The sequence below is a fragment of the Leptopilina heterotoma genome, unplaced genomic scaffold, assembly GCF_015476425.1.
Source record: "Leptopilina heterotoma isolate Lh14 unplaced genomic scaffold, ASM1547642v1 Lhet_15, whole genome shotgun sequence".
NCBI lineage: Eukaryota > Metazoa > Arthropoda > Insecta > Hymenoptera > Figitidae > Leptopilina > Leptopilina heterotoma.
Genome location: NW_025110867.1, coordinates 3,903,307 through 4,140,767, shown reverse-complemented (window position 1 = coordinate 4,140,767; position 237,461 = coordinate 3,903,307). Strand labels below are relative to the sequence as shown.

Below are 237,461 nucleotides of genomic sequence, written 5' to 3'. Positions count from 1 at the left end.
ACGACTTACAAAATATAAAAACATAATTCATTTTATGCTAAGAGAATTAAAAATAGTTAAATCCATTAAACACTGAAGTCGACACTTGCTCTCGATATTAATTTACTGATAGACTTCATTTCTCTCATTTATAGAGTTTCTCGTCCAAATTTCAAAAACATTTTTTTTCTATTTTCAAAAGAAAAAATAATATAATATTCATAGAAAAAAAAAATGATTAGCGTAAAGAATATTTTATTTTTCCTTTCAAGACAATTCTCGGCTAATAACATTTGAATTGTCAGTTTTATCAAAAACCCTTAATAAAAATTAACAATCATAATAAGCTATAATAAAGTAAACCGCGTCTTCAAGAAATAACATACATTCTTAGCAAAATTACAAGAAAAAAAACAAAAAAAAAAAATGAAGATCTTCGAAGAAAGAAGAAACGATCGTCGAAAGATCATTAACTATCGTATCAAAATTTCAATAACTAACAAACTAATTAAATATATATAATCAGTGTGGAAAAAAAATTAAAAATAACGATTATTGCCCTTTTTTTACAGTTTTATACATAATTAACATAAATCAGTGATAAATGAAAATAAAATAATTGTAAGAAAAAAAATCAGCTCGTTTTTTCCAAATTCGAAGAGTCTCGATAAACTTATTATCTAATTGGTGAGGAATATTTACATTTACGTTTCAAGCCACGTCTTAAATTGCTCCTTACTTCTGGACATACTTTTATTTCTTCCCGATTAGTATCAAGATTCTCAATGATACTCTTATTTTCACACACTAAATTTTTCGATTCTAAATTATCATAAAAATTATTTTGATTTTCACTATCCATTAAAAGCAATTTTTTCTTCCAATTACAAACATTCGTTAAATTTATTTCGTGCGCTTTTAACGTATTATTACATTTAGGCTCATCGTATTTGGAAAAAAGATGCGGTTGGGATTCAACGAGGTCCCAAATTTTTTTCAAATCAATACTGACTTTACAATTAATACAAGTGTCGTCGACAGGTATTGTTGTTGTTGTTGTTGTATTATTCGCCGAATTGTTACTACGATGATGCAAGAGTCGTAAGTCGTCATTAAATTTTGATGAAGATGATGATGATGAATTATTTTCATTATCATCAATATCATCAATTATTGATTGTATTGGATGAAAATGTTCTTTGGCAACTTTTGGCGATATCTCCCTGGCAATCATTCCATTAAATGATAATGTATTATTTAAAATGCTGCCATTTTTTGATGTGGCTGGAAATTCTTGCAATGTATTTTCCTCAAATTCAAAATCACGTATTCGTTTCCTTGGTAATTCGTGGCCCAATTCGTGCGAATCATCAAACTCATCGGTGAAACTTGGACAAGGCAGTGGTGATGAATCGGAATCGCGAGGACTTCTTGAACCAGAATTGTCCATCTTGATGTCGATTCGATATTTATCGTATAAAATCACCTGTAAACAAATTTTGTTCGATTCAAAAAAAAAAAAAATGTACAACTTTATAATTATTATTAGCTAGTTAATTGTTCTATAGCTTATTTTACTTATATTATATTTCGAAGAATTTTAAATGCAAATTTTGAAAATAATTTAGTTCTAAAAATTATAAAACATGAAGACATCGAGTCTTCGACTCTTCAATTCAATTTATTATTTTCTAGAATTTTTAACTAAAATTCTTCTATGAATCAATTATTTACAATAAATTTTGAAAAAGTTCTTGTTGAGAATTTTCAAATCCATTTACTTACAATACAATTTTACAAAATTTCGACTATTCCTGGTCTAGGAATAGTCAAAACTTTAAGGTGCAAAAAAAGTCGCTTTAGTCGATTTAAAATAGAAAAAAAGTCGAAAAAATCGTTTATTTAATTCAGTGTCGTCACAAAACTTTTATTTTTTTATTCTTCTGATCTTTCACTAATTTATAAATTTAATTATTTAAAACTTGAGTAATTTCGTTGAATAAATATTTAAATACTTCTTGTTTGTTTTAAAAAGGGAATAAAATTTAAAAAATTTCTATTTAAAACCTTCTGAAATTTAATAATTTCTAAAAATTACAACTTTAAAACTCTTAAAATTCAATTATTCTCTACAATTTTTAATCAAACTTCTTCTCCAAATCAATTATTTGTAATAATTTTCCGATTAAGTTCTTAGAGAATTCAATTATTTAAATACAACTTAGAATATTTTCAGGATCTTAATTTTTGTCAAATAAATCTGTTTATATTATGACCCACAATACAAACAGATTTATTATTTAAATACAAAAATTCAGTTCTTTATAATGATTCTAACTGACCCATGTTTTTTAAGTTATTAATTAATTTTCAAAAAATTATAATAAAGAAATTCTTAAAATTAATTTTTCAAAAATTTTTTAAAAATAATTTATGAAAGATAATAGTTTTTCAATTATATAGAATTGAAAAATTTCTAAACAATTGAAATTTGGTAAATTCTATTAAAAAAATAATTGAATTTTTAAAGAATTAATTAATTAATTAATTTAATTATTAATATAAACGCGATTTCTCTAAAATTTTAATAAATCTAAAAATGTCATATGTTGTTAAAATGTTAAAAATAATTGTAAGAAATTTTAATGTTATTATTTTTTGTATGTATTTGAATTTTTGGAAATTTGTATTTAAAAATATTAAAAATAATTGAATTTTAAAAAATTAGAATGCAAAAATTCTAAGAATTATTTTTATCAAAAATATTTTAATATAATGTTTTGTAGCTATGTAAATTTTATTAATTACCATTTATAAATTAACACTTGAAGATTTTTCATTAAAATTTTTGAGAAATAAATTAATTTCAAAATTTGCAATTAAAATTATTTTAAAGTTTATTTTCAAAACTTTTTATCAAACACTTTGAAAAAAATCAATTATTTTCAATTAAATTTTACAAAATTTCAATTATTGAAAATCTTTTTTATTGTAAATTTCGAAAATTTATTTAGTAATTTATAAAAATAGTTGAATTGTTTCGAAGAAATTATTATTAAAAATTTTAGGAAATAATTGAATTTTATGGAAATAATTGAAAATTTTTGAATTTTTCCGAGAAATTCAATTAAATATGTTTTGAAAATAATTAAATTCCTGCAAAGAATTTTACTAATTATAAAAATAATTTAATTCTTGCTAAGAATTTTACCATTTATAAAAATAATTGAATTGTTTCGAAGGATTTATTTTAAGATTTTAGAAAATAATTGAATTTATTCGAAATATATTAAAAATTGTTTTAAAAATTAAATTCTTCCGAGGAATTTAATTTCAATTATTTTCAAAATTTGCAATTAAAATTCTTCAAATGTTGATTTTCAAAAATTTTTAAAAAACACTTAAAAAAAATTAATTATTTTTAATTAAATTTTAAAAAATTTCAATATTTATTGAAACTTTTTTCAATTCTAAATTTCGAAAAAAAGTTGCATTCTATACTAAAAATTATTGCAATATTCGGAAGAAAAGTCGAAAAAGTCGTAATTTTTGAAAATAAGTCGAAAAAAGTCGCATTTTTTGAAAATAGTCGAAAAAAGTCGAAAATGTTATAATATCAGAGACCTGCTATTCGGAAATTCTTAAATTAAATATTTATTAGAAAATAAAACCAACAAATAATTTTAAAAAAAAATCCAATTAAACTTTTTCAAACAAAGTAATAAATTCTACAGAATTGTTAGTTGAAAGTATAAAAAAAATTCAGATTTTCACAGTAATTCTAAAAGTTCTAAAAATTTAACTAAAATTTATTTTGAAATCAATTTTTATTAGAAAATTCTACGAGAATTCATATATATTTAAATACTAAAATAAATAATTTACTCAAAGTTTCTTAATATTAAATTCTTTCGATGAATTTTAATAAAATTTTTAAGAACAATGACTGGATACCGTTTATGAGAATAATTGAATTCATGAGAAGAATTTTATTGATATTTTTTAAATAATTGAATTTAAGTGGAAATTTGTATTATTTGTTAAAAATAATTGAATTCGTGCGAAAAATTTCATTAAAATTTTTTAAAATAATTGAATTTCTGCGAAGAATATTAATACTTTTAAAAATAATTGAATTCTTATGGTGAATATAATATTGTTATTTATGACAATAATTGAATTTTGCAAAGAATTTTATTAAAATTCCTGAAAATAGCTGATTTTCGGGAAATTTTAATTATTATCTACTACGAGTTTTAATATTTATAAAAATATTTGAATTCCTAAAAAGAATTTTATTATTTATGAAAATAATTTAATTTTTCTGAAGAAATTTATAAAAAATTTGTTTTTTTAAAATTGAATTCTCATTAAAGAATTATATCAACAATTTTTTAAATTTAATAATAATAATAATGATAATAAAATATACATACTTGAACTATGTCTGATCCACAGACTCGGAATTTGACGTCACTTAATGACACATTATCCGGAATCAATCCAGTTGAATCACAGGAGCTTGAATTTTCGTAGAGTTCATGATTGGCTTCTGAGTTGTTACACTGGAGGCCGCTAAATTTGCTGCAATAAGGAAAAATATTTTATTAATTTAATAAACAAATTTTCTTACACATCTTCATTTTTATTCTTCTAAATTCTATTCAATTAATAATTAATTTTTTTTTCTTATTAAGAAACTAAAATGAAACATTAAAAAAAAATGAAGAAAAAAAAACACAACTAAACTTAAACAATAATCACATTTTTCCAAAAAAAAGACCAAAAATCTCTTTTAATTTCATTATAAATGAAAATAAATAAATGAAAATAATAAAAAAATGGACATGCATATTAGGTCTGTGCGAATACCAAAGTATTGGAATCTTTGCTAACGAATGAAATAAAAATCAATTAAAATATAACATATTAATTAACTCAACCGTGAGGAGGAAGAGTTAATAAACAATTATGTAAGGACAACAATTTATAAATAATATTTGATATTAAAAATAATTCATCTGTAACAATTAAAAACTTCACAACATTAAAATTCAATAATAATAATAATAATAATATAATAAATTCCAAAAGTAGACAAAACAATAATCTCAATATATAAAATTAATCTGTAACAATAAATAAAAACTTACAAATTAATTTTCCAAAGTAGAATAGAAAATAATCAATGAAAAAACAAATCAATTAAATCATTCAACATTAATAAATTATCATCCAACATTAGTAAATTATCATTCAACATTAATTTAATTATCATTCATCATTAATAAATTATCATTCAGCATTAATAAATTATCATCGAATATTAATAAATTATCATCAAACATTAATAAATTATTAATAAATGAAATGCCATTAAACTAGAATAAATTAAAGCAATCAATATATTAATATAATTATATGTAAATTAGACCATTCAGCGACAAATAAACTGAAAATTAACAAAGTGCACATTAAATAAAAAATAACAAATACGACACAACAATTTCAAAAATAAAAATTCAAAATTACTCTGAAACAATTCCATTTATTTCACAGTCATTGTTATTGTATCGTTTCAAACGATTTAAAGATATTTTAATTTGAATAATCTCATTTCATTAACATAATAATTAACTTTAATACTTTATTTTAAAAAATAATTTTAATAATAATAATTTTAATAACTTAACCATTAAAATTTTTTTAAAATTAATTATTAATAAAAATATATTTATAATTATGTAATTTATACGTATATAATAATTAATAAAAAAAAATGAAAAGAAACAATTTAAAAAATTTTAAAAATCGAAAGTATGAAATTAAATTTATTTCTGAAAATTTAGTTGGAAATAAATTCAAGAATGAAACTTTTAATGAAAAAATATTGTTCATAGCAACAATTTTCAAGCTTATCTTATTAAATAGTAAACAAATTATTAATAATTAAAATTAAAATTTAATATAACAGGGATCACAGAAACTTTTTCGCTTAAAATTGTTGAAATTTTCTAAAATCTTTCTAAAGATGACAAAAAAAATGATAAAAGAATACATAAAGTAAATTTTTATTTATTAATTTATGTATTTTCTTTTTTCTATAAAATTTTATCTAAATTCCTGGAAAAAATTGTCATTTTCTTCGAAATTCAATTATTTTCAAAAATTTTAATAAAATTTCTTGAAAGAATTCAATTATTCTCAGTTTTGCAAATTTTATTTATTTATTTATTTTTGTTGGTTATTTTTTTAAATAATAAAATATTTTACAGGAATTCAATTATTTTCAATACAATTTTAATAAAATTTCTCGATAGAATTTAATTATTTAAAAAAAATTTTGATAAATATTTTACTAGAATTTAATTATTTTCAATATATTTTAAATGAAATTTCTTAAATTATTATCATTGTCAAAAATGAAATTCTTCGAAACAATTCAATTATTTTCCAAACCTTCAATAAAATTCGTCTACAAGAACTGAATTATTTTCATAAGTTATGTAATTCCTCAGAGAAATTCAATTAAATTCAATACAATTTTAATTAAATTTCTTGATAGAGTATTGAATTATTTTCAAAAATTTAAATAAAATTCCCTGAAAGAATTTAAATAGTTTCAAAAATTTTGACTAATTAAACTCATAGTCGACTAAAGTTTTCAATGAATGAAAATTTTAAGAAATTTAAAATTAAGATTCACTCAAATCACTAAAAATTTTTTTTTAATTTAAAAACATTTTTAGAATTTAAATTTTTGATAAAAAAAATGTTTCGAAAATTTATAAAATAAGAGAAATAGATGACAAAGTTTGAAAAAAAAGAAAAGTTGAAGTGGTGACAGTCTTTGATCCCTGTAAAAAGTACAAAAAGATTATTAATAATTAATAAAAAATAAAATTATTCTAATTTTAATAATAATTTAACTGGGTTCAATTTTCTTAATAAATAATTATGACAATATTTAACAATTTTTAATAATTTTAACAATTGAATAAATTTAAAACCAAATTTGAAAAAGAAATTCCAAATAAAAAATAAAAGTGTTAATTTTGACTTAATAGAAATTTACACAATTTCCTTTAGATACAATAACAGTAAATGTTTCACGATAAATAATCTATTTAGAAAAAAAATATTGTCAACTAATAGTTTTTCTTTAAAAAAAAAAAAATTTGAATAAAATTCAAAGAAAGGAAATTTTTCTAATTTTTCTAATTAGGACAAAAGTTCCAATATACAAAATGGACAATTTAGAAAAATTCCAATGTTCTTGCCATTGGAAGAAATTGTTTTTAAAAAATATCATCATTTAATTCCGTTTAATTTGGAATTTAGACGAATTATAAAATTTCAAGTGGATCAGCTGTTTTATTTGTCCGCCGCCATTTTGTTTCTCGTAATTCTTAGAAGAGGCGGAAAAAGTTTCTAAATTTGAAGTTTGAATTTGAAAAAAATGTTGGACCTTTTGGTATTTGGTACAAAAAATTATTGGAACTTTTGCAATTTTTTTCTTTCTTTTTTTTTCTTTGTAGGGGACTTACAAGTCTTCGATTGTGTCGTTTCCAAATTGTGAGTCTGCTTTAGTGGTGATTTGATTTTCTGCTTGGAATCCGACTTTGCCGATGGCATTGATTGTGGTAAGACAATGCTTTGGGGAAATAGTCGGACTGTTGACTGCATCCCTTTGACACTGTTAGAAGAATCCCAAGAGATACACTGTCGAGGACGTTAAGGGACAACATTTATAGACACTTATTTTTTTCCAGCCATACATCTAAGAATTTTCTTTAATTCAATTGTAATTAATTTTTTTTTCTTTTCTTGTTTTTTTTTCTCTCGTTATTTTTCATCAAGATAGACAAAAAAAGTCACCGTTACAACTTCGTCAGTAATTTTTTTTTCTCTCTCACATTTATTTTCTTTCTCTCTCTCTCATTGAAAAATCGTTTCCAAAAATATTTAGAGAAAAAAAAATCAAACTTCTTTATTAATTTTTAACGGAAAATATTAAATTTAAAAAAAACTTTCTATTTTTTGATTGGAATTTTAAATAATTAATTTAATTTAATTTTTTTCTTTTAATTTTCCCTTTTTTTCTTTTTATTTTATTTCTATTCTATCTTTTTATTCATTTATTATTTTGATAAATGACTGAAATTGAATTGAAGAATGTAGATTGCAGGAGCTTGAAAAAAAGTGTTTAACAAGCTTGCAAAGTGCAAATATTGCAATTTTAATTTCCATAAACAATATTTATTAATTTTTATTGCTGCTGTTGCATTGGCTTTTTTTTTTAATTATGAGTGCAACATTTTGTGAGACAATTAATTGAGAAGTAAGTGACTTGAATTTCTTCTTGATTAATAACATCGAAATTATCAATAAAATGAACGATTGAAATTTATTTCAAAAACAAATTATACTCAATCGCATTTTATTGATGAGCCTTTTTTCAATTTTCCGCATTGAATAAAATCGGAGTTGCATTAATAATCAGGGAAATTAATTAAAATCTTTATAATATTCCTTCAATGTGTTTAATAAAAACTTTTTCTTTCTCTTTTTTTTGGAAAAAAAATAAAAATTCAATTTCAGGAAATATCGATTATTTGAAAATTTTTGAAACCTATTCATGTTTTATAATAAGTTTAAGATGACAGAGTGATAAAATCATTATTTTATATCATAAGAATATTGTAACTATAAATTCAAATTTTCAAGGATTTTAATTTTAACCCTTTTCAAAATTCAATTATTTCTAAAAATTCACGCTATTATAATGCTTTTAATATTCAATTATTATATTCTAAAATTTTAACTAAAATTCATTTTTTAATCAATTCTTATTAGAAAGTTTTCCGATAATTCAATTATTTAAATACAAGAATAAATAATTTATTGAATAATTGCATATTTCTTAAAATTGAATTTATATGAAGAATTTTATCAAAATTTTTAATAATAATAGACTTCTTTCAGCAAATTTAAAAAAAAATTGTAAGGATAAATGCATTTTTTTATCATTTTATTTAAAATTGTATAAAAAATAATTGAAATTCTCTGATAAGTTTTGTTATTTATGAAAATAATTGAATTATTGCAACGAATTATAATAAAATTTTTTTTAAAGAATTGAATTCCAGTGAAGAATTTTATTTGAGAAAATAATTGAATTCCAGAGAAAAATATTATTATTTATGAAAATAATTAATTTCTTGTCAAGAATTTTATTCAAATTTTTTTAAATAATTGAATTTTTCAGAATTTTTTAAAACTTTTTAAATCAAATTAAATTCCATCTAGAATTTTCATTAAAAAATTTAAAATAATTAAAATTTGACAAATAATTTAAAAAAAAATTTTTTTTTAAATAATTGAATTCCTGTGAAAATGTTTATTTTTGAAAAGAATTGAATTCTTGGGAAGAATTTTATTAAAGTTTCTTAAATAATTGAATTGCTTCGAAGATTTTCACCAACATTTTTGACAATAATTGTATTCCTAGGAAGAATGTTGTATTTTACGAAAATAATTGTATTCTATGACCAATTTTATTATAATTTCTCAAATTTATAAAGCATTTTGTCAAAATTTTTTAAAATGATTGAATTCTCAAGAAAAATTTTATTATTTATGATAATAATGAAGATATTAAAAAATAATTGAAATGAGGAAAATTTTTGAAAATAATTGAAATTTTGCGATGAATTTTATTAAATTTTTTGAAAATTCTAATTAAATTCTTTTGAAGAATTTCTTTGAATTTTTTTAAAATAGTCGAGTTTCCTTAATAACTCTAATTGAAATTTTTTAAATTAATTGAATTTAATACCAATTTTTTGAATTTTTGCAAAGATTTTACTATTTTAAAATAATATTGAATTGTTTCGAAGAATTTATTAAAATTTTAGAAAATAATTGAATTTGTTTTGAAAATTTATATAACGAATTAGGAAAAAAATTTAATTCTTTCGTGATTGGAAATAATTGAATTTTTGCAAAAATTTTATTATTTTAAAATAATATTGAATTGTTTCGAAGGATTTATTAAAATTTTAGAAAATAATTTAATTTTTTCAAAGTAAAATAATTGAATTCTTTTTGAAAAGTTTTATAGTGAATAAAGGAGAAAAATGAAACCCTTGAAATTCATCTATTTATAAAGATTGTAAACGCAACTCTTTTGAAATATAATTAATTTTGAAATTTTTAAGTAAAATTATTCATTAAATAATTTCTAAGTAATAATTTTGTGATAATAATGCTTCAAGAATTAAGTTATTTAAAAAGAAATTATTGTCAGAAATAGAAAAAATTGAAGGGTTTTGATTAGATTTATTCTTATAAATTCTAAAAATTTAATTTTTTCCAGTACTTTTAATAAAAAAATCCCTGAATTCCCTGACTTGTGGGAATCCTGCTATCTGTCGACTTTTAACAAGAAAAAAAAAGAATATTCTCCATTTAAAGAGAATGTATTTTAATGAACTCCGAATTATTCAAAAATATGTGCGTGAAATATTACAACTAATAATGATACCAATAATAACAATAATAATATTATTAATAATAATAGAAATCAATAAAAGTATCAATGTACTCACGGCACCATTATTTCCTCCAACTTTTAAAACATCTTGCGACTTTCCTCTATCGACATAAAATCCAGCATTATTAGAAGGAGGCGTGACATTCATTTTCTTCTGAATATTACTCGTCGACGGTTGTTCTTCCATAATTCCAGCATTATCATTAATAACCTTTCCTTTAACAATTGTCTGTTCAATTAAACTTTTTAAAATCGGATGTTTCACATTTTCCCTATTATCATCAATAATAACATCATTAGAATCAATTTCTCTTCTCTCCTTCCATATTGTTTTCGTTTCCTTCCAAATTTCAACAGTTTTCCTCCAATCACTCGAAGTTTGTCTGTTCGGTTGCATAAATCCTTCGACATTCATTTCCTTATTCATAATATTCATATCATTCGTATCATCGGAATTTTTATTTTTACTCTTAATCATAGCTTCTCTATTTCTCAATTTTTCCCGCCATTCATTGAGATAAGTTAATGCCGGTGCATCATTCGCGAGTCTCGTTCGTTTAAATTCCACACTATTATTAACATCAAAACATTGCGATGTTCCCGGTGTTGTTTCGGCTTTTCTCTTTAATCTTGTCCCCTCGTCTTGTGATTCTAATTTTTCAAATAAATCCGGCGCCAATGAGCAAACATTTAAAATTTTAATTCCCATCGAATCATTTTCGTTCATTGAAATTTTTGGTAAATTGTTCATTGTTGTGGAATAATTTTTATTTTTCTCATTACTATTTGAGGGAATGGACATTTGATTTGATGAATTTTCCGTTATCGTAGTGCATGGTATTAGACCAAGTGGTGGACAATTTTTTAATTTTATTGATTCTCCAACTGTTGGAATTCTATTTTTCAATACTTGTGATTCAATACTTCGTAAGTGAAAAATTTGCGGTGGCACATTATTATTATTATTATTATTATTGTTACTACTACGAGAAGTGAAATATTGTTGTGGATTAAAATTTTCCGTTATTTTCTCTTGTGACGATGAATTTATCGATATTTTTTGATTAAAATTACCAGTAAATTGACTCATTTCTTGTATATTACTTCCTGACATTGTTAATCTCGAAAGATATTGATTGCTAATTATTTGTGAATTTTTTATTGAATTCTGTGAATTTGGTGAAATTTCAAATTGATCCTTAGGTTTGTTTTGTGCTGATTTATTGATGATTGGCGTGAGAGGTGGCATTTGAATGGGATACTTTTGATTGAGAATATTATTCACTGTTTGAATACTGGTGATAATTGGCTTTGAATCCTTAGACAATAATTTCGATGGTTCATCAAGTTTTTCATTTTTATTTGTCGTTGCAAGTTTATCAATTTCTCTCTTCTCGAGAATTTGAATTTTTTTACCATCATTCGTTGTCAACACTTTGGGACTCTGTTTTTCGCTAATAATCTGTCGTACAAGAAATGAAAAAAAAATTTTCGATATTTTTAAATTCCCCTTGACACTCGACAACGCACTTAATTATCAGAAATTAATTTTCCATCATTTTATTAATCTTGAAAAAAATTGACAATTTTATTTAAAAATTCTATTCAATTATTGTTCATACAATTTTTTTTCTACACTTTTTTTGTTGATAATATTAAAAAATAAATTTAAAATTAGTTTTAAAAGAACTAATCGGGTTTTAAATTTTTAATGTTAATTAGCCATTAAACAACTCCAAGAAAAAAGCAGTTTTAAAAATCAAATAAAACTATAAATTCAAATATGAAAATTAAATTGAATTAAATTAATTTTAATTAAGTTAAGGGCATTTGAACCTTGATGACGTCACACATTCTTTGCACAATCTGTAACGTCATCAAGGTTCAAATGCCCTTAAAATCGTAGAAAATTTTATTTTTTATTATTTTACTTTTCTTGAATTGTTGCAAAAATTTGACTATTTTAAAAAAATAATTGAATTGTTTCGAAAGATTCATTAAAATTTTTTAGACAATAATTGAATTCTTTTTGAAAAATTGTATAACGAATTTGAAAAAAAATTGAATTCTTTCGTGAAATTTTGTGGAAAATAATTGAATTTTTGCAAAGATTTTACTAACTAAAAAAATAATTGAATTGTTTCGAAGGATTTTTAAAAATTTTAGAAAATCATTGAATTGTTCCAAGGATTTATTAAAATTTTGGAAAATAATTGAATTCTTTTTAAAAAATTTTATTAAAAATTTCAAAAATTATTAAATTGTTTCGAAAGATTTATTAAAATTTTAGAAATTAGTTTAATTTTTTTAAAGTAAAATAATTGAATTCTTTTTGTTAAAAATTTCATAGCGAATAAAAAAAATTTAATTCTTTCGTAAAATTTTATTGAAAATAATTGAATTCATTCGTGAAATTTTATTTAATTTTTGTTGAAAATCATTGAATTGTTTCGAAGGATTTATTAAAATTTAAGAAAATAATTTAATTGTTTCGAAGGATTTATTAAAATTTTGGAAAATAATTGAATTCCTTTTTAAAAATTTTATAACGAATTAAGAAAAAAATAATTATAATTCTTTCAAACTTATTTTCGATTGAAAAACATTTAATTTTTGCAAAAATTTTACTATTTTAAAAAAATATTGAATTGTTTCGAAGGATTTATTAAAATTTTAGAAAATAATTGAATTCTTTTTGAAAAAATTTTACAGCGAATAAAGAAAAAAATTGAAATTTCTTTCGTGAAATTTTATTGAAAATAATTGAATTTTTGCAAAGATTTTATTATTTTAAAAAAATTATTTGAATTGTTTCGAAGGATTTATTAAAACTTTAGAAAATAATTGAATTCTTTCGTGAAATTTTTTTCAAATTTTGTTGAAAATAATTGAATTGTTTCGAAGGATTTATTAAAATTTTAGAAAATAATTGAATTCGTTTTGAAAAATTTTATAGCGAATTAAGAAAAAAATTTAATTCATTCGTGATTGAAAATAATTGAATTTTTGCAAAGATTTTACGATTTTAAAAAGATAATTGAATTGTTTCGAAGGATTTATTAAAATTGTAGAAAATAATTGAATTCTTTAAAAAAAATTTTATTAAAAATTTCAAAAATTATAGAATTGTTTCGATAGATTCTTTAAATTTTTAGAAAATAGGTTAATTTTTTTGAAGAAAAATAATTGAATTCTTTTTGTGGAAAATTTCATAGCGAATTAAGAAAAAAATGGAATTCTTTCTAAATTAAAATTAAAAAAATTTTATTGAAAATAATTGAATGTTTGCAAAGATTTTACTATTTTAAAGAAATATTTAATTTGTAATTTATTAAAATTTAAGAAAATAATTGAATTTTTGCGTGAAATTTTTTTTAAATTTTTGTTGAAAATAATTGAATTGTTTCGAAAGATTTATTAAAATTTTAGAAAATAATTGAATTCTTTTTCAGAATTTTATTAAAAACTTAAAAAATTCTTTTGAATTTCTTTCGTGAAATTTTATTAAAAATAATTGAATTTTTGCCAAGATTTTAGTATTTAAAAAAAAAATAATGGAATAGTTTTAATTATGTTAAATATCGAGTTATTTTCATTTTGAAACAAATAATCATTATGTTAATAAATTGTTTTCTTCTTCTTCTTTTTTTTTGGGCGAAAAGAATTCAGGAGGAAAATAAATTTCTGACAATTGAATGAGAATGCAGAGTCGAAAAAAAGGACAGACGTACCTCAATAACATCCGCTTCCTCGTCACTGTCAATTAAAATCACTGTTTTTGGATCCTTGTCGTTTTTATTACCATTTTCACATGTCGGCAAGCTGCTCGACGAATTCGTCCCCTCGAGACTACTCGAAGAGCCTTTCGTCATTGGTTGACTGCAATTAATCAAACTCAATTAAAAAGACTCATTATTCCTGTAATTCATTCTTGTTACCAAATCGCAATTTTTATAATTTTTCTTTTTTTCATTCCTTTTTTTCTCGATAATAATCAAAACATTTTTTTTTTTCACTAAATGAAAATTTTCTGACTCTCGTTCTCTGTCTCTTTTCTTTCTTCAAAAAACCTGCTAAATTTCTAGTCCAAGTTGGACTTGAGACTAAAAAAAGCTGAAGCAAAGAGCCAAAAACGAAGGTATTTGCACAGGCCTAGAAAAAAAATGGATTTTCACCCCCCCTCCCCAAAAAAAGGGATTTATAGAAGAAAAATCACTTTTACGATAAGCGACACATTTTTCTTTTTTTTTTTTTTATTCACTGGTCCATTTATTTAATTTGTCAAGTTTCGCGGTTTTTTTTCGATATTTTATTTTTTTAATAATTATTTTTTGTTTATAAGAAAATTTTTGCTATTTAACTAACCTTTGAGCGACTTTCATGACTTCTTTCATTTTGTAAGAAAGAGGACCGGGACGAACTCTAACAATTGGAATATTCGTTTCGAGAAGTGAACATTTTTCAGAATGATCGTGTGAATCGTGTCCAACGGAGAGATCGCTATCGCTGTCAATATCCTTCGTGATTGCTCGATTTCCAGTATTTCTGTTAATTAGAAAAATTGTCAATTTTAAAAATAATTTAACATTGTCTTCTTCTCTTTTTTTGTTTAAAAAAACAAAGAATTAAAAGTGAAATTTTTAACTAAAAAAATCGTAAGAAGCAAAAAAAAAAAAATTAATTAAAAAGATTTAATTAATAATTAATTTACTAATTTAGGGTTAATTGATTAAAATCTCACCTAAACTAAAATAAAATAAAGAAATTAATTAATTAACTAATTAGTTTAAATAAAGTATAAAAAAAGTCATAAATAAAAAATTACGAAAGAAGAAATTAAATTATTTGTAAAAGAATTGAATATTAAATTTTGTTTACCCTCCAGCACCATCTGATTGGTTTTGTCTATTTACAAGGGAAGATTTATCTGAAAATTTTAACAAAAATTATTTATTCAAATAATCAAAAATTAGACATTTTTAGAAAATTGTTTCAAATTACTTTTAAGTTTGAATTAGTGAAAATGTTTACTTATTTGAATTAGTGACTGACATTTTGCTTCTGAATTAGTCAATTTTACTAATAAATTATTAGAAATTAGTAAAATTAGAAATTGGAAATTAGTAAAATTTACTAATAAATTAGTAGAAATTATTATTTATTAATAAACTTTACTAATTCAGAAGGAAAAAATCAGTAATTCAAATCAGTGAACATTTTTACTATTATCATATTCAGAGTGTACGAAAGCAAAAAAGAACATTTATTTTTTCTCAATAATTTCTCACCTAGAATTAATCGACAATCGTCACATTCCCACAGCGATGTTGTCCATTTTAAATGTCCGCAATGCCTGTGAATTCCTTGTGAGCCACACATTTGACAAAGAACCAATTCCCATTTACTGAAATTTTAAATTTTAAATGAAAGTGTCGATTTTTGCAAAATTTTACTTTTCCTACTCGTGTAAAAAGTAATTAAAACAAAAAAAAAATTAAACAAAATATATTTCTAAGAGAAAAATGGACAATTTGAAATTAGTAAATTTTTCCAGAGAATTTAAAGAATATGAGTTCAAAGTAAACAAAAATTTTGTTCTTTTTTTAAATATAACCAAATGTTTTGTGAGATATATTTCTTCTTTTTGTATTTCCTTACTTTGACTGCGCCCTAAAACATGAAAGCGATAATTACACTACATTTTTTATTTCTAACACAAATCACATTTATATATTAAATAATGAATTATATTTTATGCTAAAATTAGAGAATTTTAAAATTATAATATTTTTGATTAAATGTGAAAAAGAAATTATTTCTTCGTTGCATCCAAAATGAATATTTTGGATGCAACGAAGAAATAATTTAAAATAAATAATATAAATATATTTTTTATATAATAATAATATAATAAATATAATAATATAATAAAACATATAATAATATGTTTTTATATAATAATATAAAAACATTAGAGTTAAAATATGTTGAAATTTAAATAATTTAAAATTTTTATGAACTAAATTTAAAATCAATTATAATTTTTAATTAAAAAATACTTGAAGTAATTTAAATTTAAATTCATAAAAAATTGAACTATAGAAATTTTAAATAGTTGAACAATTTTGATAAATTGAATCGTTTATAAATAATAAAAAAAGATTAAATAAAATTGCAAAGTTTGGACAGAATTAAAAATTTTCTGAAAAAAGGCTTTAGATTAATTGATTTTCTTCAATGTTTCACAAAATCAGAAATATAATTATTCCTAAAATCGTTAAAAAATGTTGATTTTGTACTAAAAATACAAGAAATTAATTAAAAATTCAAATAATAAATAATAAAAGTATTAAATTAACCTTATTCTTGTTATCATTTGATGATGAAGATCAAATACAATTGTAATTTCAAAAAATAGTTCAATTACGCCTAGGATCGACTTTAAGTTGCAAAAAAAGTCGCTTTAGTCGATTTAAAATAGAAAAAAAGTCGAAAAAGTCGTTTATTTAATTCAGTGTCGTCACAAAAATTTAATTTTTTATTCTTCTGATCTTTCACTGATTTCTAAATTTAATTATTTAAAACTTGAATAATTTCGTTAAATAAATATTAAAATACTTCTTGTTTGTTTTTATACGGGAATAAAATTTAAAAAAGTTCTATTTAAAACCTGAAATTTATTAACTTCTAAAAATTACAACTTTAATTCTCTTGAAATTCAATTATTTTCTACAACTTTTAATCAAACTTCTTCTCGAAGTCAATTATTTTTAATAATTTTCCGAAAGTTCTTAGAGAATTCAATTATGTAAAATTGAAAAATTTCCAAACAACTGAAATTTGGTAAATTCTATTGAAAAAATATTTGAATTTTTAAAGAATTAGTTAATTAATTAATTTAATTATTAATATAAACGCGATTTCTCCAAAATTTTAATAAATCTAAAAAAGTCATAAACGTTGTTAAAATGTTAAAAATAATTGTAAAAGATTTAAATGTTATTATTTTTTGTATGTATTTGAATTTTTGGAAATTTGTATTTAAAAATTTTGAAAATAATTGAATTTTAAAAAATTAGAATGCAAAAATTCTAAGAATTATTTTTATCAAAAATATATTAATATAATTTTTTGTTGCTAATTTTCATTAATTACCATTTTTAAATTTACACTTGAAGATTTTTCATTAAAATTTTTGAGAAATCAATTAATTTCAAAATTTGCAATTAAAATTCTTTTAAAGTTTATTTTCAAAACTTTTTATCAAACACTTTGAAAAAAATCAATTATTTTCAATTAAATTTTACAAAATTTCAATTATTGAAACTCTTTTTTATTGTAAATTTCGAAAATTTATTTAGTAATTTATAAAAATAGTTGAATTGTTTTGAAGAAATTATTAAAAATTTTAGGAAATACATAATTGAATTTTATGGAAATATTTGAAAATATTTGAATTCTTCCGAGAAATTCAATTAAATGTTTTGAAAATAATTGAATTCCTGCAAAGAATTTTACTATTTATAAAAATAATTGAATTCTTGCGAAGAATTTTACCATTTATAAAAATAATTGAATTGTTTCGAAGGATTTATTGAGATTTTAGAAAATAATGGAATTTATTCGAAATATATGAAAAATTGTTTTAAAAATTAAATTCTTCTGAGGAATTTAATTTCAATTATTTTCAAAATTTGCAATTAAAATTCGTCAAATGTTGATTTTCAAAAATTTTTAAAAAACACTTAAAAAAATCAATTATTTTTAATTAAATTTTACAAAATTTCAATATTTATTAAAACTCTTTTCAATTGTGAATTTCGAAAAATAAGTTGCATTTTATACTAAAAATTATTGCAATATTCGGAAGAAAAGTCGAAAAAGTCGTAATTTTTGAAAATAATTTGAAAAAAGTCGCATTTTTTGAAAATAGTCGAAAAAAGTCAAAAATGTTATAATATCCGTGGCCTGTTCAATTAAATTTTTTCAAAAAAAAATTATTTCTACAGAATTGTTAATTTAAAGTATGAAAAAATTCAAATTGTCAAAGATTTTAATTTGAAACATTTTCAAAATTTACTCCTTCAATGTTAAAATATTATCTAAAATTTTACCTGAAATTTAATTTTAAATCAATTTTTATTAAAAAATTCTACGAGAATTCAATTATTTAAATACAAAAATAAATAATTCATTGAATAATTGAATTATTTCGGCGAATTTTAATAACATTTTTAAGAATAATATTGTATTTTTAGAAGAATTCATTTAAAATTGTATTAAAAGTAATTGAATTCCTAAAAAGAATTTTATTATTTATGAAATAATTGAATTCTTGAGAAGATTTTTTTTCAATAATTTAATTCAAGTAAAATTTTTTATTATTTGTGAAAATAATTGAATTCGTGGGAAGAATTTCTTAAAAATTTTTTTAAAATAATTGAATTTTTGCAAAGAAGTTTAATACTTTTGAAACCTTTACAAAATTCAATTATTTCTGAAAATTCTCGCTATAATGCTTTTAATATTCAATTATTTTCTATAATTTTAACTATGATATTCACTTTTAAATATCAATTTCGGTTAGAAAATTTTACGAGAATTAAATTATTTAAATAGAAAAAAAAATTGAATGTTTCTTAAAATTGAATCCTCATAAAGAATTATATCAACGGATTTTTAAATAATTGAATTCTTTCGACGAATTTTAGTGAAATTTTAAAGAATAATTACATTTTTCGAGGAATTCGATTAAAATTGTATAAAAATAATAAAAATTCTGCAATGAGTTTTATTATTTTTATCAACAAAATTGAATTCTTGGGAAATTTTGATTATTTATGAAAATAATTAAATGTTTGCGAGAAATTTATTAAAAGTTTTTTTTTAAATAATTAAATTCTTTTGGAAAAATTTATTAAAATTATTGAAAATCATTGAATTGAGGAAAATTTTTGAAAATAATTGAAACTTTGCAAAGAATTTTTATAAAATTTTTTGAAAATCATTGAATTTTGGAGAAGAGTTTCTATTATTAATAAGTATAATTAAAATTGTAAAGAGAATTTTTTTTAAATTCCTGAAAACAATTAAATTTTTATAAAAAAAAAAATCTAGGTGCTATCCTTTGGCACTATTGCACCTATTTTTTAACGCACGTAACCATCATTAATCAAATGTTTATCAATCTTTTTACATTTTACTAATAATATTAAATAATTAAAATTTTTTTATTTATAAAATAGTTTTAAACTTACGCATTGCTGCCTGAATGATTCCTTCCCTTAGGACAAACACAAGTTTCTGCATCACATTTATTATGTCGATAGAGTAACTCCTGAAAAGCGTTCGGAACTAATTCCCAAGACGCGTCCCTAAATGAAACAAAAAAAAATGTTATTAAATCCTTGAAAACTAATTTAAAATAAAAATTACTTTTTTTAACAAATAGACATTTAAAATAAACAGAAACTAATTTTCATATAATTTTTATTTTTATCGATGTAAATAATTTTCAAATTATTAATAATTTGTTAATATTAAATTAACTTACTGAGAAGGAATGAAAATTCCGTGTTCTAGCATTGCTTCCTGAAATTCTTTTTTATTGTTGCAAAGGGGACACTTGAAAAAATATCCCGAACTGTTTGCCAATTGCTAGTGGAAAAGAATTTTAATTAAAACAATTATTAAAGTATAAATTTTTCCTTTATGTATAAAGATTAGAGAATGTGATTTTAATTTTATTTAAAATCAATTATAGAAAAACTAATAAAGAAATTTTTTTGATTGGTAACTTACTTGAACACATTTACGATGGAAAAAAGCATTTTTCTTACAGCAAGGAGCCCATAACATTGCCAAAATATCGCGATAGTTAACATTATCATAGCAAATGTAGCACAATGTGGTTTCTGCATTTTGAACTTCCTCCAATACTCGGCCATCGATTAATTGTTTTGGACGATGATTTATACAATAGGATCTAAAAAATATTTTAATTTCCCTTGTAATTTACTATTTATATAACAAAATAATTAACTTTTATTTAGTTAATTAAAATTAATTTAATAATCTGAATTCAATAATAATAAAAAAAAATAAATTTCTACCTAAATTCACTATAAAATTGATGTAATGATCCTGCTTTCAAACCACAGGGAAGATGAAATATTCGTTTGCATTTCGTGTTACAGCATCCTAAAGTTGCGCCATTCTTTTTACAATGATAGCAAACCTAAAAGTAAGAATCAGAAAAATAGACGATTACAGTTTCGTTTAACAAAATTCCCGGCTTTGTCCTAATTTTTCCCTGTTATTTTTCCTCATCAAATTTAAATTTATTTGATTTCGAACATAAATAAATCTACAAAGGTCTACATTTGGAAAAAAATTACAATTTCGAGATTATTAAAATTAAAAATTTATAAGACTTACAAGTCTTTTTCCTCTTTTCACTTCCTTTTCAATGTCCGCCGATAGAAAACCCAAAATCCCTTGATCATCGCGTCCTTTTTGTTGCATCATCGAGGACAAAAGCTGTAAAATTAAAAACAAAAAGTAAATATAAAAATTGTTTTTTTTTCCAAAAGAAAAAAAATAAAAATATTATTCTCTTTAAGAAAAATAAAATCTTATTCTCTTTGGGAAAAATTTTTAATGTATTTTTTAAATGTATTTCCTTTAAGAAAATTAAAAAAAAAATTGTATTTTTCTTTCTAAACTTACTAGACAGTAATAATGTGTGACGATATTTCCAAGTTCGTAAATTTTTCCATATTCGAGTTCATTGATGTCAGCAAGACCACAGAAACAACAAACTTTTCCGGGAGTTGCAACTCGGCAAGAAGTAGCATGTGATCTCCTTCGAGACATTTTCGATCTCTGATAAGAAAAATATCAATTAGCAAAATTGTAAAATAAATTATATTAGCATTAATAATAAAAATAAAAATAATAATAATAATAATTTTCATACTATATATTAAGATATTAAGAAAAATTTCCAATTTCTCCTCTAAAAAGAAGAGACAGACGAATTTAGGTTGTTTATGTTCGAATTATCCTAATTAATTCTTTTTTAATTATATGCAAATTTTAAAACCAGTTTTTTTACTCCAAAAATTATAAAATAATTATTTTATATTCTAAGAACTTTATTACTGTAACTCCTTCAAAATTATTTCCATCATTTCAATTTAATTATTATTTTCTACAATTTTTAAATAAAATTCTTCCTTAAATCAATTGTTTTTATAATTTTTGAAAAAGTTCTTTGAAAATTTTCAAATTCATTTGTTTACAATTCAATTTCACGAAATTTCGTCGATTATTCAAAAATTCTTCAATTGTAGTAATAAATAAATAAATAAATAAATTGTATATTTGAAAAAAAACTACAAATAATTTAAAAAAAAAATTCAATTAAACTTTTTCAAAAAAAATTAATTCTACAGAATTGTCAATTTAAAGTATGAAAAATTCAAATTTTCAAAGAATTTAATTTGAAACATTTTTAAAATCCAATTATTCAAAACCAAATCAAATAATTAAATGTTTCTTAAAATTGTATTAGAAATAATTGAATTCTTGAGAAGAATTTTATTGCTTTTTTTAATTAATTGCATTCAATTGCAAATTTTTATTATTTGTGGAAATAATTAAATTAGTGCGAAGAATTTAATTAAAATTTTTAAAATTTTTAATCTATAAATTAAAATCAAATTATTTTATTTCTATTCTCATGGATATACAAAATTATTTAGCGATGATGTAATCAACAATCAAAATTAATAACATTTTTCAATAAATAAAATTATTCTGAGAATATATAATATTTTTAGGCAAACAATACATATAATATTTTCAATTAAAAAATTTTAATTAAAATAAATGAAATAAATTAACAAAAAAATTTCTTTTTGTAAATATTTTTCATAAATTAAAAAAAAATCATACGAAAATAATTTTTCAAATTAAAAGAAAATCGATTGCAAAGGAAAAATCAACAATTGTTGAATAATTGAATTAGCAAAAATGCTGGTTAAAAATACAAGTCTTGTTCAACATTACGATCTATACCCTCAAGAAAAAAAAAGATCAATACATATGATTTTTCTTCAAGAATATAAGAAATAAAAGAACAACGAATAATTGAAAAAATATTCTTTAAACAAAAACAAAAATGTATTTTATTAAAAATAGGAAAATACTGATTTTAAAAATAAACATTTCATGAAAAAAAACTCCAATATCTATTCTACAGATAAGTTAAAATCAAAATCTGTAATATTCCGCGAAAATTTAGCCAACAAGTCATCAATAACAATACATCCCAACGTGCGTATAATCACAAGAAAAAAAAATAAAAATACATCCCCCTCTCACTTCTAAAAAAACAATTTTAAATAAACATCATCTAAATATTTTCATTTTACGAGAAATAATTTTCAGAAACTATTTAAATAAATAAAATATTACAAGACACATACAGACACGAGAAAAATTTAGAATCTGACATTCCAATGAAATAGGTTGGAAAGGAAAATAGATATTTAAATAATATTACTTACAGTTTACATTACTGTCAAATTATCACGACCTCCGCTTCGATAATCAACACTAAATTCACTGGATTTTTAATAACACCTTACACTTTGCATTAAGAACGCTAACAAGTTGATAAATTTCGGCAAAAATCGGCTTTTGACTACTCTCACCACTTATAGCCTCCGACGACGCCATAATACGACGCCATTTTATATCGAAATTTCGATTAATCGAACAACAGTTCGATATTCATTTGCGATAATTCTCAACAAGTGTCAACGCGCGTTATTTAAAATCTTTCATTATTTTTTCAATAATTAATGAAAAAAAATTATAAAAAGAAAATAAAACTAATAAATTATCATTAGTAATTCATATATATGCAATTATTACTCTCAACTGATAATAGAATTCGAATTTTTATAATATTTATAAACAAATTTTTAAACTTTTTTTTGTAAAAATTTTGATCTAAATTGTAAATTTTGACATATTTTCAAATTTTTTTCTAAATCTTCATTTTTACACTTTATTTACACTTTACATTACACTTTAATATTTTTTTTTCTAAATTCTAAATATTTTCGAAGAAAAAAAATCCGGTTTCCTTAATTTTTTAACCGATTTGAGAAGAATAATGATTATACAAATTGAACGAAGGTAAATTTATCGACTCTGTTATTTATTAGGTGGGAATAATTATTTATTTTACGAATAAATATTACGACAATTAGAAGACTTTCAAAATTGGCGGGTTTACTTCCTCGGATATTGACGAATCAGAAGCACTTCATGTTTCCCGCCAATGAAAATCGATTCTCTTTTCGAGATATTTCTCTTTTCTCATTTTCTGAGAAATGAGAAAATTTCAGTTTAGCAAATTACGGAAATCAGTTAAATAAATTTAGAAAATAGAACAAATATTTATTTTCATCAGTAAAATGATGACAAAATAATAAAAAAAAAATTATGCTTTCCTGATAAAGTGTCGCACTTATATTATATTTGCATGTATTTGTTTGTATGCGCAGTAAAGTTGCGCACTTATTGTGTTTTTTTCTGATCTTTCTGATGCAGTGTTTATAATTTATATCGTGTTTAGTCTTGTTGAAAATTTTGTTAATTACATTTAAATCTTCTGAAAAAGAATTCGACAAAAAAAAATGAGACTTCTTTTTAAAAGACCGGACGGATGTCCGATGAAATTTCATTTGGCAAAATTGAGTGATTACGATTTATATAAATATACAAAACTAATCACAGTAAGTAAATAACCTCAAATGTTTATAAAATTCTTCGCAAACATTCAATTATTTTCGTAAATAAACAAAATTTTCACACGAATTCAATTATTTCAAACCGAATTTTCCTAATATTTAAAAAAAAATCAATTATTTAAAAAGATTTTTATAAAATTCTTCGCAAGAATTCAATTATTTTTATAGATAAAATTCTTCGCAGGAATTAAATTATTTTTTTAAATTTTAATAATAATCGTTATAAGAATTTAATTATTTTTATAAAAAATATTAAATCTCATCGCAGAATTTCAATTATTATTTTTAATACAATTTTAATCGGATTTGGCGCGGTATCAATTAATAAAATTTTTTGAAAGAATTCAATTAGTTTCATAAAAAATTTTCTTTAAAATGATTTTTTTTTAAATTCTTCTCAAGAATGCAATCATTTTAAAAATTATTATTTTTATTATAATTTAACGCAATTATTCTTAAAAATTTAAATAAAATTCTTCAAAAAAAAATTCAATTATTTAAAACAATTTGACATAATTTATTTCTTGCAATTATTTTAGTTTTACTCTCTCTATTCTTTTAGAATAATTAAAGTTTTAATAATGAAGATTATTTTTAATTTTAAAATTATTTTAAAAATGAAAGTGTCAAGTAATAATTTTTGCGAAATTCAATTTTCTTCGTACAACAAGAAAGTTTAGCAGCAATAATATACATAGTAATTTAACAAAATTTATCGGATTCACTTGAAATTTGTTTTTAATGACGAATTTGACGTTAAATTTTAGAAACTAAAAATAAAGCATCCAATTTGTCGGACTATTTAACAGAATTTCAATTATTTTTTTTTCTAAAAAATTTGCCTAATTTCTTATTCTTTAATTACGATTTTAAAAAAATTCTTAATTGTTTAGAAATAAATGGAAAAAATAATTGTCAAAATAAATTTCTATTTGATAATCACAAATTCACAATGTTTGTTAATTAATTTGTCTACGTTAATTAATTTCTTCTTTAATTATTTTTTAAATTAAACTTAATAATGAAACAAATAAATTGTAAACTCTTAATTAATGATGAATTGTATTCTTTTAATAATTAATTTAAAATTTGTTAATTTAATACGCTAGTGGTTAATTAATTTCTTCTTTTTTTATATAATATTCAAGAGTAAAATATAATATTAAATTAAATTTTCAGTTGAATGGAGGCGAGGTTGAAGAACAAGGTAAAACCAACGTTCTTACTTTTGCACCTAAGGTTCCATTTCTTGATTACGAATACCTCTTTGATATAAAATTTATCGACGATTGTATAAAATTCAAGAAAATTTTAGATGTTGATAGTTATTAGTAAGTAATTTTCAATTTTGATTTTCATGTTGTTTTTTCAATTTTTCTCAATAAAAATTGTTCTTAATAATTTAATTCTATTTAATATTAAAAGTAAATATAAATAAAAAGATTTTTGTTATTATTATTATTTTATTTATTTATTTTAGTATATAGATAGACAATAATTTTCATTATTATTATTTTTCATAAAAAAAAATATTTAAAAAAAGTCAATTATAAAATGAAAAAACAATTTATTATTACAGACGAAAAAAAATTTTGTCGAATTTAAAAAAAAAATGATTAAAAAATGTAATTTTCTTTTTCAGTATCGGCGATTCGCGATTCTATCAAGGTTGCCCAATGAGTAAATTGATTATGCAAACAAAATCTTGTTTATTGTAAGTAATTATAATTATTATTATAATTACAGTACCATAAATAGAATATGTAGGGAAGGTAACTTTTATAGCGATTGCCTGAACTTTTTTGATTCTAATTTAAATCGGTTTATTGCTACTTTGCGCAAAACAATACTGAGATGTTAAATTTATTAGGTTATAATTATAAAAATGTTTAAAAACGACAAGTTTTTGTCCTCATCTTTATACTTTGTAAAGGGTTTATCGCCCGTTTATACATCTAAATAAATAAATTATTATTATTAAAAAAAATTAATAGAAAACCACTGCAAAGTATTTTCTTTATGGTTTTTAAATTTAAATATAATTTTTAAGTTTCTGAGGTCAGGAAACGTAAAAATCAAAATTTTTAAATTTTCTGTAAAGAAATACTTTCATGAAGCAGCAATATTATATTTTTTAAAAATAAAATATAGTTTTAATTAATTGTTTTTCGCCTTTTTCAGAAATCAAATATTATTATATCCAAATAAAAATGATATTATTGTCACGACTTTCGATGACATTTCTAAAAGAAACACTCAAACTATGGATGAGGTAATTTATATAAATAAATCCCTAAAAAAATTATTTTATCATTTTATAAATTTTCATACATTTTTTTTTGTTTTTTTGTCTTTTTCCAGGTACTAGAAAATAATTCACCATTACCAACAATCGCTGGCGAAATTCAATTATCAGATGAAGCAATTCAAAGCATTGAAAATAATTTAAATGAAAATTTAAAAACCTATCAAAATGGAAAGAAAAATGATGATGATAATAATACAGATCGTAATTTACTTGAATATTTGGATATAAACAGAAGAAAAAGTGTGGAAACGAATGAAAATGAAAAGCTTTTAAATGAGAATATAAAAGCAAATGAAATTGAAATAACAATAAGATATAGAAATAATAATTTAAATACAAATGAGAATGAAATTATTGAAATTAATGAAAATAATGAAAGTAATGAAAATAATGAAAGTAATGAAAATAATGAAAGTAATGAAAATAATGAAAATAATTTGAATGGCATTGAAAATGAAAGCACGCGACATAATGAAATCGTTTTGAATGGAAATTTAGTGACAATGCAAGAGGATAATGAAGTTTCGAATAATGTTGAAAAAAATTCAAATGAAAATCAAAAGCGAAAAACAAGGAAGAATGAAAATAAAGAAAATAGTGCGAATATTAATAAATCAAGTTCAATGGAAGTAGAAATCTTATCGTCAGATAATGAAAGCGATCATGAAAGTCATGAAGCTGATAAAAAACCCCGTGAACGACACCTGTAAATATTATTCAATTTTTTTTTTTTTTTGATTTTATTTTCATGTACCTTTGAATTAGTAATTTTTACTATATTTCCCATATTTAAAAAGAAAAAAACCATAATTTTATTTTACACTTTTTTAAAAATACTATAATCCTATTTTTTTACAGGACATTAGCAATGGTAAAAGAGAAGTTTGACAAATACGATTTAGAAAATTGGATAAAAGATTTAAATAAAGACAGACCAAAAGATGCTCAAGGATATCCAAAAAAATACGGGTTTGTTAATTTAATTTTTATCTAATAATAAATTCACGATTTTTATAAATAAGAAATATTTGAAATTTTGATAATTTTTTGTTTTTTAGTCGTACTTACAGTTCATGGGAGACCAGGAATCTAATTTTGTTAATAGCTAAAACTGATACTTACCAGTACATGTATAGTATGAATCTTTGGAAATATATATCAACGCTAAAAGTAAGTTTTCTTTCATTTTTCGTTTATTTAAATTGAAAATTGAAAAATTAAGTAATAAACATTTTTTTTTAATTTTAAGATAGTGGATCAGAGCAGAAAAGAAAAATCTTTGTACCGACACATGTATTTGCGAGTTTTAAAAAGTATTGACCAATTGAAGTTCATAACCGATAAAATAAAAGATAAATTCATTGCAGTCCGGGAACAGAAGCTGAAAGAATAGAAATGTTACTAGTATCCTTAAATCAGGTTAAAGAAACATTGTTTTTTTTGAGAATTCGCACAATTTTTCATCATCTTACAGAGATACTTGGTTGTTTTCGAAAAATAAAAAAAAGGAGATATCGATCATTTTTAAGTCCTTCACTTTGCAAAGTGATTATTTACACACATTCAATGTGAAGATCAATATTTTATTAAAAGAAACGAGTTTAGAAGAATGAATTATAAATTAGAAATTATATTAAAAATGAATAATTATAATAAATTATTTTTATATTATTCTTGTTTTTATAAATATTTTTTTACGTATTAACCACTTTTTAACTATATCAGGCTTCGCACTCATCTACTAAAACCTACTACATATTTACTACTTTTTTACGTTATGCTACTATTTGGGTACTTTTTTCAGATTTCAGCCACTAAAAGCTACTATTTCTGTTTTTTTTTAAATTTCCACTACTTTAAATTCGCTAATACCAGAAATCAAAAAACTATTCTCAAAAATTCTTTAAAACAAATTCTTTAATTCTAAATTCTAAATTCTTTAATTCTTTAACAAATTCTTTAAAACGATTCAATTATTTTCAAAAAACTTTCGAAATTCAATTATTTTCAATATCTAGTATTTTCATAAAATTTCGCAAAACAATTCAATTATTTAAAAGAAATTGATAAAACTCATCCAAAATTCATTTATTTTCATAAATAATAAAATTTTCCCAAGAATTTGCAATTAATTTTGAATAGCATTTTCAACAAAATTTCGACAAAATCAATTATTTAACAAAATTTTTATACAATTCTTTTCAATAATTCAATTACTTTTACTAACAATAACATTTGTCATGGAAATTCAATTTAAAAAAAATGTTTGATAAAATTCTAAGCAAGAATTCAATTATTTTTCATATTTATAATAAAAATCATCGAACAATTTCAATTATTTTTAATACTATTTTCAATTAATTAATCGAAAAATTTCAATTATTTCCACAAATAAAGTTTTCCACAAGAATTCAATTATTTCAAATAAAATTTTGATAATATTTATTATCAGGGAAAAGTCAGGGAAAGTAAAATTGGTCAGAAAAAAGTCAGGGATTTTTATTTAAGTAACTGGAAAAAATTGAATTTTGGAGAAGTTACAAATGATTGCAGAAATTCAATTATTTTCAAAAGTAATAAAATTCTTCGCAGAAATTCAATTATGTTCAAAAATTTTAAAAAATTCTCATAAAAATTCAATTATCTTTAAAAATAATAAAATTCTTCTCCAAATTTCAATTATTTTCCAAAAAATTTAATAAAATTCTTTTCAAAAGAATTCAATTATTTCAAAAAAAAATTTTGATAAAATTCTAAGCAAACTTCGCAATAATTCAATTATTTTCATAAATAATAACATTTTTTTTACAAAAATTCAATTATTTTCATGAATAATGAAATTCATCATAGAATTTCAATTATTTTTAATACAATTTTAATTGAATTCCTCGAAAAATTTAATTATTCTTAAAAATTTTATTAAAATTTCTCGAAAAAATTCAAATTTGTTGATAAAATTCTTTATGATAATTTATTTTCGAAAAACATTCATTTATTCAATAAATTATTTATTTTTTTATTTAAATAATTGAATTCTTGTAGAATTTTCCAATAAAAATTGATTTAAAAATTAATATTAGTTAAAATTTTAGATTATAATTGAATATTAAAAGCATTATAGCATGAATTTTTAAAAATACATAATTGATAAAATACTCAATTGAATTCTTTCGAAAAATTTTAACAAAATTTTTGAAAATAGTGACATTTTTCGAAGAATTTACTTAAAATTGTATTAAAAATAATTCAAATCCTGTGAAGAATTTTATTAATTTATGAAAGTAATTGAATTCTTGCAATGAATTTTTTCAAATTTTTTTTTAAATAATTGAAATAATGTAAAGAATCTTTTTTTTGAATTTTTTTTTGAAAGAATCTTATTATTTATGAAAATAATTGAATTCCTGCATCGAATTTTATTACATTTTTTTAAATAATTGAATTATTTTGAGAACTTTTATTAAAAAAGTAGATTGTGAAAATATTTGAATTTCAACGAAGAATTTCATTATATTCGTGAAATGTAATTAAATTCTTGCAAAAAATTTAAGAGAATAATTCCATTTTTCTAGAAATTTACTTTAAATTGTACCTATTATAAATAATTGAAATCCTCAGAAAAATTTTATAATTTATGAAAATAATGGAATTCTTACAACGAATTTTATCAATTTTTTTTAAATAATTGAATTCATGTGAAAAATTATATTACTTGTAAAAATAATTGAATTTATTCAACGAATTTCATTACATTTTATTTAAATAATTATATTCTTTTGAAAACTTGTATTAAAAATGTAAATTTTAAAAATTTTTGAATTTCAGCGTAGAATTTCATTATTTTTGAAATGTACCGAATTTAATTCTTGCAAAAAATTTTTGAAGATAATTTTATTTTTCGAAAAATTTATTTAAAATTGTAATAAAAATAATTGAAACCATGTGAAGAATTTTATTATTTATGAAAATAATTGAATTCTTGCAATGAATTTTATTATAACTTTTGTAAATAATTTAATTTTTTTTTGAATACTTTTATGGAAATTAAAATTTTTATATGACATGAAGATATCAATCACTCCGAGTCTTTTGACTCGGAGTAATTGATATCTTCATGTTTTTATAATAATATTCTTATAAGTTGTTGAATTTTAAAAATGTTTGAATTTGAATGTTTTGAAGAATTTTAATTCCTATGGAAAAATAATAATTAAATACTTATTTAAAAATTTAGTTATTGATGTTTGCGAATAATTTTACAATTTAAGAAATTCGTAAGTAAATGTAATAGAATGCTTTTTTGAGTATCTAATAATTTTTAGAGTGAATCAGAATATTCTTTATGGTCAGGGAAAAAGTGAAAATTTTGTCTGGAAATCAGGGAAAAGTCAGGGAAGAATAAAATTAAATATTTGTGGCAACCCTGTATTAACTATAACCATACTATCTCTTAAGTAAAATTTTCTACTTTGAAAAAGTTCACATACTTTTTTATTGAATTGATTTAAATTAAAGTTGAGTGAAGAAGTGAAAAGCAATTTTGATAAAAATCTAAATGTTCGTTGCTAAGAAACAATGTGGAACTTAAAAATTCAAAACATAAGGAAAAGTTGTGGAAGAAATTGTACAGAATTTGATAAGTTACTTCTTATATAAATGAATATGAAAAAGTAAAGAGCGGAAAATTTGGTAAGTTCTATTTATTTGAAATGAAATTGTTTAAGTACATATAATAAAGTGACCATTATTGTTTGATAGTAAAACTTTCGAAAAACTTTTTTTTTTCAGGCAAAAAAAATATCGCAATGAAATTTCACACTACTTTTTACTATTGCTTCGTAAGCATCGTGATTGGTGAAATTCTCCAAACTTATGAACCAAATCAATCAAATTTGCCTCTAGAGATCATACACTCAATAAAAAGGGATCATAATTATCACCAGATTATGTTAATCACGAAAAATGAGAACCACAAAAATTCCCTGCTAATTCGAGAATTTTCCAAAAACCTACCGATCTTGCATTTCAACTCCTCTGCTTTAACTGAAAAAATTGAGTATTTCAATCAAATGAATTCCTTCAAAAATCCACGAGCCACGACATTATTTCTAATTATCGAAACAGCGATAAATAACAATTATCAATGGACTCAAGAAATTATGAATTTGATCAAGAAATTATCAACAATAAAAATTCGACCAAAATGTTTAATTCTTCATTTATTGGAGAGAGAAGAATTAAAGAAGAACGTTACAATACGAAAGGATGTGGAATTTTTGCGAAAAATGTGGAAATCTCTATTTCTCGATGTCACTATCGTGAAAGTATTGAAGAAAAATGTTACTATTTATCATCTGAATCCTTTTGTTTCGCATAAAGGAAAAATGTTCCAAAACTTGTTTCCCCTATTTCCGGATAAATTGCAAAATCTTCATGACTATCGATTGGAAATTGGTATTTTTCAAAGACCACCTTTCACTCTAGTGAATCGAAATTCAACAAAACATCCTATTCACATTTTTGGTCCGGATGCAATTACAGTGAAAATTTTCTCCGAACTTATGAGATTTAAATTAAGTTTTCCAGCATCGAATGAGGAATTTTTTGGGAAACACTCTTGTTTGCCAAGAGAAAGGAACTGGATTTATGAAACAATTACTCGAGAATCGAATAAATCTCATTGGAGTTCGTTCATCTACAACATTTTCTATTTGTCCACAAGAAACCAATGAGAATGTATTTATTGAACTAGATTATTATGTGGCCGTAATTTCTATTCAAGAATCTGAATCATCTGGAGTCATTCTTTTATTTGGTCATAAGTTTTATTCATCGATTCTAATTAAAATACCCATAAGAGTTATAATTTTATTATAAATAAAAACATACACTTTATTTGTATAATTGCATTGAGTCATTCACTTTAAAGTTAATTGAATAATAATCATTAATTTCTATTTGAGTTTCAGGTTCTTGTTTGAGCTATGGGCACTCTTGTTGGGGTGGTGAGTTCTTTATGACTTTCTATTTGCTAAAAGAATTTAATAAAAAAAGTTTCAAAATTATAAATTATTACATTCTTATTTTTTAAAAGATACTATATTCTAAATGAAATCGAATAAAGTAAAGCTTATTTACAGTTATGAATTTCATAATACCAAAGATATACGAATTTGCAAAAAAAAAAAAAAAAATTTACAGCTCACGGAAAGCGGAGTGGCAGTAATTTTGGTTCGAATAACTTACGAGTAAACGAAGATAACAAAAATATTGTTTTACCATTGGTAAACGATCAGTGGATGTTGTCTCCATTGATTAATAAACGACATCCGATGCCGTCGACTGGAAAATATCGAGTTAGATGGATGAATATATTCAAGGGTAAAAGTTTGCCTCGCGACTGGGATAGTAACGAATCAATTGCTTCGAAGGAGGAAAATGATATTACGAGGTAAAGAGCATATTGAAGTATTTAGATTTAAACTGAGATATAAAAATATCGAACAAGATATATTCGCATATATTGATAATATTTATTTCCCGATAATAGTTATATTATTAATTTTTGAATTAAGGTCGTCATTAGACGGTCTGAACATAGAAGGATTCCTAAAATCATTGCTCAGGAGTTTTTGGGGTCTCTGATTTTGAATCTGAAGTTAAATTTTTAAAACTCAAAATGATGGCAGACTGTTGGATTTCTAAGAAACTTGGTATTAGGCGGTTTTTAGGATCCCTGATTACGAATCTAATTATGAATAAGATATCAGACTTGAAGTAATAAAAGCAGCGGACCTGATAATGATGATCATAAATATTGAAAATTAATCGAATTCATTGTCTGGGGTTTTCGAGATCGATGGAATGCATCTGATTTGAAATATTCAAAATTTCAAAATTAAGAATGACGTATTCAATAGGGTGTTTGATTTTTAGAAATCGGTATAATCAGATTCGTAATCAAGGACCCGAAAAATTGCCAAATACCAAGTTTCTCAGAAATCCAACTGTTTTTAAAATTCTCGTCCGTCATGTTGTTGCCACCTGTAAACGCTAAAAAAACACCAGTTTTCCAGAATGTTTTTTTAATAAAAGGAAAGGGAATACAATTATAATAATGTAGTATGTTATTAGTCACTGCAACTAAATGTTATTAAATAGAGAAAGAAAAAAGACAGACCTACTCCTTAGTACGGGTATTAGGGAACTGAGAGCGGACATCGAGCGGACGTGGCTTTTATAGTGCCGAGGGAGGGGGCAACCGCCAATCACCGCGCGCGAGTCTCCCTTCCACTCACTACTGCCGATATAAAAGTACCGATTCCGCTTTCTTGCGATCAGATCCAATCGAACGCTGATGAGTAACGGATGAAAAAATATCTAACCTTTTTAATTTTTAATAACAGGATTTTTAGGAAAGGAACTTTTCTTATATGAAACGAGTAGATATGCAAATTAGGTAAAGAAAGAAATTCTTATTCTTTATTTTGAAAAGAGGAACAAAGAAATGTTATTACAGATTATTAGTATTATCATTATAAAAAATTATTTTCATTGAATCCACAGAGATGGAAATGCATTAGATTTTCAACATTATAATAAATCAATTTCTGTTATTTGTCTAGAAAAGAAGAATCAATCTTTCTTTTTCTCACGAACAGAACGAAATAGTAAAAATTAAAATAAAAAACAGAATTAAACAAACTTTTTCAAAAATTAATATTAAAGTAAAATTAAGAAAAAGGATTTTCCAAAAAACAATTTCGAAAATGGTAGCAGATGTTTAGTAGTGTCTTCTTTTCTGCAAATTGAATTTGTGAACTTGTATTTGAACAGGAAAGTACGTGATGTACATTATATCCTGAGAAATTGTAAATTGTAGTTAAAAACAAAGGCGCAACATATATTTGAGAACGTGTTTTGCACTTTCGATGCATTATTTCGTTATAGTTTTCAAGAGAGCAACATCATCATTATTTGTTGGATTTTTGATATATAAAATTTATAAATACATGTATATACGCGGATATGAAATTCAGAAAATGCATTGTTCTCGCTTCGATTCTTTCATCTCAGCTGATCCTATATCGGCACTTGACTCCTACATATCAGAACTCTCAATTTTCGCCAAATAGACATATTTCCTGTATCATTCGCGTCATATCAGTAGAATGCATTGCCAAAGTCCCTTAAAAATCAATATTTTCTTTTAAAAAAAAAAAAGGTTCACATAGACTTTGAATTCTTGTTATATTTTCTGGAAGGAAACCACATTCGAGTGTTTTTAAAAATTTTTTTTAAAGGGAAGAAATTATTTAAATTTTAATTAGCAACTTAGAAGTTTTATCTAAATTGATTTTTCCTCTTAAGGGTCATTATTTTTACAAAGAAAATGTATTTCTACTTGTTTCTTATTAAAGTATATACAGCATCTCAGAAATTTTCTTCTGAAACTTTGAATATTTGACGGAAATTGAAAAATAAATTGCAAAAACCAATAGCTAGGAGAACTAGGTGGTAACTTGTTACGCGGGAGGTAAGAATTCTTTGCCGACAGCAACAATGTGACATATTGGACTTTGGCGAGTTCACTGTTTTTTTTAGCATTATTCTCTTGCAAATTTGCTTTTCACTATTTTGCACTAGCTTCAAATGCAGTTTAGCACTCCTTAGAATATTTATTATAAATAATGAAAATTAATTTTTATTTCTAATTTATGAAAATCTTTTTAATTCACTTATAATTATTAACAAAGAAGAAAAATATTTTTTTTTAATAATCAATTTACGATTAGATTTCTTGCATTGAATCGTTGTTAATCTATATGATGTCTGCGGATGGAAATTAAACGGAGCCTTCTGTAATTGAGGCATTCATTGATTACTGATTAGTCATTTACAGCGTTTGAATGCGACCAATATAACAAAGGAATTATTTAATAATAAATTTAAATCGTACATTACAACGATATTCATTGATTGAAAATCAAGTATTAATAGTAGTAAAACTGTTATTAAAAGCTTTTATTAATTTCTTTTTTAGTATGCTAATTATTATTATTTTTAGACAAATTTTGTCAAGTTCAGCTAGCTTCTATCTTCTTGATAATTATTTAGATACACAAAGTAGAATATCATTAAATTTTATATTAATAAAAGCAGCAACAACAATTTTTCGTTGCAGCCATGTAATGATATGATTTTTATTTGCTGAGAATTTGTTCGCTGGATGGAGTCCGGGTTCCCTTAATTTAATTAAATTTTATTTATTAACTGCGTGAAGCGACATGTAGATTTAGTTTTATATTTAATTTTTTCATATAAGCAAGATGGTACCTTATCTAAAAATCCTGTTATTAAAAAGTAAAAATTTGGTTAGATATTTTTTCATCCGTTATTCATCAGCGTTCGACTGGAACTGATCGCGTGAAAGCGGAATCGGTACTTTTATATCGGCAGTAGCGAGTGGAGGGGAGACTCGCGCGCGGTGATTGGCGGTTGCCCCCTCCCTCGGCACTATATAACCCACGTCCGCTCGATGTTTGTTCTCAGTTCATTAATACCCGCATTAAGAGCAGGTCCTTCGTTTTCTTTCTGTCTCAATTTAATAATATCTAGTGAAAATTTCTTTCTCACTTCCTCTATTCTAGACAAATAACATAAATTGGTTTTTTTTATATCAGAACTATTATTATTATTACTATTTTTATTGTCACTCTTGTTAATATTTATTATTATTATTATTAATATTATTATTATTTTAAAGTAACTGTTCTAATTAATTTAATCATAAACGAATTAGAAATTATTTTTTAATTTTTCCATTCGCGTTGGCTGTTTCGTTAAAAGAATCATGTTGACATTCATCATGAAGGATAGTTTCGTAGTAAAGTTCCTGTAGTATTTATATTTTAAAGTTACACATACTCAGAATGCGCGGATTCATTTAGGAAGTAAACACTTTGCCAATTAAATTTTTAAGCAAATTGCACGAGCAACATTGGCTGAATGTTTTTCTTCCATCGCCTTTAATTAGAATTGACTTCAAGAAACTCGGGAAATCCAATAATTAAGTGCGATTAAAGATGCCGATTCACTTCCATTTTACCTTTTTTCCAGCATTATTAAATTCACGAAATTTTTGAAAATACACGTGAATAAAATTATTATTAATAGGTACATAATAACAATAGTTAATAAATAATTATAAAAATAATAATTAAAATGTCAACAATAAAAATAGAAGTTCAAATTGTATTATTTTTGAAATTACTAATTTTATTTAAAAAAAGGTAGTAAAGGAGTAAAGTTGTTGCTATAGTGAATTTTAGAAAATGAATTAATAACAATATTTTTAATCAAATATATGACTTTTAGAAAATTAAAGTTCGAAATTTTACACCAACTCCCGAAAAGTTTAATGATGCGGAAATTTTTTAACATTCTGAATATGAAATTTCCAAATTATCGTGTATAGTGGGTTAGAAGTGAATTTTACACGCTTTATTCAATTATAATGCCCATCAAGAAAATTTCATTAAATGATAGTTGCAACAGTTTAAATTTGTAGCAGATCTCTTCAATTAATATGTGAATTTAATTCCTTTTACTATTCTCTAAATAATTATTTTGGTAATAAAAAATCGATTTTCGAATTACAAAAAAATAGTTCGACAGTATTCTATTGTCAATTGTATTATTAAAAAAGTTTATTATTAAATTTATTATTAAAGTTGTTGAAATTTTTTTTGAAATCAGTATCCAGAGAGAAAATTAATTATTAAATTTGTTAATATTTAACTAGATATTTTTTTGTTTATTAATAAAAAATTGTCATACGACATTTTGTTTTAATTAAAGTATTCAACATTTTAATCAATTAATGTTTTGCTTGCTTGTAATGTCACTATGTATATGGATTGGCGTTTATGAATCAGGACTGTTGACGATAGCCTCCGGTGTTTTGAAACAAAATAAATTCAATTCAGTTCATGCCGAGGAGCTTGTCAATGAAACACATTGCATTTCCGTCTATGTTTGTATACAGGAAAAATATTAAAAATATTTAAAAAGGATCAAAATAGTCTTAATGATGGTTGGATACTTATAACTTTTATGATTAGAGACAAAACTGATAGATTACTCCTCTGTTAAGGTCAATGCCTATAGATAAAAACTAGAGGCCCGAAGGCAGTGCAGAAATATTTATAAAGACAATAATTGAAAACTGCAAACTTCTTTGAAAGTTTCTTTCCAAGTAATTTTAAGAAAATTAACAATATATTTCTAGTCGAAAGTTGTAATTCAGTTACTTATTGTGTTCAAGGAAAAAAAAATATCAGTCTGCAGTTACCTTTTTGACAGAAATGACTAAACTGTTTGACAATCGTTATTTTTATTTGATTAAATTTTTATTGACATGCCTCGGCCAATGGCCTTTTCACAATCAAAAACGAAATCTTTGCATTCAGTGGTTCATAATTTTAAATATGTCAATGTTTATTATAACTTTGGTAATTTTTTTTTATACGCAACTAATATACATAGTTAGAAAATGAAATAGATTTACTTTGGTAAATTTTTAAAAACTAATGCCTTCGTTTTCAATTTTATCTTTTTGAATTCAAATAAACCATTAGAATCTTTTTACAGACTTCGCACTCGATAATTAATTTTAAAAAAGTATCTTTCAAACTAAAAGAAAAGGAGTAAAAAAGTAGCTATATCAAAAAATTACCACCTTACCGACCAAAAAATCTCATTTTAGATACTTCCCAAAATGACAAGAATTCAATTCCATATTTTTTATTTTCCAGACTTTTTCCCTAATTTGCATTAAAAATGTTTACATCTTTCTTATTCTGCTAATAAATTGAATTCCTGCAACGAATTTTTTGATTCATGAAATAATTTAAATATTTATATAAAAATAGTTTCTAATTCTTAAGAAGAATTTTATAAAAATTTTTGAATAATTGATTTCTTTTAAATTATTTTTATGCAGATTCTAATTTAAATAATTGAATTCTGGGAAAATTTTTATTATTTATGACAAGAATGGAATTCTTACAAGGATTTTTACAAACATTTTTTTAAATAATTAAATTCTGTTTGAAATGTTTATGAAAATTGTAGATATTGAAAATGATTGAATTGCAAAAATTTTTTAAAAATAATTAAATTTTACAAAGAGTTCTATTAAAACTTTGTAAAATAATTGAATGTCTGTATATGGCTTTTTATTAAATTTATGAAAATAATTGAATTTTGCAAAGAATTTTATTAAAATGCCTCAAAATAATTGAATTTTCGGGAATAATTTCGTTATTTACCTTTAATAATTCAATTTTTTCGAAGAATTATTTATGTAAATAATTAAATTCTTGGGAAGAATTTTATTAAAAGCTAAAAGAATAACTTAATTATTTCAAAAAAATTTAAATAAAATTATATTTAAAATAATTGGTTTCTTTCGAACAATTATATTAAAATATTTAAAAATAATTGAATTACTGTGATTAATTCTAATATTTTTGTGAATAATTGAATTCTTCCAAAGAATTAAAAAAAAACATTTTTTAAATAAATGATTTTTTCGAGGAATTGAAATTAAATTTTTAAGAATAATTACATTTTTTTAGCAATTTCTGTAAAAATGTATTAAAAATAATTGAAATCCAGCGAATAATTTTATTATTTATAAAAATAATTGAATAGTTTCAAAGAGTTTTTAAAAAATTTTCAAAAATAATTGAATTCCTGAGAAGAATTTTAGTATTTATGAAAATAATTTTATTGTTGCGAAAAATTTTATTAAAATATTTAAAAATGATTGAATTTCTGTAAAATTTTTTTTTGATTTTTGAAAATAATTGAATTTTTTATGAAAATTTTAAACATTGTTTAAAAAAATTGATTTTTTTGGAAATATAGTAAATATTATGAAAATTTATTATTTTTACAAATTAATTGAATTCTTTTGATGAATATTGTTATTTATGAAAATAATTGAATTTCGCAAAGAAAGTTATTAAAATTCCTCAAAATAATTGAATCTTCAGGAATAATTTTTTATTTTTCGACATAATTGAATTTTTTGAAGAATTATTTATGTAGGGGAGAGGGCCCTAAGGTGGTCACCCATCTTTTGAACGACTGTAGATTTCAAATGGAATTATATATAAAGGTCAATAATACGGCGTTTGAAACTTTATCTTATTACCTAACTTTCTATCATAAAGTTTTTTTTATTTCATTAATAAAAAAAAAGTTATGGCACTTTTTAAAAAAAGTTGAAAATTCGACTTTTAAAAAAGTGGCCCCAAGGTGGTCACCATACAAAAATTCACTAAAAAAGTATTAAAAAAATGTAAAAACGTATTATTAGGTTGTTTATTTAATATTAATTGTTTTTCAGGATCACAGAAACATATTGCATATTTTTTTTTGCACTTTGTCCTTTCGTCAAAAATGATACTTTTTGTGTATGTATTAGACAGGTAAAATTTTGAAAATAATTCTATTTTATTATTATTCATCATAAAACTTAAAAATTGATAAAATTCACATTCACAGTGATAAATGTTGATAAATATGGCGTATAAACATATTTTCATAAAAAATCAAAAGTGACCACCTTGTGGCCAAAAAAGTGTCCACCTTAGGGCCAAGACAGAATTTTTTAAACGTTAATGAAAAAATTTTTTAAAGCACAATATTAATTATATTCATTTAGAATATTATTGTACGATATATACAGATAATTTTAACGATTTTTACTAATTTAAAATGGTTAATTTCGATGATTTTAACACCCTGAGAAAAAAATTTCTCGATCATTTAAAAACAGAAATTTTACGACGTTCACGTTACAAAGAGACTCATACGACTATTTACCTCAAAACTTTACTAAAATCTTTGTCTTCTCAAATAATAACAATAACAAAAAACATTTGAAGATACTAACTAATATACAAAAATTTTCTTAGGGTGACCACCTTAGGGCCCTGACCACCTTGGGGCCCTCTCCCCTAAATAATTGAATCCTTAGGAAGAATTTTATTAAAAGCTAAAAAAAAGAATAATTGAATTATTTTAAAAAAATTTAATTAAAATTGTATTTGAAATAATAATTGGTTTCTTTCGAACAATTATATTAAAATATTTAATAATAATTGAATTCCTGTGATTAATTCTAATATTTTTGTAAATAATTGAATTCTTCCAAAGAATATTAAAAAAAGCATTTTTTTAAATAATTGATTTTTTCGAGAAATTGAAATTAAATTTTTAAGAATAATTACAATTTTGTTTAATAATTCCTGTAAAATAGTATTAAAAATAAATGAAATCCTGCGATGAATTTTATTATTTATGAAAATAATTGAATGGTTTCAAAGAATTTAAAAAAAAATTTTTTAAATAATTAAATTCCTCAGAAGAATTTTATTATTTATGAAAATAATTGAATTATTGAGAAAAATTTTATTAAAATATTTAAAAAGAATTTAATTTCTGTAAAAAATTTTATTATTTTTGAAAATGATTGATTTCTTCATAAGAATTTTATAAACATTGATTTAAAAAATTAATTTTATTCGAAATATAATAAAGATTATGAAAATTTTATTTTAAATAATTGAATTCTTATGAAAGTCTTTATTTGTGAAAATAATTGAATTTTTCAATTAATTAATTTAAAATATTATTAAAAATAATTGAAATTCTTCGATGAGTTTTATTAATTATGAAAATAATTGAATTCTTGCTTAGAATTTTATGAAAATTGTTTTAAAAAAAAATTGAATTTCCATGATAAATGCTATTATTAGTGAAAGTAATTGAATTATTGTAAAGAATTGTATAAAAATATTGTTAAATAATTGATTTTTTGAAAATTGTATTCTAAATTAATTGAATTCCTGTGGAAATTTTATTATTTATGAAAATAACTGAATTTTTTCATATTTTTTTTTTAAATAATTGAATTCTTTTGTGAAATTTTATGAAAATACTAGATATTAAAAATTGAATTTTGAATATTTTTTGAAAATAATTTAATCGTTTAAAAAAATTTGATTATTATGATTATCATTTATAAATTATAATTGTTAAATAAAATAATAACTTTCCCTTTAGACGGCAGGTTGCTTTGTAGTATGGGGTGATATGGAAAAATTGATCGAGTGTATTGCAATAAATTTTTCAGCAGTCACTGTTTTATGTATAATTGTTGTTTTCTTTTTTAAAGAGAAAAAGGTGAATTTACTTCTGGACATTTTTTTTATACTCCTATTAGTTCTTAAGATGATAATTAAGAACTGAGCAATTAAAAACTAAATTATAAAATACCGACTGTTTTCAAAATACTATATATTCTTTTTGTATAGATTAAAGAATTGTTCATTGAACTGGAATCTATTTGGAAATTTTGGTCATCTGTTCAGGAGAAGAAAATAATTTCCACCCATGCCAATTATGGGAGGCTTGTTACTATTATCTGTATAGGTCACTTTTTTATTTTCTTCTTCTACTTTCTAACCCGAAAAATTACAATAATAATTTACTAATTTAGAAAAATAGTAATTTTTTGAATAGATAATTTTTGAGCCCTTTTTTATAATCTCTATATTTTTAATTAAATCTTAACACGGTTGCCACAAGATTGACAAAAAAAAATTGAATAAAAAGAAAAAATTTATTTTCTAGGAAGTTTAATTGGATGTTTGATTGGTTATGTAATGCCGCCGATAATTCCACAAATTCTTAATATTATTGTTCCTCTAAATGAATCAAGACCAAGGGATTTACCATTTCCAGTGTATTACTTTGTTGACTATTCTGAAGATCATTTCTATTGGGTTGTACTTTATGTTACATTTAACATATTTTGGATGATTATTATTTTGATTACTTTTGAATCTGTTTTGGCTACTAGCATCGAACATGCATGTGGATTATTTAAATTAGTTAGGTAATTAAGTGTATGGCGTATTTTTTTTAAATATATTACTCAATTCAGAAACTTTTCTGAATCATTTTATTAATTACATGTAACATTGATTTTCAATTATATTTTTCAAGTCCGAAAAGACATTCTAATTCTCACTCTTTAATATTATAAAAATTGAAAATTGCAGGAAAGATTCTTTTTGTTTTAGTTTTCATTTGAGAATGATTAAAGTTAATGAGATGGAAATGGAAAATTTGAAAACGGTTCATTTTTGCGTCAGGCAACATAATCGAGCTATTGAGTTTGTATATTTATGAAAATTGATTTTAGGATAATTAATATAAAAATTGTTCCAAGTTGCAAATTTTTATGCTTTACTAGATACTACAACATCGTTGAATCGATTTTTAGTCCTTGTCTTTTCTTTATAGTATCTTTGAACTGTATGTTCTTTTCTCTTTGCCTGATTGAGGTGCGAATGAAAAGTTTGCTTCTAACAAATTCTTTAAGAATTTATTTTCTCTAGACAAATAAAAACTTCTTCAATATAATTTGAAATAGATGCTAATAAAATTTTAATCAATTAAAAATTTTATTTAAATTTCAGTTTTAATTTTTTAGTTTTTATTTTTAAATTTTTAGGTTGTTACACATCTTGATGACTTTGAAATAGCCTTCAAGTTCGGAATATTTCTTATCGCTTCCTCAACGAATCTTTTGGTTCACAATGTTTTTTCGCAAAGATTAATGGACCACAGTACTGAAATAACAGATACTATGTAATATCTTTTAAAACATTTAATGACAATCGTTTCTCAATTATTACTGAAATATTAATTTTTTCTTGAATAACGAACTAGATACAATATTTCTTGGGATGAGCTGCAATTGAGTGTAAGAAAAAATTTCTTATTTATTATGATGAGATGCAGAATTCCCTGCAAAATGACAGCGGGAAAAATGTTGGATTTATCATATAGAACTGCAACAGCGGTAAGAATTTTTCTTGGAGAATCTTAATAAAGATTTGAAGATTTTAATTATTTTATATTATTTCAGACTCTTCAGGCTTCCTTCTCGTATTTTACTTTGCTACTATCAACCACTACCTGAAGAAAATATTTTTATGAAAAATAAATTTAGTAATTTTTTTAAGTTTGTCTATAAGATTTTTTCTACAGATTCCAATCACAATTTTCTTGATAGCGTCAAATTTATACTAAAGTAGGATCAAATTGATGACAAAAATGATTAATTTTTTATTTAATCCATATTTTTGGTATCAATTCGTTGCAATGCGATACTATTAAGTGATTGCAAAAAAGCAAATAGATTTATTGAAATAAAAGAATATTTGAATTGCTAGTTTTATTGCTAGAAAGTTTTAGCTTTTCGTTTTAGAAATAATAGTGAATCTTATAGTTCCTCTTTGCTTGAAGATTGAGAGAGGACTGACGGAAAATTTTCCTGCGAAGACTGTATGTTAGAAGGGTGGAAAATCGTAGCGTGAATGTTGAACAAGAATTATTTATGAAGATAATGACGAAAAAGTGCTATCATGTTAGAGATATAATTATATAACTATAGTTTATTCTGTTAAAAGAAGATTTGAAATTAATTCTTGTAATTTCACAGAATACTTTGTTCTTTTCTAAAAGGGTGAAAATTTAATAAATAATTACGTTGAACATTGATTTTATCACGAGTCAGATTTTCACCTCTTGTCAGTAAAGAAGTAGTTGAGTTTTATCCGATCAAGTTTTGAAAATAATGTCGAACACCTTTGACAATCATTATTTTTATGTTAATAAATTCTTCCTATCTTGCATTGGCCAATGGCCTTTTCATAATCAAAAGCGAAATCTTTCTATTCAGTGCTTTATAATTCTACATCTATTCATCTTCTTTATTCCAACGGTAATTTTTTTCCATTTTCAAATTCTAAAAAATTGTTCACCACTTTAATGCTTCATTTTCTGAATATCAAAAAAAAAAATTATTTTCTAGGCAAATGGTTTTCTTAAAGCATGCGGAAATATGAATAAATTAACGGAGTGTATTCCAACAATTTTTTCAGGAATCACTTCACTTAGTTTTAGCATTATTTTTCTATTTAAGCAAGAGGAGGTTAATTATTCTTTTTACAGTTATTTATTTTATGGAAAAATTTCCAAATTAAAAAAGTAGTGCAAAAATATAATTATTCCATTTCTAGTTGATGAAACTTTATCAAGAAATCAAATTTGATTGGGAATGTTTGTCCTCCGATCAGGAGAAATTAATTATTTCTAAACACGCCAATCATGGACGACGTTTTACAATTTTCTTTACAGGTCAAAGATTTATTTATATGAAAAAAAAGAAGAAAAAAATTATTTTTTAAAAAATTTCGAATATTCTAGGATGCATAATTGGCTCATTAATAACTTATATATTAATGTCATCAACAACACAATTTCTCAATATTTTACCTCTCAATGAATCGAAATCAAGTGAACTGCCATGTCATGTTTATTATTTTTTCAATTATTCGGAAAAATATTTTTATTGGATACATTTTTCATTTAATACACTTTTGGAAACGGTTATTTTTATTGTTTTCGAATCCATTTTGGCTGTATCCATTGAGCATGCATGTGGATTATTTAAAAAAATTGGGTAAATTTTAGATTATAATTCGTTATAAAAATTGTTCATTTTTATGACAATTGTCACATAAAAAAATAAAAGTGGTCTGTTTATTGAACAAGGCTCTATCACCCTCTGTTTTTTCTAACTTAAATGTACAAATACAAAGTTTAATGTAAAAAAAATTAAATAACAGATTGTGTTGCAAAACATAATCTGTTTAATAAAAAGACCATTTTTATTTTTTTCTGTGCTTGTGTAATTATTTTGTTTATTTTTTTATTAAAAAGATTATTTTGAATTGTGTTTCAGTTTACATGTGCAAAAAATTAATTGCAACGACACCGAAAGGGATAATTTGAAAGCGCTGATTTATTGCGTTTCGGAACATAATCGAGCATAATTGAGTATGTTCTTTGTATGTTTAAAAATTTGATTTCAAAATAAGATTATTGAAATATTTTTTAAAAAATGATTCATTTTTGAAATTGAATTTCTAATTAGATTTTGTGGCAGTATTAAAGCTCTCTACTTGCCTTGCTTTATGTTCTTAGTGACTTTAAATGGCATTTTTATTTCTGCTTCTTTGATTCAGGTGAGTATTGTTAAGTTCTATGTCTAACATTATTATTCTGTATCTAGGGAAAAATATTATTAGTTCATTAGTTTTCTAGACTTTTGCAAATTAAATTATTTTTTAGAAACTTAGCTTCTTACTGAATTCAAAATTATCAATTCCCATCTTTATTCTTTACAGATTGTTGCACATTCGAATAATTTCATAGTAACTGTAAAATATTGTGCGTTTGTTGGGAATTCTGTGGCTCATCTATTTTTTAACACACTTTTTACGCAAAGAATAAGGGACTATAGTACTGGTCTTACAGATACTGTGTAATATTTTTTTTTTAAATAAATCAGGGACTTGACTGTAAAGAAGATATGTTGAAAAAATTTTTGAACCTTATGTGGTATACAGAATTTATAGTGACCTGGTGTTGGTAATAATAGTCCTGTTTGGTCTATTCTTACACTAATTATTTTTTTTCTAATTAATTATACTCTTTGAAGAAAATGATAAATAATAAGTTGCAATCAGTATTTTAATATTTTATAGGTGTTAAAAAAATATTTTTAAACATAAATTTTTTAGGTTCTCACCATAAAAGTTTGATTAATTTACAGATACAATTCTTTGTGGTATGAAAAACCATCTGGAATAAGAAAAATTTTGTTACTTATTATGCTGAGGAGTAAAATTCCTTGCGATATATCTGCTGTGAAATTGTTAAATATATCACTAAGAAGTGCTTGTTGGGTGAGAATATTTAAAAATTTATAATCTAGTAATTATTTGTTGAGCATTCCATGAATTTATTTGAAATATTCCACTAATGAAGACATTCTTTTAAGATCTATTAAACAACTCTTATTTAGCTCTGATGATATCAACAACGAATTAAAGAGTTAATAGTCAAAGAATCAAAGTGGCTCACTTTCTTCTGAAATATTTCATTATTTAATTTAGCAATCACTTGTTAAACAGTTGGAAAATAAAATTGTTTATTAAGAATTAGAAAGTATTTTTCTAACTCATTTTATGCGCATTCTCTGGACTGCAACTCTTGTATGTTGTGCGAGTAATCTAATAGTATGGGCGTTTCTCATTTTGCGCAGTAGACGAATTTAAGTACACTGCGCATTCCGACCCATGTGTCAGTATGCGCAGAACACTCAAATTCGTTATCTGCGCAACGACGATACAGTAACACGATTTTCCTAAATACAGCAATTCAAGAACTTTGCATTGAAACGTTATAACATCTTTCATTATTGAACATAATTTCTAATAACTTTCTTTATTAAACATCTTTCTAAAATGTTCAGAAAATATTGTGCTAGGGGAAAAATTATTATTTCTCTCTCTCATCAAATTAATTTGGTATTATTATTTCTCTCACCAAATAATATTTTCTGAATTATAAATTTTTTTTATAAAAATTCTAAAGAGTAATTTAAAATTAAAACTTACAGCACATCATAAATGTACGTATACACTAAATAATTGCCATTTGCAGAATAGAATAATGGCTCTCTTCTTCACGGTGATTGACAAGCATTCAGCCAAACAGTGACTCAACATTTCATACTTTTAATGATAATAGCAACAAAAAAAATAGTTACAATACTTACCAGTAATTAACTGAAAAAATAATATCAATAAAGAAAAAATAATAAATAATTCTCATTTTTAATCATAAAATTTTAAATGAGGATCATTTTAAATTTTACAATTCTCATTTTAAATTATAAAATTTAAAATGAGAATTGTTAATAATATAAATATAAATAATAATTAAAAATTATTATTATTAATTATTAAGCTTCTGAAAAAGCTGAAAATTAAGCTGAAAATTAAGCTTCTATAGAATTCATAAGAACATTCTGAATATTTTTAGTGTCTTTTTTGTTTGTCTCATAAACTATGAAACTACCATAAATTCTAATAAAAGACCTTCAAAATTTTTTTTTCTACAAATTTGAACGCAATTATCTTGATAAATAACAAAATTCTTCACAGAAATTTAATTATTATTTTTAGGAATTTTAATAAAATTCTTTGCAAAATTCAATTATTTTTCTAAATAATATTTATCACAAGAATTCAATTATTTTCAAAAGTAATAAACTTCGAGCTTACAAGAAATTCAACTATTTTTTTAAATTTTAACGAATATTTCGTCAAGAATTCAATCATTTATCTTTATAAATAGCAAAATTTTTCCCCAAAAATTCAATTACTTTAAAAAATTTAAATAAAATTCTTTGCAAAATTTCAATTATTTTCAAAAAAAGTTCTTCGCAATTCAATATTTACTATTTTTGTAAAATTTATCAAAAAAAATTTAATTATTGAAAAAAATTTTTGATACAATTCTACGAAAACAATCAATTATTTTCATAAATAACAAAATTAAATTCGTTAAAATTTTTTTCATCGCAGAATTTAACAAATTTTTAATATAATTTTTAAAAAATTCTTTGAAAAATGCAATTATTCTTAAAAATTTTATTAAACGTTGACGAAAGAATTCAATTTTAAGAAACATTCAATTATTCAATGAAATAATAAAATTCGTTACAATAATTCAATTATTTTCATAAATAACTTTTAATTCGTCGCAGGAAATCAATTATTTTCAAAATTTTTTTTAAGTTTTTCTGCAAAAGAATTCAAATATCTTGATAAACAAACAAAATTTTCCCTATAAAATAAATTATTTTAAGGAATTTTAATATAAATTCTTTTCCAAAATTCAATTACTTTGATAAATATCAAAATTCATCACAAAAAATTCAATTCTTTTGAAAAGTAATTCTTCCCATGAATTCAATTATTTTCATAAATTCTTAGTATAAAAATTAAATTTTAAAAAACATTCAATTATTTGATAAAATAATAAAATTCGTTTCAATAATTCAATTATTTTCATAAATAACTTTTAATTGGTCGCAGGAAATCAATTATTTAAAAAAATTTTTTTAAGTTTTTCTGCAAAAGAATTCAATTATCATGATAAACAAAAAAATTTTCCTTATAAAATCAATTATTTTAAGGAATTTTGTCGACAGTATGAAGTATGAGTGTGTATTGTAAAGAGTGGGGACGAGTTCACAGTCCTTTAAAACTAAAGCATAAGCAGGTGTGGTCAGATTAATTAGTCGCTACTCAAAGTGATAGCACGTTTGTCTTCCAATAAGGCTCAGTGAAGAATTGGAAGGATTGATTATCTCCAAGTTTTTGTACTTTTACTTGTTAAATAAATAAAGTAGAGTTGGCTCTCAGTTGAGTAACCAACTCACCAAAAATAATAATATTAGTTGTTTCTTACGGCGACAACAATTTTAATAAAATTATTTTTTAAAATTCAATTTTGGAATTTTAAATTAAATTATCTTTATAAATATGTAGCGAAGTTCTTTGGCAAAATTTCAATTCTTTAAAAAACATTTAATAAAATTCTTCGCAGGAATTCAATTTATTTTTATAAATTATTATTTAAATTCTTCTCAGAAATAACAATTATAATTAAAAATGATTGAATTTAATTAAAATTTAAAAAAATTTTAATAAAATTCTTCAAAAAATTTTTCAATTATTTTCAAAAATTGTTATAAAATTCTTTAATATAATTAATTCCAGTAAAATTTAAATATTTTCAAAAGTTGCTAATAAAATTTTTTGTAAAAATTGAATTTTAAGAAACATATTCAATTATTAAATAAATTATTTATTTTTCTATTTAAGTAATTATTGAATTCGCGTAGAATTTTCTAATAAAAATTGATTTAAAAATAAATTTCGAAGAAGTTAATAGGTTATCTTTAATTGTTATCGAAAACAAAGTTAAATTTTTGTGGCAACCCTGCAGTAATATAATAATAATAATAATAATAATAATAATAATAATAATAATAATAATTAATGATATTTATTCTAAGAATGATATGGCTCTATAACTATCGTCAGAGTAAAATTTTATAAATATACATATATACATATTTTGAAGCTCTGGGAAAGCATTTGGTGCATAATTGAGGAGCTGGATCGAAGAACCGGCTCTTCGCTCGAACTCACGCAGAAGATAGTCCCCTCGTCAGTTATGTCATGAAAATTTAAAACTCAAAAAAAAAAATATTTAAAAATTATGACGTTGTAGAGGAGAAAAAAATACATCTTTTTTCTATTTACAATTTTTTTCTAGAATGCAAGTTATTAATACTAAAAAATAAAAACTAAAAAATTTTTTTCTGAAAAATTAATTACCTTTTGATAAATATATCGTCATTTCTCAGTCAAATATTAATGAAATGAACCGATTTTTTTTAGGCTTGCACAATATACCTTACCGAAGCCCACAGGCCAAAGTAAAGTCCAAAAAAACAAATTGTTTATTAATTATTAATTTTGAAAGTTGTTATTTACAATAACAGGAATTTCAATTTTCAACGAGAAAAAGTATGCGACGAAATTTCACATTATGAAAACTTCTCGCGAGAAAGTTTTTCCTTTATTATTCAGGAAGTTTTTCCAAAAAGAATTAAACCGATTCGATGAGAGAGAGAGAGAGAGAGAGAGAGAGAGAGAGAGAGAGAGAGAGAGAGAGAGAGAGAGAGAGAGAGAGAGAGAGAGAGAGAGAGAGAGAGAGAGAGAGAGAGAGAGAGAGAGAGAGAGAGAGAGAGAGAGAGAGAGAGAGAGAGAGAGAGAGAGAGAGAGAGAGAGAGAGAGAGAGAGAGAGAGAGAGAGAGAGAGAGAGTAGAATCTTCTTTCATGAATTATACACTCGTATTAAAACTACCGATTTGTAGTAAACAAGTAAATAATTATCATTATCCTATTTAGTTGGATGATAAAAAATCTTTTGCAATTTGATAAAGAAATTTGGAATTTCACAATGACTGTTCAAATAATTTTCGGAGTAACAGTAGCCGAACAGCCGCGGAAACTAAGGGAACGAATACTCTTTGGACTCTTATTGATAATCTACATTTTTTATTCCACCAACATTTTTACGGCTTTAACAGAAATTTATCTTATTCACAGCAAAAATGAAGTACAAATCAACAGCTTACGTGTATTGAGTGAATTGAATTTTGATTTAGCTGGAGAAACAAATTTCCCATTAATCTTGAAAGCATCGGGAGAGGAAAATATATTGCGAATGTGGAAAAGAAAAAATTATACAATAATTGTCGGGGATTTATGTTTAAGAAGTTTGATTCAAACAAAGGATAGAATTTGTTTTGTGAAGAAATCAATAGCTGATTGGCTTGTGAATAATCTTTTGGATGAAAATGGTTATTCATTGATTAAAATTGTACCGGAGTATTTGAATACAAATGCTAATGCATTTCTTCTTGAGCCTGGATCGCCGTACGTTGAGAAATTTCAGAAAATATTTCAATTATTGATTCAGTCTGGAATCAGAAGTCAAATGGCGAGAGAATTCTCACTACAGAATAAAAGTCGTCAATTACATGAGAAAAAGGGAAACGATGAGAAGGTTACGAGTGGATTTGTAATTTTTGGATTACTTATATTTGGATTTGTTGTATCGACTTTTGCATTTATTGGGGAATTATTGTTGGCAATGTTCTACAAGAGACGCAGTTCAAAACAATTATAAAAAATTAAATTTTTTAAAAATTTTTAAGAAAACAATTCTAAAATTTTAATAAAATTCAGTAAATAAATGTTCAATTTCAATTATTAACAAACACGATTATTCAAAATCAAAAATCAAAATTTTTAATAAAAATTATTAAAAAAAGATAAGGAAAAAATAATGGATTATTAAAAATAAAATTCAAAGAATTTAATTCGAATTTTAAAAATGTTTTTAAAAATTCTTCGCGAGAATTCAATTATTTTCCTAAATAATAAAAATTCTTTGAAGGAATTCAATTATTCTCAAATTTTTTGTCAAAATTCTTCGCAAGAATTCAACGATTTTCAATAGATACATTAATTTTAAAATTGAAAATATTTAAAAAGAAAAAGAAAAAATTAGTAAACAAAAAAGCAAACAACAACAAATTTCTTATTGTTACGCAAATTACAAAATTTTTTATTTTCAAATATAAATTTTTTAAATAATTTCATAATCAAAATTTAAAAAATTTACTTATTAATTACAAGATTAATTATTATACTGTTCATATTTTCAAAATTTTTAATAAAATTTAACGAAAGAATTCAATTATTTTCTAAAATTTTAATAAATCCTTCTAAACAATTCAATTATTTTTTTAAATAGTAAAATCTTTACAAAAATTCAATTATTTTCAAAACAATTTTAATTGAATTCCTCAAAAGAATTCAATTTTTAAAAAAAATTTTAATACATTTCGAAAAAATTCAATTTTTTTCTAAAATTTTAATAAATCCTTCGAAAAAATTCAATTATTTTTATAAATAGTAAAATTCATCGCAAGAATTCAATTAATTTTATAAATAGTAAAATTCTTTGCAGGAATTCAATTATTTTCAAAACAATTTTAATTGAATTCATCAGATCAATTCAAATATTTTAAAATATTTTCATAAATTTCAATTATTTCCTAAAATTTTAATAAATTCTTGGAAACAATTGAACTATTTTTATAAATACTAAAATTCTTTGCAGGAATTAAATAATTTTGTACATCCAATATAAATAAAATTACACTAAAGAATTTAATTATTCTCAAAAATTTCCATAAAATTCAATTTCAACAAGAATTTAAAATTCTATAAAAATAATTCAATTATTCTCAAAATATTTTTAAAAAGTTCTAAGTAGATAAAAATTATATTACTTTTAATGCAATTTTTAAATATATTTGTGAAAAAAATTGAAAAGAATTCAATTATTTTCAAAAAACAATAAAATTCTTGTGATGAATTCTATTATTTTGAACATACTTAATTTTAATAAATTTCTTTAAAGAAATTCAATTATTTTCGAAACAACTTTAATTGAATTTCTCGAAAAAATTTCATTATTTTTAAATATTTTCATAAAATTCTTCATAACAATTTAATTATTTCTTGAAATTTTAATAAATTCTTCGAAACATTTCAATTATTTTTATAAATAGTAAAATTCTTCGCAATAATTCAATTATTTTTATAAATAGTAAAATCTTTTGAAGGAATTCAATTTATTATTTTCAAAACAATTTTAATTGAATTCCTTGGATGAATTCAAATATTTCCATAAATTTCAATTATTTCCTAAAATTTTAATAAATTCTTCGAAACAATTCAACTATTTTTATAAATACTAAAATTCTTTGCAGGAATTAAACTATTTTTAATCCAATTTAAATAAAATTACTCAAATGAATTTAATTATTTTCAAAAATTTCCATAAAATTCAATTTCAACAAGAATTTAAAATTCTCTAAAAATAATTCAATTATTCTCAAAATATTTTTAAAAAATTCTATATAAAAATTAAATTACTTTCAATGCAATTTTTAAATATATTATATTCGTAAACAATTGAAAGAATTCAATTATTTTCAAAAAATAATGAAATTCATTGTGATGAATTCAATTATTTTCGAAACAACTTTAATTGAATTTCTCGAAAAAATTTCATTATTTTAAAATATTTCTATAAAATTCTTTATATTATATAATACGATTCCTCGAAAGAATTTAAATTTTCAAATATTAACATAAAATTAATTTATTTTCTAAAATTTTAATAAATTCTTAGGAACAATTCAATTATTTTCATAAATAGTAAAATTGTTTATAAGAATTCAATTATTTTCAAAAATAATAAAATTCTTGGTAGAAATTCAATTATTATCAAATTTTTTGATAAAATTCTTTGCAACAATTCGATGATTTTCAATATATTAATTTTAAAATTGAAAATATTTGAAAAGAAAAATTATTATAAAAAAGTTAAGAAACAGAAAAGCAAACAACAACTAACTTTAAACTGCGAACAGATTACCGGAAAATATACTTTATTATTATTATTATTATTATTATTATTATTATTATTATTAATTATTTATTACATTTTTGTTATTTGTTAGTTACACAATATTTAATATTATTATTACAATCTTGTTATTTATAATTAGATATTTGTTATTATTTATTATTACAATTTTGTTATTATTCGTTAATTAATCATTGTTTGGTATTATTTTTGTTATTACAATTTCGTTGATTATTTATATATAAAAAGTTACAATTTGTTATTATACAACTGAACTATTATAATTATTATTATTATAACTATTAATTATTTATAATTTGTTATTATATATTATTACACGGAGAAAAATATAAAGTACATAACTTTTACTACTTTTATAGTAAAAAATTTCCGGTAAAGCATTTCTGGTAATTTTTACTACTTTTGGAGTAAATTTTGCTACGTTCAAAGTAAATTTTACTAATTTTTACAAATATGTACTTCAAACGTAGCAAAATTTACTCCAAAAGTAGTAAAAATTACCGGAAATTTTTTACTATAAAAGTAATAAAAGTTACTTTATATTTTTCTCCGTGTACAATTGTTTGTTGATTTTAATTTGTTTTTATTTGTTGTTATTTGTCAAATACTATTTGTTATTATTTATTATATTATTACAATTTTGTTATTATTTGTTATCAGGCCCCATCGTCCCATCCCTGTCAGTTGATTTTTTGTATTACCTTCCCAACCCTGCTAACACTGTCAGTACCATCTATAATGAAACGAAGGAAACTCTTCGCCAAATCGAACCTGGTGCAAGACTGCTCTGAAGGAGTGAAAGCAAGACGACGAGACACCCGTCCCCATCAACCCCTTTCGAACCCCACCATCAAATTACAAACTTACGGCCCTGCGCGGCATTTTTACATTCACGAGAACGGGGCAACGGGCTAGTTTTTCCGCCCGAGGATGGCCGCGATGCTGTCCAATTGTTCGCGTCTTACGCCTCGTGCTTTGACACGTCTAACTCATTCTCAATCTAAGGTAAGATTTTCATAATTTTCATTCAAAAAATTAACGATCATTTTAAATGATGATCTCTCTCTCTAGGTTATAATGATAACTTCTCATACTCATAAACATGAATCTATTTTTCAATTATTAACCTGAAGACAAGGGACCTGTCTCTCTGACCCATTTCTATTTCTTTTTATTTTTTGAACAAAAAAATTCAACACCGGCAAAGAGGTTAATTCAAAGTTAAACATTATTCTCACCTTCAGTGTTATATAATCGAGAAAAAAAAATTCACCTTCACCTCATTCAAAATCCTGTCAGAATGACTTTTGCCGTTATCTCATCATCCACAAGGAATTATAACCTCTTTGTTACTTTTTTTCTCCTTTTTACAACCCGCCCTAAAAAATTTTTCTTTATCATGTGATCTGACAGATCTTATTTTTTTGAATTTTTTATTTTTCTCACGAAAAACTGAGTTATCGTTCGTTGTTTTTTTGAAGATAAGACCTAATGTGATGTCATTTGCGAAGAGATATTTTTAAATTTGACTGGATTTCTTTTTCTAAATACTATTTAAAGAATTATTTTTTGTACCTGGATATTGAACTTTCTAGAGATTAGGTACTTTAAAAAATTTTTAAAAAGTAAAAGAAATAAAAAAAAATCTTCGAAATTTTTGAAAATTAAACATTTTAAATAAGAGAAAATAACGAATTTTTGCAATAAAAATGCCAAATGGGTAATTATTATCGAAATTCGCGATCTTGCTTTGAAATTTAGTTATGCATTCGATCAATTATAATTTCTGTCACAAGACTTGTGTTGTACCTGGTCGATTTCGCAAGAGAAAAATGACTTAATTTTTATTTATCTTTGGCACAGAATTTTTATTCTAAAAAATTATTTGTTACAGAATTTTATTCTCCTCTTAATTCAGATTTAAAAGTTTAAAACTGAAAAACATTAAACACATTTTACACATTTAACATTTGTTTGTAAAAAAATTGTTAATTAACATTGTTCGAAGAAATTCAATTATTTCCAAAAATCACGATAAATCTAAGAATTCAATTATTTTTAATAGAATTTTATAATTGAATTCTTCGAACGAATTCAATTATTTTTAATAGAATTTTAATTAAATTCTTCGAAAGAATTCAATCACGATAAAACAAAGAATTCAATTATTTTTAATAGAATTTTAATTAAATTTTTCGAAAGAATTCAATTATTTTCAAAAAACAGAATAAAACTAAGAATTCAATTATTTTAAATAAAATTTAAATTTTTTGAAAGAATTAAATTATTTATTAATAGAATTTTAATTACATTCTTCAAACGAATTCAATTATTTTTAATAGAATTTAAATTCTTCGAAAGAATTCAATTATTTTTTAATAGAATTTTAATTCCATTTTTCGAACGAATTCAATTATTTTTAATAGAATTTTAATTAAATTCTTCAAAAGAATTCAATTTTTTTTTTAAAACTCACAATAAAACTAAGAATTCAATTATTTTTAATAGAATTTAAATTCTTCGAAAGAATTCAATTATTTTTAATAAAATTTAAATTCTTCGAAAGAATTCAATTATTTTTTAATAGAATTTTAATTAAATTCCGCGAACGAATTCAATTATTTTTTAAAAGTTTTGTTAAAACTACAAGAATTCAATTACTTTTAATAGAATTTTTAACAATTTGCTGAAAAGAATTGAATTATTTTTGAAAATTTTAATTGAATTCTTCGCAACAATATGAAATTATTTTTAATTACTTTACTAATGGTAATTATTTCTTTTTTTTCAAGATTGTGAGATCCTTTCATCGTGTATTTATTCGAACAAAATCTATTCACGATTCGAAATCACTAAAGTAAGTTGAGATACAAAAAGAAAAAATATGAAACGATATAATAATCACTTATGGTTGTAAAAACAAATTCTCATTCTTATCTTTCTTTTTTATCTCCAGGTACTTAAATACCAATAACAATCAATGCTGGAAGATTCAACAAACAAGATCTTTTCGCTCAGCACCTGCGCTATGTAATGGAAAAAAAAATTTCTCTTTTCTTCGATATTAAAGAAATTTAATATTTTAAAAATTATTTTGAATAAATTATAAAATTAATTTTCAGGGGATGTAAAGGACATTGTTGTCCCTCCTTTTGGAGCGGAAAGTGTAACCGAAGGCGACGTGAGGTGGGATAAAAAACCCGGCGATCAAGTTAAGGAAGATGAAGTACTTTGTGAAATTGAAACCGACAAGGTATATAAAAATACAGATTTTTATTAAAAGTACAGAAAAAAAATTTAATTTTTAGAATTCATAAGAAATTTCTAAATATTTTTGAATTTTTTGTTTGCCTTATAAACTGTGAAATTAACACGAATTGTAATACAAATCCCTCAATTTTTTTCTATTTCTAACAATAATTTCTTTTTAAATAACATAATTCTTGAAGAACTCTCATAAAATTATTACATATAAATTATTTCATAAATAATTTTATTTGAATATTTCAAAATTAATTGAATTGTAAAAGAGTTGCGTTTACGATTTTCATAAATAGATGAACTTCAAAAGGTTTTAATTTGAAATTTTAGAAAATTTCAATTTTGAATGAATTAAATCAGAAATTTTAAAGAACGTAGATTTTTAAAAAATTTTAATAATTCAAATTCTTAAATTAGTTAAATTTTTAATATATAGAAATTTAAGTTAAAAACAATAAAAATTATTGATTTTTGAAGAAGTTATAAATTGCAGAAATTCAATTATTTTCAAAAGTAATAAAATTCTTTGCAGAAATTCAATTGTGTTCAAAAGAAATAAAATTCTTCTCCAAAATTCAATTATTTACAAAAATAATCTTCAATTCAATGCTTTTCAATACCTGATTCATATTTTAATAAAATTTTCCAAAAGAATTCAATTATTTAAAAAGAAATTTGATAAAATTCTACGCAAACATTTAATAATTTTCATAAATAATTATATTTTGTGAATTTTTTTTGTCTTGTACATATTTTTTTATACTTTTTTTCACTTATTGCTTCCTCATAGAGAGGAAGAATTGTATTTTGTTTTTTTCAGTAATAAGAAATTTTTTTTCAATTATAGACCTCAGTTCCGGTGAACGCGCCAGGAAATGGAGTATTGAAGGAAATTTTTGCCAAAGATGGTGAGACGGTGAAACCTGGACAGAAATTGTGTTCATTGGATATTGGAGCGACAGGAGGAGCGGCGCCAGCTGCGGAAAAAGCTGCACCACCTCCAGTTGTAGAAACTAAAAAACCTGCAGCAGCAGCAGCTCCACCACCGCCTTCTGCTCCTGCTGCAGCGGCTCCTCCATCACCAACACCTCCGCCGCCGCCACCACCTCCTCCTCGTCCTCAACCACCTCAAGCACCCGCGACTTCAATGCCAGTTGCCGCGATTAAGCACGCTCAGGTAAAAAAATCAAGCTCCTAAATAACGTTAATTAAATATTTATCATTATCTTTTATTACAATTTTTAATTATCTTTTATTATCATTTATAGTCCTTGGAAGGCGCGAAAGTTCAACTTCCACCAACTGACTATTCACGTGAAATAATTGGCACTCGAACGGAACAACGGGTAAAAATGAATAGAATGCGTTTGCGAATTGCCGAGAGACTTAAAGACGCACAAAATACAAATGCCATGCTTACGACTTTCAACGAAATCGATATGAGGTAATTTTTGTTTTTCTAGGCAAATCGCAAGCTTTGTACTTATTCACTAAAATTCAGGGTATCTACTAACCGGGAAAACCGGAAAATAGCCGGGAAAAACCGGGAATTTTAATAAAATTCTACGCAAACATTTAATTATTTTTAGAAATAATAACATTCTTTGGAAGGATTCAATTACTTTTATAAATATTAAAATTCTTTGCAGAAATTCAATTATGTAGTATCAATACATTTTAATAAAATTGAATAAATCAAATGTTCAATTATAATTATGAACAGACAAGATTATTTTAAAAAATTGAAAAAATTCTTTGTTTAATTTAATTAATTTTTTAATTTTTAATTAAAATTATTTAAAAAAAAAACATTATTTTCAAAAAGTTTAAAGAAACTCGTCAAAGGAATTTAATTATTCTTAAAAACTCTTTTATGAATATATTTTATTTATATTTATTATTTATTTTATTTTATATAGTAAATAAATTTGTAAATTTATTTATGTTCAAAATCAAATAAATTTAAATTTGATGAGAAAAAAATTAGGACAAAGCCGGGTATTTTGTTGATCGACAATTGTAGACACCCTGAAAATCTATTATTTATTACTTCTTTAGTTCTTTTAAGATTAAAAAAGATCTGATCGTAAAAATTAAGAATAGTTTTAAAATTGAGAAATTATTATTTCAGTCGTTTAATGGAATTCAGAAAATCAAGTCAAGAGCTCTTTATGAAGAAATACGGTCTGAAATTGGGCTTCATGAGTGCCTTTATTGCGGCGAGTGCTTATGCATTAAAGGACCAACCGGTGGTGAATGCAGTGATTGACGGCAATGACATTGTCTATAGAGATTATGTCGATATAAGTGTTGCCGTTGCGACACCAAAGGGCCTCGTCGTTCCCGTTCTTCGTAGTATAGAAAATAAGAATTTCGCTGAAATTGAAATTGCCATGGCAGCGATAGGCGATAAGGCAAGAAAAGGAAAAATTACTGTCGAAGACATGGACGGCGGTACTTTCACGATAAGCAATGGTGGAGTATTTGGCTCACTAATGGGAACTCCCATTATTAATCCACCTCAAAGCGCAATTCTCGGTATGCACGGTACCTTTGAGCGACCAATTGCTGTTAAAGGACAGGTAAAACGATTGTTTTTTATTTAAAAAATACCTTTTCTAACTACATGAAAAAAAACTTTCAATTTACAGGGTTACCATAAGTTCTTTTTCAATAACTTTATATTCTTGAAGAACTAGCATAAAATTATTACCTATAAATTATTTAATGAATAATTTTACTTAAATATTTCAAAATTAATTGAATTTTAAAAAAGAGTTGTGTTTACAATTTTTATAAATAGATGAACTTCAAAAGGTTTCAATTTCAAATTTTATAAAATTTCAATTTTGAATGAAATTAATTAGAAATTTTAAATAATAGATTTTTGAAAAATTTGAATAAGAGTAAATTCTACTGAAATTAGTTTTTTAATATACTTAATTAATTATTAAAAATAGTGGATTTATAGAAGAATTTTAGTTAAAAACACTGAAAAATTGAATTTTGGAAAAGTTAAAAATGATTAAATGAATAAAGAAATTCAATTATTTTCAAAAGTAATAAAATTTAACATAGAAATTCAATTATGTTCGAAAATTTGAAAAAAAAATTCTCATGAAAATTTCAATTATTTTTATAATTAATAAAATTCTTCTCCGAAATTCAATTATTTTCAAAAATTCAATTATCTTTGTAAATAACAAAAGTCTTTAGAGGAATTCAATTATTTGTAAATAATACAATTTTTCACGGGAATTCAATTATTTAAAAACAATAATATTCTTCGCAAGAGTTCAATTATTTTTACAAAAATAATAAAAATTCACAGTGTGAAATCAATTAATTAAAAAAATTTAACTACGATTGGTGATAAAAATTCAATTATTTTCATAAATAATTAAACACTCATTACAGAATTTAAATTATTGTTAAAAATTTTATTAAAATTCGTCCAAAGAATTCAATTAATAAGAAATTTTTTGATAAAATTCAATTTATATAATTCAGTTTTAAGAAATATTCAATTATTTAATAAATTATTTATTATTGTAATATTTTAAATAATTGACTTCTTGTAGAATTTTCTGATTAAAATTGATTGAAAAATGAATTTCAGTAAAATTTTAAGTAATAATTGAATATTAAAAGCATTATAACATGAATTTTTGAAATAATTGAATTTTAAAAAGGTTTCAAATTAAAATCTTTGAAAATCTGAATTTTTCAAAATTTTAACAACAATTCTGTATTTTTTTTTCTTTTTTATTAAAAAAAGTTTAATTGAATTTTTGTTTTTAATTATTTCAAGTTTTTATTTTCTAAATAATTAATTGAAAAATTTCCAAATAATCGAAATTTCATGTAAAATTGAATTATAAACAAATGGATTTGAAAATTCTCAAAGAACTTTTTCAAAATTTTTTTAAAAATATTTGTTTTAAAGAAGAATTTTAGTTAAAAGTTCTATAAAATAATAATTAAATTGAAAAGATGAAAAATAATTTTGAAGAAGTTACAGTAAAAATATTCTTAGAAAAGAATATAATCCTGTGATAAATTTTATTTTTTATGAAAATAATTGAATTCATGTGGAAAATTTTACTTTTCAAAAGCATTGAATTCTTGTGATGAATTTTAATATTTATCAAAATAATTGAATTTTGGAAAAGAATTTTTATTAAAATTCCTTAGAATAATTGATTTTATGGGAAGAATTTATGCGATTTTGTTGTTTATCAAGTTAATTGAATTCTTTTGCAAAATTACTTGAAAATTTTTGTAACTAATTGATTTTCTGCGACGAATTAAATATTATTTATGAAAATATTTGAATTATTGCAACGAATTTTATTGTTTTATTGAATAATTGAATGTTTCTTAAAATTCAGTTCTTTCCTCAAGTTTTCATAAAATTTTTAATAATAATTGCATTTTTTAAGGAATTTATTTAAAATTGTATTAAAAATATTTGACATTCTGCGATGAAAATAATTAAATTCGAAAATGAAATTTTATTATTTATGAAAATAATTGAATCTTTTCGTAGAATTGTATCAAAAAGTTTTTTCTATAATTAAATCTGTTGATAAATTTTGTGAAAATAGTAAATATTGAAAATTATTGAATTGCAAAAAACTTTTGAAAGTAATATTGAACTTTTGCAAATCTTGACGAGATATTCGTGAAAATTTTTGAAAATAATTGAATTTCTTCAAAGAATTTAATTATTTTTGAAAATAATTGAATTCTTGGGATGAATATTGTAACTTACGAAAATAATTGAATTTTGTAAAGAATTTTATTAAAATTCCTAAAAATTATTGAATTTCTTTGAAGAATTTTGTTATTTATCAAGATAATTGCATTTAAACTTTTGTAATATTTAAATAATGTTAAAAAATTCATTCTTGTCAGAAATAGAAAAATTTTTTGAAGGTTCTGCATTAAAATTAGTGGCAGTTTCATAGTTTTTGAAGCTAAATTTGGTGTGAATTCATCATTAAAAGATAAAAGAAGAAAATAGGGGAAATTTAGGGTAAATTTTCAAAATAGGGTACGTTTAGGGGCCAAAATTAAAAAAAGGGGACTTTAAGGGAAATAGGGGACAGACTGTGAAGCCTGCACAGTATCTAATCATTTTTAGAGTGAATCAGAATATTTTTCAGGTTCAGGGAAAAAGTAAAAGAATTTTGTCTGAAAATTAGGAAAAAGTTAGGGAAAAAGAAAATTTTGTGGTAACCATGATTTACATTTTTTTTAAATGATAGTTTTAAAATTTTCTTTTTAATTTTATTTCAGGTTGTCATTCGACCAATGATGTACATTGCCCTGACCTACGATCATCGATTGATCGACGGTCGTGAGGCAGTTATGTTCCTCCGTAAAATCAAGGATGCTGTCGAGGATCCTAGAATTATTTTAGCCGGTCTTTAAAGGAAACGAAAATAAAAAAAAAGAATCACTAAAAGCGAAAATTGGAAAATACGCTTTTGAAAGAAAAATACGCCTCTTGTCCCGTTAAATAAACCATTATTATCTGTACAGAAAAATGAGGTCGATTTTTCATTGCTAATCGCTGATTTTCAAGAACACTTTTTAATGAAAAATTGACTCGAGTTTCCCAAAGTCAACTGAGTGTGCATGTGCGAAAGAAAGAGAGAACGAGAACAATCGGCTTGGACAAGTGCTGTAAATAATGTATTAAGAAAATTTATACTCAGTGATGGGAGTTCAAAGAGCGAGACAAATGCGGCAAAGTCAAGAATTTTAATATTAAAACGATTAACATTTAATCATTAAATTCTTGACTTGGTAATTGTATTATTTAAACGAAACTACAATTTTTTAAAAATAATTTTCATTTGTTTTTGTTTTTTTTTTTTTTTTAAAGAGTAACAATTTTTTCGAATAGATAAAAAATTGATTTTTATGAATTATTTTATTAATGAAAGTCTGCTACGTCTCAAGATCGTTGATCGAAGAAATATTTAGTAATAATTTTTTTTTTGATGTAGTTTATAATTTATTTTTATCCCGACACGACTTTTGCACGAACAAGACGTCACTGAGAAGAAAAAGAAAAACTAAAATAATTTAAAAATAAAAATCTTACAACCGACCGAATTTAGAAACTGTTATTTGTCACTTATTAGATGTATCTGAAATAATAATAATAAACACGCCGATCTATAAATTATTGAATTTAGTTGAAATTCTTTCTTGTTTATTGAAAAATAATAATTTCTGTTTATTGAATAGCAAATTAAGGCTTTGCACTCGGTAATTAATTAAAAAAAAATCAATTCAATTATTTTCCAAATTTTCAGTTAGAATTCTTCAAAAATACGATATTTCAAAATAATTTTTAAAAGTAAAGAAAATATAATAAAATTCTTTAAATTATAAAATTTATTTCAATGAAATTTGATAGAATTTTCAATTTTTATAATTATTTTCGTGAATTCAATAATCTTTAAAAAAGTTTAATTAACTAAGTAGATACATTTTTTCTTACAATGAATTTTTTCAGAATTTCAAAATTATTAAAAACTTCAATCATTTTTGTTAAACAAATATTTAGAAACTTATTGTTATTTATTTGTCCGCAGGAATAAAACTTATAACGCTTCAAATATTCAATTATTTTCTAAAATTTTAAATGACAATTTTTTTTAAAACAATTCCTATTAGAATTCAACTCCGAAAATTGAATTATTTAAATGGAATAATTTTTGTTGAAGTCAATTTTTAGTTTTTAATAATCTCAAATTATTGTTTTAATTTTTTAAATTATTTCCGTGAATTAAACTACCTATCTTTAAAAAATTTTAATATTAATGTTTCAAAAACCTAATTTTTTTAAGAAACTTGAATTAAAATTTTAAAATACTTTTAATGTAAAACTTTTCGAAATTTAATTATTTATAAAAATTTGAACTGCATTTCTTCCAAAATTCAATTTTTGTTAATAAATAAAATTTGAATTAATAGGTATTCAATTATCTAAAATATAAACTGAAATTCATGTTTACAAAATTCTACGAGAATTCAATTATTTAAAGACAAAAGTAAAGAATTTATTGAATAATTGAGCATTTGCTCAAATTGAATTTTCATAAAGAATTTTATCAACAAATTGTTGAATAATTCAATTCTTTTGACGAATTTTAATAAAATTTTGAAAAATAATTACATTTTTCGAGGAATTCGATTAAAATTGTATTAAAAATAATTGAAATTCTGCGATGAGTATTTATGAAATTGAAAATAATTGAATTCCTTAAAAAGAATTTTATTATTTATGAAAATAATGAAATGTTTGAGTAGAATTTTATTATAATTTTTTTTAAATAATTGAATTCTTTTGGAAAATTTTATTAAAAAAGTACATTTTGAAAATCTATGAATTGAGGATAATTTTTGAAAATGATTGAAATTTTGCCAAGACTATTTAAAAATTCTTGAATATAATAGAATTTTGGAGAAGAATTTTATTAATTATAGAGATAATTAAAATTTTGCACAGGATTTTCTTAAATTCTTGAAAATAATTAAATTTCTGTAAACAATTTGATTATTTATGGAAATAATGACATTATTTTAAATGAAATTCATTCTTAAATCAATTTTTATCAGGAAATTCTGCGAAAATTAAATTATTTAAAAACAAAAATCAATAATTTATTGAATAATTGAATATCTAAGAAGAATTTTTGTTATTTATCAAGTTAATTGAATTCTTTCGAAGAATTACGTTAAAACTTTTAAAATAATTAAATATTCATTTTTAAATAATTGAATTCTTTCGAGAAGAATTTTATTTATTATTTATAAGGATAATTGAAATTTTGACGAGAATATTCTTAAATTCTTAAAAATAATTAAATTTCTGTAAACAATTTGATTATTTATGGAAATAATGAAATTATTTTAAAAGAAATTAATTTTTAAATCAATTTTTATCAGAAAATTCTACGAGAATTAAATTATTTAAAAGCAAAAATCAATAATTTATTGAATAATTGAATGTTTTTTAAAAGTAAATTCTCATAAATAATTTTTTAAATAAATTTTGCAATAATTCAATTCTTTTGACGAATTTTATTAAAATTTTTAAAGAATAATTACCTTTTTCGAGGAATTTGATTAAAATTGTACTAAAAATAATTGAAATTCTACGATGAGTTTTATTACTTATGAAAATTGTATTATTTATGAAAATAGTTGAATGTTTGCGTAGAATATTATCAAATTTTTTTTTAAATAATTGAATTCTTTTGGAAATTTTTATTAAAATAGTAGTTTTTGAAAATAATTGAATTTCGGAGAAGAATTTTATTATCTATAAAGATAATTGAAATTTTTATGAGAATTTTTTTTAAATTTTCCAAAATATTTGAATTTCTGTGTAGAATTTTATTTCTTTTGAAAATAATCGAATTTCTGCAAATCTTTTGAATTTTCTCTAAAATTCAATTTTTTTAGTGTTTTGAACTAAAATTCTTCTATAAATCTACTATTTTTAATAATTAATTAAACATATGTGACGCTCCACGAGAAAAGGGACCTTATTTACTCTTGTCATAAGGTCCCTTTTCTTGTGGAGCGTCACATATTAATTACAAAGTGAACTAATTTCAGAAAAATTTACTCTTATTAAAATTTTTCGAAAAATTTGTTCTCTAAAATTTCTAATTAAATTCATTCAAAATTGAAATTTTCTAAAATTATAAATTGAAACTTTTTGAAGTTCATCTATTCTTCATAAAGTGTAAATAAATAAATAAATAGATAAATATTTATAAAAATTGTAAACACAACTCTTTTAGAATTCAATTAATTTTGAAATATTTAAGTAAAATTATGCATTAAATAATTTTTAAGTAATAATTTTATGATAACAAATAAGTTAAGAGGTCAGTTTTTGATTTTTCAAAAGTCTTCACCTTTAAACTTTTTTTATCCTTAAGAAGAAGTTTTTTCTTTAGAAAAAATAGACTTTTATTCAAATTCATTTGAATTTTATAAAAAGAAATAAAATTATAACTTTACAAAATTTAAAACATTATAATTATTATAATTAGAGATTAAAGATCACGATCGGGATGTGGAAGCTCTTCAATTTTCATTGGATCCAATGTAACATTGTGTTCTTTTAATAATGGTACAAAATAATCGTACAGCATTTTTATTATATGCGCTGAATGCTGACGTTGTTCTTTTAATATTTGTTCTAATGTTTTCTCCTCTGTTTTACGTCTTGACGAAACACTGACTGTGTTTTTGCATAAAACACAAGCACCAGTGTCGGAGGTTCTTAAAATTTCTTCAATTTCCTTTGAAATTTCCACTGTTTTCGGTAATGCTTGTGCCATTGATTTATAAATGCCAATGGCAAAAGATGTTTTAAATGCTTCAACGTATCCTAAATCGAAGCCTTCCTGGAGGACATCATCCGATCCATCGTCCATACCTTCACGATAACCTGACTTTAAAATTATAGTGAAAAAAAACAGTTTTTTAAATATTAACGTCTTAATTTTCTTTTTCTTTGTAAGTTGAATGTGTAAATGATTAAATGATACTCATAATTATATAAATATGAATGTGTGATTAAAAATATTTTACCTTTCCTGCCGTTTCCACTGCTCTTTTCCATGATCTCTCGCCGATTTCTAATTCATCGTTATCGTTTGTCTCTTCCATTGATAAACTTTTCTTCTCTTAAATTTATTAAAACTTAAAAGTGCTATTTAATAATAAAAAACAATCTTTAATATTTAAACCGATTTTTATGCTTTTTATCGTTTTTATACTTTTCAACCTTGACAAGTTCTCAAGTTTTTTAAATTTCAGATTTCAAGTTTCAACATGTGACATGTGAAATGTGAACAAAAAAGTAAGGTTATGTAAACTTTGATATCAACATTCCGAAGCCGCGTGAAGTATTTTATCATTTTTTTTTAATTTCACTTAATAATGTAAAATTCGTAATAGATAATATTGAAGTTAAAGTATTAGAGTTAGAAATTAAATATAATTTTGAATAATCGAATACTAATTTAGAAAACATTTCAAATTTAGGCGCCATTTAGTAGCTACTGCAGCGCCGAGAAACTGTCAAAATATTTTTGAGGTTATGTTTTTCAGAGGAGAGAAAAGTATATAAATGCGTGGAAAAAGTCTTTTGAGTTAAAAGTTTTCAAGTTTTTTTTAATTTCAGTTATTAATTATCAATTAAAAATATGGACAACCAAGAGTCATCTAGTAAACAAAGCAAAAGTGATTTTATTGGTATTGATGAACAAAAGTAAGTTATTCTTTTTTCGTAATTTTTCGGTTTTCTAAACACTGAATTAGGTTTGAAACTTGTTGTTCAATTATATTTATAAAGAATTTAATAAAATTCAAATAATATGAATAATAAAATTTTCGCAGTAATTCAATTATGTGAAATAAAATTTTTTTGAAAGAAATCAATTAATTTAAATATTTTAATCAAATTCTTTAAAAAGAAATTAATTATTTTCTAAAAATTTGTTTATAGGAATAGAATTATTTTCATAAATATGTAATAAAATTCATCACAAGAATACCATTTTAATTGAATTTAATTTAAATATAATTTTAATAAAGTTCTTCAAAAGAATTCAATTATTTTCATAAATATTAAAATTTTTCAGAGGATTTCAATTATTTTCAATACAATTTTAATTCAATTCTTTGAGAAATATTTAATTATTTTCGAAAATTTCCACAAAATTTTTCAAACTGATTTACTTATTTTTAAAAATTTGATAAAATTCAAAGTAAAAATTAAAATAATATCATGACTATAATAAAATATTCAAAATAATTCAATTGTGTGAAATACAATTTTCAAGAAATTTTTTCGAAAGAAATCAGTTGGTATTTAAATATTTTAATAAAATTCTTTGGAAAAAATTAAATAATATTCTAAAATTTTGACAAAATTTGTTTATAATAGTTAAATTATTATTTTCATAAATAGATGAACTTCCAAAGATTATAATTTAAAATTTTGTAAAATTTTAATTTTGAATTAATTTCATTAGAAATTCTAAAGATCTTAAATTTTTGCAAAAATTTTCAAAATTTAAATTTTTCTGATATTAGTTAAATTTTTTAATATATATATATATATATGTTATTATTTAATTATTAAAAAATAATGAATTTATCGTTGAATTTTAATTAAAAGCACTAAAAATATTTGAATTTTGGAGAAATTTTAAATGATTGCAAAAATTCAATTATTTTCAAAAGTAATAAAATAATTCTTCGCAGAAATTCAATTATTTTAAAAAATTTAAAGAAATTCTCCTCAAAATTTCAATTCTCTTTATAAATAATAAAATTCTTCTTCAAAATTCAATTATATTCAAAAAATTTAATAAAATTCTTGTAAAAAATTTTAATTATTTTCAAAAATTTTCCTAAAATGAATGATTTTCAATATCTACTATTTTAATAAAATTTTCCAAAAGAATTCAATTATTTAAAAAATTTTTTATTAAAATTCTACGCAAACGTTTAATAATAATGATTAAATATTTTTTTTAAAAAAGAATTTATTGCTGTTTTCGAATAATTTTACAATTAAAGAAATTCGTAAATAAATGTAAATAGAACATTGTTTTGAGTATCTAATTATTTTTAGAGTGAATCAGAATATTCTTTAAGGTCAGGAAAAAAGTCAAAATTTTTGTTTATTATAATTTAAAAAACTGTATAAAATTATTCATAAAAATATAAGAATTAATTTTCCAGACTATTGGAATTGGCTCAATCGAAGCCAAAAGGCTTCTCCCATAAAGACATTACAGCAACGTTGCCAAATTTAAATCCATCGCAAACGGCTGAATTAATAAATAAATTACTATCGCATGGTAATATTGAATTATTTACAAGTGGAGCGAATAAAACTCTTCTCTATAAATTAAAGGATCCAACGAAAGAAAGATTTGCCAAGGGCTCTGATAATGAGGAGAAAATTGTTTATTCAATTATTGAAGAGGCTGGCAATAAAGGAATTTGGATAAGGGACATTAGATTTAAATCAAATCTCAATCAAATAATATTAAATAAAATATTAAAGAGTCTTGAGAATAAGAAAATAATTAAATCAATAAAATCAGTTGCGGCCGGTAAGAAGAAAGTTTATATGCTCTACGATTTACAGCCAGATAGATCAATAACTGGTGGCGCATGGTATCAGGATCAGGATTTTGAAGTTGAATTTGTCGATGTTTTGAATGATTTTTGCTTTAAATATTTACAAAAGCAAAAGGGGAAAATGTCCGATTGTAAGAATGGACCATTATTGGCGCGTAATGTTTCCTACGTTAGTTCAACTGATGTTTGGAAACATATCACCGATTTGCATATTAGTAAGGTAAAAAGTGAAGGAAATTGATTTTCTTTTTATTTTTACAACATAAAATACAAACTCGGAGCGAATTTTTCGTTATCAAATTGATGAATGAATTTTAATTTAAAAATTTTAATATATTTTTCTTTCTTTAAATGAATTTTTTCATACATTTCAATTTAATTTAAATAATATACAAAAATTTCGTCTGAATAACTAATAATAAATACTAATTTCAGGTCGATCTCACAGTTGAAGATTTAGAAATGATTTTAAATACGTTAGTTTATGATGGAAAGGCGGAAAAACTTGTTACAAATGACAGAACAAATATGTACAGAGCTGTGGAATCTTTGCTCGATTATCCAGGATTAATAGGAAGTCCTTGTGGTGTTTGTCCGGTTTGTATTAAAACGAAAATTAGTACAACTTTGAAAAATAATTATTTTGGAAATATGTTTTTTATTTTAATTTATTATTTATTTATTTAAATTATTAAATAAATTTTAACATATTTGCCACAAGTCAGAGAAAAATAAGGGATTTGGAAAAAATTTAATTCATAAGAAAATTATGAATTTTTGTGTCTTTTTCGTTTGCTTTATAAACTATGAAATTACCACGATTTATAATACAAAATTTTCAATTTTTTCTATTTCTGACAATAAATTCTTTTTAAATAACTTAATTCTTGAATAACTATCTTAAAATTATTTCTTATAAATTAATTAATGAATAATTTTACTTAAATATTTCAAAATTAATTGAATTCTAAAAAAGTTGTGTTTACAATTTTTATAAATAGATGAGCTTCAAAAAGTTTTAATTTATAATTTTAGAAAATTTCCATTTTGAATGAATTTAATTAGAAATTTTAAATAACAGATTTTTGAAAAATTTAATAAGAGTAAATTCTTCTGAAATTAGTTCACTTTTTAATTAATTATTTAAAAATAGTGGATTTATAGAACAATTTTAGTTCAAAACACTAAAAAAAAATTGAATTTTTGAGAAAATTCAAATGATTGCAGAGATTCAATTATTTTCAAAAGAAATAAAATTCTACACAAAATTCAAATATTTTCTAAAATTTCGAAAAAATTTTCATAAAAATTTCAATTATCTTTATAGATAATAAAATTCTTCTCCGAAATTCAATTATTTTCAAAAACTACTATTTTAATAAAAATTTCCAAAAGAATTCAATTATTTAAAAAAAAATTTGATAATATTCTACGCAAACATTCAATTATTTTCGTAAATAATACAATTTTCAGAGGAATTCAATTATTATCGAAAATAAACAAATTTTCCTTCAAAATTGCAATTAATTTTATAAATTTTAATCAAATTTCTCTTAGTATTCAATTATCTTTGTAAATAACAAAAGCCTTTAGAGGAATTCAATTATTTTTAAATAATGCAATTTTTCACGGCAATTCAATTATTTAAAAACATAATAATATTCTTCGCAAGAGTTCAATTATTTTTACAAATAATAAAATTTTCCACTGTGAAATCAATTAATTTAAAAAATTTATTTACAATTGTAAAAATTCAATTATTTTCATAAATAATAAAACTCATCGCAGAATTTCAATTATTTTTAATACAATATTTTAATCAAATTTCTCTAAAAATGTAATTATTGATAACATTTTTATTAAAATTCGTCGTAAATAATGAATATTCTCCATCAGAACTCAAATATTTTTAAAAGTAATAAAATTCCTCTTCAAAGTTCAGTTATAAAAAAAATTTTAATTTGAACAAAAATTTTATTAAAATTTTGTCAAAATTTAAATTTTTTTCATAAATAATAAAACTCAACGTAGAATTTTAATTATTTTTAATACAATTTTAATCGAATTCCTCAAAAAATGTGATTATTTTTTAAAAATGTTATTAAAATTCGTCAAAATAGAATTCAATTATTGCAAAATTTGTTTAAAAAATTATTTATGAGAATTTAATTTTAAAAAACATTCAATTATTCAATAAATTATTGATTTTTGCTTTTAAATAATTTAATTCTCGTAGAATTTTCTGATAAAAATTGATTTAAAAATTAATTTCATTTAAAATAATTTCATTATTTCCATAAATAATCAAATTGTTTACAGAAATTTAATTATTTTTAAGAATTTAAGAAAATTTTCGGAAAAATTTCAATTATCCTTATAAATAATAAATAAAATTCTTCTCGAAAGAATTCAATTATTTAAAAATTTGTTGATAAAATTCTTCATGAGAATTGAAATTTTAACAAATATTCAATTATTTAATAAATTATTTATATTTGCATCTAAATATATGAATTCTTGTAGAATTTTCTAATAAAAATTTATTTAAAAATGAATATTTAATTATTCTAAAAGTTTTAACGTAATTCTTCGAAAGAATTCAATTAACTTGATAAATAACAAAAATTCTTCTTAGATATTCAATTATTTTCAGGAATTTTAATAATATTCTTTGCAAAATTCAGTTGTTATCATAAATAATAATATTCTCCATCAGAATTCAATTATTTTCAAAAGTAATAAAATTCTTCTCCGAAATTCAGTTTTTTTCAAAAATTTTAATAAAATGCTTGTCAAAATTGTAATTATTTTCAAAAATTTCCCTCAATTCAATGATTTTCAATTTTAATAGATATTTGTTATTTTAATAGAATTTTCCAAAAGAATTCAATTATGTAAAAAAAATGTTGATAAAATTTTTTACAAACGGTTAATTCTTTTCATAAATAACAAAAATTTAACGGGAATTAAATTATTTTTTTTAAATTTCTTCGCAATAATTCCATTATTTTCATAAATAATAAAACTCTTCGCAGAGTTTCAATTATTTTTACCTAAATAAAATTTTAATCGAATTCCTCGATAAATGTAATATTATTCATAAAAGTTTTATTAACATTCGTCAAAAAGAATTCAATTATTGCAAAATTTGTTACAAAAATTTCTTTATGAAAATTCAATTTTAAGAAACAATTAGTTATTCCATCAATTATTTATGTTTGCATTTAAATAATTGAATTCTCGTAAAATTTTCTAATAAAAATTGATTTAAAAAATGAATTTCAGTTAAAATTTTAGATAATAATTGAAAATTAAAATCATAAAATAAATTTTTAGAAATTTATTTATTTATTTTTTCAAAATACATCAACACGGGAAATAATTGAATTTTGAAAAGGTTTCAAATTAAAATCTTGAAAATTCAATTTTTTTGAATTTATTATATTTAATTATTTAAAAAGTTATAACGCAATTCTTCATAAGAATTCAATTAACATGATAAATAACAAAATTCTTTCCAAAAATTCAATTATTTTCAGGAATTTTAATAAAATTCAATTATTTTCTTAGAAAATTATATTCATCATAAGAATTCAATTACTTTCAAAATTAAAAATAAAATAAATATAATAATAATAGAAATAATAAAGAATAAGTATAATAATAATAATAATACCCAAAATATTTTGAAAAAATGTGTAAATAAAAATAAATTATTATTTACATATTTGTAAAATTATTTTTGTAAAATATAATCTATATTTAAAAATTAAGGTATTTGTCGCGTAAATTCGTTTTCGACAGAATTTTTTTAAATTTCACATAATTATTCTTTGGATATTTATCTACAAAATAAGGCCTATTAAAATAAAATTGACCGTCTGTAAGTCTCAAAAAATGAAATCAAAGTTTCGATTTTTAACATGTACGGTATAGGAAAACCATATGAAAACCACAGATTTTTAATTTTTGCACTTATACTAATCGACAGATTTTTTAGAAAAACTAAAGTTTTATTTATTGAACCAAAATGAACTTTTATAAAAAAAAATGAAAATTTTTCACCGTCTTAATTAAAAGATATTTAACATCAAACTTGAAAAATTATTTTAACATTTACTGTAAATGACAGGTGAATTTGTAAACGTGGCAATAGCGCTTGTTAAATACTACAGCTTGTCTGCTACTTTTGGAGCGAAATTTTAAAGACGGCCATATGCCAAACTTGCGACGTTGCCACGATCGTTTTTCATGCGAGAGGTTATGAATATACATTTAGAACATCTGTGTGTCAAACTGTACGTCCGCAAAAGTTTTTCGGAAACTCGCATTCATAATCGTTTCATAAGTACAGTCAACGGATACAAACTTTTGACAGTGACCAGTCGCGCGACAAATACCTTAAGATGACATATTAATAAATTTTTTTAATTAATTCAAATTTTCTTTTCCAGGTGAGAAAAAATTGTTGTGACGAAGGAGAAATTACACCTTCAAAGTGTCTTTACTTTACTCAGTGGTTAGAATTTTAAATTCAATTTTATCAACTTTTAGTAAAAAATTGTATTTCCATCGAATTTCAATAATTTTTTAAGTTTAAATTATAATTAATTTGTTTTTTTTTACAGAAAGTGAAATATTTTTTTAAGAATACACTTTTTTGTCATTATATTGAAATATTAAATCGTTTATGTTACAATGCGAGTTTTATTTTTCATAAAAAACGAGGACAAAACTCTTTTACATTCTTTAATTTAATTTACATAACGAACAAATTATTTTGTTTTTTGATACTCTCTTATTTTTGACTTATTCTTAAATTTATGTTTATTAATTAAACATTAAATTAATCATTTTTATTCATTCATATATTTAATTAACTTGAAAAAAATTAATCTAATTATAAAATAAAATATTAAAATTTTAAATTAATTAATTTATTTAAAAATTATTTATTTTCGCGCCATTTGTCACGTGACTGTCGATCGACATTTATTGCCATTCCCGCCAATATTCGATTCCCGCATATAAATGAAAATTATCCTTCTAAAATTTATCTTGATTACTTAAAAAAAGCACCACTCAGAGATGCCATTAGGCGGAGGAATTTCATCCCCACTCTTGCGCCATTTTACATTGACTTAAATGTAAAATGGCGCAAGAGTGGGGATGAAATTCCTCCGCCTAATGGCATCTCTGGCACCACTTCGTTTCTTAAAATTTAATATCACACATCATTTTGTGTCAATAACTTTTATTCATCTCCAAATTAACGAAATCGTCAAATTGCAAACATAACCTAAAAAGTAGTTTTTATTTTAAAAATGGCGACCATACCATTTGCGCATGTGTCGGTAATTTATCACTTTTTCCACCATTTTCGTTGTGTAAATGTCCACTTGCAAGTTAAAAAGTTATTTATTTATAAAAAATTCTCGAGAAATAGTCACAAAAAGAACATTGACAAAAAGTTTTAAAACAAAAGTGAAAAAATTAGAGATAAAAGTTTATTATTCAAATTTACCGCTTAAAAGTGAATACACTCTGATTGGATAAATCGATTTGTGTAATGCGCAATATACAGTGCGCGGTATGAATTAAATGGAAAATGGTGTCAGGTGTGAATGCGCGCTTCTTTCCCAGAGAGTGAAATAGAAGCGTAAAAATCGCTCTTTGTCATGAGTCGAAAAAAAAACGCTCTTGTCGCGAGTAATTGTGTATTTAACGTACTTTGAGAAAACGTTAAAGTGAATCAAGTTATTAAAGTGCAGTGGGAAAAGTTATAAAAAGTGTCGAAAAATACAATTGTGTGTTATATATACATATACATATAGTGTTCATAGAAAGAGGGGGGTGAATTGTAATTTTTTTTTCAGCTGCATAATTTGCAGGTTTTGACGATAACGTGGTCGCGGCACACACTAGAGAAAGAGAGAGAGAAAAAAGTTGAAAACGTAGTTTTTGAAACGCGGTTTTTTTTGTGTGTGAAAAAAAGGCGTCTTGCGGCAGCTGGCAAAAAAAAGGGACTTGAAAAAATGCCGCTGCTACGCAACGAACCCTTTAAAAAGCTCCACGTCTCCACGGATTATAAGGCCGACGACGAAGTCTATCATTGCGAGGCGACCAACGAAATCTTTAAGGATTACAAGTAAGTATATATACACAATTGTCACACACACTCTTCGCTTTTTAACTCCGTTACTTGGCCCTCTTTCTGACATTCCCTCCATTAGTTTTTGCATTAGGTTTTTCTTAAATATCTTTTTAAAAACATTTTCTTTTTCTTTCGCTTTTCGTTTATTTTCTTCGAATCTTATTTTGGGTTTCATAATATTATTTTCCCTCTTAATTCGGCCAACTCTGAAAATTACGCTTTCCTCCTTTTTGTCATACCGCGTATCTGAAATAAATTTGTCATTGCTATGCCGGAAAAAATTTATTTCACGATTCTTTACAGTTTTCAATGTTGTTTTTTTAATAAAATTATTCAATTTCTTTTTTCTCGAAGCGACTAAATAATTTTTAAATGCAATTTTTATTGTTTTCTTAATTGACGTAACGAATTTCCGATTGTGTCTAGGAATTACAATATTTATTATTTATATTTTACTTTTGTATATTGTTTAAGATAATAGTAATAATAAAAAGAATGAAATAAATATTTTTCTCTACAAAAAAGTTTGGTAAAGTTTAATTATTACATGTTTTTAAGTACAATTTTTTAAAAGAAATTTTGAGTTTGTTTCGTTTGTTTTTAAAGTACTACAGAGAAAAAACTAGAAATTTTTTTATTTCTTTTTGCTTTTGCATAAAAATGTAATTTGAAAAGAGTTTTTTTTCTCATATTTGATTATATCAAGTGCGTATTCTCTATAATGAATTATTATAAATTCTTGTTAAATAATATTAACTGCAATTATTATAATTAACAAATTATAAACTTGAAGCAATAAAAAAATAAATGCAATAAAATATAAGTTTCCTAATTTTTTATAGGTATTTTTCTTTTTAATGCTTTTATTTTAAAAATTAGTGAAATTTTAATTTGATGCGCTTTGAAGATAAAAAAATAATAAAACATAATTAAATCAAATTGTTTTTAATTAAAAATCAAACATTTAAAATACTTATACTAAAAATAATTCAATTCTAATACACACAAATTTAATTAAATTTTTTAAAAATAATAATTTGAATTCTTTTGAGAAATTTAATTAAAATTATTGTATTAAATATAATTGAATTCCTAAGACGAATTTGATTATTTATTAAAATATTTGAATTCTACCGAGAATTTCATATTAAATTTTTTTAAAATAATTCAATTAATTCGAAGAAAATTTAAATTCTTTAGAGGAATTTTGTCAAAATTTTATTAAATTAAAAATAAATGAATTTTTATTAAACAAAATTGCGTAAAAATCTTTTAAAATAATTAAAGTTTCTCTACGAATTTTTATACATTTTTTTTTAAATAATGGACTTGCTTCGAAAAATTTAATGTAAATTCTATTAAAAATAATTAAATTCCTGCAAAAAATTTAATTAATTTGGAAAATAATTGAATTCTTGCGAAAAATTTTATTATTTTTAAAAATAATTGAATTCTTGTCAAAAATGTTATTATTTGCAAAAAGAAATAATTCAATTCTTTGCAAAGAATTTTATTATTTAAAAATAATTGAATTCTTGCTAAAAATTGTATTACTTTTGAAAAAATAATTGAATTCTTGCGAAGAATTTTATTATTTAGAAAAATAATTAAATTATTGCGAAAAATTTTATTATTTACAAAAATAATTGAATTCTTGCTAAAAATTTTATTACTTTTGAAAAAATAATTGAATTTTTGCGAAGCATTTTATTATTTAGAAAAATAATTGAATTCTTGCAAAAAATTTTATTATTTATAAAAAAAATAATTGAATTCTTGCGAAGAATTTTATTATTCAGAAAAATAATTGAATTATTGTGAAGAATTTTATTATTTGGTAAAATAATTGAATTCTTGCGAAGAATGTTATTATTTATAAAAAAGTAATAATTCAATTCTTTCAAAGAAATGTATTATTTATCACAATAATTGAATTCTTGCGGATAATTTATGAAAATAATTTAATTCTTCCTATAAATTAATGATTATTTATAAAAATAATTGAATTTTTGCAAAGCATTTTATTATTTAGAAAAATAATTTAATTCTTGCGAAAAATTTTATTATTTTTGAAAATTTAATGAATTCTTCTGAAAGATTTTATTATTTATTAAAAAAAATAATTGAATTCTTGCGAAGAATGTTATTATTTAGAAAAATAATTGAATTGTTGCGAAGAATAATTGTACTATTTTTAAAAATCCTAATTGAATTTTTGGCGTAGAATTTTATTAAAATTTATTATTTACATTGACTTTTAATCGTTATCAGTAATTTTTTTTTATTTTTATTATTTTTTTGTTTTTATTATGATATTTATTAAAATTCAAATAAAAATTTTAAAAAATATTTGTAATTATTTTTTTAATGTAATTAATAATGAGCGTAATATTTTTGTTATTTATAATTAATTTGTTAATTTCAGTGAATTTTGCGCGAGGATCATTCTCTGCAATTCACTTGTCTGGTCGTGCAGCACGACGGGAAAATCGGGATTAACTTACGCAGAAGCTTTGGAAAGCGAAGAAAATGCCGAGCGAAGCTTCAAAGAGTTTCCAATGGAGGTAATTTGTGATTACTTTTTTCCAATTTTCATTTTCTCGGAAACATATAAATTTTTTTTTAAATTTAATAAATTTATATACGTATAATTACAGTTAAATCAGTTTTTTAAAAAATAATTTAATTTACTTAAGAAAATGAAAGAAAAATTGAAAATTTGCACACAGCAATATTAGAGATAAATTTTTTAATTAAAAAAAAATGAGTTTTTGATTTTTCTGTTTTTAAAAACGTTGCGGACTCGTAAAAGGAAGATAAGAAAAAGAAAGAATAAAGAAAAGAAAAGAAAAGTGGTAATTTCTTTTCTGGAAAATTGCTTTATTTCGAGGGAGAAGTGTAATAATTTTTCCTTTCCACATTTTCAGCTCCGCATTCCAATTTTATATCTCGCAAATAGAACACACAGAACTTCTTTCAATGAGATGCTCGAAGATATTTACCAATACGCGAGAGATCGATATTTTGTGGGCGAAATGGTCGAAGCAAGTTTCACCGAAGATTCATGGTGCGATTGTCATGTTCTTCAAGTTATTGCGCCAACTGAACAACAAATTAAACAATATATCCTCGAGAATGGAAGGTAAAATAAATATTTCAATATTTTTTCTATTTCTAACAATAATTTATTTAAAAAAAATTTTTTTTATTAACAAAATTATTATATTAATAAAATTACATATTTCCGAAAATTCAAATTAATATATAAAAAAAATAATATTATTGATTAATTTTTCCCAGCAATCCACAAGAGAGAAGTCCAAATCCTCCAGCAAAATTGTTTCACTACGAGGTGGAGCAATTGGATTGTGGCGATTCAGACGAAACACAAACAATGACTGTCGAGGCTTCTCAAGTTCGAAGGAAGAAACAACAGTACGGAAGAGAGAGGAATAAGATTTTTCTCAAACATCTTTGCGAGCAAAGTACAAATGGCGTTTGGGTCGTTAAGGTGAGAATATTATTCAAAATAAAAATTAACATTCATCAAATTTTTCTTAATTTAAAAATTCTAATTAATAATAATTATGTTATTAATTATTAATTTATATTATATATTAAATATTATTAATTTATTATTTATCAAAATAATTGAATTCTTGTGAACAATTTTATAGATTTTTTTGAAAATAATTAAAGAAAATTTTAAATTTCGAATAATTTTACTTTTGAATAAATTTACAAATAAATGTAATAGAACTTTTTTTTGTGTATCTAATAATTTTTAGAGTGAATCAGAATATTCTTTAAGGTTGGGGGAAAAAGTAAAAATTTTGTCTGGATAGCAGGGAAAATTCAGGGAAAAACAAAATAAAATTTTCGTGACAACCCTGTAATTTTAAAAGTGTCGTGAACGAGAAAAAAAGAGAAAAATAAGATTGATTTATTTTTTTATTTTCAGGAAAGTATTTTACAACAATATGGCGTTGGAAAAGTGCGATTCGATACGATTTTCGATGGTTCTTTACCCGATTTTACTCCCCGACCAAGAAGAATCGTTAAACAATCCACCATGGATAAATATGTCACCTCAGACGTTTCGAAGCATCGTAAATTCGATAAGCCAAATCCACTGAAGAAAGTCAATAGAGGCGTTGTTGAGAAAAAACAGAGAAAGCCCAGGTTTGTTTGTTTTTCATTAAATTTATATTCAGCTCCTCCTTTTTAAATTCTCGAAAAATATCACTTCCGGCAGGAAGAGTACAGACAAAAGTTTCTAATATATTCGAATATGAATAATTATTTATTGTTAGAGATGTGCAATTGAAATATAAAGAAAATGGAAATAAAATATAAATAGAATTTGAAATAAAAGTAGAAACAAAATACAAAGAAAGTACAAAGAAAATATATAGAAATAGAGAATCTTCCATATTAATTATCGTTGTATTCCGGTAATCTGTTCGCAGTTTGAAATTAGTTGCTGTTTTCTTTTTTGTTTCCTAACTCTTTAAATAATTTTTAAATAAATAAATAAATGTTTAAATTTTAAAATTAATGTACTGAAAATCATTTAATTCTTGTAAACTTTTTATAAAAAAATTTGAAAATCATTCTTTAGTCAACTTATAAATAATAAAAATCTTCGTAAAAAAATTCAATTACTTTTATATAAATAATAAAATTCTTATTAGGCGCAGGATTTCAATTAATTTCAAAACAATTTTAATTAATTTCTTCGAAAATTTCAATTATTTTTAAAAATCTTGTAAAAATTCTCCGAGGAAGTTAAAATATTTTTAAAAAATAATTGAATTTTTCACGCAGGAGTTCAATTATTTGAAAAACTTTTAATAATAATTAAATAAATGTGTAATCATTTAAAAATTGATCAGGATTGCCACAGGTCAGGGAAATCAGGGAATTCAGGGAAAAGTCAGGGAAAGTAAAATTGGTCAGGGAAAAGTCAGGGATTTTTATTTAAGTAACTGGAAAAAATTGAATTTTGGAGAAGTTACAAATGATTGCAGAAATTCAATTATTTTCAAAAGTAATAAAATTCTTCGCAAAAATTCAATTATGTTCAAAAATTTAAAAAAATTCAATTATCTTTAAAAATAATAAAATTCTTTGCAAAATTTCAATTATTTTCAAAAAAATGTTCTCCATTCAATGATTTTCAATATCTACAGTTTTAATAAAATTTTTCAAAAGGGGCCGTTCATAAATTACGTAACGCTTCAGGGGGTAAGGGGGGGTCAAGATATTTGTTACACTCATTATAAAAATATCTCTAATGTATGTAAAAGTTTACATGGGGGAGGGGGGGGGTCTAAAATGACCAAAAAAAGCGTTACGTAATTTATGAATGGCCCCAAAGAATTCAATTATTTCAAAAAAAAATTTTGATAACATTCTAAGCAAACTTTGCAATAATTCAATTATCTTCATAAGTAATAACATTTTTTTACAAAAATTCAATTATTTTCATCAATAATAAAATTCATCATAGAATTTCAATTATTTTTAATACAATTTTAATTGAATTTCTCGAAAAATTTAATTATTCTTGAAAATTTTTTTGAAATTTCTCGACAAAAATTCAAATTTGTTGATAAAATTCTTTAGGATAATTTAGTTTCGAAAAACATTCATTTATTCAATAAATTATTCATTTTTTTATTTAAATAATTGAATTCTGGTAGAATTTTCCAATACAAATTGATTTGAAAATGAATATTAGTTAAAATTTGAGATCATAATTGAATATTAAAAGCATTATAGCATGAATTTTTAAAAATACATAATTGAATTCTTTCGAAGAATTTTAACAAAATTTTTGAAAACAGTTACATTTTTCGAAGAATTTACTTAAAACTGTATTAAAAATAATTGAAATCCCGTGAAGAATTTTATTAATTTATGAAAGTAATTGAATTCTTGCAATGAATTTTTTCAAATTTTCTTTTAAATAATTGAAATAATGTAAAGAATCTTTTTTTTGAATTTTTTTTTGAAAGAATCTTATTATTTATAAAAATAATTGAATTCCTGCATCGAATTTTATTACATTTTTTTAAATAATTGAATTCTTTTGAGAACTTTTATTAACCCTTTGAGGACCAAATTTTTTCTTAAAAAATCGCGATTTTTCATTTTTAAGCAAACTTTTCAGGGAAAGTTATTGAAGTTCTTTACTTAAAGAACAGTGTCTGTCATACGAAATTTTTCAGACTATGTGAAAATTATTGTTTCAATATTCAGTTTTGAAAATTAAGAAATTTATGCACGAGTTAATAAAAAAATGTTCATGTTGCCTGAAAGCAACACTGGTCCTCAAAGGGTTAAAAAAGTATATTGTGAAAATATTTGAATTTCAACGAAGAATTTCATTATATTCGTAAAATGTAATTAAATTCTTACAAAAAAATTAAGAGAGTAATTCCATTTTTCTAGGAATTTACTTTAAATTGTATTATAAATAATTGAAATCCACAGAAAAATTTTATAATTTATGAAAATAATGGAATTCTTACAACGAATTTTATTAATTTTTTTTAAATAATTGAATTCATGTGAAAAATTTTATTTCTTGTAAAAATAATTGAATTTATGCAACGAATTTTATTACATTTTATTTAAATAATTATATTCTTTTGAAAACTTGTATTAAAAATGTAAATTTTGAAAATTTTTGAATTTCAGCGAAGAATTTCATTATTTGTGAAATGTACCTAATTTAATTCTTGCAAAAAATTTTTGAAGATAATTTTATTTTTCGAGAAATTTATTTAAAATTGCATTAAAAATAATTGAAACTATGTGAAGAATTTTATTATTTATGAAAATAATTGAATTCTTGCTTAGAATTTTATTATAATTTTTGTAAATAATTTAATTTTTTTTTGAAAAATATTATGGAAATTAAAACATGAAGATATCAATCACTCCGAGTCTTCGACTCGGAGTAATTGATATCTTCATGTTTTATAATAATATTCTTATAAGTTGTTGAATTTTAAAAATGTTTGAATTTGAATGTTTTAAAGAATTTTAATTCCTATGGAAAAATAATAATTAAATACTTATTTAAAAATTTAGTTATTGATGTTTGCGAATAATTTTACAATTTAAGAAATTCGTAAGTAAATGTAATAGAATGTTTTTTTGAGTATCTAATCATTTTTAGAGTGAATCAGAATATTCTTTATGGTCAGGGAAAAAGTGAAAATTTTGTCTGGAAATCAGGGAAAAATAAAATTAAATATTTGTGGCAACCCTGATTATTATTTATGAGAATAATGAAATTCTTGTGGAAAATTTTAATAAAATTTTTGAATAGGATAATTAAACAAGAATATAATTAATGTTAAATATTTTCTCTAGGGTTAATGGAAAAATCAAGGAGGATTCAAAAGCCCGCGCTCTTGAGGAGAAGGAGAAAAAGGAGCAGGAACGTCTCGAGCGTAAGGAGAGGAAAAAGGAGGAGAAACAAAAGCAAATTGCATTTGCGGCTTATACGAAAAAATGGAATACATTGAAGGATGATTTAGAATGCGAGGATTTGGCGCCACTACCACTGCCAGTGCCAGTTAATTGTGGAATTCCAAATGAGAAATTTGGCGATTTTGCCATGATACTTGAATTTTTGCAATTCTTTTACGAGGAACTTGAAGTAAATACTTATTTCACTGGTGGTTTGAATTTAGAGATACTTGAGAAGACAATGATGATGAAGGATACTGCCGGTGGTTTCAGTGATCTATTACAACTTCTTCTTGCAAATATTTTTAAATTTCAAGCCGAGGAGGAGAGTGAAATACACGCTGACGCGGCTGATTTGACGGACGATATTAATATTGAACAAGGCGGCGTTCCATCGATGGCGGAAGCAACAAAATTGGCGACAATGGCGTCAACATGGTGTCAAAATCATCAGGGATGCTCATTATCCGAACTCGCTCTCGATCACGTCACATTGAGTGAAATTCTTCGATTACATCTCTTAAGTTCCGGTGGGAGAATTGGTGAAGTCGCGTCTAAATGGAGATTCTCACAAAGAGGTGAGTAGAAAAATTCTCTATTTCAAAAAAAAAAATCGGGTTAAATATACATTTGACACTTTTTTTTTACTTTTAAATAAAAAAAAATAATACAACCCTCGGATATTATGATTTTTTCTATTTATTTTCAACTATTTTCAAAAAATTTGCCTTTTCTCGATTTATTTTCAAAAATTTGCGACTATTTCGACATTTCTTCCAAATATTGCATCAAAATACTCCATAAAATGCAACTTACGTATTTCGAATTTTATAGCCCAAAAAAATAGTCAAATACTTCAAAAATTATTTTTGAATAACTTTTTTAATTATATTTTTAAAACTTATGCAGTTAAACAGATTTTGAATAATTGAAATTTGGTAAAATTTAATTGAAATTAGTTGATTTTTTTTTTCAAGTATTTCATTACAATTTTTGAAGAAAAAATTATATTAAAATATTTTTGAAAAAAATTAATTCTTAAAATTTTCTCATTCTAATTTTTTTAAATTCAATTATTTTTAATTACAAATATCCGACAATTCAAATACATAAATTAAATTTTTAATTGAAAGTCTTTAAAAAATTAATTTGTCTTTTTTTTTATTTATTGTACAAAAATTCTAGAAAATAATAATTTAATTGAAATGAGAAAAATAATGTTGAAGAAGTCACAGAAATAAAAAATAAAATTTAGGTGTGACAACATTAAATTAAAAACTTTTTTTTTTTTACTTTTTTCTGAATTTCTAATTGACTAAAGCAATTTTTTTTTGCGTCTTAAAGTCGATTCGAGGTCTGATGATATCTTTTCTTTTTAAGGTGGTTACACGAATCACGATGATCCAGCACTTCTATTGAGAATGAATGAGGCGCGAATTTTACGAATATTGAGTCACAGAAATGTTTGTGAATTTGAACTTGACGATAGACTGAAAATCATCACATGCCTTATTAATCAATTATTAACATTTGCCTCGATACGCGACGTAATTGAGGAGAGATATGAGAAATTAATTCAAGCAAAACGTGAATTAAAATCATTTTTAATTGCCGAACAAAAGAAGGAGAAGGAGGAGCGTGAGAAAATGAAGGAGCGCGAAAAAGAGGGTAAAGTTGAAGACGATACAGAGCAGAAGCCAAAAAAAGTGACGCGCGGCAATTGTGAGGAGGAAAAGAAGCGCGAGGAATATGATAATAAACTCAAGGAACTTCAACAAGCATCAAGGGACGATCAAATGATGGTATTACTCGGTTCGGATCGTGCTCATCGTCGATATTGGAGATTTCTGTCAATTCCTGGTATTTATTATTTTATCTATTTTCAAAATAAACAAAATAATCTTCTTATGGAATTTTAGAAAGTAAAAAATCACTTTTTTTACTCTATAAGTATATTAATTAACTTAAGAAATGAATTAGAATACTTTTTTTTCTGTTCAAATAAAAATAATAATTTTCAATAGGAATTTTCGTGGAGTGTGACGAATGGTGGCCGGGAACGTGCATTCCAGAGGGGACATTTTTAGTTCCCGAATTACAAACACGCGAGGGAACTTATAATTATTTACGTAATAAATTTGACGACGAATGCGGCGATAAAGAGAATAGTTTTAAGAAATTGAAAAAATCACCGAAAAAAGTTGGTTTCGTTGAGAAAAATGGATTAAAATCGCCCCGCAAGGATGGAAGTCCAAAGAAGGAGATTAAAATTGAAATGCACGAATTGAGAAAATCATTAATGGCATGCACTGGCGATAAAGAATGTCCCGTTCATTGTAAACGTAACGAATCAAAATGGAATTTTTACGGTACACGCGAGGATATTGATGCAATTATTAATGGTCTTTGTAAACGTGGTTTTCGCGAGTCAGAACTACGAAATAATCTTATTATGGAAACGTCAAATATCGTCGAAGTCATTGAGGAATGTCCCAGGCATAAACTCAATCCAGAAGTTGTAAGTATAACAAAATATAATATTTTTTCAAAACAGAGAAATATTTAATATTTTAATTAATAGAAAAATTCATTCATTCATTGCAAAAAAATAAGAATATAAAGTCAGGATTATCACAGGTCAGGAGAAAACCTTCAAATTTAATTATGTTCAAAAAATTTTTAAAAAATCTGGTAAAACTTTCAAATATCTTTATAAATAATAAAATTCTTCTTCAAAATTCAATTATTTTTAAAAGATAATTTAATTCTTCGCAGAAATTCCATTATTTTCAAAAGATAATTTAATTCTTCGAAGAAATTCAATTATTTTCAAAAATTAATCAAATATATAAAATATTTAATTAATTATTAAAAATAATGGATTTACGGAAAAGAATTTTAGTTAAAAACACTAAACAAAATTGAATTTTTGAGAAGTTACAAATGATTGCAGAAATTCAATTATTTTCAAAAATTTTTTTTAAAATCTGGTAAAAATTTCAATTATTTTTTTATTTAAGAAAATTCTTCCTCCGAATATCAGTTGTTTTCAAAACATAATTTAATTCTTCGCAGAAATTCAATTGTTTTCAAAAGTAATAAAATTCTTCGCAAAAATTCAATTATGTTCAAAAATTAAAAAAAAAATATCTGGTCAAAATTTCAATCGACTTTATAATTAAGGAAATTCTTCTTCCGAATTATCAATTGGTTTCAAAAATTTAACAAAAATCTCTTCAGAATTTCAATTATTTTTAAAAATAATAAAATTCTTCTCTAAAATTTAATTATTTCAAAAAAATATTAATAAAATTCTGCGCAAACATTTAATAAATTTCATAAATAATAAAAATTTCACAGGAATTCTATAGTTAATAAATTATCTATAAATTTCTTCGCAATTGTTAAATTATTTTCATAAATAAATAATAAAATTTTTTACAGGGATAAATTTATTTTTAAAAATTTTTAATAAAATTGCTTCAAAGAATAATTATTTTCATAACTAATAAAATTTATAGCTGAATTTCTATTACCATTATTTTTAATACAATTTAAATAGAATTCCTCGAAAAATGTAATTATTCATAAAAATTATTTTCAAAAATTGTAATGAAATTTTCCAAATGAATTCAATTATTTAAAAAAGAATTAAATAAAATTCTACGCAAACATTTAAATATTTTCATAAATAATTATTTTTATAATACAATTTTAATCAAATTTCTCGAAAATTGTAATTATTCTTAAAAAATTTATTAAAATTTTTCGGATGAGTTCAATTATTTAAAAAAATTTTGATAAAACTTTTTATGAAAATTCATTTTCAAGAAGTAATCAATTATTTAATAAATTATTTATTGTTTTATTTAAATAATAACTAATAAAACTTATCTCAGAATTTCAATTATTTTTCGTACAATTTTATTGAATTTCTCGAAAAATGTAATTATTTAAAAAAATTTTATTAAAATTTGTCAAAAGAATTCAATTATTTAAAAATTTGTTGATAAAAATTTTTTTTGAGAATTTAATTTTAAAAAACATTCAATTATTCAATAAATTATTAACTTTTGTATTTAAATAATTGAATTCTCGTAAAATTTTCGAATAAAAATTGCTTTAAAAATGAATTTCAGTTATAACTTTTAGATAATAATTGAATACTAAAAGCAATATAGCGTGAATTTTTATAAATAATTAAAAAAAAATTTTTTTTATTTTAAAAAGGTTTCAAATTAAAATGTTTGAAAATTTAAATTTTTCATATCTTTAACTAACAATTTTGTAAAATTAATTTTTTGAAAAAGTTTAATTGAATCTTTTTTGCAATTATTGAAAGTTTTTATTTTCCAATATTATTTAATTGAAGAGACATTTAATTATTCGGAAAACTATATATTTTTGTATTTAAATAATTGAATTCTCGCAGAGTTTTCTAATAAATTTTTTTTTAAAAATGAATTTCAGTTGAAATTTTAAATAATAATTGAATATTCAAAGCATTATGACATGGATTTTTGAAATAATTGAATTTCAAAAAGGTTTCAAATTAAAATCTTTGAAAATCTGAATTTTTTCAAACTTTAACGAAAAATTCTGTAGAATTAATTTTTTTGTAAATTCTCAAAGAACTTTTTCAAAAAGTATTAAAAATAATTTATGGAAAGTATTCAATAGTTTTCGGAAAGTTTTTAAAAAGAAAAATATTTATTAATTGAAAAACAGAAAATATTTGTAATAATAATTCTAAAATAGAAAAATATGTGTAATTATAAAGTAGAAAAACATGTGTAATTTTAAAGTTAGAAAATCATATAATTGTAATTTTAAAATTGAAAATTTCAATTTAATTTCAGTTTACAGAGCCAATAAAGGAGTTATCAAATAAAAATACCAAGAAACCAAAAACAGAAAGTACAAATTTAAATTTCCCAATGGATATGCAAGTTGATAGTGTAATTGAATTGACGTTGAGAGATTATGTTCTTGATTTGGAGGATAAAGTGAAAATTGGTTGTTTAGGATTTTTGAAAGTAATTGATCGTGATTTGTGGAGAAAATCAATACAAGAGGGTCATTATGATAAGCAATGCGATCGACTTGTTTATGGAGCAAATGAAATTGAAGTTGACGTGGGTGCGGTTCATTCGACTGTAGATAAAATTAAACACGAATCACGTAATAGTCGGCCAAATACGCCGGACTCTGAAGTTGGTAGTGTTGGTACAAAAACGTATCGCGATCCTGGAAAATATTTGGGACAACCTGGTGAAGATGAAATGCATCCCGACACTAAACAACAAATGACAATTCGTCAAATGTCGTGCGCTATTTTGCAGGTGAAAATCTTTACTAATCTATTTTATTTTCTACTTCTTTTTTTAATTTTATTTCTATTTATTTATTTTTTTTTTATTCTCATTTTAATATTTTTTTTTACAAATAACAGGCATCACAGTTGGTCCCCTTTTTCCCCTTATTTCAATTTTATCACCTTTTTATTTTTGACGATTTGTCACCTTTTTCCTCTTTTTTTGTGATTTGTCCACTTTTTCACCTTTAAGGTCATCGAATAAGTCGAAATTTTGTCTGGAAATTAGAGAAAAGTCAGGGAAAAACAAAATTAAATTTTTGTGGCAACTCTAATTAAAATCGAATCATTTTTAAAAAATTTTATAGAAGCTATATGATAAAAAAAATTTGAATTATATATGCAAGTTTTATAAACAAATAATTATTTTTATCCCCTTTTTGAAAAAAAATCACCATTTTTGAGGAAAAAAGGTACTGCGATGCCTGAAATAATTTTCAGTTAGAATTTTTTTTAAATATAATTGATTATTTTATCTACTATTTGAGTTTTGTATTTAAATAATTGAATTCTCGTAAGTTGTACTATAAAAATAAATTTCTATGCTTCTAAATAGGTGTATCTTGCAATTGAACCAAAGTACCTGAAGAAGCCTCTTGGTTCCGATGACAAGGATAAAAAATGGTCGAGCGAAGAGGCGAGAGATCGTTGGGAACATTCATTGATGACATCGACAAGTTGGTCGCAATTATTTGTTCATTTGAGCACATTGGACAATAGTATTGCATGGGGTAAAAGTGCATTGAATGCTCAGTGTCGAATTTGCCGAAGACGCAGGGACGCTGAGAACATGTTACTCTGTGATGGATGCAATAAGGGACATCATCTTTATTGTTTGAAGCCCAAATTAAATGTCAGTATAGTACACTATTAAAATAGGATTATATTCTTGAAATAAAAATTAAAAATATTAAAAATTTAAATTTAAAGATTAAAAATAGAAATTTAAATATTAAATATTAAAAATAAAAACTTAAATATTAAAAGTAGAAATTTAAATATTAAATATTAAAAATAGAAATTTAAATATTAAATATTAAAAACAGAAATTAAAATTCCGTTGAAATTAAAAGAAAGAAGAAAATTAACATTTTGTGAATAATATTTTAGAGTATTCCTGAGGGCGACTGGTTCTGTACGACGTGTAAACCGAGGGAGGTGAAACCAAAGGAAAAAGCTAAAAAGAGGCGAAAGTTCGAGGACGAACCTGAGGAGGACACAGTATTAACCAAAGAAACACGACACAATCGCGCCAAGAGGGTGCCAGGAAGTGAGGATGAAGTGGCAGAAGAGGACACCACGAACAACGATGAAGCTATCGAGGAAGATACTGACGAAGACTCGTACGTTCATTTTTCTTTTATTGTCAATATAAATATTGAACTTTCTATTTTCATTTTTATTTTTATCAGGGTTGCCACAGGTCAGGGAAGTCAGGGAAAAGTCAGGGATTTTTATTTAAGTAACTGGAAAAAATTGAATTTTGGAGAAGTTACAAATGATTGCAGAAATTCAATTATTTTCAAAAGTAATAAAATTCTTCGCAGAAATTCAATTATGTTTAAAAATTAAAAAAAATTCTCATAAAAATTCAATTATCTTCAAAAATAATTAAATTCTTCTCCAACTTTCAATTATTTTCCAAAAAATTTAATAAAATTCTTTGCAAAATTTCAATTATTTTCAAAAAATTTTTCTCAATTCAATGATTTTCAATATCTACAGTTTTAATAAAATTTTTCAAAAGAATTCAATTATTTAAAAAAAAAATTTTTTTATAAAATTCTAAGCAAACTTTGCAATAATTCAATTATTTTCATAAATAATAACATTTTTTTTACAAAAATTCAATTATTTTCATGAATAATAAAATTCATCATAGAATTTCAATTATTTTTAATACAATTTTAATTGAATTCCTCGAAAAATTTAATTATTCTCGAAAAAATTCAAATTTCTTGATAAAATTCTTTATGATAATTTAGTTTCGAAAAACATTCATTCATTCAATAAATAAATTATTTTTTTATTTAAATAATTGAATTCTTGTAGAATTTTCCAATAAAAATTGATTTGAAAATGAATATTAGTTAAAATTTTAGATAATAATTGAATATTAAAAGCATTATAGCGTGAATTTTTAAAAATACATAATTGATAAAATACATAATTGAATTCTTTCGAAGAATTTTAACAAAGTTTTTGAAATTAGTAACATTTTTCGAAGAATTTACTTAAAACTGTATTAAAAATAATTGAAATCCCGTGAAGAACTTTATTAATTTATAAAAGTAATTGAATTCTTGCAATGAATTTTTTCAAATTTTTTTATAATAATTGAAATAATGTAAAGAATCTTTGTTTTGAATTTTTTTTTTGAAAGAATCTTATTATTTATAAAAATAATTGAATTCCTGCATCGAATTTTATTACATTTTTTTAAATAATTGAATTCTTTTGAGAAGTTTTATTAAAAAAGTAGATTGTGAAAATATTTGAATTTCAACGAAGAATTTCATTATATTCGTAAAATGTAATTAAATTCTTACAAAAAAATGAAATAAATAATTCCATTTTTCTAGGAATTTACTTTAAATTGTATCATAAATAATTAAAATCCTCAGAAAAATTTTATAATTTATGAAAATAATGGAATTCTTACAACGAATTTTATCATTTTTTTTAAAATAACTGAATTCATATGTGAAAAATTTTATTACTTGTTAAAATAATTGAATTTATGCAACGAATTTTATTACATTTTATTTAAATAATTATATTCTTTTGAAAACTTGTATTAAAAATGTAAATTTTGAAAATTTTTGAATTTCAGCAAATAATTTCATTATTTTTGAAATTTACCTAATTTAATTCTTGCAAAAAATTTTTGAAGATAATTTAATTTTTTGAGAAATTTATATAAAATTGTATTAAAAATAATTGAAACCATGTGAAGAATTTTATTATTTATGAAAATAATTGAATTCTTGCAACGAATTTCATTATAATTTTTGTAAATAATTTAATTTTTTTTTGAAAAATTTGATGGAAATTAAAATTTTTATAAAACATGAAGATCTACTCAATCACTCCGAGTCTTTCGACTCGGAGTAATTGATATATTCATGTTTTATAATAATATTCTTATAAATTGTTGAATTTTAAAAATGTTTGAATTTGAATGTTTTGAAGAATTTTAATTCCTATGGAAAAATAATAATTAAATACTTATTTAAAAATTTAGTTATTGATGTTTGCGAATAATTTTACAATTTAAGAAATTTGTAAGTAAATGTAATAGAATGTTTTTTTGAGTATCTAATAATTTTTAGAGTGAATTAGAATATTCTTTATGGTCAGGGAAAAAGTGAAAATTTTTTCTGGAAATCTGGAAAAAGTCAGGGAAAAATAAAATTAAATATTTGTGGCAACCCTGATTAAAGCTATTTTTTTAAATTTGAAGTAACGAGTGCAAAGCCTGTTATTATTATTTATTTTTATTATTTAATATTATTATTATTATTATTATTATTATAATTGTTATTGTTATTTTTATTTTGAATGATGTTGATAACTTAATGTTTTTCCCTTTATTTATACAGAGAGAAATCTGAAGTTTGTCAGGCATGTTCACTCGGTGGAAAGTTAATAACCTGTGAAACGTGTCAAATGAGTAGGCATTGGAAATGTTTCGATCCACCATTGCCCAGATGTCCACGCGGGAAGTTTTGGTGTAAAAGTTGTAAAACGAAGAAATACAATACAAGTTTGAAGCTCGGTAAGTAGAAAAAAAATGTTTAAATCATTCTTTTTTTTACATTCTTTCTTCCTTTCGTAAAATTCTAATCAATAGAAATAGATTTTTCAAGAAACGAAAATTATTACTAATCAGGAAAAATTCTTATAAATTCTTAAAAAAAAACTTTGTTGGCCATATCTTTTTAAAATTAATATCCGTTTTGACGAATGTGCGAGTTTTATTCTATTTTAAAAAAAAACTGCCTATTTTTACTCGATTCTCCCAATTGGTACTTTATTTCCCTATGAGTTTTAATTATTAAATTAAACTATTATAATATATTTATTCATTTATTGATTATTATTTTATTTATTAAAAAATCGAGTTTAAATTGTTCAGTTTGGTGAGAAATGTAAAATAGAAAAAAATTCTTATTATTTTGAAAAATCGAGTTCAAATTATCCAGTTTGGAGAGAAATGAAAATTAGTAAAAATTAAAATAAAGTAAAGAAAAGAAAGAAAATTAGCTGTAGCTTTGGGTGTGTTGTTAGTGAGGGGGCGAGAAAGGGATAAAGACACGGAGAGGTCGTCTGCAGCAGCAGCTCGCTCTCGAATCCACGGATTCGCCAAGAGCCTCCTCACTACTGATTCAACAAATTGGGACGGCTGTATGTCAATTTTCTATTTTGCACAAACAAACAATAATATATTTCTTTTTTTTGCCACCTAAAAGAATTATTTAACTTTTTCCTTTTTTTTTTTTTATTTCAGTCTTCGCACTCATCTACTAAAACCCACTATTTACTACTTTTTTACGTTATGCTACTATTCGGGTACTTTTAGATTTCGGACACTAAAGCCTTATTATTTCTGTTTTTGTTTGAGAAATTCCATTACTTTAAATTCGCTAATACTAGAAATCAAAAAACTATTCTCAACAATTATAATCAAAGTTCTTTAAAACGATTCAATTACATACATATCATCAAAAAATATTCGAAATTCTATTTTCAATATCTAGTATTTTCATAAGATTTCGCAAAAGAATTCAATGATTTAAAACAAAATTGACAATACTCATTCAAAATTCAATTATTTTCATAAATAATAAAATTCTTCTCCGAAATTCAATTATTTTCAAAAATTTCCCTCAATTTAATTATTTTCAATATCTACTATTTTAATAAAATTTCTCTTAGAATTCAATTATCTTCGTAAATAATAAAAGTGTTTAGAAGGAATTCAATTACTTTTAAATAATACAATTTTTCACGGGAATTAAATTATTTAAAAACATAATAATATTCTTCGCAAAAGTTTAATTATTTTTACAAATAATAAAATTTTTCACTGTGAAATCAATTAATTTTAAAAAGTTAATTACAATTGGTGATATAAATTCAATTATTTTCATAAATAATTAAACTCATCGCAGAATTTCAATTATTTTTAATGCAATTTTAATCAAATTTCTCTAAAAATGTAATTATTGTTAAAAATTTTATTAAAATTCTTCGAAAGAATTCAATTATTTAAAAATTTGTTGATAAAATTCTTTATAAAAATTCAATTATTTTCATAAATAATAAAATTCATCGCAGGATTTCAATTATTTTTAATATACAATTTTACAGGAATTGCTCAAAAAATATAATTATTCTTAAAAATTTAATTAAAATGCCTCGAAAAAATCAATTATTTAAAAAAATGTTTTTTAAAATTCTTTAGAAGAATTCCATTATTTACAACTGTTTACAATAATATTAGAATTTTTCACATGAATTTAATTATTTTAATAAAATTGTTGAAAAGCAATCAATTATTTTAATTAAATTTTTTTTTTATATAATTCAATTATTCTTTTAGATTTTAATAAAATTCTTCCTAAGAATTCAATTATTTACATAAATAATTCTTCGAAAAAATGCAATTATTAAAGGTAAATAACAAAATTATTCCCGAAAATTCAATTATTTTGATGCATTTTAATAAAATTCTTTGTAAAATTCAATTATTTTTAAAATCACTAAACTTCTTCCTGGAAATTTAATTATTTTTAAAAATTCTAATAAAATCGTTCGGAAGAATTCAATTATTGTCAAACATTTGAATTGAATTCTTTGTAAAATTTAATTATTCGCAAGAATTAAATTATTTTTATAAATATTTAAATTTTTTCATGAATAATAAAATTCGTGGCAGGAATTCAATTTATTAGCAGGTGAAGAAAGAAGTAAATATTTTTGATGAAAATTAGGAAAAAGTGAGGAAAATAAAAAATATGAAATGGAAGTTTTGTCAGTTTTGTGAAGTGTCTAAAACGAGTTTTTTTCGTCGTCAAGTTTAATTTTTCGATAGCTACTTTTTTTACTACTTTTTCTTTAGTTTGAAAGCTACTTTTTTTAAAACTAATTATCGAGTGCGAAGTCTGTTATTTAAATCGTATTTCAAATTAAACATTCAACTCCATCATTTCACGTGATTTATTTTCATTTATGCAATGTAATAATAGTTTATCATGGTGTTCATTTGAAAGAATTTTTTTTAACTTCTTAAATAAAAAAATTTAAAAATTGTAGTAATATAATTATCAAGTGTAAAGTCTTTATAATAATTAATATTTTTATTATTATTATTATTTCTGTTTGTATTAATATTATTATTAATAATTGACTAATTAATTAATATGGTGATGGAAACTTTTATCATTAATATTTTTAAGCCCTCAATTTAAAAATTTAGAAAAATTTCTTCTTTTATAAAATTTTCGTTTTTTTAAAATTTGATTTTCTTTATAATTTTGGGAAAATTTTTTTTTTTTGAGATAATTTTCCTGTAATTTTCTTTAACAAAGTAAGCATCCCCCCTCTCCAAAAAAAGAAATAAATATTTATTGCTTTTTATACATAATCGTTATAATGGCAGATTATCTCCTAATAAAATTTTTTTTAATCTATTTTATAAAAATTTCGATTTTCTGATATATTTTTCTAACCTATTATGATAATTTTTCACAGAATTATTAATTTATTGTGTAAAATATGTATTGAAATTAATACTGAATATTCATAATCATTTTATAATTTTTTTACAATCACATAGAATGCATTATTTTTTGCATCTACTCACGATTAAATTATGTTTTTATTTATGTTTAATTATTATTGTTTCTATTATTTTTATTATTATTTTTTTTAATTATTATTATTATTATTATTATTATTAACATTATGAATTAATTAAACAACATAATTCATAGTTGTTGCTTGTTAATGATCACTGCTAATAGTTTTATATACTAGTTTTGTTGATTTTTATTTTAAACGAGCTTTTAGAATTTATTTTTTAATAATAATCCAATTTTGCATTCTAATTTTTCTCTTATTTGCACGGTGATAGGGTTCGAAGATTTTTGTACATAAAATATAAATTATTCACTGTATAAATACTGCTTACATATTAATATATAAATTATTGGTAAAAAAAATGGAAATAGAAATTTAAATTTTCGAAACTTTTGAGTTTTTATACAAAAAAAAAATGTAGAGGAAAAAATGTTTCTTTCTTAAAAACTAACTTACAATCTTTAAATTCTTCTGCTTCTTCTTCTTCTTTTTCTTATGAAAAAGAAAAATATTTTCTTTTTTCTTTCTGTTTTCTTTATTCTAAATGATTATTTTTTTAATCACTTTTTTTTGGTGAAGAAATTTTATTAGTAATTCTACTGAGAGAATTATTTTTCTACTGAAAAAATATTTTTCTATTGAAAAACTATTTTTTTAACTGCAAAAAATGTTTTTTTAGTAAAAAAATTCTTTTTTTAAACATAAAAGACTTTTTTATTGAAAAAAATTTTATATTATAAAATAATGTTTCTTATAAAAGTTGCTTTATTTTTTCACTACTTCTATTATTAAATATAATAATATTGTCACAATACATCAAATTTATTTATTGACAAATTTTGTTTATTTACAAATAATAATTGTCACTGTGCAATGATAATTGTTTTTAATTAATAATTTTACAATATTGTTCGTAGATCTAATTAGCATGATTTTTATTACATAATTTATAGATCAGTGAGTAGTGCCTTGTGAGTATTTTTATTAATAATTTTTAAAATTAGTATAATAATTCACTTTTGTCATTACATTTTTTGAATTTCTGTCTCTCTTTTTCTCTCTTTCTTTTTTCATCTCTCCTCTCACTTGTGATTTATCTTCAATAATAATTAATAAATTTTCAATTAATAAAGATTGATGAATAATAATTCAAGGCTCCCTATCGAATTTCTCGAAAATTCAATTACGAAATTATCAAGTAATGCGATTAATTTTTACAAAAAAAATTGCAAATTTAAAAAATAGGCAGACAATAATAATTTAAATATCTAATCGAATTAAAAATAAAATAAGAAAACATAAATAAAAAGATTCAATGAAACTTGAAAAGAAAATGGAAAATTTTCGAGTTTTTGCTGTTAAAAATTTACTGAAAAAATTTTCTTGTTTTTGATATTGAAAATTTTAATTTAAAAAAATGGTAATTAATTAATTTCAATGAAATTCTAATTATAACAGAAATTTATTATTATTGTAATTGATATTAAATATTTAAAGATATTTAGATGGAATCTAACTTTAGTTTAGAACTAAAATATATTTACTTGATTAACTTTCTTGAAAAATGTAAATTTTTCAGTAATTTGATATTAAAAATTAAACAAAAATTAAATAATAAGAATAATGAAAGTAAAATAGAAATTTATTAAATGATATTAAAAATTAAAGACTAAGAATGTTTAGCAGAATCAAAATATATAATTACTTAATTTATTTAAATGAGTGAAAAGAAACTTTTCACTTTTTGGATATTAAAAATTTACAAAAATTGAAAACAATTTAGTTAATTTAGTTTTCAATTTAGTTTCGAAGAACTAAATATTAAAGAAAAGGAGAAAATATTTTTCTTTAAGAGCTGAAAATTCATTTAACTAAACAAATGTTTTTTATTTGCAAGAAAATGATGAAACTTCTTTGAAAGAGTGTAGAATTTGGTTTGAATAAAATTAAATTCTATGAAAATAATTTTGTGATTTTTATTACGGCAGAAAACTTTGAACCTTGAACATCTTGCGGATAAGAAGCTTAGGTTTTATTTTCTTTTTCCTTTGGGTTTTTGGTTTTAATTCTATTTTTTTCTTGTTTCTTTTTTTTTGTAAGTGAAAGAAAAATGTTTATTTTAATATTTAAAAAATACAAGTAGATTTTTTATAAAGAAAATTGAAACGCTGTTTAAATAGACATTAGCAACATGGAAGATGGTGAGCCACGACAAACGAGACGAACGTCAAAACGAAGCGCCGAGGAATCAGTGGACATCAGTGAGAAGAGTACATTGAAAAATGTTAAGGCATCACTACAGGAATTACTCGCTGATGTGACACATCATCGTGAATCGTGGCCATTTATGAGTCCAGTCACTAAGGATGAGGTGCCCGATTATGAGGATTTCATTAAAAATCCAATGGACTTTGGCACAATTAAATACAAACTTGGCAATGGAGATTACAATGAACTCGATGAATTCTTTGCCGATTGTTTACAAGTCTTTGACAACTGTAATGTTTATAATGAGGAGCACAGTACTGTTTACAAGTGAGTTTTATTAGTGCAACTTGACTCTGGTTTGGGTTCGGATGCCAGAGATCATCTTATTCGCACGTACACAATATGGCTAACCGAAAAATGTCTCTCTTTTTTTGTTCTTTCTAACAATTTTTTTGTTTTGTTTTTTTATTACATATTGAGCTTTTATTAATTTTTTAATTTAATTTTCTATTCGTCAATTTTATTCGCTTTCTTTTGTTTTTATTTTATTCTCTTCAAAATTTGTCTTCTTTATTTTTTATCAATTTTCAATTTTTAAGTTACAGTGTATTTTTTACTCTCATTACTTTTCTTCTACTTTTGGCTTTGTTTTTGGTTTTTTTAACTGGATCGACAACTGTTATTTTTTAAATTGAAGATGAATTTGTTTACAATTTTCAAAAATTGGTGAACTTCAAAAGATTTCAATATGAAATTTTATAAAGTTTCAATTTTTAATTATATGAATTTAATTAGAAATTGTGAGAGAACTTAGATTTTTGACAAAAAATTTAATAATTCAAATTCTTCTTCAAAATAAATTTTTTAATGTATATTTAATTAATTATTGAAAATAATGGATTTATAGAAGAATTTTAGTTAAAAACACTAAAAAAATTGAATTCTGTTAAAAAATTCTTAAAAATTCTAGTCAGACTTTCAATTATTTTTATAAATAATAAAATTCTTCTTCGTAATTCAATTATTTTTAAAAGATAATTTAATTCTTCGCAGAAATTCAATTACTTTTTAAAACTAAATTTAATTCCTCGTAAAAATTCAATTATTTTCAAAATTAAATTTAATTCATCATCAGAATTCAATTACTTTTAAAAATTAATAGATTTATTTACAGAAATTCAATTATTTTCAAAAATTAATAAAATATTATCAAGTATTTAATTAATTATTTTCAAAAATGAAATTTAAAGAAGAATTTTAGTTAAAAACACAGAAAAAAAATTGATTTTTGGAGAAGTTACAAATATGATTTGCAGAAATTTAATTACGTTCGAAAATTTAAAAATATTATCGTGAAAATGTCAATTATCTTTCAAAAATAATAAAATTCTTCTCCAAAATTCAATTATTTTCAAGAATTTTAATAAAATTCGTGGCAAAATTTCAATTATTTTCAAATATTTTCCAAAAGAATTCAATTATTTAAAAAAATTTGTTAATAAAATTCTTTATAAGAATTCAATTTTAAGAAACATTCAATTATTTATTTTTGTATTTAAATAATTGAATTCTCAAAGAATTTTCTAATAAATTTTAGTTGAAAATTCTAGAAAATAATAATTGAATTGGAAATGATGAAAAGAATTTTGAAGAATTTTACAGTAAAAATATACTTATAATATAAAATAATTTCAAACAATTCAATTAATTTCAAAAATTAATAAAACATTCTCAAGAATTCACTTAATTTTCACAAATAATGCAATTCTCCGAAAGAAATCAATTATTTTAAATAATTTTGATAAAACTTGTTTATAAGAATTGAATTATTTTCAATACAATTGTAAATTTTTCAATTATTTTCAAAATTTTTAATTAAAAATTCTTCATAAAAATTTGATTAGGTATTTTTAAAAAATTTTTTAAATAAAATTTTTCGCATGAATTTTATTATTTTTAATAAATAATATAATTTCTCTCAGGAATTCAATTATTTTTAATATCTACAGTTTTAAATGAATTCCTTCAAAAAAAATATATAGGTATAAAAAATTTTTTTTAAAATTATCCTAAAGAATTGGACTATTTTCAAAAATTTTGATAATATATTCAAAAGAAATTTCTCAAATATTATGAAAAATAATTGATTTCAAGAAGCATTTTAGTTAAAGATTCTGTAGAAAAAAATTTAATTGAAAATTCTAAAAATAATTTTGGAGAAATTGAGCTCCCGCGTCCAATAACTCGATCTGCGCTTGAACTGAAAAATTCAAGCCAGTCAAGCCGGCAGAAAATGGAAAAAAATAAAAGTCGGAATTTTTAATTTTAAAACATACTACCGTATAGAGCATAAAAATGCCCAACTTTTTTGTCTTTGAAATTTTTCTGTAGAACTTTTATTTTTAATAATAATGGACAAAAACTGAATTTTTTTTATTCTTCAATTTCATTGAATTTCAAAACATAAATCGACTTTTCTCAAACAAATCTTAATGAAATTAATTAAAAATTGATATACTTACTTATCAGGGTCTACCGAAGACGATGAAGTGATTGAAACATTAAAAAAAGTTTATTGAAAAATTATTTGTTAATATAAAAACAGACCTGTCAATAAATACGTTTTCTCAACTTTGACGAGAAAAAGTGTGCGGTGAACTTTCGAGTTGACACAACTTCCAGTGAGACATTTGTTTATTAACATGTGAAGAAGTTTTTTGGAAATTTTTATTTAAATCGGATGAAAAATAAAGAAAATACATAATGTTTAAAAAAATATGCGTCGTGCGGTGTTTTGACATTTCGACGCAAGAGGAGAAAACTATTGGAAACTATTGCTATTTTCTGTTGATTTATTTAAAAATAAGTTTATTCATGTATTATATTTAAAATAAAAACAATTCTATACATTTATAATATGATAGGCAGTAAAAGATTTATTTAGATTTACAACGACAGGAAGAAAAATAGGAAAAAGTTAAACAAATGCGCGATGCATAAAATTACCACCAGAGGGCAGCACCTAATGGGCATATCTAATTCTCATATTTTACTTCCTAACGTCGTGTATTATATTGGATTTTCAATTTCTTGTGTACAAATGAAAAAGCAAATTTTCAGGATAACTGGTTTTTTTCTATTTTGCAATAACTGTCCAAATTAGGAGAAAAATCCTTTTGAAATTACGTTTACGTTCAAGCAGCCATTTTTAAAAGGCGACCACTGTTAGTTTCCAATAGTTTTCTCCTCTTGCGTCGAAATGTCAAAACACCGCACGACGCATATTTTTTTAAACATTATGTATCTTCTTTATTTTTCATCCGATTTAAATAAAAATTTCCAAAAAACTTCTTCACATGTTAATAAACAAATGTCTCACTGGAAGTTGTGTCAACTCGAAAGTTCACCGCACACTTTTTCTCGTCAAAGTTGAGAAAACGTATTTATTGACAGGTCTGTATTTATATTAACAAATAATTTTTCAATAAACTTTTTTTAATGTTTCAATCACTTCATCGTCTTCGGTAGACCCTGATAAGTAAGTATATCAATTTTTAATTAATTTCATTAAGATTTGTTTGAGAAAAGTCGATTTATGTTTTGAAATTCAATGAAATTGAAGAATAAAAAAAATTCAGTTTTTGTCCATTATTATTAAAAATAAAAGTTCTACAGAAAAATTTCAAAGACAAAAAAGTTGGGCATTTTTATGCTCTATACGGTAGTATGTTTTAAAATTAAAAATTCCGACTTTTATTTTTTTCCATTTTCTGCCGGCTTGACTGGCTTGAATTTTTCAGTTCAAGCGCAGATCGAGTTATTGGACGCGGGAGCTCAATTGCATTAGCAATTTTTTTTATAAATTATTAAATTTCAAAAGGTTTGAAATTTGAATTTAACATTGTGTAATCTATCAAAAATTTTATTTTTAATCTAAATCCTAATTAAAGTTTTGCTTTAAAATATTTGTTTTTTTTCAATGATACAAATTTAGGAGGAAAAATATTCTAGTTATGGATCCATTAAGATATTTCTGTCATTCTCTCTAAATTAGTCAAAAAGAAGAAAAAGTTTAAAAATAAAAATTTTAGACTTTTTTTCTTCTTTTTGACTATTTTTTTTTTAATTTTCGCATTTTACGAACTTTTTCATCAAATTGTTTTTAAACATTTCTCTATATGTTCGTTTTATATGTAATGTTCGGTTTTATATGTATATCGGCTTTTGCTTTTAATTTCCTGAGATATAAAATTTTCAACTTTCATTCAATTTAGTAGTAATAATTTTTGTCTACATTTTTTTTTTCTTTATGTGCTCTTCATCTTCTTTGGCTTTTCGGAACTTTGTCTACAATATTTATTATTACACTTTATTTTTATTTTCTCTTTCTCTCTCGCTCTTTTCGTCTCTTTTTCTTGTGAAATTGTTTCTTTCTTTTTCACTTTCATTGTATGTTTCAAACCAATATTTTTTAAAAAATTTTTTTCAGCTATAGGTAATTTTATTTATTTATTTATTTACATTATAAACGAGCTTACAAAGAAACATATGAAATACTTATTTTATAATTTTTTGTTTCGTCGAAAACAGATTTATTTATGAAAAGAGTTCACAAAAAAGATAAATATGTTCGAAAAACAATTTATAAATTTTTTAGTTTTTACAAAAAAATTCTAAAGTAACTACTAGAAATAGTTTTGACAATATTTTTTGTATTTTTTTCCCAAATTTTTCATTTATAAATCTGTTTTCTCTTTTCGAATATCGTCCCCAAATAGTAATTTTATTTTGTTTTATATTTATCGACAACTAGATAGGAAATTATTTTCTAAATTTACGTTTATTTATTAATTTTTTTTTGTTGGAAATATTCACTTTAGAAATGTATCGATATACACGTATTAGACATTTTTTTAAATGAAATAATTTCTTTCTATGTAGTTACTTTTTTCTGTAGATTTAATTTCTCTTTTTCTTTTTCAAATTAAGTGATAGAACACTTAAAAATAAAAATTAAACAAAAACCAAATTAATCTGGAAATTTTTCAATTTTTTTAACAATTTAAAAATTTACTTTATTTGCAAAATATGACATAAAAAAATTCTTTATTCTTTTGAATCTGAATTTTTTTCTCAATTTGTTATGAATTTTATTTATAAAATCTATTAAAGAAAGTTTACTTTTCCAAAATATTTTTTTCTTGACAAATGTCAAGAAAAAAATTTTTTTTATTTTATTTCGAACTTAAAAGAATGAATAAATTGTTGAAATTTGAATTTATTTTTTGTTTTGCAAACACTAATCACTAATTTCTATTTAATTTTCAAGAAACTTTTTCTTTTTTTCGAATTAAAAGAATTAATATTTTTATATGTCATTCTTAAAAATCTTTTTCTCTTTATAATTAAGAATGAAGATTACGACTGAGTTTCTCTTTATATTTAAATATTAATTTAAAGAAAAAAAAACAACAGTAAATAAAAATAATTGGTGGAGGTCCTTAATTTTAACGAAAACTTAAATTTAACGAATTGTATTGAAAATTTTTAAAAATTTGAAAATTCTTTAAAAAAAATAAATAAAAGTAAATTTAAAAGAAAACAATTTTTTTTTAAATCGCGAATTTTGTAATAATCTTTGGCCTCCGAACACGTGATTATAATAACCGTGAGCATTTCGACTGCCTATTTTTGATTAGTTCGGTTTTCAGGGCCGGCGTGAAATTACTGAAATTCTTTGAGAAGCGCTGCAAGGATCTTGGTTTAAATTACGACGAGACTAATGTTCGTAAAGTGAAGAAACCACGACTCGATGTCAATAGCGAAACCAATGGCAATAATGATGAGGACGAGGAAGTCGACGATGAAGAAGAAGAAGATGAAGAAGAAGAAGAAGTAGAAGAAGATAATGAGGAAGAGGCAAGCGACAATGACTCCGAACAAAGCTAGAAATAGATTTTTTTTTTTGAAATCACTCGGAAAAAAGAAAAATTGCCTCTAGTACTTACACGCTTGATCGATGCAAATATTCTCTTGAATCAAAAGAAAAAATTTTTTCCGAACTTTTTTCCGTTTTACAAAAAGAAAAAAATGTCCATACTTTATTCTGTTTTACAAAAAGAAAAAAATTTGATTACTTTTTTCTGTTTCAGAAAAAGAGAAAAATTTAATCACTTTTTTTTTTAAATACTTGAAAATTCTTTTTTCATTTTAAAGGCTTCTTGTCGATTAATTAATAAATGGTAATTATTTTTCTTTTTTTTTTTTACATAAATAGTGTTCAGAAACTATGAAAACGATCAATATCTCAAAATATAATTTTTAAGAAACAAAAACAAAAGTTTCCATAATTTTTGAACACTGTCTTTTTTGTGACAAAATGTAAAATCAAAATAAAAGTGTCAAAACGGAAGAAGAAAAAGTTTAATAAAAATTTGATCAAGCGAGTAGAAAATTAGATTGGCTACAAATTATTTAGGAATAAAGTTTATTTAGTTGATTTTCAATCGGGACACCAATGCAGTATTTTAAAAAAAAGCGAAACTTCTTTTACTTGTTTATATAGAGAATTTTTTTTTCTTTTGCATACAAGGCGAAATTGTCAGCATTAATACTCCAGTGCAAGTTTATTGTTTTTTTTTTTTTTTTGTTAACACTTTCGGAGTTGATCAATTTTCCCTTGTAATGTGTCCCGTTATTTTTATATTATAATCGATATTATTATAATATTTAATATTATTATTATTATAGTTGATATTAATAATTTTAATAGTAAATTAATATAAAATTATTATTATTATTATCAATATTATTATAATTCTTGATATTATTATTATAATCAATATAATTATAATTTATATTTAATATTATTATAATTATAATTCTTAATATATATTATTTTAATTATTATAATTATTATTATTATTATTATAATTATTATTGCACATTTAGTAATAATTTAGAATATTCAAGATATATCTTGCATTGCTTATTATATTATTGTCTATTTATTATAATTTTTTTTTAATCAACATTCGTCAGCTGATCGTTAAAAAAAATTTGTATGTCTAATATTGAGGAAATTTTTATTAACGTGAAGAATCGTTATTTTTAAAAAAGAAGGAGGGGAAAGAAAAAAAAAGAAGTTAGGTATAGTTATACTTTTTTTTTGTCAAACTGTTTCTTTAGAAATATAGAATAATAATAAAAAGAGAATTAATTTTTTATTCTCTTCGAAGATTAAAGAGAACAACCTTTTTGTTTAGTAAATTTTTTTTTAATAAATAGAAGAAGAAAAAATAATGATAAAAAAAAAGAAAAACGAAATACAGGCTGGACCTACGCAGTTGAAATACAAGACATTACTCATTCACATGTACAGCACAATCGAGCCGATCATTTATAACGATGTATGTTTTATACTTATTAATTTGGTAATAAAGAGTATTGAAAATCAAAAATGAAGTTTTTAGTTCTTTTTTTTATATAAATATATGAAAAAATAAAGAAATACAAAAAAAGTAAATAAATTAAGTAATGTTATGAATTTCAAAGACAATATTTTTTACATGATAATTACGAAGGTAGCCTTGAATTAAAAAAAAAAAATTCGATCTATTTTAAAATTTCATTTCATTGGGAAATTTTTACATTCACGTCATTCATATTTTATTAAATAATTAAAAACTTTGAAGATATGATGAATAAAAATAAATTCAAATAACAATTTAAAGATAAATTTGAAAAGTACGAATATCAAATAAAAATTTTGACTATATAATTGGAAAAATTCAAATTCATAATAAAAATTTAAAGATATAATTAAAAATTTCGAAATTAATTGAAATAAAAATTTTGACTATGAGTGTGAAAAAAATTGAATTTTCAGAATAAAAATTTATAGTCAATTTTAATAAAATTGAACTTCAAAATAAAAATTTGAAAATAATATTGAATTTAAAAAAAAATACTTTGAAGACATATTAAAAAAAAATTATTTTTAAATTAAAATTTAAAGATAAATGTTAGTTGTATTCAAAAATTTGAAAACATTTGATTTCGAAATAAAAAAGTTATAAAGATAATTTGAAAAATTAAACTTTAAAATAGTTAAATTTTTAAATAAGAATTTGAAGATATATTAAAAATTTGATAAAATTGAACTATAAAATTAAATTTTTAAAGTAATTGAATTTCTAAATAAACATTTAATTTAAGAAAAGAATTGAATTTGAGAATTAAAATTTGAAGATAATTTGAAAACAATGGAATTTTCAAATAAACTTTGAAAATTGTTTAAAACTTTTTTTTCTTCTTTTGCAAATAAAAAAAAATAATTTGAGAAAACTTTATTTCAAAATAAAAATTGGAAGAGAATTCGAAAAAAATAATTTTCAAAAAATATAAAAAAAATTTCAATAATGTAAATAAAAATCAATTTTTTGATACAGAAAAAAAATATAAAAAATATCTTTTCAATATTCACAAATATTAATTTCTATTGAATATTTTTTTGAACATTTCTCTTGAATATTTATGTTTCAATGCCTATTAAAAATTATACATTGTTCACATTGTATTACATTTTATTCATACTTTGCAATTTACAACAACAGAGAAATTAAAAAAAAACAAAAAAAAATTTCAGAATACTCCAAAATTTTGACTGTAATTTGAGATCTAAATAACTTAATGTCCCTCATATGTTTTTCTATCGATTTCCTCCCATTTCTTCACATTGGCAGGAGCGAAGGCTGTAAATAAATTATTTCCAAATAATTAATTGCCGAATAATAAAATTATTTTCATAATTTTACGTAAAATATCAGAATAAATAAATTATTAATCGTAATTATTTTGATATAAAGATCAACTCTAAAAAACTCTATAAAATAATCAAAATATTTTAATAAAATTTTTAATTTACTTACACATCTTTTGGAATTGATAAATAATTGGCGCAACAACAATTGCTGCATAACAACAATACCTAATCATCCAAGAGTGTTTGAAATAATATTGATAAGGGAATTGTGCTATTTTTGCAGAATAAGTGTAAGGATATTTCATCTTTCTAGAATTGTCTTCCATATTTACTGAAAAAGAAAAATATTTCCATCTCCAAACATTTTTGTAATCACCAAAATTTAAATCTCCTTTCTTTCTTTAATTACAATCTTCATTAATATTCCTCAAATAATTGACATGTGTCAAAAAAAATTCATGTCAAACATATTACATAAAAGTAGACAATTTTGAGGTTAGGTTCGAAAAAAAAATTTGACATATCAAAAATATTAAAATTTGACACAAATTTAAGATAAAATTTCGAAAAAAAAGACTGAGAAACTAAACTAAAAAGTAGTATTTGCAATTTTATTTAAAACATTAAAATTACTCGAAAGGAAAATATTTAAGAGTAAAGAGTAAAATTACGATTAGTTGAAAGATAACACTTAATTATAATTTTGTAAATAATATACATTTGTCATTATTCCTATTCTTATTCTTACCTTTTTTTTAATATTCTTTGAAAGAAACTATTTTCCAAAAAGCACTTAAATTTGAGGAGTAAATTTAGAGAATTTGGAGTAAATTTTCTCACTACTAGAGAGAAAAATGGTCGCGTTGATTTCACAGAATTATGTAACAACTTCCGGTGTTGATGGGGGGTGCGTTCAAATTTTCAAATATAAATTATTTTTCTCAATAAAAGCAGCATACTCATTATACAGACGAATTTTATCCATTTTCGAAACATTTTTCAAAATTATTCTATTAACGAAAAAATGAATTATTATTTTAATAACAAATGGGAGAAAATAAAAAGAAACCGTAAAACGGAAGTGCGTCAGGCGTCACTAATACAGGAACGTACTTAACTTATGTTCAAATATCTGTTCATTTTGTATTTTGTTTATAATTGTCAGTTATAAATTATCATATCAATTATCAATATTATTAATATTATCGATATTATTAATAAGAAAATAGAAATATTCTCGAACTTTCTCTCTAATTTTATTTAGAATAATAATAATTTTTATTTCTTTGAAAGTATTAGGTGAGGGGGTGGAGAATATTTGTGTACGCACCTGAACGATGTTCAAATTTTTAAACAGAACAAACAACAGCGCCTCTGATGACAGAATAAGGAAAGAAATTCCAATCAGCGCCTCTCGATCGACGGTTTTAAAAGGAGGCATAAGCGCGGTTGTTGTTTGTTGAGTTGTTGTTTCTGTTATAACGTGACACCTAATAATTTTAGAGAATTTTTGTAATATTTTGTGTGTTAGTGAGAATTTTCTCCCGTGGTGAAAATATCAAAAGCGTGAATAAAGAAAAGAAAAAATGTCGCCGAGGAGAACCCGGAGAGGTGAGAGAAACATAACCCCAATTGACGGTTAATTTTTCATATATTGTATTTTTTTGTATATATAAAAGAGTGAGAAATATAGCGCACATCAAAGAGGAGAGCTGGAAAAATCTTTCGTATGCTGCTGACGAGCAAAACAATGTTGTTTAGGCGGGATGCGTTCCCACCAGAAATGGCGTCTGCTTTCGCGCCTTCGACAATAAAAACATTGTTTTGTAAATGCCAGTAGGGAAAAGAGGATTTTTACCTATTATAGGATTATATTTTCATAATTTTCATGACAGAAATTATTTATTAAAAAAAATATTACACCATTCTTTATTAATTTCGTTAATTATAATTGAGGTTTTAAATGTTTTTTTTTAGTTATTTCGTCTTTTTTTAATTAAAAACAAGAAAATAGGATTACTTCCCTTTGGAATGTTTATATTTAACGTTATTTTTTTTCTATAGAAAGAATGTCGACTAGAAAAAGTTTCCTTTATTTTATTTTTCATCTTTTTGACTCTTTCGTATTTTTTTAAAAAGTTTTTTCTTTAGGTAGTAGAAATAAGGAAAATTTTTAGTTTATAAAATTTTGACAGTAGAAAAAAAATTGAATTCTATTTTTTTTCCAGGGGTTATTAAACATGATAATTCCACTCCAGATACAGCAAAAAAGACAAAGAAAAATGTTATTTCTCCGAAAGAAACGCCTCCGAAAAGACGACGAACGACTCGTATGTATTTGGATTTTTCAAAATTTTTTATATCGTTTTTTATTATTTTGAATTCAATAAAAATTTATTTTAATTCTTAAAAGTAAATAAAACAAGAAAAATTATTTTTGATACATATTTTATTTCTATTTTACAAAAAATAAATATTTATAGGTACAAAATGAAGGAATAAATATTTATTTATTTTTAATTTATTTGAACAAAATTTTTGCAAATTTTACAAATTATAAGAACTGCAGGAAATAAAATTTAAAAAATTTAATTTCTCTAAATAAAAATTAGAAGATAAATTTAATTTCAGTTGAATTAAAAAAATGGAAAACATTTGATTTAAAAATAAACATTTAAAGATAATTTTTAAAAAAATTTATTACTAAATAAAAATTTAAAGAAAAATTGAATTAAACATTTGAAAACATTTGCTTTTAAAATAAAAATTTGCAGATAATTTGATAAAATTGAAGTTTAAAATTGTATTTACAAAATAATTAAATTTATAAATTTTTGCAAATTGTACAAATTATAAGAATTCAGGGTTGCCACAGGTCAGGGAAATCAGGGAATTTATGGAAAAGTCAGGGATTTTTATTTAAGTAACTGGAAAAAATTGAATTTTGGAGAAGTTACAAATGATTGCAGAAATTCAATTATTTTCAAAAGTAATAAAATTCTTCGCAGAAATTCAATTATGTTCAAAAATTAAAAAAAATTCTCATAAATTTTCATAAATATAACATTTTTTACAAAAATTCAATTATTTTCATGAATAATAAAATTCATCATAGAATTTCAATTATTTTTAATACAATTTTAATTGAATTCCTCGAAAAATTCAATTATTCTTGAAAATTTTATTAAAATTTCTCTAAAAAATTCAAATTTGTTGATAAAATTCTTTATGATAATTTAGTTTCGAAATCATTCATTCATTCAATAAATTATTTATTTTCGTATTTAAATAATTGAATTCTTGTAGAATTTTCCAATAAAAATTGATTTCAAAATGAGTATTAGTTAAAATTTTAGATAATAATTGAATATTAATATTATTTAATATTATTACATACTTGAATTCTTTCGAAGAATTTTAACAAAATTTTTGAAAATAGTGATATTTTTCGACGAATTTACTTAAAATTGTATTAAAAATAATTCAAATCCTGTGAAGAATTTTATTAATTTATGAAAGTAAGTGAATTCTTGCAATGAATTTTTTTAAATTTTTTTTTAAATAATAGAAATAATGTAAAGAATTTTTTTTTTGAATTTTTTTTTAAAGAATCTTATTATTTATGAAAATAATTGAATTCCTGCATCGAATTTTATTACATTTTTTTAAATAATTGAATATTTTTAAGAACTTTTATTAAAAAAGATTGTTATAATATTTGAATTTCAACGAAGAATTTCATTATATTCGTGAAATGTAATTAAATTCTTACAAAAAAATTAAGAGAATAATTCCATTTTTCTAGGAATTTACTTTAAATTGAATTATAAATAATTGAAATTCTCAGAAAAATTTTATAATTTATGAAAATAATGGAATTCTTACAACGAATTTTATCAATTTTTTTTAAATAATTGAATTCATGTGAAAAATTCTTTTACTTGTAAAAATAATTGCATTTATGCAACGAATTTCATTACATTTTATTTAAATAATTATATTCTTTTGAAAACTTGTATTAAAAATGTAAATTTTAAAAATTTTTCGAATTTCAGCGAAGAATTTCATTATTTGACTCGGAGTAATTGATATCTTCATGTTTTATAATAATATTCTTATAAGTTGTTGCATTTTAAAAATGTTTGAATTTGAATGTTTTGAAGAATTTTAATTCCTATGGAAAAATAATAATTAAATACTTATTTAAAAATTTAGTTATTGATGTTCGCGAATAATTTTATAATTTAAGAAATTCGTAAGTAAATGTAATAGAATGTTTTTTTGAGTATCTAATAATTTTTAGAGTGAATCAGAATATTCTTTATTGTCAGGGAAAAAGAGAAAATTTTGTCTGGAAATCAGGGAAAAATAAAATTAAATATTTGTGGCAACTCTGGAATTGCAGGAAATAATATCAAGAATTTTTTGAAAATTTTTTCTAACTAATAAAAAATTTTCTAAGTAATAATTAAAGTATTTTGAAATATTTAAAAAAAAATTTTTCTTTCTCTATATTTTAAAGGCAACACAGACACGGTGAGTCTCGATAAAGTTCAACCCAAAAGTCTTTCCACTAAAAATTTTTTTACAGATATTTGTTCACACGTGAAATTAGAATATTTTTCGCCTAAAATGAAAATCATCTGTCGAGGGTTTTTAAAATGAACTCGATTTTTTTCGTTTTTTTTTTGTAGGTTAATTGCTGTTATTTAATTAAAAATTGAGATATTAAATTTATTTTTTTTATTTCTCTCCTTTAAAGTCTCGTGAACAATTTCCCATAGACGAAGATTTATTTTTGTTATTAATTGTGTTTTAAAAAAATTCTCAAAAAATCTTGTTTTTTTGCGACTTTTGGGTTATTTCTTAAAATTTTAAGATTTAAATTTTAAATTTTCATCTATGGGAAATTGTTCACGAGACCTTAAAGGAGAGAAATAAAAAAAATAAATTTAATATCTCAATTTTTAATTAAATAACAGCAATTAACCTACAAAAAAAAACGAGAAAAATCGAGTTCATTTTAAAAACCCTCGACAGATGATTTTCATTTTAGGCGAAAAATATTCTAATTTCACGTGTGAACAAATATCTGAAAAAAAATTTTTAGTGGCAAGACTTTTGGGTTGAACTTTATCGAGACTCACCGTGCAGAAATTAAAAATTGTAAAATTTCCAGGTGCTGCAAAAGCAAAACCAACAAGTGACACGGAAGAAAATCGAACTAAGAGTGTGACGAAAAAATCAACACGCAGAAAGCCGGTAAAATCCGATGATTCATTATTAACAGAAGACGAATCATTTTCAACGAGTGTGAGCTCAAAAAATATAACAAGACGAAAGAATAATTCACTAATAAGCGAAGACGATAGTCCAGTAAATTCATCGCAAACTGTAAATTCACTGAAACGAATGAATACAACACCAAAAAGTAGTCCAATCGCAGTGACATTATCGCCTCACAGATCAAAGAAAACACCAAGACGTTCACCTGTTAATCTTGGTTCACCAAAAACTCATTCCAACACACCAATGAAACTATTAAAAACACCACGAAAACTTGTCATTAAAAATTCTCCCACATCATCATCATCATCATCGTCGTCCGATGATTCAAAACTCATTTCATCAAAAACAAAACCAAAGACACCGACATCACCAAAAGTTTCGGCATTGGCAAAACAAAAATTCACCTCACCACCAAAAAAGACACCGTCGCCGAAAAAAAATTCACCAATCGTCAAAAAATCAATTAAACGAAACACAAGAAGAAGTATTGCTTCAGCATTGAGTGTAAAGAAAACGGCAATTACACCACGATTAAAACAGACGACAAAAAGGAATTCAATTTCACCCGTAAAAATATCGCCTGTTAAATTAATAAAATCGCCAACGAAAAAATTATCATCGCCAATGAAAAATTCACCATCGCCGAAAAAATTACTTTCACCAAAAACAAAGACTCCTTCGCCGAAAGTAAAATTAATTTCACCGAAAAAGAAGACGCCATCGCTGAAAATCAGATTAGTTTCACCGAAAAAGAAGACGCTATCGCCGAAAATCAGATTAGTTTCACCGAAAAAGAAGACGCTATCGCCGAAAATAAGATTAGTTTCACCGAAGAAGAAAACGCCTTCGCCATCGAAAATAAGATTAATTTCACCGAAGAAAAAAACGTCTTCGCCATCGCCGAAAATAAGATTAATTTCACCGAAGAAGAAAACGCCTTCGCCATCGAAAATAAGATTAGTTTCACCGAAGAAAAAGACGCCTTCGCCGAAAACATTAATTTCCCCGAAGAAAACGCCAATTCCTGTGAAATCACCAAAATCGAGTACAAAAAGGAGTTCAGTTTCAAAGGTATTTTTATTTTAATTAAAATATTATTATTGAACAAATTTTCACTTCCAAGTTTGATTTGATTAGAATAGAAGGTAATAAATTACACGAATACATTCGGTTTTTTAAAACAAAAAAATACTCCTACTTTTCGAAATCAATAAGATTTCTTCTTCAGGAGAGTCTATAAAAAAAATACAGAAAACAATAATTAGAATACACGAAGAAGTTAAATAATAATTTTAAAATATTAAATAATACAATATTAAAAACTAGCAAATATTACGCGCGGAACGTGGTGTTCAATTTATTATTGTTATGCAAATTACAAAATTTTTTACTTTCAAATATAAATTCTTTTGAATAATTTCATAATCAAAATTTAAAAAATTCACTTATTAAGTACAAAATTAATTATTACTGTTCATATCTTCAAAAATTTTAATATAATTTCACGAAAGAATGCAATTATTTTCTAAAATTTTTAAAAATCCTTCTAAACAATTCAATTATTTTTTAAAATAGTAAAATCTTTACAAAAATTCAATTATTTTCAAAACAATTTTAATTAAATTCCTCGGAAGAATTCAATTTTTAAAAAAAATTTTTTAACATATTTCGAAAAAATTCAATTTTTTTCTAAAATTTTAATAAATCCTTCGAAAAAATTCAATTATTTTTATAAATTAATAAAATAATTTAATTATTCTCAAAATATTTTTAAAAAATTCTATATAAAGATTAAATTACTTTCAATGCAATTTTTAAATATATTCGTCAAAAAAATTGAAAGAATTCAATTATTTTCAAAAAATAATAAAATTCTTGTGATGAATTCAATTATTTTCGAAACAACTTTAATTGAATTTTTAGAAAAAATTGCATTATTATAAAATATTTCTATAAAATTCTTCATAACAATTTAATTATTTCTTAAAACTTTAATAAATTGTTTGAAACATTTCAATTATTTTTCTTAATAGTAAAATTCTTCTCAATAATTCAATTATTTTTATAAATAGTAAAATCCTTTGCAGGCATTCAATTATTTTCAAAATAATTTTCAAAAGTAATAAAATTCTACACAGAAATTCAATTATGTTCAAAAATTTTTTTAAAATGCTACGTCAAAATTTCAATTAACTTTAAAATTAATCAAATTCTTCTCCAAAATTCAATTATTTTCATGAATATTAAAATATTTTACAGAGATTCAATTATTTTTATAAATTATAAAACTTATCGCAGAATTTCTATTATTTTTGATGCAATTTTAATCGAATTCCTCGAAAAATGTAATTATTCTTAAAAAATTTATTCAAATTCGTCAAAAGAATTCAATTATTTACAAATTTTTTTATAAATTTCTTTCGCAACAATTAAATTATTTTCATAAATAATAAAATTTTTCATAGGGATTCAATTATTTTAAAAAAATAATAAAATTATTTTTATGAATTCAATTATTTTCATAAATAATAAAACTCATCGCAGAATTTCAATTATTTTTAATACAATTTTAATCGAATTCCTCGAAAAATGTAATTATTCTTCAAAAATTTTATTAAAATCCGTCAAAAGAATTGAATTATTCAACAATTTGTTGATAAAATTCTTTATGAAATTTCAATTTGAGGAAACATTCGATTATTCAATAAATTCTTTATTTTTGTTTTTAAATAATTGAATTCGCTTAGAATTTTCTAATAAAAGTTGATTTAAAAATTAAGTAATTAATTTCTGTAGAATTAATTTTTTTTAAAAAAGTTTAATTGAATTTTTTTTTTAAATTATTTTAAGTTTTTATTTTCTAATATATATGTATTTAATTGAAGAATTGACAAATAATCGAAATTTTGTAAAATTATTAAATTTAAAAGGTTTTAATTTGAAATTGTATAGAAAATTTAAATTTCAAACAATTTTAATTAAAAATTCTGAAAAAATTAGTCTTTGAAAACTTTTTATTCAAATTTTATGACATCAGTTAAATTTTTGAATATATATTTTTTTAATTAAAATAATTGAATCATTTATAAATGATTCAATTTCAAGAAATTTTAATTATTCTCAATTTGTTTAATTAAAATAATATAGAATATAAAATAGTTAAGAGGAATTGTTTTTGACCTCATGTATTAAAAAATGAATCTTTAATCAAAGTGAAAACATTTCTAAACTATAATTTTACATCTTTCATTTTAGAAAATCTCACCAAGACCAGCGAAACTTTCATTGCCAGTCTCGAAAATAAGAAAATCGCCAGTAAAAACGTCGAAAGTTGCTGTTGTGATTTTAGAAAAAGTGAATTCATCAACTCGAAGAAGTGGTGGTGGTGGTGGTTCACCAAAATCACCCAAAAGCCTTGGCAAATTAAGTCCAAGACGATCAAACTCAATTGGCAGTGTGATAAATACAACAATCACTTCACCAAGAAATCGTAGCAGTTCGGTGAAAAAAATTATTCTCGATTCACCAGTGGAAAATAAATCATCTTCAAAACGAAGATCAAATAAGGACAATAGAATACTCTTATCTCCCTCAGTGTCATTACGTCGTTCTTTAAATTTGACAGCAAGCCTCGAGGAGTCAACGGCTTTATTGAGAAAAAAATCCTCAACACCAAAATACAGGGGTCGGAAAAATCGTTCTGGAATTGAAAATGAATCGGAACCTGAAATGAGTGACACGTCACTTATTAATATGAGCGATGTTTTCGAATCGGATATTTCGCAGGTGGATGATAAGGACAAGGATGGAACTTATGAACTTGACGAGCCAAAAACACCGGGATTGAAGGCTAAAAAAGCAATGAAGAGATCATCACCTGCCAATGCAAAACGGTGAGAATTTTTTTTTCTTTGGTTTTTAATTTTAAATTTTTAAATAATTTTTCTTTAAAATGTTTTCAATTTTAAAATTAATGTACTGAAAATCATTATCCGGATAATTGAATTTTATATAAATAATAAAATTCTTATCAGGATTTCACATATTTTCAATACAATTTTAATTGATTTCCTTGAAAACTTCAATTATTTTTAAAAATCTTGTAAAAGTTCTACGAGAAAATTCAATTATTTTAAAAAGTAATTAAATTTTTCACAGGAGTTCAATTATTTAAAAAACTTATTAATAAAATCCAAGTCAAGAATTAAATTATTTTTAAAAATAATGAAATTTTTGCTGGAATTCAATTATTTTAAATACAATTCTAATAAAATTCTCCTCAAAAATTTTTTTTCGCTGGGATTAAATTATTTAACAAAGTTTTAATAAAATTCTATTCAAGAATTCAATTATTTTCAGGAATAATTAAATTGTCGATTTACTGAAAATCATTGAATTTTTGTAAAGTATTTATAAAAAGATTTGAAAATAATTGAATTCATTTCGAGAATGTTATCAACATTTTTTTCAATAATCGAATTCTTTCGAGAAAATGTAATTAAAATTGTATTGAAAATAATTTAATTCTTGACAAGAATTTTATTAAAATTCTTTATTTAAAATAATTGAATTGTTTTGAAGAATTAATTTCAATTCTCTTGAAGATAATAAAGCTTTCTTCAATAATTTTTATTGAAAATTTTGAAAATAATGAAATTTTAAGAAGAATTTCTTTTAACTTTTTAATATAATCGTGATTATGTATTATTAATTGTAATTAGCGATTTTCCTATTAAATTATGTTAAAATTATTCATGAAAAATTAAATTCTTTTAAACAATTTTATTAGAATTTTTGTAAATAATTTTATTTTTTTTAAAAATTTATTAAATTTCGTAAAAAATTTAAATTTACTAAGAATTTTATTCAAAACTTTTGAGAACAATAATTGAATTGTTTAGAAAAATTATATTACAATTTTTAAAAATAAATGAACATGTTTGAGAAATTTTATGAAAATTATCTTCAATATAATTTTTTCCTAAAAATTTAATTAAAATTGTAGTTGAAAATAATTGAATTTCTTATAAGAATTTTATTATTTACAAAAATAATTATTGAATTCTTGACAAGAATTTCAAAAAATGTTATCCAAATTTTTTAAAATAACTGAATATTTTGAATGTATTTTACTAAAAATTTGGAAAATAATGATTTTTTTAAAAGAATTTCATTAAAATTATTGAAAATAATTAAATTTATACTAAAATTCTTGAAAATAATCGAATATTATTAATATTTTTAAAAATAATTGTACTTTTTCGAGAAACTTTATTAAAATTGTATTAAAAATAATTAAAATGCTCTAAAGAATTTTATTATTCATGAGAATAATGAAATTCTTGTGACAAATTTTATTATAATTTTTAAATAATAATAATAAAAAAAATGTAATATTAAGTACTTTATTTTCAAGAATAAACATCAATTTTCGAATGATTACAGATTTAAAATTTAGAGAATTCACTTATTAAGTACATAATATTAAATTTTCTTCTTTATTATTATTCAAAAATTTTAATAAAATCTGTAGCAATAATTTCCTTATTTTCATGAATAATAAAATTCTTTAGAACAATTCAATTATTTTCAATGCAGTTTTAATTAAAATTTCTCGAAAGAATACAATTATTTTTAAAAATATTATTTAAATTCAATTACTTTTTTAAAATTCTTGGTAATAATTCAATTATTTTCAAATTTTTTTTAAATACTTTACAAAATTTCAATGATTTTCAGTAAATTGACAATTTAATTATTTCTGAAAATAATTGAATTCTTGAATAGAATTTTATTAAAACTTTTAAATAATTGAATCCCTGCGAAAAAATTTATTATTTCTACAAATAATTAAATTTTTGCAAAAATTAGTAAAATAAGTAAATTTTTGAGAATTTGATTAAAATTGTCTTTAAAATAATTGATTTCCTGTGAAAAATATAGATACTATTTGTTGATATTATTGAATTCTTTCGATGAATTGTAAAAAAAAGTTTTAAAATAATTTAATTTTCCTTGGAATTCAACTAAAATTGTGTTTCTTTAAAATAATTGAATTCCGGCGAAAATTTCATTATTTTTAAAAATAATTAAATTTTTGAATTGGATTTTATTAAAAATGTTTTAAATAATTGAACTTCTGTGAAAAATTTAATTATTTTTTAAAATAATTGAATTTTTTCGGAGAATTTTTACAAAAGTTTAAAAATAATTGAAGTTTTCAAGGAAATCAATGAAAAATGAAATTGAAAATAAGTGAAATCCGGATAAGAATTTTATTATTTATATAAAAATAATTGAATTTTTTTCGAAGATTTTTATTATTTATAAATTGACTAAAGAATTTTATTACAATTATTGAAAATAATTAAATTCTTCATAAGATTGAATTATTTTCAAATTTTTTTTATAAATACTTTACAAGAATTTAATGATTTTCAGTACATTAATTTTATAAACATTTAGAAAGAAAAATATTATTTAAAAAGTTAGGAAACTGAAAAGCAAACAGCAACTATCTTCAAACTGCGAACTGATTACCGGAATACAACGATTATTAATATAGAAAATTTATAAAATATAAAATTTGAAATCTGTAATCATTCAAAAATTGATGTTCATTCTTGAAAATATAAAATTTTCTAATTTCCAAAATAATAAGTGGAATACCGCGTTTCGCGCGTATCATTTGCTAGTTAATTAATATTAACTAACAATATTTTCTATAAACAAAATAATTTGCTTTAATTTTTTTTATGAACTTATTGAATAATTTAATGTGTACAGGAACGAAGTGGAGAATAAAAAAGTGCGTTTTGCCGAGAGTAATGATCCAAGGGAGAATACAGTGAAATTCAGAACAGGAACACCAGGTCATAGATCTTCATTGAGAAGGAGTTCGGAAGTGAGAAGTAAATCAAAATCACCCCAAAGAGTAACAAAATCATTGATGGATCAAAATCAAAGACGAAGATCGAGTTCAGTTTCAGTTATTGAAGGAACGCCAAGAACGCCGGCAAACAAAAGAACATTCAATTCGAATGTCAACTCGAATGTTAAATCAGATCATAAAACACAAATGGCTTCAGTGAATCGACTCAGTCGACCGAGAATGTCCGTTGCCTCCGAGAAGAAAGCTGGTAATTCTTTACTAATCGCAAATTCAGTATTTTATTTTTATTATTTTTAAATAATTCTTATTATTTAGACTTTTATTATTTTCGTTTTTTTCTGTTCATATTTTCTGTTATTTTTTGAATTTTTAGACACAAAAACGCCGGTGCCGAGAAAAATTCCCAATTTCGCTGAAATTCATAAAAAGAATTTCGAAAAAATGGAATCACTTGTCGATGCAAAAAAAAGAGTTGCCGATCGACATGTTGCAATGGTTAATCCCATACTGAGTGGCACAAAATGTAATATTTTTGTTTCATTTTCTGTTTCTATTTCGAATTTTTTAACAAAAATCGCATCTTTTATCTATAATTTGTATGATTCAATTGGTATTTATATATTTTTATTAACTTGAATTTCCTTTTATTCACTTTATTAATTTCAATATTTTACTTAATTTAAAAATATTTTTTACTTTCTACTAGAACTTTTATTTGAAATTTCTAATAATTTATTAATTTTTTGAAAAAATAAACTTTTTTTCTTAAAATTTTTTCCATATTTTTGAATTTTATAATTTAAATCGACTTTTTAGATAATCTAAAGTTTTAAACGATTAAAATTAATTCAAACAATTTAATTTCTATGAATTTTAGTATTTTAAAATCGCTTTTTATTGATATTTGTACAAAAAAGTATTGTATCAAATTTTTATTTATGTTAAGCACATTTTTTAAAATTGTGTTTTAAAACATTTTTTTTTCGTTCTTTATTTTTGCGTTTTTGATGTAAATTTTTTTTCTTTATTTTCAGCAATGCCGGAACTTGCGATGGGAAAACGTCTCGAATTACGAGTGCAAAACGGTGTTTACAATCGTTTTGGATTTAAATTGCGAAAAAATGAAGCTGTGGCAACTATGAGCAAAAAACCAGTATCAATGACAAGGTGAATTAAAAAAAATTTAATATTTATTATTTTTATTGTAACTGTAGGTAAAAAAAAATTTTTCCTATAGAGACTTATTTTTTTGTTTTGTTTCACATTTTCTTTTTCTTTTTCAGTGAGAAGAAAATGAACGCGAGGAGAGAAATTTTAAAAGGTGTACGAACAAATCGACGCTTTGAATTGCAAATGAAGTCACGAAAGTGAATTTTTAGATAGTGAATTAGAACATAATATTTCCCATTAGCCTTAACATTCGAAAAAAGCAAAACTTAACGAAACAATGTTCACATAATTCCTAGGACTTTATATATAAAAAAAAAGGTTTCATTTCTGTTAAACTTTTCTCTCGCCAAGAGGAAAAAAAAGAAAGAAAGTTTGTGAACTTATTAAAATGAAAAATGTTTTAAATGAAACAAAAAAAAAAACAGATCTTCAGTTGTCTCCAGAAAAAAAGGAAAAAGAAACGAGACGGAAGAAATATTAAACGCAAGACAAGAAAAAAAACGATATTTTACAAATACAAATGAATAATCATTTTTTGTAAAATATTTTATAGACTTTAATGATACGGGAATCAACATTTTTTTCTTCTTCAATGAATTTAGTCTAGTGAAAAATACTAGTATATTAATGACTATTTTATTAAGTTTTTTTATATAAAGTAAAAAGAAAATTAAATTAAAGAATTAATTTAATTTACGATATAGTCAAAGTCTTTTTTTCTCAAAATATATATGCGTTTGCATGTTGATACGTTTAAATTTAATGAATTTGGATTGAAAAAAATTTTATTTTTTAAAAAGAAAAGAAAACTGGACGAGACTATACTTAGAAGTTTGTAAATAATTTATTACGAGACACATATCGCTGAAGTGAAAATTATGTTTTCAATCATTTTTTGCAATTATATTCAGCGAAGTCATTGTAGGTACCATATTTCTTGTAACGGTACACCCTTTTTTTTTAATATTATATTAACCAATTTTTTTTTTTATTTTAATTTAAATATTCTTTGGAGTTCTGTCTTAAAACGGTTGTTTCTTAAAATTTCCTTTTTAAAATGAATATTTTTCAACTTCTTATCTTATATACTTAATTATATAATTATGGTGGTTTCTTATTAAATTTTTTTCCTATTTTTATTAAAATTGCTTTAAATTTTCAAATTGTTTATCCATTTATAAATTTTTTATTAGTTTGTAAAATTGTTTTCTTAATTTTTAATGGTTTTTGAGAGAAGAATTTTCATTAATTAATTTGCTTTTCATATTTTTATTGTATTTTTTTTTTGCTAGAATTTAATTTTTCTTTCTATATCTATTATTTTTTATTTTTAATGTTTTTTCATTGAAACAGAGCTTTATTCTATTTTTATTACTTAAAACTTTTTTTTTTACCATTGATTAAATGATTGTCAAATTATTTGAATGGTAATGTAGTAGATTTAAGGAAATAAAGAACGTAAATAATAATTAACTGCAGTCTTCATTAATAGTTCGTACCTTTTTTTATTTAATTTTTTTGATACTGATACTAATAAAGATTTGATCCCCTACTCGTTTATTTACAAGTTTACCTTTTTCCTTTACGATAATTTTCGATATATTCGACCTATTGTCGCAATAATGTCTTTTAAGAAAGGAAAAGAACTAAATTTCATTTGGAAATGTGAGTCCGCCTTTTCACATTTTACATTGTCAATGCTCATTTCCTTTTTCGATATATTCGACCTTTTTCTCGCAATGTCTTTTTTAAGAAAGGAGGAAATATGTTCTTGTGGGATAAATAATAATTATACATATAATACCTATATAAATCAGAAGGTTAATGATTCCCACTGTTATTAATTAAATTAAGACTCCATAATTAACTTGTTACTAATTTATTAGCTTAGTAATTGAAATACAATTTGTAATCTTATACCGGTTTAATAATACGACTGTACAGTTCAGACTCTAGTCTCTATATTATGCTGTTTGTTACAAGTCTTACAACGACGAGAGCGGTTCACGTTCCGCGTCTGCGCAACTTGAAACTTCCTGTTTTCATCTCAGAGATTTTCGCTTTAACCCGTGGGAAATATTATATAGAATTACCAAATTGTTTATATTTATTTATTTATTAAAATTTAGCGCTTTTATCGCAATTCCATATATCGAGAATGTTCGAGTGAGATAAATAGTCGCTCGTCACAAAGGATAAAGACTAATTCCCCACATTCTAAGTACAATGTGCGCCATCTGTTTTCCTCTCTCAACAGAGTGTGACAAAAGTAGTGTAGGTAAGTAGAAACTATAGAATCGGAAGAATTTTTTTCATGTCCGACGTTTATGAAAAAACACGTGTTTGAAAAACATCCCTTTAAAAAGAACGAACCGTTTGGCTTAGCGTTTGGTAAAAAAATTGCTATTGTTTGTGCTTTCCGATACCTTATTATTTTTCTTTTTTCACTTAATTTTTCTTTCAGAACCTTGTTCACAAGAAAAAATGTTTTACGTTATTGGATTAGGCCTTGGAAATGAAAAAGACGTTACTGTCAAAGGTTTAGAAATAATCCGTAAATGTCAGAGGGTTTATTTGGAAGCTTACACGTCAATTTTAACTGTTGGAAAAGAAACCCTGGTGAGTAATTTTAAAATTAAAATTTTATTATTTTTTTTTATCTTTCATTTGTATACGTACACTTTATGAATAAAACCAATAAAACTGAGGTTCAAACTTATAATTTTCTTTCTTTTAATATTTCCTTATTATTAATTTTCAAAATAATTATGCATTTACATTATCTTTGCATTTAACATAAATAATATTAAAGAATAAGAATTTGTTTAAATATTGCGAATTTTTTGGATAATTCGTTTTCAAATGTCTTTCATGTGAGTGCTTGGATACAACAAGGGGACGTACGCTCGGCGAGCCGCTTTAAAGTCAGTCAAAGGTACCGTAAAGTGTAAAAAATGAAAATTCAAAATTTTGAATTTTGAAAACTGCCATCTTATAGGAAATAAAAATGCGCATCTTTTTTTTCTTTGAAATTTCTTTGAATAATTAATATTTTTATATGATAATGGAAAAAATGTGATTAATTTTCAATGTTAAATTTCATTGAATTTTAAAATATAAATCGTCGTATCTCCGACAAAAATGAATGAATGCTTTTGATTTTTGGTATACAAATGCATTTGGACCTATAGAAGACGACAATATCACGAAAATGTTAAAAGCAATTAATTGTTTATTGATTTTTAATTGTTAATACTGACCGGTCAAAAATAATTTTTTCTTATCTTTGGCTGCAAAAAGTATGCGGGGAACTTTAAAATTCAAACAACTTCCAGTGAGACATTTGTTTATTACGATGTGAAGAAGTTTTCTGTAAAATTGCAGAAAGATTAGTTTTATATTTACAGAAATACAATAGTTTTAAGAAAAATGCTCGCGCCGCCAACGATCCCTACCGCACAGATTTTAAGGTTAGTTGCACGGTAAAGTTTTATTTATGTATAAATATATGTGTGTAATATTTGCATTGAATTATTTATTAACTATTACATACTATACAACATAGGTATACACTTTTTTAATAATTTTGTAAAATATTATGTGTATGAATAAAAATATTACAAATAATTCTAGCAATATTTAATTAAATTAAGATTATTTCTGATATTTATTTTTGTTAGTATATCGTTTATTTACAACTCAATTTTTATCGACTCTATAATGTATTAAAACTATTACTCAATATGCTGCAACAACACTTAATGTCCTTTTTAATTACATACTATGTTGAATCTAGTATAATCTAATAATATCTATTAAAATATAATAGTTCAAAATATCACAATTGTCAAAAATTGTTTAAAATAAAAATTTTTCCTAGTTTTTAAACAATAATATTAACATCTAAAAACGTTTTATAAATTTAATAATGTTTAAAATAAAAACATTTCTTTTAACACAGATATTAATCTTAATTTAATTAAATACTGCTAGAATTATTTGTAATATTTATATTCATACACATAATATTTTACAAAATTATTAAAAAAGTGTATACCTATGTTGTATAGTATGTAATAGTTAATAAATAATTCAATGCAAATATTACACACATATATTTATACATAAATAAAACTTTACCGTGCAACTAACCTTAAAATCTGTGCGGTAGGGATCGTTGGCGGCGCGAGCATTTTTCTTAAAACTATTGTATTTCTGTAAATATAAAACTAATCTTTCTGCAATTTTACAGAAAACTTCTTCACATCGTAATAAACAAATGTCTCACTGGAAGTTGTTTGAATTTTAAAGTTCCCCGCATACTTTTTGCAGCCAAAGATAAGAAAAAATTATTTTTGACCGGTCAGTATTAACAATTAAAAATCAATAAACAATTAATTGCTTTTAACATTTTCGTGATATTGTCGTCTTCTATAGGTCCAAATGCATTTGTATACCAAAAATCAAAAGAATTCATTCATTTTTGTCGGAGATACGACGATTTATATTTTAAAATTCAATGAAATTTAACATTGAAAATTAATCACATTTTTTCCATTATCATATAAAAATATTAATTATTCAAAGAAATTTCAAAGAAAAAAAAGATGCGCATTTTTATTTCCTATAAGATGGCAGTTTTCAAAATTCAAAATTTTGAATTTTCATTTTTTACACTTTACGGTACCTTTGACTGACTTTAAAGCGGCTCGCCGAGCGTACGTCCCCTTGTTGTATCCAAGCACTCATGTAGCTAAAAATATAAAAAGCCGGGTTGGGTCCAGTTGGATCTCACGATTCTTATACTGTAATTTTTAATTTACATTTGAAAAAAACAAAATTTAAACAATTTCTTATAGAAAATAAAAAATTTGGGATTAAAATTACAACCAGATAAGTGTGAATACCTTCGACCAGAATTAGAATATTATGTGACGCGCTTCAAATAAAAGAGGTGCCTAAACAGAAGCAAAAGAATTATAGGTTATGTTTGTATTACATTTATCTATTGATTAAAATTTCATATTTAAGAATGTGGATTTGAAACCACCTTTTATGGAATATTTTCGATGTAATGAATAATTGAACATCAATGATTTGCAATAGTAATTAATTTTTTTTGTATTTTTATTCTAAAAATTATAAACATAACCTAAATTTGTTGCCTCTTAGGTACGAATCGAAAGTAGCTAACTTTCGGAGTTAAAATTATTTAGAATAAATTAAAATTTTTCTTTCTTCAGGAAAAATTTTACGAACGTCCATTAATATTAGCAGACCGTGAACTCGTTGAAAATGAGTCTGAAGAAATTTTATCGAATTCCGAGAATGAAGATGTTGCATTTCTCGTTGTTGGCGATCCTTTTGGTGCAACCACTCATACTGACTTAGTACTGAGAGCCCGGGAAAAGGGCATAAAAACCGAAATTGTTCACAATGCGTCAATTTTGAATGCCATTGGCTGTTGTGGTCTTCAACTTTATTCATACGGCGAAGTGGTGTCAATTCCATATTGGACCGAAACTTGGCAGCCGGACAGTTTTTACGAGAAGATAGGGGAAAATCGAAAACGCGGTCTTCATACACTATGTCTGCTTGACATTAAGGTCAAGGAACCGACTTTAGACAGTATTATGAAAAAGAAGAAGGAATACATGCCTCCAAAATTTATGACTGTTGCTGAGGCCGCTAATCAGTTAATTCAAATTATAGAAAGAAAAAGAAATGCCGAGACTAATTTAGGTAAGTATTTCATTTTTCTTCATTCTGTGTAGTAAGTAACTAACTAACTTACTAAGTAACAAAATTAACTAAACTATCTAGCTAATGAAACTAACGAATGAACTAAATTAACTAACTAACTTACTAATTAACTAAACTAACTAGCTAAAGAAACTATAACGAACTAACTAACTAAATTAACTAAGGAACTAACTAACTAAACTAATTCAACTAACTAACTAAAGAAACTAACCAACTAAGTAACTAAATTAACTTACTAATTTACTAACTAACTAAATTATCTAAGCTAACGAACTAATAGTAACTAAATTAACTTACAAGCAAACTAAATGAACTAAACGAACTAAACTGAGTAAATAACTGAGTAAACTAAGTAACTAACTAATAAATTAACTAACAAAACTAACTAACTAAACTAACTGAACTAACTAATCTGACTAATTAACTAACTAATTAACAAAATAAACTATCTGAATTAACTAACTAAATAACTAACTTATTTACACACAAAATTTATTGTGTTATTTTCGTGTTTACTATTTATTAACTTATATATAATTTCCAAAGCAACCTTCGTCAATAAATGAAATACATTTATCGACCACTGTATTTTTTAATTATAAATCTTATGAAAATATAAAATGTTATTAAAAATGAAATTGTTAGTTACAATTATAAAAACATCCAACATGCATTTCCTCGCAAGGCGTTAGGGAAAACGTTATGTACAACTCGTGGTGAAAGAATGATTTTACTCGAGTGATTGCTGCTCGTAAAATCACTCACTTTCACCACTAGTTGTACAATGTACTATTTGCAATAAATAATTTTTTTATCAATAGAATAATTTTTTTTAGAAGCTCAAATCTTCATTAATTTTATGTTAAATTTTCATCAAGATCCGACAGTCCATTTCTGAATTGCCTTGCTTTCATTGAGATAATTAAACAAATAAATATGAAATCTTTAATTTTTTGTCAAAAACTATTGATTTCAGCTTTTGATGAGGAAAGTTTAGCAATTGGCTTAGCTCGAGTTGGATCCGAGGATCAAAAAATTGTTGCCTGCAATATTTTCGAGATGAAAAATGTCGAATTAGGATCTCCACTTCATTGTCTTGTAATACCTGGAGAAAAGCTTCATCCACTTGAAGCCGAATTTCTCGATCAATTTTTAATGAAAGAAAATGTGAAATAATTCAAGGTCGCTATTTTAGAATCTGGAACTCGGAACTATTCCAGAGGCTACAATTAGAAATTGCCAAGAGAGAAGGAGAGAGGAAGTAACGAAGGAAGCAGAGAAACAATTTCATGGAATAAACGTTTTCTCAGGGTCAAGATACAAAAATATTTTAATACATCCGCCCGACAAGAAACAAAATATGATGCACCTTGCGTCATTTATTCGAGAAGAATAATGGGAAAATCTGATGATATATTTTTTATAAATGGAGATGTAATTGATTAACTAGATAATAAAAATAAAATGTGTACATTTATCTTTAAGGATTGAGGTTTGTTTGTAACTTTTTTTTGATTCCTTTTTGCTTCCTTAGAAGCCCTTCTTTTTGCAAGAATATATATATTTTAATATATATTTTTTCTAAAAAATTTATTTGTTCTGCGGAGGATGAACCCTCAGAAACTGTAGCTATTATGAATATTCTTGAAGATCCACAGAGAGACTCATTAAAAATTTTACCAATTTATTGAAGCAATAGCAATCGAAAGAGAACATTTGTAAATCAGCTTATATTATTCAATATGGTGTGTCGTTTTAAAGGAGATTCCTGTAATTGTATGTTTAGTTATGTTTCTACTTTAATTTTGTGAAGTATGAGTTTTTTTATTTTTGAAAGTGATGTCATAATTTTCGCAATCTCTTTGTATGGACTAATTGTCTTTAACAAATAAACATATTATTATATATTATATTTTTTCTATTATTCTTTCGGTTATACTGGTTATAGAAACTTAATATGAAAAAATCGTGCTTTGTAACTATTATCCTCGTAATTATTAAATTTTTTATAATTGTTACTGTTAGCACCTAATCTTTTACTAAGATTTCAAAGGTAATTCATCGCACTGAAAAGAACTTAAAAATACAAAAGTTTAAAGAAGATTTCTTTAGACAAAGATTTTTTTTTCGACAAAATAGTTGCTATTATGACTGCAAAAAAGTTAAAAAGAAGTATTGAACTACGAAAAGCACTCGAAGATTTATTTGCAGGTCATCAATCTCTTGGTGTTATGTGTGTGGTTATTTTATTGTGATTGTCTGCAAGTCGCGGAATCTAATTTAGGATAGACTTCAACTTAAAAGGTTAAGAACGTTTGTTGCATAGCATTTGACGCTGACGATCCTCTCGTATAATCTATAAATAACTAAATCAATCTGTTTATTTCACGATTAAATGTTTCATTGATCTGGAATTCATAGTATCGGGTTCTTCTGGTAGAAAAAAATTTAGATCGTCTCGATATTGTGTCTTGGAATTGATACAAAAAAGTCCTCTTGCCAAATAGACTTTGTTTTATTTAGTATATATATAATTAAAAAAAGAAATTCTAAAGTTCTATTGTTAGTAAATATTTCGATATTCGAGTAGAGTTAAAGGATTTTTTTTTTGTGAATTCTTATTTATTTTTATTCATTTTTCTTAAAGTTCGTAATTTCTTTTCGCCTGAGTAGATTTTTGCGTGTCTTTTCTTTCTTGGCGTTCATCACAATTGGTCGTAGACCTCTCGTGTGACCCTTTGAGATAGCATCTTGCCAAAGAATGGCTTCGTGTTGGCGTTGGTCATGGCCGGAATTAAATTGATGTCTCTTCATTCGCCTCAATTCTTTAGTGAAAAAATAAAGTAGTTCTCATAACTCACACTTTATCTTAACATTCGGTTATATTTGAATCAATAAGCTAGACTTTCGCATAATTAAGATGAATACCATAGCAATGCATCAAACTCTTATATTAAAAATTTTCATTCCACTTTCATCCTCAGTCATCAGAACCACATCATCTGCATATATGCTAACGTACATATTCTTTCTTCATTGCTAACCTTTATGAAAGAGAACCTTTAAGTAATTATTTTTTAATTAAGAAGAAAGCAAAGTGAAACACAAACATTTCTTCTATTTTTTGTCATTTTCAAAAAGCATGAGAGCTTCAAGGAATCAGTTTCATCAGATTAATAAGTTTGCACAGTGAGGGTTCACCTGCAGATTCTTTGAGATATGGTATGTACATAAATGCATGTATACATAAACGTCTCGCCGTCAACCCCTTTGAAATGAAATCTCAAACTTGTCGAAAGTGTATATGTATATATATATATGTATAACATTTGCATCGACTATAGTACTTCTTCTTTCTTATAGTCACGTGGCCATGGAACCCGCACCTAATCGATGGAAAACCATCGACCGCCCCCTGACGAAGGTGAAAACCGTTGTCGTTGTTCAGTCAAACGGTGAACCTCCACCTGCAACTTCCCTTCAAACCTGTTTTTTAATTTCAATTTCTTTTGTTTATCAGCTGCAAATCATTCAAATTGTTTTCCAAAAGAAACTTCTTCTAGAGGTATGTTCTTCATTTTTGATATAATTAACAATTTGGTAGAATTGTAAAATTTCTTCTTAATAATACGAAATTATACTTTTTTTTGTATATATATGTACATATCTATATTATAGTTTAATTACTTATGTCAGAAGATGAACCTTCCGTGTAAAAATTTTCAACATAGAAACCGGCATAAAAATCTGAAATAAAATATTTGAAAATTTGTTTTATAGGTTTTATGTAAGAAAAGAAAATTTATCAATATAGAGTATAATAAAAAATTTAATAAAATTATAAAATATTAATACATTAGAAATACATTACAATGGAGATATAAATATGTATATTTAAATATCATAGTTTTATTAATAAACTAATGATTTATTTAATGAAAAATGTATTTTTATCAATAATTTTTATGCAGTTTCTTCTCTATTGGTTTTTTCGATTTATTTTTAATTTTCCATTTTCTAAATTTTACACCCTTGTGGATATTTTTAAAATTCGTCGAAGGTTTTTATATATTTGAAGTTCATATAGATAAAAGTAAAACTAAATACTTTTTCCAGGAAGTCTGAAAATGTAGAATCGATACTGGAATGCGATTTTTTACAGCATCATTTAAACTCGATTTAAATTTATTCGTTTATCCTTGTGCATTCTTTCCTTCCTGATAATTTATTAATTTTAAATTATTAATTTTTTTCAAGTGTGATGATCAATTTTTTTAAGTAATCTTTAATTTATTACAAATATATTAATTACAAATTATTTAAAAAAAATTTTTTGCTCAAAATTTGATTCAATGTTGCTAAAAAAATTTATATTTTATGTATAGTGCAAAAATTGACTCAATGGATAGAAATTAACAAGAATTAGAATAAAATTATAAATTAATTAAAAAACCCCGTATATAACCTCAAGTAGAAGTTAGGCCACCTTTCTAATCTGCTGGTGATTGACACAAGTCACACTCGATGGGGTTGTCGAATTAGATTTTGAACTGATTGCGGTTCAAATTTTGAGCTCTTTTATACATATAGAAAATATCCATTCAACGACGTCATATAATCAACTATTTTTTAAATATTTTAAATATTTTAAATAGTTTAAATATTTTAATTAATAGTTTAAATATTTTAAATAGTTTAAATATTTTAAATATTTTAAAATATTTTAAATATTTTAAAATATTTTAAATATTTTAAAATACTTTTTTAGTTACAATAAAAATTCATTAAATTTCAAACGTCAAAATTTAGCTCACCAAATAATTTTCTTAAATTACAACTGCGAACTTGTTTCGTAAAACATTTACAAAATTTGAAATATTCAAAAAGTAAATTTGCCTTAATTTATGGACAATAATTATCTGAATAAATTGTAAACCATATTGACATTGACAATTTTCATTTTTATAAAATTTGGCAATATGCCGTGAAAAATATGAGATTATTATATAAATCTTTTTTCAACAAATTGTAAGTGCTATGTGTCCCCATTTTTGTTTTCTTTAAGAGATATATGGAACATAAAATATTTTAAATAAATAAAATTTATTTTGTAAATTTTTTATTTACGAAATATTTCAATGAAAATAGTTATTAAATTCTAAATCTGTGAGTCATAACTGATAAAGTTTATATACTCGTGCCTTTTTCGCCCCCCTTATTTTCCCCTTGAAGTAAATATAAAAGATCATAAAATTCACTAGTATAGTCACTAGCAAAATAACGATGAAAGAGATTTCCTCAAAATTCCACAGCTAAAAATTCATGCAGTAAACATTTAATCAAAGGCCTTTTTCGAAATTTAATTGTAATTTATTTTTTATTTTTTAGTTGCAATAAATTTCAATTTTTTAAAATTTTTATCGAGTTTAGTTAAATATTAATTATGTTTATAATTTTTAATTAATATTTAACTTCTTAAGTAATTAAGTAATAAAATGTATAAGTTAATAATTCAAGAAATTGTTATTGTTTAAAAGTTTTATAATTAAAAAAAGTCGTAGAAAAGAATTTTTTAATTACGAGTCAATTTATATATTTTTAAAATGCAAATTAAGATTGACAAAAGGAATATAGTTACACATCATAATTAAGATTTTTAATTGATCGCATGTTTACTTGGTTTTTTATTTCGCAGTTGCGGTTAAAATTGATTGGTAATAATTATATTGTTTACTTCTTGAAGGACTTCTTCTTCCTTTATATCCGTCACGAAGATAGAATTTCTAAACCAATTTGGAAAAAAAATTTGTCAATTTGACATTGATTTTTGTACAGTTTAATTTTATCAAAATGTTTTGATTTTATTTTTAAACTTATTTTCCATTTTTACCAGGGGAAAATTTATTCAAATGACTTCGAAAATAAAAGAATTTTTTTTTTCGCTTCTTGTTTCAAACAAAAAATTGTTTAATGTTAACGAACCCTTTTAAACGCAACAATTAGAAGAAAAAAATATGAAATTGAATTTTCGTAAACATATTTTGCAGTAAAATCTTTACATGATTGGTGACGAAGAAACTAAATAAACCTGTCATTAAACCGAAAAATTATTTTTAGCCAAATGACGTCAATAAAATCGATTCGGGGCAAAGATTAGCATTTTAGAATCATCTATAAATAATTTTATAAGCTGTCTAGGATTTTTGATTTATCAGAAACACTGTTCAGGTGACGTACTGTTTGTACGTACGTATTGTTTTCGATTTAAAAAAAAATTCACTTTGTTGTCTAACAAAATATTTAACTTGAAGGATGTAAATTCCAAATATGTACATAAAATATTTAACAATATTTAATTTCATTTTTTTAAAATTTATTTATTTTAATAATAATAATTTAATTTCTAAAATAAATTTAATTTAGGTTCTTTAACAGTAATTTAATAATAAATTTAATTATTCAAATACTAATTTTTTTTAAATAACAGATAGAATTTAAAAAATTTATTTTGGTTCTAATAATTGTAAGTATAATACAAAATGAAAACTCGTGATTTTAATAAAGTTTTGAAAATTAGAATCTTATTTTCTTTAGTGATTTACTTTTGAAATGAGAAAAGTCAAGAAAAAATGTTTAAAAATGAACTACAATTGATTTTTATGTTAATGAAGAGGACAAGAATATATATGAAAATTTGCAGAGCATATTAGATACATTTTAAGTGACATCTTAAAGTGCTGAAAGGTTTAAAATCTATGAATAACTAAGGGGACAGGGGGGATGGTTTAGCTCTATGTACCTCTCATGACGACAAGAATGTTTTTTCATGCCGTCGTCAAGGTCTGATGACTCTTTGCAAACTTTACAGTCCGCAATATATACACATACAAGAAGATGCGCTTTAAAAGTATTATTTATATACTTATGAACTGTCTCAATAGTTGCTATATTAGTATTCATTCTTATATTCTTGAGGAAAAAAAAATCTAAAAATAAAAATATTCTAAATAAGTCAGAAGGCAGAAGTTTTAGAATATGGTAGCAATAGAAACATATAATTATAGAATAATTATATTTATTATTTATACCCACGTCGAAGAATTCCATGGAAGTACCTCCGGGAAATTCCATGGAACTTCTCCATGGAATTTCCATGGAGTTTCCATGTAAATTCTGCAAGTTTTTTATTTTAAAAATATTTTGACAATTCCAGTTTTGTCATAGGTCAGGAAAATCAGAGAAAAGTCAGCGATTTTTATTAAAGTACTGGAAAAAACTGAATTTATAAGAAGTTACAAATAATTGCAGAAATTCAATTATTTTTAAAAGTAATAAAATTCATCGCAGAAATTTAATTATGTTCAAAAATTTTTAAAAAATGCCACGTAAAAATTTCAATTATTTTTAAAAATATTTAAAATTCTTCTCCAAAATTCAATTATTTTCAAAAATTTTAATGAAATTCTTGTCAAAATTTCAATTACTTTCAAAAACAATAAAATTTTTACCGAGATTCCATTATTTTCATGAATTAAAACTCATCATAGAATTTCAATTATTTTTAATACAATTTTAATCGAATTCCTCGAAAAATGTAATTATTCTTGAAGAATTTATTAAAATTCATCGCATAAATTGAATTATTTAAAAATTTTTTGATAAAATTCTTTATGAGGATTCAATTTTGAAAAACATTTATTTATTTAATAAATTATTTATTTTTGCATTAAAATAATTGAATTCTCGTAGAATTTTCTATAATAAAAATTGGTTTAAAAATAAATTTCAATTATAATTTTACATATATAATAATTGAATATTAAAAGCATTATAGCATAAAATTTAAAAAATAATTGATTTTTCAATATTTTTGAATTGAATTTTCATAAATAATACATTTCTTTACAGGATTTCAATTATTTAAAAAAAAATTTATTAAAAATTCGTTGCAAGAATTGAATTTTATTTTCATAAATAATAAAATTCTTCACAGGATTTCAATTATTTTTAATACAATTTTAGGTAAATTCTTCGAAAAATGTTGAAGAATGAAAAAAGAATTTACCTAAAATTGTATTAAAAATAATTGAAATCCTATGAAGAATTTTATTATTTAGGAAAAGAATTCAATTCTTGTAAAGAATTTTTATTACATTTTTTTTTGTAATAATTGAAGTCCTGTGAAGAATTTTATTATTTATGAAAATAGTTCAATTTTTGCAATGAATTTTTAATAAATTTTTTTTTAAATAATTGAAATCCTGTAAAGAATTGTATTATTTATGAAAATAATTGAATTCATGTGAAAAATTTTATTACTTGTAAAAAGAATTAAATTCTTGGGAGGATTTTATTAAAATATTTGTAAATGTGACTCATAATAGAATTTCAATTATTTTTAATACAATTTTAATCGAATTCCTCGAAAAAAGTAATTATTCTTGAAGATTTTATTAAAATTCATCGAAAAAATTGAATTATTTAAAAATTTTTCTATAAAATTCTTTATGAGGATTCAATTTTGAAAAACATTTATTTATTCAATAAATTATTTATTTTTGAATTTAAATAATTAAATTCTCGTACACTTTTCTAATAAAAATTGATTTAAAAATGAATTTCAGTTAAAATTTTACATAATAATTGAATATTCAAAGCATTATGGCATGAATTTTGAAAATAATTGATTTTTTAATATTTTTGAAAATAATTACATATTTTGAAGAGTTTACCTAAAATTGTATTAAAAATAATTGAAATACTGAGAAGAATTTTATTATTTATGAAAATAGTTCAATTTTTGCAACAAATTTTTATTACATTTTTTTAAATAATTGAAATCCTGTAAAGAATTGTATTATTTATGAAAATTGAATTCCTGCAACGCATTTTATTACATTTTTTAAAAATAATTGAATTCATTTAAGAAATTAAGTTCTTTGAGGTATTTATTTAAAATTGTATTAAAAATAATTGAAATCTTATGAAAAATTGTATTATTCATGAAAATAATTGAATTCATGTGAAAAATTTGATTACTTGCAAAAAGAATTGAATTCTTGGGAGGATTTTAGTAAAATTTTTGTAAATAGTTTAATTTTTTTTTTTGAAAAATTTTATGGAAATTAAAATTATTACAAAACATGAAGATATCAATAACTCCGAGTCTTCGACTCGGAGTGATCGGTATCTTCATGTTTAAAGATGCGATGCGATGCGAGTTATAAAGGTTCGTAGAGTGAGTGGAGGGGGGAGAAGACAGGCGGCGCGAGCTTCGTGCGCTGTCGTCAGTCTCTCTCTGCCTGCGAGCTATGCGCGACTACGATGGCTGTGCTATATAACGTATACCCCATTCCTATTTTCTATAACTCATCGTTACATTATTAAAATTAATTTCTCCTACTTGAGGTTATACACAATTGTAGATTAATTTATTATTTATATCCTTCTATTTTTATTTACATTTATTTTATCACAGTTAGTAAAAATTCGTACATAGAACCAAACATTAGAGAAAGATTAGATATTTTCGATTAATTAGATTTCAAAAATTGTCGGAATTAGAATTTAAAGAATCTTTGGTACCTTGGATTTTTAGCTCGCAGTAAAATGGCGACCTCAACAGAGGATTTAAACATTCCGGAAGGCTTCCTGGTGGCACCTCGAGTACCTCAGGGATTGGCAGCAGCCGTGGAAGGTCTGACTCGTGAGGTGATTCGCCAAAGACCGGAAGATATTTACGTTTTTGCAGCTCATCATTTTGAAAAACTTCTTCATCTTCGTGAGGCGTACGGTGTCTCTAGAAGTCTCTCGGTCGACGAGAGAAATTTACAGGCACTGCGTGATATGAGTGAGGCACTAAGAAAAAGAGATGCATTCAGAGATGAGAGAAATGCACGTGATTACGCCTATCAAAGTGGATGGTCACTTAATGAGACAGCTAAAGTTCTCGAACGGCATAGGAGTATTTTTGGTGATGAGGGACGAAAAATTTCCACAGACGAGATACGGCAATTGGCTTCTGAGAAAGAAAGGGAACATTTCCGACGACATCGTTCAATGGAGAAACGATCATCATCATCATCAAAAAGAAAAGAGGAGTTTAAAGAGAGTTCGGGAAATGGGAAAAATGGCTTGAAATTGATTTCACAAATTCCAAATTTACCTGGGAGTAGTGTTAAGGATATTAAGAGTGAGTTGAGAAAAAATCGAATTAGCAGTCGCGAGAGGCGTAATCTTTTGGACAAGACGGAATCAGAGAGTTTGAAGAGTACCGGGAGGACTTTGGAAAGAAAGGAGATGGGTAATAATTTTAATTCTATACTTAGCTTTTTTAGGATGTTCAATAGCCGTAATAGATGTTTGTAAGATCTTAATATTTTTATATTTTATTTGTATTCGGTACTTCTGGGTTTAATTCCTATTCTCCGAATCTAAAATTTAGTTTGAATTACGGAGGCCATATGTATTAATCGTAGCACTCCATTTGTATTTCTCTCCCCAATAGAATCAAGACAAGTTGAAGAGATGGAGCAAGCAGGGAAGAGGAAACGTTTAGACAGGAAGTCAAAGGGTCTCAGTATGGATCGTGTCAAAGATTACGTGGTGAAAAAGTTTTCAACAACAAAAAGTCTTGAGGAACTTCAGTCACCCACTTATGTCGAAAAAGTCCAGGAAGTAATCGATGAGACAGCGCCAATCATCAAAGAAAGAGTCGAGGAACTCAAGAACTCTGTGAATTCAAAGAAGATCCGAAGTCTAGAATCCGAGAGATCGAGTTTCTCCAGCGAGAAGTCGAAATCCAAGGAATCTAGTGGTAGGTCCACGATCGAAGAGTCAGGAAGAAGGTCCCGAAGTGAAAAATTGAAATCTACAGACAAGTCGAAATCAAAGGAGAATAGAGAAGAATTGAAAATGAAAGAATCGAGAATCGAGCAAAAATCGCGAAAGAGTATGAAGAGTACTTCAAAAGCTTCCGAAGTGGAGACGCCAAATGACTCCCTCGAGGATGTCGATACTCTAAAATCTGAAGTAGAATCAATTGGTTCGAAGAATGGATTAGAGATGAGATTAAACGAAACCCAGACACTTTTGGAGGGAATCTCTTCTGCTTTTACAGTTCCAGTGAGAAGGTCCTCTTCTGCCAAGGATCTTCGGAATCGAATGTCAGAAGCGTCAGATGTTTCTCTTCCTGTTGTTAGACCGCTGTCTTCTAAAGCTCATTCAAGAAGTGTTTCGAGAAGTGATTCTGACAATTTAGTTCTACCTCCAATTTCTCCAGATGCTCCTAAATCTATCAAAGTTAAGGAGGATTTAGTACTACCGGTACTCTCACGTCCTGGAAGTTCTAATCCGGAAAAGGAGGCAGATGTGACGATAAACGATGGTGTCGACGATGGAAATCGAGAAATGAAGATTCTAGACGAAGAAAAAGCTGAGAAAGAAAATATTAGTGATACTAGTAAACATAGTGCTAATAGTGATAGTGGTGAAGAAAGTAGTAATAAAATTGAAGAAACTGAGAGTCCTAAAGACGACGGTAGTACCTCTACAAATAATGCTAAAACCAATGGTGATTCCTTACCACTAAGTCCTAAGGAGTTAAATAATATAGAAGCAGAGATAGAAGAGGTATTTAGGGATAGTTTAAACGTAACACCAGAACCTTCCGAAACTCCGTCAAGACCAGATTCCCTAGAGCCAGAAGTACAGAACCAGGTACTTCAGGACAGTTCATCAATTCTCAAGGAACAATTATTAGAAATCGAGGAAGTCGAAAAGAATATTCAAAATCTTTTAGATCCCAATCAATCTCAGAAGGAAACAACAATTCGTGACAAACTTCAAGAACTCGAAAATTCTGAGCGAAGAATTGATGATATTTTGCAAGAAGCAGGAAAATCTGAAAGTGTTGCGGAAAAGTTAAAGACACTTGAGGAAGTAGAGAAAAGAATCGATAGTTTTTTGGATGAACCCCAAAGTTTTATGAACGAACAAGAACTTGCAATACAAGTGGAAGAGGAATTGAATGACGGAGATTCAAAAACCGAAGACAAGAAAAAGCAGGAGGACGAAAAAGAAGATTCCGAAGATAAAGAAGATAGTACAGCAGATAAATCTGAAAAGCAAGAAAAGGAGCAAGGGAACACTAGTTCATCTAGAAAAGAGGAAGCAGGAGGTATCCCTCAAATTCCGGATTCCTTTGTTCTGACAGAAGGTTCTCCCTATGAAATTCCAGATACAGTAACAACCGTTATTATACCGGATAGAATTTCAACTCCAGATTCCGATATTCTTGAGGTGGAAGTTGAGAATGGTGAGGTTCGATCAAGAATGACTCCTAATACATTCAAAATTGAAGATCAAGATGAGGAAGATGAATTGGAGGATGATTCGAACTTGAATGTTTTTGGAGAAGTGATAGAACCTGAACCGAGTAATACTGTGCAAGATATTGATTTGATTTCGAGCACAAAGAGCGGATTCGATATTCTGATTCCCCATCAAGATCTCGATCAAATTAAGGAAGAGGATGACAAGGATCTGGATAGGATTAAGGAAGATGAAACAGTCTTCACTGAAAGAGAAACGGAGTTACAGCAGATAATAGAGGAGGTTGTTGATAAACTAGAGGAGGACAAAGAGATTTTGGAGAAGGTGGTTGAGGAGGTAATAAAGGACGAAATAAACGAAAACGACGATTCCAAAATAGAGGAGTTTACGGATATTTTGGAGAAAGTAGTTGAGGAGTCGATAGAAACGGAAACAAACGAAAATGATGATGATAAAATAGAGGACGTTGATAAAATAGAGGAGGCTGATAAAATAGAAGAGGTTGATAAAATAGAGGAGGATGTTGATAAAATAGAGGAGGTTGTTGATAAAATAGAGGATGTTAGTAATAAAGAAAACCTTCAGGAAAAAATAGAGGAAACGGAGAAAAAAGATGAAATTGAGGAACCAGTCGAAGAAGCTCAAATAAAAGTAGAAGAAGATACTGATCAGAAGGTGGAAATAAATAAAGATAAAATAGAAGAGGTGGATAATGAAACTGTAAAGAATGTAGTAGATATTGATGAGGAGGAATTAAAAGTCCTTCAAGTAATGACATCATCCCTGAAAGAAATCCAAGAAAGTGAGTCTGGAGAAAAATTAACGGAAGACGATAACAAAACTAAAGAGCTTCTCGAGGATTTGTCACCGGAAATGCAAAGAATAACAGATTCAGAATCGACAGACGAAACAAAAGAAACTAGCATCACGGATGGAATCCAAGAGACGACAGACATTGTCGAAAATTCCTTAGAGATTGAAGAAAGTACTGGAAGGTCAATTGAGTCTACAAATGAGGTTAAGGAAACGACAATGTCAGATCAGTCGAACATGAGTCTTTCCCTAGATCCAGGTATACCTATCGTTCCCGAGTTGAATTTGGATTCACTTCAAGATATAACTATTTCTTCCTTTAAGATGACTGATGAAGAGGTGGAGAAGAAAGAGAACGAAGAGACTGAAAGTATTTTTTCTACGACAGAGCCGGAAATGTCGGTAACAAATGGAAAGTTAGTGGAAGAGGCGGAGGAAGAGAAGAAAGAAAAGAATAGTTTAAAACGAACAGAGGAAGATACTGTGAAAGTTGCAGAAATTCAAGAAGATTGTCAGAAGATTTTAGTTACTCAATTGGAAACCAAAGGTGATGAAGAAAAGGTAACAAATAGTTTCATAAGAGAGGAGAATGAAGATGTTGATGTTGACAAAGAAAAAGTGAATGATTCTGTAAAAATAGATAAAATCGAGGATGAAACATATCCTGATGATTCGGAAATACAAGAAGTTATTGAAGAAATGGTGAAAGAACAGGTAGAGGTAAAAGAAGATCTTTGTGTAAAGGCTAGTAGTTACGTGACAACAGGTGATGAAGATGAAGTTGATAAAGACAGTGAAGACCAAATATTAGTTCAAAAAGAAACTGACAAAGAAAGTATTGATGAACAGAAACAGATAACAGAAGAAACAACTAAAGATGAAGAAAAAGAGAAAAAAGACGTTGATGATCAGGAAGAAGCGAATAAAATAGATTTTTATGAGATAACAGATTTAACTGAACTTGATGATGAGAAACAAACATCTGACCCAAAAGTTGATAAAGAAGTATCTGTAGCACAAGATGATGAAGAAAATTCAAAAACAGTTCCAGGCAAAGATGAAGAAGCAGAAATAAGTAATAGGAAAAAATCTACAGAAGAAGAAAAATTGATGCAAATAGTAGATGAAAAGATTTCTGCATCCTCTGATGCAGAAACAGAAAAAACTGGTGAAGAAAAAATTGAGGACGAAGGCAAAACTATAGTCTTAGCAGGAGAGGAAAACAAAACTAAAGACCAAACAGAAGCTGAAGAAGAACAAAATGTTAAAGTTGAAGAAAAAGATACCTCTGAACAAGAAGAGGAAAAAGAACTTAAGGAGACTTCTCTAACTAAGGATGCGGAAGAAATTTTCACTGAAAAGAAGAAAGAAGCTATAATCGAAATTGAGAACGAACCTTCTTTGGAGGAAACAATTGAACCCAAAGTTGAAGAGGTAGAAAAAGAAACAACAGAAACCAAAACTGAAGCTGAGAACGAGTCTAATGTTCTAAAAGAAGTAGAAGCAACAATCCTAGGAGAAAATGAAGAACAAGAAGAAAAAATTGGAACCGAGAACAAAACGATTGACATTAAAATTGAATCCGAAATTTCTCAAACAGACGCAGCTATTGAAAAAGATGAATCAGCCGATATTGTTGAATCAAGATCTGCGAGTCAATGTACAACGAGACGACTTAATTCTGCCACTAATGCATCGAAGGAGGAGAACTTGACAAATAATGATGAATTTCTTGATAAACACGCTGAAGACAATAAAAGTGAATTAAAAATAAATGAAGAAAATGAATATTCTAAAATTGAAGAAACAATAAAAGCTGAAGTTGTTACTAATGCAATTAACGATGATAATTTTGAAGAAAAGAAGCAGTATCATATTTATGTACCTGAATTAAACGAAAGTGAGAATAGTGTCTCAGATACAAGCTCCTTTATCACTGCTGCAACGAAAATTCAAGCAGGTAAGCGAATCAATTCTTAATTTTCATTTTACTTTACATTCTGTTAGGTAACGTTGCCAAAATCACAAAAAAAAAATTCTTTTGAATTTAATCTGCCTAAAAAATCTTGAACTTTATTTTCGGGTAAACAGTAATAAATAGTATCGTCTACAAATCTATAACAAAAAAAAAAGAATCTCGTAATCAATTTCATTAAAAATTTGGTTTTCACAATGTTGCATAACTATGTCAGGGTATCCGGACAAGAAGTCCAAAACAAAAAGTCCAAACCAAAAAAGTAAAAAAAAAATTTCACTTTGGACGTTTATATTTTGGATTCTTTGTCATGGTCAAAAAGTCCAAAGAAATTAAAAATGCAATGAAAAAAATTGAGATATAAAAACAGGGTTGCAATAAAAATTTTAATTTGTTCTTCCCTGATAAATAAAACTCTTCCTTAAATCAATTATTTTTAATAATTTTTGAAAAAGTTCTTCTTGAGAATTTTCAAAGATTTTAACTTGAAACCTTTACAAAATTTAATTATTTCTAAAAATTGCAATTAATAGTAAATTCTCAAAAATTTAATTATATATTAATCTAAAACTGTAACTGTAATTAATTTTTAAATCAATTTTTATTAGAAAATTCTACGAGAATTCAATTATTTAAATCAAACATAGATAATAATTTATTGAATAATTGAATGTTTCTTAAAATTAAATTCTTACACATAATTTAATCAATAAATTTTTCAATAATTTGATTTTTTCAAAAAATTTTATGTCAATTCTATTTTTAATAAAAAAATGGGATTCCTGTGAAATTTTTATTTTTTTTTTTTTTTGGAAAATAATTGAATTCTTGTGATAAAAAAAATAAAAAAAAATTAATATCAGACTCGGAGTTATTGATATCTTCATGTTTTGTAATAATTTAAATTTCCATAAAATTTTTCAAAACAAAAATTAAACTATTTACAATAATGTTAACAAACTCCTCCCAAGAATTCAATTCTTTTTACAAGTAGTAAAATTTTTCACATAAATTCAATTATTTTCATAAATAATACAATTTTTCATTGGATTCTAATATTTTTTAATATTAGAATAATTTAGAATATTTATATTTATTTATATATTTAGAATATTAATATTAATATTTTCTAATATTTTCAAAATCTACTATTTTAATAGAATTTCTTAAATGAATTCAATATTGAATTAATTATTATAATTAATTATTTAAAGAAAATATAATAAAATGCGTTGCAGGAATTCAATTATTTTCATAAATAATGCAATTCTTTACAGAATTTCAATAATTTAAAAAAAAAAATTAACAAAAATTCGTTGCAAGAATTAAACTATTTTCATAAATAATAAAATTCTTCACAGGATTTCAATTATTTAAAAAAAATGTAATAAAAATTCTTTACAAGAATTGAATTATTTTTCTAAATAAGAAAATTCTTCACAGGATTTCAATTATTTTTAATACAATTTCAGGTAAATTCTTCGAAAAATGTAATTATTTTCAAAAATATTCAAAAATCAATCATTTTTTAAAATTCATGAAAATATAATGCTTTTAATATTCAATTATTGTGTAAAATTTTAATAATTTAATAATAATAATAATTTAATAATTAAATATAATTTTAACTGAAATTCATTTTTAAATCAATTTTTATTATAGAAAATTTTACGAGAATTCAATTATTTAAATACAAAAATAAATAATTTATTGATGAAATAAATGTTTTTTAAAATTGAATACTCATAATAATTTTATTAACAAATTTTTAAATAATTCAATTTTTTCGACGAATTTTAATAAAATTTTCAAGAATAACTACATTTTTCGAGGAATTCGATTGAAATTGTATTAAAAATAATTGAAATTCTATGATGAGTTTTATTATTCATGAAAATAATTGAATTTCAGTAAAAAATTTTATTATTTTTGAAAATAATTGAAATTTTGCCAAGAATTTTATTAAAATTTTTGAAAATAATTGAATTTTTGAGAAGAATTTTATTATTTTTAAAGTTAATTAAAAATTTTGACTTGGCGTTTTTCAAAAATTTTTGAACATTAATTAAATTTCTGCGTAGAATTTTATTACTTTTGAAAATAATTGAATTTCTGCAATTATTTGTAACTTCTTATAAATTCAATTTTTTCCAGTATACTTTAATAAAAATCCCTGACTTTTCTCTGATTTTCCTGACCTATGACAAAACTGGAAATGTTAAAATATTTTTAAAATAAAAAAACTTGGAGAATTTCCATGGAAATTCCACGGAAATTCCATGGAATTTCTGGGGGGTATACTTCCATGGAATTTATTTATAGAATTTCATTATTTTTCCATAAACATTTTGATCGTCGCTAAGCATTTACTTTACTTTATTTATATAATCATCTTTTGGTTGTAAAAATGTAATTTTACTAAAATTATATCAGCCTTGGTTACTAGAAATGTTTTGGTTTTCCTTTAGAAACATTCTTGTTTCTTCAAATTTTTGTTCTAACGATCGTAAGTTTGGGTTCCATTCTTCTTTGGAATTTAGAAAATATGTTTAAGATGAAAAGTGATATTTGATCGCAGCAGATTCGTAACTATATCAGAAAACTTAAAATTTTTTTACTCTTCATCAGTTATAAATCTTTGTACCGGAATTGATGATTTCCTATAATTTTTAGGAAATCATCAATTATAACTGATGAAGAGTAAAAATTTTTTAAGTTTTCTGATAAAGTTATGAATCTGTTGCGATCAAATATCACTTTTCATCTTAAACATATTTTATTATAAACCTTTGTACCAGAATTGATGATTAGGAAATCATCAATTCCTATAGGAAATCGTCAATTCCGGTACAAAGATTTAAAACTGATGAAGAGTAAAAAAATTTTAAGTTTTTATAAAAGTGAATTTTCCACCCAAACTCAAAACTGACTTTAGACTCAATTTAGAATACCAAGTATTTAAAATACGAAACGTAGGCAATTGTATCTTATACGTGATATTTCTATATACGAGGAACGGGATTCACCTTCAGAACTCACCTTCTTATTCATTTTTTTTTCTCTTTTAAACGAAAGGTTATCTAAGAAGAATAATAATTTTTCTCTCTCCATTTAAAGGGATCCGAGGGTTTTTGATTCGAAGACGTCTGCAAAATTCGCAAGGTCGCAGTTCAACATTAGACAGTGTACCATCGATCCAAGAGAGTTTTGTGGTGAGTAATTTATTCTCATTATAATGCATCAGACTATTTTATGTATACTACCTTCCTCGTTCTTTTTTTTTACAAATTAGACTTGAAATCCATTCACGGTTTGCACGCACTGCAAATTGTAATATGTAAGTATAATATTGTCCACACGCTGTAATATTGCATTTAAAGAATATCAATTGACTATTCTATAAATCCTACACACAGCTAAGAAAAAAAGTAATAAATACTGTAAGCTGATGTACATCACTTATTCGCTTAATGTGTATTTTAATATTTACAAAACGTTTATCAATCAGATTCTTGATTTGTATAGTTGTATATATAATGATAGTGCAGATTTATGACTTTTGTATTATATCGAGGTCTATAAGCTATGTACTTATAATTAATGGTCAAGGACGTAAAGTTATAATATAGTAAAGAATTTATGGAGAAGTGGTTCCTGTCACGATTGTTGTACTTCTTTTCCTTATTTATCATTCGCAAGTTACATTGTATTTTGTTATAATAAAAGTTTATTATTTTGTTGTTTCAATGTTAGATTGTAATTTTTGTTTCAATTTCATACTAGCAACAATTCTTACTACCTTTTTTAAATAAAATTAGCAATTTTAAAAATAGAATTTAAAAATTTTCTAATTTGCATTTTTGTCAAAAACACTAAAAAAATTCAATTTTGGAAAAATTACAAATAATTGCAGAAATTCAATTTAAAAAAAAAATAAAATTCTTATAAAATTCAACTATGTACAAAAATTAAAAATAATTTCCTAAAAATCCCAATTATTTTTATAAATAACAAAATTCTTCTCCAAAGTTCAATTATTTTCGCATAAATATCAAAGACATTCTTGTCCTACTTTCAATTATTTTCAAAAATAAAATGCATTTTTCTAATTTAAATGATTTTCAATATCTACTGTTTTAATAAAATTTCCCAGAAAGAATTGAATTATTTAAAAAAAATTTTAATAAAATTGTATGTAAACATTTAATTATTTTCATAAATAATAAATTTTTTTTAAGGAATTCAATTATTATTCTTCTCAATTAAAAAATAATTTAAAATTCTAGAAAATAATAATTGAATTAAAATAATGAAAATAATTTTGATGAAGTTACAGTAACAATATTCTTTTAATATAAAATAATGATTTTATCCCTCGGTCATCTTTAATTATTATAGAAAACATGAAGAAATCGATCACTCCGAGTCTTCGACTCGGAGCAATCGATATCTTCATGTTTTATAACAAATACTTTTATAAGTTAATTTAAAAAAGGTTTGAATTTGAAATTTTTGAATGTCTTAATTTCTGTGGAAAATCCTATTCCAAAAATAAGATTAAAAATAGGAATTGTGCAAATATTTATCTTCCTTTTTCTAAAACAAAATGATAATTTTGTTAAAAAAATTGTGATTCATAAACAGAAATAATGTAAAATAAATAAATTTTCTATTTCTTAATCACAGTTGTTTAACAATTTTCTAATTTTCTTTAGAAGTAAAGAACAAAAATAATTTCAATTTGACAAAACATAATATTTAACAAAATTTTAGTCTTTAATGAAAAGAAGTGAAAAAAATTCTGATGATTTCTATTTGTCATTATAATTTTGATTTAATTATAAAATAAAAAAAATTATAATATTAATTAATTAATAATAACAAAGTACAAGTTCCTGTAATCTGTTTGCAGTTTGAAGTTAGTTGTTTGCTTTTTGATTATGAATTTTTTTATAATTTTTCTTTTCAATTTTCAATTTTAAAATTAATGTATTGAAAATCATCGAATTATTGCAATAAATAATTTTATCAAAAAATTTCCTTCAAAGAATTTTACTATTTAGAAAAATAAATGAATTATCGCAAAGAATTTTATTAAAAATTTAAAAAATCCTAATTAAATTCTTTTGAAGAATTTCTTTGAATTTTTTTTAAACTTAATGGAGTTTCTTTAACAAGTTTAATTGAAAATTTTGAAACCAATTGAATGCTATTAAAATTGTATTGAAAATAATTGATTTCTTGCCATGAATTTTACGTATTTATTAAAAGAAAATTGAATTGCTCCGAAGAATTTATTAAAATTTTAGAAGATAATTGAATTTTATGTTAATATTTGAAAATATAAATTCTTTCGAGGAATTCTATTAAAATTGTTTTAAAAATAATTGAATTATTGCGAAGAATTTTACTATTTATAAAAATAATTGAAATGTTTCGAAGAATTTATTAAAATTTTAAGAAATAATTAAATTGTTATAAAGAATTTTATAGAAACATTTGAAAATAATGAAATTATTTCGAGAAATTGAATTAAAGTTGTTTCGAATATAATTGAATTTCTTTAAAAAATTTAATTAAAATTAAGTATATTCAAAATAATTGAATTCATCACAACAATTTTATTATCTTTTGAAAATAATTGAATTCTTTAAATTTTTTTATTTAAAAATTGCACTGAAAGTAATTTAATTTTGATATAGAATTTTTTAAAAATATTTTGAGAATAATTGAATTATTTTTAGAGAATTTTAAATTCTTGTTGAAATTGAATTTTATGGAAATTTTTGAAAATAATTAAATTCTTTCATGTAATTTTATTTAAATTTTATTAAGAAAAAAACTTAATTGCCACAAAGAATTTTTGTATTTATAAAATTAATTGAATTCTTGTGAAGAATTTTACTATTTATAAAAATATTTGAATTTTTTCGAAGGATTTTATTAAAATTTTTAGAAAAAAATTGAATTTTTTCGAAATGTGCTAAATTTTTTTTAAAAAATTGAATTTTCCCGAGGAATTCAATTAAAATAGTTTTGAAAATCATTGAATTTTTGTAAAAATTTTACTATTTAAAAATATAATTGAATTGTTTAGAAGGATTTATTTAAATTTTAGAAAATAATTGAATTCTTTCGTGAAATTTAAAAAAAATTTTTGAAAATATGAACAGTAATAATTAATTTTGTACTTAATAAGTAAATTTTTTAAATATTGATTATGAAATTATTTAAAAAATTTATATTTGAAAATAAAAAATTTTGTAATTTGCATAACAATAATAAATAATATTATTAATATATAAATAATATTCTCTTTAAAATTTTAATTTGTGGTACCGTTATTAAGGATAAAACTTGGCAGCAGTTTTCTATTTTTACTTTTAATATCAATTAAAATGATGTTTTTTTTCGTTTCTGAATAATTATCAAGAAAAGAGGAAGAAAAGGCGAAAATTTGTCTAGTATTCAGTAAATAGATTTTATTTTATTAATTTTTGAATCTACTGCCTCTGGTAATTTTCAGTTTGTTGAACTTTCCGTGATATCAAATGCAGGTAAATGACTTATAAAACAAAACGTGGAAAAGTGACCTCGACTTTGATTTAACACGTTCTATTATAGAATGTAATTGCCACTTTAAATTGCAAATTTTTTTATTCACGGCGAAGAAAGAAATTCCATAAGAAAAGAATTAACAAAAAAAAATATTGTACTTTAGAAAACTATTTTCATTGAGAGGAAAAATAAGTCATTCGAATTTTTACCCAAAATTTATTCGAAATCTTATACGTTCTAAGAAAAATTTGACAAGATTTTTCCCAACATTGATCAATTTTTTCAAAAAAAAAAAATTTTTCCCCTTCTTTTCATATACGAAACACTGATTTTCTTCAGTGTTTGGCCGTTTGCCAAAAGTTTTATGCTTTTTCTCTGTAAATATGATAAGTTAATTAGATTTTTCAAAAATCTATATATTTTTCTTTCGTGTTTAATATATTGAATTAGAAAAGAAAAAAAACATGTTGAGCTTAAGTTAAAAATTACTTTTAAAGTTACTTAATCTTTTTTTTGTTTTCTATTCATTCATTTCTTTTTTTTCGCGTCGAAGGAGGTAAATTATTTTTTTTTTAGCGTCAAAATGAGGTACGTGTCAAGTTATTTTGACCAGAAGGCCATAACACAATTTACGATAATATTTTTTTAACCCGATCGTCTTGCCTATCATCCGACAGCTGACTTTCGTCCCCTTTCACTTGTTCAGAGGACTTATTAATGGAGCTTTTAAAGTTTACATGAAACCTGACAGTAAATTGAAGTTATAAAAAAAAATTTTTACTCTCCTTAAACGTTTATTTTTTCATTTGAAATTGAAATTTTGTTTTATTTTTAATTCTCTTTTGTTATTATAAATAGCTAAAAAATTTAATGTTATAAATTTAATGTTATAAATTTTTGTATTTTTTTTTATTTTACTTATTTATTTTACATGAATTGAATGTAAATAAAATTTTTAACAATTTTTTAGTTTGCATAACTTTAGGCATTTTTGAATTTTTTATTCGCCATTTTTGGAAAATTAATAAAACAAAAGAAATTTTTTTTCTAACGTTACAAATTAGCGTAACTTTTACAATAAAAAAAAATTTATAAAGAAATTTGAAAACAAATTAATTTACCCACTTTTATATAAAAATTATTGAGAAATATGAATTTTTTTTTGTCAGAAATGTTTTGTTTCATGGATATTCGAAAAATGAAATTTTGATAGAATAACGCAAAATATAAAATCGAGATTAGAAAAGCGGAAGTGACTCAGTGATTCTAAAATAATCTAGTTATCATCTTTTCGAAATTTATAAATGTTTGAGCATTTGACTTTCGAAAAGCACGTTTTGTTTTTCATTCACAAAGTTCAGTGAACTTTTTTTAGAGTAAACTTTCAACATAGAAATAAATATACTATATATAATGTTTATATATTTTTATAACTTTTATTTTGTATATTTTGCCATAAATATTATATTTTCATAAATAAATATATTTATATAACATTAAAGTATTTGTTATATTAGCTTTCTTCACATTTTTTATTTAAAAAATTTTTTAATTTACAATTTCACAAACATTTATAGAAAAATGTACCTATATATTTGTTAAATATTCTATTATTATTTATTATTATTAATATATTTATTTATATTTGTTAAATATTTTATTATTTATGTAATTTTTAATTAATATTATGTAAAAAATAAAAAAAGAATCGTAAAATATAAAATAATGTAAAATTTATAATGGAGAGAAAAAAATATTAATAATTACATTGGGGGAGGGGGGGGATATTAATTAAAACATTGTTGTGAATTTGACCCCATTTTCTTTGAAAGCTTTTCTCCTTGGTTTCAGTTTGAATAAACGATGAAAAGTTTGCTTTGAAAACTGACCCGAATCCAATTGTAATGCAAGTTATTCAAGGCTTTCGTAGAAGTAAACGTTCATCTGGTGCATTTACAACTAAGAAATTATTATTCTTCTTGTTTACACTACGTCCTGTCATCGTGACCAATAGATATCCTCCCGTTTTGTACTTTATTATACCATCTGAAAATGTTTTTCATCATTCGCTTCAAATATTTCTTCCTATATAAAAATGTTTTTTTCACATTCAAAAAAAAAAAAAAAAAAAAAAAAAAAAAAATTATTAAAAAGATTTTTAATTAATTTTCTGTTTAATATTTTACAATCAATAACATTTTTTAAAGCATAAAAAATTGTTTTTTTTAAAAAATATGTGTATTACAGATACAGTAAAAAATTTGTCTTTACTAAAAGATTTTTTACAGAAAATTTTTTTTTATATCTTATAATACAAAATATAAACCTTAGTTAACTTGAAATAAACAAATTAAAAAATTTTTAATGAGCAGAAAGTAAAAAAACATTTTTTAATAAAAATCAAAAAATTTTATTTAAAAAAATTTTTATTTTTAATTTTTTTAAAAATATTATTTTAAAAGCAAAAAATAAAATTTTTTATAAAATTGATAAATATATTTTTAAGATGGAATTTGCAATATGGACTGTTTTCATCAAAGAAGATGTAAACTTCTTTTTGATAGAATATCGTCAATATCGATTTTCAGTTATATTAAGTTTCATGACCTTTAAGCACGACATTCCTTTAGATTGTTACAAAAAAGTAATAATAATAATAATAATAAATCCTTCTCCGCAAATCCTAAAATTTTATGTTAGTAAATACAGTATTGTTCTAACATATTATTAAAAATTGTATTTACTAAAAAAATACATTCTTTATCAAAATTAAAAAAAAATTTTTTTTTTTTATTAAAAGTTCAAAAAAAAAAATTAATTTAATAAAAGTCAAAAAAATATTATGTACGAAAGGGTTTATGATCCTTTTTATTCTTATGAATAAATAATGTAAATAAATAAATGATTATTAATTACAAGAATGATAAACAATTTTTTTACATACATACTGTCATAAAATAACAATTATTTTTTTTATAATATACTAAAAATTAAGATTGTTTGTTTTATTATTAACATTTGTTTATAATATGATAATAATAGTAATAATATTGTGATCTACATTACTTTTCCGTAGACTTTTGAGAATTTCACTTTTCTATTCTTTTCCTAATCTTGCATAAAAATCTTCTCCCAAATTAGGCCAATCAATAAAATTCCATTAAAAAAAAAATAGATTTCGTGAAAAGAACAAAGAAAATCTTTTATTCGAAAAATAAGTTCAACTTTTTTTGAATCTTTTTTTAAAATATAATTCGGGAAATAATATTAAATTGATATTGTAAATATATTAATACTATTAATATAATAATATTTATTTATAATAATAATAGTATTAATAATATTAATAATATTAATCATATTAATATTATTAATCATATTAATATTATTAATCATATTAATATTATCAATGACATAAATACTATTATTAATAATATTAATATTATTAAGGGACTTTCAAGGATTGTAAAATTTTATCCTTTCTTTATTTAGAAAAAGAAAATCATTAATGTCAAAGTTAATCATAAGTTTATAAAAAGTTCATTAAGGGTCATTTAAATGATATTTACATACAAACATTTTCCTTGAGCGTCTCTATTTTAGAATTATAATAAACACCTATAAAATGATTTTATTTCAATTATTTTTTTTCTTATTTATACATTTTTTAAATATCACGTAGTATAAAAATATTGATATCTAGAAGTGATAATAATATTTTATTTGAAACACTGAAAATGCTAAACAAAAAAATTCATTTTCCAATCAAGATTAAAATTTGCATATTTTGAAAAGAGAATAAATAACAGTTATTTTTTAAAAATTAACTTGTTGATATTTCACAATTTCTTTTTTCGATTTCATTATAAATGAAGGGGTAATTTTTTAAAAAGAAACTTTTATCTATAGAAAAAAATTTTATCTTTTTAGAAGAAATATTATTCTATTTTTAATGAATGTTATTTTTTTTTTCTTATTAGCATGGGACCCTCGCTCATTTATATGTGTCATTACAAAAGCATTGTATTTTTTGAGAAATCTTGATAATTTTTCTCTTTCATTTTATGAAATATGTCGCTGTTATTCACTATATTATGTAAATTTGATTAATTATTGGTAAAATTTAAAAATCCAGTTTTTAAAAATTCAAATTTTTTTTTTTAATATAAATTATGTACATTATGTTGATTTTAGAGAGTAATTTAAATTTTTTTGCATTTCTCGATTATTAAAAAATAATGTTTTTAATTTCTTTGATAATTTTAAAATTATTGCGATAAAAAATCTTTCGTACACTTGGTACCATCTTTCATTATTATAGAATATTATACGTACATATAATTGACTTAAACACGCGATATTCATTTTCTTTCGTAAATTTTACAAATATACATCATATTATTATTATATAATCATTTTTAATAGAAATTTTTTTGTATTATTATCAATTATTATTATTTTTTTGATTCTGCAAGTAACGAGTTAATGATTTTATATTTTTTCGTCCATCATATTGGATCAGCCATTTTGAATTTTGCAATTTTGACCTCAGATTCGTGGTCAGCGACCCCGAAAACTTCCAAAAGTAACATATTTAAAAAAATCTTATAGATTTTCAATTTTTTCGTCCGCCATTTTGAATTTTGCAATTTCGACTTCAAATTTGTAAACAGTGTCGCGCCCTTGACATAGTCTTCTTTTGCTTCCTCTAGGGCAGTTCTAAAGACTTTGTAACGTGAAAGTGAAAAATTAAAAAATTTTGTCTATGATTTATAAGAATCCAAAATGGCGGACTTAATATGGCGGTAAATTTTTTAAAAATACATCACATTTATTTAAAAACTATTGTAACTCGAGTATTTTTAGTATAGATGCTTTCGAATGGAATGTCCGATTTCTATAAATAATAATTTTTTAATTCATAATATAAATTCTAATTTAAAAAACAATTTTTACATACATACTAATTGCATGTATACATTGATATTGTTAATTAAAATTAAAAAAAAGTTAATTTTTACTTACTAATTTGTAAATATTATTTAATGTATAACCTTCATTATATATATTGTAATTGTTAATGCAAATGCTTAGTGCACATTGTAGTCGTAAAGGCTTTTAAAGTATCTTAAATAATTTGACATTATTAGCAAACATTAATGTTCAAGTTAATTTTGAAATTATTTCCACAAACAATTAATCAGTTTGCATCAATTATAAAAATATTTTTTACACTTATCAGCATATAATCAATTTTCTTCTTACTATATTTGTATTTTCCTATCTCACTGCTTGGATAAATATAACTAATAAAGAAAGACTTCTTGTTCGTTCCCAAAATTAAGGCGAGAAGAAAATTTTTGTGAAAATTAAAATTTTCAATAAAATGTCTATTGAGGATTTGAGAGAATTTTTTGTATTCTGGTTTCTTGTTTAATGGCAAATGTTCAAAATTTTAGTAAAACAAAGTGGAATACAAATGTTGTTAGGAGTGTATCTGTAAGGTAATCGATTTCCGGAATTAAAAATTAAATAGGTTTTTCTCTATAATCTAAGTGACTTTTATTGTGGGTACATTTGAATTGAAACGAACCGGAAGTCGCTTGTAATAAGTTCCAGCACGTATATAATTGTCAGTAAAGCAGTTACACCTGTTCGTGTTGATAAAAAAAAAATTTTTTTTCTTACAATTTTGTGAAAATGTTTTACATAGGTCGAGCCTGGAACAACGGAAGTACTTTTATCAACTATTGAAGAAGTAACACAACCTGTAAAAACTTTGGATGGCAATTGTCGTCAATTGACGAATAGAAAACGATTAAGGAGAGAAGACGCTATTCAAAGGACGACTATTTCATTGGACAACGCTTTTGCTGAAGGGGGACTTCAACACACTGGCGAATTTCACGATTGCATTCCCCTGCCTGTTTTTCAATTTGAAAATCAACATCATCTCAAGAGGAAGAATATTTCACCTAAACGGGACGAGAATGAGGATAGAGTGAGAGAGAAGGGAATGGAAGATGATAATGAAGGAAGAAGAGGTGATAGGGGAGAAGAGAGGACAAAAAGTGTAAGGAGGCAGAAGGAAGTTAGAGAGGATGAAGTGAAAGAAAATGGAGAAGAAACGGTGGAAAGAATTGAGAATCCCAAAGGTTCAACAGAATCAAGAAATTGTATTCGAAACGCGAACAATGACTTAAGATCAGGAAAGATAGGAAACTCAACAGTGGAAGATGAAACTAAAGAAGCAAAAATGATCGGATGCAATGGATTTCAACAATCAGCGAAAGGGAGCCAAATTTCCAAACACAGAGTCGAGAACGTTTCGTTAGAAAAGGAACATAAAGATACCAAAGAAGCGGAGATAAAAATATCCAAAAGAAATGGAGGAGTTACTCGTTCTAATGAACATACAGCAAACATTGGAAGAAGTCAGGAAAAGAGAGCAAGCACTGAGAGGAATTCGTTAGGAAAGGGTAAGCAGGACAGAAAAATTGAATCTGACAAAGAGTCGAGTCGAAACACACCGAATGGAGAAAGCACATCAAGAGAAATTGATGATGCCACCAATGGAAGAAATAATTTACCTAAACGAAATAACGGAATTAAATTAACCGAAATTGAAAAACCTAACGGAAGAAGTAGATTTTCATTGCGAAAGGAAAGGGAGACAAAAAGTGCTAGAGAAATACAACAGCGATTATCAAATCAATCAGAGAAGAATAAAACCGAAAGGAGGGAGAACAGTAAGAAACTAGAGGAGAGGGAAAAAGTTAGTACAAGAAGGGAGAAAATTAATGGAATAGAAAAAGCAAGTCAGACAATTATTGTTGGTCAGTTAATTAACGGAGAGATAATTCGACCAGAGTCCGTGGAAAAAAGACAAACGAAAAGTGCCGACTATGCCAAAAGTGAGGGAATAGTTAACGAACTCGAGAACAAGAAACTTGGGAGTATAATGAAAGAGGTGCTTGAGACCAACCAAGAAAATTTGTCTTCTGAATCTAAAGATGATGTTAAAGATAATGAAAATAATACTAAAGATAATATTAGAGAACTTAGTAAAGAGAATTGCAGAGAAAATAATGACAACACTAAAGAGACTAAAGAAACTCTTGACGATAAAACTGATTCAAATAAACAAGAAGCAAAATCGATAGCTTACGAATACCCAAATGTCGATTCTGAGCAAAATCATCTTAAGGACGAAACTCGTTACTACAATCCAAAAAACTATTTTTGCAATCAAGGGATCTATCCCAATGGTTTTGCTCACCCTCCAAATCTAGAGAATGTCTTCCCTAATGAATCCTCTTTCAATTTGGATTTCAATCCCAAATTGGGACCAATTCTCGACATTCTTTTCTCCAAAGAAGATCAAATGCTGGAAAGTAATTATCTTAATTTTATAACAAGTGTCGAGGACAACAACTGTCCGCAAGCTGATTCTCAATCATCGAAAAATGTTGAGGTAAATCGTGAACATAGTGGCAGTATACGAGAACCTTTAGCCTTGCCTGGAAGTCCTAAACGAATTGTAATAGAGGATGTTACAAGTTTGGAGGAAGCAACAATGCAGAGTTCGATATTCATCGTCGACAATTCGTCATTGGATGCAAAGGACGAGGAGAAAAAGTTGGAGGAATTCATTTTTCTGGAAGAGGCCCTGCAAGAAGGAAAGGATCAGTTGGAATCGGAAATGAAGAAAAGAACCGAAGTTGGGAACATTCAAGAACAGGTTATTCAAGAATATCGGGTTGAAGAAGAAGGAGATAAGGAGGAGGAAACATTGCAGGAGGGATGTAAGAAAATTACACAAGAAGAAGAAAAAATTATCCCTTCTCTTAAGGAAGCGATCGATGTCGAAAGTCCAAACAATCAAAGAGGGAAGTTTTCAGAAATCGGTGACAATTGTCATCAAAAAGACAATCCAGAAAACATTGATACCCCTTTTTTAAAAAAAACCCCTTCTTCTCAAATTGACCACGAACCCTCTTCCATAAGTGAAAAACTGATCTCCCCTAGACCGGAGGAACTACTCCCAAACATAAGTTTCAAAAAACTTTCACCTAATTTTACATCAGATCCTAATCCCCCATCCCAAAAGGACGACTACCCTAATTTTGAAGACTCTTCCCTCCTTCCTGATGCTTCCCTAAGTACTCTTTCATTCTCCATGAATATTGACGACGTTCTCGGTCTTGGATCCGAGGAAGAGAGTTGCAAAGAATTCCGCAAAGCCTCATCATTGACGAAATTCAGTTCCACCGATCTTGGAAGTTCGCGAGACTCACAAAATTCACAGCTCTGCTTGGAAACGGCTCAATCGCCGGTCACAATGATGCAAATGGAGTCGAGAAATGATGAAGAGAAGTCTGTGAATTGCGATGAATCGTTGACAAGCGTGGAGAGAAGGGAAAGTGAAATTGGTAAGAAAGGAAATAAGGGAAGTGGTGAAAGAAAAACGAGCAAGCATGAAAATGGTAATTGTGTGATGAATATAAAGGAGAGAAAGTCAATGGAAATGAAGGAGATGGCAAGTCCAAGGTGCAATGAAACTGACTCAAGTTCGGGAAAGTCTTTTGAACGAAAGAAATTGATAGAAAAGTGATGATGAAAATGTAAAGATATTGTGTAATTTTTAACGATATTGTATGCTTTTTGTGACACTGAGGAGTTTTATATAATCGTATTTTTAAATGATATAGTGATAATATGACATTGTAAAAAAAGTATTTAATAAATATAAAAGAGATTAGATTTTTTAATAAAAGTAGAGTTTTTTTTTACTCTGTGGTAGCAAAGTTTGTATTTTTGTATTAATTTTAACATGTTCTTGCAATCCAGTAATTCTAAGTTTTGTTTTCGATTTTAATTTTATTTACTTTCGACAAATTCGTTCATTTGAAATATTTAATATATTAAAATTGAAACAGTTGATTCTTATTAACCCAACCCGACTGAATGATTTTTTAGTTTAGTCGTAATAACAGATTACAAAGTGCTACCATCAGTAGAGAAAGTATCATCCTATCATCTACAGAAAGTTGTCAGTAAGTCAGCGTCTCTTCGGTTCTGATACGTATCAAACGCTTTACTAAGATCTGTGTAGATCACATCAACTTGAGGATGCTCATTTAGTAGATCATAGATATGTTGCGTGAAAACTAATAAATTAGTAATTGTTGATCTTTTAGGGATGAAACCATGCTGATAAATAGAGATTTCACTCGACAACTTGACGAATATAATTTCATAAATGCATATTTCAAAGATCTTGGAGAAATTATTTATAATTGAAATAGGACGGTAGTTTTTCACTTCAGATCCATCTCCCCGCTTGAAAACTGGACACACTCTTGTTCTCTTCCAAACACTTGGGAGAAACCAGATGATAGACTTATTGAATATAAGCATGAGAGGTTTAATTAAGACTTTTGAAAGTTTTACTATTGCAAATTCAGGAATAATAAGATCAGAAGTTTTCTTTTTAGATGATAACCTTGCAATAGCCCTCTTTACATCATTTTCATAAATCCTTAAACTATCTCCAAGAAGCTGGGGTTGATTATAAATTCGAAGGAATATCTGGTACAGAAGCATTCTTATTATAAACACTATCAAAAAAACTCTGCAAACGAATTTACAATAATATTTGGAGATCTATATTCAACTCATTATTCAAAAATTCATCGAAAATCATACAACATTCATTAACGTTATGTGGAGGACATGAAACGTTCTAAAAACGTTTTAAAAATGTTTCTAGAACAAAGACGATTCCGTGCTCAGAGGGAAGTTAACAGAAGTCTGTGAAGATTCGGATTTAGTTGTAGGAGACAATGACTTAGGTTTACCTACCAAATGACTTAGATAAAGAATTCTTATATTGATTATTTGTCACAATGAAAGGAGTAACACTCTCTTCTTGAAGATTGTCAGGTTTTCACTCCTGAATTGTTCTGTTTGTCCCATTGTTATAGTAGAAACAAAACCATCAACAAATTTTAAGGATTTCTTCTTAAAATTTATTGATGGTATTTATTTATCACACATAAATAAATATTGAACAAATATCAAACAGATTGGAAGTTGGCGTTGATACTTAGCAGGGCAAATTCCCTTGTAGATTTTGATCACAACTATACCTCGATTAGAATTATACTGGAGTAGGAATTTTAGACCCCAAAATACTGTAGGCTGTGCAGGAGTCTCATAGATGAAGATGTAGAGCAAAAAATTTATTTCTTCTTGAACATCATTCTTTGCAATTATTTTTCAAAAGTTTTTAAACGGTAAGTATATATAAATAAATAAATTATAATTAATGTGCATACTATTATTAATTTGTAATCAAGTGATAAATATAACTTGTAAAACATGCGTCCGAGGAAAAAAAATACTAATTGGCTATTTGTTTTTAAGTGTCGCAGGAGAAACATAAAAGTGACGTAATGTCATGCAGGTTAATGAGTGAAGTTTGCCAAAAATTAAATTTTGTCGGCAAAAGATTAGACTCGCATGAAACTAGGACACTGTTCTCTCTCTCTCTCTCTCTCTCATAGTTTTACAAAATGCTCTCAATATATGTAAATTTTGGTTCAAGTGGACGATATTTTGAATCTTGACTGACATTCGTTTGGAGATCTTTTGCAATTTCTCTTCCTCAGTTATTATATTTAATGGACAATTTTCCATTTGCCCAGTGATTTATTAAGTGACAACGATGATTTATTAATATCGAATCAAATATTTTACAAAATTGTTACCTTCTGCAATATTTTAATTTCTTTATCAAAAATGATTTAAACAAATAATATAAAATTTTATAAAATTTTATTTTCCATTTATTTTAATTGATTTATTTTAATAAATAAAGCAAAATATAAATAGCTGGAATACTTAATATTCGCGAAACTCACTGAATAAATATGTGCATAATGGGACATTTATTTGATAAAAAAAAAAAAAACAAAGCAATTGCATTTATCATGGAAGACAGTTAGAGGTCGACATTCTACGGGCACAGGGACAAAAATTAAGCGCGGGTGGGACATACGTAATAAATGGGAGAAATCGTTGCCAAGTTCACGCGTCATTTGATTGTATCTACTAAAACGCGGAAAAAAAAATATTGTCTTGCGTGATTTCCGGTTAAGTGACACCAATTGACACCTACAAAATATGTTCTCTATTTTTTTGTTATCCTGTTTGTCCTTTTCCGAAACAAGAATTTGTTTATATAATAAATGAGATTTATGTATTTTATGTACCTATGAGATTTTCCTCTCGCTTATAATTTAAAATGAATCTATAGGTACTATTTGACCTAAAATTGAAATTAGATGATTTTTTCTAAATATTTAAAGAATATGCGCAAATAAAGTATAAATTTTGCAAAAGTTAAAAAATTTAAATTTTTTTAAAATAAAAACAATGAGATATTTAAATGGATAGATTTTTGCACCCACCACATCAGGCAAATTGAGGAATATTAGTAAAATGGTTTGGCAAAGACGTAAAAGTGGTTCATTCATTATTGTGAAGTTTGAGGTCAATTCGAGGGTAAATGTACCGGTGTCCCGCAGTTAAGACTATATATTTCAAAGACATCCTCATTGACGCTTACCGACAGTGACGCACGACTGATCGGGAACCAAAGAGATAGTTTATTAATAGTATAAAGCGGTTTAGTGTTGCAACTGGTATATAAAAACATACCTATATACTACTAGGGGTGTCAGTACATGTTGATTGAACGTCCGCTTATAAGCTATTTAAATTTTCAATAAAATTTCTTTCCCCACTTTTACTTTTTCAATATATGAAAAGTGAATAAATTTTTTATAAAAATTAAAATAGAAACAGAATTTTAAGAATAGCTTTCAGCTTCCAAATTCTGTTATCTTGACCCTCGTCTTCCTCACCGTCCACTTTTATTAATTCTTTAATTTCTTTAATTTTTTTGTCCCTATTTTTTTGTATATAAATATTATAAAACTATTTCTTCTACAACAGTGTCTGTAAACTTTATTATAATTACTTATATTTTATTAAAAGAAAAAATCTTTTCCTCGCAACTTTTATCTGAGAAATAGGTCTCAATTAAAGACGATGAATTTATTATACGACAGTCAGGAATGAGATCGACGTGTATATACATATATACATGTTATGCAACTAATTGACTGTGATATGATTCTGGTAAATAAATGTATCTGTCAATTTTACCAAAGTTCCACGAAAAAAAAGAATTGATATGAAAAAACAATATTTATGCTCAAGCAATGATTAATTGACCCTACAAATTAAACTCTAATGAATGCGGAATGTATTGCACAATAAATTTTTGTTTGCTTGCCTAAATAAGCGACTCATCGTTTGGATTATTGAACTCGTGGTTCTAGGGGCCTAACGGCAGGCCAATATTTTCCATGACAAATTGATATTGAATTAGTTTAATTAAACAATCCATATACTATAATATATGACTCATTACTCATTCAAATATTACATTTATATTCACATCATTTTCATGAAATATTAAGATTCATTGGAGATTCCGTGAAAATTCTGCAAGTTTTATATTTTAATATTATATTTTAACTTTTCTATTATGATTAGAGTCTAATAATAAGCTTTGTTGCAATTTTTTGCAAAACTTGAATGAAATACGCATTTTGCAAAAAAATTGCAACAAAGCTTATTATTAGATTTTAATCAAAATACCAACAAATTATTATTTATTATATTATTATTATTATTTATTATAATAATTATTATTATTTTATTATTAAAATAAAGAACTTACAGAATTTCCTTGACTTTTCCCTGATTTCCGGACAAAATTTTGAATTTTTCCCTGACCCTAAAGAATATTCTGATTCACTCTAAAAATTATTAGATACTCAAAAAACTGTTCTATTACATTATAATTACGAATTTTTTTAATAGTAAAATTATTTCAAAACACCAATAAATTATTTTTTAAATAAATAATTAATCATTATTATCGTTCCATATAGGAATTAAGATTTTCAAAAAATTTCAAATTTAAACCTTTATGAAATTCAACAAATTATAAGAATATTATTATAAAACATAAAGATATCGATCACTTCGAGTCGAAGACTCGGAGTTATTGATATCTTCATGTTTTGTAATAATTTAAATTTCCATAAAATTTTTCAAAAAAAAAAAAATTAAACTATATATTTACAAAAATTTTTATAAAATCCGTCCCAAGAATTCAATTCTTTTTAAAAGTAATAAAATTTTTCACATGAATTCAATTATTTTCATAAATAATAAAATTTTTCATAGGATTTCAATTATTTTTATTACAATTTTAGGTAAATTCGTCAAAAAATGTAATTATTTTCAAAAATATTCAAAAATCAATTATTTTTTTAAATTCATGCTATAATGCTTCAATTCAATTATTATGTAAAATTTTAACTGATATTCATTTTTAAATAATTTTTTATTACAGAAAATTCTACGAGAATTCAATTATTTAAATAAAAAAATAAATAATTTATTGAATAAATAAATGTTTTTCAAAATTGAATCCTCATAAAGAATTTTATCAACGGATTTATAAATAATTGAATTCTTTCCACGAATTTTAGTGAAATTATAAAGAATAAATACATTTTTCGAGGAATTCGATTAAAATTGTATTAAAAATAATTAAAATTCTCCAATGAGTTTTATTATTTTTATGAAAAAAATTGAATTCCTAAAATGAATTTTATTATTTATAAAAATAATTAAATATTGACGTAGAATTTTTTAAAAAATTTTGTTAAATAATTAAATTCTTTTGGAAAATATTATTAAAATTATTGAAAATCATTGAATTGAGGAAAATTTTTGAAAATAATTGAAATTTTGCAATGAATTTTATAAAAATTTTTGAAAATAATTGAATTTTTGAGAAGAGTTTTATTATTTATAAATATAATTGAAATTTTGTAAAAAAATTTTTTAAATTCCTGAAAACAATTGAATTTTTATAAAAAAAAATTTGATTATTTATGAAAATAATGGAATTTTTTCTTTAACTTTTGAAAAAAATTGAATTTTTGAAAAGAATTTTCTAACTCTTGAAAATAATTTCATTCTCGTGATTAATATTGTTATCTATGAAAATAATTGAATTTTGCAAAAAATTTTATTAAAATTCTTGAAAACAATTGAATTTTTTGGAAGAAATTTATCTAGATATATTGCTTTATTTCTAACAATTGCGTTAAAATTTTGGAAATAATATTAAATTACAATATTAAAAAATCCCACTAATTTCAAAAAGAATTGAAATTAAAATTGTATTAAAAATAATTGAAATTCTATGATGAGTTTTATTATTCATGAAAATAATTGAATCTCGGTAAAATTTTTTTTGGGAAATTAATTGAAATTTTGCTAAGAATTTTATTTAAATTTTTTGAAAATAATTGAATTTTGGAGAAGAATTTTATTACTTTTGAAAGTTAATTGAAATTTTGATGTGTCATTTTAAAAAAATTTTTGAACATAATTGAATTTCTGCTAGTCGTAGAATTTTATTACTTTTGAAAATAATTGAATTTCTCCAATCATATTTGTAACTTCGCATAAATTCAATTTTTTCCAGTACTTTAATAAACAAAATCCCTGACTTTTCTCTGATTTTCCTGACCTATGACAATCCTGGAAATGTTAAAATATTTTTAAAATAAAAAACTTGCAGAATTTCCATGGAAACTCCAGGGAAATTCCATGTAGAAGTTCCATGAAATTTCCGGGGGATACTTCCATGGAATTTTTCGACGTGGGAACAATAAAAAAATATTATATTAAAATAATATATTATATTATATTAGACCTTCAAATAAATAAAGAGTTTGTTTGTATTTATTTTTACTACTTGCAGTAGCATACTTCAAAATTAAAAATACTAAATTCCATAATATTGTTCATCAACATAATGACCTAAATAAAAATTTGTCAACAGCATCGATGGATTTAAATTTAACTGAAGACACACCTACTCCTATAGGAACTTGATGAATGTATTCATAAAAAATATAAAGAAAATGAGTTTTCGAGATTTTTTCAATGAATCTCTATGTAAGAAGCTGTCAGAAACATAAATGAAAAGAAAATATGGTATATAGGGAGTGTAAACTGAAATCGTTCGATCGTTGACTGAAAATTAGATGAGCGTCGTTTCCATTCATGACGGATGTACAATTGGAATTGCTTGCACAAATGCACATTGGCATAATTGCCCATAAACTAGATATGTAGTAAAATGGCTTTTATTTATGTGTATTTCAACTAAATTTCTCGTGTTTTTATTACTTATTTAGTTACACCATCCGAGACATTGTATTAATGTGTGTTTTATTACTTTTTATATTGCGCGCGCTTGACATCATCTGATAATAAATGCGAAATTGAAAATTGTAATAAAAGATACAAAACAAAATACCGAGAAGTTTTTTTTTTTTAGAAAAAGGTTGACAAAGATTAAAGATTAGTTTCTACAAACTTGGTTGTCCCAATTTGATCTTTTAGGTCGATGTATTTGTATAGAGAACGTGAAAGTATGATTTAACTAAAAATATTCTTTACTTTGCAGTTTTCAGATCGATAGTAGAATTTGTTTGTTCTTATAATATAAAATAATGATTTTATCTCTCGGTCATCTTTAATTATTAGAAAACATGAAGATATCGATCACTCCGAGTCTTCGACTCGGAGCAATCGATATCTTCATGTTTTATAACAAATACTTTTATAAGTTAATTTAAAAAAGGTTTGAATTTAAAATTTTTGAATGTCTTAATTCCTGTGGAAAATTCTGTTCCAAAAATAAGATTAAAAATAAGAACTGTGCAAATATTTTTCTTCCTTTTTCTAAAACAAAATAATAATTTTGTTAAAAAAATTGTGATTCATAGACAAAAATAATGCAAAATAAATAAATTTTCTATTTCTTAATCACAGTTGTTTAACAATTTTCTAATTTTCTTTAGAAGTACAGAACAAAAATCTGCATAATTTCAATTTGACACAACATAATATTTAACAAAATTTAAGTCTTTTAATGAAAAGAAGTGATGATTTCTATTTGTCATTACAATTTTGAATTAATTATAAAATAAAAATAATTATAACATTAATTAATTAATAATAAAAATAACAAAGTACATGTTCCGGTAATCTATTCACAGTTTGAAGTTAGATGTTTGCTTTTTGTTTCTTAACTTTTTTATAATTATTCTTTTCAAATATTTTCAATTTTAAAATTAATGTATTGAAAATCATCGAATTGTTATTGCAAAGAATTTTATCACAACAAATTTGATAATAATAGAATTCCTTCAAAGAATTTTATTATTTAGAAAAATAACTGAATTCTCGCAAAGAATTATTAAAATTTTTAAAAATCCTAATTAAATTCTTTTAAAGAATTTCTTTGAATTTTTTTTTTAAACTAATGATGTTTCTTTAATAATTTTAATTGAAAATTTTGAAAGCAATTGCATTTTATGAAGAAGAATTTTATTAAAAGTGAATTGAAAATAATTGAATTCTTGCGAAGAATTTTACTATTTATAAAAATAGTTGAATTGTTTTGAAGAATTTATTAAAATTTTAGTACATAATTGAAATTTATGGAAATATTTAAAAATATTTAAATTCATCCGAGGAATTCAATTAAAATTGTTTTGAAAATAATTGAATTCCATCAAAAGATTTTACTATTTATAAAAATAATTTAATTATTGCGGAAGAATTTTATTATTTAGAAAAATAATTAGAATGTTTCGAAGAATTTATTAAAATTTTAAGAAATAATTAAATTATTGTTACGAAGAATTTTAACAAAATTTTATAGAAATATTTGAAAATAATGAAATTTTTTTGAGAAATTCAATTAAAGTTGTTTTAAAAATAATGAAATTTTTTTTAAAGAATTTTATTAAAATTAAGTATATTCAAAATAAGTAATTGAATTCATCACAAGAATTTTATTATTTTTTGAAAATAATTGAATTTTTTCAATTTTTTTGACGAATATATTTAAAAATTGCATAGAGAGAAATTTAATTTTGATATAGAATTTTTTTAAAAATATTTTGAGAATAATTGAATTATTTTGAGAGAATTTTAAATACTTGTTGAAATTGCATTTTATGGAAATTTAAAAAAAAATTAAATTCTTTCGTGTAATTTTATTTAAATTCGATTAAAAATAATTTAATTCCTGCAAAGAATTTTTGTATTTATAAAAAAAGTTGAATTGTTTCGAAGAATTTATTAAAATTTTAGGAAATATTTGAAATTTATAGAAATATTTAAATATATTTGAATTCATCCAAAGGAATTCAATTAAAATTTTTTTGAAAATCATTGAATTTTGGTAAAGATTTTACTATTTAAAAAAATAATTGAATTGTTTAGAAGGATTTATTAAAGTTTTAGAAAATAATTGAATTTTTTCGTGAAATTTAAAAAAAAATTTTGAAAATATGAACAGTACCGAGAACAGTACCTAATAATTAATTTTGTACTTAATAAGTAAATTTTTTAAATTTTGATTATGAAATTATTTAAAAAATTTATATTTGAAAATATAAAATTTTGTAATTTGCATAATAATAATAAATTGAATGAATAAAAGAACATTCAAATTATTATAGTTAATTTTTTAAATAAATATATAAAGATTATTTTCAATTATTGTTTTGTTTTAATTTTGGTTTCAAATTACTGTTATTTGTTATTATATTTATTTGATAAATTATTATAGAATTAATTTATAAATTTTTATAATTACATATATGATGTCAGTTTTTAGAAATTCAAAATGGCGGATCCAATATGGCGGACGATTTTTCAAAAATTAATTCGATTCACCTCAATTTTGTTACTAAGGGGTTTTCGATGTCGGTGATTACAAATCCAATATCAGTTTTTCAAAATTCAAAATGGCGGATCCAATATGGCGGAAGATTTTTCAAAAATTAATTGAATTGATCTTAATTTTGTTACTCAGGACAATTTTTCTAAAAACTCATTAGATTCGGTTGAAATTTGTTACTCAGGGGTTTTTGGGGTCGCTGATTACAAATATGATGTCGGTTTTTCGAAATTCAAAATGGCGGATCCAATATGGCGGACAATTTTTCAAAAATTAATTGAATTCAACTTAATTTTGTTACTCAGGGGTTTTCGGGGTCGCTGGTTACAAATTTGATGTCGGTTTCTCGAAATTCAAAATGGCGGATCCAATATGGCGGAAAACTTCTTTAATAATGAATCTATTGTCCTGCAACTTGTTACTACGGGGTTTTCGGGGTCGCTGATTTTAAATATGATGTCGGTTCTAAAAAATTCAAAATAGCGGATCCAATATGGTGGAAAAAAATAAATTTTACTATTTTATTTATTTGATTATGGTAAAAATGACCAAAGAAAAACATTGACCGTAACCTATTAATGCGCACACAAATAAGAGAAGAGTATGTAAAAGTGAAAAACAAAATATTTTTAAAATCCCTATCGCAGTCATAGCCGTAACTCTAATTGCGGTCAATTTATCGTTACCAGGAATTGAGGGTCAGGGAACAATCAATGACCTTTATTATTCTTCATTCTATTTTCACCATATATATAGTATATGTCCAACGATGTGGACTGAGAAAAAAAATCTCGTCACTCTTCCTTTGACGTGTCGATATATATCTGATATGAACGTAATCACACGTGACGTTGTGGACAATGCGGATGTGACGTCATTAAGCACTTCGATAAAGTTAATATCAATGTTCGTCAAGGTCAATTTTTATTTTAACTCCTTCTTTTTTCTCTCTTTTCTTCACTTTAATAAATGAACGTGTGTATTATAAATTTTATTTTATCGATCACATCAACCATACTGTCATAGTGCAAACGAGAATAATATAATGGATGCAGGCGCAACACGTGCGTTTATAAAATAAGATAATATACGAGTATGAAGAGGAAAAGCACACCTGTAAGTGACGTAATATTGTGAGTGGTGACAAGAGAGAGAGAGAGAGAGAGAGGTAATTATGACGTAGTATTTAACATGCGAATCGCGCGTTTAACATTATTTCCAAATGACTCCTATTTTCACGCTTTATCGCCACATATACATATATAATTACTTCTTCGGCGTCAAATAACAAAACTTCACACCTCTTATCAGGGAAAATATTTATTATAATTGATGTATGATTTGAAAAAAATATTTCTATTCGTCAGATTTTCGAACTTCTTCCCCCCCCCCCAAGGGAGAACTACTAATTTTTGAAGGATTTTAAATTTGCGATTATTTTGTGTTTTCTTCTATAAATAGGTTATGTTTTCTATCTCTAAAATTTGACCTAAATTTTAAGGCTACGTTCGCCTTTTAACCTCTGATTTTTGGCTTAAATTTTTAATTCAAATTTAACTTAATAATTGACTTGATCTTTGCCTTAAATTTTGAGTTTATGTTCAATTCTTATATTGACCCTACCTATTAAAATTAATTTGAATGAAAAAATTCAAAATGTCGACTAAAAATAATTTAAATTTAACTAATACTTCACCTCGAGATGAATATTGAAATATTGAAATATTAAAAATATTTGAATTTAAAAAGAATTTAAAAAATTCGAATTAAAATTGAAAAAATTTATTGCACTTTGTTTTAAATCCGAAAGTATACAGAACTGCGACCATTTTTATGATAATTTCGTTAAATAATAAAATTGACTTGATTGAAGAAAGAAAATAATATAAATAAAAAAAATAAAAATTGTTCATTAGCCAAAACAAGAAGAGAAAACATTTCATAACCTACATCAATTCTGGCGCATAGAGAATATTTCTTCTGCAAAATTAATCTCTTCAACAAATACAAGCACACACGCGCGTATTATGTAGCTCTGCTCTTTTATATATAAACGTAAAACATTCCACGAAGAGGATTCACCCTTGATTCTTAAATTCCCTTCATATCAATCAATGAAAATAAATTCTTAATTTCATTCTTAATTTTTTTTTCTATCTCTCTGAAAATAAAAACTACTGCGTCATTTCTTTTTATCAATTTTTATTAAAAATTTTTTTCAATTTATTTTCAAATAAAGAAAGAAGAAAAATTTAATCATAATTTTTTTTTATTTCTTATATTATTATAATTAAACAATATAATTGATTTTTTTATTATTATGTTGTAAATTAATAAAAAATAATTGAAATCTTACAAAAACTGTTAATAAAATTTTTGAAAATAATTGAATTATTTTTGAAGAATTTTATTTGAACTTTTTAAAAATAATAGAATTTTTATATTCGCATTTTTTAATAATTTTTATTGAAAATTTCGAAAGTAGTTGAATTTTATGAGGAATTTCTTTAAAGTTTCTAAAATAATTGAAGTTTATTAATAATTGTTATTTAAAATTTTTATTACAATTATTGAAAAAAATGAAATTCTTTTAAAGAATTTTATTAAAGTTATCGTAAATAATTATTTCATTTTTGAAGAATTTCTTTGAATTTCTTGGAAATAATGTAATTTTAATTGAAAATCTTTAAAATAATAGAAAATTGAAATCTTCCAAAAAATGTTATAAGAACTTTTTTAAATAATTGAATTGCTTTTAAGAATTTATTTAAATTTGCAAAAAAATAATAGAGTTTTCCTTAATAATATATAATGGTTCAAATGTCCTTCAAGTAATTTTAATTGAAAATTTGAAAAATAATTAAAATTTACAAAGATTTTTATCAAAATTTTTTAAAATAATTGAATTTTTAAGAAAAATTTTATGACAATTTTTAAAAATAATTAAATCCGTTCGAGAAATTTTATTAAAATTGAATTTAAAATAATTAAATTCTCTCATCAAGGAATTTTATTACTTATGTAAATAATTGAAATCTTCAAAAAAATGTTAGAAGAATTTTTTTAAATAATTGAATTATCTTTAAGAATTTATTTGAGTTTTTTTAAAAAATAATAGAGTTTCTTTAATAATAATGGTTCAAATATCCTTAAAGTAGTTTAAATTTAAAATTTCAAAAATAATTGAAATACACAAAGAATTTTATCAAAACTTTTAAGAATAATTGAATTTTTTTAAAAAAATTTTATTAGAATTTTTCAAAATAATTGAATCCGTTCGAGATATTTTATTAAAATTGCATTGTAAATAATTAAATATGTTTCGAAAAATTTTATCAAAATTTAAGTAAATAATTGAATTGTTTGGAAAAAAATTATTAAAAATTTTTTAAAATAATTGAATTACTTTTAAGAATTTATTTAAATTTTTAAAAAAATAATAGTTTTTTTTAATAATATAATGGTTAAAATGTCCTTCAAGTAATTTTAATTGAAAATTTTTAAAATAATTGAAATTTATAAAGTATTTTTAAAAAATTTTTGAGAATAATTGAAATTTATAAAGTATTTTAAAAAAATTTTTGAGAATAATTGAATTTAAAAAAAATGTTCGAGATATTTTATTAAAATTGCATTGATAATAAATTGAATTCCTATGAAGAATTTTGTTATAAACGAAGTTTATAAAAATAATTGAATTATATCTTTCAAAGAATTTCAAATATGAGGATAATTGAATACTTGAGAAAAATATTATTAAAATTTTTAAAAATAATAATCAAGTAACGATACCTCACAGGAATTAATAAAAAAAAATTCTATAATACTAAAGTAATGATATATAAAATATTACGAGCAATTAGAATTAACGAAATAGAAATATTTAAATAGTAAACAAATTAAAATGGAAGCGAATAATTAAATAAATAGTTAAAAATAAATTTTTGAAAAATGAATTTTTAAATTGTTAATAAAAAAAAATTATTCGATATAATCCATAATGCGCATGCGTTTGCTTATATTAGCCGCGTCTCCTATATACATTAAATTGCGAGCGCCTGTTGCTTCTAGTTTCACTCCACATCTCGAGTTGTACGAAACTTTGTGAAAAAAGGAAATTCTCAGTGTTCATTAGTTAGTTTTTTTTCATCATTAATATTTGCCAACAAAAAAAAATTCTACGAGATAAAAAAGTTTTCTAAGAAAAATAAGACGAAGAAAATTAGGAATACTGGAGAAAAAATAAAATTTTTACTTGTGAAAAATTTTCAAATTCGAAAAAAGAAGATATTTATTATATTTTTTTTTTAATAGTAAAATACTGCTGATCGTTAAATATTGGAATTTTTCGATATTTACTCCAGATTGAAAAATTGTTTGAAAAATTTGTTTGAAACTAGTTTTAAACTAGTTTCAAACTAGTTTGCAGTCGAAAAAACTTTTTTGAAAATAATTTCAAGAAAATAAAAGTGACAATAAAGAACAATTGTCAAGTGAGAGGAAAATAATTGTCCAAGTGAACAAAAAAAAAAAAAAAAAATAACGAAAGGAAAGGATTATTTTTCTTTTAGTTTTTCTCTTAAATGACTAAAGCCACCGAAGAGGAAATGAAGGCAAACAAGGCAGCGACAAAAATTCAAGCTGGCTTTCGCGGCTATCGTGTACGAAAACAATTGAAGGAATCAAATAATTATTCATCGAAGGGCAATAGCGACAGTGATTATGATGATGTCACTAGTAATTGTTACAGTCCACCGACATTAATGAGTGACAATGATTCAATGAAAAATTCATTGGAGGAAAAATCGGCGACAAAAATACAAGCTGGAATACGTGGGTTTTTGGTGCGCAAGAGACACCAACAGGAGCAACAAGCGGCAACAAGAATTCAAGCTGGATTTCGTGGTTTTCGCACGAGGAAACTTTTAAAGCAAAAGGGTCAATGATATTTTGCCAAAAAAATGCTCGAAAGAAAAAAGATGAGAGAGATTAAAAAGGACTCGTCAAATAAGATAAGATTCGTTTCATTATGGAATAATTTCCCATCAATATTTCAAGAGGCTATTTCATCAGATTGAGAAATTAAAAACAAAACCAAATCAAAAAACGAAAATCAGAGAAATTCTTACCCTTCAAAAAAGGTTAGTATTTAAGGAATTAAAATTTTTTTTTAAATTTTATTGTATTTTTACATTTTTTTTGCAAAACAAAAATTTTTTTTATTAATCAATCAGTTGATCAATCAGTCAATCAATCAGTCAATCACACATTTAATCAATCAATCAGTCAATCAAACAGTTAGTCAATCAATCAGTCAATCACACATTCAGTCAATCAATCAATCGATTAATCAATCAATCAAGCAATCAGTCAATCAAGCAGTTAATTAATCAATCAATCAATCAAATAATCCTACAATCATTTTATTTACGTTACATAAATTCTATTATGTATTATTTTATCAATCATTTGATCCAGTAAAAATAAAGTCATTTTATCTACAAATTAAAAATTCAATCAATCAATCCACTATAGGGAGGCAATTAAGTAATCTATATATTCATCACTAAATCAAACATAAATTTTTAACAAGTAATTAATCCACTAGAGAGAAAAAGAATTCGCCTACGTATTAATCAATCAATCAATCAATCTACCAATCAACTGAAAAAACACAATGAATTCATCTGCATATCAATCAGTAAATTTATAAATCAATCAAACAATCAATCAATCAATCAATCAACTGAAAAAAGCCAATGAATTCATTTGCATATCAATCAGTAAATTAATAAATCAATCAGTCAATCAAACAATTAGTCAAACATTCAGTCAGACAATCAATCAATCAGTTAATCAATCAGTCAGTACATCAGTCAATCAAACAGTTAGTCAATCAATTAGTCACACATTTAGTCAATCAATCAATCAATCAATCAATCAATCAATCAATCAATCAATCAATCAATCAATCAATCAATCAATCAATCAATCAATCAATCAATCAATCAATCAATCAATCAATCAATCAATCAATCAATCAATCAATCAGTCAATCAAACAGTTAGTCAATCAATCAGTCAATCAATCGATCAACCGATCAGTCAATCAATCAGTTAATTAATCAGTCAGTAAATCAGTCAATCAAACAATTAGACAATCAATCAGTCAATCAATCAATCAGTTAATCAATCAGTTAATCAATCAGTCAATCAATCAGTTAATTAATCAATCAGTCAATCAATCAGTCAATCAAACAATCAGACAATCAATCAGTCGATCAAACAGTTAGTCCATCAATCAGTCCATCAATCATTCGATCAATGAAGGGATTAATTATTCAAATTAGTAATAAATCAATCAAGGGATTCATTAAATAAATTATTAATCAATCAATATATTAACAGTGAATAATTCACACGTCACTTTCATAATTCAATCAATCATCAAAAAGTCAATCTATTTTAATTGGTCTTTTAACAATCTCTCCTAATTTAAAATAGTTAAAAATAGTAAACTAATTAGCAAACAGTTAGTAATTGTTTCGAATAATAATATTAGTTAATATTAGTTTTTATTATTATTAGTTAGAAATAATAAATTATTAGTTACATTCATTTTTAGATTATGAAAAAATATAAAAAATTTCTTGTAACTAATTCACCTCGTCAGAATTAATTATTGACTTTAATTAATTTAATTAATGAATAATTTTTTAAGTCATTTTATACTTACTAAAATTAGTCATTTCTTTTATTAATAAATAATAACTATCTTTTGCTAACTGTTGAAAAAAAGTATTCCAAGGTATCACGAATAATTAGTTATTTTAGTATTTTAGTTACATTAGTTATTTTAGTTTTTTTTTAATTATATAATTAAAATTTTTAAAAAAAAATTTAAATTTCAAAATTAAAAACTTAATAATGTAAATTAATTTTCATTAAGCAATTTTAATGCTCAATGAGCACTAAAATTTTTATTGAAAATTAAGTTTAATTTGAATTATTAGAATATTTGTTATTAGTCATTTCTTAACTAGTCAAGCGATTTTCTATTCAATAGTAAATTTTTATCTTTCTTAAAAATTAATTTTCATCCTGACCTTTAAAAGTGGAATAACTTAATTTTTAATGAACGAAAAAATTAGTACTATTACTATAATACTTTTTTTTGAAATTAAAGAATTCAAGATCTTTTTTTCTTTTGAAATGAAAGAATTTAAAATCTTTTTTTTTTGTAATTAAGTAATAAAAAATATTTTTTAAAATTAAATAATAAAAAATACTACTTTAGAAACAAATGCTACCTTATAAATATAAGTTTTAAAATAGAAAAATGATTTTCAAATTAGAATTGCTTAATAACAATGAAAAAATAATTTGTCACGCAATTCACATGGTTAATAAAACTCAATTAAAAAAAATACTATTAGATAATAGCGGAAGTATAAAATGCGTCAACTTTATAAAAGTCATTTCAAGTTTAAAAATCACAATTTTCAATTAATTTAACTATTTCTTTTTTTTTATTGTTTTTCTTAAAGAAGTTGTTTATAAGATACAAAACTTGTTTCATAAATTTCATAATAGAATTCTATTCTATTTTTTCCTCTAATTTCCTTGTATTCTAATTTAAAACAACAGAGAGGGTATTATTCACAACTAAAACAATAATGAAAAATTACAAAATTTTTTATATATATATAGGTACTTATTTATTTGCATTAAAATTTTTATTTTAAAATAATTTTTAACATTTTACATATGAAACATATATATGACTAAATTTAAACAACTAACGTAAAATACGTAACTAACGTATTATTATTTTAAACTAACGTAAATTTTTATTCTTCTTTATTCATAACTATTCGATAACAATTAACAAAATTAATTCCACTTTTTTTAACAATCTTAATGAAAATAATAATAATAATAATTATATCACATTTATGAAATAAATATAAATAATTATAACAATAATATTAGTTTTTAAGCCTTTTGTAATAAAATAATTAAAAAAGAACGGTTTTAACAAGAAGCAAATTATAATAATATTAAAATAATAATAATAACAGTACATAATTAATAAAAATAATATCAATATTTGATAATATTATTATCAAATAATAATAATAATTATTGTTGAAGTAAATATTTTTACAAGGCCTTAAAAAAGAAAAAGTGTTATTTGAATATTTTTATTTTATTCTGAAAAATAAGTTATTATTATATTATTATTATTATAATTATATTATGCAAACTACATAGCATACTATTTTTTTAGGAAGTTTGCAGGAACATTGCAATATAATATATAATGTGACGTTTTTCAGTAAAAGGGAACTTATGTGACAAAAAATTATAGGTTATATTTAACAATGTATTTACTTAATTAAAAATTCATATTGAATTATTATCATTACTAATATTAATTATAATATCATAAAACTTATAAAAAAAACGAAATTATAGTTGAATAAGAAATTAAGAACAGTTCTTTAATTTACAGAGCCACATGAAGAAAAACATGTAGTTCTTCATTGGAGATGATGGCATTGACACAGTTCGAATACATTGAGCAAGGCGTATCATCTTCTGTTTTTACCACGTGTCTTTTATTCTTTGAAAAATTCATCATCGAGGGACCACAGGAATTTCAATCTTCATTTGACACAAACGGCTAATTTTATTTATATATTTTACAATCATTCATCATTTTACCATTCTATATTTATTATTTAAAAGTTAAAACTCTATATATATTTTACTATAGCAATTGTAACTTATTGAAAAATAACATAATATCGTTTTTTATATGCCAAAAAAAAAGAAACTTTTTCATATTTGCTACATATGTATAATATATATTTAAGAAATAATTTCCAACAAAATTTAATAATATAAATAATTTATTAATAAATTTTAATAATTTACGATTTATTGTTATAAACACTTGTTATGTATATATACATTTCACAAAAATCTTTTATTCTTTATCCACTTTTTGAAAAAAAGCCAAAAATTGTGTTTCGTTTTTCTTTATTAAAAAAAATTTTACTTTTCTTAAATTTTACCAAAAAAATGTATTACTCTTAATCCAATTATAATAGTTTGCGTTAAAAAATTCAGAAATTACGTTAAGACAAAAATTGTGCCTTGAATGTTTAGTTATAGAAATTTTCTTTTTCAATTCCCTCGTGCTTTTTCAATCTCGAGGATAAAATTTTTTAATGACATCGAATCACCGATATGTATAAATTTCTATTTATAATTATATAGATATTATTATATTAATATATATTGTATAAGTATCTTATTTTTGTGATAGGCTTCAAGAAAATATATATTTGTTGATTTATTATTATACTTAATAAAATTATAACTATTATTATTGAATATTATTATTGTTAATAATAATATTTTGTATTATTATATTAAAAGGTAAAAGTTATATTAAAATATTATAAAAATTAAATTAAAATATTAATATAACTTCTTTGTTTATTATTAAAATTAAAAAATATTATTATTAATAATTACAATAGTATATTCTACCGTATTTGAAGTTTATATAAAACACCTAACGCAGTGTATGTTATAATATAAGGTACTTCTGTATTACTAGATTTATAAAAAAAAATAGTCACTATTATCTCAATCGTGAGACGATTTATAAAAAAAATAATTGTTGGACAATTGAAAATATTATCAACTGTATTTTTTACTTTCTATAAAATGTAAAACATAAATTATTTGGTAAAAATTTAATATATTTAGTTAACATTTTCTCTTTAATATAATTGTAGATTTAATGCATATCCTTATGATGCGAAAAATATTTAATATATCTATATAGTGATTGAGATTTTTCTGACTGAAACATTTTAATTATATTCGAATTTGTACATACTTTTCTATTATTATAAAAAAAAAATAAAAATGTCACAATAAATAAAGAACGTAATCCTCCTATATTCAATCTCTTCTTTGTTATATTCTTTTTTCTATCAGCATATGCTAAGAATTCATTAGTTCATCCAAAATGGATTAAAACAATCCATATTATGGTGTTATTTTTTACTATGAATGAAATTTTACCTCAAATCAAAAAAAGTCAACGATTACTAACAATAAACTAACAAACTCACTACTTAATTTAGTTACGAACTAACTAACTTAATAACCAACTCACTAACTAACTATAACTTACTGACTAACTTACTTACTAACTTACTAACTAGTTGACTAACTAACTTACAAACTTAATTACTAACTAACTCTCTAACTAACTTACTAATAATTAGTTACTAATAATAACTAGTTATTTAATATATATATATATATATACATATCTCTCCTTATTATATTTTATATAAAAACACTTTGCAGCAGACGCAGTGTCAGGATTTTCTAAGGGCCCCCTCATGAGGGCTGTAATGTTACGTCAAAACATAGGTCAATTTTGATTTAGTTTTATAGCTAATCAATCTGACTGAATGAACAGTTCAATAAAATAGTATAATTTATGTATTTTCAATATGATATATAACTATTTACAAAAACTACAATAAAAAATAATGCTTGAATATATTAACCAAATCAGAACTTACGAATCTTATTATATTCGGAACTTATTATTAAAAAACTAATTTCTACTTTTAAACAGTAATCTCAAGCAAGCCAAGAGCAAAAGGGTATTGAGGTAGGTGCAAATTATTAAATAAAAAAATTGTTAAATTATTTAAGTTTTATGAATTACTTAAGAGTTAAGCGTTAAGCTATAAAATTGATCCTTAAGTTACAATCAAGCCTTGAGCCATGCTTAAGCATTGATCCGTAATCCAGACTTGAGTTAAAAGCAAGACTTCAGCCATAACTAAGCCTTAATCCATTATTAAGCTTTGAGCCACAACTAAGCCTTGAGCCATCAACAAGCCATGAGTCTTATATTCAGTCTTATATTCTTATATAATATTCTTATATTCAGTCATCAGCAGGATTTGCTATTTTTCACCCATTCTTTAAAAATCAACGTAATTTAGCTAAAAAACTACTAATTTTCGGGAGTTTTGTCATTAGCATTATTTGTTCAGGAGCTTATAAGCTACAAAAATTCCAAATTTTAATCAAATTTAAACGAAATTTGTTTAGAAAGCCAAATCTTTTTCGGCAACGTGAAAAAAAATTTTTTTCTCAATTTTTTTCAACTTTGAAAAAAAATTTTCAAAAATTTTTTTTTTATTCTAAAATTACTTCTGGTGAGTCCCAGAGATGCTCCAGTTCAAAGGATTTTGAAAAATATCATTTAGGCAAGAAAGAAAAAATTTTGAAAAAATTTTGAAAAATGACGTCATAACCGTCAAAATTGCCCAGAAATGCCTAGAAATGGCTCCTAGATCAGGCCATTTTTGAAATGCAAAAATGCACTTAACGTATACCCAACTTTAAATTGCTATAACTTTTTTTCTAATTATCCGATTCAGCTGAGACTACATTTTTCTGACTCGTTAGGAGTTTCTGAAAAAAATCTCTTTTGGTGAAAATTCTGTAAACACATTTTTTAAGGGGTTTTTTTGCAAAACATGCCAAAAATTGGCGTTTTTTCAACCCTTAAATTTTCGGTTGTTTTGAAGCGTTTTTTTGACACTTCGTTATTTTTAAATTGCTATAACTTTTTTTCTAATCATCCGTTTTGACTCAGCCTATGTTTTTCTGACTCGTTAGGACTTTCTGCAAAGATCCCTCTTTGTGCGAATAAAGAAAAAATATTTTTTAAAATTTTTTTTTTGTAAAACGTGACAAAAATAGGCTGAAAAATTTGTGGTTTTTGAGGGGTTTTCGCCAACTTTAAAATGCTCTAACTTTGTCCCTAATTATCCGTTTTGACTCAGACTTGGTTCGCCAGGCTCGTGAGGCCTTTCTGCAATGAACCCTCTTTGTGCGAATTCCGTAAAACCAATTTTTATTCCTTTTTTTTGCAAAAACACTTTTTAAAAATCGGCGTTTTTTCAATAGTCAAAATTTAAATTGCTCTAACTTTCTCCCCAATTATCCAATTCTGCCCATTTTTTTGGATTTACACTCCAAAAGAGTATATAAACTTAGACCTATAAGGGCGTCATGAAGAAAAAATTTTTTGCATTTTTTTTCATGTTAAATTTGCACACATATTTTTTCTTTTTAATAAATTTTTTGGAATTTTTGCTCTTACTTTGTCCCTAATTATCCCATTCGGCTAATTTTTTTCTTATACACTTCTGATTTGTTTAGAAAGCCAAATCTTTTTCGGCAACGTGAAAAAAAATTTTTTTCTCAATTTTTTTCAACTTTGAAAAAAAATTTTCAAAAATTTTTTTTTTATTCTAAAATTACTTCTGGTGAGTCCCAGAGATGCTCCAGTTCAAAGGATTTTGAAAAATATCATTTAGGCAAGAAAGAAAAAATTTTGAAAAAATTTTGAAAAATGACGTCATAACCGTCAAAATTGCCCAGAAATGCCTAGAAATGGCTCCTAGATCAGGCCATTTTTGAAATGCAAAAATGCACTTAACGTATACCCAACTTTAAATTGCTATAACTTTTTTTCTAATTATCCGATTCAGCTGAGACTACATTTTTCTGACTCGTTAGGAGTTTCTGAAAAAAATCTCTTTTGGTGAAAATTCTGTAAACACATTTTTTAAGGGGTTTTTTTTGCAAAACATGCCAAAAATTGGCGTTTTTTCAACCCTTAAATTTTCGGTTGTTTTGAAGCGTTTTTTTGACACTTCGTTATTTTTAAATTGCTATAACTTTTTTTCTAATCATCCGTTTTGACTCAGCCTATGTTTTTCTGACTCGTTAGGACTTTCTGCAAAGATCCCTCTTTGTGCGAATAAAGAAAAAATATTTTTTAAAATTTTTTTTTTGTAAAACGTGACAAAAATAGGCTGAAAAATTTGTGGTTTTTGAGGGGTTTTCGCCAACTTTAAAATGCTCTAACTTTGTCCCTAATTATCCGTTTTGACTCAGACTTGGTTCGCCAGGCTCGTGAGGCCTTTCTGCAATGAACCCTCTTTGTGCGAATTCCGTAAAACCAATTTTTATTCCTTTTTTTTGCAAAAACACTTTTTAAAAATCGGCGTTTTTTCAATAGTCAAAATTTAAATTGCTCTAACTTTCTCCCCAATTATCCAATTCTGCCCATTTTTTTGGATTTACACTCCAAAAGAGTATATAAACTTAGACCTATAAGGGCGTCATGAAGAAAAAATTTTTTGCATTTTTTTTCATGTTAAATTTGCACACATATTTTTTCTTTTTAATAAATTTTTTGGAATTTTTGCTCTTACTTTGTCCCTAATTATCCCATTCGGCTAATTTTTTTCTTATACACTTCTGATTTGTTTAGAAAGCCAAATCTTTTTCGGCAACGTGAAAAAAAATTTTTTTCTCAATTTTTTTCAACTTTGAAAAAAAATTTTCAAAAATTTTTTTTTTATTCTAAAATTACTTCTGGTGAGTCCCAGAGATGCTCCAGTTCAAAGGATTTTGAAAAATATCATTTAGGCAAGAAAGAAAAAATTTTGAAAAAATTTTGAAAAATGACGTCATAACCGTCAAAATTGCCCAGAAATGCCTAGAAATGGCTCCTAGATCAGGCCATTTTTGAAATGCAAAAATGCACTTAACGTATACCCAACTTTAAATTGCTATAACTTTTTTTCTAATTATCCGATTCAGCTGAGACTACATTTTTCTGACTCGTTAGGAGTTTCTGAAAAAAATCTCTTTTGGTGAAAATTCTGTAAACACATTTTTTAAGGGGTTTTTTTTGCAAAACATGCCAAAAATTGGCGTTTTTTCAACCCTTAAATTTTCGGTTGTTTTGAAGCGTTTTTTTGACACTTCGTTATTTTTAAATTGCTATAACTTTTTTTCTAATCATCCGTTTTGACTCAGCCTATGTTTTTCTGACTCGTTAGGACTTTCTGCAAAGATCCCTCTTTGTGCGAATAAAGAAAAAATATTTTTTAAAATTTTTTTTTTGTAAAACGTGACAAAAATAGGCTGAAAAATTTGTGGTTTTTGAGGGGTTTTCGCCAACTTTAAAATGCTCTAACTTTGTCCCTAATTATCCGTTTTGACTCAGACTTGGTTCGCCAGGCTCGTGAGGCCTTTCTGCAATGAACCCTCTTTGTGCGAATTCCGTAAAACCAATTTTTATTCCTTTTTTTTGCAAAAACACTTTTTAAAAATCGGCGTTTTTTCAATAGTCAAAATTTAAATTGCTCTAACTTTCTCCCCAATTATCCAATTCTGCCCATTTTTTTGGATTTACACTCCAAAAGAGTATATAAACTTAGACCTATAAGGGCGTCATGAAGAAAAAATTTTTTGCATTTTTTTTCATGTTAAATTTGCACACATATTTTTTCTTTTTAATAAATTTTTTGGAATTTTTGCTCTTACTTTGTCCCTAATTATCCCATTCGGCTAATTTTTTTCTTATACACTTCTGATTTGTTTAGAAAGCCAAATCTTTTTCGGCAACGTGAAAAAAAATTTTTTTCTCAATTTTTTTCAACTTTGAAAAAAAATTTTCAAAAATTTTTTTTTTATTCTAAAATTACTTCTGGTGAGTCCCAGAGATGCTCCAGTTCAAAGGATTTTGAAAAATATCATTTAGGCAAGAAAGAAAAAATTTTGAAAAAATTTTGAAAAATGACGTCATAACCGTCAAAATTGCCCAGAAATGCCTAGAAATGGCTCCTAGATCAGGCCATTTTTGAAATGCAAAAATGCACTTAACGTATACCCAACTTTAAATTGCTATAACTTTTTTTCTAATTATCCGATTCAGCTGAGACTACATTTTTCTGACTCGTTAGGAGTTTCTGAAAAAAATCTCTTTTGGTGAAAATTCTGTAAACACATTTTTTAAGGGGTTTTTTTTGCAAAACATGCCAAAAATTGGCGTTTTTTCAACCCTTAAATTTTCGGTTGTTTTGAAGCGTTTTTTTGACACTTCGTTATTTTTAAATTGCTATAACTTTTTTTCTAATCATCCGTTTTGACTCAGCCTATGTTTTTCTGACTCGTTAGGACTTTCTGCAAAGATCCCTCTTTGTGCGAATAAAGAAAAAATATTTTTTAAAATTTTTTTTTTGTAAAACGTGACAAAAATAGGCTGAAAAATTTGTGGTTTTTGAGGGGTTTTCGCCAACTTTAAAATGCTCTAACTTTGTCCCTAATTATCCGTTTTGACTCAGACTTGGTTCGCCAGGCTCGTGAGGCCTTTCTGCAATGAACCCTCTTTGTGCGAATTCCGTAAAACCAATTTTTATTCCTTTTTTTTGCAAAAACACTTTTTAAAAATCGGCGTTTTTTCAATAGTCAAAATTTAAATTGCTCTAACTTTCTCCCCAATTATCCAATTCTGCCCATTTTTTTGGATTTACACTCCAAAAGAGTATATAAACTTAGACCTATAAGGGCGTCATGAAGAAAAAATTTTTTGCATTTTTTTTCATGTTAAATTTGCACACATATTTTTTCTTTTTAATAAATTTTTTGGAATTTTTGCTCTTACTTTGTCCCTAATTATCCCATTCGGCTAATTTTTTTCTTATACACTTCTGATTTGTTTAGAAAGCCAAATCTTTTTCGGCAACGTGAAAAAAAATTTTTTTCTCAATTTTTTTCAACTTTGAAAAAAAATTTTCAAAAATTTTTTTTTTATTCTAAAATTACTTCTGGTGAGTCCCAGAGATGCTCCAGTTCAAAGGATTTTGAAAAATATCATTTAGGCAAGAAAGAAAAAATTTTGAAAAAATTTTGAAAAATGACGTCATAACCGTCAAAATTGCCCAGAAATGCCTAGAAATGGCTCCTAGATCAGGCCATTTTTGAAATGCAAAAATGCACTTAACGTATACCCAACTTTAAATTGCTATAACTTTTTTTCTAATTATCCGATTCAGCTGAGACTACATTTTTCTGACTCGTTAGGAGTTTCTGAAAAAAATCTCTTTTGGTGAAAATTCTGTAAACACATTTTTTAAGGGGTTTTTTTTGCAAAACATGCCAAAAATTGGCGTTTTTTCAACCCTTAAATTTTCGGTTGTTTTGAAGCGTTTTTTTGACACTTCGTTATTTTTAAATTGCTATAACTTTTTTTCTAATCATCCGTTTTGACTCAGCCTATGTTTTTCTGACTCGTTAGGACTTTCTGCAAAGATCCCTCTTTGTGCGAATAAAGAAAAAATATTTTTTAAAATTTTTTTTTTGTAAAACGTGACAAAAATAGGCTGAAAAATTTGTGGTTTTTGAGGGGTTTTCGCCAACTTTAAAATGCTCTAACTTTGTCCCTAATTATCCGTTTTGACTCAGACTTGGTTCGCCAGGCTCGTGAGGCCTTTCTGCAATGAACCCTCTTTGTGCGAATTCCGTAAAACCAATTTTTATTCCTTTTTTTTGCAAAAACACTTTTTAAAAATCGGCGTTTTTTCAATAGTCAAAATTTAAATTGCTCTAACTTTCTCCCCAATTATCCAATTCTGCCCATTTTTTTGGATTTACACTCCAAAAGAGTATATAAACTTAGACCTATAAGGGCGTCATGAAGAAAAAATTTTTTGCATTTTTTTTCATGTTAAATTTGCACACATATTTTTTCTTTTTAATAAATTTTTTGGAATTTTTGCTCTTACTTTGTCCCTAATTATCCCATTCGGCTAATTTTTTTCTTATACACTTCTGATTTGTTTAGAAAGCCAAATCTTTTTCGGCAACGTGAAAAAAAATTTTTTTCTCAATTTTTTTCAACTTTGAAAAAAAATTTTCAAAAATTTTTTTTTTATTCTAAAATTACTTCTGGTGAGTCCCAGAGATGCTCCAGTTCAAAGGATTTTGAAAAATATCATTTAGGCAAGAAAGAAAAAATTTTGAAAAAATTTTGAAAAATGACGTCATAACCGTCAAAATTGCCCAGAAATGCCTAGAAATGGCTCCTAGATCAGGCCATTTTTGAAATGCAAAAATGCACTTAACGTATACCCAACTTTAAATTGCTATAACTTTTTTTCTAATTATCCGATTCAGCTGAGACTACATTTTTCTGACTCGTTAGGAGTTTCTGAAAAAAATCTCTTTTGGTGAAAATTCTGTAAACACATTTTTTAAGGGGTTTTTTTTGCAAAACATGCCAAAAATTGGCGTTTTTTTCAACCCTTAAATTTTCGGTTGTTTTGAAGCGTTTTTTTGACACTTCGTTATTTTTAAATTGCTATAACTTTTTTTCTAATCATCCGTTTTGACTCAGCCTATGTTTTTCTGACTCGTTAGGACTTTCTGCAAAGATCCCTCTTTGTGCGAATAAAGAAAAAATATTTTTTAAAATTTTTTTTTTGTAAAACGTGACAAAAATAGGCTGAAAAATTTGTGGTTTTTGAGGGGTTTTCGCCAACTTTAAAATGCTCTAACTTTGTCCCTAATTATCCGTTTTGACTCAGACTTGGTTCGCCAGGCTCGTGAGGCCTTTCTGCAATGAACCCTCTTTGTGCGAATTCCGTAAAACCAATTTTTATTCCTTTTTTTTGCAAAAACACTTTTTAAAAATCGGCGTTTTTTCAATAGTCAAAATTTAAATTGCTCTAACTTTCTCCCCAATTATCCAATTCTGCCCATTTTTTTGGATTTACACTCCAAAAGAGTATATAAACTTAGACCTATAAGGGCGTCATGAAGAAAAAATTTTTTGCATTTTTTTTCATGTTAAATTTGCACACATATTTTTTCTTTTTAATAAATTTTTTGGAATTTTTGCTCTTACTTTGTCCCTAATTATCCCATTCGGCTAATTTTTTTCTTATACACTTCTGATTTGTTTAGAAAGCCAAATCTTTTTCGGCAACGTGAAAAAAAATTTTTTTCTCAATTTTTTTCAACTTTGAAAAAAAATTTTCAAAAATTTTTTTTTTATTCTAAAATTACTTCTGGTGAGTCCCAGAGATGCTCCAGTTCAAAGGATTTTGAAAAATATCATTTAGGCAAGAAAGAAAAAATTTTGAAAAAATTTTGAAAAATGACGTCATAACCGTCAAAATTGCCCAGAAATGCCTAGAAATGGCTCCTAGATCAGGCCATTTTTGAAATGCAAAAATGCACTTAACGTATACCCAACTTTAAATTGCTATAACTTTTTTTCTAATTATCCGATTCAGCTGAGACTACATTTTTCTGACTCGTTAGGAGTTTCTGAAAAAAATCTCTTTTGGTGAAAATTCTGTAAACACATTTTTTAAGGGGTTTTTTTTGCAAAACATGCCAAAAATTGGCGTTTTTTCAACCCTTAAATTTTCGGTTGTTTTGAAGCGTTTTTTTGACACTTCGTTATTTTTAAATTGCTATAACTTTTTTTCTAATCATCCGTTTTGACTCAGCCTATGTTTTTCTGACTCGTTAGGACTTTCTGCAAAGATCCCTCTTTGTGCGAATAAAGAAAAAATATTTTTTAAAATTTTTTTTTTGTAAAACGTGACAAAAATAGGCTGAAAAATTTGTGGTTTTTGAGGGGTTTTCGCCAACTTTAAAATGCTCTAACTTTGTCCCTAATTATCCGTTTTGACTCAGACTTGGTTCGCCAGGCTCGTGAGGCCTTTCTGCAATGAACCCTCTTTGTGCGAATTCCGTAAAACCAATTTTTATTCCTTTTTTTTGCAAAAACACTTTTTAAAAATCGGCGTTTTTTCAATAGTCAAAATTTAAATTGCTCTAACTTTCTCCCCAATTATCCAATTCTGCCCATTTTTTTGGATTTACACTCCAAAAGAGTATATAAACTTAGACCTATAAGGGCGTCATGAAGAAAAAATTTTTTGCATTTTTTTTCATGTTAAATTTGCACACATATTTTTTCTTTTTAATAAATTTTTTGGAATTTTTGCTCTTACTTTGTCCCTAATTATCCCATTCGGCTAATTTTTTTCTTATACACTTCTGATTTGTTTAGAAAGCCAAATCTTTTTCGGCAACGTGAAAAAAAATTTTTTTCTCAATTTTTTTCAACTTTGAAAAAAAATTTTCAAAAATTTTTTTTTTATTCTAAAATTACTTCTGGTGAGTCCCAGAGATGCTCCAGTTCAAAGGATTTTGAAAAATATCATTTAGGCAAGAAAGAAAAAATTTTGAAAAAATTTTGAAAAATGACGTCATAACCGTCAAAATTGCCCAGAAATGCCTAGAAATGGCTCCTAGATCAGGCCATTTTTGAAATGCAAAAATGCACTTAACGTATACCCAACTTTAAATTGCTATAACTTTTTTTCTAATTATCCGATTCAGCTGAGACTACATTTTTCTGACTCGTTAGGAGTTTCTGAAAAAAATCTCTTTTGGTGAAAATTCTGTAAACACATTTTTTAAGGGGTTTTTTTTGCAAAACATGCCAAAAATTGGCGTTTTTTCAACCCTTAAATTTTCGGTTGTTTTGAAGCGTTTTTTTGACACTTCGTTATTTTTAAATTGCTATAACTTTTTTTCTAATCATCCGTTTTGACTCAGCCTATGTTTTTCTGACTCGTTAGGACTTTCTGCAAAGATCCCTCTTTGTGCGAATAAAGAAAAAATATTTTTTAAAATTTTTTTTTTGTAAAACGTGACAAAAATAGGCTGAAAAATTTGTGGTTTTTGAGGGGTTTTCGCCAACTTTAAAATGCTCTAACTTTGTCCCTAATTATCCGTTTTGACTCAGACTTGGTTCGCCAGGCTCGTGAGGCCTTTCTGCAATGAACCCTCTTTGTGCGAATTCCGTAAAACCAATTTTTATTCCTTTTTTTTGCAAAAACACTTTTTAAAAATCGGCGTTTTTTCAATAGTCAAAATTTAAATTGCTCTAACTTTCTCCCCAATTATCCAATTCTGCCCATTTTTTTGGATTTACACTCCAAAAGAGTATATAAACTTAGACCTATAAGGGCGTCATGAAGAAAAAATTTTTTGCATTTTTTTTCATGTTAAATTTGCACACATATTTTTTCTTTTTAATAAATTTTTTGGAATTTTTGCTCTTACTTTGTCCCTAATTATCCCATTCGGCTAATTTTTTTCTTATACACTTCTGATTTGTTTAGAAAGCCAAATCTTTTTCGGCAACGTGAAAAAAAATTTTTTTCTCAATTTTTTTCAACTTTGAAAAAAAATTTTCAAAAATTTTTTTTTTATTCTAAAATTACTTCTGGTGAGTCCCAGAGATGCTCCAGTTCAAAGGATTTTGAAAAATATCATTTAGGCAAGAAAGAAAAAATTTTGAAAAAATTTTGAAAAATGACGTCATAACCGTCAAAATTGCCCAGAAATGCCTAGAAATGGCTCCTAGATCAGGCCATTTTTGAAATGCAAAAATGCACTTAACGTATACCCAACTTTAAATTGCTATAACTTTTTTTCTAATTATCCGATTCAGCTGAGACTACATTTTTCTGACTCGTTAGGAGTTTCTGAAAAAAATCTCTTTTGGTGAAAATTCTGTAAACACATTTTTTAAGGGGTTTTTTTTGCAAAACATGCCAAAAATTGGCGTTTTTTCAACCCTTAAATTTTCGGTTGTTTTGAAGCGTTTTTTTGACACTTCGTTATTTTTAAATTGCTATAACTTTTTTTCTAATCATCCGTTTTGACTCAGCCTATGTTTTTCTGACTCGTTAGGACTTTCTGCAAAGATCCCTCTTTGTGCGAATAAAGAAAAAATATTTTTTAAAATTTTTTTTTTGTAAAACGTGACAAAAATAGGCTGAAAAATTTGTGGTTTTTGAGGGGTTTTCGCCAACTTTAAAATGCTCTAACTTTGTCCCTAATTATCCGTTTTGACTCAGACTTGGTTCGCCAGGCTCGTGAGGCCTTTCTGCAATGAACCCTCTTTGTGCGAATTCCGTAAAACCAATTTTTATTCCTTTTTTTTGCAAAAACACTTTTTAAAAATCGGCGTTTTTTCAATAGTCAAAATTTAAATTGCTCTAACTTTCTCCCCAATTATCCAATTCTGCCCATTTTTTTGGATTTACACTCCAAAAGAGTATATAAACTTAGACCTATAAGGGCGTCATGAAGAAAAAATTTTTTGCATTTTTTTTCATGTTAAATTTGCACACATATTTTTTCTTTTTAATAAATTTTTTGGAATTTTTGCTCTTACTTTGTCCCTAATTATCCCATTCGGCTAATTTTTTTCTTATACACTTCTGATTTGTTTAGAAAGCCAAATCTTTTTCGGCAACGTGAAAAAAAATTTTTTTCTCAATTTTTTTCAACTTTGAAAAAAAATTTTCAAAAATTTTTTTTTTATTCTAAAATTACTTCTGGTGAGTCCCAGAGATGCTCCAGTTCAAAGGATTTTGAAAAATATCATTTAGGCAAGAAAGAAAAAATTTTGAAAAAATTTTGAAAAATGACGTCATAACCGTCAAAATTGCCCAGAAATGCCTAGAAATGGCTCCTAGATCAGGCCATTTTTGAAATGCAAAAATGCACTTAACGTATACCCAACTTTAAATTGCTATAACTTTTTTTCTAATTATCCGATTCAGCTGAGACTACATTTTTCTGACTCGTTAGGAGTTTCTGAAAAAAATCTCTTTTGGTGAAAATTCTGTAAACACATTTTTTAAGGGGTTTTTTTTGCAAAACATGCCAAAAATTGGCGTTTTTTCAACCCTTAAATTTTCGGTTGTTTTGAAGCGTTTTTTTGACACTTCGTTATTTTTAAATTGCTATAACTTTTTTTCTAATCATCCGTTTTGACTCAGCCTATGTTTTTCTGACTCGTTAGGACTTTCTGCAAAGATCCCTCTTTGTGCGAATAAAGAAAAAATATTTTTTAAAATTTTTTTTTTGTAAAACGTGACAAAAATAGGCTGAAAAATTTGTGGTTTTTGAGGGGTTTTCGCCAACTTTAAAATGCTCTAACTTTGTCCCTAATTATCCGTTTTGACTCAGACTTGGTTCGCCAGGCTCGTGAGGCCTTTCTGCAATGAACCCTCTTTGTGCGAATTCCGTAAAACCAATTTTTATTCCTTTTTTTTGCAAAAACACTTTTTAAAAATCGGCGTTTTTTCAATAGTCAAAATTTAAATTGCTCTAACTTTCTCCCCAATTATCCAATTCTGCCCATTTTTTTGGATTTACACTCCAAAAGAGTATATAAACTTAGACCTATAAGGGCGTCATGAAGAAAAAATTTTTTGCATTTTTTTTCATGTTAAATTTGCACACATATTTTTTCTTTTTAATAAATTTTTTGGAATTTTTGCTCTTACTTTGTCCCTAATTATCCCATTCGGCTAATTTTTTTCTTATACACTTCTGATTTGTTTAGAAAGCCAAATCTTTTTCGGCAACGTGAAAAAAAATTTTTTTCTCAATTTTTTTCAACTTTGAAAAAAAATTTTCAAAAATTTTTTTTTTATTCTAAAATTACTTCTGGTGAGTCCCAGAGATGCTCCAGTTCAAAGGATTTTGAAAAATATCATTTAGGCAAGAAAGAAAAAATTTTGAAAAAATTTTGAAAAATGACGTCATAACCGTCAAAATTGCCCAGAAATGCCTAGAAATGGCTCCTAGATCAGGCCATTTTTGAAATGCAAAAATGCACTTAACGTATACCCAACTTTAAATTGCTATAACTTTTTTTCTAATTATCCGATTCAGCTGAGACTACATTTTTCTGACTCGTTAGGAGTTTCTGAAAAAAATCTCTTTTGGTGAAAATTCTGTAAACACATTTTTTAAGGGGTTTTTTTTTGCAAAACATGCCAAAAATTGGCGTTTTTTCAACCCTTAAATTTTCGGTTGTTTTGAAGCGTTTTTTTGACACTTCGTTATTTTTAAATTGCTATAACTTTTTTTCTAATCATCCGTTTTGACTCAGCCTATGTTTTTCTGACTCGTTAGGACTTTCTGCAAAGATCCCTCTTTGTGCGAATAAAGAAAAAATATTTTTTAAAATTTTTTTTTTGTAAAACGTGACAAAAATAGGCTGAAAAATTTGTGGTTTTTGAGGGGTTTTCGCCAACTTTAAAATGCTCTAACTTTGTCCCTAATTATCCGTTTTGACTCAGACTTGGTTCGCCAGGCTCGTGAGGCCTTTCTGCAATGAACCCTCTTTGTGCGAATTCCGTAAAACCAATTTTTATTCCTTTTTTTTGCAAAAACACTTTTTAAAAATCGGCGTTTTTTCAATAGTCAAAATTTAAATTGCTCTAACTTTCTCCCCAATTATCCAATTCTGCCCATTTTTTTGGATTTACACTCCAAAAGAGTATATAAACTTAGACCTATAAGGGCGTCATGAAGAAAAAATTTTTTGCATTTTTTTTCATGTTAAATTTGCACACATATTTTTTCTTTTTAATAAATTTTTTGGAATTTTTGCTCTTACTTTGTCCCTAATTATCCCATTCGGCTAATTTTTTTCTTATACACTTCTGATTTGTTTAGAAAGCCAAATCTTTTTCGGCAACGTGAAAAAAAATTTTTTTCTCAATTTTTTTCAACTTTGAAAAAAAATTTTCAAAAATTTTTTTTTTATTCTAAAATTACTTCTGGTGAGTCCCAGAGATGCTCCAGTTCAAAGGATTTTGAAAAATATCATTTAGGCAAGAAAGAAAAAATTTTGAAAAAATTTTGAAAAATGACGTCATAACCGTCAAAATTGCCCAGAAATGCCTAGAAATGGCTCCTAGATCAGGCCATTTTTGAAATGCAAAAATGCACTTAACGTATACCCAACTTTAAATTGCTATAACTTTTTTTCTAATTATCCGATTCAGCTGAGACTACATTTTTCTGACTCGTTAGGAGTTTCTGAAAAAAATCTCTTTTGGTGAAAATTCTGTAAACACATTTTTTAAGGGGTTTTTTTTTGCAAAACATGCCAAAAATTGGCGTTTTTTCAACCCTTAAATTTTCGGTTGTTTTGAAGCGTTTTTTTGACACTTCGTTATTTTTAAATTGCTATAACTTTTTTTCTAATCATCCGTTTTGACTCAGCCTATGTTTTTCTGACTCGTTAGGACTTTCTGCAAAGATCCCTCTTTGTGCGAATAAAGAAAAAATATTTTTTAAAATTTTTTTTTTTGTAAAACGTGACAAAAATAGGCTGAAAAATTTGTGGTTTTTGAGGGGTTTTCGCCAACTTTAAAATGCTCTAACTTTGTCCCTAATTATCCGTTTTGACTCAGACTTGGTTCGCCAGGCTCGTGAGGCCTTTCTGCAATGAACCCTCTTTGTGCGAATTCCGTAAAACCAATTTTTATTCCTTTTTTTTGCAAAAACACTTTTTAAAAATCGGCGTTTTTTCAATAGTCAAAATTTAAATTGCTCTAACTTTCTCCCCAATTATCCAATTCTGCCCATTTTTTTGGATTTACACTCCAAAAGAGTATATAAACTTAGACCTATAAGGGCGTCATGAAGAAAAAATTTTTTGCATTTTTTTTCATGTTAAATTTGCACACATATTTTTTCTTTTTAATAAATTTTTTGGAATTTTTGCTCTTACTTTGTCCCTAATTATCCCATTCGGCTAATTTTTTTCTTATACACTTCTGATTTGTTTAGAAAGCCAAATCTTTTTCGGCAACGTGAAAAAAAATTTTTTTCTCAATTTTTTTCAACTTTGAAAAAAAATTTTCAAAAATTTTTTTTTTATTCTAAAATTACTTCTGGTGAGTCCCAGAGATGCTCCAGTTCAAAGAATGTGGGAATTTTTTTCGGACATATTCTTAATTTTTTTTTTTTTTTTTTTTTTTTTTTTTTTTTTTTAAGTTTTTTGGAAATTTTTTTTGTACTAATCTTTATTACACATTTTGGTATTATTTGTTAATAATGTACCGTTTTATGTTGCTTGACATGTTTTTTATTGCAGTAATTAGGTTTACTAGTTAGTTATAGTTAGTTAGTTAGTTAGTTAGTTAGTAAGTATGTTAGTAAGGTATTTAAAGCAGTTTTAAGTTACCTAGTTAGTAAGTCTGTTAGTAAATTAGATAGTAAGGTAGATAGTAAGTTAGTTAGTACGTTAGTTAGCAACTATAATAAGTGTTTATTAAATATTTTAGTTGTAATGATGACCTAAACACCAAAGATTTTTATTGAAATTTTATCTTTTTTTTTTGTATTTTTATTTAAAAAATTGGAAACATAAGTTTTTTTTGCTTCTAAGGTTCCTTTCTTTAGATCGCGTCACAAATATAATTTAAATAACTCTTTTATAATTATATAATTTTAAGATTGTTTTTTATTTATTTGACAATTAAATACAATAAGTGCTTAACACAAGTTGACCATCAAAAATATTTCGTCTATTCTTTTCTATTGACATTTTATAAACTCGTCTATAAATGCACACCTGGCTGACTAGTAATTAAATAAATACAAGTATTTAGCGAGCTGACATAATTCCAGACCCACAATACTGTTATTTTCATCACACACCATCGCAAAAGTAAAAAAAACATTGTCTTTACATTAAATTTAAATCTAGACGAAAATGAGTAAATAAATCAAGTGCATTTGGAATATTTTTACTTAAATAGTAGTTAATAGTTTGATTATTGCTGATTTTAATTCAAAACAGGTATGTAAATTTCGCAGCATATTTTGAAAATAAAAATCATTTAATTTTAATTTTGCAATTTGATCTACTGTATGCTATCAATTATTTTTGTCTCACTCTCTTTTCCGCCATCCTTAACACTTTATAGTATATGATTAAGCAGTTAATATATTTAAAATATTTTCAAAAAATTGTAATTAAAAATTAATGAACTATTAAACATAAAAATTCCATTTGAATCTTTGAATTTATAGCACATTTGTCAAGTAAACTAAATTATATTTACAAATTTACATATGTAAAAATAATTTCCTATCATAGAATATAGAAAGGAATACAGGGTTGAGGGTGGAAATTTAGGAATCAAGTATCACAATTCTTCGAGCAGTCTAACTATGTAATGAGATCTTTTTTTTATTATTTTAAATGAAATATGAAATAAATAAAACGAAATTTGAATTTGCCTAGCGTTGTTGTCTAGAATAATTTACCGATTACTTCCCAAGAATAAGTTCATTGAAATGATTTGGGTGTGAGAGTTGAATTTCCGTGCGTGGTAGACAATTGTTAACGTAACAATCCAACGAGTCTATACTGCAACCGACACATTTATTACAATGACAAGAGAGTCCATCTCCGCAGACGCCATATTTATCGGCACGTCCACCACATATTTCACCAGGACCCTGAAGAAAAGATTTTTAATTATTTTATTTATTTACAGCAACGTAAGAAACTGTCGATAAATGTTACCATAACTAACATGTGTTGGTATAGTTATGAAAAAAAGTAAGTAAATTAGTAAATTAAAAATAGAAAATTTAATTCAATTATTTGACAATCTGAAGCTGAAGAAAGATAACTTAAAATAAAAACCGATCCAACTCCTGATGTAAAAATTCAACATCGACGAAAATTTAAAATAAAATTATTATTTTAGTATTAAAAATAAATTTCATAACCTAAAAAAAAGAAATCTTACCCGTTGGCATTGCCAGACTTCACACAGTGAAGAAAATGTGACGCCAAATTTACATTTGTCGCAATCATCGCCACAAGTTTCGCACAATAATCGTTCCTCCTCTCGATCTTTTATCATTGGATGAGTAAAGCATCTTGAAAATAAATGAAAAATAATAATTTATTATTACCATTGCCCGCATCGATGACTTTCAAAAAACAACTAATTAATAATGAACGATAGAGTCGCGCGCTTTCCATTAATGTAGAAGAAGAAAAAAATTTATTGTCATTAAATTTCCCCTTTCAATAAATTTTGCAATAGTTTTTATCAAAATCAACAAAAACTTTCCAATATTAAATCTCATGCAATAATTTTATTTATTCTTATTATTCATTCATGTATTTTTCCTCTCCTATATTCCTTAATTACACTCTGCTAATAATTATATAATGATTATTTTATTTATTTAATTTATAATCGATAATTTTAATATTTCCAATATTTTTAATACCAAAAGCAGAATAATTAAATTTTCAATACCAAAAGCAGAATAATTAAATTTTTAATAACAATTAATTAAAATAATTAACAATAATTTCTTTTTTAAATATTTTAATTATTTAATTATTATTATTTTCCATAGGAATTAAGATTCTTTAAAACATTCAAATTCAAACCTTTTTGAAATTAATCAACTTTTATAAAATTAATTAAATTTTATTCAATTATTTAAACACATAAAAGTAAATTATTTATTGAATAATTGAATATTTTTTAAAATTTAATTCTTGTAAAGAATTTTATTAACAAATTTTTAAATAATTGTATTTTTTTGACGAATTTTAATAAAATTTTTAATAAAATTTTTTAATAATAGTTACATTTTTCAAGGAGTTTGATTAAAATTGTATGAAAAATAATTGGAATTCTGCGATCAGTTTTATTATTTATGAAAATAATTAAATTTTTGCGTACAATTTGATTAAAATTGTTGTTAAATAATTGAATTCTTTTGGGTAATTTTATAAAAATAGCAGATATTAAAAATTATTGAAATAATAAAATTTTTTGAAAATAATTGAAATTTTGACAAGAATTTTATTAAAAGTTTTGAAAATAATTTTTTTTATTATTTATAAAAATAATTGAAATTTTGACGAGAATTTTTGTAAATTTTTTAACGTAATTGAATTTCTGCGAAGAATTATATTAGTTTTGAAAATAATTGAATTCCTGAAACGAATTTTATTAAAATTTGTTTTAAAATAATTGAATTCTTTTGTGAAATTTTATTAAAATAGTGGACATTGAAAATAATTGAATTTTGACAAATTTTTTGAAATTAATTAAATTTCTATGAAGAATTGTATTAAAATTATTTTGAAAAAAATTAAATTTTTATAAAGAATTTCATTAAAAATCTTGAAAATAAGTTAATTATTTAAAGAAATTTTTATTAAAATTATAAATTTAAAATAATACTTAAATTCTAATAAATAAATTGTAGCAAAGGTTTTGAAAATAATTGAATTTCTGCAATCATTTGTAACTTCTTCAAAATTCAATTTTTTTTTAAGTTTTTTTAACTAAAATTCTTCTATAAATCCATTATTTTTAATAATTAATTAAATGTATATATGTATATATATTGACAAATTTAACTAATTTTAGAAGATTTTGAATTATTAAAATTTTTCAAAAATCTAAGTTCATTAAAATTTCTAATTAAATTCATTCATCATTGAAATTTTCTAAAATTTAAAATTGAAACCGTTTGAAGTTCATTTATTTATGAAAATTTTAAACGCAACTCTTTTAAAACTCAATTAATTTTGAAATATTTAAGTAAAATTATTTACTAAAAATAATTTATTTATTTTATGATAGTTCATCAAGAATTAAGTTATTTAAAAAGAAATTTTTGTCAGAAATGGAAAAAATTGAAGGTTTTGTATTAGAATTCGTGGTAATTTGATAGTTTATGAGTCAAACAAAAAAGACACAAAAATTCAGAATTTTCTTATGAATTCTAAAAATTAAATTTTTTTCAGTACTTTTAATAAAAATTCCTGACTTTTCCCTGAATTCCCCATGTCAAAATATATGATTATTATAACTATAATAATATTAAAACTATATATTATTCCAATTCATATTTTATTTTTATAAAAAAAATTTGAATTAAAAATTTTTACGTTCTATTATTTTTAAAATTGCTAATTTTATTTAAAATAGTGAGTGAGAATTGTTGCTAGTTAATATTATAAAAACTGAAAAAAATTGATGAAATAAAAAAGAAATTGATAAAAATGTTTTATTATGTTGATAATTAATTTTTAACCGACAAATAACAATAAGATTATTATTAAACAGTTATAAACACATATATCGTTGCTTATAAGAGTATAATTAATTAAAAAAATATAATTACAAGGGAAGTATTGTGACCAATAGGAAAAGGTTTATACTCTGACTTGCCATTCTTCTACTCAGGAAATCTGAAATCATATAAGTAAAAAGTTTTCCATTATTAAACGTTTTTATTTTTCTGATAATAATTTGACACTCCCAGTGTCATTTAGCTAAAAAAATTATATTTAGATTTAAAAAAAAAATTTTTTTTTTTTGTAAATATTTGGGGGTAAAAATTTTTACCACCAGGGGGATTCGAACACATTTCAAGTTAATTCGTATCTCTAAATGCCTCAACGACTATGACCAAACTTCGTTCAAATTTTGTTAAATCTATAATAATTTGAGCTTTTACTTAAATAATAGATAAATAATAATAAAATATTCTTTATTCAAAAATTTGATAAAATAGAGAAAAGAAAATAAATAGAAAAGACAATTTAATATATAATTTTTTATGGAGTATAATATTTTTTCTATTTAGTATAATAATTTTTTATTTCAATTACTTATATGTATTTTAATTTAAAAAAAATTTTAAATAATTTAAAAAAATTTCTAATAATTCGAAACGAAAAAATTTCATTTCTAATATTAGAATATACATATATATAAAATTTTGTGAGTTCTCAGCAAAAGATTTTCCTGATATAGTGCAGAAAGTATATATATATTATGTTAAAAGGCAAATGTCATTTGGATACAATGTTCAGTTTCATCATTCAAATAAACTCTTCACGTGTTCTTGACAAATGTATTGGAATGCACACAAAAAAAAAGTAACAAAAAATCATTTTAAAAAAATGACTTAATTATTATCGGAATGTTGTAATACACTTTCTATATAAAAGGAGCGCCACTAAGTCCGGGTAAAAAGTTTCTTAACTTTTTAAATACTGATTATTTTAGTTCATTTTTTTCTTATTAATTCTGAAACAACATTTATAACCCTGTACAATATTACTATCACTAAATTTTTTTTTGTCTCAAATTCTCTTCTCCTATATTTTAATCCAACGACTTCTTTTTTTTTTGACAGAACTCCATTCATTATTATCATTTCATTAAAAAAAATTTCATTATTAACTTCTGCAGTGTTGTGTATAGAATAATTAAAACTTTATTTTTATATTAATTAGAATGAGAATAATCCATTTTTAAAATTTTTGTTAACAATTTTTATAACAGTATTAATTTTCTAAAACATTTTTTTAAACAAACTTTAGAAAATGTTGATTTCAATACCATTTAAAATAAGTGCACAATTAATTTTAAAAACTAGAATTTAGAAGTTAAATAAAATTAGAATCACTTTCTAGAATTATAATTCAATTACAGTAATAAGAAAATTTATGCAATTATTAAAAAATTATTATTATATTATTACTGTTATTATATGTAACAAAAATTTTCCGTATTTGTAGCAAATCTTTTGCAAAATTTTTTGTTCGTTACTTTCAATAAAAAAAAAAATTATTATTATAATTTTTATTATCACTTTTATTATTATTATTGTTATAAATGATTAATTACTAATATTAATATAGGAACTACTTTTAATATTATTTTTCCAATTTTTTTTTTTTATATAATTTTTCATGGGTGATCATCAACTATCGAATAATTATTACAGTTTCAGAAACAATATTTTTTTATTATTTATTATTTTATTATTACAAGAAAAACGCATATATAGATTAATAATAGTTAATTGTTTATAATGCGCTTATATAATGCAATTTATTAGGTAAACAAAATATTTTATTAAAATTAAAATTAAATAGAAAAAATACAATCAAAGTTCAAGTTAATTAATCGTTATTTTATGTAACAAAATTATTGTTATTGTTTATGAAGTGATAGAAATTTACACGCTAAAAAATAAAATAATAATGATTAATTTTAATTAAAATATTATTATTTATTATAAATAATTTTTAAAATTAATCAATAATTACATTATTGTTATAGAATATATTTAAATAATGTATAAGACGTAATATAAAAAATTAATGTTTCATAAATTGGAATTAAAAAAAATTTAATTATTAATATTATTATTTATAATAAATAATTCAATAATTATGAATATTAATATTAATTATTAAAGGGCTCGCCCATTTTATAAATAAATTATTATTATTATTATATATATCGTGTGTATTTAATTAATAATATTAACTGTGCGGTTTGTTTATGCCTAAAAATCCAAGAAGAGGATTATTTATTAAATAATGAATGGAAGGGTGGTGAGAATATAATTAATCACTGATTGATTGATTGTTATACGAACAAGGAAAACTTTTTCCATTATCTGGGTCTTGTACCGTGAACTGTTTACTACAAAATCACAATCGGACCTCTGATAATGAACAACAAAACTGACGATTACACGAGCCGGAAATATTTTTACATTTAATTTTTATTTTGTTAATGAAAAAATTTTTTTTATTTTTTTTCCATCAGGATAAAAAAAGAGAAAATTATTTTTTAATTCAGAAAGAAACAAGTAATTTAATACGAATTTTATAAAATTTACATTTAATAACATTTTATTTGCAAATCCCGCATAAATTTGTATCAGACATTTTTTTCCATTTGTTTCACTAAGTTTAAAAAATTTCTTTTTAAGAAATTCCATGTCTTTTATTTTTTAAAAAAATAAGATAATACAAAGTTTTGAATTTAAATGAATTATAATATATAATTTTAGTTTTTAAATAATAATAATAATAATAATAATAATAATAGATCCTGCTAGTGATGTCGATGCCGCAGAAAATTGTGTTTTTCTCTCAGAGAGATGTCAATGCTTTATAAAAAATTTTTTTTCGAATTTTTCTAAAAAACATTTCACTTTAAAAATTTGTATTTAATATGCTTGTTTTTCTTTTTTAAACTCACCGATTTTCGCGATTAGAATTATAACCGTAAATCATTCAGGACGTCCATTGAGTCGACATCCTTTTTTTTTCTTTCTTTTCTTTTTTCTTCTCCACTTTGACACATTTAATTACTAATTTTTTTTTTTTAATTTCTAAATAAAATAATACTTTGTTTTGTTGATATTCACCATTTTTTCAGAAAAATAGAAAAAATAGTTCCTAAAGAGATGAAAATTTCCATCATTTTTTACAAACTCTAGTTTTACCTAAATAATTTATTCTTATCTTTATTGTAAAAAAAATAAATAAATTAGAATAAATAATTTTGTGCCGTTCTCGTCTGATTGAGTTCGAGAAGCGGATGAAAGTGAACAGTTCTATCTTACACATTATGATCCCCACTCGATTGTCATTTGAGAAACTCTTTATAACATATTCTTAATAATCATCATCTCTCGAGCAAAGTCTAATTTTATCAAGTGACCAAAATTTTTACAGAATCATTTTTTGTTTTTATTTTTGCATATTTTTTCCTTTTCTTCATTTTATGGGTATTTAAAATTTTATGTATATTTTAACTTAAAATATTTATCAAATAAAGAAAATTCAGCTTCTATTGAAATTTTCTCATATAAAAAATTGAATAGAAGCGACAAATTTTACTTTATTTTGAAAAATATTATCGAAATAAAGAATTTATATTGGAATAAATTTAAAACTTTTTATATTAACTTTTTTAAAATATATTTTATACTTTTGCATATCAATCTGAAGTTAATCTGAAGTTTTTCTTGAGATAAATTTTTAGGCTATGATCCCCTCTTGATCTAAATTTCAAGGTTATGTTCACCTACTGATCTGTGACTTTTGACCTAAATTTTGAGATTGTGTTCGCCTATTGACCTATGACTGTTATGATTTATAAATTTTGAGGTTATGTTCCTATTTTAACATTTGCGAATTTTCCCTATATTTTAAGATTATTCTTACGATCTTGACCTTTTAATTTTGACTTAAATTTTGAGGTTACGTTCCATATTTGACAAAAACTTTTAAGTTTATATATCGACCGTTAAACCTCAAGTTTGACAATAAGTGTAAATATAAATAATTTTCTTATACTATAATTATCTACTATACGTCTACTATACTTTGAAAAACAGTTTTAAAAAAATATTTTAAAAAATATCATTTTTTAATTCTTATAATACTTGATGAGAAATAAGGAAAATTGAACTACAAATGTTGTCTACGATCACCTTGAATTATTTACTTATTTAGATTTTCGTAATAAAGACTTTAAACGCTCGAAAGCGCAAGTGTCAAGGGTTGAACATTATTATTACTTGTTAATTAATGTTCATAAACCAGACATTGATATCTAAATATATATATTAAGAAATCATGACTTTTAGAATGAATGTAAATATAATATATATTGTAATAATATACACTTTTAAGGAGGCCAGTACTCTTTTGAGATTATATGACAATTTACATATTTTTTAAAAAATTTTATTCCGATCCCTCAACTTTAGTCATAATAAATTCTATAAATTTAATTATCTTTACGAGAGATTATTATTATCTGTAGCCAAATGCAAAGTGCAATTAGTTTTTAAAAATTTATTATACACATTTCCAAATAATCATTATCTCCTATCTATTTCTATAATTAACTGGTTAATTAATATACTATTTTTATAAATATTACTATATGAATACAGTAATTTATTTTATGAATAAAGTCGTTTATTCATGATGGTCTCATCAAGGGCTGACGTCAGGGTCTTCATAGACCCTGCAATTGCCTGAAAGTCAGTTATCCATTATTCCGGGGAATCCCATTTTAAAACATTCTGGAAATTAATTAGTGCAATACTTTTTTAATCACTACAATACTGTTTTACTTTTTTTTAAACATGAAAGCATTTTTTTTATTCAAAATTTAAATTTTAATAACTAATCTTTAATTCACTAATTGCAATTTGTCATTTAAAACTTTTCAATACTATTTTTTTTTCAATGCAACAGTCTTCTATGTTGAATTTAATAGTATTTAATGTATGAACCAGCCTTAAGCCTTGTGACGTATGTGGGATCAAAAATAGTTAAAGAGACGAGTAAAACACTTCCGGATAATAATTACTGAACATTTATTAACTCGAATACATTAGATATTAAATCAATTAACCGAATTTTTACTTTCACTTCTCGTTGCCATGAATAACAAACTGAACTCATAAACTAACATCGTCATTTGTTAACTGATTCTCATTCGATTACCCACACAGCACATGATATTTCCTAAATATTTCCTGAATATTTCACTGAAAGATTGAAATATTTCAGTGCAAAGTTCTAGAAATATTTCTGCAAACAGGAAAATGTCCGCTTATGTGGGAATATTGACGCGAAAGTTGAGAAAATATTTCATTGAAATATTCCTGCAATATTACACATAAAGATTCTGCAATATTGTGAAAATATTTCACAAAATGGAAAAATTTGTTAAACACCTCAAACCAATAGGAATTTTCTGAAATATTTTAAAACCCATAGGATATAGTAAGCCAAAAACTACTGCACAGCTCTACAGGCCATAGAAACTGAGTTCGACCAGTGCGCATCATTTCAGTTGAATATTTCCAAAATATTTCAATGAAATATTTTCTCAACTTTCGCGTCAATATTCCCACATAAGCGGACATTTTCCTGTTTGCAGAAATATTTCTAGAACTTTGCACTGAAATATTTCAATCTTTCAGTGAAATATTCAGAAAATATTTAGGAAATATCATGTGCTGTGTGGGTATCTATATCAGATCCTACACGTATGTGTATTGCACTTTATACTCTTATGGTTCATGCGCGTGTCCTTCTATCTTTTGATTGTTCTATGGTTGTATGTTAATCGACAGGAGTCGTTTCAAGAAAACTAGTCGTTTACTCGTTTTTTGTAAGTCGTCAAATTGTATTCTTCAAGCGTGCAAAAGGTAAATTCGTAAAGAAGTTAATTCAGACGTCAGCCATACAAAGATTGAAGAAGCAAAAGCTACTCAAAAGAGAGACCTATTGATCAAAATCGGATAAAAGACTTCGTCAAAAAATTAGTCACTACAGATGCTTAACCGCCTGGTGCATTCGTGACGCCCATTAATAACCTTTTCAAATTAATATATCATATTATAAATTATTTATTACAATGTTGTGTAGATTATATTACGCAAAATAATAACGAAAGCTGAAAATCAGTAATTTGGTCCCTTGCATAAAATTTAAATATATATAAAATTAAAAATTGAACCCTATGCATAAAAAATTTGTGGCAAGAGGCTTGAAAATTGAAAAGAGCTCAACAAAATGAAGTCGAAGACATTTTTTCCACTTTAAAACTACGCGTTTTTTTCGAAATGGCATTTTTCAATTCGATGACTAAAATCGTTCGATTAAGTCTGCAACTGGGGGGTAACCCCTTAAGAGACCGCCATTTTGATATTTAAAAATCTGACTTCAGATTAGTATTCAGCGATCCCAAAGACCCTTTTTCTAGACCTTGTCACATACTTTTGCAATTAAAATAACTCTTTTCATTTTGAATTACTATGATTATATATATTTATTATTGTATATTTCACTTCCCGGAAGTTTAATTATATAAAAATAAGTTGGCGGGCCAAAATATTGTCAACATATTGTTATAATGTATATCTAAATCCATATAAATGAGTAAGCGAACAAAGTATTCAATTCATTAATAAAATTCAATAGTGGGCGTTTCAGCAAAATTTCATGAATAGAAGAAGGGTGAAATTTTAGGAATTGTGAGTAACAAATATTTACAAATTTTCTCATTACCAATCGGCTGGAAAAAAGAGTTTAACTATATTTGACTCTTAACATATTGTTACATAAGTAACGTAACAGAGAGATGAAAAATTTATCTGGCAACTCTGCAACATTAGTTACAGAAGAATTTTAATTTCTTGTTAAGTACTTAACAGTTTAGTTAAGTAAAACGGTTACAAAAAACTTTTACTTCTAGGTAACAGTTACAGAAAGTGTTTCTTTCTCGATTGTTATACTTCATAATCAAAACTGCTAACAAATTTTTATTAATTAATTACTTAACAATTTTTGTTAAATTTTTTTTTTTTAAATTTAATTTAAATTAAAAATTTGAATTTAAATTTAATTTGAAGACTTTTTCTGTAAAAAAAAGTTAAATTACAAAATACGAAGTTGGAGAAATTTTTCTTAACAAAGGATGAAAAAAAATGTATTGAAAAATTTTATTTTGAATGGGAAAAACGTAGGATAGGTCGTCGTGGATCAATGAATGGTCGCGAAACTCATGTTAAAATTTAGTCTAAAATTAAATTTGGCGTCTTTTGCGTATCTTTAGGCACTTGCCAGATTTTCTTTCTATATATCTTTCTTTAATACAGAAAATGTTTATTGCCGCAGTATCTCATAGAAATTCAAAGCAACTGGACGTGTTTTTATAAAAAAAAATATTTTTTTTTCTTTTATATTTATATTTATTTTTTTCACTTTGAAATTTGGTGCATACGTGTATATAAAAATCAGTGAATTTTAAAAAGAGTTTTGCAAAAAGGTAAATTATTTATATTATTATCTGTTAACAATTATTTATTTCACATGCAATAACAAAACGATTTATTGATTAATTTTTATGTATAATATTTATAATAAATTTATAATTTACAATTAAAAAGTATTTCATTTAATAATGTTAAACAATTTAAAAAAAAAAATTTGTACGTTTCATTTTTATTTTTTTGCTTTTCAATTATTTTTTATCTTAGAACTATTGATCGAATGACTAATCGCAAAATTTCTGCCAAAATTTGTAAATATACAAAAAACATATGGCACTTAATGCTCTTTGCAATTGAAGAGCCAAAATAATGACTTTCACGTGTATTCTCACAAAACTTTATTAGAGAGAAAGCAAATGATTAATGAAATTAATCAAATAAATAAATATTCTTAAAATAATAAAAATTAGATTTCGGTTTATTTTTAAATTTCTGTTTTTCTGAATAAATAAGTAAAAAATGTCTTTAATTTGGAAAACAAATATTTTTTAAATTATTATTACTGTAAACCACGCGCTCTTCCTGTTTACAAACTTGATGAGAGACGCATTTGCTGCACTTGATTACAGCGAAAACTTTAATTTGCGTTGTTTTAAAAATGAAAGTTTATATAAAGATCGAAACATTTGAATAGGTGATTTTTTATATTATTCATGCTAATTTCATTTTTTTCATAAATTTATTGCTATTTTTATTATTATTATTATTATTATTATTATTATTATTATTATCATCATTATTATTAAAAATTATTTTTATACATTAGTTTTTATTTTTAAAATCAAATGAAAAATTTGTTTATGTGTTTTTTTTCAAAAACTTGTTTTTTGAAAAATATATTTTTTTTTAGTGAAAGATAATAATATTTTTAAATTAAAAATAGATTGTTTATTGATAATAAAATATTTTGAAATGCGAATATTATTCTTGTAACACTTTTTCTTCTTTTTTTTAAATAATTAAATAAATAAGTTATTATAATTATATAATGTAACAATTAAGAATAATAAAATCAAAATACTAATTAAAAAAGACTTTTTAATTATTTTCAATTCGTATGCAAATTAAGAAGAAGAAGATATAAAAAGATTTTTAAAAAGTTGATTGTCCAAATGGTTTATTTTTAATTTTGTGAGTAGATCAACGAACAATGAACGTGTGTCACTGACTCATCAAGAATTTTTGAAGAAATTCCATTAACATTCATATTCACATAAACTTATTCAAATTTTTCCGAAAAAAAATTAAAAATTGTACGCATTAGTTATCACATTATTTCTATTAATTACTATTATTATTATTATTAATGTTATTATTATTAATAATAATAGTAATAATAATTATAAACATTAACACAATAAATTGAAATCGTAAAAATCCTCAATTCAGAATGACGATGATGTTTCTTTATCAGCTGAAAATAATTAAAAGTATAACTGATTTAAAAATATTTAAATACTTTAATCCGCAGAAGTACGCGACTTCAGTTTATTTGGAATATTGCCAAAAAATAAGTTTTCAAACGGAAATAATTTTGCTAAAATTTATATAAGGAATTTTATCGTGTAAGAAAAAATCTTTTTCTTTAGTTTCTAAAAATTTTCTTAAAAATTGAATTATTTTGTTAATTATTTTAGTAATAAAATGAATTAATTTAATAATAGGTACATTTTTTCAGAATATCAAGAATGGGAATGATAACACGAGTCCGGGGGCGTATTAGAGCAAATTCATTTGGCGTCGATAAGGAGAAAACGGCACAAAGCGTTTGTCTTTTGAGTGCAGTACTGTTGTTGCCCTATTGCCCAAGAGGCCCTCTCCCTTTATTGCCCCCACCTGCACCCGCACTTTATTCTGCCCTTGTACTTCCGGTGGTTTTCAGTGCCAACTACAGATATCCGGTTTCAATTTTGAAAACCATCGTTCAAGCAATTAGAGGTCAGTATTCGATATTCTTTTTTCTGAAAATCTCAAATTTTAACAAATAGGCTCAGATATTAAAGAATGTTCAATATAAAAAATTTGAAAAACTTAATTTTATTTGTGTGTGAAAACTATTTTTAATTTACTTGGGAACCCAAGTATAACCCAAGTAATTTACATTTGAGAACTGACTCATATCCACATGAGAATCCATATATGGGTTCACATTTTTTTATTCGCTAACATTTTGGCGATCCCGCCGCAGGATAGTAACAAACGACGTAAAAATAATTTGTCAAACTCTTCTATCTTCGATTATGAACCTGTTTTTCTACGGAAAATATTCGTGTTCAATTAAAGGAGGAAAAGCTCCGTTGGGTACTCTACGGATACCTTCGAGAAATTTGATACGTGCCACTAATTGAGGTGTTTGAGCTTTTTGATCTAGACAATAAGACTTGGAAGAAGATGACTTCTGGAGGAATTTCATCTAATCGGAGAACTAGGCTGATACGTCAGCCACTTATAATGTGTTTTGCTTAAGTGTCTACGTCCATACTCTTCACACATCACAAGGATCCAGAAGAAGCAGATTTAATGATGAAAATGATGAGCAGTATAAATTTACTGATAATTCTGAAGATTAGTCTAACATATGAAAATATCAATATAACAGAATTAAAAGGTAATCTGTATATCGAAGACAACCCTCTGGGCAAAAAAACATGTTCGTTCAAAAACGTTCTTAAAAAGTTTTTAGAATGTTTCATATGTTGTTCAAATAATGTTCTAGAACATTATTTGAACATCTATGTTCTTAAAATGTTTTGGAACATTTTGGACGACATGAAACGTTCTAAAAACGTTTTTGGAAAGAAAATGGCTTTTTGCCAAGAGTGATATGACCTGTACACCAGTATCATGAGGAATGTCGATTAATAACTGGAATAAACCGCACCATAATCTAAACAATAGATTTGATATGATTGAAAAAACAATTCAAAAATGTGAAGCAGCATGTTCTATTTATTGTAGCTTTATGAGAACGAAATTCATTTAGAAAGGGGAAGATTTGACTGATAACTGATTAAAAAGTAAGCATGATTTATTAAATAAATTGTCAGGAGGACGTCGAATAAAAAAAGGTCTAGACAATTTTGTGGGAGATGTAGCAAAGCCTTTATATTTGGAATTATGAATGATGCAGACTATTAAAAGTCAATTTGATGAAGTTCGTGATGATCAAAATCAATTAGCAAATATATTAACTAATCATACGAAAATTATAAAACTGATTCTTGATTCATCATCATTAGCTTACAAAATACTTCAAACACAAACTGATCAAGAACTACAATAACTATAAATTTACGAACAACAATAAACGAAACTATACAAGAAGATTTTATAAATTCAAAACTAGTAATACTGTCACTTCTGATTAGCAAACTAAACTAACCCCCACAGCACCGAAACTTTCCTAAAAATTTATTAAATATTTACTTGCAATATTCGTCATATTTAACTGAAAAGTTTAGTGAAAATTGTGTAAAGATTTAAATGTCCCGATTAAATAAATGTTTAGCGCGAAGCTTTCCTGAACATGTCCTGAACATGAAATTACATCTTCGCATAATTATAATTATAATTATGCGAAGATTTTATTGAAATGTTCAGGAAAGCTTCGCGCTAAACATTTATTTAATCGGGACATTTAAATCTGTACACAACTTTCAATAAACATTGCAATTAAATATTCCGAATATTGCAAGTAAATATTTAATAAATAGGAAAGTTTCGGTGCTGTGGGGGAAGACATTAATATAGCAATAGACGCTATTAAGGACGGAAAACATGGAATAGTTCATACCCAACTATTGACACCAAAAATACTACAGAATACAATAGAAGAATTTGAACAAGTTCATAGAGATATCATTTTGAAAATACTGAAGAAACTTAAGAATATATTATTGAATTAAGTGATGTTCAAGCAGCAAGAATAAATTAAACCTATCACTTCTTTAAAAATTAAAGTTAAAAATTTTTAACCATCCTTATTGTACGAAAGGGTCGTTCCGTTAATATTCAAATGAATAAATTCTATATAAGTTTGGGTTAAAAATAGTACAAGAAAATATAAATTTCGAGGGGTGAAAGTTGAGTTCCTCCCCTTAAAGGAATTTTAGAAAAGAAAAGTTAGGAGCAAAGATAGAATAATCTAGGAATATGTAGATGAAAATAAGAGTTCTTTAATATGACGAATCGAATATTCCATTACGATTGAATTACTAAATTGTAATTGTAATTACTCTAAATAAGAATATGCAAAAACATTAATTTAATAACAATTGTTTCAAATTACTATAAAATGTTAATTAACAAAAAATTACAACTATTATTTTAATAGATATATAAATTGTCTCACCTGATTTTAATCTTCGTAATCTTGAAATTATGTTAAACGAAGAAAAGAGACTTCTTGAGTTGTGTACGTTTGGGATCGTAAGGATTAATGTGACTGAGGAAATGAGATTTAACGTCTTTTTATACTCGAGATAATTTTTCATATTTTCCTAAAGGGACGGAATTATAACGGTTGCCATGCAAATCATCTCATTTCCAACTTCGACCCACCTGTCCATCTGATCCTGTTAGCAAAATTGCTCTCATTTGATTGACATCCATTAATATGTAAATTTCATAAAATTACGAAAAATCAAGTCGAACCCCATCACTTCGATTATACATATACAACACAATCATTAATTTTTTCTTTCCCGCCTTCTAATTTTATCATTTTTGTATATAAGCAACGAGCCTGTAGAATTTCATCTCTTAAATATATAAATAGAGAAATTCTATTTTTATAACTCTGGAAATAAGTGTGAAATTAATAATAATGAAATAATATAAAAATTATGGTACTGATAATTAATTTATTAATAGTTTGGTTCCTTTGGAGTTGGTAATTATTTCTATTTTTTGATTGACAAATGATCGAGAATGAATTCTATGTAATTGTTACTTAGAGGGCTTAGTAATAGGAACCTTATCTAAATATAAATAAAATAAAGGTTGGAGTTGATGATTAGGGAGCCGGATGTCCTATTCTCTTTGTGGTAATTTAAGAACACACAAAAATCCTCTTTAATTTTCAGATCTTGCCAAAAAAGGATGGAAGCCTTTAAGTGGATTCTTGAAACGCGTCCATGGACCAATTGACAGGGCAGAGAATCTCTTTTTAAAAATGAAAAATCTCTCCCTAATGATGAATCAAATAGTATTCTTGATGCTGTCTGACAAGGTGCTTGTTCCTCAACAAAGAATGACCTGCTTGTACACTCTCATGTTCTACAATGTAATTGCCTATTGTGTCAGTTACATTAAGGAGCTTATTGAAAAGGAGGATTGGTCACCTTACGTCACACTCACCGAAAGATCGCAAATTAAACATCTCGCCATGTCAGCGACAAAAATTGTTCTTGAATGGACGAAGGCCGTTACATTCGTTGTCACCATCACTTTTATGCTACTTTTCTTCGGCCTCGAACAAGGACTGGAAAATTATAAGTTTGTATTCTCAATAAACAAAACTAGGAAACATTTAAACATAGTCTAAATGTTTACTTATATTTAATGTTACAAATTTTTTTTTCAGACCTTCAATGATGTACACGTCCATTACATGGCTCTACTATTTAGCAACAGAGAAGGTATTCGTGGAAATGTTCCCAGGCATTCTAATATTTCTTCAATTGGAAATTCTCGAGAATATTGAAAATCTTTATGCACCAGTGATTCTTCGTTGTTTTACAATTGTAATGTCATCAATTTTCACGCTTATTCTACTACCCACGGCGTCATGGCGATTTTTACTAGTCACCACCTATATAAATGTCTATTTACGAACCAAAGAACTTGCACAAAATTCCGGTGCTGTTCTACAAAAAGAAAGGGAAATTCTCAATAGATATAGAAAAGCGACAAATGAGGAAATTGAAAAATTCGACGATGTTTGCGCCGTTTGTCTATTTGCAATGACAAAAGCACGAATTACACCGTGTCATCATATATTCCATGCCGATTGTCTAAGACAGTGTATCAAAAGCAGTGACAAATGTCCAATGTGTAAACGAGAACTTAAATTCGATTGAAAGAGGTTTTTTTTTTTTAGGAAAAACAAATATAATAATAATTGTTTCTTCGATGACGCAATACGCTGTGATAAGAGAAAAATAACAGAATAAGCTTTCATATTTTTCATTTTGTCTTCGTTGATTTCCATTTGTTGAATGAAAATACCAAAAGGGAACCAAAAGGGAACAAAGAAAAAAATTTCTTATTGGGGCAATATGGATGTAGTTTAATTTTTATAACTAATTAGATTAAAATTTACGTTTAACGGAGAAATTTCTTAACTTGAAGATTAAATTCAAAATGGCGGATCCAATATGGCGTACATTTTATTTGATTCGGTTAAAGCTTGTCATCCGGGGTCGCTAATTATGAATCTGACGTCAGTTTTTTAATATTCAAAATGGCGGATTCAATATGGCGGACACTTTTTTTTAAATTTCATTCAATTTGGTTAATGCTTGTTTTTCGGGGTTTTTTGGGCGCTAATAACGAATAAGGCGTCACTGTTTCAATATTCAAAATGGAGGCCTCGAACCAGTGAAAGTATTTAAAATAATACGAACTTACAGACCAAAAATGAAAAATTACGGACCATTTACGAACCAATTACTGACAAAAATATAACCAGTTCGAGTCAAATAAGAGAAAATTTTACTTAAAACTATAAATTAAATTAAAACATAATTATAGAAAATAAAAACTTCAAATAATATAAAAATAATTCAATTAAACTTTTTCAAAAAAATTAAATTCGAAATTCAATTATTTCTAAAAATTCACGTTCTAATGCTTTTAATAATAATCAATTATTATCTAAACTTTCAACAGAAATTCTTTTTTAAATCATTTATTAGAAAATTCAACGAGAATTCAATTATTTAAATATAAAAATTAATAACTTATTGAATAATTGCATGTTTCTTTAAATTGAATTCTCATATAAAGAATTTTATCGACAAATTTTTAAGAATATTTGAATTTTTCGAGGAATTCGATTAAAATTGTATTAAAAATAATTGAAATTCTGCAATGAGTTTTATTATTTATGAAAATAATTGAAATTTTCGCAAGAATTTTATCAAATTTTTTTTAAATAATTGAATTGATACGAAGAATTTTATCAAAATTATTCTAAATACTCAATTTTTTTCAAAAAATTTTAAGAAAATTGTATTTGTTTGAAAATATAATTAAATTCCTGTGAAAATTTTATCATTTATGAAAATAATTGAATTCTTAAGAAGAATTTTATTATTTACGAAAATAATTAAATCGCTGTAAAAATTTTATACTATTTATGAAAATAATTGAATTGTTGCGAAAAAATTTATAAAAAATTTGCAAATCATTGAATTTATAAAAAGATTTTTATCAAACAATTTGATAATAATTTAATTTCTTCGAAGAATTTTATTATTTATGGAAATAGTTGAATTTTTGGTAAAATTTTATTAAAATTTTTGAAAATTCTAATTTAATTCTTTTGAAGAATATCTTTGAATTTTTTTAAAATAATGGAATTTCTTTAATAATTTTAATTTAAATTTTTCAAAGTAATTGGATTTTATATGAACAATTTCTTTAAAGTTTTTACAATAATCGTGTTTCTTAATAATTGAAATTAAACATTTAATTCTTGAATTTTATTTAAATTTTTAGAAAATACCTTAAAAAAGAATAATTTCGCTCAATTTTTCAATTCTTTTTTAAATAACTTCGGGAAACGATGAAAATAAACATTGGCACTGAAAATATATAATCTCTAACCCTTTCTCTTTCCTATTATTGCATAAAGAAATTAAAATATGTTGCAGAAAATTATTTATAAGCCGTTTTGTTGTGAGCGACTTTATCTTTAAATGAGGGTAAATTCGCTTACCATTATTATTCTCAGTACAATTTTTCACAATTGAATTTTAAAACAAGCAAAATATTTGACCCGAAAGAAAGTGGTCGACAACGACGAACACAACTGACGACGAGAACAAAAATTACAAGACAAACGGCAGACCAAAGTTACGAAATAGGAAAAACGAGATAAATGGGGTGGGAATAAGAGGAGTAAAACGTTTTTATCAAAAGACAACAGAATATGTGTTTCCATGCCCGTAATCGATTAGTACAATTTTTCACAATTGAATTTTAAAACAAGCAAAATGTTTGACCCGAAAGAATGTCGTCGACAACGACGAACACAACTGACGACGAGAACAAAAATTACAAGACAAACGACAGACCAAAGTTACAAAATAGAAAAAGGAGATAAGTGATGTTGGAAAAGAGGAGTAAAAAGTTTTTAACAAAAGACAACAGAATATGTGTTTCCATGCCCGTAATCGATTAGTACAATTTTTCACAATTGAATTTTAAAACAAGCAAAATGTTTGACCCGAAAGAATGTCGTCGACAACGACGAACACAACTGACGACGAGAACAAAAATTACAAGACAAACGACAGACCAAAGTTACAAAATAGAAAAAGGAGATAAGTGATGTTGGAAAAGAGGAGTAAAAAGTTTTTAACAAAAGACAACAGAATATGTGTTTCCATGCCCGGAATCAATTAGTACAATTTTTCACAATTGAATTTTAAAACAAGCAAAATGTTTGTCCCTAAAATAAAAAGACGAAGACCACAGACGATGAGAACAAAAATTACAAGACAATGGACAGATGAAAGTTACGAAATTAGAAATTTATTTAAATACAAAAATAAATAATTTATTGAATAATTGAATGTTTTTCAAAATTGAATTCTCATAAAAAAATGCAAACAAATTTTGAAATAAGTGAATTCTTTTAACGAATTTTAATAAAATTTCTAAGAATAATTACATTTTTCGAGAAATTTGATTAAAATTGTATTAAAAATAATTGAAATTCTGCGATGAGTTTTATTATTTGTGAAAATAATTAAATTCATAAAAAGAATTTTAGTATTTACGAAAATAATTGAATCTCTGTAATAATATTTCATTATTATTATATTAATATTTAATTATTATTATAATTATAAAAAATTGAATTATTGCGAAGAAATTTATAAAAAAAAATGTAAACATAATTGAATTTCTGCGAAGAATTTTATTACGTTTGAAAATAATTGAATTTCTGCAATTATTTGTAATTTTCCTAAAATTCTCCAAATTATATCGTACAATTTACGAACTTTTCGTCCTTTTTAATCAAATTACGGACTTTACGGACCTTTTTTAAAAAAAAAACTGATTTTTACGGACTTCAAGCAAATTTACAGACCTTTACGGGATTTACGGACCTTGTTTGAGCCCTGAAAATGGCGGATCCAATATGGCGGACACTTTTTTTAAATTTCATTTAATCTAGTTAATGTTTGTTACTCGGGGTCTCTAATAACGAATCGGAAGTCAGTTTTTCAATATTCAAAATGGCGGACATTTCTTTTACATTTCTTTCGATTCGGTTAAAACTTGTTACTATAAGGATTTTTTGAAGTCGCTTATTACGAATCTGACGTCAGATTTTCGAGACTTTTGAAAATGGAGAATCCAATATGGCGGAATGTTTTTTTTAAATCGATTAAATAGCTTTATCCAATATTGTCCCAATATAGTTAAAGATTATTTTAATTTATAAGTTGGGATGTGTTTTTAATAGTAAACTGTTTAAAATTTTCATTTTTCTACCGTTTTATGAGAAATTAATTTCACGTTTCATATATGTAAATTAAAGAAATTTATGTTACTTAAAGAAAAGAGAAATGGCTTTTATTTTGTTAGGAAACGAAAAAAATCGTTAAAATGTAGCAGTTTTTTTTAAACATTTCTCTTCAGAAAGAAAAAAAAACAAACTTTTTTTACTTTTAAAATAAAAAAATATGAAAATTTTAATCAGTATTTAATTTTTTTCTACGTGACACTACATGTTTCAGATTCATTTTTCCTTTTTGAATAGTCAGTACTTAAACAATATGTATATCCTCCTTTCCTTGAATTATTGAATTTAAATCAGGGATCGCTTCATATATTGTCTAATTCACTATTATAAGTTTTTTTCTAGTGAAATAGTCTATATATAAGTCCATTACTGATTTAAATGAAAAAAATTATTATTGTATCGAATGAATGTGTGTACGTAATTTTTGTATAAGAAAAAAATGCATACGTATATATAGAATACGTTTTTTTACTGCAAATAAAGAAAATGAAAAAAAAATTAATCAATAATTTTTACTTTAACAAAAGAATGGAGAAAAAAACAATTTATTTCTTGAGCTATAAAATCACATTAACATATTTTTAATTACTCTCCTTCGTATTTTTTTGTAATATCAGTGTAATCTCCATCTGGTATGTCGTAGTCCACAATGGCTGGCGTTACTGTTGCTCCTGATATTTTGTACGGCAAACAAACAGGATCCAACTAATGTAAAAAAAGAGAAAAAATATCTATTATAAAATTCTGTTAAATTTACATTTTAAAATTAAATTAAAAATTAAATAAAATTAGGCTTATATTAAACTGTTATTATTCTTATTATTATTAATTATTTTATTTATTATTACTATTGCAGGGTCGCCATAAAAATATAATTTTGTTTTTTTTTCTGACTTTTCCCTGACTTCCAAACAAAATTTTGACTTCTTCCCTGACCCTAAAGAAAGACCGAGATTTTTCTTTAAACCAATTATTTCTAATAATTTTTTAAAAAGTTGTTTGAAAATTTTCGAATACATATTTTGTTTACAATTAAATTTTAGGAAATTTCGATTATTACAGGACTCGAACTAGGTCCGTAAATCCCGTAAAAGTCCGTTTTTTTTAAAAAAAAAGGTCCGTAAAGTCCGTAATTCGATTGAAAAAGCAATAAAAGTTCGTAAATTTAACGATATAATTTGAAGAATTTTTGAAAAGTTCCAAATAATTGCAAAAATTCAATTATTTTCAAAAGTAATAAAATTCTTTGCAAAAATTCAATTATGGTAAAAAATTTTTAAAAATTCTCATCAAAATTTCAATTATCTTTAGAAATAATATTAAATTCTTCTCCGAAATTCAATTATTTTCAAAAATTTTAATAAAATTCTACCCAACAATTCAATTATTTCGAATACAATTTTAATAACATTTCATGAAAGAATACAATTTATAAAAAAGTTTTTAATAAAATTTTTCGAAATAATTCAATTATTTTCTAAAATGTTAATAAATCTTTCGAAACAATTCAATTATTTTTATAAGTAGTAATATTCATCCGTAAGAATTCAATTATTTTTCAAAAATAATAAAATTTTTTTTAGGAATTCAATTATTTTCAATACAATCATTAAAAAAATTCGATTGTATTCAATAAATTAAAGAAATTTTTCGAAAGAATTCAATTATTTTCTAAAAATTTAAATAAAATTCAAGAATTAAATGTTTAATTTCAATTATTAAGAAACACGATTATTGTAAAAACTTGAAAGAAATTGTTCATATAAAATCCAATTACTTTTGAAAATTTTCAATTAAAATTATTAAAGAAACTCAATTATTTTAAAAAAATTCAAAGATATTCTTCAAAAGAATTAAATTAGAATTTTCAAAAATTTTAATAAAATTTTCCCAAAAATTCAATTATTTCTATAAATAATAAAATTCTTCGAAGAAATTAAATTATTATCAAATTTTTTGACAAAATTCTTTTCATAAATTCAATGATTTGCAAATTTTTTATAAATTTTTTCGCAACAATTCAATTATTTTCATAAATAGTATAAAATTTTTACAGGGATTTAATTATTTTCGTAAATAATAAAAGTCATCGCAGAATTTGAATTGTTGTATTCAAAATAATTGAAATTCTGCGATGACTTTTATTATTTATGAAAATAATTAAATGTTTGCGTAGAATTTTGTAAAAATTTTTATTTTTTTAAATAAAATTATTTGGTTTTATTTTTATCACCTGAATAGCCTCTTGATATAATTCTTCGGATTCCTCACGAAGGGCATTCAATGCTTTCTCTTGAGAATATAGAATACTTTGGATAGTGTCCATATCTTTTCTATATTCTAATAATTTATAATGAGCCCACTTGTCCTTTATTTCTTTTCTTTCAGCTGTAACTTCCTCCTTGATTTTCGGTAAATTTCTTATCCTCAATCTAAATTGAAAAAAAAAGTTTTCTTTATTACATTGTAACTTAGAATCAAATAAAGTTGTAAATAAATAATATTATTGTATATGAAATATAAAATTATTGCATTTAATGTGTAATATTTCTGAAATTAAAATTATTTGTATAATTTTGTTTTATGTCTGAAATTCTAATTATCAAAATCAAAAGAATGAGTCAGATTGATGTTCATTTACAAGAGATTCAATATATAATATTTTTGTTTTATTTTCTATATATATATATAAATAGATCATACTTTTTCTCCGTAAAAATTTCTCTTGGCACTTGTAATTCTAGAATAGGTTTTGGAGTTTTTTTCACTCTCTCCAATCGACGAATTTCTTTTTGCAATTTCCGTGTTTTTCTCTCAAACCTTCGCTTTAAAATGGCTGGATCAATTCTCTTCTTCTTCTTTAGTGGTTCACCACTGCAAAAATTATTGTTCATCTTAATAAACAAACCATTATTACAGAAAAAATAAATAAATACGTAAGAAATATATAAAAAAAATTTTTCATGTAATCAATAAAAATATTATTTATTGTAATTATTTAAAAAAATGGGAAAATTAAAAAAAACTCAATATCCTTTACCAAAGTATTTGTGTTGCATTGAAATAAAGAGGAAGTGTATTTGTCGTAAAAGTTCTTCCGGTTCCTTGTACATTGCCAATAGATAATCTGAAAATTATTAATTAAATTAAATTATTTTCAAGAATTTTAATATAAATTCAATTATTTTCAAGTATTTTAATATAAAATCAATTATTTTCAAGTAGTTTAATATAAAATCAATTATTTTCAAGTATTTTAATATAAATTCCAAATTTTTTAATTCTAAATTCAAAAACTATTCCTAAAGATTTGCACACTAGCAAAAAGAATTTGTTTTCGACTCTAAATAGAGAAAATAATATTTTCTACAATAAAATATATTTTGTATATTTGTATAATTTATTTTTTTATTAACATAATTGTAAAATTTATTATTATTTCTTCTAATTTAAAAGAAAAATGAAGAGGAAAGTTAAATTCGACTTTTTATAGGTTATGTTACGAAATGAATTATTTTTGAAAAATATAACGTACACTAATTATTATTAAAGAAAAAAATGTCACTCACCTTGAGAGAGAGGATAGAATTCCTGAAATCATGTTGACAGATTTAAATATAGTTTCTTTAATTAATAATTAAATTATATTGAAACATAACCAAATACTCCGTTTTTTGATTTGTTTTGATTTTGACATTAAAGTCTCCGAACAATTCCGAACAATAATGCTTGGAGAGTTTTTACCATGATCCAAGTAACAAGGTCTCGCCACGCGCAGGCAAAAAAAACGTGGAACCAAGCACCAATCAGAATGCGGACGAAGTGACGACCATATTGAAAGTCTAGCCGCGTATTTTTAAATGTGTTTCAAATCCAGAAAATAAGATTGTTATTGTTATTAATATATTTTTATTTTTAATAATAAATATTATTAATTGTTATTATTAATATTAATACGTATAAAATTATTGATAATAATAATAATAAATATTACAATAAATAGTAATTAATATTAATAAATTATTATGAATGTTATTTTATTTTTAATAATAATTATTATTTTTAATTATTGTTAATATTAATAAATATAAAGTTATTAATAATAATAATAAATATTGCAATAAATAGTAATTTGATTTTCAAGATTCCAAGCAACCAATATATGTGAATGTTATGTATCAAGTTAATAATAAGTATTTAATAAAAAATATTAATATTTAATAAAGAATTATTTTACTTTTAATTTATTATTCTTTATGTTCTTTAAATTTGTTTCTGTATTTGATTCAAAATTTAGCGCTTCAATATGGTCGTCGCTTCAGGTAATCGCTATGATTGGTCGGCTTTTTTATGGTGCGCGAACCGAGTTAAAATTGAGCCCGACTTTGGCGAGACCTTGTTACTTGGATCATGGTTTTTACCTTTCGTTCACTTTCGTTCATTTCCGACTATTTTCGTTTGTTATCGACTTTCCTACTCACACGGCGGCGAGTGTGTCACCAATTGTGTTTGTGTGCTGCTGGCGTCTCCGATTTTGCATTTGGAAAAAGTTTAATTGCTGTTTTTATTTCCAAAATATCATATTCTGGCGAAAATTAAAAACGAGAATAATGTCAGAATCAAAAGGTCGTCGACTTCCCACAGAGGATCTTTCAAATGTTGAATTCGAAACATCCGAAGATGTCGAGGTTGTTCCAACTTTTGACAACATGGGCCTACGAGATGAACTTCTCCGAGGAATTTACGCTTATGGTAATATTTTTTCTTTAAATGAAAGTAAATTGTAAGATTTAACGAAAAATTGATGTAAAATTTGACCAATTCTTTTTTTTATTTCATCGGAAAGTATGCGGGAATTTTTATTTATTTTTACGCGCAATTGAGGAGCTGTATCGAAGAACTCGCTCGACGCTCGAACAAAAGGGATAATACCAGTCAGGTAGCAGTGAACGACCCAGAGGTCCTCACTGCTACCTGACTGGTATTATCCCCTTTTTTCGAGCGTCGAGCGAGTTCTTCGATACAGCTCCTCAATTTGTGTGACATAACCTCACATTTCGACTGCACATTTTATTCATTCATTTTATTTTATTGAAGGTAATTCTTTTGGTTCATAAATGCGTATATAATTTATAATGGAATGTATGAAATATTCAATTGAAAAAAACTATGAAACGAATTAAATAATCACGAATGAAATTTGAAATTTGTAATTTTTTGTTTAAATTTAATTAAAAACGGTACATTTTAATTTATTTTGCAATAAAAATAAGGCCTTTTTTTGGTGCAAAATAATTAAAAACGCTTTTGACAGAAAGCAGAAATTATTTCAATTTAATTTAAAATGTATTAATTTGATTCAAATTTTTGTTTTCATTTAATTTAAGATTATATATTTTTATTTTACTTGAAATTTAATATTTTACTTAAAACTCCATATTTTAATTTAAAAATTTATATTTAAATTAAAGACTTCATATTTAAACTTAAAACTTTGTATTTAAACTTAAAAATTTATGTTTAAATTAAAAACTTTATACTTAAACTTAAAAATTTCTATTTAAACTTAAAAGTTTATATTTAGATTAAAAATTTTATACTTATACTTAAAACTTTATATTTAAATTTAAAATTTTATATTTAATCTTGAAACATCATATTTAATTAAAGACTTAAACTTAAACTTTAAATTTTATATTTAAATTTAAAAGTTTATAGTAAGATTTAAAACTTTCTACTTAAACTTTAAACTTTATATTTAAATTAAAAACTTTATAATTACTTAAATTAAAATTTTATATTTAAACTTGAAGCTTTATATTTAAATTAAAAACTTTATACTTAAACTTAAAAATTTGTATTTAAGCTTAAAACTTTATAATTACTTAAATTAAAAACTTTCTACTTAAACTTTAAACTTTATATTTAAATTGAAAACTTTATACTTAAGCTTAAAATTTTCTATTTAAACTCAAGTTTATATTTAGATTACAAATTTTATAGGTACTTAAACTTAAAACTATAGTTATTTAAATTAAAAACCTTACACTTATAAACTTAAAACTTTATATATTTAAATATATTTAGATAAGAAACTTTATACTTAAACTTATAACTTTATATTTAAAAATAAAAACATTCAAAATAAGAATATAAAATTTTTTAATATTTAATTTAGAAAATGAAAAAATGGAAATTGATAAAAAAAATTTAATTTTGCAATAAATTTCCACTTTTCCAGGTTTTGAGAAACCTTCGGCAATTCAGCAGAGAGCAATAAAGCCAATTATGAAGGGTAGAGATGTAATTGCTCAGGCACAATCGGGAACTGGTAAAACGGCGACATTTTCAATAGGAATTTTACAATCGCTCGATATTCAAGTACGTGAAACTCAAGTTCTTGTCCTGTCGCCAACACGTGAACTCGCTACACAAATTCAAAAAGTTGTTCTCGCTCTTGGTAATTTTATGAGCGTTCAATGTCACGTTTGCATTGGTGGAACTAATCTCGGCGAAGATATCAGAAGACTCGATTATGGACAACACGTTGTTTCCGGAACACCCGGAAGAGTTTTTGGTAAAGATTCTTTTCACCTTTCAATATTCTTCAAGCAAATAAAAAAAAAATTTTTTTTTAAAAATAGATCTTCTGCTACTTTGTGAATATTTTTTTATTCTTTAAGTTTAAAAGACGTGGAGTTCGAGTTAAAATTTTGTAAACAGGTTTACAAAAAAAAAAAATCTTTTTATCTCCGTTGGCTTGTACTCAATGGATCATCTTCTAATATTTTTATTTAAAATTTTGATTTATTTTCTGGTGATGAGAATTACAAATTTTCTTTTTTCAGATATGATTAAAAGACGAGTGCTAAGAACCAGAGCAATTAAAATGCTCGTTCTTGACGAATCCGATGAAATGTTGAACAAAGGATTCAAGGAGCAGATCTACGATGTCTATCGTTATTTACCACCGGCGACACAAGTTGTCCTCGTTTCTGCCACATTACCCCATGAAATTTTAGAAATGACTTCAAAATTTATGACTGATCCTATTCGAATTCTCGTTAAACGGTAATTATATAACTTTTCAAAGTGCTTATAAGATAATTATTAATTAATTAATAAAATAAAATTTATAACTTAATATATAAAGAGTAAAATAAAAATTTTAAAAATACAAAAAAATTGAGATTTTAATTTATTATTTTCAGTGATGAATTGACACTTGAAGGAATTAAACAATTTTTCGTTGCTGTGGAACGTGAGGAATGGAAATTTGACACACTCTGCGATCTTTATGATACATTGACTATAACACAAGCAGTTATTTTCTGTAATACTAAACGTAAGGTTGATTGGCTCACGGAAAAAATGCGAGAAGCAAATTTCACTGTTTGCTCAATGCACGGAGATATGCCGCAAAAAGAGAGGGACAATATCATGAAGGAATTCCGATCTGGACAAAGGTATTTTGATAAAAAATATTTCCTTCTCATTCAAATTTTGCAAAAAGACAGATTTTTAAATGACGACTAAGTTTTCAAAAGCTGATAAAAATCCATTTTTCAAAAAGAAAAAAAAGATGTAGATAAAATATAAATTAATAATTAATAATATATTTTTATATCCATAAAAAAATTGCATTGGATACAAAAACATATTTTCTACAAAATTACGGATGAATTTTAAAATCGAACAATTTTGGAGAAAAATAAAAATTTAAAAAGAGTCCAAATATTTTCTAAAAAAATTACTGTAAAAATAATTTTCTTGATGCAGTTTTAATAATTTTCACTGAAAATTTTGAAAGTAATTGAATTTTATGAAGAATTCAATTATTTTTAATAATTGTAATCAAATTCTTTGTAAATAGTCAATTTATAAATAATAAAAATCTTCGTAAGAAAATTCAATTATTTTTCATATAAACAATAAAATTCTTATCCGAATTTCAATTATTTTCAATTCCATTTTTAAAATTCATTTCTTCGAAAATTTCAATTATTTTTAAAAATCTTATAAAAATTCTCCGAGAAAATTGAATTATTTTAAAAACTTTTCTATAAAATTTAATATTCAAGAATTCAATTATTTTCATAAATAATAAAATTTTTGCTGGAATTTAATTATTTTAAATACAATTTTACTTGAATTCCAGGGAAAATTTTATTATTTTTAAATTTTGCGTAAGAATTCAATTGCATCAATAAATAGTAAATTTTTCCCATTAATTAAATTATTTTAAATACAATTTTCATAAAATTCTTCTCAAAATAGCACTTATTTTTTAAAATTTTGTAAAAATTCATTTATTTGCAGAAATAATAAATTTTTTCACAGGGATTCAATTTATTTTAAAAAAATTTATTAAAATTCTATTCAAGAATTCAATTATATTCAGAAATAATTAAATTTTTGATTTACTGAAAATCATTGAATTTTTGTTAAGTATTTATAAAAAAATTTGAATAGAATTGAATTCATTTCAAGAATTTTATCAACATTTTTTCAAATAATTGAATTCTTTCGAGAAAATGTATTTAAAATTGTATCGAAAATAATTTAATTCTTGGAAAGATTTTTATTAAAATTCTTTTTAAATAATTGAATTAAGATTCTTACATTCTTTTTTCATTGGAAAAATAATTGAAGAACTGTGAAGAATTAAAGAAAGAATTTATGAATTTTTTGAAAAATAATTGAATTTCTAAGAAGAGTTTTATTGTTCATGAAAATAATTGAATTCTTGAAAAGAATTTTGTTTAATTCTTTGTAAATAATTGAATTCTTGTGAACAATTTTATTATTTATTTATTTATTTATTTAAGATTCTTACATTCTTTTTTCTTTTGAAAAATAATTGAATAATTGTGAAGAATTAAAAAAAGAATTTATCAATTTTTTAAAAAATAATTGAATAATTAAAAAATTTTATTATTTAAGAAAATAATTAAATAATTATGAAGAATTAAAGAAAGAATTTATCAATTTTCAAAAAAATAATTGAATTTCTAAGAACAATAAATTTTATTATTTTTTAAAATAATTGAAATTTACAAAGAATATTATTATTTTTGAAAATAATTGAAATTTACAAAGAATTTTATTAAAAACTTTTGAGAACAATTGAATTGTTTAGAAAAATTTTATTATAATTTAAAAAAAATAATTAAACCTGTTATAGAAATTTTATTAAAATTATTTTAAATATAAATTATTGAATTTTTCCATAGAAATTTTATTAAAAAAATTTATTAAAATTCTTGCCAAAAAATTTTACAATTTATAAAAATAATTGAATTATTTCGAAGAATTTTCTATCAGAATTGTTGAAAATAATTGAATTTTTATTAAAATTCTTTTATCTTGAAAATTATTGAATTTAAATAATATGTCTAAAAATAATTGTATTTTTCGAGAAATTTTATTAAAATTGTATTGAAAATAATTGAATTCCTTTTGTAAAATTTTCTTATTTATAAAAATATTTTCATTCTTGCGAAGAATTTTCTTATTTATGAAAATATTTTCATTCTTGCGAAGAATTTTCCTATTTATGAAAATAATTGAATTATTGCCGAGGATTTTACAATTCATAAAATTAATTAAATTGTTTCGAAGAATTTTATCTGAATTTTTAAAAATAATTATATTTTTTGAAGGAATTTTATTAAAATTTTTGAAAATAATGATTTTTTAAAAAAAGATTTCATCAAAATTGTTGAAAATAATTGAATTTAATTAATATTTTTTTTAAGTAATTGTATTCTTTGGAGAAATTTAATTAAAATTGTATTGAAAATAATTGAATTCCTCCGAAACATTTTATTATTTATAAAAATAACAAAATTCTGGCTAGAAATTTTATTAATTATGAAAATAATGATATTATTGCGAGAAATTTTATTATTTATGAAAATAAATATAATGAAATTCTTGCGTGAAATTTTATTAAAAATTTTCAATAAAAATAAACAAGAATATTTAATATTATGTACTTAGTAAGTAAATGTTTTAAATTTTAAATCTGTAATCATTCAAAAATTGATGTTTATTCTTGAAAATATAAAATTTTTTAATTTATAAAATTCCATTAACTAGTAGTTTAATATTAGGGATAAAAATTTATGAAATTTTCGTTTTCACATTCTGTTTTTCTCTTTTGCAGCCGAGTTTTGATCACCACCGATGTTTGGGCACGAGGAATAGACGTACAACAAGTTTCGCTCGTTATCAATTACGATCTTCCAAATAATCGTGAATTATACATTCATCGTATCGGTCGTTCCGGACGTTTCGGCAGGAAAGGTGTTTCAATAAATTTCGTGAAAACCGATGATATTCGAATTTTAAGAGACATCGAACAATATTATTCAACGCAAATTGATGAAATGCCAATGAATGTCGCCGATCTAATTTAATTTTATTCTATTCATAGTTTAAATGCCCTCGATTAAGATTAATTTCTATAAATTATCTTCTTTTCTTTTTCCCCCACTTTCTAATATAACTTAAAAATTAATTATTATGTTAATAATAATAATAAGATTATAGCGATTATATTAATTTTATACTCTGAGTATAAAACGAGAAAAATTAAGATTTTCGATCTTTTTTTCACCCCAAATTTGTGTAAAATCAATTATGTCTGTAAAATATTGTAAAAATATTCACATTACGTTATATTAATCGCTTTAAATAATAAGAGAACATTTTTCACAATGTTTATTGTTTTCTTCTTTCCCGTTTACAAATAAAAAAAATATTTTCAATTAGAATTCTTCTTTTATTGTCTATTTTTTCTCTTGAATTTTTAATTGTAAAATTATTTTTAAAATAGAAATATTACTGAAAGTACAAAACTCAATTTTAGAATTTAATAAATTCTAAAATTGAGTTTTGTACTTTAAGTAATTTTTTTATTTTAAAAATAATTTTACAATTAAAAATTTTCGTTTTAATCTCGGAGATAGGAATGAGGAGAAATTGAAAAATCGCGGCTCTCGTAAACGCCTGCCAACGAGTGAACTTATAAAAATCAATAATCATCCCCTTCGGCTCACATGTTAGTCGTAAAGGAAACATGAAATCGTCAAGTACAGAGGAGAAAAATTCATTATTCGATGAATTCTTTGTGACCTAACAGATAGAAATTCATTGGAGGATCATTAATTTTCGAAAAATGGAACCTCAAGAAGATTGTCGAACGAGACGAGTTGTTCGTCGTTATCAAAATGAATCGTCACCACGTGAGTGTGTTTTTCTTTAAATAACAAAAAAAAAATAGGTAATATTTTTTTTAATCTAATATTTTTCGATTTTTGAATTTGAATAGAAAATAAATTTCTTTTTTTTATTTTAGCAAATACTTTATCTGGGTCTAAAAGTCGATCGACAGTTTGTATCGCTGTTTATTTAATGTCAGAGGTCGTATTGACGATGGATGTTGAAAAAAATGCGACAGCTCAACAAATTATTAATGTCATTCAATCTGATAATGATTTGGGATTAATGAGATCGCCAACGACTGTTGGTTCATCAATTTTTGCAGTTTGGCTTTGTTCCTCGCAATTGGAGATTCAATTACAACCAACCCATAGGTTAGAAGGCTAATATTTATTAACTGTTAAAAAAAACTGAAATATGTTTACTAATATTAAATTAGTATTTAAATATAACTGTAATAAAAAATTATATGATTTTGTCATTCGGTTGCTTTAAATATTTAATGAAACATTGAATTTAACGATCATTCCGAGTCAGTAAACAGACTCGGAATGATCGTTAAATTCAATGTTTTATTAAATAACTATAAGTATTATTTGCAGGCTTTATACTCAATTATTAATGTTTAAAAATTTAAAAATTATCAAAAAGTAGCTTTAATAATAAATAAAAAAAAGTAGCTATCGAAAATTAATTTTAACGAATAAAAAAAAATTGTTTTAGTCGATTGACAAAAATTTGATTCAGTATTTCCTTGACTGTTTTCTGATTTCAATCAAAAATATTTATTTTTATTCTAATCCTGCTGAAAACTTTAATTCTAAATTTTTAAAAAATTCAATTATTTTTCAAATTTTTATCCTAAAAAATACAATTTGTATTAAAATATAAAATTTAATTTAAATTGTTTACAGAAAATTAAGAAAATAAATTAATAATTTTTCACAGTAAAAATTTAAATGTTATGACAGTTTTACAACAATTAAAATTTTCAACGATTTCATTTTTTTAAACAATAATTCAATTTCTGAGAAGAATTTTATTATTTATAAAAGTAATTCAATTCTTGCGAAGAATTTTATTTAATTCTTTTTAAATAATTGAATTCTCGTGAAAAATTTTATTATTTGGAAAAATAATTGAATAATTGTAAAGAATTAAAGAAAATTTATCAATTTTTAAAAAAATAATTGAATTTCTATTAAAGTAATTTTATTATTTATGAAAATAATTGAATTCTTGTAAAAAATGTTATTTAATTCTTTTTAAATAATTGAATTAAGATTCTTACATTCTTTTTTCATTGGAAAAATAATTGAAGAATTGTGAAGAATTAAAGAAAGAATTTATCAGCTTTTTTAAAAAATAATTGCATTTCTCAGAAGAATTGTATTATTCATGAAAATAATTAAATTTTTGCGAAGAATTTTATTTAATTTTATTTAAATAATTGAATTAAGATTCTTACATTTCTTTTTTCATTGGGAAAATAATTGAAGAATTGTGAAGAATTAAAGAAAGAATTTATCTATTTTTAAAAAAATTATTAAATTTTTGTGAAGAATTTTATTTAATTTTTTTTTAAATAATTGAATAATTGTGAAAAATTAAAGAAAGAATTTAGCAATTTTTAAAAAAATAATTAATTTTCTAAGAAGAATTTTATTATTTATGAAAATAATTGAATTCTTGTAAAGCATTTTATTTAATTCTTTTTAAATAATTGAATTCTCGTGAACAATTTTATTATTTATTTCTTTATTTAATATTCTTACATTCTTTTTTCTTTGGAAAAATAATTGAATAATTGTGAAGAATTAAAAAAAAAATTTATGAATTTAAAAAAATAAAAAAAAAAATTTTTTTTAAATAATTGAATAATTAAAAAATTTTATTATTTAAGAAAATAATTGAATTCTCAGAACGAATATTATTACAATTTTTTTTAAATCATTGAATTCTCGTGAAAAATTTTATTATTTGGGAAAATAATTGAATAATTGTGAAGAATTAAAGAATGAATTTATCAATTTTTTAAAAAATAATTGAATTTCTAAGAAGAATTTTATTATTTATGAAAATAATTGAATTCTTGCTGTAAAATTTTATACAATTTTTTTTAAGTAATTGAATTCTCGTGAAATATTTTATTTTTTGTGAAAATAATTGAATAATTGTGAAGAAGTTTATTTAAATTTTTATAAATAATTGAATTTTTATGAAAAATCTTATTGCTTGTGAAAAGAATTGAATTCTTGCTGTAGAATTTTATAATAACTATTTTAAATGATTTTCCTTAAAAAATTTTATGAAATATTTTAAATAATTAAATTTCTGTGAAAATTTTATTACTTATAAAAGAATTGAATGTTCGCAAAGAATTTCATCAAACATCTCTTGTTTAATTCCATTAAAATTGTATAGATATTGAAAATAATTGATTTTTGAAAAGTTTTTGAGAATAATTGAATTGTTTTAAAGAACTTTGAATTACAATTTTTAGAGGTTTTTTTTTATTTCAACTATTAGCGAATTTGAAGTGATGCAAATTTTTCCCAAAAATAAAGAAAAAAGTAGTTTTTAGTGTCATAAATCTAAAAAAGTATCCAAACAGTATCAAATTGTAAAAAAAGTAGTAAATAGTAATTTTCAGTAGATGAGTACGAAGCCTCTTGATGTATTAGTTTAAATATTACTTTATTGTCAAAATTTGTATGAAAAGTATCAGAAGTTTTTTATTTGCTTTGTAATAGTAATTTTATTGATTCTCCAGACCTTTGGAATTGGCGGGAAAGTGGCGAAAATTAGTGACTAAACATGGATCACAAAGTGGAAAAGAGGATGAGGAGCCTGTTCTTTATTTCAGGAGGAATGTTTTTTTATCAAGACACGACGAGGAACAAATAAAGGAGCCGAAAATTCTCGAGTTACTTTACGCAGAAGCCAGGCACAATGTTTTGGAAGGTAAAACATGTGTTTGATATTTTTTATTTAATCTCTGTTAATTGTTGCCAACATAATATTCGATTTGATGATCATACTTAAGTGGTCTACCTAATTTAGAGCAAAAGTTTTAGCTACGCCTACGGCCATATTGGATCCGCCATTTTGAATTTTGAAAATATGACCTCACATTTCTTATTCCACTTCCGTATTATCCCTCCAACTCAGCAAACATTTACTATATCCCAACGTTGTATAAAAATCCGGTAAAATATAAGTGATAAATTTTCTCCGCGTAATTATTAAAATACCTATAGAATAACATTTCAAAAGCGAAAACAATCAACGAAAGTGAATATCCAAAAAGAAGCAGCATGATCATTAAATTTAAGGCCTTGAAAATTAAGGACCCATTCTGCTTAAATAAATCGACTTGATTTCGACAAATTAAATTATTTTTTGAGAAAGCCGCATCCCACTTATTACTGATACCTGCTTCCACTAGAGATAATGTTATTTTCTCAATTCGATATTTTAACGGCGATCCACCTGACAGAAACATACCACTTGTATGCACTCCTTGGATATCTTTCAAAATTTTCATGCTTTCTGAATTGTTCGCTTTTCTATGTTCTTGAATAATCATTTGAGTGGCATCTTCTCTTCCTTGACAAGATATATTTTTATGATCTATTAAAGAAATTGTACAATATTTAAATGATTTATCTGAATATATTGAATTTTTCATTAACTTCAAAAAAGATTCATCAGGTTTCATTACTTTAAACTGATCGACATTTGAATGTGAAATAACAGTGAAATTCGCAGCAAGTACATCGTCAAATGTTTCCATTTTTATTGAAGATTCCTTTTGCAGTTGGAAATTTGAAAATACAGTATAGATGTATGACGACTGTAAAAAATAGAAAGTCAGAACTGATAGAAATACTAGTCTTTCTTTAATTTCTTTAGGATTTCTCGGTGATGGAAATCCAAAAGCAATCTGAAGTGTGTACATAAATTTCCAGTAATGTCGATCAAAATTGAGGAACTTGGCCATTAACCAGGGTAACAAAAATATACAAAATACGATCATCATTTGACGTAAATTACTTTCAGTTTTTAAAAATACAGCTTCAGTTGGCAAAATTGGTACTACGAAAATAAGAGGTAAGAATCTTGTACCTCGAGTGATAAGGGCAAAATTATTAAAACAAGTATCAAATATAATGGTTTGTGGAAGGAGCACTTGTATCTCGTTATTAATAATGCTTCTCAAAAACCCAACATTATTTTCTTTGACGCAACGTACAGCAAGCCAGTTTGTGTTATTGTAAATTATCTTTTTTAAGGTGAAGTTTAAAACATCAGACAATGCTATTGCCAAGTTTATTTCTGGCCCATTAGCACTTACCACATGCCCTGTAATGTTCCGTTTAATGTAGACATAAGGTGGATAATGAAACATACCCACCTTCATCTTGTATCCGTTGAGATTACGAATCTTGCTCGGAAAGAGAATGCTGTTCTCTGAGAATGATGTTTTAGTACATTTTTTAGTGAATGGATTATAAGAATGTTGCTTGACAATTTGTGCATCTGAACATTTTGATATCTTCTTATTTTCTTTGCGCTGTTGAATCTCAAGTACCGTGACGTCCAGAAATTGTTTTAACCACAACAATTTAAAGAAGTTTCGATAGCTTTTGATTGCTGTTACTTGAATGGCTATTAGAATTTTTGGAAATGTAAGTGGTTCAGTCATTTTAGCTAGAGAATCAAAAATATTTAGTAATTTTGTTGAATTTCTGTGTATATTTCTTGAAGGAATGATGATGACAATTGTTGACTCCAGTAAATTTGCAGGTAGCTTCAAACTATAACTGTTCCCGTTCGTAAAGTTTTTAAAATCAATAAGTCGTGTTGGTGTCTTTCTTGCAATATTGTTTACCATTTGATGCATGAGATAATTGTTACAATTATCACTGTATAACATAAGTACTTGATTCATTTTGGTAGACCGATTTAAGATTGTGGCCAATTCGCCTATCCATGTAGAAGTTGCTTTAACTGTTATTTCGTGGATGGTAAAATTTAAGCATACAAATGCTATAACAATAGTTTGAATAGTGAACTTCATAATGTTCATTATAATAACATTTAAATCATATTATATTATTATTATTTTTAATTGAATTGTCTTATATAATTTCATTAGTTTACAAAGAATTACCAACTATTTTAAACTTGTCTTTCACTTGCTGAAGAATCTAACAACTTCCCTTATAAATAATATGGCAGTAAATGATTAATTTAATTTTCACTTTCTGCTAGATATTTAGCTTATTGTAAATGTCTTATCATTTAGGACTTACATTTAAAATCTTTACTTGTCATTTTCTTTTGATCAGAATAGAGCGAAACTGCGTACAATAGAAGTAAAATACATTGATGGTACTATTGATTTCTTTTGTTAAATTATCACAATAAGTATAAGTAAGACACTTTATATTTATTTACTATGTTTTAACTGAAAACAAAGCGAACATCGAAATACTTGAAAGGTTGAGTGTCATCCAATGTCAATTAAATATATATGTATAAAGTGTTTCATAAATGTTGTTTTTGTAGAAAAATAAAAAATGCAAACAAAATAATAGTAGAAAAATTTTACTCAACGGTATATTTATTTTAATACTGGGAAGTAAAGTTTAAAAAGTTGAATATCTAACCAATAATTTGCCTTTCGAGTTCACTATTTGAGTATATTGTTGTCACATCCTCGTGACGAATAATTTTTTTTATTTAAATGTTTAAAATTAAAGTTTTTATATTATCTAAAGCACTTTACTTTAATACCTAAAATTAATGTAATTTTAACACGTGCCTCTTTGTTACCATCTGCCTATAATCAGTCGAGGGGTCAACTATTCTTATCATAATGCAATGCTCTGAATATTCACCTGCGGATATTCGATTCGTTCTTACGCGAAATTTAACCCTCTGGGGAATGGATTATAATAATGTTGCTTAACAATTTGTGCATCTGAAAATTTTGATATCATCTTTACGCTGCTGTATCTCAAGTACCGTGACGTCCAGAAACTGTTTTGACCCCAACAATTTAAAGAATAAGTCTCGATAACTTTTGCTAGCGGTAACTTGAATAGCAATCAGAATTTCTGAAAATGAAAGTGGTTCAGTCATTTTAGCTAGAGAATCAAAAATATTTAGTAATTTTGTTGAATTTCTGTATATTTCTTTTTTTTCAGGTAGATGTCCTTGTGAGGGTCAGGCAAGATATGCGAGTTTAGGAGCATTGCAAGCACGCATTGAACTTGGGCCTTATAATTCACAAACACACACATTGGCCTTTTTCCGCAAGCACAGAGGAAGATTTCTTCCCCATCATTATAATTCACCAAATTTTTTACTTGGTCTTGGTTTTGGTTTGGGCCTCGTCGGTGGTAAAGGAGCACCTGAAGCAAGACTTTTGGAGCAGTACAAAAAAATTCCCAATCACACTGGAATGAATACAAATCCACGTAAACTTATGAGGAAATATTTGGAATTTTGCTGGGGTTTGCCCAGCTATGGTGCAGCATTCTTTCAAGGGCAAATCGAATGTCCAGTGCGAGGTTTAGCTTCGTGGATTACAAACAGAGATCTTCCTGTATTAATTGCCATAAATACCAATGGTGTTTACATTGTCGATGATGCCCAATGTGTAAGTTGAAATTAATTATCTATAAACAAATTTTCAACATTAAACACATTTTTTGACCATAAATAAACTTTTGACCATATCATAAACGATAATTTACTTTTTTCTCTGGCAGAGCCTTCTACTAGGACTGAAATATTCCGAATTAAGTTGGGAAATGGCAAAACCCTCCGACGAAGGAAATTCCGATTGTTTGCCTTGCCTTTTCCTTCAATTTTCCGTCAGGGAAAATGGAACCCAAGTTTATAAAATTCTTCAAGTTTTCTCCAAACAGGTAGAGAAAGAAAAAATTTCAACTATTTTTAATTCTTTCTGATGCTCTATGCAAAACATGATCTTAGGGGGTTATAGAATAACGGTTGTGGAGTAAAATAAAAAATAAGTACACAAAAATTTAACAATCTTTCCATTATCACAGGCGATTATGATGGACACTTTAATATCCGGATTTATTGAGGAAAATCGAAAAATGGAATCGAATGGCGAAAATCTGAACCGCGTGCAAAATGGATTCCTTGTGCCGAACGTTGGAAGTTTTACAAATAAATTGAGCAAATTCACTTTAGCGACTTTTGACGACGAAGGTAATAAATATGATCTATTTATTTTACCAATTTATTTATTATTTGAAAAAATTTGAAAACATTTATTCTGAAAATTTTTCTTATTTTTAAGTTGATACAAAATTTTTTTTTTCAGGACGCTGCATCGGACAAATGGGTTCCTGGTCCTTTCAATAATGATTGTATAAAAAAAAAATTCTTGAAAACAAACATTTTTTGTAAATAAAGAGAAAAAAAGAAGATTACCATTACTTATTGAAATTTCGGTGTTTGTAATTTGCGTAATACAAAAAATCTCTCATCTTCCTCGAGAATGTTTATCATTCTTTTATATCTTTCGGGAATTAATTTTTGATGACGTTCCAATCTCTCCTCTAATGTGAGAAGATAAATATTCATTTCGTCAATTTTCGTTCTAAGATTTTCCCTTTCTTCAGCTGTAATATCCTCGTCCTAAAATAATTGGTAACATTAATGTAGAAAACAATTCGAATTTTCTTGAGACGGATGCATGCATCTTAAAGACGGATTCTCCGGAGGAATGAGGACTCAAAATAAAAATTATTTGAAACAAATTTTTAAATACCTGAGTTAAGTTGGCCTGCATTTTTTGAAGATCTTGATTTCCTTGATTAATTTTTTGAAGCATTTGATTCGCACGATTGACTTGCGTCTGTTTAAAGTCGTTAAGAAACTCGTCCTTTAGTTTTAATGCTTCCTCTTTTGTAAATGCTAATGGTCTACCAAGTTTCTCCACATAAGGTGCTAACGAATCAATCACTTCTTCTCTTTCTTTTTCAATTTCAGCTTTCATTAGTTTTTCCTTAAAAATTAAAAAAATTTTATCCAACCAAGAAATTCGAAAATTTTAGAAAAAGTTATTAAAATTTTTTTTACTGCTTAAAAAAAGTATTAATTTAATTTTCTCTTGTTAGGAAAAAATTAAAAGAAATTATATAAGTCAGGGCTCGAACTATAGGTTCGTAAATCCTGTAAAAGTCCGTAAATTTGTTTAAAGCCCGTGAAAGTCAGTTTATTTAAAAAAAAAAAGGTCCGTAAAGTTCGTAATTCGATTCAAAAAGCAATAAAAGTTCGTAAATTTAACGATATAATTTGGAGAATTTTTGAAAAGTTCCAAATAATTGCAAAAATTCAATTATTTTCAAAAGTAATAAAATTCTTTGCAAAAATTCAATTATGGTAAAAATTTTTTAAAAATTCTCATCAAAATTTCAATTATCTTTAGAAATAATTAAATTCTTCTCCGAAATTCAATTATTTTCAAAAATTTTAATAAAATTCTGTACCCAAAAATTAAATTATTTCTAATACAATTTTAATAACATTTCATGAAAGAATTCAATTTATAAAAATGTTTTTAATAACATTTTTCGAAATAATTCAATTATTTTCTAAAATGTTAATAAATCCTTCGAAACAATTCATTTATTTTTATAAGTAGTAAAATTCATCCGTAAGAATTCAATTATTTTTCATAAATAATAAAATTCTTTTTGGGAATTCAATTATTTTCAATGCAATCATTAAAAAAATTCGATTGTATTCAATAAATTAAAGAAATTTTTCGAAAGAATTCAATTATTTTCTAAAAATTTAAATAAAATTCAAGAATTAAATGTTTAATTTCAATTATTAAGAAACACGATTATTGTAAAAACTTGAAAGAAATTGTTTATATAAAATTCAATTACTTTGAAAATTTGCAATTAAAATTATCAAAGAAACTCCATTATTTTAAAAAAATTCAAAGATATTCTTCAAAAGAATTAAATTAGAATTTTCAAAAATTTTAATAAAATTTTCCCAAAAATTCAATTATTTCTATAAATAATAAATTTTTTCGAAAAAATTAAATTATTATCAAATTTTTTGATGAAAATCTTTTCATAAATTCAATGATTTTCCAATTTTTTATAAATTTTTTTGCAACAATTCAATTATTATTTTCATAAATAGTATAAAATTTTTACAGCGATTTAAATATTTTCGTAAATAATAAAATTCTTCTTAAGAATTCAATAATTATTTTCATAAATAATAAAATTTTCACAGGAATTTAATTATTTTCAAAACAAACACAACTTTAATAAAATTTTTCAAAAATAATCGATTATTTCAAATGATTTTTATAAAATTCTTCTTATCAATTCAATTATTTTTAAAAATTTTAATAAAATTCTTGCGAAAATTTCAATTATTTTCATAAATAATAAAACTCATTGCAGAATTTCAATTATGTTTAATACAATACATTTTAATATAAAATTCCTCGAAAAATGTAATTATTCTTAAAAATTTGTTGGTAAAATTCTTTATAAGAATTCAATTTAAAGAAACATTCAATTATTCAATAAGTTATTAATTTTTATATTTAAATAATTGAATTCTCGTTGAATTTTCTAATAAAAATTGATTTAAAAATGAATTTCAGTTAAAATTTTATAGATAATAATTAAATATTAGAAGCATTGTAGCATAGAATTTTTAGAAATAATTGAATTCTGAAAAGGTTTCAAATTAAAATCTTTGAAAATCTGAATTTTTTATATATTTTTAACTAACAATTCTGTGAAATTAATTTTTATCAAAAGGTTTAATTGAATTGTTTTTGAAACTTTTTGAAGTTGTTATTTTCTAATATATATATATATATATATATATATATATATATATATATATATATATATATATATATATATATATATATATAATTAAAATTTACCAAATTTCAATTATTCATAAATTCTTCAATGAAACATATATATATATATATATATATATATATATATATATGTTTCATTGAAGAATTTATGAATAATTGAAATTTGGTAAAATTGAATATTGTAAACAAATGGATTTGAAAATTGTCAAAGAAGACTTTTTCGAAAAATATTAAAAATAATTGATTTAAAAAGGGGTCGTCCATATACCACGTGGACACTTTTGGGGGGAGAGGGGGGGGGGGGGTAAAAAAAGTTTGAAAATGTCCACGATCCCATGTATTTTTGTGTCCACAAGGGGGGAGGGGGGGTCAAAAATCTTTGAAAAACTGTCCACGTGGTATATGGATGACCCCAAAAGAATTTTAGTTAAAAATTCTTGAAAGTAATATTTAAATTGAAGTGATGAAAATAATTTTGAAGAAATACAATTATAATATAAAATAATGATTTTATCAGTAGTCTTTAATAAAAATAAATAAAAATCTTTAATAAAAAAATTATTATAGAACATCTTTATATTTTATAGTTATGAAAAATTTAATTTCTACTTTTAAGTAAAATATTCTCTTATTTGACTCGGACAGGTTATATTTTTGTCAGTAACAATTGGTTCGTAAATGGTTCGTAATTTTTTATTCTTGGTCCGTAAAATCCGTATTTTTAAATATACTTTCATTATGGTTCGAGCCCTGTAATAAAGTGACTAATTTATAAATAGAAAATTATAATTTTAAAACCTGTTCGAGAATTTCATATTTCGCTTTATCATTTCTGCTTCTATCGAAAATTGACACAGACAATTTGGGATTGAAAACTTCGTCTCCTTGTATTTTTATGAAATTTTTTATTTCTACCTCTACGTCTCTTACTCGAAAACAACTTTTCTCCTCTTCCTCTAACTGAATTTGTAGTTCGTTATAAAGATCTAAAGACTTTTTAACTGTTGCCATAGGATCAGGCTGAAATTTTGTTTTAAAAAAATTTTTAATAATAATTATTAAGTTCTATAAGTTTTTATTAATAACGATTAGAAATTATTAAAAATTTGATTACATTATATTCAAAAACCATTTCTCGTTTGAAAACGAAGCGTTCACATTTTTCAGATACCGATGGTTTGACAAATGTTCGTGTTCCTCTTGTGTACTGGCCTTCATTGTAATGAAACTTTAATCGAATTTCATTTTCTTTAATTGCAAATTCCCTTATTGCTATGTCTTTCTCAGCTGGAATTATTTCATTTCTATGAAATGTTTCTGTTATTTTCTATGACAAATAATATTGTAAATTAGAGCAAAATATTTATTAGTAAACACGCATTTTTAATGTTTGTATAGTATTTCACACCACTCACTTCAATTTCTCGATAATTAGATACATTTTCAGAATCTTTATCTGTTGAGTACTGAACCTCACTGAAGAAATAATTGAAAATGATTATTTAATTTTTCTTTTAATTATTAATGATTATTAAAAACTTGTGCTTCTAAACATTGTATAATTAGAAGCAATTAACAGTGGCAATTAAATAAAAATTGTTTATGTAAAATATATTTAATTTTGTTAAAATTGCCTTACCGTTTATTAAGAAAATCTTCTCGATTCACATAATCGACTATCATAAATTCAGGATGCATTTTGAGTCTCGAAAGTCCATCAAGACGAACTGTATCATAAAATACGATTGTTCTTTCATCCTCAACTTTATCATTTGATTGAGCGTAGTAGCAATGCACTAAAAGTAATGTGAGATTCCAATTTGTTATTACTTATTCATCAAAATAGATTTGAAAAAATGAAGTATGTAAAAATAATCTTTAAAATATTCAAAAACCTTTGCAAGCATCAAGACGTCCTCTATCGTAGTAGTCATTAACCATATTCGAATCCAAATCTTTCTCGCTTCTTACTAGCTTATCGACTCTGTTTGAATATTTCTCATAAGCATAAATAGGACACGTGTATTCATAGTCCTCATAAATTGTTACACGTTCTGTTAGACCATTTTCATTGAAATAAGGTGCGAATAGTTCAACTTTACTTTTCTTAAAGTAAACAATCTTTTTACCATTTGGATAGCGTCTCTCGAAATCTTTATTATTCATTAAATTATTTCATTTTCAAATATTACTATATAATATAAATAAATAATATACTATAGTAAATACCTTATAATTTATATAATTAATATTCAAAAGTGTGACACTGTGGGATTGAAAATAATTTTTAAAATTACCTAAACTGGGAATTTCTATTTGTTGTACGTAAGATCCTGGCATATCAAGATGCTTTTCCTGGGCAATCAACATTTCCTTATCATCCTCTTGATCTGCATCATCAATTCCTCTCATAGTCCAAGGCTCACCAGGTAGTAGATGCTCCCAAAATTCGACTTTACTTAAATTCCAATTAATTTGTTGACATTCGCTGTGTTTTTTTTGCATATTAACCCAGTAGTTGGTATCGTTCCAGATACTTTCGACTCCTAAGTAGAGAAGATTTGTCTTTGGATCTTCTAGTGAGTAGGCAACGCCCGAGGATGACTCGATAAAAAAAGGTTCTGTTACTTCATGACCTCTAGGTCCTCCAGCATCTGGTAGAATAACCACCCAGGAATGGATTCGATGTCCATGATATTTATCAAACGGTGGTTTCTCAAATTCCCTAATTTCAAATTCTTTCTGCTCCTCTTGTCTTTGTAGTTCATCATTAAGTACCTTCTGTTCCTCTAACTCCATTTCACGTTCAAATTGACTTTGAAAATCTGGTGGTGGTTTTAATTGATATTTCGATGTGTCGATTATTTGGTCTAGTGTTGGTGGTTCTTCTTCATTCATGACAAAAGGACATGGACTTTTGGTTTGGTCACATTTGACCTGTTCTCTTGATGCATATCCACTCACGACATAAGCATTATACCCCTGACCAAGTAGTAGACTTACCAAAAGAGAGGAGCACTCGAAACTGTTGCCTCTTTGGAAGGTTATCAACCATGTTGGCGATCGTATTCGTTCTGGCTGAAAATAAATATTTGTAGAGTTAATCTTTATTAATTTTTATAACGTTCTTTTCTATAACAATTCTAAATCTATGTATTATACATATGAATGATAAAATCTATTTAATTAACTCTAAAGCAGTGTTACGTCAAAATTGATACCTTTTTAAATATAGCCCTGTATCTCGCTTTTAATTAGTTTCAGAATTAAATCTAATTTAGGAGAGGAGGATAAGTCAATGAGTCTACTAAATGATGTGAGAGAATATTTATTTAAAAATTGTTATAAACTATAAATTCATTTGAAATATAAAGAGAATATACAATTTCACATTTTCATAGTTTGATAGTTACCCTTATGCGGCAATGGTAAGAGTTATCAATTTATCATGTTTCCTTCTAGTTCGTATTTTAACCGCTAAGAAGGCGTTGCTTTACAAAGTCCCAAATTCCAATTACCTACCACTGGTAAAATATTCTGTCTAACCTCGATAATGCAGTTTTCTATATTACAACTATAACCATCGCACGATAAAGTAAAACTCTACACAATATTTTTATCGATTAACAAGAATATTTGTATCAGGAGGAAAATAATGATAATATTCGGCATAGAAACCCACATTAAACGTCAGCCGTAGAGTATATTCAACTGTAAACACGTGCTTTGGCTCGTGTCCCCTCCCCTCGTCAAGTTGCATAATAAGTTTGGCGCCTAACTGCGAGTTGATTAACGCGCAAGCGACATTTTCACCGTTTATATACAAAGGAGAGGATAATAATCCAAGAGAGAGAGAGAGAGAAGGACTACGAGGGAAATAGAGGGGAGCACTTGAGACAAGCGTAACTAGTCGAAATGCGCAATATAACCTCCAGAAAATATATTTGCCGCCCATTCTTTTCACCGGCAGGCACGACCTTGACAAAAAGAGCGTTGCTTTTACCGATCAGCTGACTGCTAATGGAACTTCTTCCTACACATTAATGTTTTATTTACTCCCTTCACGTATGTGTATATATAGTATACAAATTTCAAATTGGTGGCGCGCGCATCTTCAACGCGACTATCGACCCAAAATTTATTTTTTTTATCAATTAGGTACCCTATAGTTTATTAACATTTATTAGAAAAATTCTGTTAATATTGATTTTTGTATCACTGTCGAAACAGAAAATAAATACGGAACTTAAATTTATTGAAAAATTAGGAAAATTGAAAAAAGTGAGTGGTATTTTTTTTTCTATAGAAAATGAGAAAATACACGAAGCGATCAATCGAATGTGGAGCATCGACTTCATAAAATTCCCCCTCGTTCTTTTACTATTTCTTTCTTATACCATCTAACCATCCAATTCGACTCATTTCCCGCTAACCGAATTCGCGGGAAAAGTAGCATCTCTCTCTCTCTCTCTCTCTTTTTCTCTTTTCCTCTTTCTCATATACGATTCTTTCGCAAGATAACGCGCCATCGTAACGAACCAAGGTAAGGTCGGAGAGGGGCAGAGGAGTGAGAGGAGGCGAGAGACAAGTGTCATCACCCTTCTTTCTCTACTCCACCTCGCCCCTCACCACACCTATACTGACGTCAAGGGGATACTGAGAAGAGAGACAAGCGGAATCTTCTTTCTTTCTTTCTTTCTTTTTTTTTTGTGAAAACACGTATAGCGCTCAGCTAGGCGTTAGGGTAGAGAGATGGTCAGTGGGTGGCATAGTGTGATGTCGCCCCTGTCCCCTCAGTCCACCCACCCGAAACTCCTCTCACCCAACCCTATTTTAACCCCCCCCTCCCTCCCCTTTTACCCACCCTTCTCCGCACCTCTTGTCGTGATCCCACTGCTTCTCGCCCTTGCCCGCGCCATCGTGTCGTCGTTGTCACACACAAGCAGACACATATACAGAGACCCTGTAACTGTCCCCTCCCTCCTCCCTGAACGTCCCTCGTCAACCTCATTCCGCCTCGCGACCCCTTCGACCGTCACCCACGTGGGACGCAAAAGGCGAGGGTGTGAGGGAGCAGACAACGCGGAGATACCGCCGCCGCGGCAGCTGCGCTCAGTGGTTCTCAAATTCTAGTTTTCTATTTGCAAAATGATTATCCCTATACTATATACATATATATGTATAATAAACAACTTGATGATTAATGAGGCTTTTTAGTTTTTGACTTGCGTGTGCTTATCGTGGGCGTTGAAAATATCAAGTTTTTAAATTGATTTTCATAATCCTGGGGTA

At 24.1% G+C, this 237,461-nt stretch overlaps 19 protein-coding genes across 33 annotated transcripts; 13 read left to right on the top strand and 6 right to left on the bottom strand.

The window, feature by feature from the left end:
• Positions 1–1,329: 1,329 nt before the first annotated feature.
• On the bottom strand, positions 1,330–23,293 carry LOC122498489 (putative uncharacterized protein DDB_G0277255). 2 transcript variants are annotated; one of them, XM_043606243.1, is made up of 16 exons: positions 23,107–23,293; positions 21,263–21,418; positions 20,972–21,073; positions 20,647–20,771; positions 20,336–20,519; positions 20,088–20,191; positions 19,792–19,908; positions 16,193–16,204; positions 15,823–15,938; positions 15,413–15,461; positions 14,900–15,079; positions 14,266–14,413; positions 10,590–11,996; positions 7,527–7,701; positions 4,416–4,563; positions 1,330–1,465 (listed from the first exon to the last, which is right to left on the bottom strand). In XM_043606243.1, exons 2-15 carry the CDS (start codon positions 21,407–21,409, stop codon positions 4,478–4,480), a joined length of 2,952 nt encoding a protein of 983 aa, XP_043462178.1. In that variant the 5' UTR covers positions 21,410–21,418; positions 23,107–23,293; the 3' UTR covers positions 1,330–1,465; positions 4,416–4,477. The 2 variants fall into 2 exon arrangements, with proteins under 2 accessions (XP_043462178.1, XP_043462179.1); XM_043606244.1 differs by lacking the exon at positions 16,193–16,204.
• A 664-nt stretch (positions 23,294–23,957) lies between these two features.
• On the top strand, positions 23,958–28,339 carry LOC122498488 (ras-related protein RabX-like). Its single transcript, XM_043606241.1, has 8 exons — positions 23,958–24,345; positions 25,540–25,691; positions 26,003–26,074; positions 26,542–26,632; positions 26,722–27,374; positions 27,527–27,637; positions 27,727–27,838; positions 27,918–28,339. The coding sequence occupies exons 1-8, from the start codon at positions 24,247–24,249 to the stop codon at positions 28,059–28,061; spliced, it is 1,434 nt and encodes a 477-aa protein (XP_043462176.1). The 5' UTR covers positions 23,958–24,246; the 3' UTR covers positions 28,062–28,339.
• A 2,701-nt stretch (positions 28,340–31,040) lies between these two features.
• LOC122498385 lies at positions 31,041–47,429 on the top strand. The gene is made up of 9 exons (XM_043606077.1): positions 31,041–31,357; positions 31,457–32,673; positions 32,870–33,119; positions 42,377–42,528; positions 43,263–43,399; positions 43,481–43,622; positions 45,751–45,843; positions 46,006–46,142; positions 46,434–47,429. The coding sequence occupies exons 3-9, from the start codon at positions 33,107–33,109 to the stop codon at positions 46,588–46,590; spliced, it is 831 nt and encodes a 276-aa protein (XP_043462012.1). The 5' UTR covers positions 31,041–31,357; positions 31,457–32,673; positions 32,870–33,106; the 3' UTR covers positions 46,591–47,429.
• LOC122498444 lies at positions 43,639–45,779 on the top strand. The gene is made up of 5 exons (XM_043606166.1): positions 43,639–44,537; positions 44,628–44,747; positions 44,836–44,953; positions 45,023–45,278; positions 45,561–45,779. Exons 1-5 carry the CDS (start codon positions 44,391–44,393, stop codon positions 45,649–45,651), a joined length of 732 nt encoding a protein of 243 aa, XP_043462101.1. The 5' UTR covers positions 43,639–44,390; the 3' UTR covers positions 45,652–45,779.
• Positions 47,430–54,571: 7,142 nt separating the features above from the next.
• Positions 54,572–63,233, top strand: LOC122498443 (dihydrolipoyllysine-residue succinyltransferase component of 2-oxoglutarate dehydrogenase complex, mitochondrial). Its single transcript, XM_043606164.1, has 8 exons — positions 54,572–54,778; positions 56,566–56,630; positions 56,730–56,803; positions 56,896–57,026; positions 57,882–58,211; positions 58,303–58,478; positions 59,166–59,616; positions 62,336–63,233. The coding sequence occupies exons 1-8, from the start codon at positions 54,704–54,706 to the stop codon at positions 62,468–62,470; spliced, it is 1,437 nt and encodes a 478-aa protein (XP_043462099.1). The 5' UTR covers positions 54,572–54,703; the 3' UTR covers positions 62,471–63,233.
• A 2,779-nt stretch (positions 63,234–66,012) lies between these two features.
• Positions 66,013–66,940, bottom strand: LOC122498475. 3 transcript variants are annotated; one of them, XM_043606218.1, is made up of 2 exons: positions 66,665–66,940; positions 66,013–66,509 (listed from the first exon to the last, which is right to left on the bottom strand). In XM_043606218.1, exons 1-2 carry the CDS (start codon positions 66,693–66,695, stop codon positions 66,124–66,126), a joined length of 417 nt encoding a protein of 138 aa, XP_043462153.1. In that variant the 5' UTR covers positions 66,696–66,940; the 3' UTR covers positions 66,013–66,123. The 3 variants fall into 3 exon arrangements, with proteins under 3 accessions (XP_043462153.1, XP_043462152.1, XP_043462151.1); XM_043606217.1 differs by having other exon boundaries at positions 66,013–66,521; positions 66,665–66,939; XM_043606216.1 differs by having other exon boundaries at positions 66,013–66,525; positions 66,665–66,934.
• Positions 66,941–67,173: 233 nt separating this feature from the next.
• Positions 67,174–73,770, top strand: LOC122498474 (DNA-directed RNA polymerase III subunit RPC6). Its single transcript, XM_043606215.1, has 4 exons — positions 67,174–67,346; positions 68,828–69,452; positions 69,668–69,829; positions 73,687–73,770. The coding sequence occupies exons 1-4, from the start codon at positions 67,282–67,284 to the stop codon at positions 73,762–73,764; spliced, it is 930 nt and encodes a 309-aa protein (XP_043462150.1). The 5' UTR covers positions 67,174–67,281; the 3' UTR covers positions 73,765–73,770.
• A 1,067-nt stretch (positions 73,771–74,837) lies between these two features.
• Positions 74,838–103,807, top strand: LOC122498391 (bromodomain adjacent to zinc finger domain protein 1A). 3 transcript variants are annotated; one of them, XM_043606088.1, is made up of 15 exons: positions 74,838–75,380; positions 77,812–77,950; positions 78,314–78,528; positions 78,687–78,897; positions 79,348–79,568; positions 82,773–83,449; positions 84,252–84,731; positions 84,896–85,389; positions 87,731–88,213; positions 88,802–89,098; positions 89,356–89,588; positions 91,848–92,023; positions 92,536–92,652; positions 97,290–97,644; positions 103,029–103,807. In XM_043606088.1, exons 1-15 carry the CDS (start codon positions 75,268–75,270, stop codon positions 103,264–103,266), a joined length of 4,449 nt encoding a protein of 1,482 aa, XP_043462023.1. In that variant the 5' UTR covers positions 74,838–75,267; the 3' UTR covers positions 103,267–103,807. The 3 variants fall into 3 exon arrangements, with proteins under 3 accessions (XP_043462023.1, XP_043462021.1, XP_043462024.1); XM_043606086.1 differs by having other exon boundaries at positions 103,017–103,807; XM_043606089.1 differs by lacking the exon at positions 92,536–92,652 and having other exon boundaries at positions 103,017–103,807.
• Positions 103,808–105,884: 2,077 nt separating this feature from the next.
• On the bottom strand, positions 105,885–106,981 carry LOC122498390. The gene is made up of 3 exons (XM_043606085.1): positions 106,830–106,981; positions 106,248–106,412; positions 105,885–106,070 (listed from the first exon to the last, which is right to left on the bottom strand). Exons 2-3 carry the CDS (start codon positions 106,405–106,407, stop codon positions 106,006–106,008), a joined length of 225 nt encoding a protein of 74 aa, XP_043462020.1. The 5' UTR covers positions 106,408–106,412; positions 106,830–106,981; the 3' UTR covers positions 105,885–106,005.
• A 506-nt stretch (positions 106,982–107,487) lies between these two features.
• On the top strand, positions 107,488–120,435 carry LOC122498389 (serine/arginine repetitive matrix protein 2-like). Its single transcript, XM_043606084.1, has 8 exons — positions 107,488–107,692; positions 108,310–108,411; positions 111,261–112,441; positions 114,626–115,263; positions 118,157–118,509; positions 118,636–118,785; positions 119,297–119,429; positions 119,546–120,435. Exons 1-8 carry the CDS (start codon positions 107,668–107,670, stop codon positions 119,631–119,633), a joined length of 2,670 nt encoding a protein of 889 aa, XP_043462019.1. The 5' UTR covers positions 107,488–107,667; the 3' UTR covers positions 119,634–120,435.
• Positions 120,436–121,420: 985 nt separating this feature from the next.
• LOC122498388 (diphthine methyl ester synthase) lies at positions 121,421–126,679 on the top strand. Of its 3 annotated transcripts, none has more exons than XM_043606083.1 (4): positions 121,421–121,710; positions 121,897–122,051; positions 124,676–125,174; positions 126,172–126,679. In XM_043606083.1, exons 1-4 carry the CDS (start codon positions 121,659–121,661, stop codon positions 126,369–126,371), a joined length of 906 nt encoding a protein of 301 aa, XP_043462018.1. In that variant the 5' UTR covers positions 121,421–121,658; the 3' UTR covers positions 126,372–126,679. The 3 variants fall into 3 exon arrangements, with proteins under 3 accessions (XP_043462018.1, XP_043462016.1, XP_043462017.1); XM_043606081.1 differs by having other exon boundaries at positions 121,682–121,823; XM_043606082.1 differs by lacking the exon at positions 121,421–121,710 and adding an exon at positions 121,738–121,811.
• Positions 126,680–128,375: 1,696 nt separating this feature from the next.
• LOC122498461 (golgin subfamily B member 1-like) lies at positions 128,376–155,669 on the top strand. 2 transcript variants are annotated; one of them, XM_043606193.1, is made up of 6 exons: positions 128,376–128,417; positions 128,559–128,760; positions 134,794–135,498; positions 135,703–140,301; positions 143,434–143,528; positions 152,588–155,669. In XM_043606193.1, the coding sequence occupies exons 3-6, from the start codon at positions 134,805–134,807 to the stop codon at positions 155,486–155,488; spliced, it is 8,289 nt and encodes a 2,762-aa protein (XP_043462128.1). In that variant the 5' UTR covers positions 128,376–128,417; positions 128,559–128,760; positions 134,794–134,804; the 3' UTR covers positions 155,489–155,669. The 2 variants fall into 2 exon arrangements, with proteins under 2 accessions (XP_043462128.1, XP_043462129.1); XM_043606194.1 differs by lacking the exons at positions 128,376–128,417; positions 128,559–128,760 and adding an exon at positions 134,584–134,603.
• A 13,191-nt stretch (positions 155,670–168,860) lies between these two features.
• LOC122498413 (abnormal spindle-like microcephaly-associated protein homolog) lies at positions 168,861–173,717 on the top strand. The gene is made up of 2 exons (XM_043606128.1): positions 168,861–169,935; positions 173,309–173,717. The coding sequence occupies exon 1, from the start codon at positions 169,378–169,380 to the stop codon at positions 169,738–169,740; it is 363 nt and encodes a 120-aa protein (XP_043462063.1). The 5' UTR covers positions 168,861–169,377; the 3' UTR covers positions 169,741–169,935; positions 173,309–173,717.
• Positions 173,718–190,051: 16,334 nt separating this feature from the next.
• On the bottom strand, positions 190,052–205,778 carry LOC122498412 (neuroparsin-A-like). Of its 2 annotated transcripts, none has more exons than XM_043606125.1 (4): positions 205,622–205,778; positions 193,783–193,849; positions 191,370–191,502; positions 190,052–191,073 (listed from the first exon to the last, which is right to left on the bottom strand). In XM_043606125.1, exons 1-4 carry the CDS (start codon positions 205,761–205,763, stop codon positions 190,882–190,884), a joined length of 534 nt encoding a protein of 177 aa, XP_043462060.1. In that variant the 5' UTR covers positions 205,764–205,778; the 3' UTR covers positions 190,052–190,881. The 2 variants fall into 2 exon arrangements, with proteins under 2 accessions (XP_043462060.1, XP_043462062.1); XM_043606127.1 differs by lacking the exon at positions 205,622–205,778 and adding an exon at positions 196,668–197,015.
• LOC122498410 (E3 ubiquitin-protein ligase AMFR-like) lies at positions 194,479–207,961 on the top strand. Of its 6 annotated transcripts, XM_043606122.1 has the most exons (5): positions 194,479–194,632; positions 202,742–202,835; positions 202,949–203,208; positions 206,355–206,766; positions 206,855–207,961. In XM_043606122.1, exons 3-5 carry the CDS (start codon positions 202,959–202,961, stop codon positions 207,348–207,350), a joined length of 1,158 nt encoding a protein of 385 aa, XP_043462057.1. In that variant the 5' UTR covers positions 194,479–194,632; positions 202,742–202,835; positions 202,949–202,958; the 3' UTR covers positions 207,351–207,961. The 6 variants fall into 6 exon arrangements, with proteins under 6 accessions (XP_043462057.1, XP_043462055.1, XP_043462056.1 ...); XM_043606120.1 differs by lacking the exon at positions 202,742–202,835; XM_043606121.1 differs by lacking the exons at positions 194,479–194,632; positions 202,742–202,835 and adding an exon at positions 199,578–199,644.
• Positions 207,962–211,557: 3,596 nt separating this feature from the next.
• Positions 211,558–214,757, bottom strand: LOC122498456 (39S ribosomal protein L40, mitochondrial). Its single transcript, XM_043606181.1, has 5 exons — positions 214,600–214,757; positions 214,071–214,157; positions 213,734–213,904; positions 213,264–213,462; positions 211,558–211,735 (listed from the first exon to the last, which is right to left on the bottom strand). The coding sequence occupies exons 1-5, from the start codon at positions 214,629–214,631 to the stop codon at positions 211,616–211,618; spliced, it is 609 nt and encodes a 202-aa protein (XP_043462116.1). The 5' UTR covers positions 214,632–214,757; the 3' UTR covers positions 211,558–211,615.
• Positions 214,758–215,497: 740 nt separating this feature from the next.
• Positions 215,498–221,752, top strand: LOC122498455 (eukaryotic initiation factor 4A-III). Its single transcript, XM_043606180.1, has 5 exons — positions 215,498–215,782; positions 217,272–217,607; positions 217,879–218,101; positions 218,242–218,496; positions 221,199–221,752. The coding sequence occupies exons 1-5, from the start codon at positions 215,641–215,643 to the stop codon at positions 221,449–221,451; spliced, it is 1,209 nt and encodes a 402-aa protein (XP_043462115.1). The 5' UTR covers positions 215,498–215,640; the 3' UTR covers positions 221,452–221,752.
• A 295-nt stretch (positions 221,753–222,047) lies between these two features.
• LOC122498402 (FERM domain-containing protein 8) lies at positions 222,048–229,737 on the top strand. Its single transcript, XM_043606108.1, has 7 exons — positions 222,048–222,279; positions 222,393–222,630; positions 225,030–225,220; positions 228,472–228,926; positions 229,039–229,197; positions 229,342–229,507; positions 229,623–229,737. Exons 1-7 carry the CDS (start codon positions 222,213–222,215, stop codon positions 229,661–229,663), a joined length of 1,317 nt encoding a protein of 438 aa, XP_043462043.1. The 5' UTR covers positions 222,048–222,212; the 3' UTR covers positions 229,664–229,737.
• LOC122498400 (dynein regulatory complex subunit 7-like) lies at positions 229,525–235,958 on the bottom strand. The gene is made up of 9 exons (XM_043606106.1): positions 235,391–235,958; positions 234,467–235,247; positions 234,065–234,322; positions 233,809–233,965; positions 233,585–233,645; positions 233,284–233,496; positions 232,968–233,189; positions 230,073–230,309; positions 229,525–229,939 (listed from the first exon to the last, which is right to left on the bottom strand). The coding sequence occupies exons 2-9, from the start codon at positions 235,065–235,067 to the stop codon at positions 229,739–229,741; spliced, it is 1,950 nt and encodes a 649-aa protein (XP_043462041.1). The 5' UTR covers positions 235,068–235,247; positions 235,391–235,958; the 3' UTR covers positions 229,525–229,738.
• Between the last annotated feature and the right edge of the window lie 1,503 nt (positions 235,959–237,461).

Coding starts and splice junctions, on each gene's coding strand:
- LOC122498385 (XM_043606077.1), top strand. Junction 42,529..43,262: donor CTGAAGATCATTTCTATTGG/GTTGTACTTTAT, acceptor TTAAATTTTTAG/GTTGTTACACATCTTGATGA. Junction 43,623..45,750: donor CTGCAACAGCGGTAAGAATT/TTTCTTGGAGAA, acceptor GAATTTCTAATT/AGATTTTGTGGCAGTATTAA.
- LOC122498488 (XM_043606241.1), top strand. CDS start 24,247: ATGAGACTTCTTTTTAAAAGACCGGACGGATGTCCGATGAAATTTCAT. Junction 24,346..25,539: donor AATATACAAAACTAATCACA/GTAAGTAAATAA, acceptor TTAAATTTTCAG/TTGAATGGAGGCGAGGTTGA. Junction 26,075..26,541: donor CAAACAAAATCTTGTTTATT/GTAAGTAATTAT, acceptor CGCCTTTTTCAG/AAATCAAATATTATTATATC.
- LOC122498489 (XM_043606243.1), bottom strand. CDS start 21,409: ATGTCTCGAAGGAGATCACATGCTACTTCTTGCCGAGTTGCAACTCCC. Junction 7,702..10,589: donor TTGGAGGAAATAATGGTGCC/GTGAGTACATTG, acceptor CGTCCTCGACAG/TGTATCTCTTGGGATTCTTC. Junction 4,564..7,526: donor AACGACACAATCGAAGACTT/GTAAGTCCCCTA, acceptor TCCTTATTGCAG/CAAATTTAGCGGCCTCCAGT.
- LOC122498455 (XM_043606180.1), top strand. CDS start 215,641: ATGTCAGAATCAAAAGGTCGTCGACTTCCCACAGAGGATCTTTCAAAT. Junction 217,608..217,878: donor AACACCCGGAAGAGTTTTTG/GTAAAGATTCTT, acceptor TTCTTTTTTCAG/ATATGATTAAAAGACGAGTG. Junction 218,102..218,241: donor ATTCGAATTCTCGTTAAACG/GTAATTATATAA, acceptor TATTATTTTCAG/TGATGAATTGACACTTGAAG.
- LOC122498410 (XM_043606120.1), top strand. CDS start 202,959: ATGGGAATGATAACACGAGTCCGGGGGCGTATTAGAGCAAATTCATTT. Junction 203,209..206,354: donor CATCGTTCAAGCAATTAGAG/GTCAGTATTCGA, acceptor TTTAATTTTCAG/ATCTTGCCAAAAAAGGATGG. Junction 206,767..206,854: donor CAAGGACTGGAAAATTATAA/GTTTGTATTCTC, acceptor TTTTTTTTTCAG/ACCTTCAATGATGTACACGT.
- LOC122498412 (XM_043606125.1), bottom strand. CDS start 205,763: ATGAAAAATTATCTCGAGTATAAAAAGACGTTAAATCTCATTTCCTCA. Junction 193,850..205,621: donor ATTACGAAGATTAAAATCAG/GTGAGACAATTT, acceptor ATATGATTTCAG/ATTTCCTGAGTAGAAGAATG. Junction 191,074..191,369: donor AAGTCTGGCAATGCCAACGG/GTAAGATTTCTT, acceptor TCTTTTCTTCAG/GGTCCTGGTGAAATATGTGG.
- LOC122498388 (XM_043606081.1), top strand. CDS start 121,760: ATGAAAAAACACGTGTTTGAAAAACATCCCTTTAAAAAGAACGAACCG. Junction 121,824..121,896: donor ACCGTTTGGCTTAGCGTTTG/GTAAAAAAATTG, acceptor TTTTTCTTTCAG/AACCTTGTTCACAAGAAAAA. Junction 125,175..126,171: donor AAATGCCGAGACTAATTTAG/GTAAGTATTTCA, acceptor TATTGATTTCAG/CTTTTGATGAGGAAAGTTTA.
- LOC122498389 (XM_043606084.1), top strand. CDS start 107,668: ATGTCGCCGAGGAGAACCCGGAGAG. Junction 118,510..118,635: donor TGCCTCCGAGAAGAAAGCTG/GTAATTCTTTAC, acceptor TTGAATTTTTAG/ACACAAAAACGCCGGTGCCG. Junction 119,430..119,545: donor AAACCAGTATCAATGACAAG/GTGAATTAAAAA, acceptor TTTCTTTTTCAG/TGAGAAGAAAATGAACGCGA.
- LOC122498400 (XM_043606106.1), bottom strand. CDS start 235,067: ATGAATGAAGAAGAACCACCAACACTAGACCAAATAATCGACACATCG. Junction 233,190..233,283: donor AAATGGTTTTTGAATATAAT/GTAATCAAATTT, acceptor ACAAAATTTCAG/CCTGATCCTATGGCAACAGT. Junction 229,940..230,072: donor TGCAGGCCAACTTAACTCAG/GTATTTAAAAAT, acceptor CAATTATTTTAG/GACGAGGATATTACAGCTGA.
- LOC122498474 (XM_043606215.1), top strand. CDS start 67,282: ATGGACAACCAAGAGTCATCTAGTAAACAAAGCAAAAGTGATTTTATT. Junction 67,347..68,827: donor ATTGGTATTGATGAACAAAA/GTAAGTTATTCT, acceptor TTAATTTTCCAG/ACTATTGGAATTGGCTCAAT. Junction 69,453..69,667: donor CCGATTTGCATATTAGTAAG/GTAAAAAGTGAA, acceptor TACTAATTTCAG/GTCGATCTCACAGTTGAAGA.
- LOC122498391 (XM_043606086.1), top strand. CDS start 75,268: ATGCCGCTGCTACGCAACGAACCCTTTAAAAAGCTCCACGTCTCCACG. Junction 75,381..77,811: donor GAAATCTTTAAGGATTACAA/GTAAGTATATAT, acceptor TGTTAATTTCAG/TGAATTTTGCGCGAGGATCA. Junction 88,214..88,801: donor TGTCGTGCGCTATTTTGCAG/GTGAAAATCTTT, acceptor GCTTCTAAATAG/GTGTATCTTGCAATTGAACC.
- LOC122498444 (XM_043606166.1), top strand. CDS start 44,391: ATGTCGAACACCTTTGACAATCATTATTTTTATGTTAATAAATTCTTC. Junction 44,954..45,022: donor TTTTACAATTTTCTTTACAG/GTCAAAGATTTA, acceptor CGAATATTCTAG/GATGCATAATTGGCTCATTA. Junction 45,279..45,560: donor GGATTATTTAAAAAAATTGG/GTAAATTTTAGA, acceptor ATTGTGTTTCAG/TTTACATGTGCAAAAAATTA.
- LOC122498475 (XM_043606216.1), bottom strand. CDS start 66,742: ATGGAAGAGACAAACGATAACGATGAATTAGAAATCGGCGAGAGATCA. Junction 66,526..66,664: donor CAGTGGAAACGGCAGGAAAG/GTAAAATATTTT, acceptor ATAATTTTAAAG/TCAGGTTATCGTGAAGGTAT.
- LOC122498443 (XM_043606164.1), top strand. CDS start 54,704: ATGGCCGCGATGCTGTCCAATTGTTCGCGTCTTACGCCTCGTGCTTTG. Junction 54,779..56,565: donor TAACTCATTCTCAATCTAAG/GTAAGATTTTCA, acceptor TTTTTTTTCAAG/ATTGTGAGATCCTTTCATCG. Junction 58,479..59,165: donor TTCAACGAAATCGATATGAG/GTAATTTTTGTT, acceptor TTATTATTTCAG/TCGTTTAATGGAATTCAGAA.
- LOC122498456 (XM_043606181.1), bottom strand. CDS start 214,631: ATGATTTCAGGAATTCTATCCTCTCTCTCAAG. Junction 214,158..214,599: donor ATTCTATCCTCTCTCTCAAG/GTGAGTGACATT, acceptor AATAATTTTCAG/ATTATCTATTGGCAATGTAC. Junction 213,463..213,733: donor GAAATTTTTACGGAGAAAAA/GTATGATCTATT, acceptor TTTTCAATTTAG/ATTGAGGATAAGAAATTTAC.
- LOC122498413 (XM_043606128.1), top strand. CDS start 169,378: ATGACTAAAGCCACCGAAGAGGAAATGAAGGCAAACAAGGCAGCGACA.
- LOC122498390 (XM_043606085.1), bottom strand. CDS start 106,407: ATGGAAGACAATTCTAGAAAGATGAAATATCCTTACACTTATTCTGCA. Junction 106,071..106,247: donor TTATCAATTCCAAAAGATGT/GTAAGTAAATTA, acceptor ATTTATTTACAG/CCTTCGCTCCTGCCAATGTG.
- LOC122498461 (XM_043606193.1), top strand. CDS start 134,805: ATGGCGACCTCAACAGAGGATTTAAACATTCCGGAAGGCTTCCTGGTG. Junction 140,302..143,433: donor TGCAACGAAAATTCAAGCAG/GTAAGCGAATCA, acceptor CTCCATTTAAAG/GGATCCGAGGGTTTTTGATT. Junction 143,529..152,587: donor CGATCCAAGAGAGTTTTGTG/GTGAGTAATTTA, acceptor TGTTTTACATAG/GTCGAGCCTGGAACAACGGA.
- LOC122498402 (XM_043606108.1), top strand. CDS start 222,213: ATGGAACCTCAAGAAGATTGTCGAACGAGACGAGTTGTTCGTCGTTAT. Junction 225,221..228,471: donor CAGGCACAATGTTTTGGAAG/GTAAAACATGTG, acceptor CTTTTTTTTCAG/GTAGATGTCCTTGTGAGGGT. Junction 229,198..229,341: donor TTCAAGTTTTCTCCAAACAG/GTAGAGAAAGAA, acceptor CCATTATCACAG/GCGATTATGATGGACACTTT.